Source organism: Mastigoproctus giganteus, chromosome 1 (genome assembly GCF_048544385.1).
Source record: "Mastigoproctus giganteus isolate SK-2022 chromosome 1, ASM4854438v1, whole genome shotgun sequence".
NCBI lineage: Eukaryota > Metazoa > Arthropoda > Arachnida > Uropygi > Thelyphonidae > Mastigoproctus > Mastigoproctus giganteus.
Window position 1 is genome coordinate 108,124,002 of NC_143575.1, and position 258,713 is coordinate 108,382,714.

A 258,713-nucleotide genomic window follows, 5' to 3' on the forward strand; every position below is an offset into this window, starting at 1 on the left:
ATAAAAATGAATTTACCTGTAATATGGAAAGCAAATAGAAAAGCGTGGGTTACCAAGGAGTTATTTACTGATTGGTTTGTTAACCACTTTTGTCCTGAAGTAAAACGGTATTGTCAAAAAAAACAACTTTGAAGAAAAAGCTCTTTTGTTGTTAGACAATGCTCCGGGACATCCTACTGATCTTAACACGTTGGACACATGCATTCCTGTCAAAGTTGTGTTTCTTCCAGCAAACACAACTTCCCTGATTCAACCATTGGATCAGGGAGTAATAGCATCATTTAAAGCTTATTATCTGCGTCGAACATTAAGCAGTTTAACTGAACTAGAGGATAAAGAGGAAATGACAGTTAAAACTTTTTGGAAAAACTACACCATTAAAAACGCAATTGAAAACATTGATAGTTCTTGGAAAGAAATCACTAAGAAATGCTTAAGCGGAGTTTGGCGCAAAATATGGCCAGAAGTTGTACTAGAAGAAGAAAATAACATCCAAGAAATTAGAAATGAAGTTATCCAGATGGCTCAATCAATAGGTTTCGAAAATGTCGATGAAGAGGATGTTAGAAATTTATTGAATGCAGAAGATGATGGTTTTTCAGTGGAAGATTTAGAAAACCTTGTTAGCAACGAAGACAAAGATAATGAAGACGAGGTTAAAGAAGTTCCTGCCGAAAAAGTGTTAACAACCAAAGATTTAAAAAGATGCTTAAATGACATTGAAAACGTTTTAAATTTTTTTAGTGAAAATGATCCTGATTTAGGAAGAAGTGTTATTGTTAAGCGATCAGTGTTAAATGCAATAACTCTGTATAGGCAATTGTTAAATGAAAGAGAAAAAGAGCATAAACAACAACTTTAGACTCGTATTTTAAAATGTGATTTCACTTTGTATGTAAGTTGACTGTTTATTTAATAAAACTTTTCTTTGTTCGAAAAAAAAGCTTTTCATTTTCTTTACGTAGGAACGTATCCCTATTCTGGCCATAGTATTTTTACCTCTGAAAACGAAGTTTCGCTTAACGAAGTAATTTCGTGGAACGCATCCTATTCGTTATTCGAGCTATGCCTGTATTGATTGACTATTCAAAAGCTTTACTTCCATGATTGGTTGGAGATGACTATAGTATACAATGCAAACTTTTGCAAACTGGCTACCACAGCACTCAGAAAATTCAAAGTAACCTATAATTTTTAACAAACAAATTCTCTTTGTTTTAAAATTATTGGTTACTAAAAATGAATCACTTATGCATTTTAAAGTACACCAACTTTATTTTAAGAACAAAGACAATGGCAGTATGAACAAACTACCTGATAACCAGTAACAATAATGATGCACTAGACTTCACCTGAGTCATCAATGTTACTTTAAAAAAATAAGCATTAAAACAGAGATATTAAAGATTAAATCTGTATTATAATACTAAATATGTAATCACACCTGTCAAATCATGTTATATGAAGTACAGGAAAAAAAAGTTCTTTTCCCCCCTCTTCTTGACACAATGTTATTAATGCATTTTATGCACTTAATAGGGTGAGTGATTTCACTTTCCCGCTGACACAAACTGCAAGCCAACTCTTTTTTTCTGACTTCAAATTACAGGGGAACATACCTGGTTATAAACTAGGAGCAGACTTCTTTCACAACCATGCAGAGTACCAATAATGAGTTCTTTATTACCAACTGAATACTTATTAGAATATCGTATGCCACTACTGTGTAGAAACTTTCAATAGGTCTAATTAAAAAAAAAAAAAAACTACCTTATTTGAAAATTAATGCAGACTTGACTAAAAGCAGGAAAAACTAAACTTTTCTGAATAAATTAAAAGAGCTGGCAGGTGTATATGTCAATTCTATTACTAGACCTCCCACTCAAATGAGAATGAAGCTGCTTGTCTATAAATTATCCCCCCTCAACTGTGTTGCAAATTAAGACAGTGAATCCTCTGGATGGACAGCCACCAACCTTTTGCATTGATGCACAATGAAAAAGCCTCTCCTTTCCAGGGGATGATCAAAGGATAGAATAAATATGTGAAATGTACACTCCAAGTCATTTTGCAAGGATTATCACAAAAATTTGGCTTTGATTAATGCTCATTTGTTTTTATCTCAATGGAAGAGCAACATAAGTTGTTTTTGAGAAACAATACTGCAGTTCAGACCAAAAATGCCTTTCCACATTTTCATAAAAGTGCTAAATATATTAAAAGTATCTATCTAACTTAGTATTTCTCAAAATGTGCTTTGCATACCATCAGTGTGACCTAAAGGCATTTTCGATAAGGTGTAGTGTGATAAAAATCACTACACAATCATAAAAATTGCCATAATCACCATTAGTTGAATTGACTAAGTGTGGTCTGAATTAAAACAAAAAGTTAGAGAAATGCTAATCTAAATTGTCCTTGTTATATCTATGCAGTAGGTGAAAAATAGGACTATTTCATGATTTATGTTTGGCTTGAGAAACACTGCTATTCATACCACTAATTTTTCTATTTGGAAGATACATATATTTATATCTATTTAACATTCTCCTGTAGGGTTCCATGCATTTGTAGAAATGGATGATGCCTGACTTGTTTTTGATATATGCAGTTCAGATACATTTATGATGCAAAACTCTCCACTGTATTTCCCCCTTTTCCTGTAATAATGAAATGGAAATAACTACTATTTGATCATTACTTTTCCAACGGAAGGCACACAAAAGAAATATGAGGTAGCAGTTTTGGGAGTATAACTTAATGTAGAAGTGTCCAACTTTCTCTGAGTTATCGGTCATTGCAGTTATTATATGTTACCAAAACCTGCATAAACCAAATCCCTTATAACATCATATTAGCATTTAGCATTAGCATTAGTAGAGGCATTTGATGCAAGAAAGCAAGCTTATGCAGCATCAGCCAAAAAAAAAAAAAAAAAAAACCCACTTCCACTTCACCCCTCTGTTCGTTCAAAATACCTGTCCAGCTGAGCCTTAAACTTATTTAGGCTATCAACCTCCACCACAAGGGATGGCAGTCTGTTCCACCAACCGACCACCCGCTGGCTAAAGGCAAATTTCCGCACGTCTATCCTACATCTGTCTTTCCTCAATTTGAATTTATGCCCTCTCAGGTGATTTTTCTGAGCTAGAGGAAGAATCCCATCAGCATTGAGCATGCTTAAACCATTCAAGGCTTTATACACCTCTATCAGATCACCTCGCTGGTGCCTAGTCTCCAGACACTGTAATTTGCAAAACTTAAGCCTTTCCTCGTAAGAGCACCCCTTTGTTCCATTCACTAATCTTGTTGCCCTTCTCTGTACTCGTTCCAGCAGCTCTACATCCTTCTTGAAATGAGGCCTCCAGACCTGTATACAGTACTCTAGGTGTGGCCTGACCATTGCCTTATACAATGGAATAATCACCTCCTTATCCCTGCTGGAAAAATTCCTGTATATCATTGACAATACTCCATGAGCTACTCTTGCAGCCCGTCTGCACTGCTCAGAGAATTTCATATCTGCCTGCACAATCACCCCCAAGTCCCTTTCATTCTCTACCACTGTCAGTGTAGTACTACAGAGTTGATACGTTGCCCTGGGGTTGCTGTTTCCCATGTGTAGTACTTTACATTTGTCAATGTTAAACTTCATTTGCCACCTCTCAGCCCATCTGCTCAACCTTTCCAGATCCTGTTGCAGCAGTGTAGTGTCAGTAGTGTCCTTGACAACCCTGCCAACCTTTGTATCATCTGCAAACTTGGACATTAAGCTTGATATACCATCATCAATATCATTTATAAATACAGAAAACAATAATGGACCCAACACTGAGCCCTGAGGGACTCCACTAATAACATTAGTCCATGATGAGCAGTGTCCATTGATTACCACTCTCTGTCTTCTCCCACTCAACCACCCCTTTATCCATAGCAGCAATTTGCCTCCAATGTCACACTGCTCCAATTTGTGTAGCAGTCTTCCATGTGCAACAGTATCAAAAGCCTTTCTAAGATCCAAGTATATAATATCAAAGTTATTCCCTGCATTCAGTTCTTTTGTGACTGCATCATAGTATCCAATCAAGTTGGTCAGGCAAGACTTCCCCTTAACAAAACCATGCTGTGTCTGAGCTATAACTGAAGTCTTGTCTAAATGATCCTGCAGTGCTTCTTTAACCAGTGCCTCCATTAATTTTCCTGGAACAGAAGTTAAGCTCACAGGTCTATAGTTACTTGTGTCAGCCTTTGATCCTCCTTTGTGAATTGGGGTCACATTTGCACATTTCCAGTCTATGGGTACCTCCCCTGAGTCCAAGGAAGCTCTCATAATTATGGCTAAGGGTTTGCTTACTTCCTTTGCTGCCTCCTTTAATATAACTGGATAGATCCCATCCACCCCGGGTGCCTTTCTTGTGTTTATCTTCAACAGTTTCTCCTCCACTTTACTCCCAGTTATTTCAAGATTCTCTAGCTTACTGCTAGAGTTGAATACACCTCTGGCATTCCCCTTGCTGAATAACTCCTCATGTGTGAATGTCGATGCAAAATATTCATTTAGTTTGTTAGCTACCTGAGCAGGATCATCAACAGTTGACCCATCAATATCAAGTGGACCAATCTGATTCATCCCCTTCCTTCTAGAGTTTACATAAGTAAAGAACTCTTTGCTGTTTTTCTTTGCATCCCTTGCCAAGGATTTCTCGTAATCCGCCTTCGCCTGCCTAACCTCCTTTGTAACTTGGTTGCATATCAACTTGTATCTATCATAGGCTTCTGTGTCATGTGTTAATTTGTAAGTATCCCATGCATTTTTCTTCTCTGCCATATGCCTCATTAGCTCATCTGACATCCATTTTGGCCTAAACCTTGAACAATATTTCTTAGTTGGTATGTAAAGCCTAGTAGCTTCCAAGATATGTTCTTTGAATGCTTCCCATTTTGAATTTGCTGTTGGTAACATCATCAGTTGGTCCCACTGTATAGAATTTAAATACTGTCTCAGTCCATCGTAGTCGCCTTTACGGAAGCAATAACCCTTCCCTTTACCCCTAATGGTAGTTACCTCTTTAACTATACAAAAATAATTTTTCATATGTTATTAAGTAAAATTTACTTTTAAAGTAGTAATTGCAAAGAAAAACAGCAAAGAGTTCTTTACCTATGTAAACTCTAGAAGGAAAGGGATGAATCAGATTGGTCCACTGGATATTGATGGTTCAACTGTTAATGATCCTGCTCAGGTGGTTAACAAACTAAATGAGTACTTTGCATCTACATTCATACATGAGCAGTTATTCAGGGAGGAGAATGCCAGAGGTGAATTAAACTCTGGCAGTGAGCTAGATGATTTTGTAATAACTGAGAGGAAAGTGGAGGAGAAATTGTAGAAGATAAACATAAAAAAGGCATGCGGGGTGGATGGGATCTATCCAGTTATATTAAAGGAGGTAGCAAAGGAAGTAAGCAAACCCTTAGCCATAATTATGAGAGCTTCCTTGGACTCAGGGGAGGTACCCATGGACTGGAGATGTGCAAATGTGACCCCAATTCACAAAGGAGGATCAAAGGGTGACATAAGTAATTATAGACCTGTTTGTTTAACTTCTGTTCCAGGAAAATTAATGGGGGCACTGGTAAAAGAAACACTGCAGGATCATCTAGACAAGACTTCGGTTATACCTCGGACACAGCAAGGGGAAGTCTTGTCTGACCAATTTCATTGGATACTATGATGTGGTCACAAAGGAACTGGATGCAGGGAGTAACCTTGAATCATCTATTTGGATCTTAGAAAGGCTTTTGATACTGTTACACATGGAAGACTGCTGCATAAATTGGAGCAGTGTGGCATTGGAGGCAAATTGCTGCTATGGATTAAGGGATGGTTGAGTGGGAGAAGACAGAGAGTGGTAATCAATGGACACTGCTCTTCATGGAGTCCCTCAGGATTCAGTGTTGAGTCCACTGTTGTTTTCTGTATTTATAAATGATATTGATGATAGTATATCAGGCTTAATGTCCAAGTTTGCAGATGATACGAAGGTTGGCAGGGTTGTAAAGGATAGTATGCTGCTGCTGCAGCAGGATCTAAAAAAGTTCAGCAGATGGGCTGAGAAGTGGCAAATGAAGTTTAATATTGACAAATGTAAAGTACTACATATGGGAAGCAGCAACACCAGAGTAACGTATCAACTCTGTGGTACTACACTCACAGTGGTAGAGAATGAGAAGGACCTGGGGGTAATTGTGCAGGCAGATATGAAGTTTTCTGAGCAGTGCAGATGGTCTGTAAGAGTAGCTCATGATGTCTTGTCAATGATATACAGGAAGTTTTCTAGCAGGGATAAGGAGGTGATTATCCCCTTGTATAAGGCAATGGTCAGGCCACACCTTGAGTACTGTATACAGGTCTGGAGGCCTCATTTTAAGAAGGATGTAGAGCTGTTGGAACGAGTACAGAGAAGGGCAACAAGATTAGTGAATGGAACGATGGGTTGCTCTTAAGAGGAAAGGCTTAAGTTTTGATGATTACAGTGTCTGGAGACTAGGCACCTGCGAGGTGATCTGATTGAGGTGTATAAAGCCTTGAATGGTTTGGGCATGTTCAATGCTGATGGGATTCTTCCTTTTGCTCAGAATAATCACCTGAGAGGGCATAAATTCAAATTGAGGAAAGACGGTTGTAGGATAGATGTGCAGAAGTCAGCGGGTAGTTGATTTGTGGAACAGATTTTCATCTTTTGTTGTGGAAGTTGATAGCCTAAATAAATTTAAGGCTGAGCTGGACAGGTATTTGGAACGAATGGAGGGATAAAATGGGAGTTTTTTTGTTTTTTTTTTGGCTGATGCTGCATAAGCTTGCTTTCTTGCATCATATGCCTCTACTAATGCTAATGCTAAAATAATAGTAGAGAAATATTTTTGTAATAAACTTAAATGATCAGTGGTCAAATGGCTAGTTGCCAAGTAACATTTTGCAATCTGCAGATATGTTTCAAATTGGAAGGTGAGAAGACACTACACTAATAAAGAGCATAAATATGTTTGAATATAAAAAAAAAAAAAAGCAGCTGCAATTGAGCTCAGGGTAGGACTATAGCAAATATATTATAACAAATAGAAATTTACTTCTTGAAACTGGACTTGACTTTCAAAGAATTGCAATTTCTGGAAAAACGAGGGAAGGGTGTTCAAAGAACAGAAGTAGAATAAATGAGGAAAGAGGCTACCTCTCTGATAATCTGAAATTAACAGCAATATCAACCCAATATTAAAAATTCTCCTGATGTAAAATGTAAATTAACTTTCTTGGCCAAATTAACAAACAAGAAATGCCATTAACTTTCATTTCAGATGTTTCTTAGAGAGGGGGGGGGATATCTTAGACATACTCCTTCTTTGGGAGACAACTTTTTGTTAGCAAAATGGCTAGAATGTATTGCAGATCTAGCCACATCAAAAGTATTCTGAATTTCTCCTTTTTAAAAGCCATGGGGAATCCTGCTCAATATTAGTTATAAGAAAAATCTTGCATACAACTTTTGAAAGATTTCATCACTGATCAATAGAGTTAAGTTATTTAAATTTATGTCAAGAATTTATTGGGCTGAAAAAAAAAATTTCTTTTTCACTTATATATTTCAAGAATAAGAGAATTTTCACATTGTGAATCTTTTCTTATTGAGTCTCAAACTTGGATGTAGCACATCCTAAGATTCAAAAATTCAGATGATGAAGAAATGCTCACCATTCCTTCTCTATGGAAGAATTTTTATTTTGTTGATAAACTAACATTTGTGAAGTTTGACAGATAAAACTTCATTAAGGTCATCAATTCGCTTCCTTTAATAGGTAGTATGAGCAGTTGTTCTACTGTTTGCCGTCTGGAAGAATCTGTAATACCTTGTGAACACAAGGTATTACAGATCCTTCAGACTTATGGTGTACAACACTAGAAGGGGATGAATCAAATTGTCCACTTGATATCATGCTCAGTTTGCTGACAAACTGAATGAGTATTTTGCATCTACATTTACACAAGGAATTCTTTAGGGAGATGGAGGTCTGAAGCTTATTAAACTCTAACAGAGAGCTAAATGATTTTGCAATAACTGAGAGCAAAGTGGAAGAAAAATGGTTGAAATTAAACATAACGCACCTGGGGTGGATGGGACCTATCCAGTTATATTAAAGGAGGCAGCAAAGGAAGTAAGCAAACCCTTAGCCATAATTATGAGAGCATTCCTGGACTCAGGGGATGTCTCCACAGACTGGAGATGTGTGTGAATGTATCCTCAGTTCACAAAGGGGGATCAAATGGTGACATGAATAATTGCAGACCTGTCAGTTTAACTTCTGTTCCTGGGAAAATAATGGAGTCACTGGTAAAAGAAGTAATACTGGATCATCTAGACAAGGCTATTCAAGCAAGGGTTTGTTAAGGAGAAATCTTGTCTGACCAATTTCTTTGGATACTACAATGTGGTTACAAAGGAACTGGATGCAAAAAATAATAAGCTTTTGATACTGTTGCACATAAAAGACTGATGTACAAATTTGAGCAGTGTAAGCATTAAGGGCAAGTTGCTGCTATGGATAAAGGGATGGTTGAGTAGAAGACAGAGAGTGGTAATCGATGGACACTGTTCTTTGTGGATTAATGTTATTAGTGGAGTTCCCGAGGGTTCACATTTTTTCTATATTATTAATGATATTGATGAAGGCGTATCAGGTGTAATGTCCAGGTTTATAGCTGATACAAAGGTTGGTAGATCGATTAATGACAAGAATGATAGTATGCTAGTTCAACAGGATCTGGGAAAATTAAGCAGATAGGCTGAGGAGTGTCAATTAAAGTTTAACATTGACAAATGCAAAGTACTGCATATGGGGAACAGTAACCCCAGAGTAACCTACTAGCTGTGTGGTACTACACTCAGGTTACTGGAAAATGAAAAAGACCTGGGGGTAACTGTGCAGTTGGATATGAAGTTCTCTGAGCAATGCAGTTTTACTGCCAGGATGGCTCAAGAGGTTTTGTAAATGATATACAGGAATTTTGCTAGCAGGGATAAGGGATGATTATCCCATTCTATAAGGCAATGGTCAGGCCACATCTTGAGTACAGCATACAGGTGTGGAGGCCTCATTTTTAGGAAGGATTTAGAGCTGAAACAGGTAGATTTAGAGCTGAAGCTGAGGCAACAAGATTGGTGAATGGTACATAGGGGTGTGTTACCAAAAAAGGCTTAAGTTCTGCAAATTTCAGTGTCTGGAGACTAGGCACCTGTGAGGTGTTCTGATTGATCATTAAAGTTTAAAGCTTTGAAAGGATTGAATGAGCTCAGTGCTGATGAGACTTTTCCTCATATTCAGACTATGCACAATGGAGCACAAATTCAAATTGAGGAAGGATGGTTGCAGAATAGATTTGAGGAAGTTTGCCTTTATCCAATGGGTGATTGATTGCTGGAACAAACGTCCATTTGATGTTGTGGAAGTGGATATTTTGAATAAATTCAAGGAAGGATTAGACAAATTATTGGTGGGGATGGATAGGTTATGTGGGAGGGTTTTTTTTTTTTTTAATGATGCTGTATTGTAAATAGCCTCAGATTTTCTAAAGACATACATCCTTTATTATTTCTAATGACACATCCAAAAATGCATCCTTTCTTCTATAATCCCACAAGTGGACATTGGGAAAATTTCCATGCTTTGCTATGCAAGAACAAAAAGGTCTACGATAACTTGTCAAATAGATTCTTAACACAAATTATTGTGCTTGACAATCTTCATGTAATTTTATTAACTATCTCTTCTGCATTTGACACAGTCTTATTAGTTTTATTGGAAACTTATTTTGTGTCTGGACCACTGTTAGCTGTCTTGAAAATTATTCTACAGAGTGATTCAAAATTTCCCAAAAATGAAACAGCTAATTCTTCTCATTTTGGTAGCCATGTGTAATTCTTCCAAAATCACATCAGCAGGAATACAGCACACCTCTGCATGTTATACAATGGTTGTCTGGTTACACTTACACAAACTCATTCATGCCAGTTTGTTTGTGACAATATCAATATGGCATATTCCCTGTCTGAACATGTGTTTAAGTTGAACAATACCTCTGTTCAAAATTGTATGCAAATGTCACAGCCGAAATTTGATATAAAATATACAGAGAAGAAAAATGCATGGGATTATTATAAATTGGCAAGGGATACAGAACCCACAGGGTTAGATAAGCTAAGGCACTAAGCAATCTTTGTTTAAGAATGCAAAGGGAAGTAGCAAAGAATTCTTTGCTTATGAACTAGATGGAAAGGGAAGAACCATATTGGTCCACTAGATATGAGTGGCGGTAACTATTGATGATTTTGTTCAGGTTCCTGATGAACTGAATAAATATTTTGCATAGATGCAAAATGTTAATTCAGTTTGTCAGTAACTGCAATGGATCAATATCCTTCTTTCCTTTCATTCTAATTCAGAAGCAAAGAATTCTTAGCTACTTTTCTTCCCATTCTTAGCCCAAGACTACTTATAATCTGCCTAGCTTGCTTAGCCCTGTTAGTGATGTGACAGACTAGTTTATACTTAATGTAGGTTTCTGCATACACTATTAATTAATACATTCACATACAAAGATGTTTAGTGATAGGGATACGAGAAGAATATCAAGTTTTCTGGGTACTAAATGATTTTGTAATAATTGGGAGGGAAGTTTGGTTTTTTGGTTTTGATTTGATTGGCGCATTAGCTACTAAGGCTATAATGCGCCAAGACCAGTGGGAGGGAAGTGGAAGGGAATTTGTTGAAGCTAAAAGTAAGGCATCTGAGGCTGACAGAATCTATCCAGTTATATCAAAAGAGGAAAGCAAACCTTTTGCCATAATTATGAAAGCATCCTTGGATTTAGGGGAGATCCGTAAAGATTGAAGAGCACAAAAAGCTCTCCTATTCACAAAGGAGGGAAAAGTGATTAATAACAGACCTGTAGGATGATGCCTGTTTCAAGGGAAAATAACAGAGTCAATGGTTAAGGAGGTAATTCAGGATCATCTTGACATTAATGCTTTATACAGCAACCAGAGCATGGAATTGTTAAAGAGCTTATCTGACCAGCTATTATGATGCAGTAACAAAGGAACTGGATGCAAAAATATAATTTTAATATTGTAGATTTCAGTAAAGCGTTTGAGATTGTTGTGCAAACAGGAGTAGTGTACTATTAAGGAAACGTTAGTATTAGTAGTGGCAAATGATGCAAGAAAACAAGCTTTTATAGCATTAGCAAAAAAAAACCACTTCCCACATCGCCTGTCCTATCCTTATAATAATTTATATGGTTCTTTCTTAAATTTATTTATACTACACATTTTCACAATTACCAGATGGAAGTTTGTTCCAACAATCAACTAGCCTCTGGCTGAAAGCAAATTTCTGCATATATATCCTGAAACCATCCTTAATATAAATTTATGTCTCCTCACATGTGTTATCTGAGCAAGAGGAAGATGATCTCAGCATTTCTCTTACTCAATCCATTCAAAGCCTTAAACACCTCAGTCATATCTAGTTGCAGGTAGCTAGTCTGTAGATGCTGCAATTTGCAGGACTGAAGTTTTTCTTGATAAGGATACCCTTTTGTTCCCCCTCACTAAATTATGATGTCATGGCTGAGTGACAGAAGACAGATAGTGGTTATTAACGGCCACTGCCCTTAATGGATGAATGTTATTAGTGGGGTCCCACAGAATATTAATAATACTGATAAAGGCACATTGAGTTTAATGTCCAAGTTTGCTGATAATACAACACTTGATAGGGTGGTTAATGCCAAGAATCAGGGTATGTTAACTGCAAGAAGACCCAGCAAACCTAGGCAGATGAGCTGAGAAGTGGCAGTTAAGGCAGTTAAATAGTAAGATATTTTGGGGCTACTGCTACCCAAATGCAGTATCTTGTATTTTTGATAAATACAAGATACTGCATTTGGGTAGCAGTAGCCCCAAAATATCATACCAATTAGGAAGTACCACATTAAGTAGTGGCTCCAGGAGTAATTATACACTTTCTGACATATGAAGCTTTCTGACAGTGCAGACAGGCTGTTAACTCCTGGGTGTTGATATAGAGAAACATCATTCGCTGCTGCTAATTAGCATTAACAACAGCAAATGATGAAAGAAAGCAAGCTTATATAGCATCAGCCAAATAAAAAAACAACACTACACCTCCCATTTCACCTATTTGTTCCCTCCAATAGTTTATCCAGTTCTTCCTTAATTTATTTAAGCTATCAACTTTCATAACAACAGGTGGAAGTTTGTTCTAGCAATCAACCACCTGCTGGCTAAAGGCAAACTTCTGCACATCTGTTCTACAACCATCCTTATTCAATTTGAATTTGTGTCCCCTAGTGTGTGGTCTGAGCAAGAGAAAGAATCCCAAGGCATTGAGCTTGCCCAAATCCATTCAAAGCCTTAAATACCTCAGTCAGGTCACCTTGCAGGTGCTTAGTCTCCAGACACTGCAATTTGCAGAAATGAAGCCTTTCTTGATAAAAGCATCCCCTTTGTTCTGCTCACCAATCTCATTGCCCTTCTCTGCACTCGTTCCATCAGTTCTACATCCTTCCTAAAATGAGGCCTCCAGACCTGTACATAGTACTGAAGATGTGACCTGACCATTGCCTTATACAATGGGATAATCACCTCCTTATCCTTGCTAGCAAAATTCCTGTATATCATTGACAAAACCCCTTAATATAATTGGATAGATCCCATCCACCCCAGGTGCCTTTCTTATGTTTAACTTCAAACAAGTTTGATTTGATTAACTTCGGACATCCCCTTCCCTAAAGAATTCATGTGCAAATGTACATGCAAAATACTCATTCAGTTTGTCAGCAACCTGAGCAGGATCGTCCACAGTTAAAAAAAATCGATATTGATTGGACCAAATAAATTCATCCCCTTCCCTCTAGTGTTTACATAAGTAGAGAAGTCTGCTGTTGTTTTTCTTTGCATCATTTTCCAAAGATTTCTCATAATTTGCCTTTGCTTGTGTGACCTCCTTTGTGACTTGATTAGACTAGTTTGTCTACCATCAGCTTTTGTGTCACCTGATAATTTATTTGCAACCCATGCATTCTTCTTCTTCTCTGCTACGAGTTTCATCAGTTCATTTGAAATTCATTTAGGCTTATACCTTGAATTCTTCCCATTTAGAATGTGCCGATGGTAACAATGTCAGTTGGTCTCACTGTATACAATTTAAAAACTGTCTGAGACCACTGTAGTCACTTTTATGAAAGGAAAAAGGTGAAGAAGGTGATTATTCCTGTTGTATAAAGCAAGGGTTAAGTTGTCTTGAGTATTGCATACAGGTCTGGAAGCATCATTTTAGGAAAGACGTGGATCTATGGGAACAAATGCTGAGAAGAGCAAAAAACGGTATGCTTATTTATTAAGACATCAGTTCTTTAAATTGGAGCATCTGGAAACCTAGGCCCTACGTGTTCAAGTAGATCTGACTGAAGTGTTTAAGGCTATAAATGGATTGAGTAAACTAACTGCTGATGGAATTCTTATTCTTTCTTGGACGATACATAAAGAGGCCATAAATTTAAATTGAAAAAGAATGGTTACATGATAAATGTGTGAAAATATGCTTTCAGATAGACAGTTGTTGTTGTTGTTGTGGTTGGAACAAACTTCCATCTGGTGTTGTGGAAGTGGCTAGTTTGAATAAATTTAATGAAGGATTAGACAAATTGTTAAAGGAGAATAGACAAATAATGTGGGTAGTGATTTTTTTTTTTTTTTTTTTTTTGGTGATACTGTATAAGTTTGCTTGCATCATATGGGATTACTAATACTAAATCAACAATTTCATAATTATAACCAATTTTTGAGAAACAGGAAATGTTTATGACAAAAGATATTGAATAAGAGAACAGAATCCATGCATGTAACCAAGAGTAAGGTGATTTTTGCAACATTTATTAATAAGAGAACAGAATCCGTGCATGTAATTAAGAATAAGGTGAGCATTTCCAACATTTTTTATATTATTTTTTATAATAATAATGTTTATAATTACTTATCATTTATCTGCCTTATAATTACTTGATTGCCATGATCTGATAATAAAAGAATTAATCAGTTTTAATTACTGATATTTGGGTTGTGCAAATTTTGAATCTACTTTGAATCTATTTAGCAGATTTTTACTGCTATTTTTATTTATTTATTATTTTTTTTCAATTCACAACAATTTCCCAGTTCTGGGTAATATCATTTATACCACTAACCCTTCCTTAAGGAAACAAAGCTACAAAAATGACAGCTTTATAAACAATTTATTATTACGTTTTGTAAAGGTCATTAACCCATTTAGGAGCCAACACACTGACCTACATTTTATATGGACTCTGGAAAGTATCTATTTTTATCTAATATTCTGAAGGCTATTCCAAATAGTGTCTGTTTTTGCATAAATTGTCTAAATTTTTTCAGAATGTGCCCCCATCTCATCTCTTACCTGTGTTTCCAGCTAATTATAGACTAGATTTTAATGGATAGCAGTCTGAAAATAGCTTTAAAAATTTGAGGAGGACATTGTGCTTGTTGGCCATTCTTGTAAAATTTTGGCTCACAAAAGCCAATGTTTTCTGGAATTCAGGTGAAATTGAATGAAGTTAATGAAATTGAATTAAGTCATGCAAATAGGTATAGGGGATATTACTGCCATTAAAAATTTGCAAAACCTAAAATTCTGTAACTTACCTCCCAATTGCTTGTGTTAATGAGTAATTAATTAAAAAAGAGTTGTGATTTTTTTTTAACACACAAGCAGCTGGAAGATAAGTTCTGGAATTTTAGTTTTTCCTAATTTTTAATGCCAGCCCAATCTCAGAACTCAAGGTCATTCATTACATTAATATAGGGATATTACTGCTTAAAAAAAAGCAGTGAGTTCATTCTTTAAGTTATTTTACAATTTTTTTTTGTTTTAAAATTCTGGTTTTATTTTTGACAATAATTTTAGTTCAGTATTGGACAATCAAGTCAAAATTAGAAGAAATTAATATTTAAAGACTTATATTTAAGATTTATATACAAAGTTTTTATTTACTTCAAAATTTCATAAAGAAACTCACTTTAGAAGGCCCACACATTTTTGAGCCCCACTTCAGAATTAATAATCTAATTATTAATTAATTAGATTAATTATTAATCAATCTAATAAACATTTGATTTGCAAATGGTTTATTAGTGATGTTCTTCTCATTCCTAAGGAGGATACCAAATTATTAAATCATATTGGAATTAAAACTGCTTTTTAAAGTGTCATTATAAAATCTTATGCAATACGACTTAAGCAATTTCTGGCTCATTTGCCAATATTTAACTTACTGTTTGGTGGTTTAACTGTTTGATGGAAAATGGTTTAGAAAGGCAACCCTTGTATTTTAGGCTAGATTTTTCTTTCATTTTTGTTATTTCACATTCTTTAAGCTTCTGAAATCTGTTCAGTTGCCTCATCGTCATTAATGAAACCCATAATTAATTCAGAATATTGGGTAGCCAGATGGGCAAGTATGCAACAAAAACTGTGTGTGTGATAAGGACTGAAGTGAGTATGTCAGTGAGAAATTATTAAACTAGTGCATAAGCTTAAGAAAAGTTTTTTTTTGGGGAGGGGGATAATAACCATTTCAGATGCAGAAACATCTGGTGTGATGCCTTAAAACTTGTTTTATGTGATAGAAAGACTAGTTTTTTCAGTGTGGAAAGCAATATATGTGATATGCTCATGCCTAGAAAGGTTGGAAATCAGGGCTATCCTCATTAAATGATTGTGTATAGATACCTGAATCTGATGTTATTTTAAAAGATTGAAGTCAATTAAATTTTCTCTTAGTTTACAGATAAGTTACAGATAAGCGATGCTGCAGATGATGAGCCTGGGTCCCACACACCCTGCAAGTTGGACACCTCTGATTTAAGAAACAAATATAAATAAAAAATATAACTTAAGGCTCTTAATTTTGTGGACCTAATAATTTTTATAAGGGAAGCATATGATAACACGCAAAATGCAAAAAGAAAATTAAAAAAAAAAAAAAGTTTAAATAAATAAATTTCAGACAGATAAGCAGACATAGAAATCTGTTGAATATACAAAAAAAAAACTCATATAATATTGCATAGTAAGGTATGTTCACCATAACTTAATTTCCCTTTTAATGATTGTCAAAATAGAAAAATTTAATATGAAATGTTATATTACATAGAGACTAGCCACCAACTTATGAAAAGTAAATATTGCTAATCCTGTGAATTACTTTCATCATCTCTTAAACAATAGGAAAATTTCATTTTTTTTAAGTGTTTGACAATTATTACTTCACGTTTTATAGAATTCATTTTTTCTTCTAAATATAACATCACACTATGGAAGAGTAGTCAGTTTGATAATAGATGAATTTAAATATTACCTATGGATAGCAATCAAGTTATTGCTCATGAAAAAAAAAAAAAAAACATACATATTTTCAACTATCAAACAGAATTCAGTAACACATTGAGGAGCTACACTAAGAGGAATTTTTTCTTATCTTACAGTAGAAATTTACCAAAAATTATACATATCAATTTCAGCAATAACATGTACGTAGTATATGTTCTCTTTAATGCTTATGCTATATGTCATAAACTGAACAAATGATGAAAGTCTTGCTGAATGTAAAAACATCAGTTATTAAATTATCATTACATACCCTGCAACTTGTCTTTATGAGTAAATAATTTTTAAACTAAACAGTAAGCTGCAAAATTAATTTTGTTATGGGAAAACACAGCCATTAATAAACATTTCACCAGTAAATGTTTTCAAAGAAATACTAGAGTAATAATAAAAATGAAATGTAATCAAAATTCAGATTTAATTTTTGGCACATGCATATCACAGTAATGGATGGAATGTATATCATTGACTTTGTGCTTGTTGTGAATAAACCACTGTGTAACACATAATACCGATTACAAAGCAAACTTGCAACTAACACATTTCAAACTCATAAAAATAATAATGAGCAAGTATTATACAAATACAACAAAAACATGGAATTCCAAAATTATTTTATGTAAAATGCAGTTACATATATCAAGATATAAGAAGAAATGATGCATAAATTAATATCCACGAGAATACAATGTTCATTAAAGCAGATCACAATGAGCTGAAAATTCAAATAAGTTGTGTATTGAGTGATGTCTCACATGGGGAGGGGAAAATGGTTTAGTCTGTGTACCTTCATTTTACCATGGACATAACGGTGTTCTATGTTTTATAACCCCAGGGGCTCACATCTGGTGAGTATGGGCTTGGCACACCCAGGGTCCTGAGCTGGATATCATCATCATTCTTTTTTTTGGTGATTCCCTCCTACTTATCTCTCTCTCTCTCTCAGGGTACTCAAATTTTTTTTGGCTGGTGCAGCATAAACCTCAGGCTTCCTTGAACCATATGGCTAATAATAATAATAATAATTTATATATTCTGTAATGTTAGATTGTGATATTGTAGGTTACCCAGCTAAAAAATATAATTGTTTCATCATGAATGATTAATGGAATATTAATATTGTGTACCCATAAATGACACTTGTTTATTTGAGCAATTTTTCACAAATGAAAATCTCGATGATCCAAAATATTTATTCTTTTAAAAGATTGTTTAAATTTTGTAAAAAAAACCCAAGACACTTGCACGCTAATGTGGTCATAGCATTTCTCAACCTGTGGGTTGTGACCAGTAAGCTGCAGAAAAATCTTGGGGAAGGGAGGTTGCAAAATTTTTGATAAAGAATAAAAAATGCATTTTTTTTTTTGTATGTAAATATGAAGAGGAAAAGGGTGAACTAGATAGGACCTATTCTCAATAAAAAAATGGCAGAATTTAAATAATCCAGCAGATATCACTGGTGAGCTGAAAGATACTTTGTAGGCCTGATGTAGCCGATGGTCAGGAGCACAAGTGCAGTAGCACTTGCTCTTTAGGTAAACCAGAGTTCAAGCCCGTGACTGCTAAATACGATTAACATTTGTATTGTAAACTCCATTGACCTGGTGGTCATGCTGGAATATACACAATTGATCAGCAAAAAGTCCATTTCTGAGTGGAGATATTGTGCCAATATACTACATTGATATAACATAAGCAAACTAAAGAAAAAAACTGCTAAGCTTGCCCATGGGTAAGGCTTCAGGTATAAATGATATTTACTCTGTCACACTGAAAAAAGGCTGGGAAGGAATTAAATCCAGGGATGCTTCTCTTGGACTGGAGAAGTGCTAATATCCCAATACAGGTTGAGACTTAAGGATTAGATGAGTAGCTACAGATCATTCACTTTATAAAGTAGCATGGAAAGTCATGGAGTCTATGGTCAGAGATGCATTGCAAAACCATTGTGAAAAGTATAATATCAGATGGATCACAACATGGATTGGCTAAAGGAAAAGTTTGTTTGACTATTCTGATAACTGTGTGATGTGATCATATGGGAGCTGGATACAAGAAATAGTGACATTACATACCAGAAATGAACAATACAGATGCACATTTTTAGGTCGGTAAAAAAAACTAGAAAAATACAAAAAGCATTTCACATTTACACAAAAGAGAAGTTGGAGTCTGTTGGAATCGCAAACAAGATTCTGAGATGGAGCTGCTCCCGTTCTTCAGATGGCTGAAGGACGGGAGACAGGGTTGTTATAAATGGGCATTCTTTGGAGGAGGCAATGGTTACACGCACGGTCCTTCAGTGTTTGGTGGTAGGGCCACTCTGGTATCTAATCGTGAATGATATTGCAAGGAAATAGAAGGTATGATGTCAAAATTTAATGATGATGTTAAGGCTGGAAAGGTGATTAACAATGAAAATCATGCTGATCTTCAGAATGCATTGAACAGTCTTTGTGAATGGGCAGAGAAATGGCAGTTGTACTTTAATGCTGCAAAATTTAAACTTCTACATTTGGGAAACAATAACTTGAGAAAATTTATACACTAGGTGGGGTAGAGTTGAAAGGCATAAATGAGGAGAGACATTGGTGTATTGGTATAGTCAGATATGAAGCTTAGCATGAAGGCAACTAGGGAAGTGTATGTTGTTTTATCAAAATGGATAATTTCCTTTTTTGTAAATTATATTTATAATTTGATTTTAGAAAAATAAATGCACAAGGTATAATTCCTTATGGGTTTAAATAATTAACTATATAATATCGGTGTAAATACACCATAGTTAACCCATAAATTTGAACTACGTATGTAGTGTAATAGGCATCGTTTTAACTGTATCTCATATTATGGTTGCCTTCACAACGAGATAGCTGCTATTGCATTACTTCAAATAAATAACGCTTCTCTAGTAGAGAAGACTGCTTATAATTTGGATATGGAAAAATGAATGATTAAATAAAATATAATGGATTACAACTTTTTAGTTAATTATATTTATACCATACATATGAAATATTGAGAATAACCAAAATGGTGTTTTATCAATGACATACTATACTTTTGCATTTGGGGAAAAGGAGATTATAGTTCTGTTACATCACAAGTCAATGATGTGCCTACATTTGGAATATTGTCTTCAGGTTTGAAGGCCTCATTTGAGAAAAGACGTATTTCTAGAAGCAATCCAAGAGCAAGCAACTTATCTAGTGTGAACAACAAAAGAGCATCCATACAAATGCAGATTATGTGAGGGTTTATAGAGCTTGGAAATGAGTAACTGATAGACCAGACTTAGGGAAGTTTACATTTGGCCAGGGAGTTGCCAGCTACTAAAATAAATTACCTACCTGGGTGGCTGAGATTGACAATTTGGTAAAGTTTAAGAGGTAACTGGATAAGTACCTTCAGGGGCAATGGGAAGATTGTGATAAAAAGGTAATTGTATAAAAAAAATTGAATGATTAAATAAAATATAACATGTATTAATGGATTAGTACTTTTTTTGTTAATTATATTTATACTATGCATATGAAAAATTGAGAGAAACAAAACTGATGAATTCTATATCTGTAAATGCAGGTTTTAAAATGTATCTTTTTTTTTTTTTAACAGTTTAAGTGGATTGCATTATAAAAAAAAAAATTCAGAAATGTTGATTTAAAGTGCAGCATTTTGCAATTGAACAGCAGTAAAAATAAAAATCCCTAATTTGCACTAACGATCTCAGTTGGATTGGTGTATTTTATGGCAGTGTTTCTGAACTTATAAACCATGAAGGAGTTAGAATTAGAACTGAACATTTTGAGGCTAGTTAAAAATGTTTAATACAATAGAATTCCAGTTATCCAAATTTTTTTTGCTTTTATTTTCTCTCCCTACTTTCACTCAAAGAAGAGCTATGATACTCAATTTGTAGAATAATAAGAGAAATTTACCTCATGATATGTAGAACACTTCCTAATGACACTCTCCAGCAAATAAACAAAAATAAAATTAATGCAAATTAATTACAGTAATAAAATTAATTAAAAAACAATTAAATTAAAGCAAGTTCAGTGCAAATTTACTGTAATTGTTTTTTAATTAATTTTATTACTGTAATTAATTTGCATTAATTTTATTTTCATTTATTTGCTGGAGAGTGTCATTAGGAAGTGTTCTACATATCATGAGCTAAATTTCTCTTATTCTTCTACAAATACCAACTAACATATGATGCATATAAACTTCACTTAAAAAAAAAAAGTTAAAAATGCATTGTAACATAAATCACTGAAAATATAACTATGTAATAGTGAATTTGTAGACATCATTCCCTACCCCTCTGAAGTAGTTTTATGCATCACATCAGTGTGGTGGGTGTTACACAGAAGCAGCATGGATAATCTGCCTCGCCTGTTAGGCTTTTTCCACAGATACACAACTTATTTTGTTATTTGTTTTAATATGCTTCTGTCTTTAAATTTTTATTGTATATATCCTCTCAGTTAACTTCCCATCAACAGGGGTTTTCTGTGTGTATACTTTGATAAATTGTGTAATAAATTCTTTGGATATTGTAACAACGATGCACAAAGACTAGAGACAAAGCATGAATTGTACATTAGTTGAAGTTTTCGAAACTGGGTTAAAAACGTTTTGAAAGATGAAGAAATAATTTCATCATTAAATATTCAATCTGAATTGAACAGAAAGTGAAGAGGGGACCTATGATGAATATACATTATGGAAACAACAGCTCGTAAAGTGTTTTAATGCCCTTCACATCACTACTAGATGGACTAGATTGCAAGTGGAACTGAATATAAACAATTATGTATTTAAAGAAAATGCAGAACTTTGCATTGGTTGGGGAAGACTGATATCTTTCAAGCAAAGTAACATTAGCAATTATTTTAAAGCTGTATAAGCATGTACAGTATGTAAGGTGTAAATCATTAATGTAAAATTAATTTATTTTACATTAATGATTAATTTTTTATAATTAATTTTTTTATATAAAAAGATAAAAAAATGAGAAAAATTTACAGCATAAATGCTGTAAATTTTTCTCAATTTTTTCCTTTCCCTTTTATACTGACTGCGCTTTGAATGCATTTAAAATTAATCTAAAAATTTGACTAACTGAAATGCTCCTGATCCCAATTGTTTTGGGATCAGGAGTATTTCAGGGTAAGTGAGATTCTACTTGTAATAATTAAAATGCAGGGTGGTTATAAGATGATGAGGTCTTCTATCTTTCAAAGTTTTTACAGGCTGCTGAAAGAGTTTGAATTTTCCCAAACTAGGTTGCACTTCAACATATTTGAATTTAGATTGGCATAACAGTGGGTATGCTGTGCACTTTGTATATAAATATAAAAAATTATTTTTTTTTTACAGCCATACTTTTCTAATTAAAAATAATTACATATGCAGTCAAAAGTGAATTCCATATTAGCAGAATATATTAAAACTCACAATAACATAATTCTAATAGATATATAAATTTTTAGGGTTTTATTTTTTGTAGCCAGTTCAAAAATGCTATACTTTCTATTAATTCTGAAAAATAATTTATTACCCTCTCTGAGGATTTGTTTCACTTTTATAAGTGCTTCCAAAAAGTTTCTTTAAAATTGTAGTGCAATATAACATATTAGATAGTATGAACCAGAGCTGTAATGCTCAATATGTTCTTATTTGTAAAATAATAAGAGAAGTTTACCTCAATATAATACGTAGAACATTTCCGTATTATGGAAGTGTTCTATGTATTATTATATTGAGATAAACTTCTCTTATTATTTTACAAATATAACATATTGTAAATTACATACCCCTGAGGATATTGTATTTTTTGTCTGTTTTTTTTTTTTTTTTTATTAATGTACACATTTATCTTTTAGGTCCAGTAAAGATAAATTATTATTACTACCTTTTTGTCTTAAAGCATATTCTCAGCTTGTACACAGCATAAACAGATTAGTTCAAATGAAATTAGCTGAAGTGATGCTGGATTGTGATTCTAGGGTGGGGCAGGGGGTAAGCAACCTTTTAGATGTGGAAGCCTGGCTGCCAGGTTTATTCTGAATTGGCATCTCTGGTAAAATGATGAATTTTTGAAATAATAGGGTAAACTATTTACTGTTTTCAATAATGGACTCATTTGAGGGGAGGGATGAAAGTATTCAGGCTCCCTTTAGAAGGAGCTCTGGCACATCTAATTTGAATTTGTACTAATTTTCAGAGTAATTATATGTCACAGTGATTACATAAAATTTCTCTTGGTGCCATCTGGGTGACACTTTTAGCCAGTGCCACAGGCTGCTGACCCCTTGTGTAAGTAAGCAATAATTGATAAGATTTTCTGGTCTTCGAAATTAATCCCAAACTTTTAAAGTCTCTCTCTCTATAATTAAGATCTTATTTTATTAAACAATTTATCTTGCCTTTATAATTTTATGCTTCTCTTTTACTGTTTCCTTATCCAACTTTTAGTCCTATTATTGAGTAAATGTCTATCTTAATTTTGTAGGCTGTAATTTAATTAAAAAGGTGATTAGATTTTGTTGACATCTAAGGGTTGGTTTAATATTACAGTCCTACCCTTTAACTGTTTCAATCAACTTTATCTCATAGCAAACTTTAATAGATTGAAAAAATTTGACTTTTATCTGCTTGTGCTAGTTTTCACACAAGACTTCCATTGTCCCTCTGAATAAGATGAGACTGCATTTAGAATTGTATTCAGATCTGGATGCCACAGTTAAAAAAAAGACAAAGCTTCGAGAGAGAGAGAGAGAGAGAGAGAGAGAGAGAGAGAGAGAGAGAGAGATCAAAGAAGTGAAGCCAGACTGTAAGGGTGCCAGCTGATGTCTCCATGAAAAGTCGCTTATAAGGTGCAGAATGCAAAGCTTTGCAACCAGACATTTTACAGGACCTGATTGAAGAGTATCAGTAAAATAACAAGGAAGTTTGTTCTTGCTAATAGGAGAAACAAGAACTAGAGGTCAAAAATATGAAATCTTAGAAGGCTGGATGGATTTCATGGTTTACTTTCAGGGAGCATGTTTTAAATGTTGCCAAAGAGGCAAAGGCTTGGCAAGTAATTGTTATTATCCTTCTGAATAAGAGTTTGTAAAGTGCAAAGGGAAATTAGATGGTCACTTTTTGTGATGGGAAAAATATGAGGTTTTTTTTTGGAAGATCCTCGTTGTCTATTTCCTTGCATAATTTAGCCATTCTTAAAAAAACTAATAAATTTGATAAAAAGCTTTGAAACAATTTACTTGTGCAAAATAAAGTCTCCTTTTTATCTTTAACATATTTAGAGATTTAGCCATAATGGAGCATTAGTAATAAAAGTTTATTTACATATTTGTGAAATGTTACTATTACTGAACCAAATTTTATCATAATTACCATACCATAATTCTTTAACATTTTAATTTAATTGCAACTAATATTTTAAAATTCCTTAGTAAATTACAATGTTTCCAATCAAAACTTTTAAAATATTAATCTTTAATGTTAAAGTAACACATTAAATATATAAGGTATATTATATCGTGTTGTAAAAGTTCTGTTAGAAACACAAGAACAGTCATTTCATGACATGTAATTATTCTTAATAATAATAATTTAGGTTTAGGTTAACAAGAAAGCATTTTTTTTTTTTTTATAATTGTGATATTAAAAGAATTTCAAGTATGTATGTAGTAGTAGGGTTTTAGGAGTATCAGCAATTAAGGCCATATCATTCCATATATACTGTTTGTAAATTGTGTGTTCTGTGGTCAATTTTCTGTTTACTGGATGAAAAATCTGAGTTTCCAGGAACAAAACACCATGCTACCCTTGCCTGAGACTAACCAATGCAGCCACATTGTGAAAAGGGCCCATAAAAATTCCTCACATGATTAACAGGACTCACACTCAGATCTTTCACCCTATGTGTGTGTGTGTGGAGAGGGGACAGCATATTTACAAAATGCTCCCTGAAAGTAAACTTCAAGAAATCCAATCGTCTAAGATTACCCTCTATAAGATTTCATTTTTTTTAACCCTTAGTTCTTGTTTCTCCTATTAGCAAGAACTGTGCTACCCATGGGGTCATTTTAAGAATGAGTTCTATATTTAACATGAATTGGAAACTTTTTTGTTTGTATAGTGCTACGTTGATATATGTTGGAATACTGTCTAGATCAGAATGTCTATGCACATCTCACAGGAAAAACATTGCTCTATTGCATTCATATTGCTCTCTGCACACCTTTCAAGGCTCAGAAAGGTGTATTTTCTAGTACTATACTATAACTGAACAGAAACAATATTAAAATATTTGTCAGGTATACAACAATTTAAATTTGCTTTGAATGAAAATAAAGGAATGATGATAATTGTGATGGTTATGCATTAATTTGGCTTCAATTCCAGTGATCGTGGTTAAAGAACAAACCATGTATCAAGTATAGCCCATTATTGTGGCCATGTTCGTTACCACTGCCAGTAACAAAATTGTGTGACATCACTTTGGTGTCAGTATGGGTTGTAGGAACATAATGCAGTTGTATTTCTGTATTCAAAGTGACTTAAAAGAAATTATTTTAGCATTTAAAAAATATATCTTGCATAATTTGTACTACACTGTAGCCAAAGTAAAATACTGGTACCTAAATAATCTATTTTAACCAGACAGAACTAATTTTTTTGGAAATTTTTAACTTACTCATTATTATTATTATTTTAGTTATTTTTCTTTTTTTTATAACTAACATAAGTTGGGAAAAATCTTGTAAAGTATTCATATTATGTTAGTTTAGAACTAACCCCTATGTTTTTTTTTTAAATAATTGTTACCCTTAAGAAACTTAATCTAAACAAAAAAATCGATTTAAAAAGTTACTATCAGAGGATTAACTGGGATTTCCTGGATTGTAATATTTTAGGTGTGGCAACAATTGCAATATTCCTGTAATTTTCATTAGGGATTAAGGAGCTTTTAAAATAGAAAGAAAATAAACAGAAAACCAAATTCTACTGGTTTTGAGTTTTCAGTTTAGCAGTAGATTTAGGACAGTATAGTCAGGTAGCAGTTCTAATATTAATTCCCCAGAATTTTCAGCAGCAGTAAGCAGAAATTAAAAACTAATTTTAAAATAGATGTGGATTTTGAGTTTTCAGTTTTGTAGTAGTTAGGCAGCACTTCTCTTTTAAATCATATTTCCTATTTATTTATTTTTCATGAAAATGTATAATCAGTGGTCACTGATTACCCCCAGATCCTTTTCACAAGAGTGAAAAGGATCTGGGGGTAATTGTGCAGACAGATATGAAGTTTTCTGAGCAGTGCAGATGGTCTGCAAGAGTAGCCCATGGTGTCTTGTCAATGCTATACAGGAATTTTTCTAGCAGGGATAAGGAGGTGATTATCCCCTTGTATAAGGCAATGGTCAGGCCACACCTTGAGTACTGTATACAGGTCTGGAGGCCTCATTTTAAGAAGGATGTAGAGCTGTTGGAACAAGTACAGAGAAGGGCAACAAGATTAGTGAATGGAACAAAGGGTTGCTCTTACGAAGAAAGGCTTAAATTTTGCAAATTACAGTGTCTGGAGACTAGGCACCTGCTAGGTGATCTGATTGAGGTGCCTTGAATTGTTTGGGCATGCTCAATGCTGATGGTATTCTTCCTCTTGCTCAGAATAATCGCCTGAGGACATAAATTCAAATTGAGGAAAGACAGTTCTAGGATAAATGTGCGGAAGTTTGCCTTTAACCAGTGGGTGGTTGATTGCTGGAACAAACTTTCATCTGTCATTGTAGAAGTGGATAACTTAAACAGATTCAAGGCAGAACTAGACAAGCATTTGAAGTGGGTGGATGAGTGAAATGAGAAAGGGGTGTGTGGTTTTTTTTTTTTTTTTTGGCTGATTCTATATAAGCTTGCTTTCTTACATCATGTGCTCTTGCTAATGCTAATGAATCATATTTTATAAGAAATGGAATTCTCAACTCTTGGAACACTCACACCTGAGGCAGAAGAAAACCCACATATGATTGTTTGTACTCATTATCAATATACTTTTTCCTTTAATATTTGTTGTGGTGTTCTTGGCCCTTATTTTTTTTTTACCAGCAAGGCCTTCAGGAACAGCACACTTACATGTTCTATGGAACGATCGAAGAGACTGTTGGAAGACAATATCCTTTGAAAATTGGCAGAGAATATGTTTGCGCATGATGATGCACCAGCCCACTTTTTCCATGTTTCTGAATTTTTTAAAATATGGAATACAATAACCAGCAGACTGTTCAGAGTCCTTTACAGTGGCACCATGATTATTCAACCTCACACCCTTGGATTACTTTGTGTGGTGCCACATGAAATTCATGGTTTATTCTACATGTATTACCATGAAAGATGAATTGAGAAATCACATTTTGGAAGCTGCTGAACCTTAAAAAATAGTCCTAAAATAAGTCATTCCAGAGTGGATGGTGGTTTTGTTGAATGCTGCATTGAACAACTGCTTTAGACGTTTTCTTTTTACAGATTTATTTGGTTCTTTTTTGTTTTTATGATTTAATATTTTGATTTATGATTGATATTTAATGTCATGATATAAAGACATTTGAGATGTATACTTACAGAAACTTTTTTTTTTCTTATTTTTAGCTGTAATACACTCCTATATTTGTTCCATGCTTTGAAACATCTTGTATCTTTTTACAAATGCAGCAAATCAGAAAGAAAGCAAACTAGTATAGAAATGCTTCATGGATTTTGAGAGTATGAATACACCTCATTACTGGACATAAGTGACTAGAACTCAATACAAGAAGCAAATTCTGAGGTAACATTAATTTATGCATTGAATGCATGTCATTGAACAACTACTGCAATTACTACTTGCATTATATGAAAGTAACCAGATTTGACCAAATGTCTAAATATTACTATTGTAGAGATCACATGTTTTTTCCCTTTTGTTTTTAAGTACAGGTGAATTATGAATAGCCCTTAACTATACTGTTAATATTTTTTTTATAATCAGCTTATAATGATCAGCTTATATCACTTTAATACAATTTCAACTTAAATTCCAGTGGCCTAAGACAAATGCAATCTTAGACCAGTTCATATGACTATTATATTTATTATTAATATGACTTTTAATGCATTTAACCTTTATCCAGGTTAAATGCATTATGCATTCATTTACATTTTATCCAAGGATTATTTTAATTATTAGGCAGTTAATAAACATCATTACTGTTAAACTAGTGACAGACAGTATATAGTATTTATAATGGAAACATTCTTATATACACAAGAGCAGCATTTCTCTCTTTACAAGGAATATGTTTTTTAATTGCACTATGATATAGCTCTAGTTTAAAGTAATTGCATACCATGATTTTATACTGTTTCTATTTTCTTCCTAAATCTATATCCACATTCATTATCTGCAAGCCTATATTTAAAGTTGTCACACATAATGCTTTACAGGACATACACATTCAGGAACACAAAAAATTAACACTAACAAATATTTCATTTATGAATGCAGAATTAAAAAAATGCATACAGCATTAAACAGCAGAAAAAAAAATTAAATATTTTTATTATACAAACTTGAAAGAAGCCACTGAATAATACCAACTTTAAAAATGGTGACTAGCTGCATCCATATGCATAATAAGTTGCTTGTATCAGATGCTTTTTTTTTTTTCATATCTACAGTTATGGCAATGAAATATTTCACTATACAGTATACATCACAGATAAAATAGGAAAAATAATAACAATTAAAAACATGATAAATTCTGTATAATTAACATAGCATGTGATAACTTATAACTTTATATATAAATTAAATATTTATTATGTTTGCAACATATATATTCAACAGTCTCTCAAAAAAGAGATTTCTTTTGTGAATTATAGTGATTATTTCCTGCAAAAACAATAAACATCCTTCATTTTCCTGTTTTTCATAACTTATAACAGAAGTTAGAAAAATTAGTGGCAGTTATTGCTTCAAGTTCTAGAAAAGTCCATTTGAATTATGTCTTGGGTAAAATAAATTGCACTACAAACACCTCAACACTATTCATTTATTTTTTGGTAAAGTTTGTATAGGATGGCTATCAGAATAGCTTTCTTTGTGATTCTTAAGATAAATTTCATCATTTTCTTCACGCATGACATTATGTTGATTATCTGATTCTCTGTCTTCTGTTACTCCAATATCTTGTTCACTGCTATCGCTTGAATCTGTACTTTGTGAATCTTTTTCTTCAATATCTTCTTCATCAATTTCACTTCTCCCTGCATCTTGTTCATCATTGATTTCTTTTACTTGTATATCATATTCTTTAGTTACCTCCAAATTTATTTCTTTACCTTGCAGCCCTTCTTCATCTTGTTTAACTACTTGAGTTTCTTGAGCTAATCTCTGCTGCTCAAGTTCCTGTTGTTGTTGTTTTTGCTTCTGTATGAGTTGCTGTTGTTTTTGCCTAATCTGAACTTGATCCTCCTGTTGCTTCTCGACTTTAGCTCTACACGAATTCCTTAATTTAGAAATCATTGTCCTTGAAAAAGATCCTGGTTCTCTGAATATTGCCTTAAAATAAATCTTTCAATATAATATTTTAGAGGAGTAAACATAAACAACTGAAAAGTCTTGTATGATTACAAAAATAATAACCAAGTAAATCAATATTCTACAAAATAAAGCTGAACCCTTTATTATTAAAAGAAAATTAATGTATTTCCATACTAAAAATATAGTGCTGGAACAAGGATGCAGTAACAGAAGTAAGGCTAGAAAGGATGCCCAAGCCACAATATTGGTGGAGTAAGTTTATGCAGATATTAAATGGGGGGGGGGGGGGGTAAAGTTGTGAATAGTTGGCATCATCATAGTTGCAACTTGCCCCACACCATTACAATCCATAACACGAATTATTTAATATATAAAAAGATATCTGTATATAGGAATAAAAATTTTAACTTTGTTAGAAATAATCCTAACAATCAAATTACCAACTAACATTACATAACTCATAATTAATAACTAGCAGTGCTGAAGTGAGTAGTGACTAAAGTGTGATGGCTCACCTGGTAATTATTACTCAGGGATATGCAACAGAAAGCATTCAGCACCAACCCTACTTTGGAGTACTATATCTAGCTGGAACTGCACAGGCATTTTCAGATGTTATTTCTATAGTTTAACTACATATGAAAGCCGAGTTCAAGTCAATGAGTAATATTAGTTCAGTCAATGAGTAATATTAATAATTAAATCTAAATAAATGGCCCAAAAAATTCAGTTTTAAACTAGCATTAGTAGAAGCATATGATGCAAGAAAGCAAGCTTATGCAGCATCAGCCAAAAAAAAAAAAAAAAAAAAAAAACAACTTCCACTTTACCCCTCTGTTCATTCAAAATACCTGTCCAGCTGAACCTTAAATTTATTTGGGCTATCAACTTATACAACAAGGGATGGAAGTCTGTTCCACAAACCAACTACCTGCTGGCTAAAGACAAATTTCCGCACATCTATCCTACATCTGTCTTTCCTCAATTTGAATTTATGCCCTCTCAGGTGATTATTCTGAGCAAGAGGAAGAATCCCATCAGCATTGAGCATTCCCAAACCATTCAAGGCTTTATACACTTCTATCAGGTCACCCCAGCAGTGCCTAGCCTCCAGACACTGTAATTTGCAAAACTTAAGCCTTTCTTCGTAAGAGCAACCCTTTGTTCCATTCACTAATCTTGTTACCCTTCTCTGTACTCGTTCCAGCAGCTCTACATCCTCCTTGAAATGAGGCCTCCAGACCTGAATACAGTACTCAAGGTGTGACCTGACCATTGCCTTATACAAGGGAATAATCACCTCCTTATCACTGCTAGAAACATTCCTGTATATCATTGACAAGACACCATTGAGCTACTCTTGCAGCCCATCTGCACTGCTCAGAGGACTTCATATCAACCTGCATAATTACCCCTAGGTCCTTTTCATTCTCTACCACTGTCAGTGTAGTAACACAGAGTTGATACGTTGCTCTGGGGTTGCTGTTTCCCATATGTAGTACTTAAATTCATTTGTCAATGTTAAACATTTGCCACCTCTCAGTCATCTGCTCAACCTTTCTAGATCCTGTTGCAGCAGCACAGCATCAGTAGTGTCCTTAACAACCCTGCCAACCTTTGTATCATCTATAAACTTGGACATTAAGCTTGATATACCATCATCAATGTTGGGTCCATTATTGTTTTCTGTATTTATAAATGATATTGATGATGGTATATCGGGCTTAATGTCCAAGTTTGCAGACAATACAAAGGTTGGCAGGGTTGTCAAGGACACTACTGACACTATGCTGCTGCAGCAGGATCTGGATAGGTTGAGCAGATGGGCTGAGAGGTGGCAAATGAAGTTTAACATTGACAAATGTAAAGTACTACACATGGGAAACAGCAACCCCAGAGCAACGTATCAACTCTGTGGTACTACACTGACAGTGGTAGAGAATGAAAGGGACTTGGGGGTGGTTGTGCAGGCAGATATGAAGTTCTCTGAGCAGTGCAGACGGGCTGCAAGAGTAGCTCATGGAGTATTGTCAATGATATACAGGAATTTTTCCAGCAGGGATAAGGAGGTGATTATTCCATTGTATAAGGTGATGGTCAGGCCACACCTAGAGTACTGTATACAGGTCTGGAGGCCTCATTTCAAGAAGGATGTAGAGCTGCTGGAACGAGAACAGAGAAGGGCAACAAGGTTAGTGAATGGAACAAAGGGGTGCTCTTACGAAGAAAGGCTTAAGTTTTGCAAATTACAGTGTCTGGAGACTAGGCACCAGCGAGATGATCTGATAGAGGTGTATAAAGCCTTGAATGGTTTAAGCATGCTCAATGATGATGGGATTCTTCCTCTAGCTCAGAAAAATCACCTGAGAGGGCATAAATTCAAATTGAGGAAAGACAGATGTAGGATAGACGTGCGGAAATTTGCCTTTAGCCAGCGGGTGGTTGGTTGATGGAACAGACTTCCATCCCTTGTGGTGGAGGTTGATAGCCTAAATAAGTTTAAGGCTCAGCTGGACAGGTATTTTGAACGAACAGAGGGGTGAAGTGGAAGTGGTTTTTTTTTTTTTTTTTTTTGGCTGATGCTGCATGGGCTTGCTTTCTTGCATCAAATGCCTCTACTAATGCTAATACTAATGCTAAATTATGCAAGGAAGCAAAATTTATGCAGCATCAGCCAAAAAAAGAAAAAAACGGGGCAACTTCCTTTTCAACACATCTGCTGAGTATGGGCTTGGTTTGCCCACCCCCATGCATGCTTTTCTACATAAAATGTAGAGGTATGTGGAGTAAGTCAAATCTTTTATATGTAAAAGACACACCTGTCGAAACGCACTGGTTTATATCTAATCAGGAAATGACCTATGTAATTATTTACCTGTGCATTTGTAGTGTACGGAATTCTCAAGGTCATAAATATCATGGCAAAGCTCCAGAACTGTGTACACCCTCCAACATGGCACCAAGCAAAACAGTGGGAAAGCAGTGATTGACAAGTTGTGACTCCCATATTTTGACAAATGGACAGGAATAAAGCAGTGATTGGCAGATGCCACTGCTTCCTCCACCCACTGTCCTCCTAGGTTGATATTCCTAGGGTGTTTTTTCCCACATTTGCCACTGTTTTTAATTCGGTAACTCGTTTTCCCATTTTGAAACATCGGGATGGAGGGATAACACCCTACCTAAGCTAAGCCACCCTCCTCGATGACACAAAACAATCAGAAAAGGGAAATGCCTTCACCTGTCAATTATTGCCATCTTCCTCACTTTCATCAAAGTACCTGCCAGTGTATACTATACTGGACTTCAGCCAATATCACTACGTAATTATTTACCTGCATTTACATAGATCACTAAGGAAAATGCCTTTTACTTCTGGTTTCATAATACATGAGAAATATTGTTGCATCCAAAAGAGTAGGACTAAAATATTTAACTGAAATATTTACAAACTATACAAACATTTAAAATATTAACAAACTATACAAACATTTGCCTGACCAATTTGATTGGATACTATGATGCAGTCACAAAGGAACTGGATGCAGGGAATAACTTTGATATTATATACTTGGATTTTAGAAAGGCTTTTGATACTGTTGCACATGGAAGACTGCTGCACAAATTGGAGCAGTGTGACATTGGAGGCAAATTGCTGCTGTGGATAAAGGGGTGGCTGAGGGGGAGAAGACAGAGCGTGGTAATCAATGGACACTGCTCATCGTGGACTAATGTTATTAGTGGAGTCCCTCAGGGCTCAGTGTTGGGTCCATTATTGTTTTCTGTATTCATAAATGATATTGATGATGGTATATCAAGCTTAATGTCGAAGTTTGCAGACGATACAAAGGTAGGCAGGGTTGTCAAGGACACTACTGACACTATGCTGCTGCAACAGGATCTGGAAAGGTTGAGCAGATGGGCTGAGAGGTGGCAAATGAAGTTTAACATTGACAAATGTAAAGTACTACACATGGGAAACAGCAACCCCAGAGCAACATATCAACTCTGTGGTACTACACTGACAGTGGTGGAGAAAGAAAAGGACCTGGGGGTAATTGTGCAGGCAGATATGAAGTTCTCTGAGCAGTGCAGACGAGCTGCAAGAGTAGCTCATGGTGTATTGTCAATGATATATAGGAATTTTTCTAGCAGGGATAAGGAGGTGATTATTCCCTTGTATAAGGCAATGGTCAGGCCACACCTAGAGTACTGTATACAGGTCTGGAGGCCTCATTTCAAGAAGGATGTAGAGCTGCTGGAACGAGTACAGAGAAGGGCAACAAGATTAGTGAATGGAACAAAGGGGTGCTCTTACGAAGAAAGGCTTAAATTTTGGAAATTACAGTGTCTGGAGACTAGGCACCAGCGAGGTGATCTGATAGAGGTGTATAAAGCATTGAATGGTTTGAGCATGCTCAATGCTGATGGGATTCTTCCTCTCGCTCAGAATAATCACCTGAGAGGGCATAAATTCAAATTGAGGAAAGACAGATGTAGGATAGACGTGCGGAAATTTGCCTTTAGCCAGTGAGTGGTTGGTTGGTGGAACAGACTTCCATCCCTTGTCGTGGAAGTTGATAGCCTAAATAAGTTTAAGGCTCAGCTGGACAGGTATTTTGAACGAACAGAGGGGTGAAGTGGAAGTGGTTTTTTTTTTTTTTTTTTTTTGGCTGATGCTGCATAAGCTTGCTTTCTTGCATCAAATGCCTCTACTAATGCTAATGTCTGCCGGGAGCAATTATTGATGATATCACCAACAGATTGTCAGATTTTAAAGGGAGTAAAGAAAATATTATTATTCAAGTGGGGACAAATGATATTAAACGTACACGATCTGACGATTTGTTGGAAAAATACAGGACCATGCTGAGGAAATGTCACGAGCTAGGCCATAATGTCTATGTGTCTGCAATTCTGCCCAGACACGATAGGAGGGATTATATGTTAAGAACCTTGTGGATTAACTCAAGACTTGAAGGAATCTGCAAGGCTTTAGGGGTTAAATTTCTGTCAGCATGGCCCACACTTGTAAGTAGAAGGAATTTGTTTTGTAGAGACGGGATACACTTAAACAAAGGTGGTGCAAACATTTTTGCCAGTATTATTGAGGATACCTTAAAGGTTCAGGGAAACTGCTAGTTAATATTGACCAATATTATCAGATAAACACACGTTTATCTGATAATATTGGTCAAAGTAACTCTTGCATATACCTTAAGAGTTCTTATCTGTTACCCCAACTGGACGTACTATCTAGATGTTCTGGGGGCAGAAATGTTTCACGTGAGCGGGTAGCTAATATCAGGGAAGAGAGCCTAAAAAACTTCAAGGGTTGTGTTAGGGTTGTTAAATATACAACAACAGTAAATCTTAATTGTTTATATAGTAATGTTAGAAGTGTCGTCAATAAAATGAGAAAATTCTAACTGCTGGTTAAAACAAGTAACGCGGACATAATAGGGCTTATGGAGACGTGGTGCCACCCGGAAATTGGGGATGATGAGTTTCAGTACGGCTTGTATAATGTATTTAGGAAGGATAGGGTAGATAGAAGGGGTGGTGGGGTAATGCTTCTTATCAGAAGCAGCCTGAGTGCGACGATAGCTTTCCCAGATTCGGATGTTTCACATGCTAGTATAGAATCTGTATGGTGTGAAATAGTTGGAAACAAAGGTATAATGCGAGTAGGAGTAATCTACAGACCAGGTGATTGTGAAGATTATGACGAAAGCCTCTACATGCAAATGGAATGGGCAAGTAAGTGTCAATGTCTTATTATGGGTGATTTCAATTTGCCTCTAATTGATTGGAGTAAATGGGAAGGAGACTCGACATGGGGAACAAAATTTTTAAATCAACTAGATGACTGTTATTTGTATCAACATGTCAGGGAAAATACTAGAGAAAAGAATATCCTAGACCTCATCATCACACATGAATCAGATGACATAACAGGGCTGACAGTAGAGGAACCAGTAGCAGGAAGTGATCACGGAGTTCTACAGTGGATGATGACGAGAGAGGTAGCAGAAGTAAAAGGCAAAGGAATGGGTTTTAATTTCAGAAAAGGAAATTACGATGCCTTAAGGTACTACACGGCCTCTATTAACTGGGTAGATATCGTGCAGAGAATGAATACAATTGAACTGTGGTACGCTTTTAAAACATTAATCACAGATGCCTTGAATGCGTATATACCATTAATAAAATACTCCACGAGAAGGGTTCCAAGTTGGATGAATAGTGAAGTTGCCACATTACTTGAGCAGAAAAATGTGGCATGGAAAGGTTACAGAGCAATAAAAAGTACTGAAGCCTATAACAGCTACAAGGTGATGTGTAATAGAGCCACAGAAAAGGTTCGACAGACAAAGGCAATTTATGAGAAATCACTAGCACGCAGAGCAAAGAGGGGGGATAAAGAATTCTTCACATATATAAATGCCAAGAAGAGCAGGACAAACCAGATCGGACCTTTACGTAAGGGAAAGGGGATAGTATTAAATACACCAGCTGCCGTTGCAGATGAACTCAACAGTTATTTTGCATCGATATTTACAAATGAAAAGCCTTTTGTGGCAATGGGAAATTGTGGTAGTGAAGTTAAAAAATATGTAATTAATGATATTGAAATTTCGCAAGATTATTTAATGAAAAAACTTTCGAGCCTACAGACCAGTAAGGCTCCTGGAGTTGATGGAATATACCCTATAATCTTAAGGGAGGCGGCAAGCGAGTGCACTGAACCATTGAGGCTAATTATGCGAGCATCACTAGACTCTGGGGAGATTCCCTTGGATTGGAAAAGTGCAAATGTATCTCCCATACATAAGGGTGGCTCTAAAAGTGAAGTTGGAAATTATCGACCTGTCAGTCTGACTTCAGTAGTAGGGAAAATCATGGAGGCAATGATCAAGGGTGGAATTCAGGATCATTTGGATCGAATTGAAATTCTCAAGGGTACTCAGCATGGTTTTGTAAAGGGAAAATCATGTTTAACAAATCTGGTTCGCTATTTCGAAAGGGTCACTCACAAGCTGGATTTAGGGAATAATTTCGACATTGTTTATTTAGATTTCAGCAAAGCTTTTGACTCAGTCCCACATGAGCGGTTGCTTTATAAGCTGGAACAGGTCGGAATCACTGGGAAAATCCTTAGATGGATAGAAGGATGGCTTCAGGGCAGGAGGCAGAGGGTTGTGATAAATGGCTATTCCTCAGATTGGGTTGATGTAAGAAGTGGGGTTCCACAAGGATCAGTATTAGGACCACTGTTGTTTTTAATTTTCATAAACGACATCGATGAAGGGATAGAGGGCGTGATGTCTAAATTTGCAGATGATGTTAAAATTGGTAGAGTAGTTAATGATCACTGTCAAGCTGAGCTTCTTCAGAGAGACCTAGATAGACTACAGGAATGGTCAGAAAAATGGCAGCTATGCTTTAATCCAACAAAGTGTAAGGTATTACACTTGGGAAACAGTAATCCCAAAAAAACTTATTCACTTGGTGGAGTTCAACTAAAGCAGTACTGGAGGAAAGGGACTTGGGTGTTACGATACGGTCAGACATGAAATTCTCTGAGCATTGTAAACAGGTTGCAAGGAAGGCCCATGGTGTCCTATCAATGATCTATCGAACTTTGGCAAGTAGAGATAGGGACGTGATAATCCCATTATATAAGGCTTATGTTAGACCACACTTGGAATACTGTGTTCAAGTATGGAGACCGCACCTAAAGAAAGACATCGAGCTTCTTGAAAGGGTGCAAAGACGGGAAACTCGCCTGGTGAGATCGGCAAAAGGGCGTCCTTATGAAGAAAGACTTCGAATATGTGGGTTGCAGAGTTTGGAAACTAGACACCTTAGAGGAGATTTGATTGAGGTGTTTAAGGCTCTGAGAGGAATCAGTAAAATGAATGAGGACGAAATTTTCAAGATTATAAATGATGCTAGAACTAGGGGACATACGTTCAAGTTACGGGGGGAAATGTTTAGATTGGACTGCAGGAAGTTTTATTTTAGCCAGCAAGTTATGAATTACTGGAATAAGTTGCCTTCATGGGTGGTAGAGGCCGACCGTTCGAGGAAATTTAAAGGTCATCTGGATAGTACTTTTGAGTAAGGGAAGCGCATAGGATGATAGGTTTAATTTCCTTTTTTTTTTTTTTTATTAATTATTATTATTTAGTTATTTATTATTATTTTTTTTTACATTGTTTTTTTTTTTTTTTTTTTTTTGGATGGTGCAGCATAAGCCATAGGCTTTCCTGCACCATGCGGCCGTTACTAATACTAATACTAATTATAGGCTTCCATATCACCCATTAATTTATATGTATCCCATGCATTTTTCTTCTCTGCCATGTTTCTCATAAGTTCATCTGACATCCATTTAGGCCTAAGCCTTGAACAATATTTCTTAGTTGGTATGTAAAGCTTAGTAGCTTCCAAGATAAATTCTTTGAATGCTTCCCATTTTGAATTTGCTGTTGGTAACATCATCAGTTGGTCCCACTGTATAGAATTTAAATACTGTCTCAGACCACCGTAGGCACCTTTACGAAAGCAAAACCCTTCCCTTTATTTCCCTTGATGGTAGTTACCTCTTTGAGTAAATTCCACTTCAGCATACTGTGATCACTGCCACCTAGTGGTTCCTTTTATCTACAGATTCTTGATGCATGACGAATGCCTACTGATAATCATATCAAGAGTATTATTCCCTCTAGTTGCCTCCCGAACATGCTGATGTAGAAAACAATCATGCAATAAATCCACAAAAGCCTTGCTAGTGTTTCAGTGACCAACCCACAAATACCAGTCAATATCTGGGAAATTAAAATCCCCTATGATAAGACTCTCTGATTTACTGGCCCACTCTATTTCCCTGTACAGTTTTTTATTATACTCATCTGAGTCATTAGGTCTATAACACACTCCTACTCTCAATTTTGATCTCCCAATGCTTATGTCACACCAAACTGACTAGACACTGCACTGTCCAGCGATGTCGACTGGCTTCACTTCCTTGGATTTGATGTGTTTCTTAACTAATAGCATAACCCCCTCCTCCCTTCCTATCCTGTCTATCTTTCCTGTACACATTGTACTCTCAAAATTCCAGTTCTGCATTCCTTATATCTGTGTGACATCACGTCTCTGATATCCAAACAATATCTGCCTTTGATGTTTTGAGCAATAACTCAAATTCATCAAATTTATTTACCAAACTCCTAGCATTGGTGTATACGCAAGTATACATGCACCTGTTCCTATTCTTAGCTACCCTAACACAACCCATGTGTTTGCTTGTACCGCAATGACTCCCAGCAGTCTCTGAAATACCCTGCATCTTGTTTTCCAGGCTGCTGCTCATTCTAATAGAAGCAGTGAAAGAATCACTTTCACCTCTGCCAGTGGCTACTGTTAATCTATTAGTCCTTGTATCCCCCCAAACTAGCAGTTTTCCGACCCACCTAACACTGCCTCAATAGCATTAGCAAATATCCTTGCACCCTTTCTATTTACGTGTATCCCATCCCTGTAGAAGCAGTCTCTTCTATTAACAAGTACAGACCAGACTGAAAAAAATTCTACCCCTTGAGCCTTGCACAATCTTTCCAGCGTCGAATTGATGATCGACAAGGCGCTCATCATATACTCCCTCCTATCGTGTCTGGGCAGAATTGCAGACACTTTCAAATTCAACCCTAATTCACGGCTTTTTTTCAACAGTGACCTGTACTTGTTTAGTAATTCCACCAGTGTCCTACTCTTAATGTCATTAGTGGCAACGTGTAAAACAATATCACCTTGTGTGCCCTTAAAAGATGATATCCGCTCTACAATGTCATCAACCTTTGCCCCTGGCACACATACCCTTGTTCCACCTATCCTTTTTACATAGCATGTTCCCCATTTCCCTGACAATAGTCTCCAACATTAGCAGCTGAAGTATTTCAATTTCTGAATAGCATATTTCTCTGAATTCCTCTGCTCAATATGAAAATTGTGAAATCTAAATAGTGCGCAATCCTTATGAATCATCATATTATGGAGTTACTTTATTTTTATACATCAGTCAGGTTGTTTCAAACGACTTATGGCGTACACGGATATCCATGAGACTTCTACTTTTATTAGCAATTACTGATAGAAGTAGTTGGTATGACTAAGCACAGATGCACCTAACATCTCATAAGTTAATGATAATTTTTTTCTGCAAGGCAAAATTTAGTGGAAAAGGTGTTTTCAAAAGCAGTAGTTGCAAAAATTTCTGCACTTTTGGCAGTTCCCACAACTCTGAAAATTCAAATATGCAGCCCAGAAGTTCAGTAAGTTTGGCCATCCCTGTTCTCTACTATCAAGTACCTAATATAATAACAACACAGAATTTTTTAGTTTCATTTTTTAAAACATTTTAAAGATTATTTTTAAGAATTTAATCAATAAATTGCACACTGAAAATGAACTTACTTTAAGAAAAGAATGGCAATCCATACACTGAATACCAGCTGGCATTGACTTAAATACATCTGTTATTTCTACAAAATTTTTGGCTTCCATTAGCTGGGCTTCATTTTTTAGCACAAGAGTAACAGCAACCCTTAACAGTATCTTAGAGCCTTCCAGCAATAGGCAGTCCCAAATCCTAAGGACTGTCTGAAAACAATAATTTTTCAGTGAAATTTAATATTTATTATGAAAATTTATTATTTATTATATTATTTATTTATTATTATGTTTCTTATATTAAATATTATTTCCTATTTCTAAAAATAACCCTGTTCATAAATTAGAAATTTACTCACAAATAAAATACTTCAAATATAACAATTCAACTTATTCAAGCCGCTTGATTAAAATGAATAATTAATCAAATTAGTAAATAGATGAAATATTTCAAAATAAAAATTAAATAAGTTCAATTAATTTAATTAGTATTCAGTAAAACTTGTATAGGAAAAACTTAAAACTGCCTGAGAGAGTTTAAGTCCTTGAAATTTATTTTTAATTTTACTTGTACTATATTGGAACACATTTTATGTTGCTCAGTGACTGAGTATTTTGAAAACAATGTTTTATTTTTTATTCTTTTATGTTTGTATAAAGTGCAGAGTGATATTTCAGTGTAGTCTTTCTGAAGAGGGGCACTAGGCATATAATAATTATCCATGATGGCAACACACCAAAGGTTTAGCAGAATTGAAAGGTTCAGTTCCACTAGCAACTGAGAGCTTCCACTGAGAATCTGAACTCTGCACTGATGGAGGTTAATAGAAACACACACCAATAATGCTGATATTTACAATTTAGAGCCAGTTTACAGAACTCTAAAAATACATGGAAAGTCCTTTCTCAGTTCTCATTATAATGAGAACTGAGAAAATTGAAGTACTAAAGAAAAAAAAAAATCCAGACAACCTATTGTACGTTCACACTTCTATGCTCCAATAGTTATAATTGGAATCTTAGCTGAAGCCGAACTATAAGATAATGAAATAAATCATTTTCCCCCATTTAAAAAAAATATATCTAAAAGTATCTGTAAATTAAGCCTTTGTTGTTTATCTTTGCATTCTTTGCCAGAGAAATATTGCAGTCTGGCTTAGCATGCCTAATCTCCTTTATGACTTGATTACAGACTAGTTTATATCTACTGTAAGCTTCTGTATCACCTGACAATTTATATATTCCATGCATTCTTCTTCTTTTCTGTCATGTCTCATCAGTACATCTGACTTCCATTTAGGACTAACCCTTGAAGAGTATCTCATAATTATAAAAAGCCTATGATTACTTTCCTGAATGCTTCAAAGTTAGAATTTGTTGTTGGTAACATCAGTTAGTCCTACTGCAGTCACTTTTTTAAAAAAGTGACTGTAGTAGGACCCTTCCCTTTGCTCTTGACTGTGGTTACACCTTTCAGTAAATTCTACACCAACATATTATGATCATTGCCCCTAGTGGATATTTTAACTGCAGATACTCAATGTATGAAGAGGCACTGTTAATCAGATCAAGATTACTGTTTTCTCTTGTTGCCTCTCTAGCATGCTGGTGCAGGAAACAGTCATCCAATAAATCCACAAATGTTTTGCTACTGTGTGAGATGACCAACTCACGTTCTTGTCAATATTTGGAAAGTTAAAATCCCCTATTATAAGACATTTTGATTTACTGGCCAACTATATGTCTGCACAGGTGCTTGTTATATGATCACAGACAGTAAATAGAAAGAAAAACACTTCGAAGCACTTAGCAGTTCATATGTTGTTTCATGTTTTATGGATAAAATTACACTCGCAAATTAGAAATGGTCCAGTTGATGATCGAAAAGCAGAATAGAAATATAAATATTTCAAAAATTTACAGAACTCTGTAAATTTTTGCTAATTTTCAAAATGCATGTATTACTGGGAAAGAATTGATTCTGATAATAGCAATGGTTACTGAAATAAAGAAACAAATTGCTTGTCTTTGTAAAAGCAGTATTTATTTCATTCTGTTAACAGTTATATAAAAATAAAAGAAATAAGACAGATTTTGGTTACTATATCTTTCTAACTATTGAATCAATGAAAACAAAATTAGAAAAGTAGATTATAATATAATATAAAAATTTTGTATTGTCTGGACAAGACTAAGGGAGGCTTGCAATTTTCAAAGTTTGGTTTGTATGGTGTGTGTGTGGGGGGAGTTCAGAAATACTTGAGACTGATGCTAGTGACTCCAAAACTGTCAACTTGCTTAGTCTTGTTCATAGGCCAAACTAAATTACATTTTAGTATGGTCTTTAGACTTCTAAAAATTTTCTAAACTTGCCCTCACCCATGTATCTATAAAAATAGATTTCCAGACAACCAAAAATGCACTCAAGCAATCATAACCCCCTCCCAAAATCAAACCTTTACGCCAGTTAACAACCACATATGAAAAGAAAAGAAACAATGCAGTCTTGGTCACTGCTCACACCTGGCCAACAAAATAATCCCCAGCAATTTCAAACTCTTGCCCTCAAAGCATTTTACTCTGGCTAGTAAAATGCTTGCAACATACACATTTTATGAAAAACATGTTTCCTATCATACAGAAACCCTCAATTCCAAAATTGATCACCAGTACACAGGCCTATATATTTCTCAGTTAAACATAGGAAAATATGTCATTTATTAGTTTGTTTTGAATAAATGCAGTACATTGTTCTAAACAGAAGTTTCAGTGTTATTTTATAATGAAGGTAAACAGTCTAGAAGAGGGCTTTTGCATTTCATGGAAAATGTTTCTTGTCATTCAGGAAACCTTGATTCATTCAGCACACTGGTTTCATAAATGTGTGCTAGTGGAAAGTACACAGAAACATGAAGGAGAACTGGTGAAACCTGATGTAGTTTACAGCAATATTGCCAAAAATGTGTTGATATTTCTGACCAGATGACATCCTACTATTCATGCCTTCAAAAGACTGAAGTGGTACAAAAAACTTGCAATAAGATGCTGTTTGGACCAGCCCAAGTAAATCCTGGTAATACATAAAAGTTCAGCTCCAGTTCTAAGCTGACAATTTTGAAATTTCAAGAAGCTATTTTAAAATGACTTTTGAATTAAGGTAAACAGTGCTTTTGTAAGAGTACTCTCACACAAAAGTACAGAAAAAATCAAAAAGGAATGTGTCAGCAAGGAATATCCAATGATGCTGCAGATAATGCTACAGAAAAATCAGCCAGGATGATGGAGCAAAAAGGAGCTGATGCCAAAATATCATAAAGACTGTGAAGGATATCCCCATTCCAATTTTCCTGCAATGCTTTAACTTGATGTTAAAACAGAACAGCAATGGTCATGTAATGCTTAAGTATTACTAAAGTATACTTGAGTAATACTTATTTTTAAAATTTATTAGTTATCCAGGAAGAGTCATGTCAATTATGAATTAGTAGCTGTTGACAGAAACTCAATAACCAATTTTATAAAAAGGAACAATTCTCTTTCTTTATTCAATAATTAGTAAGCATAATAATAAATTTTTTCATGATAATATATCATACATTTCGAAATAACCATAATTTTATAAAGCTTGTTAACATATTATTAAATGTACTGTAAGTGAAGTAGTATTAAGTGCAAGAGGCAAAGGTATCAGTCACAGTCAATGAATTTATAGTTTGAAGCATTTAATGACCCAAAAGTTGGTTGCTTTCCCACAGAACTAGGTAGTTTGCAATCCATCAGTGGGTTGCTCTGCCTGATAGGTAGAGAACTAGTCTGCCTTACTTAGTAAGGCAGACTAGTTTTGTAATAAAAAATTATAGCTTTGACTGTGCTTCTTAAATAAGATGCAACTTGACTGAGAGGAGAGTGTGAAAAAAACAAGTATTTTTTCAGACACCAGTAAAGTAGATAAAAGAATAGGCAACCTACTGGTGGGTTGACCTGCCATGAACATGTTAAGAAAGGGGAGGGGAGCCCACTAGTGGATTGCTTCCCCTGATAAACAGTCATTAAGCAACCCATCAGTCTGTCACCTCACCTCCCTTCACCATGAACATGTTAAAGAAATAAGGAGGCATATAGGGTTTAATTGTGAGTGCCAAAATTTATAATTCTCTATTTTTAAATTGTTTGTTTGTTTTATGATATAAGCAGTACCTTGAGAATTACAAGAAAAGCAAGTCTTTCAGCTTTAAAATAATTCTCAACTAATGGTGCATTACAGCTTCATTGTTCCCCTATCAATAATTTCAGCCCATATACCTTTGTTTATTTTTGGTTCTAATGGACATTATTTTGAAATGCATCTTAAAAATTTTTCAAGGAAAAGTAATTTTTAAGGAACTTTATCAGGCATTGTGTTTTTCCCAGTGTACATTCACTCTACAACAAATAGTTTCACTAAAGTGAACACTTTCACAAGTTGAGCACGTCCGCTCACCTCGATTGCCAAAACTTGGAGTGTTGGCAGTCGAGGTGAGCGGATGTGCTTCGTCAGAGTTCCTCAGTTAAGTGGATTGGATTACTGCTTTTAAATATTTGATTTATTTAGATATTGTTGGATTATTTTGTTATAGGTTTTCCTGTAACAGTTTGATTTTAATAATATTATAGATATAATTTTTTAAAGTTAATTTTCATTGATATTTAGCTAATTTTATAATGGTAGTTACAAGATCTGCCTTAAAGACGTCACAGGGTATTGTGACTCACACGGAAATAGCCGATGGTGATTTACGGGTGAGTCATGATTTAATCCGTTGCAGAACCTGTGGAATGTTTTCCAAGGTCAACCTGGTGACTAATCATAGCTCACCTGGGGATTCTTTTCCTTGTGATCGATGTAAGGAGTGCACCGATCTTAAATTACAATTTGGTGCACTGATGGAACAATTTGAGTCCCTAAAAAGACGGGTGCTTGCCCTCGAGAATAATGCATCTGGGAGCTCATCAGGGACTCAAGACTCCAGCAATCTACCAAGTGATGCACACCTGATTCGGGCCTCAAAACAGAAACACCAAGTGCAAACTACTCTGGTTATAAAGGACATTATTTTATTAAGAGACTCCATTGTCAGGGAAACGGGAAATATTTTTTGTAATAAGGACAGGTGGAGTAGAACCAGGGTGTGTCTGCCGGGAGCAACTATTAATGATGTCACCAACAGATTGTCAGATTTTAAAGGGGGTAAAGAGAATATTATTATTCATGTGGGACAAATGACATTAAACATACACAATCTGACGAAATTGTTGGAAAAATACAGGACCATGCTGAGGAAATGCTGTGAGCTAGGCCACAATGTCCATGTGTCTGCAATTCTGTCCAGACACGATAGGAGGGATTATATGTTAAAAGTCTTGTGGATTAACTCAAGACTTGAAGGACTCTGCAAGACTTTAGGGGGGAAATTTCTATCAGCATGGCCCACACTTGTAGGTAGAAGGAATTTGTTTTGAAGAGACAGGATACACTTAAACAAAGGTGGTGCAAAAGTTTTTGCCAGTATTACTGAGGATACCTTAAATGTTCAGGGAAACTGCTAGTTAGGGGGGATGTGGGTAATACTGACATGCATTTATCTGATAATATTGGTCAAAGTAACTCTTGCACATACCTCAAAAGTTCTTATGTGTTACCCCAACTGGACATATTATCTAGATGTTCTGGGGGCAGAAACGTTTCACGTGAGCGGGTAGCTAATGCCAGGGAAGAGAGCCTAAAAAACTTCAAGGGTTGCATTAGGGTAGTTAAATATACAAGAACAGTAAATCTTAATTGTTTATATAGTAATGTTAGAAGTGTCGTCAATAAAATGAGCGAATTCGAACTGCTGGTTAAAACAAGTAACGCGGACATAACAGGGCTTATGGAGACGTGGTGCCACCCGGAAATTGGGGATGATGAGTTTCAGTACGGCTTGTATAATGTATTTAGGAAGGATAGGGTAGATAGAAGGGGTGGTGGGGTAATGCTTCTTATCAGAAACAGCCTGAGTGCGACGATAGCTTTCCCGGATTCGGATGTTTCACATGCTAGTATAGAATCTGTATGGTGTGAGATAGTTGGAAACAAAGGTATAATGCAAGTAGGAGTAATCTACAGACCAGGTGATTGTGAAGATTATGACGAAAGCCTCTACATGCAAATGGAATGGGCAAGTAAGCGTCAATGTCTTATTATGGGTGATTTCAATTTGCCTCTAATTGATTGGAGTAAATGGGAAGGAGACTCGACATGGGGAACAAAATTTTTAAATCAACTAGATGACTGTTATTTGTATCAACATGTCAGGGAAAATACTAGAGAAAAGAATATCCTAGACCTCATCATCACACGTGAATCAGATGACATAACAGGGCTGACAGTAGAGGAACCAGTAGCAGGAAGTGATCACGGAGTTCTACGGTGGATGATGACGAGAGAGGTAGCAGAAGTAAAAGGCAAAGGAATGGGTTTTAATTTCAGAAAAGGAAATTACGATGCCTTAAGGTACTACACGGTCTCTATTAACTGGGTAGATATCGTGCAGAGAATGAATACAATTGAACTGTGGTACGCTTTTAAAACATTAATCACAGATGCCTTGAATGCGTATATACCATTAAAAAAATACTCCACGAGAAGGGTTCCAAGTTGGATGAATAGTGAAGTTGCCACATTACTTGAGCAGAAAAATGTGGCATGGAAAGGTTACAGAGCAATAAAAAGTACTGAAGCCTATAACAGCTACAAGGCGATCTGTAATAGAGCCACAGAAAAGGTTCGACAGGCAAAGCAGTTTATGAGAAATCACTAGCAAACAGAGCAAAACGGGGGGGGGGGGGATAATTCTTCACATATATAAATGCCAAGAAGAGCAGGACAAACCAGATCAGACCTTTATGTAGGGGAAAGGGGATAGTATTAAATACACCAGCTGCCTGCCGTTGCAGACGAACTCAACAGTAATTTTGCATCGATATTTACAAATGAAAAACCTTTTGTGGCAATGGGAAATTGTGGGAGCGAAGTCGAAAAATATGTAATTAATGATATTGAAATTTCGCAAGATTATTTAATGAAAAAACTTTCGAGCCTACAGACCAGTAAGGCTCCTGGAGTTGATGGAATATACCCTATAATCTTAAGGGAGGCGGCAAGCGAGTGCACTGAACCATTGAAGCTAATTATGCGAGCATCACTAGACTCTGGGAAGATTCCCTTGGATTGGAAAAGTGCCAATGTATCTCCCATACATAAGGGTGGCTCTAAGAGTGAAGTCCGACCTGTCAGTCTGACTTCAGTGGTAGGGAAAATCATGGAGGCAATGATCAAGGGTAGAATTCAGGATCATTTGGTTGTTGTTGTTTTGGGGGCTTTACGGCGCAAGGACAGCAAAGGCCATAATGCGGCTAACTATGGTGATGTTAAATCTTGAATTGCGTCTGTATAGATGCTATTCAAGTTTATATTGTGTTGTATAGTTTTATATGTTTGAGGAAATCAAAAATTTTGGTCACATGTGGTGTGTCTCCTAGTAGATCAGAAATGCTGAGAGAGGTGTTCGTTGTGGGAAATGAGATAAACATAGCTTGTCCCTGAATACTGTACTTGGGACAATCAATAAGTAGTTGGTGGACAGTGAGCTGAGTGTTGCAGTTTGTACACAGTGGTGGGTCAGTGGCTGCCAGCAAATAAAGATGTGTCAGGTGTGTGTGGCCTATCCTTAATCGGGCTAATACGACTTCTTCATGTCGGTTCTCACAGATACTAGATCTCCATGGTTTTAGATATTTTTTTATGAAAATATCTAAAAGCTTATTGTTTTTGTTGTTGTAGCTTATTGTTGGCTTGATTCTGCCAGATATGTTGCCATAGTTCAAGGCATCACTTATTTATAATGTACTTATAGTCAGATATAGGTGTAGTGAAGGTTTTTTTTTTTTTTTTTTTTTTGATTTGGTAGTTGTTGGCGCATCGGCTTCTGTGGCCATATTGCACCTCCCAAGGTTTTTGCAGTACTTTGATCCAAGCCCGAGGCGGGAATCGAACCCGCGACCTTTGGGTTGCCGGGAAGGTACTTTACCCACTCGGCTAGCCTGGTCGGCTGGTGTAGTGAAGGATTGGTCTATAGGATCGGTAGCAGTTTTGGCAGCTAGGTCGGCCTGTTCGTTTCCAGAAATGCCAGCGTGACCAGGGAGCCAACATAACAGAACCTGTTGTTTCTTCTGGTTTAACTTGGTCAGAGTATTCCAGATCTGTCTAAGTAAGGGTTATCATTTTTTGTATTGTGTTGTATAGCTTGGATAGCACTAATGGAGTCGGTATAAATAACGCTGTGCAGTCTAGTTCTTGAGAGTGTGTAGTTTAAGGCTATGTGGATAGCACAGAGTTCTGCAGTATAGCTGCTACATTCAGTGGGGAGTTTTTTGGACAAAGTGATGTTAGGAAATACTGCTGCTGCACCAACATGCTTTTCAGTTTTAGATCCATCTGTGTAGATCGGTGTGTACTGGCCGTGCTGGGTTCTCAGTGTGGCATGTATTTGTAGCAAGTTCTGTTGGGACATGGTGTGTTTTCCCCAGGCTGTGAATGAAAAGTCACACGGCGGTATATGATACATCCATGGCGGGACTGCATGAGAGGCAGTAGGCTGTATCTTACTCAGGTCAATTTTCCAGTCAACTTGTAGTGAGCGAAGACGTATCCCAGTTGGTGGGTTTATTGATAGGTAAGCTCTATAAAGGTTTTCCCATTTAGGATAGAAAACACCATTCCAAGTGGGGTTGTTTGGATGCCCTTTGAGTTTTGCGGCATAATTTAATAAAAGCATTTGTCTCCGTAGCTGTAAGGGTGTTTCATGCGCTTCGGTATATAGACTCTGAACCGGTGATGTATGGTATGCCCCCAGTGCAAGATGAAGAGCGCTGTGGTGTACAGGATCAAGCCAACGTAAAGCGCTTGGTCTAGCAGAGCTATATATGACAGAACCATAATCCAGACGTGACCGTATTAGTGCACGGTAGAGATTTAGCAGCGTGTAACGGTCAGCTCCCCACGTTGTGCCCGATAGAACTCTTAAAATGTTAAGCTTTTTAAGACAGTTAGTCCGGAGCGTTTTTATATGATCAAGGAAAGTGAGTTTTTGGTCGAATATCACACCCGGAAAGCGGACACTAGGGACCACTGGTATGACCTGATTTTCTAGTCTAAGTTCCGGATGGTGGTGCAGGTTACGCTTTCTACAGAAGTGTATCCCAACTGTTTTTTGGTGTGAGAGACGAAAACCATTGTTTTGGGACCATTTAGCTATTTTGTTGATAGCACATTGCAACTGCCTTTCTATCATTCGCATGTTAGGCGAATGGCAGGCGATACTGAATACAGGGTAGTGGATATCGTTTGTGGTAGGTCGTGTGTTATTGAATTCATTATTATACTAAAGAGAGTAGCACTTAACACTGACCCTTGTGGTACTCCTTCTTCCTGGATGAATTTTGAAGAAAAGTGGTTGTGAACAGGATCATTTGGATCGAATTGAAATTCTCAAGGATACTCAGCATGGTTTTGTAAAGGGAAAATTATGTTTAACAAATCTAGTTCGCTATTTTGAAAAGGTCACTCACGAGCTGGATTTAGGGAATAAATGTTGAGGAGGCTTCCATCCTGCAGTGGGTTGATAATGGCTGCAGTTTTTATTTAGATTTCAGCAAAGCTTTTGATTCAGTCCCACATGAGCAGTTGCTTTATAAGCTGGAACAGGTTGGAATTACTGGGAAAATCCTTAGATGGATAGCAGGATGGCTTCAGGGCAGGAGGCAGAGGGTTGTGATAAATGGCTATTCCTCAGATTGCGTTGATGTAAGAAGTTGGGTTCCCCAAGGTATCAGTATTAGGACCACTGTTGTTTTTAATTTTCATAAACGACATCGATGAAGGGATAGAGGGCGTGATGTCTAAATTTGCAGATGATGTTAAAATTGGCAGAGTAATTAATGATCACTGTCAAGCTGAGCTTCTTCAGAGAGACCTAGATAGGTCTCTCTGAAGACTTTTCTAGATCCTCAGGAATGGTCAGAAAAATGGCAGCTATGCTTTAATCCAACAAAGTGTAAGGTATTACACCTGGGAAACAGTAATCTCAAAATAACTTATTCACTTGGTGGAGTTCAACTAAACTCAGTACTGGAGGAAAGGGACTTGGGTGTTATGATACGGTCAGACATGAAATTCTCTGAGCATTGTAAACAGGTTGCAAGGAAGGCCCATGGTGTCCTATCGATGATCTATCGAACTTTGGCAAGTAGAGATAGGGACGTGATAATCCCATTATATAAGGCTTATGTTAGACCACACTTGGAATACTGTGTTCAAGTATGGAGACCGCACCTAAAGAAAGACATCGAGCTTCTTGAAAGGGTGCAAAGACGGGTAACTCGCCCGGTGAGATCGGCAAAAGGGCGTCCTTATGAAGAAAGACTTCGAATATGTGGGTTGCAGAGTTTGGAAACTAGACACCTTAGAGGAGATTTGATTGAGGTGTTTAAGGCTCTGAGAGGAATCAGTAAAATGAATGAGGACGAAATTTTCAAGATTATAAATGATGCTAGAACTAGGGGACATACATTCAAGTTACGGGGGGAAATGTTTAGATTGGACTGCAGGAAGTTTTATTTTAGCCAGCAAGTTATAAATTACTGGAATAAGTTGCCTTCATGGGTGGTAGAGGCCGACAGTTTGGGAAAATTCAAAAGTCATCTGGATAGTACCTTCGGGTCAGGGAAGCACAGAGGATTATAACTTTAATTTCCTTTTCTTTTATTAATTATTATTATTTTTTTATTTTTTTTATTTTTTTTATCATTGTTTTATTCGTTTTTTTTTTTTTTTTTTTTTTTTCCCTTTGGCTGGTGCAGCATAAGCCATAGGCATTCTTGCACCATGCGGCCATTACTAACACTAAAGTTGGCTACTGACCTGCAAAACTGAAAACAGAAAGGTAAGTCATATGTCAATGTATTATGCTTTCATATTTTTAAAATATCTGCTCCACCCACATAAACTTGTTTTCATAATGCTGAATAATGAAAACGTAGAATGTACTTAGCTGTATCAACAATTATTAAAATTAAACAAAGGCCACATCTTTGCAAAAATATATACAAGGAAAAACTAAATTACTGCTGCAGTTTAAAGCACTTGTTATAATGCGTTTCATATTTACATATATTTCACTGTCATAACTATAGATTTCCTTATTTAATGTTATTAAATTAATTTTCATAAATTACAATTATAGCCATTACCCCATATGCACTTTTCAAAATGGTATCCAGTATAAATCAATCATTAGTGCATATCACATTTATTGGAAGATGAAAGCATCAAATTACTGTATGAAAATCAATTGAAAGATAAACTCAAATCACATGAGAGTGATAATGTTGAGGAAATCTGGTCAAACATAAAAAAAAAAATCAATTCTGGGAGCTGCTGAAGAAAGTCTTGGATATAAACCTATTAAAAATAAAAACTGATTAAGAACTTCGAACGAAGAATTGAAACAATTAATCAATGAAAAAGTTTCTAAACTGTTACTTCAATTAAAGACATACATTTGCACACAAAATATAAAAAATTTAGAGTAAAAGTTAGAAAATTAACCAGAAGAATCCGATGAATTGACTGGGATAAATTTGTTAAATTCTTAGAACATGATATCAGGGGCCCCACAGAGAAGTTTCAAAATTTTTATTGAAATTACAACTAGACATAAATGATCAAATGAAAACCAACTCCTTTTAGTAGTAGTAGTAGTAGTAGTAGTAGTAGAAGAAGCATATGATGCAAGAAAGCAAGCTTATGTAGTATCAGCCAAATCATCAGTACAACTGATGATTTGATGCAAAAAAAAAAAGATAAATAAAAAAAAAAACATTTCACACATTCATTCCCTCTAAAGGTTTGTCCATTTCCTCCTTGAGTTTATTTAGGCAATCAACTTCCACAACGACAGACAGAAGTTTGTTCCAGTTTATATTGGAAGTTTGGCTAAATGCAAATTTCCGCACATCTATTTTACAACTGTCTTTCCTCAAATTGAAATTATGTCCCCTCAGGTAGGTAATCTGAGCAAGAGAAAGAATCCCATCAGAACTGAGCCTGCTCAACCCATTTAAGGCTTTATACACCCCAATCCTCAGGAGGCCCTGAGGCCTTATACATGTCAGGGCCTTCGTAGCCAAGTGGTCAGGAGCGAGAGTGTAGTAGCACACGTTCTTTGAGTAGACTGGGGTTCGAGCCCCTGACTGCTAGATACAGACAATCTGCCAACCCACACTGGACCAGCGTGGCAGATTATGGTCCATTTCCCTCAACCTGAATCATTGAGGAGGCTTCTGTCCTGCAGTGGGTTGATAATGGCTGCAGTTTACTTTAACACCTCAATAAGATTACCTCGCAGGTGCCTAGCCTAAGGATGCTGCAATTTGCAGAACTTAAGCCTTTCTAGGTAAGAGGACCTCTTTGTTCTCACCAATTTTGTTGCCCTTCTCTGTACTTGCTTAGGCCTCCTGACCTATATGCAGTACTCAAGGATTGGGCTGACCATTGCCTAATACAAAGAATTAATCATTTCCTTTTTGCTACAAGTAAAATTCCTGTATATCACTGACAATACCCCATGACGTGCTCTGGCAGCCTGTCTGCACTGCTCAGAAAACATATCTGACTGCACAATTACTCCCAGCTCTTTTTCATTATCTACCACCCTAAGTGTAGTACCACACAGTTGGTACATTTCTCTGGGGGTTACTGCTGCCCATATGCAGTACTTTGCATTTGTCAATGTTAAACTTCAGTTGCCACTTCTCAGCCCACTGCCCAACTTTTCTAGATCCTGTTGCAGTAGCACACTGCCATTACTAACCCCGAAAACCTCTGTATCATCTGAAAACTTGGACGTTAAGCCTCATATACCTTTATCAATATAACTGATGAATATCAAAACAAGAGTGGGACCGACACAAAACCCTGGGGGACTCTACTAATAACATTAAAATGAACATAGTGACTCTGACAGACACATATTGGCCATAGTTGCCCTTGTGTCATGAAATTTGCATAACAACAACTAATAACATTATTCCACGGAGCAAAGTCTATTGATTACCACTTTCTGTCTTTTATCCATTTAATACCATACTGCTCCAATTTGTACAGTATCCATCTGCAACAGTATCAAAAGCTTTCCTGAAATCCAAGTACAGTCGAAATTGGTTATAGCGAGCATCAAGGGAAAGACAAATTTCCTTGCTATAACCGTTACTCGCTATATCAGTGATAGCGGAAATGGGGAAATCCCATGGAGCCGTTAAACAATGAACACTTTATATCAGTGATGAGTTAACTCTACCTCCTATTATTTTAAATTCTGAATAACCTGATAAAAAGATAGATTCAAGAAACAAAAGAAATATTAGAGAGAAAAAAATAATAAAAGTATATACCTAAACATTATTTGTATTACGTAATAAGCTTGTATAAACTACAATACACTTAATATTAAACACAATTTATTCGTCTGTAATTTTAAAACCATACACTTAATACTAAACACAATTTATTTCTCTGTAATTAAAAACAATACTATTTAATAATAAACACAATTTCAATTAGTCTTTATTTATGAATCTTAAAATTGATATTTGTTTTAAAGATTTAACTTTGATATTTCATAAGTTTCCCCTTAAAACACTCTATGCATTAAAAGTTTCATTACTTGCCTCAGTTCCTTAAAAAAAATTGACTAATGTGTCTATTGCACCTTGAGTTTGTGAGATTGTCGGCACTGATTTTGATTCACTTTCAACTGTCATCATATCATTATCGCAATCATCGTCTTTATTGTCTTTGTTGAGTACAGCAGCTACAATGTCACTCTCTGTAGGACCACTAGTTAATAAGTTGTCATAAACTCATACAAATTCATCAATGTTATCTGTATTAAAACCTACACTGTGTTAACGTAGCAATCATTCGGATAATGGTAAGTTGTTTTCTTCATTTCCATCTTCATCTACAATTGAAATTTCATTTGAATTTAATTTTGATTTCTCGAAGCAATTAAATATGGTTGTCAAAGTAACGTTGTTCCACGCATCATTCAATAAATTTATAGCATCCAATATCGATATAGATTTGGTAAGTTTCTGTTCTCTTTGACTGATCAGATGTAGAACTAGAAATCGTTTATAAAATCCTTTCAAACTCTTGATTACACCTATGTCCATTGGTTGTAAAATTGATTGCATTGGGAGGCACAAACACTAGTTTAATGTTGGACAAATTTTGAATCTGGGGATGTGCATGACAGTTATCAACTAACAGTAAAATATTTTTCTTCTTTTTGAATAGCTCCTTATTCCAATCATTTATGTATTGACAAAAAATATCCGAAATCATTCAAGCTTTCTTGTTTGCAGTGTAATCCACAGGAGGTTTCCTTATGTTTTTGAAACACCAAGGTTTTAATGATTTTCCGATAATAGTTTTTTTTTTATCAGTTCCTGTCATATTTTAGCATACGAGCACTGTCAAGCGAGCCTTTGATTTTTTTTCCACCAACACATTTTCCCCCTTTGAATTTAAATGTATTGTCAGGTGTCAAATTATAAAAAAGTCCTGTTTAGCAGGCGTTGGAAATGTTTTTGTCATTGAAATCTTGCCTGATTTTTGCCCAAACACAGTCAATCCATTCATTTGACATTATTGGATCTGCAGATCTAGATTCTCCACTAATTTTTGCATAAACGATGTTATGTCAGTTTTTAAATTGATCCAGCCAACCGTTGTTACACACAAAATTGTTGCGTCCAAATTCTTTAGCAAATTTTTCCACCTAAGCTTTCAAGATCGGACTGTCTGTTGAAAATCCATCACTTCTTGGTGTGGTGAACCATTGAAGCAATGATTCATCAATGTTTGTAATCTCTAACTTTCTAATTTTTTTTTTTTTCCAGTTATGTTCTTTTCCAGTGTCGATATGTAAACATCTTTATTCTTCCACACTGTCGATACACTTGAAAAGGACAAAGGAAACTTTATACACACCTCAATATTTTTGCACCATGTTCTAACTCATGAATAATTTTGACTTTTTTGCGAATCGAGAAACACCTTCTTTTGTTAGTGGACATGTTTCCGAAGGAAGGGTTCGTTTCTAACTGATTTTACTTTAAAATGATAGTAAAGTGATTTGCATATAAAGTTTATAGAAGCCCGAAATGCATACAATATTCTTAGAAGGGGGTCCAGAAAATTGATCGCCAACAATTTACCGCCGCGTCAGTTTATCGCATTTTACCGTCTAGAAGCAATGAGATGTGTTTGGTCAAATCATAAAAAGTTATTTTTATGATCTGCCTTAAGTTATGATTAGCATATTTTTGGAATTCTATGAACTGTTAGGAAATAGTACGGAAATAAAAAAAAACACATGCATGGAAATAAGTAATTTAATAGGTAGATTATGTGTTTTAATAGTTACATGTATCACAAAAATAGTAAAAAAATCCATTATTTGAACAATATAACAATTGGTTAATTTTAAACTAAACTAATTATAACATTAGGTATGTCATAGTACACTGCAAAAATTCAAAATGAATGTTTATGCAATCTTCAGAATCAGTCACATTGGGATAATTAATTACTAAGAAACTGTAATATTTACAACACAGTATGTAAATACAGGAGTCTGGGTGCGAGGTTAGCCTGTGCAGACATTGCTCCTTAAAGCTCTTCAAACAGAGAAGTTTTTCCTGATTTATTTTCTGCTTTATTAGTTTAAATTGTCATATTAACTTATTTTCTAGAGTAGCTTTATATTCCTAGTTACGATACTTAGTTTAAAGTTTAACTCAGACAGAGATTTCGTAGATATTACTTAGTATCGGTAACGGTATCAAATCCACGTGTCACAAATTGAACGAGAGGTCTTTTAACCAAATTTAGTCGATTTATTAACCAATTGTTATATCAAATTATCTTCTATAAGTAGATTATAGACCTAGTCAGGATCCTTAGTTTATTCTAAATTGAGATAGCGAGATTTCGAAGCTAATCAATACTTACGAGTCTGTAGAAATACCGTTCGTGAATTCCCGCCATTTTTACACGATAGCATAAGCTTAGTGTAGTATACTGCATAATATAATATTGTCAATTAATCAGTAAATCTATTAATCTTGATAAACTTTATTGTCAATTAAATTGTATTTTTAGCTCTATAAATAAATATAACGACTTAATCGTAACAAATAATTAATACATAACTATAGTGGTACACGTGATACGGAAGTTGTATAAAGGGAACACTAGATACCGAAAAAAAAAAAAAAAAATATATATATATATATATATATATATATATAACATAACTGTTTTGTGATATAACTTAAGGATTTAATTTTTGTTTTAAATTTTATTGAATTAAATTGGAATCATGACTCTGACCAGAGCAGCAAAGCAAAAGGCTCAAGCTAATAGGAGTGCTGTGGTTCAGGGGAGAACTGAGGGGGGCAGTTGCCCTCTGAATCACAGTCTATTAAAATGCACTGTTTGCTTGATGTTTGCGGAGCAGTCGGGTACGGGACATGATACTGCCAAGGGGGATGTCTTTGTGTGTGCACGATGTAAGGAGTGCAAGGAAATCAGGCGACAACTCAGCGTTGTTATGGGCCTTTATGAGACCTTGAAGGACAGGGTGGATGCCCTCGAAGGAAATAAATTGAGGGGCCCATCAAGCTCTCAGCTGCCCACATCAATGCCAGAGCTTGCACTTGGTCATCAGGCAACACAGGGGTAGCCCCCTAGGCAGAATGCGCTGGTCCCACAGGAACTAGTAGTTGTTGGTGACTCTATTGTCAGGGAAACGGGGAACATGCTTTGTAAAAAGGATAGGTGGAATAGGACCAGGGTATGTCTGCCAGGGGCAAAGGTTGATGACGTTGTAGAGCGGATATCATCTTTTAAGGGCACAAAAGGTGATATAGTTGTACACGTTGGCACTAATGATATTAAGAGTAGGAGACCGGCGGAATTACTTAGCAAGTACAGGTCACTGTTGAAAAAAAGCCGTGAATTAGGGTTGAACTTGAAAGTGTCTGCAATTCTGCCCAGACACGATAGGAGGGAGTATATGATGAGAGCCTTGTCGATCAATTCGGCCCTGGAGGGATTGTGCAAGGCTCAAGGGGTAGAATTTTTTTCAGCCTGGACTGTACTTGTTAACAGGAGAGATTGCTTCTACAGGGATGGGATACACTTAAATAGAAAGGGTGCAAGAATTTTTGCTGATGCTGTCGAGGCAGTGTTAGGTGGGTCGGAAAACTGCTAGTTGGGGGGGATACAAGGACTAATAGATTAACAGTAGCCAATGGCAGAGGTGGAAGTGATTCTTGCCCTGCTTCTATTCAAATGAGCAGAAGTCTGAAAAACAAGATGCAGGATATTTCAGAGACTGCTGGTAGTCATTGCGTTACAAGTAAACACATGGGTTGTGTTAGGGTAGCTAAGAATAGAAACAGGTGCATGTATACCTGCGTGTACACCAATGCTAGGAGTTTGGTAAATAAATTTGATGAATTTGAGGTATTGCTCAAAACATCAAAGGCAGATATTGTTGGGATATCAGAGACGTGGTGTCACACAGATATAAGTAATGCGGAACTGGAATTTGGGGAATACAATGTATATAGAAAGGATAGACAGGACAGGAGGGGAGGAGGGGTTATGCTATTAATTAAGAAACACATAAAGTCAAAGGAAGTGAAGCCAGTTGACATCGATGGACAGGGCAGTGTCGAGTCAGTTTGGTGTGACATAAGCATAGGGAAATCAAAATTGAGAGTAGGAGTGTGCTATAGGCCTAATGCCTCTGATGAGTATAATAATATATTGTACAGAGAAATAGAGTGGGCCAGTAAATCAGAGAGTCTTATAATGGGGGATTTTAATTTCCCAGATATTGACTGGAATTTGTGGGTTGGTCACTCGCACACTAGCAAGGCTTTTGTGGATTTATTGGATGATTGTTTTCTACATCAGCATGTTCGTGAGGCAACAAGAGGGAGCAATACTCTTGATCTGATTATCAGTAGTGATTCTTCATGCATTAAGAACCTGCAGATAAATGAACCACTAGGTGGCAGTGATCACAGTGTGTTGAAGTGGGATTTACTCAAGGAGGTAACTACCATCAGAGGTAAAGGGAAGGGTTTTTGTTTTCGTAAAGGCGACTATGATGGTCTGAGACAGTATTTAAATTCTATACAGTGGGACCAACTGATGATGTTACCAACAGCAAACTCAAAATGGGAAGCATTCAAGGAACTAATCTTGGTGGCTACCAGGCTTTACATACCAACTAAGAAATATTGTTCAAGGTTTAGGCCTAAATGGTTGTCAGATGGACTAATGAGACATGTGGCAGAGAAGAAAAATGCATGGGATACATACAAATTAATTGGTGACATGGAAGCCTATGATAGATATAAGTTGGTCTGTAACCAAGTCACAAAGGAGATTAGGCAGGCAAAGGCAGACTACGAAAAATCCTTGGCAAAGGATGCAAAGAAAAACAGAAAGGAGTTCTTTACATACTTGAACTCGAGAAGGAAAGGGATGAATCAGATTGGTCCACTGGATATTGATGGTTCAACAGTTGAGGATCCTGCTCAGGTGGCTAACAATCTAAACGAGTATTTTGCATCTACATTCACGCATGAGGAGTTATTCAGGAAGGAGAATGATGTAGGTAAAGTAAACATTGGCAGTGAGCTGGATGATTTTGTAATAACTGAGAGGAAAGTGGAGGAGAGATTGTTGAGGATAAACATAAAAAAGGCACCTGGGGTGGATGGGATCTATCCAGTTATATTAAAGGAGGCAGCAAAGGAAGTATGCAAACCCCTAGCCATAATTATGAGAGCTTCTTTGGACTCAGGGGAGGTACCCATAGACTGGAGATGTGCAAATGTAACCCCAATTCACAAAGGAGGATCAAAGGCTGACACAAGTAATTATAGACCTGTTAGTTTAACTTCTGTTCCAGGTAAATTAATGGAGGCACTGGTTAAAGAAGCACTGCAGGATCATCTAGACAAGAATTCAGTTATAGCTCAGACGCAGCATGGTTTTGTTAAGGGCAGGTCTTGCCTGACCAATCTGATTGGATACTATGATGTAGTCACAAAAGAACTGGATGCAGGGAATAACTTTGATATTATATATTTGGATCTTAGAAAGGCTTTTGATACTGTTGCACATGGTAGACTGCTGCACAAATTGGAGCAGTGTGGCATTGGAGGCAAATTGCTGCTATGGATAAGGGGATGGTTGAGTGGCAGAAGACAGAGAGTGGTAATCAATGGACACTGCTCAACGTGGACTAATGTTATTAGTGGAGTTCCTCAAGGTTCAGTGTTGGGTCCATTGTTGTTTTCGGTGTTTATGAATGATATTGACGATGGGATATCAAGTTTAATGTCTAAGTTTGCAGATGATACAAAGGTTGGCAGGGTCGTTCAGGACACTACTGACGCTATGCTGCTGCAACAGGATCTGGAAAGGTTGAAGAGATGGGCTGAGAGGTGGCAAATGAAGTTTAACATTGACAAATGTAAAGTACTACATATGGGTAACAGTAACCCCAGAGCAATGTATCAACTCTGCGGTACTACACTGACAGTGGTGGAGAATGAAAAGGACCTGGGGGTAATTGTGCAGGCAGATATGAAGTTCTCTGAGCAGTGCAGACGAGCTGCAAGAGTAGCTCATGGTGTCTTGTCAATGATATACAGGAATTTTTCTAGCAGGGATAAGGAGGTGATTATTCCCTTGTATAAGGCAATGGTTAGGCCACATCTTGAGTATACAGGTCTGGAGGCCTCATTTCAAGAAGGATGTAGAGCTGCTGGAACGGGTACAGAGAAGGGCAACAAGATTAGTAAATGGAACAAAGGGTTGCTCTTACGAAGAAAGGCTTAAGTTTTGCAAATTACAGAGTCTGGAGACTAGGCACCGGCGAGGTGATCTGATAGAGGTGTATAAGGCTTTGAATGGTTTGAGCATGCTCAATGCCAATGGGATTCTTCATCTTTCTCAGAATAATCACCTCAGAGGGCATAAATTCAAATTGAGGAAGGACGGATGTCGGATAGATGTGCAGAAATTTGCCTTTGGCCAGCGGGTGGTTGGTTGGTGGAACCGACTTCCATCACTTGTTGTTGAAGTTGATAGCCTAAACAAATTTAAAGCTCAACTGGACAGGTATTTCGAACGAACGGAGGGGTGAAATGGGAGAGGGTTTTTTTTTTTTTTTTTTTGGCTGATGCTGAATAAGCTTGCTTTCTTGCATCATATGCCTCTACTAATGCTAATGCTAATGCTAAATTATTAATAAGAAATATTATGTGCTATACTTCTTAGATAATCAACAATATCACCCCGTTCATCATATGCACTAACAAGCCTTTTAATTCGTAAATCACAATCGCAATACTTCTTTTTTTTTTTGTTGCCCATATCACTTCCACTTAAATATTGTTCAATGCACATTTCGTTAATACTTTGTTCTTTTTTAATGCTATCGATAAATTTCCAAATGTTGGGATGATAAGCAGCAACTTCAACAGAATTATTCATTCTTGGTAATCCTTCTAGAACAAGCTGGCGTACGTTCCACATTTCATGGGAATACTTTGGTGGTCGACGAAGATGTCGTCTGGTTGGACGTCCAATCCATGTATCCTCAAAATAATCAACAACTTCTTGCGACTCTGGAGGAAAAACACCATTTTCACACAACTGTTCAAAAACGACAGTTACAATTGGAGTGGGCACAAATGCAATTGCTGCCAAAATTTGCATATTTAAAGCAAAATTAGCATCAGTTTCATAATGTTGTTTCAATCCATTATTCTGAATGGAACAAAAAATACATTGTGAAAAGTGGAAAAAACAACCCCGTTGCGAAGCGTCAGGAAAAAAAAACTCTTCTGCAAGCATTCATCATCGCCGTCTCAAAATCTATAGTTATTGATTTCGGGGACATAGCCGATTCAAATACTTTCAGCTGCTGTAGTTCAGCTGCTGTAGAGATACATACGTTTCCTCAGACTTGTTAGGCAATAATGCATAAACTAATGGAAGCGATATTTTGTCCTCGAATCCATGTATCGTATACAGCTGATAAAAAAGTAAGGGAACAGTTTTGAAAGTCCCATCGACATACCAGTGTTCACTTCGTGCTAACAACTGCAAATTTTTTTTTGTACAGAAAATTAACATACGATTGTCCTCGGGTCCAGAATCAAATTATAGAAACAATTCTCCATTGCATGATGTTTTATATTCTTCTGTAAAAACTGTCTCTACGATGTGTTGGAAGAACTGGGCCATCAAAATTTTGATTTCTTATATTTCGGATTGTTCGTTTCATTGTATCTACACTTGGAAGCTTAGGGGCTGCTGCTTGGCTACAGTTTCTCGAAACATTTGAAATATACTATGAGGCGTATTATTTGTTGTTTCTGCATAAGTTCGAATGGTATCAAGAAGTTGTGCTGCCTCAACTCCTGCTGCATCTCCACAATGATTGTGCTACTTCCATGTTTTAATGATGGTGTTATTTACCGTAGTAACTCGAGTGGCACATTTGGTTTTTTGGAAATTTTGGCACTTCCAATGAATTTTTGTTTCATTTTGCCTGTCTTTATGAAACAAATGCCCACTAAAGCACAATTTCGGTTTTCCTTTTTCTGATTTCAAAAATTCCACCGACATGATGCGTTCACAAACTCAAAAGGATGAAAAATAAACTCAAAATAAAAAAATGTTGTGATTGTAAGAGACTATAAATATGTAAGTACCTCCCCAATCGGCACGCCCAACCCTCACTTCCCTAAAACATGCTACTTAAGTTAAAAATAAATTTATATAAATTATATGTATTGCCTGGCGATATTTGTAGGCTATAAAGTGTTTATGTGATAAACTGATGCAGCGGTAAACTGCTAGCGATTAATTGCTGGCGGTGAATTGCGGGCGATACACTTTCCTAGACTTAGTCGAGGAAAATTTATTGCCGAAAGTTTAAGTTTATAAACAATTTATAGCCTACAAATGATCGCTAGCATATTTTATCGCTAGGCAATACATATAATTTATATAAATTTATTGGTCATTTTAAATTGAAAATATGGCTTTTCTATAGGTGTTATTTAAGAATTAAGTGCAGTTAAAAATGGAAGTTATATGCTAGGTATACATTTCCTAGAAATACATACCATTGCAGGTGCTTTAATTTAATTGCTTGTTATTTTCCAAAATTGGAATTAGGTAGGTACCTACTTAATTCCTTTAAGTTAAGTGGAAGTGATCCAGGCAACAAAAAAAATTAGTATCGCGATTGTGATTTACAAATTAAAAGGCTTGTTAGTGCATACGATGAACGGGGTGATATTGTTGATTATCTAAGAAGTATAGCGCATAATATTTCTTATTAATAATTTACATACTGTGTTGTAAATATTACAGTTTATTAGTAATTAATTATCCCAACATGACTGATTCTGAAGACTGCATAAACATTCATTTTGAATTTTTGCAGTGTACTATGACATACCTAATGTTATAATTAGTTTAGTTTAAAATTAACCAATTGTTATATTGTTCAAATAATGGATTTTTTTACTATTTTTGTGATACATGTAACTATTAAAACACATAATCTACCTATTAAATTACATATTTCCATACATGTGTTTTTTTTTTATTTCCGTACTATTTCCTAACAGTTTATAGAATTCCAAAAATATGCTAATCATAGCTTAAGGCAGAAACTTAAATAAAAAATAACTTTTTATGATTTGACCAAACACATCTCATTGCTTCTAGACGGTAAAGTGCGATAAACTGACGTGCTGGCAATCAATTGCTGGCGGTAAATTGTTTATGTGATAAACTGACGTGGCGGTAAATTGCTGGCGATCAATTTTCCTAGACTCCTTAGAAGTCCCGAAATGCACAAAATGTTCTTAGAAGTCCTGAAATAAATTTATGGTTCAGCAAATACAAGACAATCTGTACATAGGGTAATGCGACAAGCAGAACACCAATGCACTATTATATAGGCCCCGTCCCAGAAGGACAAAGTCATAAACCAGCCGCTAATCAGATGCAGGTGGTCATAAAGCTAAGTCGCCCTTTTCATTTTCATCTTTTCTAAGAATTGGGTTTTTTCGACTACCCGAGCAAAATTTGTTCTGTATATCCACGTATTATGCTTGCTATAACAGTGAGTGATTGTATGGGAATATGTGTAAATTAAAATCATTATGGCTTTTTGCTCGTTACAGCCGTGATCTCGTTATTTCCATGCTCGTTATAACTAACTGTATATTCGTTCAACTATACTTATCATATTATATCAAACGAATATATTATATTCGTTTGATATAATATACAGTCGAACTAACGTTCGACTGTATATTATATCAAAATTATTTTTTGCATCCAGTTCCTTTGTAACCACATTGTAATATGGTTACAAATTACAATGTGTAATTAAATTGGTCAGACAAGACTTCCCCTTAACAAACCTATGCTGTGTCTGAATTATTATTGCAGTCTTGTCTAGATGATCCTGTGATGCTTCTTTAATCACTTTTAATAGTGACTCCATTATTTTCCCCGGAACAACAGATCTGTAATTACTCGTGTCACCCTTTGATCCCCCTTTGTGAATTAGAGATACATTTGCACATCTCCAGTCTGGGGGGGGGGGAGACCTCCCCTGAGTCCAATGATGCTCTTATAATTATGGCTAAGAGTTTGCTTACTTCCTTTGCCGCCTTCTTTAATATAACTGGATAGATCCCATCCACCCTAGGTGCCTTTTTTATGTTTAACTTCAACAATTTCTCCTCCATTTTACTCTCACTTATTACAAAATCATTTAGTTCCCTGTTACAGTTTAAGAAGCTTCTATTCTCCACTTCCCTACAGAATTCCTTATGTGTGAATGGAGATGCAAAATACTCATTCAATTTGTCAGCTACCTGAGCAAAATCATCAACAGTTGAACCATTGATATCAAGTGGACCAATCTAATTCATCCCCTTCCTTCTAGAGTTTACATAAGTAAAGGCTTTGTTGTTTTTCTTTGCATCCTTTGCCAAGAATTTCTTGCAATCAGCCTTCACTTGCCTAGCCTCCTTTGTGACTTGATTACAGACTAGCTTACATCTACCATAAGCTTCTGTGTTGCCTAATAATTTATATGTATCCCATGCATTTTTCTTCTCTGCCACGAGTCTTATTAGTTCGTCTGACATCCATTTAGGTGTAAACCTTGAACAGTATTTCTTAATCGGTATGAAAAGCCTAGTAGCTTCCATGATTAATTCTTTGGATGCTTCTCATATAGAATTTTTCGTTGGTAACATTATTAGTTGGTCCCACTGCATACAATTTAAAAACTGTCTGAGACCACTGTGGTTACCTTTTCTCAAGCAGAATGGAAGAAATGCTATTATAAACTGTGGTATAGTCTTTGAACTAAGGAAGTACAGGAAGATGAATCTGTGATTACCAAAGATGAAGAAACTATCAATGATGGAAGAACTAGATTTAAATATTAAAAAAGCCCAGGTATAGACAATTTGAGTGTAGAATTATTTAAATATGGTGTCAACTTAACTAAAATAGGCACTATGAAAATTATTTAATATCATATGGCATAAGCAACAGATACCCAAAGTTTGGGAAACAGGAATATTAATCAATTTACAGAAAAAAGCCTCCAGAAATAATTCTAACAACAACAACAGAGGGATAACACTGCTATCAACTGCATCAAACTGTACTCTAAAGAACAAACTTAATAAACGAAGTGAACAATTTTTAGAAGAACAACAATGTGGGTTCAGAAAAGGAAGAAATACAATAGATGCCATTTTCTCCTTACAACCAATTTTGGAGAAAAGAAGAGAATTTAACTTACCAACATTTCTTCTATTTATTGATTATGAAAAAAGTATATGATAATGTAATCAAGGAAAAACTTTGGCAGATTTTGCATTAAAAAAATATACCAATCCAACTCTGGAAAGCCTATATAAAAATTCAAAAGTTTGTATAAAATATTCTAACAGTCAACAATCAGACTCAATTAACACCAATAAAGGAGTCAAATAAGGACGTGGACTGTCGCCAAATTTATTTAATATTTACATCAATAAAATTCTTAAGGGAATGGAAACAAACAGTTCAAAATGGAATATAGTTGAACAACAGGAATAAAATCTAAACTATATTATATGCTGACAGTAAAGTTATAATTTCAAAATTGGAAGATGAACTACAGATAGCATCTAATGAAATAAATAAAATAGGCAAAAATTATGAGATGAAGATCTCCACCTCAAAAACAAAATCAATGGATTTATGTGGGGAAAAACATACAAAAAGTCAAAATTGTTATTGATGACAAAATAATAGAACAAATATCTGATTTCACCTATTTGGGAAATTTAATATCAAATGAAGGGAAAGACATTCGCACTAAAGTACAAAAACATAACAAAACGAATGAAAAAAATTAAATGTCCCTTCAAATAAACAAATGACAACTGAAACAAAATTACGATTGCACAGCATTACTTCAAAATCAGCCCTCTTTTACAGTTGTAAGACTTGGGTAATAAAATAAGAAAGATGCACAAAAACTAGAAATGATATTTTTAAGACCATTATTAGGCTTTACAAGACTAGACCATCAAAGAAAGTCAGATATTTGTGAGAAATATTAAAAACAGTCAATGTCATAGATGATATAAAATGGTATCAGAAAAAAAATGGACCAGTCACATTGAAAGAAAGAACCCAAATCGGATCCCAAAGATGGCATTTAACTACAAACCTACAGGCAGGGGAGGTGGGCCAACCAAGACAGTGATGGTGAGATCAAGACCACCTCCAAGAGCTACAACAGAACAGGTCTTAAAAGACCTAGGCCAGATCAAGTTCATGATGATGCATATCACATAATGGTACAATAGGAAAATTAAGTTTGTCACCACAAAATGCAGAATGTTACATTTTAAGCTGTTTTCTTTACAAATACTAAAAGCATTTATTTATTATAATTATTATTATTATTATTTTTTTTTTAATTAGATAATCTGCCTTTTTTTTATCTTTAAATTTAATTTATTTATTTAATTAAATAAATTAGAAAATTTATTATCTAATTAAATTTTAATTAGATAATAAATTTTAATTAGATAATTCATATGAAAATTTATGTTCTGGGACTTTTTTTATTAGAGAAAAAAAAGATGCACTGTCAAAATATTATTATATTACATTAAAAATGTTTTCCTCCTAGTGATATTTATTCGAGTCAATGGGATAAGAGGGCGAGGCAATTATGTCACTACAAATGCAATTAATTACTGACAACTGCCTCCATAACATTCACCAGCCTCATGCCCATGCTTGTCTAACATTTGATGTTCCATTGTAAAGTTTTTTGTATATTAATAAATATTGTATACAGTATTTGCAAATAGTTTAGTATTTTGTAAATATTTTAAATATTTGTATAGTTTTGCAAATATTTCAATTAAATATTTTAGTCCTGCTCTTTCGGATGCAATAATGGGTGTGCCAAGCCTATAATCACCAGATGTGAGCCCCTAAACACAGAAATGATTAATTAAAGATTAATTAAAAGGTAAATGTTTATTTATAGAAATCCAGCATAATCAAAATATGGAACCCGAAGCAAAAGGCCTTTTCCTAAGTAACCTATGTAAATGCAGGTATATAATTACGTAGTGATATTTATTCGACCTTGGGAATGCTGAGCACTACAAATGCACAGATAAATAAATACATATGTCATTTCCTGATTAGATATTGATTAATGCATATCAACAAGTGTGTAGAAAACATTTGACTTACTCTGTACACCTCTACATTTTACGTAGGAAAGTGGGTGGGTGAGCAAAGTGAGCAGGGGGCAAAGCCCCCTAGTTGTTGTTATTATTATTATTATTAGCCATAGGGTGCAAGGAAGCCTGAGGCTTATGCTGTACCAGCCAAAAAAATTTGAGTACCCCGAGAGAGAGAGAGAGGGGGGGGGGTAGGAGACTTCACCCAAAAAGAGAAGAATGATAATATCCAGCTCACATCTGGTGAGTATGGGCTTGGCACACCCTGGGTGTGCCAAGCCCATACTCACCAGATGTGAGCCCCTAAACACAGAAATGATTAATTAAAGATTAATTAAATTAAAAGCTAAATGTTTATTTATAGAAATCCAGCATAATCAATACACAGACATACCTGAGAATGTGTTCCCAAAAATTATGTTCATGCTGGAAGAACCCTCTGATGTCAGGGACCAAATACACAAAAGTTCTTATGTACGCTGACCAAACCATGAAGAAAAGGAGAAGAATAAAAATTAAAATTTATAATGTGCCTAAAACAGAGCAAATACATAAAATATTATTTACAGTAAATTGTAAAGTTCAAGAATAATATTTACATTCAAAAAGTGATGTTAAAATACATTGCATATTAGAAATAAAAATATAAAAATGCAGAATTTTTTGACAGTGATATTTCCTGTCTTTATCAAACGAAAACTAAACTGGTGGTAGTCACTTAAACAGCAGAGTATTACATGATGGCCATATGCACCAGCCACATGATTTCAGTAACAGTTTGCTGAGAGGATAAAGTCACTATGCCATACATATTGTTGTGCTAATAGAACAGCTAATATACAGTGGTGGACAAAAAAAATTGCATCACCATAAAAAAAAAAGTAACATTTGTAGTGAAATGTATAAGATATTGTTTGATTACAGTAATTTTGTTTGTCGCAAAGCAAAGGTATTGCGTCAGATAACGCTTCTATTTGCATCAGACAGTAATTGCAAGGTACCGCATCAGCCGTTTCTATAAATATGGCATTGGAAGAGTATAAACGCTCATTAGTATCCTGTTTTGCGGAGATGTAAGCATGGCTCCATACGTTTTCAGTTGACACCAAGAGAAAAAAAAAAAAAAAAAAAGAGTGTAGCTGTTGCTCTGTCCCAGAAAGGGCTTTCTACACGTGCTATCGCTGATAAAATAGGCTGCCACCAGTCAACAGTATCCCGGGTGCTGAAATTAAAGCGTGAAACCGAGTGATGTGAAGAAAAGACCTGGATCAGGTCGTAAGAGAGTGACTATGCCTTACCAAGATCGATATTTGAAACAGCTATGCCTTCGTAATTGCCATGCTAGTGCTCCTGATCTAAAACTTGGTGCCTCTGTAGCCAGATAGGTAGGAGCAGCAGTGCGTAGCACACACTTCTTGATTAGACAGGATTAGATCAGGTGGTCATTCCCTGACCACCAAATACGGAGGATACAGAAAGGTCAGGGAATGACCATTGCATATCCTCGGACCAATATGGCCTTAGTTGCTAATGCTCCTAAATAACAAACAACAATGATCTAAAACTGGACTTTGAGATGGCCTCTGGTGTTGAAACAAGTTGACGAACTATCCAAAAAAAAAAAAAAAAAAAAGATGGCTTTCAGAATGTGGTTGTTGTTGTTATTTGGTTTTTAGGAGCATTAGCAACTAAGGCCATATTGCTCCGGGATATGCGGTGGTCATTCCCTGACCTTTCCGCATCCTCAGTATTTGGTGGTGACGGGCTCGAACCCCAGTCTAATCAAGAAGCGTGTGCTACGCACTGCTGCTTCTTCCCACCTGGCTACGGAGGTGCCAACCTCAGAATGTGGTCTGCATGTCTATCAGCCCAAGAAGAAGAAGCCTTTGTTGACCCAACAAATGAGGAAGAACTGACTTGCTTGGGCTAAAACGCATGTTTCATGGACAAAAGAGCAATGATACACTGTCATCTTTACTGACAAATCGAAATTCAACCTGCATGGGAAGCGATATGTCAGAAGACGAAAATCAGAGGCAATCCATTCTGACTGCATAACACTGACTGTAAAGTTCCCCGCCGGTCAGATGGTCTGGGAATGCACAACAAGCAAAGGGATGGGGCGAATTAAGTTTATTAACAGAACGGTGAATGCAGAAACCTACACAGCCATCTTGGAGGAGCGCCTGAAACCCATTATTAGGGATTACCACAGCATCCAAAACTGCATTTTTCAACAGGACTCAGCACCTTGCCACAGGTGCTGAGTCCTGTTGAAAGGCACCTTGCTCACCCTCAGCACCTTGCCACACAGCAAAATTGGTAAGTTTTATGCTATTTAGATTTAATGATGAGTTTATCTTCTTGTCTCACAAGGCATACTTAAACATACTTACACCAATGTTTTCCCTTGTTTTTCTCCCTAAATGCTGGCATTAATGTTGGCTGGCCCAGCAACAGTCAGATTTGAACCCTATTGAAAATTGCTGGTATATAATGTTGTCTAAAATGGCTCAGAAGAAGCCAAGGAAGATTCGGCTGCAGGAGAGCATTGTAAGGGTGCGATACCACGAAATTGGACAACTGAATATCCAGAAGTTGATTAACTCTATACCAGATCGTTGCAAGGCTTTAATTGCAGCTCAAGGAGGAACAACAAAATATTGAGGACTTATTTTGCTGATTTACAGTACATAATACTATTATGTTAATTTGTCATTTCAGTTTCTACACGTAAATGTAATGAAATGTGTTTGGTTGTCATGATTGCCATTTGCATGATTTCTTATATTTCCATTAATTATGCATTTTACTCTTTGGGAAGATATTTATGGCAATTAGGTATGTCAGGTGGAGTCTTTTTATTGGATTTGATTCACAGAGATATATATCCCATCTAACAAAAGCATTTCGAACATTTCTGTAACCCACAATGCAGCACAAAACACATTATTTGTCAAATTTACAATTGATGCAGTTTTTTTGTCCGCCACTGTAATATATACTGATAATGACCAGCAGTAGAGTCTTTTCTGTGTGTTTAAGTCATGCATTACCACCCAAAGCTAAGTGAGAAGAAAAAAATTTCAACAGCAGAGAATTAACAATGCAATAACAGTTGTAACTGTGCTTGTGAGGTGAGTTTCATGCAGGGTATTAACGGAGTTTGGCAACATGCTGGCAGCCTTCTAAACAGGTTTAGATGAAGTTCACTCATCACTCAAACCATGAATAAACTAGTCTGGCTCTTCTTTTTCCTGGCATGAACAGTAATCAAGAAATTTCTGCAGAAGGAGAGAAGAATGACACCACATCTGGACAGTAAAAGTTTTGATGTCTGTGTAATGTTTCATGAGTTTCAAGGTAATTTAGCTGATGTGAAAAGTTTCATTTTTATAATTATATTTCATTTTTCAATGATCATAATGATCAGATTGATCGCACTAAACCTAAATCTCAGATGGAATGGGAACTGTTGTCTCTTGTTTAGGTATTAAAGACTAGCCATTGAAATGAGGAAATACTATTTATGACTATGAATGTTGCCAATGGCTCAAAGCTCTCCCTATCTGCAATACAAAGCTGCAATAGTAATAATACAGCAGCGGTTAGAATCAACTTCATTTTTTTTTTTTTTTGAGTCCTTACTGTTGTGATGCATTTCAATACCATGTCCATCATGTACACAATGTGGTGCTTAGCCATTTCATAGCCTACCACCAGTTAGTCTTCAGCTGATAAAGACAGGACATTACAGTCAAAAGTTACCACATTTCATATATTTTTATTTCTAATATAGAGCGTATTTTAATGTCATTATGTTTAAATGTAAATAGTAATTTTAATTATAAACAGAATTTTTGAACTTAACAGTTTATTATAAATAATATTTTAGGTATAACCTCTTCAACTCCATGTTTTTGTCACTGAATAAATTTTATTTTTATCCTTCAACTTGTTTTCACAGTTTTGTCAGTGTGCAAAAGAACTTCAATATATCCAGTCCTTGAATTCAGAGGGTTATTCCATTACTTATGTTTTCATTTTAGCCCAAAAGTATGGCAAGTCTCAAGGAAATTGTAGAAGCGTTATTTCATAGATAGTCAATATCAGCAACGTTCTATTTTCATCCACCAATGCAATATATACTGTGTTTGTTCTTCCAAGAGGATTTCATATTAAATCTGCTTTCCTTCCTTCTATGGTAATAATTTGAGTTTTATTACAGAATGTTTCAAACATTCATTCTTATTTTGGACATAAAGAAAGTGTATAATCCCTCCTCAACTCCACATGAATGTGGAGTTGAGGAGGAGGAGATCATTAATTTCTTTTGTAATCTTACTGAAAGAAATTTTTAGATTTCTGATTAATATTACTATTAATAAGCAGCTACTTCTATATATTAAGAAACAGATGAATTTTGTAAATTCTGGAAGCTAATGGAGGAAAGAATTAATAGACTGGGGGTGGGGGTGAGGATTTTGTGTTTAATTTGAGTAGTAGGGAATTTCTGTCATAACAGTTTTCAAGTGACACATGAACAACTCCATATATAAAAATTTGCTTTGACCCCCATGACACTAAAACTGGAGAAAGATACTCAGTATAGCCCTGAGGAAATTGCAGTAGAAATACAGTATAAGGATGCCAACCTCCTAAACTCTCCCTACCTTGAAGACCTAAATGAATAATGTGCAAAATGATGGAATTACAGAACAGTAAACAGTATTCAAAATTTATTCTTCCTGCTGATAAGGGACATAGGGCAACAGTGCTAGAGTTTAATGTAATGTCAAGTATTATAGCTACAAATCTAATACTATTGGAAATAATTAAGTGTGATTTTTGAGTTGAAATTTGGGTTCAGGGTGGAGCTTACATTTTTTACAGAAATGAACAGGGCTAGTGCTAACATTTGTGGAGCCTGAGGCAAAACCTTGTAAGTGTCTAATTCCTATTGTATTTTTTATTTTTATTTATTTTTTTTGATTTGGTAGTTGTTGGCGCATCGGCTTCTGTGGCCATATTGCACCTCCCAAGGTTTTTGCAGTACTTTGATCCAAGCCCGAGGCGGGAATCGAACCCGCGACCTTTGGGTTGCCGGGCAGGTACTTTACCCACTCGGCTAGCCCGGTCGGCTCCTATTGTATCTTAACACGCATATATGTATGCAGTGTGGCATGATGCCTATTTCAGACAGCACCTGTGGCAAGTGCCTCACTTGTACACCTCTAGAGCTGGGCCTGGAATTGAATAAGGTTTAGATTTCTGTGCTGATGAACAGTAGCTATTATGAAACATCCCAAACCCAATTAATTAGGACCTGAAGGTGAATCTTGATGGAACTCACATTTTTTGCTTGAACCAGGATCATTAAGGTTATCTGCATACTGATAAATTTCTACTGTGTTCAAAATATGAGTGATATTACTGATTTTTACTGAATATAGTGTGGCACTCAATATAGACCCTTGAGGGTCTATATTGAGTGCCATCTTCCTCCTCCTGTATATTTATTCTAAAGGGAATATTTAGATAACCTGAATGGTCCTGCCTGTAGGAGGTTATCAGCAGATATCTTTTAAGGGCACAAAAGGTGATATTGTTGTATACACGTTGGCACTAATGAAATTAAATGCAGGAGATCTGAAAACTTACTTAACAAGTAAAGGCCAACACTGAAAAAAAGTCGGTGTTAGGGTTGAATTTGAAAGTGTCTGCAATTCTGCCCAGACATGATAGGAGGGAGTATATGATGAGAGCCTTGGCAATCAATTCGGCCCTGGAGAGATTGTGCAAGGCTCATGGGGGCAGAATTTTTTCAGCATGATTTGTGTTTGTTAACAGGAGAGACTACTTCTATAGGGATCGGATACGCTTAAATAGAAAGGGTGCAAGAATATTTGCTGATGCTATCGAGGAAACGTTAGGTGGGTCAGAAAACTGCTAGTCGGAGGTATACACAGACTAATAGATTAACAGTAGCCGCTGGCAGAGGTAAAAGTGATTCTTGCACTGCTGCTACTGTAATAAGCAGCAGCCTGGAAAATGAGATGCTGCGGATTTCAAGGACTGCTGGGAGTCATCGCAGAACAAGTAAATACATGGGCTGTATTAGGGTAACTAAGAGTAAGAATAGGTGCATGTATAGTTACAAGTACACCAATGCTAGGAGTTTAGCAAATAAATTTGATTATCTTGAGGTGCTGGTCAAACCATCAAAGCAGATCGTTGGAATATCAGAGACGTGGTGTCACACAGATATAAGGAATGCAGAATTGGAATTTGGGGAGTACAATGTCTTATAATGGGGGATTTCATCTTTTCAGATATTGACTGGAACTTGTGGATTGGCACAAATTCCAGTATGGTGACTCACACACTAGCAACTCTTCTGTGGATTTATTGGATGATTGTTTTCTACAGTAACATGTTTGGGAGGCAACTAGAGGGAGTAATACTCTTGATCAGATTATCAGCAGTGATTTGTCATGCATTAAGAATCTACAGATATAGGAACCACTAGTTGGCAGTGATCACAGTGTACTGATGAGGGATTTACTCAAAGATAATTACCATCAGCGGGGTAAAGGGAAGAGTTTTTGTTTTCGTAAAGGTAACTACAGTGGTCTCAGAGATTTTTTAAATTCTATACAGTGGGACCAAATGATGATGTTACCAACAGTAAATTCTAAATTGGAAGCATTCAAGGAATTAATCTTGGAAGCTATTAGGCTTTTCATACCAACTAAGAAATACTATTCGAGGTTTAGGCCTAAATGAATATCAGCTGAACTAATGAGACTCGTGGCAGAGAAGAAAAATGCATGGGATGCATATAAACTATCAAGTGACACAGAAGCTTGTGGTAGATATAAGGCTGGTCTGTATCAAGTCACAAAGGAGGTCAGACAGGCAAAAACAGATTAAGAGAAATCCTTGGCAAAAGATGCAAATAAAAACAGCAGAGAATACTTTACTAATGTAAACTCTAGAAGGAAGGGGATGAATCAGATTGGTCCACTATCGATGGTTCAACTGTTGATGATCTTGCACAGGTGACTGAATGAATATTTTGCATCTACATTCACACATGGGGAGATATTCAGTGAGGGGAATGTCAGAAGTTTATCCAACTCTGGTAGTGAGATAAATGATTTTGTAATAACTGAGAGCAAAGTGGAGCAGAAATTGTTGAAGTTAAACATACGAAAAGCACCTGGGGTGGAACGGATCTATCCAGTTATATTAAAGAAGGCAGCAAAGGAAGCAAGCAAACCCTTAGCCATAATTATGAGAGCTTCTTTGGACTCAGGGGATATCCCCATGGATGATGGATGTGCAAATGTATACCAATTCACAAAGGGAGATCAAAGGGTAACACAAGTAATTACAGATGTTAGTTTTACCGTGGAAATTAATGGAGACAATGGTAAAGAAGCATTGCAGGATCATCTAGACAAGTTTGTTAAGGGGAAGTCTTGTTTGACCAATTTGATTAGATAGTGTGATGTGGTTACAAAGGAACTGGATGCAAAAAATAATTTTGATATAATATACTTGGATTTTAGGAAAGCGTTTGATACTGTTGCGCATGGATACTGTAAAAATTGGAGCAGTATGGTATTAAGGGCAAGTTGCTACAATGGTTGGGTGGGAGAAGAAAGAGAGTGGTAATCAATGTATGCTGCTCTTTGTGGATTAATGTTATTAGTGGAGTCCCCCAGGGTTTGTTGGTGGACCCAACACTAAAATTATCAATAATATTTTATCAATGGAAACATTTATCACTGCAATAACTTGCAGACATGCTTCCTGTAAGAAAATGCCTACTGGATTAAAATGATGGATCAGGTCATATAGTTCGTGTTCACATCTGTATTGGTTAATTAGTCCTCTGCAATTCCATTATAAAATGTACTACATCATTTAGTTTTAACAGTAAGATGTCTGTTTCCTTTTTAGAAGAAATAGGTTTGGGGCAATTTGTTTTTGTCTTTTCTCATTTGGGAAAAGTGGAACAAAAACAAAATTAAAATCTTGCCACTCAGAGTTAAAGTGGCAAGATTTTAAGTAATTCTGAGTATTTGGAATGTCATTTCAACAAGTAAATTCCGTGGGCCATTTTATGTGATCCATCAGCATTTTCTAGGTATCTCTGTATTATAAAAGGAGAGTGTTTGCTCCTGTTGATTAGTTAAGAAATGTATTATTGAGAAGGTTGGATATTCACATTAGTGATTGTCCTTTTTCATGTGTATTAATCTTGTTCAGCATTATACCAAACTGTGGTTTTTGAGCCCAAAGGCTGTAATGATATATTTTTGTATCCACTTTTGCTCCTTTTTGCTCTGGGAGATTAGCTTTTCCACCCAGGTTACTGGCACTGCCATATGAAGGCAAGAGCAGTGTCACTTGGTGGGCAAGTATAGAGGTTAGTAGAAATAAATAAAATTAAAGAAAAAGGTATTTCTTTTTCTGGGCTCTCTTCTTAGTGCTTCTAAGAAAGTAGAGCTACATAAATGAAAGATTTATAACTATAGAAGAAAATAAGGAAATTAACACTTGTTGGAAAGAAAGTGCCCTATAAGCATGTATCAATTGCTTAATCATGGAAATGCTTCACACCTGGGGTCAGAAAATCTTGAAAATCGCTTTTCCTCACTGTTTTGTCAGTGAAGAACAGTGTGCACAATCCTACTCAAGTTTTAAAGGGGATGGAAAGGTGAAATGTAACCATGATGGAAAATTACTGTTGGCCTTTGATAAGGGAAATGTCTTGTTCATAGGTTAAAAAAAGCCAGAATTTAGTCCAAGGAATCTGATGAAACTGCATAAATGTTCATCTTTGTATTAGTATTCTTCCATTTCTTCACTTTAAATCAGTTTTGTCCATTTCATTATTAAAAAGTATAATTGTTATTTGATAAATAAAATTCACAAAATAAGGAAACATGTATTCCTTTTACCTAATATGAGTTAATTTATCTTAACATGAATACAAAAAAATTGATGTTAATATGACATCACTATGACAAACTTAGTGAAGATAACATAGAACAGAAACCCCATTTTAAAAGTTTCAATTTGTATGCTAATATTATTTATATGCAGTGTTTGTTAGAAGCTTACATAATGTTTGTTAGAAGCTTATATAATATGTTTGAATAGATGCCTAGTGATGAACTAAAGGATAGAATTTATATATCAGCTGTCATGTTGTTAACTGCTTAGAAGTATGATGTGGAAACGTATAATGAAATTTATGAATAGTATATGTTGAGTTGTTTTTCTGCATATTGTATGCAATATAAATTATGGTTTATTTCAGGAGTAACTGTATTAGTTCATAAAAACATAGTTTAACAGAGAAATTAATAGATTCCTTTTAAAGAAAAGAAATCACATAGAAAAATATTTTCTGACAAACATGATATATTCTTAGACCTGTGTTTAAATTTGGGAACACCATTTACTCAAACCATTTACATGACACAGTTATTCATTTCAGTTCAGAAAGGGTTTAGGCTAGAGGCAGTTAACCTTTTTTTTTTTTTTTTTTTTGGAAGTTTCTGGACAATATGCTAAATGGAGTCAGTGTGCTTTTTTGAGGAATTTGTAAGTTTGTAAATTGAACAACAATGTACATAAATGGTTTTAAAGATTCATTTTTTTTACTATTTTTATTTTAGATTTAAAAATTAGAGTGAGATTTTGGGAAAAATAAAATCACAATTTCATTAATTTTTTTTCCCCCTAATGCATTAATACCTCTACACTTATATATATATTATTTGATCCACTTGCATCAATTTTTGGATCCAAATTCCAGAGAATTTCTTCAATTTCAGTTTTTAGGTCTATATCATTTTATCATTTTGAATCTTGCTGAAAGAAAGAAAGGCTTGCCCTCGAATACTGATTTTTGCAACTGCATTTTTATATGTAAGCACAATTAATATTTGGCAACACATCCTGTAGAGTTTAAAGACTATATACACAAACAGAATTTATTGATACTGCATCCAAATAACCTTCTAAAGGTATATTTGCATTCATTCTCCTTTCGACCTCTCATATGAAAACACATATATACAAGGTGTGGCAATAAAGTTCCTGGACTGGTGCTGTTTTAGTCATGTTTGATGGCTTGAAAATAAGTTTGAAAATTAGCAGTGTTAATATTCCGTGTCACAATTTTGCAATGGAGTAACAAATGAATATCAAATTTTGCTTAAACTGGGAAAATCTGCAACAGAAATGTATGAAATATTAAATACTGTTTTATGGTGATGAAACATTATATCTTAGCAGTGTGTTTAAATGGTACAAGCAGTTCAAAGACAGACATGAGGATGTTAATGATGATCCAAGAAGAGGGCGTACATCAACCTCTTAAAATGAGGATATAATTGTAAAAGTTTGGGAAACTGTGGCAAGAAATTGTTGTCTGACACCAGAATGATGGCTGATGTTGGATATAAATAAGGAGATGATTCATTAAATTCTGCATGAAGATTTAGAGAAAAGGAAGGTCTGTGCAAAATTTGTGCCACGCATCCTTTTATAGTAGATTTTTATTGTAGATATTATATCCAAGAACATTTTTAGATCTCTCCAGACTGCATCATCAGATTTACAAATACTAAGGGTTTGACATTAACTGATTTTGCATCAAGGTGACTAAGACCATAAGGTTCAGTATATTGTAAATTTCATGTCAGTCAAGACCCCACTTAATATGGCCCACTTCTACATGATTGTTTAATACACAAACCAGTGGACTAAAATCAAATTTAAAAAAAGAAGAAAATAGTACAGGCAATTTTCTACTTCTGGGCATTAGAAAAACTGATTTTTGAACTTTATCGACTGACATCCATAAATAGACTTTTGGTCATGGTTTTCAGTCTTTAGACATCATTGAACAAACTCTGTGAGTCAATCTGTCATATGGCCTGCCCCTTCCAACAGTTTCAGTAGTGTTGCCATCTTGATCCATACAAAAATGTCTGTTTGTACTATTATTTAAGAATTTTAGTGCATTTTGCACTTATTATTTTAAAAAAAGGAAAACTGAGAATACAAATAATAGTGATAAGAAGTGATTAAGTTCAAATCATGAACTTAATAAAATTGAGACAGTGTTTAAAATAATTAGGAATGCTGAAAGTAGCCAAAATTTTAGACTCAATCAGATTCAGTGAATTCTGAAGGAAAATGATAAACACAATCATGCTGGAAATGTGCAATTGGCAATTATATCAAAAAGGCAAAGTGCACAGCAGTTAAGATCCATAATCTTTAAGATTATGGATTGAGGACCAATATCAAAAAAACACTGTATGTTTCAATTAATTCAAGGCAAGGCAATAAGTTTGTATAATGATGATTGGGAAAAACATTTCAGAGAAAATGCTGCTAATTAGCATTAGTAGAGGCACATGATGCTAGAAAGCAAGTTTATACAGCATCCTTGAGGTTGTCACAGACATTCTCTCAGATATGCCAGACAAGCTGTACTTGCTACCTGGGAGTCTAAAACACTGATGGAACTGATATTCGGGTGACACTCAAGTCAAGTGGACCCAATTTCGGCGAAATCCGGATGGTCTGTGACAGCCAAATCCTCTGCTTGCACCTTCCCGATGGTGGGACTGTTAGTAATCCTGGGTATAACCTCCACGCACAAGCACACGGTGGGTGACTGCCCAGGTGCGAACCAATGTAAGCAGGGGTCGAGGTGTGGCGCCCACATCACATGGAGAAATGCAGCCCCTCCGTGTTACTAGGCAGTACTAGTTGGAAGATGACTCTCATCAACTGGTGCAATACCACCACTTTACTTTGGCTTGAAGTGGTGAAACCCGTGTTAAGTCTCCAGAGCTAAGTTCCGGTCAACCCTTCCCCATCTCTTCCATTGATGACTTTTGAGGTTATGATGAACATCGTGGCAAGATCTAATCTTCCTTACATTTTGAGGGTACAGCTCTAAAACGGTGTTTGCAGGACAGCCGCTAGTTAGTACACCGGAACAAACCTATTGGTAACTCTCTAGGAGGCTTCTGGATCAGCTAGTGTATAATCTTGCTACCTCTACTCTGCCAGATAGTGACTGGAGGGAGTCTGAGTAGTGTGTAATCAGAGGGCATTGTCGAAGCCACGTTATGTCAAGGATCTGGGTATATTCTTACGATGTGTATGCCATATCCAAAAATTTCATTACTTACAACATGTCCCACCCACTTTTTCTTACTATTGAATATATCATGAATTGTCAAACTAATAGAGTAAGCTTATCTGCAAAAAGATCTAAACCTCCCAAACACTTCCTAATTCATTTCACAAATATATGTGGTCTTAATTCTAATCTCAACGATGTCCATTTCCAAACACCATGTACTTTTTCTGACAGAATCTCAGTTATCAGTTGATTCACCTACTGCTCATCTCAGTTGCCCAAATTATTCGCTGTTATAATTCCTTTTGCCTAAAAGGTGGTACTTGTGCATATGTCAGTTCCGATATTCCCTGTCAGAGACTTGGTAATTTGGAATCTCTTCTTTTCGATCTTCTCTGGCTTAAAATTTCTCTACCTCATTGTGTCAAATTCATCTGTTGTCTCTACCATTCTCCCAACTCCACTAATCACTTGGAGCTCTATGACTTCCTCTCTTTCAACTTGACTTTCTCCAGTCCAACTTTCCTAACAGTGAGATAATTTTCCTTGGTGATTTTAATGTTCACAACTCCAGCTGGCTTCCGTTTTCTAGTCACACCGACCCAGCTGGTCAAGATGCTGAGGCTTTTGCAATTACTAATGCCCTTGCACAGATTAGCAATTACTAATGCAATTTTACTAATGCAAAATTACTAATGCAAGGGCATTAGTAATTTTGCAATTACTAATGCCCTTGGTACAAGAATACCATAAAATCCTAACCATACAGCCAACATACTTGATCTTTTTCTCACAAACAACCCTTCTAAGTACACGGGCGAAGTGAGAGATCCTTTAGGCACCTCAGATCACAACTTGGCGATTGTCTCTTCTCCAATGGAGCCTTTATCTCATGGCTATTCCCAACTCCGTACTGTTTGGCATTACAAGAATGCAAAATGGGATGACCTGCGAGATTTCTTTTCTTCTTTTCCTTGGTCATTATTGTTATTGTTTGGTTTTTAGGAGTATTAGCAACTAAGGTCATATTGCTCCAGGGGATATGCGGTGGTCATTCCCTGACCTTTCCGCATCCTCCATATTTGGTACGCACTGACTTCCTTGGTCAGATTACTGTTTCAAAACTTCTATGTCAGCATTTGCTGAGATCGTGCCAGTGAAATTATTCTTGTAGAAATAGAATCCTTTATTCCACACTCCACTTTAAAATTTCGTCCTTTATCAAAATCTTGGTTTTCCAATAAATGTGCTAATGCTGTTCAAGAAAAGAATGTTGCATATTGTAATTGACTTGTTTCTAATTCTTAATTTCATTTTCTGCCTACACCAAAGCACAACAATTGTAAAGCAGTTATTAATCAGTCCAAACTAGAGTTTGAACAGGCTAAGAGTATAAAACTTGATTCTTGCCCTAATGGTAGCCGAGAATTCTGGTCTTTTGCCAAAGTTATTGGCTGCAACTTTTGCCCATCTCAACTCCCACCTCTGTCCAAACCAGATGGTTCTGTTGTCACTTCAGCCAAGGATAAAACTGACCTTCTAGCATCTCATTTTTCTTCTAACTCATGTATTAATGATCTTGGTAAAACACTTCCCACCACTCACAACGCGCTCCATTCGATGCCTCCTGTGGTTTTCCGTCAAAAGGATGTCAGAAGGATTTTGACGAATCTTGATGCTAAGAAAGCTCCAGGTCAAAATGGTATTTCTCTACTTATTCTCAAAACCTGTGCTCCTGAACTTACTCCTGTTCTTTGCCGCCTTTTTTCAATTTCTTATTCCAAAGGTGTTTTTCCTTCTGCTTGGAAATTTGCTCATATCCAGCCAGTTCCTAAAAAGGGTGACAAATCTCTCCCATCCAATTATCGTCCCATTGCAATTACTTCTACTCCTTCTAAAGTAATGGAGAAATCAATTAACCACCAATTCTTAAACTAACTAGAAACAATCCGTCCCATCAACGATCACTAGTATGTATTCTGTCAGTGTCGATACACTGGTGATATTCTGGCTTATATTACCCATATGTGGGCAAATTCAATGGAAAAGTTCGGTGAAACATAAGCAGTTGCTCTTGACATCTCAAAGACTTTTGATCGTGTTTGGCATAAAGGTTTTCTAAACAAGCTTCCATCTTATTGTTTGCCAACTGTTTTTTGTAATTGGTTATCCAGTTTTTTCTCAGATCACTCACTGAGGGTGATGGTAGATGGCTCTCTGTCTTTAACTTCTCCACTAATGCCAGTGCCCCCCAAGGTTCAGTTTTTCCCCCCACTCTTTTCCTCTTGTATATTAATACAAGAGGAAAAGAGTGGGGGGAAAGAACTGAACTTCCATTGACTAGAAATCCTATCCATAGTTTTGCCAATGATAGCACATTGCATTCTACTTTCCATTTTGAGAAACCTTGCCCTGCTAAATCAGTTTCAACTTCTCGAAAATCTGCTACCAATTCCTTAAATGCCAATCTCCAGGTAATTCTCCAGTGGGGCAAAGACAACTTAGTTGATTTCAATCCTTCTAAAACTCAGTCTTGTCTTATATTTTGCAAAAAGGATTCTTCTGCTCCTATGCTTATCTTTGGTGACACTCCAATTTCTAGGCAAAATGATATATCTGTTTTGGGATTACCCTGACTTCTAATCTCTCTTGACACAAGCACATTACAAATATTGCTTCCTCTGCATCTAAAAAGCTTGGTTTTCTCTTTCGCACTTGGCATTATTTTTCTTCCAAACAGCTGTTCACTCTGTATAAATCGCAAATCCGCCTTACCATGGAATATTCTTCCCACATCTGGGGCGGTACTCCCAAAACCTCAATCAGGCTTCTTGATTCCGTTCAGAAGAGAGCAGTTAGGTTAATTAATGATTCATCTTTAACAGTCTCTCCACTCGCTGTCTCATAAACATACTATTTCTGCTGCATGCCTCTTCTACAGATATTTCCATGGGCACTGTTCTTCTGAATTGGCTTCTATAATTCCCGCTCTCTCTTTCAAAGCAGTCCGAACACATGCCGCCACCAGACAACATCCATTTACTGTCCAACTTCAAACTTACAGAACCAACTTGTCATATTCCTCGTTTATTCATTAAACTGACGTTTTCTGGAATAACCTTCCTTCATATGTATTTCCTGGAAATCACAGTCTACAGAAGTTCAAGTCCAATGTCAACAAATATCTTCTTTCATCTTCTCAACCTCCAACCCAAGCATGGTACTAAGTACTATAGGTTCTAATACCTCTCGTGTTTGGGGTTTACATAATAAAAAAAAAAAACCCTTTCCCATTCATTCCAAATGTTTGTCTAGTTCTGCACAGAGCTTATTTAAGCTATCAACTTCCACAAAACAGATGGAAGTTTGTCCCAGCAATCAACTATCCACTGGCTAAAGGCAAACTTTTGCACATCTATTCTACAACTGTCTTTCCTCAATTTGAATCAATGCCTCCTCAGGTGTGTAATCTGAGCAAGAGGAAGAATTGCATAAGCATTGAGCCTTCTCAATCCATTCAAGCCTTATACACCTCAATCAGATTGCCTCGCAGGTGCCTAGTCTCCAGAAGCTGCAATTTGCAGAACTTAGGCTTTTTTTCATAAGAGCACCCTTTGTTCCCTTCATCAGTCTTGTTGCCCTTCTCTGTACTTGTTTCTAGCAATTCTACATTCTTCCTAAAATGAGGCTTCCATACCTGTACACAGTACTCAAGGTGTGGCCTGACCACTGCCTTATACAAGGGGATAAATCACCTCCTTATGCCTGCTTGCAAAATTCCTGTATATCATTGACAAGACCCCATGACCTACTCTGGCAGCCAGATGGTTTGTTAAGATGTGGTTTAGTTCGATAGAGGTTTCCCTATTTTGGTCTGAAGAGATATTGCCATAGGGGGTGATGTGGAAGGCTACTGATTTTAGCGGCATAATTTAGGAGAAGAATTTGTTGTTTAAGGTGTAACAACGGTTAATGGATTTCCATATATAGACTTAAAACCGGAGACGTACGAAAGGCCCCCAGGCAACTCATAGTGCACTATGATGTATGGGATCAAGCCATTTCAGTACAGTTGGCCTGGCTGAGGTGTATGCAGGAGATGCATAGTCTAAGCAGGATCTAATTAATGAGCGGTATAAATGTAGCAACATGTAACAATTTGTACCCCATGACATAGAGGAGATTACTCTGAGAATATTTAGTTTCTTAAGACAGCTGGTACGAATATATTTTATATGTTCTAACAAAGTTTAGTTTTTTTTATCAAGTATTATACCAAGAAATCGAGTACTGGGCTGAAATGTAATACAATGAGAGTCTAACTGAAGGTCTGGGTCAAGATGTAATGTATGACAGAAGTGTACTGCAGTTGTTTTTGGTTTAGAAATTCATTATTCATTGTTTTTGGCCCAAGAGATTATTCTGTGAATGGTGTCTTGTAGTTGTCTTTCAATGAATCGCATATTTTGTGAATGACACAAGATGGCAAGATCATCAGCATACAGGTATGCATCAACTGTGTCAGACATATACTTGGTTATAGAATCAATCCTGATGGCGAAGGGTGTGGCACTCAGCATTGAGACCCGAGGTACTCCCTCTTCTTGCCCATATGTTCCAGACGGTGAAGAGTGAAATTGGACTTGGAAGGATCTGTTAGTTAGAAACTTCCGAATAAATTTCGGGAGATGACCCAAAAGGCCAGATTTATGTAAGTCATGAAGAATCTCATATCGCCAAGTTGTATCAAAGGCTTTTTCGATGTCGATGCATATCATGACAAAGTGCTTATTTCTTAGAAAAGTGTTCCGAATATTTGCCTCAGCTTTAATAATGAGATCAAGTGTTTAGCATTAGTAGAGGCATATGATGCAAGAAAGCAAGCTTATTCAGCATCAGCCAAAAAAAAAAAAAAAAAAACCCACTCCCATTTCACCCCTCCGTTTGTTCGAAATACCTGTCCAGTTGAGCCTTAAATTTGTGTAGGCTATCAACTTCAACAACAAGTGATGGAAGTCGGTTCCACCAACCAACCACCCGCTGGCCAAAGGCAAATTTCCGCACATCTATCCGACATCCGTCCTTCCTCAATTTGAATTTATGCCCTCTGAGGTGATTATTCTGAGCAAGATGAAGAATCCCATTGGCATTGAGCATGCTCAAACCATTCAAAGCCTTATACACCTCTATCAGATCACCTCGCCGATGCCTAGTCTCCAGACTCTGTAATTTGCAAAACTTAAGCCTTTCTTCGTAAGAGCAACCCTTTGTTCCATTCACTAATCTTGTTGCCCTTCTCTGTACCCGTTCCAGCAGCTCTACATCCTTCTTGAAATGAGGCCTCCAGACCTGTATACAGTACTCAAGATGTGGCCTAACCATTGCCTTATACAAGGGAATAATCACCTCCTTATCCCTGCTAGAAAAATTCCTGTATATCATTGACAAGACACCATGAGCTACTCTTGCAGCTCGTCTGCACTGCTCAGAGAACTTCATATCTGCCTGCACAATTACCCCCAGGTCCTTTTCATTCTCCACCACTGTCAGTGTAGTACCGCAGAGTTGATACGTTGCTCTGGGGTTACTGTTTCCCATATGTAATACTTTACATTTGTCAATGTTAAACTTCATTTGCCACCTCTCAGCCCATCTGTTCAACCTTTCCAGATCCTGTTGCAGCAGCATAGCGTCAGTAGTGTCCTTAACAACCCTGCCAACCTTTGTATCATCTGCAAACTTGGACATTAAACTTGATATCCCATCATCAATATCATTCATAAACACTGAAAACAACAACGGACCCAACACTGAACCCTGAGGAACTCCACTAATAACATTAGTCCACGTTGAGCAGTGTCCATTGATTACCACTCTCTGTCTTCTGCCACTCAACCATCCCCTTATCCATAGCAGCAATTTGCCTCCAATGCCACACTGCTCCAATTTGTGCAGCAGTCTTCCATGTGCAACAGTATCAAAAGCCTTTCTAAGATCCAAATATATAATATCAAAGTTATTCCCTGCATCCAGTTCTTTTGTGACTACATCATAGTATCCAATCAAATTGGTCAGGCAAGACCTGCCCTTAACAAAACCATGCTGCGTCTGAGCTATAACTGAATTCTTGTCTAGATGATCCTGCAGTGCTTCTTTAACCAGTGCCTCCATTAACTTACCTGGAACAGAAGTTAAACTAACAGGTCTATAATTACTTGTGTCAGCCTTTGATCCTCCTTTGTGAATTGGGGTTACATTTGCACATCTCCAGTCTATGGGTACCTCCCCTGAGTCCAAAGAAGCTCTCATAATTATGGCTAGGGGTTTGCTTACTTCCTTTACTGCCTCCTTTAATATAACAGGATAGATCCCATCCACCCCAGGTGCCTTTTTTATGTTTATCCTCAACAATCTCTCCTCCACTTTCCTCTCAGTTATTACAAAATCATCCAGCTCACTGCCAATGTTTACTTTACCTACATCATTCTCCTTCCCGAATAACTCCTCATGGGTGAATGTAGATGCAAAATACTCGTTTAGATTGTTAGCCACCTGAGCAGGATCCTCAACTGTTGAACCATCAATATCCAGTGGACCAATCTGATTCATCCCTTTCCTTCTCGAGTTTAAATATGTAAAGAACTCTTTTCTGTTTTTCTTTGCATCCTTTGCCAAGGATTTTTCGTAGTCTGCCTTTGCCTGCCTAATCTCCTTTGTGACTTGGTTACAGACCAACTTATATCTATCATAGGCTTCCATGTCACCCATTAATTTGTATGTATCCCATGCATTTTTCTTCTCTGCCACATGCCTCATTAGTTCATCTGACAACCATTTAGGCCTAAACCTTGAACAATATTTCTTAGTTGGTATGTAAAGCCTGGTAGCCTCCAAGATTAGTTCCTTGAATGCTTCCCATTTTGAGTTCGCTGTTGGTAACATCATCAGTTGGTCCCACTGTATAGAATTTAAATACTGTCTCAGACCATCATAGTCGCCTTTACGAAAACAAAAACCCTTCCCTTTACCTCTGATGGTAGTTACCTCCTTGAGTAAATCCCACTTCAACACACTGTGATCACTGCCACCTAGTGGTTCATTTATCTGCAGATTCTTAATGCATGAAGAATCACTACTGATAATCAGATCAAGAGTATTGCTCCCTCTTGTTGCCTCACGAACATGCTGATGTAGAAAACAATCATCCAATAAATCCACAAAAGCCTTGCTAGTGTGCGAGTGACCAACCCACAAATTCCAGTCAATATCTGGGAAATTAAAATCCCCCATTATAAGACTCTCTGATTTACTGGCCCACTCTATTTCCCTGTACAGTTTCTTATTATACTCATCAGAGTCATTAGGCCTATAGCACACTCCTACTCTCAATTTTGATTTCCCTATGCTTATGTCACACCAAACTGACTCGACACTGCCCTGTCCATCGATGTCAACTGGCTTCACTTCCTTGGAGCTTATGTGTTGCTTAATTAATAGCATAACCCCTCTTCCCCTCCTGTCCTGTCTATCCTTTCTATACACATTGTATTCCCCAAATTCCAGTTCCGCATTACTTATAACTGTGTGACACCACGTCTCTGATATCCCAACAATATCTGCCTTTGATGTAGGCGCCTCCGTAGCCAGGTGGGAAGGAGCAGCAGTGCGTAGCACACGCTTCTTGATTAGACCGGGGTTCGAGCCCGTCACCACCAAATACGGAGGATGCGGAAAGGTCAGGGAATGACCACCGCATATCCCCGAGCAATATGGCCTTAGTTGCTAATGCTCCTAAAAACCAAATAACAAATAACAAATAACAGCCTTTGATGTTTTGAGCAATACCTCAAATTCATCAAATTTATTTACCAAACTCCTAGCATTGGTGTACACACAGGTATACATGCACCTGTTTCTATTCTTAGCTACCCTAACACAACCCATGTGTTTACTTGTACCGCAATGACTCCCAGCAGTCTCTGAAATATCCTGCATCTTGTTTTTCAGGCTTCTGCTCATTTCAATAGATGCAGTGCAAGAATCACTTCCACCTCTGCCAGTGGCTACTGTTAATCTATTAGTCCTTGTATCCCCACCAACTAGCAGTTTTCCGACCCACCTAACACTGCCTCGACAGCATCAGCAAAAATTCTTGCACCCTTTCTATTTAAGTGTATCCCATCCCTGTAGAAGCAATCTCTCCTGTTAACAAGTACAGTCCAGGCTGAAAAAAATTCTACCCCTTGAGCCTTGCACAATCCCTCCAGGGCCGAATTGATCGACAAGGCTCTCATCATATACTTCCTCCTATCGTGTCTGGGCAGAATTGCAGACAGTGTTGATCTGCTTCTCTGAAAACCATACTGACTTGGACTCAAAATGTTTTGAGTCTCCAGGAACCATGTTAGTTGGGTATTGACAATTTTTTCTAATGTTTTTCCCAAGCAACTGGTTAGGGAGATAGGCCAATAGTTTGTTGGATCTGTGTGGTCTTTTCCTGGTTTCAGGAAGGCTAGCACATAAGAATGGTGCCAGCTAGTAGGGTAATATTCCTCTAAGGAAATTCTATTTTAGAGTTGTAAGAGAGCACTTAACAATCCTTTACTTAAATGGGAAATCATTGTGTAATAAATTCCATCAGGACCCAGCGCACTATTCTTCACCTGTGTAAGTACATTGTACAATTCAGTCATGGTCGGTGGCTGATTGTATGAATGTTGGAGAGCGGTATTGAAATTCAGTTTATATTTTCTGTATTGTATTTTAGCGACTGAAAGGCTGGTTCATACGTGGAAACAGCTGAGTGTTTCGAAAGATGAGCCGAATGCATTAGCAATTTCCACAGGATCAAAAATTTCCTTCCATTTCAGAAATAGAATTGGAGAAGTTGCAAGTGAGTATTTGCCATTGATACGTTTGATTTTTTTTCCAGACTGTAGCAGTATCTGTGGATCTGTTTATGGTGGCAGCATAATGCACCCATGCCTCTTTTTTACTCATTCATCTTACATGATGAGCCTTTTTGAAACTGATTCCAGTATTTATTCCTTTTTCTTTAAGCAATGCAACATGCTTCATTCCACCACATTTTTGGATGAAGCCGGATTTTAAATGATGATTTCGAGATAGTAGATTCAGCTGCTATCATTATTTGTTGTGTAATATAGCTTACTACAGAATCAATCTTGTCAGTTGCAATCATAGTGGAATCTAAACAAGCTATTTCTTGATAATTGGTCCAGTTGGCCCTGTAAAATTTCCAAATTGTTCTTATGTTACTCTGAGGAGGAGAAATTGTACAGAAATTACAGATAATCGGAAAGTGGTCACTACCATGAGGGTTGTCAGTAACTGTCCAGTCTATAAGAGTTGGTATTATTGTTTATTTCCAAATTGGAAATATGTATATAATGGGGGTCAAACGTTTCATGGTATTTTCTTCAGTAACTGCAAAGACAGTAACTTAGGGTTATTATTATTATGGAAATCTTAATTTTTTAAAGAATTAAAAACCTGAAATAATTTTCTTGTAAGATATACAGGCAATCACCGAGAGCACTGTAGGTTGCCAACTGACAAAGTTTCTGAAATCTTGTTTTTTAATTTGAATTTAAAAAAAAAAAAAAAATGTTTAGCATTTGCAGCAGTACATATGTAGATTTTGAAGGTAGCTTCCTTTGATGTACAAATTGCCGTGAAATTTTGCTAGTATGTGCTGCCCACTTATCTATGTTTCTGTTTGTAGGCAGTTTATAATAGATCAGCATAAAAATAACTGAAAGATTTTAGCAAATTTGATTTGATTTTTGACAATCAAGTTAAATGTGTTGGACAAAATGTCAAATAGGAACATATTAATATGTATTATATTAAAAATACATAATATTTCATTTTTAAAAAAATTCAAATATTTCACAAAAAAATTCATTTCTGATGATTTTTTTTTGTGAAAAAATACAGAACCAGATGCAATGGAATTTGATCTGGATACTTTCTGACCAATTTGATCTGGATACTTTCTGACCAATTTGATTGGATACTTTAACACACTTACAAAAGGAACTGAATGCAAAAAAAAATACCTGCTGTACAAATTGGAGCAGTGTGGCATTAACAGCAAGTTACTGCTATGGATAAAGGGATGGTTGCATGGGGGAAGACAGTGGTAATCAGTGGACACTGCTCTTCGTAAACTAATGTTATTAGTGGAGTACCCCAGGGTTCATTGTTGTTTTCAATATTTATTAATTAATTTATTTATTTCGTATGATGTGATCAATACACAAAGGAACCAGTTTTTTCTTGCTTCCTTCGTGTATCATGGCCGGGATATCCAACCAACCAGTTGGTTCGGCACCATCGAGATATCCAGCCCGAGGCGGAAATTGAACCCGCGACCTTTGGGTTGCCAGGCAGGCACTTTACCTACCCGGCTAGCCCAGTCGGCTATTTATTAATGATATCGATGAAGGCATATATCAGGCTTAAAATTCAAGTTTGCAGATGATGTGAAGGTTGGCAGGGTGGTTAATGACAATAATGACGGTATGCTACTGCAAGAGGAACTAGAAAAGTTAGGCAGATGGGCTGAGAAATGGCAATTGAAGTTGAAAATTGACAAATGCAAAGAACTGCATATGACAGTAATCACCCCGGAGTAACATATATCAACTGTATGGTACTAACTCGAGTTGGTGGAAAACAAAAAAGAACTGGAGGTAATTGTGCAGTCAGATATGAAGTTCTCTGATCAGTGCAGACAGGCTGCCGGGACAGCTAATGAGGTATTTTGTCAATGATATACAGGAATTTGTTAATAGGGATAAGAGGTGATTATCTCACTGTATAAGACAAAATGATTGGGCCACATCTTGAGTACTGCACACAGTTGTGGAGACCTCATTTTTAGGAAGGATGTAGAGCTGCTGGAGCAGGTACAGAGAAGGGTAATGAGATTGGCGAACAGTACAAAGGGGGTGTTCTTACCAAAAAAAAAAAAGTTTGGCAAATTGCAGCATCTAGGAATCCACAAGTTGATCTGACTCAGGTGTTTAAGGCTTTGAATGGATTGAACAAGCTCAATGATGATGGGATCCTTTCTCTTGCTCAAACTACACATACACATGAAGGGGTATAAATTCAAACTGAGGAAGGATGGTTGCAGAATAGATATGTGGAAGTTTGCCTTTAGCCAGTGGGTGGTTAATTGTGGGAACAAACTTCCATCTGTTGCTGTGGAAGATGGATAAATTCAAAGAAAAACTAAACAAACTATTAGAGGGAACAAATAGGTGAAATAGGAAGGGTTTTTTTTTTTTTTTTTTTTGATTGATGCTGTATAAACTTGCTGTACTGTACGATATGCCACTACTAATACTAATACCAATTCACTGAAAGGGACCCACATATGTGCAGCAAACTCACTATTGAAATGGAATTTCTTTTATAGTATTATTTATTGTTTGTTCTTTAGTCTCTCATTGCATTATACTTACCATCCATGCACTGTATTTTTTGATATCTTCATATTTTGTGTGTTATTTTATTATAATGCTTTTTTTTTTTTTTTTTATTCCTCATTGAATTACAATGTATGAAGAAATAAAATACATAGATGGATTTTTTCTGTACTGTGCAAATAAAAAATATGCAAAATTCATAGGTTGACAGAGTGATCAAGTTTCTTGATTTTAATCTAAAATAATACTGAACTGAAATGTGCAATAGGTACATGGAAAAGGCTAATCTGCAGGGGTGAGTGAAGATAATGGCAATTTATGCAATATTCCAATTTTCTATAATAATAAGATTATAGTAAAAGTATTGTAAAGATTAGCATTAGTAAAGGCACATGATGCAAGAAAGCAAGCTTCAGCCAAAAAAAAAAAAAAAAAAAACCCTCTCATTTCACCCATCCACTTTCTATAAATGTTTGTTTAGTTCTGTCTTGAATCTATTTAAGCTATCAACTTTTACGACAGATGAAAATTTGTTCCAGCAATCAATCACCCACTAGTTAAAGGCAAACTTCTGCACATCTTACAACTGTCTTTCCTCAATATGAATTTATGCCCTCTCAGGCAATTATTCTGAGCAAGAGGAAGAATCCTATCAGCATTGGGCATGCTCAAACCATTCAAGGCTTTATACACCTCAATCAGATCACCTCATAGGTGCCTAATCTCCAGACACTGTAATTTGCACTTAAGCCTTTCTTTCTAAGAGCAACACTTTTTTCCATTCACTAATCTTGTTGCCCTTCTCTGTACTCGTTCCAACACCTCTACATCCTTCTTAAAATGAGGCCTCAAGACCTGTATACAGTACTCAAGGTGTGGCCTGACCATTGCCTTATACAATGGGATAATCACCTTATTAACCCTGCTAGAAATATTCCTGTATATCATTGACAAGGCACCATGAGCTACTCTTGCAGATCATCTGCACTGCTCAGAAAACTTCATATCAGTCTGCACAATTATCCCCAAGTCCTTTTCATTCTCTACCACTGTCAGCGTATGGCGCCTCTGTAGCCAGGTGGGAAGGAGCAGCAGTGCATAGCACACACTGCTTGATTAGACTGGGGATCGAGTCCATCACCACCGGATGCGGAAAGGTTAGGGAATGACCACCGCATATTCCCGGAGCAATATGGCCTTAGTTGCTAATGCTCCTAAAAACTAAAACAACAACTGTCAGCGTAGTACCACACAGTTGATACATTACTCTGGGGTTACTGCTTCCCATATGCAGTACTTTATATTTTTCAATGTTAAACTTCAGTTGTCACCTCTCAGCCCATCTGCTCAACTTTCCTAGATCCTGTTGCAGCAGTGTACTGGCATTAGTGTCATTAACAACCCTGCCAACCTTCATATTGTCTGCAAACTTGGACATTTAAGCCTGATATACCATCATCAATATCATTAATAAATACAGAAAACAACAATGGACCCAACACTGAACTCTGAGGGACTCCACTAATAACATTAGTCCACAACAGAAAAGGAAATTACGATGCCTTAAGGTACTACATGGTCTCTATTAACTGGGTAGATATCGCGCAGAGAATGAGTACAATTGAACTGTGGTACGCTTTTAAAACATTAATCACAGATGCCATGAATGCGTATATACCATTAAAAAAATACTCCACGAGAAGGGTTCCAAGTTGGATGAATAGTGAAGTTGCCACATTACTTGAGCAGAAAAAGGTGGCATGGAAAGGTTACAGAGCAATAAAAAGTACTGAAGCCTATAACAGCTACAAGGTGATGTGTAATAGAGCCACATAAAAGATTCGACAGGCAAAGGCAGTTTATGAGAAATCACTAGCAAACAGAGCAAAGAGGGGGAATAAAGAATTCTTCAGATATATAAATGCCAAGAAGAGCAGGACAAACCAGATCAGACCTTTACGTAAGGGAAAGGGGATAGTAATAAATACACCAGCTGCCGTTGCAGATGAACTCAGTTATTTTGCATCGATATTTACAAATGAAAAGCCTTTTGTGGCAATGGGAAATCGTGGGAGCGAAGTTAAAAAATATGTAATTAATGATATTGAAATTTCGCAACATTATTTAATGAAATAACTTTCGAGCCTACAGACCAGTAAGGCTCCTGGAGTTGATGGAATATACCCTATAATCTTAAGGGAGGCGGCAAGCGAGTGCATTGAACCATTGAGGCTAATTATGCGAGCATCACTAGACTCTGGGGAGATTCCCTTGGATTGGAAAAGTGCAAATGTATCTCCCATACATAAGGGTGGCTCTAAAAGTGAAGTTGGAAATTATCGCCTGTCAGTCTGACTTCAGTAGTAGGGAAAATCATAGAGGCAATGATCAAGGGTGGAATTCAGGATCATTTGGATCGAATTGAAATTCTCAAGGATACTCAGCATGGTTTTGTAAAGGGAAAATCATGTTTAACAAATCTGGTTCGCTATTTCGAAAGGATCACTCACAAGCTGGATTTAGGGAATAATTTCGACATTGCTTATTTAGATTTCAGCAAAGCTTTTGACTCAGTCCCACATGAGCGGTTGCTTTATAAGCTGGAACAGGTTGGAATCACTGGGAAAATCCTTAGATGGATAGAAGGATGGCTTCAGGGCAGGAGGCAGAGGGTTGTGATAAATGGCTATTCCTCAGATTGGGTTGATGTAAGAAGTGGGGTTCCCCAAGGATCAGTATTAGGACCGCTGTTGTTTTTAATTTTCATAAACGACATCGATGAAGGGATAGAGGGCGTGATGTCTAAATTTGCAGATGATGTTAAAATGGGTAGAGTAGTTAATGATCACTGTCAAGCTGAGCTTCTTCAGAGAGACCTAGATAGACTTCAGGAATGGTCAGAAAAATGGCAGCTATGCTTTAATCCAACAAAGTGTAAGGTATTACACTTGGGAAACAGTAATCCCAAAAAAACTTATTCACTTGGTGGAGTTCAACTAAACCCAGTACTGGAGGAAAGGGACTTGGGTGTTACGATACTGTCAGACATGAAATTCTCTGAGCATTGTAAACAGGTTGCAAGGAAGGCCCATGGTGTCCTATCGATGATCTATCGAACTTTTGCAAGTAGAGATAGGGACGTGATAATCCCATTATACAGGGTGTTTCAGTTAAACGTTTCAGAACTTCTAAGAGGGGTAGAGTACATCCTGACAACTCGAAATCATATAGCAATGTGGGATCGGAAATGCTTTCCTGAAGCGGTGTTGTACACAGAAGCACCATAAAAAGAAAAGAGACCGTAAGTGAGAAATCGTTTTAATAATACATGAAAAGAAGCAAAAGGTACATGGATTAAAGTAAGTGTTCGAAGTTTCTTCCACGGGCTACAATGCACGCCTCACATCTCCGACGCATGGACATCCGAACATTCTGGAATACTCCAGGCGAATTTCGAATTTCTTCGGCAGCTACTGCGATTCTTGCAACCAGCTCCTCAGCATTGTCAACAGGGGTGTCATAAACTAGCGATTTCATATGACCGTGAAAATTCCTTCACAAGGGAAGGAATTTTCAACACGCATAACGACCATATCTGGGCGGTCGAGAACCCGCATGCAATACGACGTCGTGCAGCACAGATTCGATTTTCGGTCAATGTATGGGCCGGTATTATGGGAGATCACCTCATCGACCCTTAACTGTCGTCTAACCGGACCTATCTACTTGATCTTTCTGCAGCAAGTATTGCCACAACTTTTGAGAGATGAACAGATTTCTGCATCGACGCAACAGACAATGTGGTTCCAACACGATGGAGCCCCTGCCCATTATAGCGGAGATGTTCGTAACTACCTGGATGTCACATTTGGTCAACAGTGGATCGGACGTGGTGGACCCGTGCGTTGGCCTGCTCGGTCACCCGACCTATCATGTCTTGATTTTTATTTCTGGGGTCATATGAAATCGCTAGTTGCAAGAATCGCAGTAGCTGCCGAAGAAATTCGAAAATCGCCTGGAGTATTCCAGAACGTTCGGATGTCCATGCGTCGGAGATGTGAGGCGTGCATTGTAGCCCGTGGAAGAAACTTCGAACACTTACTTTAATCCATGTACCTTTTGCTTCTTTTCATGTATTATTAAAACGATTTCTCACTTACAGTCTCTTTTCTTTATGGTGCTTCTGTGTACAACACCGCTTCAGGAAAGCATTTCCGACCCCACATTGCTATATGATTTAAAGTTGTCGGGATGTACCCTACCCCTCTTAGAAGTTCTGAAACGTTTAACTGAAACACCCTGTATAAGGCTTATGTTAGACCACACTTGGAATACTGTGTTCAAGTATGGAGACCGCACCTAAAGAAAGACATCGAGCTTCTTGAAAGGGTGCAAAGACGGGTAACTCGCCTGGTTAGATCGGCAAAAGGGCGTCCTTATGAAGAAAGACTTCGAATATGTGGGTTGCAGAGTTTGGAAACTAGACACCTTAGAGGAGATTTGATTGAGGTGTTTAAGGCTCTGAGAGGCATCAGTAAAATGAATGAGGACGAAATTTTCAAGATTATAAATGATGCTAGAACTAGGGGACATAGATTCAAGTTACGGTGGGAAATGTTTAGATTGGACTGCAGGAAGTTTTATTTTAGCCAGCGAGTTATAAATTACTGAAATAAGTTGTCTACATGGGTGGTAGAGGCTGACAGTTTGGGAAAATTCAAAGGTCATCTGGATAGTACCTTCGGGTCAGGGAAGCACATAGGATGATAGGTTTAATTTCCTTTTTTTTTTTTAATTAATTATTATTATTTAGTTATTTATTTTATTTTTTTTTTTGTTTTTATCATTGTTTTGTTTGGATTTTTTTTTTTTTTGGCTGGTGCAGCATAAGCCATAGGCTTTCTTGCACCATGCGGCCGTTACTAATACTAATACAAAGAGCAGTGTCCATTGATTACCACTCTGTCTTCTCCCACTCAACCATCCCTTTATCCATAGTAGTAATTTGCCTCCAGTGCCACACTGCTCCAATTTGTGCAGCAGTCTTCCATGTGCAACAGTATCAAAAGCCTTTCTAAGATCCAAATATATGATATCAAAATTATTCTTTGCATCCAGTTCCTTTGTCACCACATCATAGTATCCAATCAAATTGGTCAGACAAGACTTCCCCTTAACAAACCCATGCTGTGTCCGAGATATAACTGAAGTCTTGTCTAGATGATCCTGCAGTGCTTCTTTAACCAGTGCCTCCATTAATTTCCCTGGAACAGAAGTTAAACTAACAGGTCTGTAATTACTTGTGTCTCCCCTTGATCCTCCTTTGTGAATTGGGGTCACATTTACACATCTCCAGTCCATGGGTACCTTCCTGAGTCCAAGGAAGCTCTCATAATTATGGCTAAGGGTTTGCTTACTTCCTTTGCTGCCTCCTTTGATATAACTGGATAGATCCCATCCACCCCAAAGAAATAAGATATTTTCTTATTACGTCTTCCCTACACAAAAAAATATGAAAGCTTGATTGGATTGCCAGCATCACAACAAACAGGATAATAGAATACCTGTTCTAAGTCCATGGCTCTACATCTCCTGTTCTAAGTCCATGGCTCTATACATCTCTTAGCTCATAGCTAAGAGATGTATACAGAATTAGTGGTAGTGATGGAAACAATCATCATGACCATTGTATTGCTATTCTAAACAGTTATTTAATAGGTTTTAATCAGATTGCAGAATGAATAAAATATGCTAAGTAATGCTGCTTAATCATCTATTCATTCAACTGTTTCAGTAACAACCAAACAGTAAATTCTTTAAAATTCAGCACTTGCAGGGATTGAGAGGTGTCAGATTTTAAAATTTTCCAGATTTTAGAGGTACGTTCTAGTGATAAAGCAGTTTTGGAGAAGCACATTTCAATGCACATTAAACACTAACAACTGAATTTATTTACTTTAAATATTAATAATGACAGTTTAATTTGTTAAATGCAAACAAATGATAATAAACAGTCACAGCAAATGTCTTCATGTACTGTAATGTAAATGACATTATAGTACATGAAAATGTTACATTACATTACAGTACTATAATGTACATGGCAGTGTGCCTAATACTGTATCAGATAGAATATCAATGAATTTCTTCAGAGAAAAAATACCTCCACCCTGAGGATAAAAAAGAAAATAACTATTATAACGAAGTGTGAACAATCTTCATCAATTTACGTGATATTTTGATTTTTATAATGTACTGTGGAGAAAGTCAATCAATTTCTCACACATAATAACAAAGATTGATAGGGTTCTGTTTTTGCAAGCATAATAACTTGTTTTGCAACTGGCAAGCTGTATGACTAGTTAAAATTGTGGCAAAATTTGGCTGCATGGAATTAAGTCTATTTCTCTGTAAGTTGCTATTTATAGAAAAAGATTAACCATACATTTAATCAAGCATACGTTTTTCCAGCTGTACCCATACCAGGCATTTTCACTCTCCCTTCACTCTCAGTTGTTCTGACGTCAAGTTAGACTGGTCATTGGTGCCTCTTGCGTGCACACATGCATGCCCATACACATGTGCGCACAAGGCAGGCAGGCGTGCGCACATGCACTTTTGTGTGTTGTACAGCAGTTCACTGAATTGTTGTTGTTCAGCAGTTGTTCATTGAATCTCTTTGATATTCAATGACTCTAATCTGTAATGAGTTAGATTGTACCTTAAATATATTCCTTGATAGTCCTCACTTACAGCCACTGCTATTATGCTGAATGATAGCTTATTTCAAAGTAACTTGACTGAGCTGAATCACTCACTTTGCCCATCACTAAAGTCTATCACTTGAGTTTCAGAGACATTTTCAGAATGTATTATGTCTGACAGTTGAGGACTGCCTATGTTACTCTTAATCCAGACAATTCAAGGAAGCAGACTTATTCTGCATCAGCCAAATAAAAAATAAATAAATAAAAATTACTAAAAAGTGACTGTCCAATTCTACTCGAATTTTGTGAGAATCTACCTTAATTACCTTGGAAGTAACTTATTCCATTCCAGTGATCTACAACATGCTTCATGATATATAACTTTTTGTTGCTTTCCCAGAATTTTATATTTGTGACCCCTTGTTCTACTTTCACGGATAGCACAAATATACTTCCTTTATCTGAAACACCTCAATCAGGTCACTTCTAAGATGCAGAGTCTTCAGAGCGACACTGCACATCTAAGACATTCCTTAAGGAACAACCCATAACACTCCTGCCTAGCCTAGCTGCCCTTCTTTGGATAATGGTTAACCTGTTATTGTTGGATCTTTCTTAAATTGTTCAACAACTTCTCACCATTTTGACTGATTCAAAAATTATTTGCTCATAAAAAAAGTCAGTAATGGTGCAAAATATAAAGATAGTGCTTTTTGTGATAAGGAAACAGTCTAGAAAGCTTAGGATATGATTAAAATTTTTCTGGTCCAAAAAACATTTAGGACCAGCATATCCTGGCCCTAAATGTTTCAGATAACTGGGATGTGTTGGTTTGCTTTAGGCTCCAATGACAGCATTCATGTATTATGGAACACTTTCAACAGTTCCTTATAACAGACAGCAGCAGGAATGTGTGGCAATTCCTTCTTTGATGCAATTACCATTTCAGCTGTAGAAGAGGGACATACTGACCTTTCCCTGATTTGATGTTCCAGTTTAACCTAGAGGTGCTCGACTGGCTTCAAGTCTGGACTCTGAACTGACCAGACAAATTGTTACTGTTTTTCTCAAACCAGGATTTTAAGCTGTATGGGATAAAGCATTAGTTATGCTAGAGTGATGGAGGGCCCATTTCTACAGAACTGAGAGAATGCAGGCACCCATATAAAATTTCCACAATATCAGTGTATGATTTGGCATTTATGGTGTTTTGCATCACAACAAACAGTTCAAGTCTGAGCTAAGGGAAGCACACTTGATCATTTGATTGTATTGTGGCTATATGTAGTGTGACTATATGACATGAGTTTTTGCTGTATAGGATTTCTTCTGCTATTCTGTGGTTCAAGAACAATGAGCTAGCCACCATAGAACTATTCTAGTCATTGGTGGATGTGATATGGGACTTGTGAGCAGCAGCTCTGACATGAAAACCTATGCTGTACATTTCCCTATGGACCATGAATGTACTAATGGATACATGGACATCTGCAACTACAATGTAACACCTTCCAAATATGTTGCGTAGTTTGCCTGCACAACTTTCTTAATGAATCAGCAAATCCTTGCCCATCAGCTTTTTTTGTATCTCTTACGGTTGACTGTGAAGTTTCAAATGAGTGGCTGTTTTATGCAATGGCAAATTACTGACATCACTGGCTGGGGTGTCCCATTACTTTTGGTATGGCAGTGTACCAATACAATTACTGAGTTTATATTGGATGAATTACTACAGTGAATTATTTTTTTAAAAATCACTATTTGATTTACAATTACCCTTAAAAATCAAGGCTGATTATTCTTACCTCAATAGGCAGCACCTCTGCAAAGAGACATATGAACCACTTGCTGACAAACATAGCCCAGGACACACCACAATTCTCCATATGGCGATGTATTCGAGGGTGTTTAGACCTAAAAAAAAAAAAAACATTGCACTGAATCAGAAAAGCATCTTATGAATACTATTAACACTAACCATAAGATTATGGATTCATAAATACGAAGGTAAAGCATCAAGTATCACTCATTCCTCAAGAAAGTCAATTTTATAAGCCTTTTTTGGGAAATGGAATTAATATCTAGAATTAATCCACTTTATTTCAATCAATTTAATGGATAAAGAAAGATGCGTAAAATTCAATGAAAGAACAGAAAAATTTTGCTTTAGCATATCACTTTTAAAACAGAAAATCCTTGTTACTTGCTTTGAGGTTTTAGTTGTATTTGCTGTCCAGCTGCACTGGCTCACTGTTTTAGATTGACTCATTTATATACAATAATTCTCACAAATAATTTGGATTGATTAAATCCATTACACTTACTGGCATTCTCTACATATGGAGATCATATCCTGAAAAATCTTTGAATGGAACTGTTCTGTCTATAGCATAATTTCAATCTCTTTTCAGACTGAAAAACCATTTGGAGTTTCTTGAAAATAGATAGCACCAACACATTAAACTGGTAATATAATAGTACAATTAATTTATCATAATTTAATTTGGATTTTACATTTTAATACAGTGGATCACGCATATCATGATCACTTCAGGACACAACTTACAATAACCAATGAAACAAGAATGCATCAATAACACAAACCAAAGCACTAATTACAATAAATGTTATTTTTTGTATGTATCAGTATACATCTGATTGGAACTTCATAAAAGTGATAACAGTTACACAAAGATGATAACATTAAATGATAATTTAACAAGTACAGGGCAATGTTCGGAAAAAGTCATGAGTTAGGATTGAATTTGAAAGTGTCTGCAATTCTGACCAGATAGCATAGGATTCAGTATATGTTGAGAGCCTTCTCAATCAATTCGGCCCAGGAGAAAATGTGCAAGGCTCATGAGGTAGAATTTTTCTCAGTGCGATCTGTGCTTGTTAATAGGAGAGACTATTTTTACAGGAATGGGATGGGACACACTTGAATAGAAGGGGTGCATGAATATTTGCTGATGCTATCAAGGCAGAGGCTTAGAGTGGAACAGGCATTCTGTGTATTAACAGACAGTCTAAAACACTGATGGATCCAATACCTTTCTATCTCAGAAGATTTAGGAGAAGGCTGGTTGGCCTGCCTCTCTAAAATCCACTCATGCACACCTTCTCAATGCTAAGCCCTGTTACGTCACTTAGGTGGCAACAAACATGTAGAATGGTTCTCTTCATGACGCCTGGCCAGCATGAAGAGGAAAAGACCAAACCCTCCAGCAGATGACAGCACAACAAAACAAATGGCCCTCAGTCCCCAGCAGCTTTCACTCCCCCTCTTACGGCAGTGAGAGGATCAGAGTGGAAGCAGAGTGCTAAGAATCTCTGGGTATGACCAGGCTGCCATGCACGGAAACTGAACTTGGCCTGTTACAACGTAAGATCGCTCATCGGTGAAGACAGGATATTAGAGCTGGAAAAGGAATTAGAAAATGTAAATTGGAATATCATTGGTTTGGCTGAAACAAGAAGAAATGAATCACTTATAAGTTTATCAAGTGGAAATCTGCTGTACACCAATGGAAACAGTGAAAGGAGAGAAGGTGGGGTTGGCTTTGTGGTCCATAAAGATATCAAAAACAACATTTTAGAATTCAAAAGTACATCACCAATGGTGTCAAGACTACTATTCAGGATTTCTAAGAGGTACAAGCTAAAGATTATAATGATTTATGCATCAACATCGCGCCATGATGATGATGAAGAGGTTGAAGAAATGTACACCGAAATTGAGTCTTCTAGATGAGCAGAAAACCCACTACACTTTCATTATGGGGGACTTCAATGCTAAGGTTGGAAAGGGACAAAACAACACAAGAAAGGGGAACTATAGGAAATTTTGGAATTGGTGAAAGAAACGAAAGAGGTGAAACATTTGTGGAATTTGCAGAATCACGAGGATTGTCAGTAATGAACACTTTTTTCAAGAAAAGGGTGAACAGAAAGTGGACATGGAAGAGCCCAAATGGATTAACAACTAATGAAGTCAACTTCATCCTCACTAACAGAAGATATATCGTGAATGATGTTACCGTCCTGAACAAGGTAAATGTTGGAAGTGATCACAAAATGGTAAGATGCACACTTGATACAGATGTAAGAAAAGAAAAGAAAAAACTGACTCAAATAAATAATACAAATGTCTTTGAGATAACAGAAGAGGAGAAAAAGCAGTATGTACTCGAACATAAGAACATGTTAGCGCTTCTGCTGTTGGCTCAGGAAAAAGATATCAACAAGGAATATTACAACTTTCTGAAAGTGATAAAGCCCAAGAAACCTATAGGGAAAAAGAAATCCAAAGAAGAAAAAAACGAAGACAACAAATGAAGAGCAAGAAACACTGACAAGGAGAAAATTGAGTATACTGATTTATGCAAAGCCATTAGAAAGAGACTTAGCATTAGTAGAGGCATATGATGCAAGAAAGCAAGCTTATGCAGCATCAGCCAAAAAAAAAAAAAAAAAAACCTTCCACTTCACCCTTCCGTTCATTTGAAATACCTGTCCAGCTGAGCCTTAAATTTATTTAGGCTATCAAACTCCGCAACAAGGGATGGAAGTCTGTTCTACAAACCAACTACCCGCTGGCTAAACGCAAATTTCCGCACATCTATCCTACATCTGTCTTTCCTCAATTTGAATTTATGCCCTCTCAGGTGATTATTCTGAGCAAGAGGAAGTATCCCATCAGCATTGAGCATGCTCAATGCTGATGGGATACAGAAAATAATACAGAAAATAATAATGGACCTGACACAACACTGAACCCTGAGGGCCTCCACTAATAACATTAGTCCACGAAGAGCAGTGTCCATTGATTACCACTCTGTCTTCTCCCCCTCAACCACCCCTTTATCTATAGCAGCAATCTGCCTCTAATGCCACACTGCTCCAATTTGTGCAGAAGTCTTCCATGTGCAACAGTATCAAAAGCCTTTCTAAGATCCAAGTATATAATATCAAAGTTATTCCCTGCATCCAGGGAATAACTTTCATATTATATAAAGTGACTGCATCATAGTATCCGCTCTTTTGTGACTGCATCATAGTATCCAATCAAATTGGTCAGGCAAGACTTCCCCTTAACAAAACCATGCTGTGTCTGAGCTATAACTGAAGTCTTGTCTAGATGATCCTGCAGTGCTTCTTTAACCAGTGCCTCCATTAATTTTCCTGGAACAGAAGTTAAACTCACAGGTCTATAATTACTTGTGTCAACCTTTGATCCTCCTTTGTGAATTGGGGTCACATTTGCACATCTCCAGTCTATGGGTACCTCCCCTGAGTCCAAGGAAGCTCTCATAATTATGGCTAAGGGTTTGCTTACTTCCTTTGCTGCCTCCTTTTATATAAGAGGATAGATCCCATCCACCCCAGGTGCCTTTCTTGTGTTTATCTTCAACAATTTCTCCTCCATTTTACTCTCAGTTACTACAAGATTATCTAGCTTACTGCCAGAGTTGAATACACCTCTGGCATTACCCTAGCTGAATAACTCCTCATGTGTGAATGTCGATGCAAAATATTCATTTTGTTTGTTAGCTACTGAGCAGGATCATCAACAGTTGAACCATCGATATCAAGTGGATCAATGTGATTTATCCCCTTTCTTCTAGAGTTTACATAAGTAAAGAACTCTTTGCTGTTTTTCTTTGCATCCTTTGCCAAAGATTTCTCATAATCTGCCTTTGCCTGCCTAACCTTCTTTGTGACTTGGTTACAGACCAGATTATATCTATCATAGGCTTCCATGTCACCCATTAATTTATATGTATCACATGCATTTTTTTTCTCTACCATGTGTCTCATTAGTTCATCTGACATCCATTTAGGCCTAAACCTTGAACAATATTTCTTAGTTGGTATGTAAAGCCTAGTAGCTTCCAAGATAAGTTCTTTGAATCCTTCCCATTTTGAATTTGCTGTTGGTAACATCATCAGTTGGTCCCACTGTATAGCATTTAAATACTGTCTCAGACCATCGTAGTTGCCTTTACGAAAGCAATAACCCTTCCCTTTACCCCTGATGATAGTTACCTCTTTGAGTAAATCCCACTTCAGTACACTATGATCACTGCCACCTAGTGGTTCCTTTATTTGCAGATTCTTAATACATGAAGAATCACTACTGATAATCAAATCAAGTATATTACTCCCTTAGTTGCCTCCCGAACATACTGATGTAGAAAACAATCATCCAATAAATCCACAAGCTAGTGTGTGAGTGACCAACCCACAAATTCCAATCAATATCTGGGAAATTAAAATCCCCCATTATAAGATTCTCTGATTTACTGGCCCACTCTATTTCCCTGTACATTTTCTTATTATACTCATCAGAGTCATTAGGCCTATAGCACACTCCTACTCTCAATTTTGATTTCCCTATGCTTATGTCACACCAAACTGACTCGACACTGCACTGTCCAGCGATGTCAACTGGCTTCACTTTCTTTAATTTTATGTGTTTCTTAACTAATAGCATAACCCCTCCTCCCTTCCTATGCTGTTTATCTTTCCTGTAGACGTTGTACTCCCTATCCTGTCTATCCTTTCTGTAGACGTTGTACTCCTCAAATTCCAGTTCTGCATTCCTTATATCTGTGTGACACCACGTCTCTGGTATCCCAACAATATCCGCCTTTGATGCTTTGAGCAATACCTCAAATTCATCAAATTTATTTACCAAACTCCTAGCATTGGTGTACGCGCAAGTATACATACACCTGTTCCAATTCTTAGATACCCTAACACAACCCATGTGTTTACTTGTACCGCAATGACTCCCAGCAGTCTCTGAAACATCCTGCATCTTGTTTTCCAGACTTAAAGAGGACATAAGAAGATTTGACACAAGAAAAGTAGAACAAGCATTAAGGAAAAACAAAGGACTTAAATCAGCAGCCATGAGCAGTAATACAGAAAGACAAATGATACTGAAACTAAAGAATAGAGATGGTGTACTTATAAATAGCAGAGAAGGCATAATTCAAATAGCAGAAGACTACTATAGAGAATTATACAAGGAGTGAGAGAATGATGCCAGCAGTGGGGAAGATGGATCGGAAATTTGTAACACATACAACATACCTGATATCCTTCCTGATGAGGTAGAATATGTGTTGAAGAAAATGAAGAATCAGAAAGCCCAGGGGAAGATGAAGTTACTGTAGAGTTGTTAAAATTGGGAGGAAGAGACATGGCACAAAAACTGGCAAGACTCTTCACAAAATGCATTAGAAAAGGTGTGATGCCTAAGGAGTGGAATAATGCAATCATAGTTTTGCTGCATAAGAAAGGAGATAAATCAGAAATTGGAAATTATAGACCAATTAGTTTGTTATCCCACATCTACAAGTTGTTGACAATGATCATTACTAACAGATTAGAAAGAATACTTGATGAGAATCAAACGAAAGAGCAGATGGCTTTAGAACAGGATTGTGAACAATGAATCACTCTGACGTAATATAACAGTTAATGGAGAAAGCAAATGAATATAAAACACCATTATGCCTGGCATTTGTGGATTATGAAAAGGCATTTGACTCCATACAGCATAAGGCAATGTTTCCGGCACTGGAAAGACAAGGCATAGATATCCCATATATTATGATTTTGAAGAAAATATATGAGGAACGCTACCTCCTTTATTAGACTGGACAAAGACAGTAGCAAATTTAAAATTGAGAAAAGAGTTCGACAAGAAGACACAATATCTCCGAAGTTGTTTACTGCTGCCCTTGAGGAAGCTTTCAGAAGATTAGACTGGTCGCAGAAAGGAGTCAATGTCAATGGAGAGTACCTAAACCATTTACGATTTGCAGATGACATTGTAGTCATAAGACACAATCCCAAAGAATTAGAGGAAAATTTTAATTGGTTATGCAGGGTTAGTAAGGATTTTGGACTAAAAATGAATATGGCTAAACCAAAAGCAATGATGAACAAATATGTCCCAGAAAGGGATATAATGATTGAAGGAGCAGTAATTGAAAAGGTGGAGTCATATACTTATCTGGGACAAGTCATCAGCGGTAATAATGATAAATGTCTGGAAGTCAAGAGAAGAATAATTTTTGGATGTATAGCATTCAAGAAATATAGTCACATACTGAGGAGCAATATCCTAATTTATCTGAAACATAAAATAATGAACTACCCACCATGACTTATGGAAGTATGCTACCCACCATGACTTATGGAAGTGAAACTTGAGCACTCACCAAAAGAATGGAAGTAGAAGCTGAGAACGACACAGCGAAGAATTGAATGAATTATATTGGGAATCAGACTGTTAGATAAGAGAAACACATGGATTAGGCAGCAAACTCAAGTAAAGAACATTCTTATCAAAACTAAAGAACTAAAATGGTCTTGGGCAGGACACATTGCTCAAAGACATGATAACAGATGGACTAAGAGAATAACAGAATACTACCCAAGAGGAGCTAGAAGAAAACCTGGAAGTCAACGACGGAGATAGACAGATGAAATTGATGAGTAGTTTGTGGGTAGTAAATGGGTGGCCATTGCACAAAACAGAAGGAACTGGAAAGTTGCTGGAGAGGCCTTCATCATGCAGTGGATTGAAAATGGCTGATGATGATGATCAAGGCAGAGATAGATGGGTTGGAAAACTGCTAGCTTGGTAGGATACACAGACTAAAAGCTTAATTAGAGTCACAGGCAGGGATGAAAGTGATTCTTGTACTGGTACCTGCAGCAGCCTGGAGAGCAAGGGGACTGAGACTTCAGGCCCTGTTGTGGGTCATCATGGAACAAATAAATACATGGGCTGAATCATGGCAACTAAGATTAAGAACATGTGCATGTGTATAGTGCAGGTACACTAATGCTAGGAGCATTGTAATCATATTTGATGAATTTCAAATATTGATTAAGTCATCAAATGCAGCCATTGTAGGAATAGTGGAAACAGTGTCACTAAAACATAAGGTGATGCTGAATTTGAATATGGGGAGTACAATGTATACAGGAAGGACAGATAGGAGAGGAGATGTGAAGGGGTTATGCTCTTAGTTAAGAAGCATATTAAATCTAAGGCAGTGACATGGGTGACGAGTGCAATGTTGAGTCAGTTTTGTGTGATATAGGCACCAGGAAAACAAAATTCAGAGTAGGAATGTGTTAGAGGTCTAACGACTGTGAAGAGTATACCAAAACAGCTATACGGTGGGCCAGCAAATCAAAATGTCTCATAATGGAGATTTTAACTTTCCAGATATTGACTGGAATTTGTAAGACTTTAGTCTTACAAATTCCACTAGCAAGACTTTAGTGGATTTCTTGGATGATTGTTTTCTACAGAAGCATGTTAGAGAGGCAACAAGAAGAAGCAATACTCTTCATCTGGTTATCAGCAGTGATTCTTCTAGCATTAAGAATCTGCAGGTAAAACACCCACTGGGTGATAGTGATCAGTGTATTAAGGTGGAATTTAATTAAAGTCATACTGTCGAGGGTAAATGGAAAGGCTTTTGCTTTCGTAAGAGCGACTACAGTGGTCCTAGACAGTTTTTAAATTGTGTGCAGTGGGACCACCTGATAATATTACCAACAGCAAATTCTAAATGGGAAGTATAAAGAAAATAATCAAAGAAGCTACTAGGCTTTTCATACCAACAAAGAAATACTGTCTAAGGCTTAGATCTAAATGGGTGTCAGATGAACTATTTAAACACACAGCAGAGAAGAAGAGTGCATGGTATACATATAAATTATCAGGTGACAAAGAAGCCTATGGTAGATATAAATTAGTCTGTAATAAAGTTACAAAAGAAGTTATGCAAGCTAAGACAGGGAATGCAGAGCAAAACAAGGACTTATATATTTATATTAACAGCAAAAGGAAGGGATTGAGCCACATTGGTCCACTTGATAGATTAACTGTTGATGACTCTGCTCAGGTTGCGGACAAATTGAATAGGTATTTTGCATCTACATTCACACATGAGCAATTCTTTAGGAAACGGGATGCCAAAAGTTTATCAAACTCTAATGAGGAGCTAACTGACTTTGTAATAACTGAAAGGAAAGTGGAAGAGAAATTGTTGAAGATGGACATAAAAAAAAGGCACCTGGGGTGGATTGAATCTTTCCAATTATATTAAGGAAGACAGCTGTTGTTGTTATTGTTGTTATTTTTGGTGCAAGGGCTGCTTAGACCATATTGCGCCTATCAGTGATATGAAAGTTATCAATGGTGACTGTTATGGAAACAATCAGAGATGATCATATAATTTTATTCGTTTAAGAAAGCAGAATAACTCCAAGGGATTAGCATCGTTGCCTATGATATGAGAGTTTTAGAGGTTCTTTTAGATTTGGAAGGAAGCTGAATGAACATTGCCGAGCATGTTTGTACAGAGTGCATTCAACAAGAATGTGCTTCATTGTTAGCTGACAGTTGCATTGAAAACACTGTGGAGGATCATTTCCTGTGAGGAGAAATAGGTGAGTAAACTGGCTGTGGCTGATTCGTGCTCTGGTTAAGATTACTTCTTCCTTTCTGTTAGTACGAAAACTAGAGGTCCATAACTGTGGTTCTGGTTTTATTTCCAATAGCTTATTATCCGTTTGAGCTTGCCATAGAAGTGTCCATTGTTCCTTACATGTTCTTCGTATCATAGGTCTGTAATCGACATATGGAACGCAAAAGCCTGAAGATGATGGGTTAGATGGATGTTTTGCGGCATAGTCTGCGCATTCGTTTCCTGGGATCCCAGTGTGACCTGGGATCCAGCAGAAGATGACTACTTGCTGGCGTTCCTGAATAAGAATCATCTTACTTCTTATGGTTTTTATTAAAGGATTGGTTGGTGAAGAGGTGTTTTGTAGTGCTACTAGTGTACTCTGCGAGTCGGTATATATTATACTTTTTTTTAATGGAGCGATGGACAATATTTTCTAGGGCAAGTTTAATGGCGAATAACTCAGCTGTATAAGTGCTGCATTCAGTAGGCAGAGATACAGAGATGGTGTTAGAAGGGAAAACTGCTGCAGCACCTACTCCACTATCAGACTTTGATCCATCTGTGTATATTTTCATGAAATGCGGATAATTTTGTGTGTGAGCAGTATGAAGTTGTTGCACGTTAATATTTGCAAGGGAATCTTTTCCCCAGTTCAGGAAGTAATTGTCACAGGATGGATTAATACAGGACCATGGGGGAACTGAAGTGTTTGGATCTTGGAGGACTTTTTCAAGGTGTACATTCCAGCTTTCAGATAGAGCCTGCAATCTGATGCCAGAAGGTTGTACTGCTCTGGGTTTATTTCTGTAGAACATTTTAAACTGTGGATCACTAAGTATAGGCCAAATTGGATGGGTAGGCCTGCTTTGAATTTTAGCAGCATAATTCAGAAGTAACACCTTTCTTCTGAGGCAGAGTGGAACTTCATGGGCTTCAGCGTAGAGACTTTGTACTGGCGATGTTCTATAAGCACCTGTAGCAATCCTGAGGGCAGAATGTTGAACAGGAGCAAGCCGTACTAGCACACTTTCCCTAGCAGAGTCATACACCGGGGCTCCATAATCAAGACTAGATCTAATTAGAGTTCTATACAGGTGAAGTAAGGTGTAACGGTCTGCACCCCACGTTGTAGAAGAAAGAACTCTGGGAATGTTCATTTTTTCTGGCAGGTTGTCCGGAGATATTTGATATGTTCTAAAAAATTAAGTTTCCTATTAAAAATTAGACCGAGGAGGCGAATGCTACTCATAACTGAGATAGGATGATTTGTCAGGTGTAGCTCTGGGTCAGGATGCATCCCTCGTTGTTACAAAAGTGAATGGCACTAGATTTTTGATGAGATAGTCTGTAACCATTCTGTGTCATCCATAGTTCAATATTGTTTAGTGAGATTTGTAGTTGCCTTTCAATGAATTTCATATTCAGCGAACTGCAGGAAACAGTGAGATCATCGGCATAGAGATATGAGTTCACAGTATTGGGAATACATTTGGTAATATGATTTATTCTCAATGCAAATAAAGTAGCACTGAGAACTGAACCCTGTGGAACTCCTTCCTCTTGTATATAGATTTGCGAGAAGACTTGTCTATAGCGAACTTGAAAAGATCTATACTGAAGGCAGTTTTGTATGTAGCATGGTAAGTGACCTCTCAGGTCAAGGGAATGAAGATCTTTTAAGATACCAAAATGCCAGGTGGTGTCAAAGGCCTTCTCTATGTCAAGGCAGACCATGACAAGATGTTCATTTCGAATAAATGCATTCCTGATATTTGTTTCAGCTTTAACCATAAGATCTAGGGATGAGCGATTTTTTCTGAAACCAAACTAGTTATCAGAGATTAGATGTTGTGAATCCAGATACCATGTTAATCGGTGGTGTATAATTTTTTCTAATGTTTTACTGAAGCAACTGGTAAGAGTGGTAAGAGAGCTGGGTCTATAATTGAGGGATAGAATGATCTTTCCCTGGTTTGGGAATTGCCAGTACATAGGAGTGATGCCAGCGAGTGGGGTATGAATGGTCAATGAATATACAGTTGTAAAAGGTCAGCAGCAAGGATAATGATTTATTGTCTAAGTGTTGAAGCATTATGTAATATACTCCGTCGGGACCAGCGGCACTGTTCTTTGAGGAATGTATAGCTTTTTGAAGTTTGATCATAGTAAGTGTCTGATTGTATGGTAGAGAAGCAGCGGTTTTGAAGTTAAGTTTTGATTTTTCAGCTGAAGCTTTGATCTTCTGAAATGACGGATCATACGAGGTCGAGGCAGACAACTGGGAGAATACTGTCCCTAGAGTATTTGCAATTTCTACAGGAGTAGAGAGCTCCTGTCCATTCCAGTTGAATATTGGCGAGGATAATGGAGGAAATTTGCCATTTAGCTGTCTTATTTTTTTCCATATTATTCTTACATCAGTATTTTTATTTACTGAAGTTGCAAATCGAATCCAAGAGTTTTTTTTAGCTTTCTTTCTGATGTGTCGGGCTTTGGCTCTTAGTTTCTTATAATTTATAAGATTGTTGGTAGTAGGGTATTTGCGAAATATATTCCATGCTCGGTTTTTTTCTTTTTTGGCATCCTTACATTCATCGTTCCACCAATAGTTTATGGGTCTGTAGGTGTCTGATTGTGATTGTGGGATGGTAATAGATGCAGCTGCTAGAATTTCTTTGGTGATATGATCAGTGGCTGTGTCAATTGGGAAAGATTCAACGATCTGTTTATCAAATGAAACATGAGAGGTATACTTGGCCCAATCTGCCTTGGAAAATTTCCATTTTATTTGGTTTTTTGCAGTTGAAGAGTGTGATGTTTGGATCTTACAGATTAATGGGTAGTGGTCACTGTTTAGTGGATCATCTAGAGCTGTCCACTCAATATTAGGAAAGAGAATCGGAGAGCATATAGATAGATCTATTGCAGACACTGTTCCTATTGGGAGATGGATGTAAGTAGGTGAACCAGTATTTAGGATGGTTAAGTTTTGTCTGTCAATGAGCATTTCAATGAGTTGCCCTCGTCCATCTGCATTGGGAGAACCCCACAATGGATGGTGTCCATTGAAGTCGCCCAATAAACAGAAAGGGGTTGGCAACTGCATTATAAGATTTTCAAGTTCGTGAATAGTACACGGATGATTGGGTGGTAGATAGATCGAAACAAGAGTCAGAGTGATGCCAATTGCTATTCGGGTAGCAATGGCTTCTATAGAGGTTTGTAAAGAAATGCGTCTGCATGGGACTCGCGAATCTATGAGTATGGCTATTCCACCACGAGCATTATTTGAAATAGGTCTATCTTGTATGAAAAGAGTATAGTATTTTATCAAGGGAGATACCTGATGTCTCCTGTAAGCAGATGCCCACTGGTTTATGCTGCTTAATTATGTCGTATATGTCATCAATGTTGCTCCTAAAGCCTCTACAATTCCATTGGACAACGTTGTTCATTGTTTCAATTTAGATGAAGGAACTGAATCTGACTGCTTTTTGGAAGTCTGTTTGGCACGGTCAATTTTAATCCTATCTCTTTTTGAGAAAACAGGTCTTTTGTCTATTTCATCCTCTGGATGGATCTCCAGAATGGTTTCGGTATCATCTTGACTGGAAATTTCATTAGTATTCATAAGGGAGGAGTCAAATGTCTGTTTTCAATTAGAATCTGCGTTATCTGCTTGGACGGATCTTACGGGATCTGCATCAGCAGAAGGTGGTATCGTGACTGGTGTATTGTTAGCTCTAGTAGAAATCTGTTGCTTTGAAGGTCGAGGTACAGAACTGAGCAGGGAACGAGCCCATTCCGAAATAGAGATATTTGGAGGTATTGATGTATCAGTCTGCACTGATACTGAATGAAACTTTTTAGAGGCTTCAGCATACGTGCGTCTAGGTGTCATTAGTTGTATTTGCTTTCTTTCTTCTGGGAATGAAACTTTCTTTTCTATTTTATATTTCTGGATTTTTTTCTCCTATTTCCATTGTTCACAATTTTTAGAAAAGGCTGGATGGTTACCTTTACAATTGGGGCAGAGCGGAGCCTGGGCTTTACAGTCAGCATGGGAATGCGACAATGCAAATACCCTGCTTTTACTGATGAAGGTAAATTAGGTGAGCTGAATGTCAAAATTATGCTGCGAGTTGGAAGGAGTTCGCCATCTTTTTTCATCATAATTCGTTTTGCCTGTGTGACTTTCTGGTCCTGCAGTTCGTGAACAATTTCTTCTTCTGATACATTCATTAGGTCCCATTCAGAAATAACACCTTTGGATGAATTAAGTGTGGCATGTGGGGACACCTTAACTGTAACTCCACCAAATGAGGTGAGTCTGAGTAGAGACTCAGAGTGTTTGGGGTTGGAGGTCTCAACAAGCAGGTCCCCAGATTTCAGTCGTCGTACCATTTTAGGGGAGCCAGCTACGCTCTCAAGACATTTTTGAATGAGGAATGGTGATAAACTACCCAAGGATTGGTTAGTTAGCGAATGCAGAATCAGAAAACTTGGGTTTTCCCATTCGGGGAGCATCTGTCCTCAGTCTCTTTGGATTGGATGAGTCATTATCGGGTATGTGCAAATCCAATGAATTTGGATTTGCAGTCCTAATCGGTGGAAAATTGTCACAGTCCATGTTTTGCTCCTTTTGGCCCTGGGGGTTGGTTTTACCACCCAGATTTCCGGCCCCGCCATGGGGAGGCAGGAGCAGTGCCACAAGATGACCAAGCGGCTAAGTTAGTTAGTTAGTACGATTAGAAATAAAAAACAGAAAGCATACTTGGATTTGGGGATTAATCAAATTTGTTTGATTAATGTCTGTTCCAGGGAAAATAATGGAATCACTGGTTAAAGAAGTAATGCAGGACAATCTGGATAGGAATGCAATTATACTGTAATTGCATACTGTAACAAATCACAGCAGGGATTTGTTCAGGGACAGTCTTCTCTAACAAATCTCACAGGATACTATGAAGCAGTGACCAAGGAACTGGATGCAAAAAAATATTTTTCATCATATACTTGGACTTCAGGAAGGCTTTTTAGTATTAGCATTAATAGAGGCATATGATGCAACAAACCAAACTTATACAGCAATCAGCAAAAAAAAAAAAAAAAATTCTCATTTCATCCATTCTTTCACTCTGAAAATTTGTCCAGTTCTTCCTTGAATTTATTTAAGCTATCAACTTCCACAACAACAGATGGAAGTTTGTTCCAGCAATAAAACACCTGCTGGTTAAAAGCAAATTTCCACACATCTATTCTACAACTATCTTTTCTCAATTTGAATTTATGCCCCCCTTCAGGTTTATAATCTCAAAAAAACCATCAGGATTTCAGCACTGAACCTGCTCAAACCATTCAAGGCCTTATACACCTCAACCAGATCACCTCACAGGTGCCTAGTCTCCAGATGCTGCAATTTTCAAAACTTGAGCCTTTCTTGGAAAGAGCACCCCTTTGTTCCCCCACCAACTTGTTGCACTTCTCTGTACTCGTTCTAGCAACTATATATCCTTCCTAAAATGAGGCCTCCAGACTCAAGGTGTGCCCTAATCATTGTCTTATACAAAGGGATAATCACCTCCTTATCCCTGCTAGCAAAATTCCTGTATATCATTGACATATACAGGACTTGCTCTGGCAGCCTGTCTGCACTGCTCAGAAAAATTCATGTTTGACTGCAAAATTATCCCCAGTTCTTTTTCATTCTTCACTACCCTGAGTGTAGTAATGCACAGTTGATAATGCACAGATGGAAAGAGCACCCCTTTGTTCTCCCACCAACTTGTTGCACTTCTCTGTACTCGTTCTAGCAACTATATATCCTTCCTAAAATGAGGCCTCCACACTCAAGGTGTGGCCTAATCATTGTCTTATACAAAGGGATAATCACCTCCTTATCCCTGCTAGCAAAATTCCTGTATATCATTGACATATACAGGACTTGCTCTGGCAGCCTGTCTGCACTGCTCAGAAAAATTCATGTTTGACTGCAAAATTATCCCCAGTTCTTTTTCATTCTTCACTACCCTGAGTGTAGTAATGCACAGTTGATATATTACTCAGTATTTTGCATTTGTCAATGTTAAACTTCAGTTGCCACTTTTCAGCATATCGGCCCAACTTTTCTAGATCCTGTTCCAGTAGCATACTGTCATTACTGTCAATAACAACCTTGCCAACTTTTGTATCGTATCATCTGCAAATTTGAACATTAAGCCTGATATGCCTTCATCAATATCATTCAGTGTTGTTCCCAGAAAAGTTTGCCAGCCAGGTGGCATTATGAATTAGCCTGGTGAGGAAGTGTAATACTTCGCAATATTATAAAATTTTCTGTTATTTATAAATGTGAATTAAGCGATCCAGAGCAAAAATTAATTGCATAATTTAACATTATATGCACCTGTCGCATTGACCTCGATCGCATAGTATGTTCGAATTAATATTGATCGAGATCAGTGAGCAGTACCATATGGTACCATGAGAATTGCTTAAATTTTAGCCAGGTGGTCAGTTAAATTTACTGGGTGGTGCGTCCATTCAATAGGTCCTGGGGAGAACACTGTCATTGATAAATATAGAAAATAGCAACAGGCCCAACACCACACAACCTTTGGGGGACTCCACTAATAACATTAGTCGACGAAGAGCAGTGTCCATTGATTACCACTCTGTCTTCTCCCACTCAACAACCCCTTTATCCATAGCAGCAATTTGCCCTTAATGCCATACTGCTCCAATTTGTAAAGTAGTCTTCCATGTGCAACAGTATCGAAAGCTTTCATAAAATCCAAGTATATGATATCAAAATAATTTTTGGCATCCAGTTCCTTTGTGTCCACATCATAGTGTCCAATCAAAAATTGGTCAGACAAGACTTCCCCTTAACAAACCCATGTTGGGTCTGAACTATAACTGCAGTCTTGTCTAGATGATCCTGAAGTGCTTCTATAACCAGTGCTTCCATTAATTTCCCTGGAATAGAAGCTAAACTAATCAGGTTTATAATTACTCTTGTCACACTTTGATCCCCCCGTTTGTGAATTGGAGATACTTTTGCACATCTCCAGGCTGTAGGCCTCCCCTGAGTCCAAAGATGCTCTCATAATTACTTTTGATACTGTCTGCACATAAAAGACTGCTGTACAAACTGGAGCAATGTGGCAATAAAGGCAAATTACTGCTACATACAGGGTGTCTCAAAAATATTGGTACAAACATTTAGGGGAGGTAGGTAACATCTAAAGGAATGTGAATCACATAGGAACCCATAACCGGAAACGTCATGGGAAAGTAGTAGCAGAAGCACAAGAAGCAGAAATGACACAAGACAGTAATTAGTGGCAAACATTTATTTGACATAATATTAACAATGGAGTACAAGATGGATGCATTTCATGATGTTACAACAGATGCTCGAAGGTCCTGCCATGAGACGCGATACCAACGCAGCATGGATTGGCAGACACGGTTGAACACACCTGGAGTTTCTTTGACAGTAGCAGCAGCGCAGACGAGTCTCGCCACGAGATTCATTTCCATCTCCACAGGCGATTCATACACGATAGATTTGAGGGCACCCCACAGAAAGAAATCGATGCTCAATAAATCAGGTGAGCGTGTGGGCCAGGTAACAGGTCCACCACGGCCAATCCATCAACGCCAAAAACGCCTGTTCAAATGGTCACAAACACGCCTTCCATAATGAGCAGACAGACGCCCCATCATGTTGAAACCAAATGTTGTGTCTCACATGTGCTGGAACATCGTCAAGTAACCCTGGTAGAACTTGTTCAAGAAAGATCCAATATTTGGCGGAGTTCATGCGGGATGGTAACAGATATGGGCCGACTAAGCAGTCACCGACCATACCTGCCCACACATATATTGTGAAGAAATGTTGTACCGCATGGGGGTGCACACCGTGTGGGTTGTCGCGAGCCCACACATGAGCATTATGCTGATTGAATAAGCCTTCCCGAGTGAAATAAGCCTCACCTGTGAACAAAACATAGGCTGGAAAATTCAAGTCTTGAACACTTTCTTGGAGAAACCACTGCGCAAAAGCACACATGCAGGATGATCTTGGGGGAGCAGTAACTGAACCCTTTGGAGATGAAAGGGGTGTAAGGAATTGTTGTGCCAGACACGCTGTACACTGCAACGAGACACTCCTAAGGCAGAAGTAAATGTGCTGGTAGTAGGATTATTCTGGACGGCATTCAACACTTTCTTCCATGGTGGGAGTTTGTATCGAACGTGGTCTGCCCGCACTACTCCTGTTACCTCTAAATGATCCATAATCGCACAAATTTTGATGCACGCGTGCAAACAAACGGTGGTCTGGTACATGTCTGTCTGGGAAGCGTTCTCCATAAATTTGTTGAGTGGCTCGTCCATTGCCCTCTGCTAATCCATACACTAGGTGCATGTCTGCCAGCTCACAGTTCGTATATCGATGAATGCTCTTCGTGCGGTGACTACTGCTTGAATGAGTAAACCAGAAATTTTCCCTCTCGCGAACTGATGAACAGTGTTTCTGGTTATGGGTTCCTATGTGATTCACATTCCTTTAGATGTTACCTGCCTCCCCTAAACGTTTGTACCAATATTTTTGAGACACCCTGTATAAAGAGCAATATAAAGCAGTGGAAGAAGACGGAGAGGTTATGAATGGGCACTGATATGGACTAATGCTCTTTATGGACTAATGCTGTAAATACGGCAAGGCACTCTAATTACAGGTTGGGCTTTATGCTCCCATCAAGACCAAATACACATTCTTTGGTAGTTTACAGTTCTCTGTCTATATATATTTCACAACATTTTGCCTCAACTCATCTTCTTCTTCATCTTCTTTACCATTAAATGGCTACAATCCACTTCCATTCGCCCCACAACTCTATCAACAGTGCTTATTTACTATTTACAACATATATTTAAAGTGCTTATTGTATTTAGAAAAATTGAAGTAGTTTATTTTATTAAACCTGATGCTATTGTTTTATAAATCCAGTTAGTAGATAGTTGTGGAACCAACATCCTCGTTCATGCTGTTTATAAATTAATTTTTATATTATTATATTCCTTACCTATCTGCATTGCCTAGATGAATGATACATGAACTGTTCCACTATTAATATCTGAATGTCCTTCTGTTGATAGTTGGTCACATTCTACCCAAGCACTATAAGTCAGACATAACTATAAATATGTTTGTATGCCTTTGAGAAGACAGTAGTATGATTGTGAATACAAGATGTTGCAATCGATCGAGTTAGCAGATTCATGCTACTATATTCATACTTTAACTTTCAATTTATTTTACATTCCTCAGCTGCTTTGTGCTTAAAGATGTATTTACATAGCCCATTTCTACATGTGTCTACTCCCATCAATAGTTAATTTTATTAATACAGTTTCTCATTAACTTTTATAGCGTGTGTGTGTGTGCGCGCGCATATATATGAGGTGCTGCCCAAAAGTTCCCAAAATGTATTTATAAAATAAATTAGACTCACCCTAGGTCTTATTTGCCACCGTCCCCTTCGAATTAGTCCCCTTGAGAGCATAAACACCAATCTCAGCACTTCTCCCATGATTTGAATATGTTCTGAAAGTCCTTTGTCATAGTGTTCAGCACCGCCTGCAATTTGGTTTGGATATCCTCTACACTGTCAAATCTTTGACCCTTCAGCTTGATTTTCATTCTTGGGAAGAGGAAGAAGTTGCAGAGGACTAAGTCTGGCGAATAATTTGGGTGGGGACAATTGTCATGTTGTTGGATGCCAAAAACTGTGCCACAGCGAGAGATGTGTCAGCCAGCACGTTGTCATGAAGGACCCAGTTCTTTGTGCACCACTTCTCTGGATGTTTCCTCTTGATGGCATCCCTTAACTGTCTCAGGATGTTGCAGTAGAACTGTTTGCTGATGATCTGGCCAGGAGGGATGAATTCATTATGGCTAATCCCATCAATGTCCAAAAAACAGAACAGCATGGACTTCACACTGCTCCTCACTTGTCGGGCTTTCTTTGGTCGACTATTCTTCTTAAGGAATTCATAATGAGATATGTAAAATCTTCAGTTTCTCTCACATAATAACACAAGTCACTGAATTTAGTTTTTGCTGTCAGCTTGGTATATATACAAGCCATACAATAAAACAGACGCTGTAGTTTATTATGTATAACTGGTACATACCTAATATATATATATATATATATATATATATATAGAGAGAGAGAGAGAGAGAGAGAGAGAGAGAGTATTCAGATTTTAGGATATTATTCATTGATTAATACTTCAATTCCATGCAAAAAAAGAGTGGCATGTAATTCAGTAAACTTTTAGCAATCTCATCATGATCTCAGTACTTCTTGGTAATTGTAAAGAATATAGTGGTACATGTGTAACAACCTTTATTTTTACATAAAACGAATCTTCAGAATGCCTTCTAATAGAACCTAGCTTATTCATTTTGTCAGTTCTGATCACACACCACTATCATAAAAACATCACTGTTCATGCTGTCAACTTTTAGCTTCCCTTCCACATTCCCTACTCCATATTTCTCAACTATATACAAGACAAGCTCATGTTATTATAGTGTTCTATATTAAAATATTCCTTGGCTAAGAGTATGAAAGAGTTGGTTTATGCACAGTTACTGCACACACATCATTTCTACTACCAAGGTAGTAGTAGGAATACATCGTTTAATTATATATCTCATATTGTGAATCCACCTTCACAATGAGTGGCAGAAGTATTTCACTGCTTTGAATAAGTAACACTTCACCAGTGGAGAAGACTAATGTTACTTATTCACGGTGGATACAACCACCAAGACAGCACAGTTTCAAAGCTTGTTGGCTTACTCGTCGGTGGGTGGGCAGGTACCCTGTTTTGCAATAGTGACAACCCAGCTATGAAGTATAACTGCACAATATGAAAGATGCTTGATGGTGTGCGTGGTTTAATCTAAAAATATTTCTTGGCTAAATGCCTAAGAGTATGAAAGAGTTGGCTTATGCATGGTTACTGCACATACATCATTTCTACTATCAAGGTAGTATATGAATGCATCATTTAATTATATATCTCATTGTGAATACCTTCACAAGTGGCCTCAATGAAAATCATTAACACCTGGAATGAAGAACATACCACAATGTTAGAAGAACAGTTTGAATGTGTCCTTAGTGATAGCGAGAAATCAGCGTGGAAAGCCTTTCGAAATATTTTGACTGGTTTTCTAGGAAATGTTAAAGCCAGCAACAAGCAGTTTGTGGAAGATCTCACTACTTCTTATGAAAAACTGGGGTGCAACATGTCAATGAAGATGTATTTCTTACACTCACACCTGAATTTCTTCCTGCTAAACTGCGGTGCCGTCAGCAATGAACATGGTGAGTGCTTCCATTATGATATCGCAGCGATGAAAAAAGCAAATGAAGTGCCACCATGTTAGCTAATTATTGTTGGATGGTGAAAAGGGATGCTCCCAAAGCTGAATACAAGCAAAAGGTGAAGAAAATGTCCTGTGTTTGATACAGGTATGTTTGTAGCTATATCTTACTGCCATATAAATAAAAAATACTTTGTATAAATATAAAAAACTACTTTTTTTGCAAACAAGAGACAATCTGCCATTTTAAGCATAATTTCTGTGTTTAGCACCCCAAAATCTATAAAGTAAACTTACTTTCATGGCTGTAACAAGATAATACGTTGTTATGGGAATGAAATTTGTTGTTCAGTGTATTCCAGTGGTGAGCTGTAAATATTTTAACAATGGGCTCACAGTTTTGCCTACTTTTTGATGTGAAACATCCTTGGGAATATCTACTGAGTAAATCTGATCGGTCATGGATCGGTCAGCGTGCCTCCCACGCTGACACCACTAATCTGTGCTGAACACTCACTAGCAGTGTGATTAGAGCGCATGACACATTTTTCATGACCCCGTATGATATCTTGAGTTCTAACTTTTTAAAATTTTTGAATAGTATGATGTCACAACCATACTTCCTGCAGTAAGTATGATTGCAACAATACAAGTATTTGTCCACAATTTCTTTTTTTTGTCCTGCATTTTCGTTACATTCCACTGTTAGGTGCCCCAAACGGCTATGTACAAAGGGTACTAGGAAAGTTTTGCAATATCATGCAACAATGAATCACAGGAAGCTGCTTGTTGAGACATGTTCATACGTGCATAGTAGCCGTCGCGCCAAGTCGATGGGCTCAGTTATTCATTAGTAGTGAGAGTGTAAAGTGCTTGCGATGGCATCGTGGTCACAAAATGAGATAAGGACAGTTTTGCGGTATAATTTCGTGCGTGGTTTAACCATAGACCAGTGCTTAGAAGAAATGACTCTTGCACTAGATGATGATTGTCCACATCGTACAACGATATTCAGGTGGTATAGAGAATTCCAAAGGGGAAATTTCACTCTGGAGGATTCTGAGAGGCCGGGAAGGCCACGAACGTCAGTTACAGAGGAAAACGTTATTGCTGTGAGGAAAATGCTTGACGAAAACAGGCGAGTGACCTACCAACAGATAGAGGATACTTTGGGCCTAAATGCACCAGCAATTCGTTCGATTCTGCAAGATCATTTGCACGTGAAGAAACTTTGTTCTCTCTGGGTGCCGCATCAACTGACTGAAGAGCAGATGACACGACATGTGACTTGGTGCCGGGAGATGTTAAAAAAGTTTGATAAGGGACAATCTCGGTATGTGAACAACATCGTGACAGGTGACGAGACTTGGCTGTACTATTACGATCTGCCGACCAAGGCTCAAAACAAAGTTTGGGTCTTTGATGATGACAACACACCCGTAATTGTCAGAAAATCCCGATCTGTAAAGAAGAAAATGATAGCTGTATTTTTCAAATCGAGTTGAATTGTGGAACATGCGTTTTGGACACGCAGAAGACAGTCACAGCTAAGTGGTATACTGAACAATGCCTGCCTAAAGTCATTGGATCTATGAAGAACCTGCGGCCAAAGTCAAGAATGGACACCTGGTACCTCCATCACGATAATGCTCCAGCTTACCGCGCCAAAGCCTGCACCGAATATTTGACCACGACAGGACTGAAACTTCTCGAGCACCCTCCCTACAGTCCAGACCTTGCTCCCTGCGACTTTGCACTGTTCCCGCATGTGAAAATGAAGCTAAAAGAGAGGCGGTTTTCCAGTGATGAGGACCTTCTACGGGCTTGGGACGAGTGTGCTTTACTCCCTAGTGAAACTTGGCAGAACTGGTTTAAAGATTGGTTTCGGAGGATGGAGAGGTGTACTGAATGTAGAGGAAATTACTTTGAAAAAATTAAATAAACAAAGCTGTATTGCAAAACTTTCCTAGTACCCTTTGTATGTCGTTTCAGCTACAAGATCGGGCACTTCAATTGACACTGTTTTCCAGAGACATTTAGATACGTTGCAATCACAAGTATTACTTTACTTACTTTACTCTTACTTTAATTATCATAAATCCACTGCACCTTGTCTTCCAGAAACTATGAAAATTTGTGAATGATGAATAAAATATTTACAAAATATTTTATTTCGTAATCAATATATACAAATAAAAATACCTAAAAAGAAATGTGAAGGATGTTTACTGTGCATGCTCGACACCCGAGCCACTTTCTTCTTCTTCTCTTTTTAACAATTAGGGATGGATAAATTTTTTTTTCATGATAAAATTTTAATATTGCAAATAAAAAATAATATGAAATATTTCCCATATCACAAATAACATAACTATCACAAAACATTCTACAATATAAAAACAAATATTACATAAACTATTCCAGAAAAGGTACACAAAAATCACAGATTACATGAAAAAAATTATTACACAAATGTTCAAGAAAAATTTATTCTAAAAATTGCCATATAGAATTTACTTTATTAATATTTGTTATTGATTTGCTTTGCTCAATAGCTGAGCGATGATTATGTAGGAAAGATTTGACGTAACGATCAGGATCAAATTGAAGCAGCGGTTTTCCATTTAGAGTTATGGTCATCATATTTGCAACATGTTTAGTCAAAGATGTTCTTTTTATTGCTACAATATTATTCATTATGCTGAAAGTCGCTCAGCTTCAGCACTGTTAATCGCAATGGTCTCAAAGTTATTTCTGGCTTTTTTAATTGAAAAGGAATTTCGCTCAATTTTAAAGATAAACTGTTCGACAAAATCTTTAAAATCATTAATTTTTAATTCATATTTTATTAGAAAAGTTTAAATTTCTTATTTGTTTTTCATGCCATTGCTCTCATGCCTCTTGCCGTGGAGACGAAAGTTCTTTCATATTCCACGATTTTGGGTAGCATATGTTTAAAATTCCTCATCGTCAATGATATCATTATTTTCTTTATTTAATTTAAAATTACTCTATTACATTAATAACCGATCCTTTAAGAATAAAAGAATGCAATTTAATAACTTGTCACACGATAATTTTTTAAATATGTTCTTACTTTCAATTTTGATTCCTTCAAATTCTTTCCACTTCAATGTGCTCTCAATTTTAGCTTCATAATTTCCTTCCGAATTTTTAAAATTAGCAATAGCATTGATAGGTTGAATAATTAATTTAACTGCTTTTACTATAGTGATGCTGCAACTTTGTAAAGCTTCTGAAAGGTAAGAAAGCTCCTGTAGGATGTCAACATTTAGTGCTAAATCGTTAAGAAATTCCAGATTTAAAAGTCAATTTAATAATCCCGAATATTTAATTATTCTTCTGATTCTTCTGAAGCGGAATAATTCCTCCAAACCGCAGTTGCTATCTGCAAGTTACAAGCTGCTGATCGTGACCTGAACACGCAACTGACCTTTATAATTTCCACTTCAAGTTCTTTAGCAATCATCCTTAAATCATGCTGGTTTTTTGGAGAATGGTAATATAATGCATACCAATTTTTTTTTTTTTTTTTTTAATTACTGCCTGTATATCATTTGCCATTATATTTTGGAATATTTTCTTCACAGTGAAGGCCTCAACACAGTTTAAAAATCTGTCAACATTTCATCTTCAGAATGTTTATTTAATATCTTAATTGCCCTCATTCCCCCTCACCACCCTTCAGTGTCACTACTGTTATTAGTTCTTTGAATACTATCCAAACTGTCGGATATTAAGCTATTGTGACCATGTAAACTTAAAGAGGAGAAATTTAACGAAAGGCGTGGATCATTCACTTCTTCAAAAAACAGATGACTGCTTTCTGGAGTGGAACCACAACACAGGTTGACCGAAGGCTATTATCCATGTCAGGAATACGCCTCAATCTTCTGACTGACTATGGAAAGCATATTGATTAGCATGACTTCTCAGTAGGAGGGATAGGTGGCTACATGAGTTTTAAGGGCACTATTAATATTATGGATTGGTAATCCCTTTAGCTTTCTGACTACCTAAAGACCAGAGGTGCGAACAATGGGTACAAAGTTAAGTTTCTCGTAATCTGTTCTACAGAAACTACTTTAAATGTAATTACCAATTAAAAAAAAAATTCACTATAAAGAAGTTTGTTAAACAGTGTTCTGACTGTAATTAAATCAAAAACGAAGCAATTTTAAAACACATAACTGGTTGATTGCACCATTAAAATGTTGGGGATGGGGCCCTGCTCGCCCCACCATAATTTTGGCTCTGTATACGGAATAATTTAATTCAGGATTTCATTTGTAAAATAAATGATCGTTTCAAAAATGGGCTCAAATTTTCAAAAAAAAAAAAACAACAACGGGCTCTTGCAAGCCCACTATAGTTCACCACTGGTGTATTCTACAGAAATAATGGTCCATAGCACGTGAAATCATTGTTGCACGAACCTGATATTAGAAAATTTTCAAAATTCTTCATTGAAATATACTATATATCATTAGAACAGGTATATATTTTCAGTGGACAAGAATCTGTCTTCTCTCTACTCTAAGACTGTTATTCTTTTACCTCCTCACTTAATTCTGGATGGTTAATCAATGTTGGATGGTTAATCAATGCATGTGCATATTTTTCTTTCTTTCTTTTTTTTTTTTTTTCTTTCTATTACCTGATCTGTACATAAACAATTATTGGGTATCCTACCATACTAAAGAATGGAATTAAAAAATATACAACTGAATAAATTTAAAATTTCGTTACAAACTTGCTTTATTTATGGTATAGTAAGACTATACAAGTGAAGAACCTCTATGATAAGTCCTCTAATATTTCACACAATTTTAACTATCAGAATATGGACCACCCTGAACTGTCTGACTATATAAACAGGCCTGACGTAGCCCAGTGGTCAGGAGCGAGAGTGCCTAGCATGCGTTCCTTGAGTGGTTTCAAGCCCGTGACTACTAAATACGATAAATGTTTGTATTGATGATTTATTGTAAACTCTACTGACTTGGTTGTCGTGCCGGAGTATAAACAGAAAATTTATTTAAAATTTATTTTAACAACAGAAACATTTGAAAATATGTTATTTTTTCACTTTGTCATGATAATTTATATAACTATCTCTAGATATGAACAAATGGGTACACATTTCAAATTCAAACATTCCTTACAAATGAAAAAATAATAAAATAGAGACTGCTTACTTTATTATTTCTTCAAGTACTCCAATATCTGTGAGGAGACCAGTCATTTCTTTGGTATAATAATCAGGAAGTACATACTGCACAAGTGCTTGTAATAACCAAAAGGTTGTTTCCTCACTTTGTGTGACTAATAAGAGAATACCAGCTACGAAGTTTAGTCCCTGAAAATTAAAAAGAAAAATTAATCCCATAACATTTAAATAAATGAAAAAAAAGAAAGAAAAAAAAAGCATATCTAATCTAGTAAATTAAATAACCATTCCTTTAAACATATTATGAAATCTGTTAATTTTTTTATTAATTAATTTATAAATCATTTCCATATAACATAAATAATTTTATCAGTAATATTATTATGAATAATACCTTACTTCCATCAAGCATTTAATGTTATACCATTTTTGAATTTATGATTTACAAATTAAAAAGTTTGTGAAGAGAAATTTCACTTCACAAGATGAAAAGAGTTTTATCTTTGCACTCTTATTAACTTATATTAGTGGTATGGTGAAAAAGATATCAGTATTAATACAATCCAAGAAAAACATCTTTCTTGATGACATACTTTATGTTCTGTTGAAGGAATTCATAATATTGCTGTGAATGCATGAGCAAGCCAAACAAAACTCTTTCCCACAGAATATTAAATTAAAAGCCCACTAAAATTTGAAAATGGGGTAAAGGAGTTTTTATTCTATCATGGTATTAATTCAAAATTAGTACAGTCTATCATCATAATTATGTATCAAGAATATATTCTGAATCCAGAATTTGCAGTATAATGTTTACAGTGGCATTTCTCAACCTGCAGATTATAACTCACCAGTGATGCAAAAAATCTGATTGGGTTGCAAAATTTTTGTGAAATGCAAGGATTACATTAAAAATAGAAAATAATATGTAATAATACATAATAATACTTCAGTTCCAAGTGAGAGAATTTTTTCAAGAAACACAGATGATCACCAAGAATTGTGCAGGATGACATGTGAAAAAGTGTCTAAAGTCATGTTTCTTAATTCAAATATAAAACAAAGATGTTGTTATTTGGTTTTTAGGAGCATTAGCAACTAAGGCCACATTGCTCCGGGGATATGCGGTGGTCATTCCCTGACCTTTCTGCATCATCCGTATTTGGTGGTCACAGGCTCAAACCCCGGTTTAACCAAGAAGCGTGTGCTATGCACTGCTGCTCCTGCCCACCTGGCTACGGAGGCGCCATAAAACAAAGCAAAAAAGTTTTAAATCTTTTTAAAACTTATACAGTACTTTTTGTTATTTGTAATCTCCAGTCTCTCACTGTATTCTATTTAATGTTGACAGGCTATATTTTTATATCCTCATAATTTAATGTATTAATACATTACAATTAATTAATTGTAATGTATTAATTACAATGCATGAAACAAAATAAAACACTGGGATTTTTCCTGTATGAATAATAAAAAGTGATTAAGTTTCTTGGTTCTAATAAAAAAAAAAAAAGTATTGCATGTACAATCAAAACATCAATCACATGGAGTGATCTGCGAAAGAAGAAGGGGAGGGAAATAATGGCAAATTATGCTATATTCTCATTTATAATAATATTATATTAAAGTATAGCATTTGCAAAAATATTTACAGATGTTTTATCTTTCCCAAAAACATGGATGCTGTTTTTGGGAAAGACGAGATTGCTAAGGATATAATAAACAGAATTACTTAACAAGTACAAGACAGTGCTGAAAAAAAGCCGTGAGTTAGGGTTGAATTTGAAAGTTTCTGCAATTCTGCCCAGACATGATAGGAGGGAGTATATGATGAGAGCCTTGTCAATCAATTCTGCCCTGGAGAGATTGTGAAAGGCTCAAGGAGTAGAATTTTTCTCAGCCTGGTCTATGCTTGTTAACAGGAGAGACTGCTTCTACAGGGATGGGATACATTTAAATAGAAAGGGTGCAAGAATATTTGCTGATGCTATCGAGGCAGAGTTAGGTGGGTCGGAAAAATTCCTGTATATCATTGCTCAGAAAAAACATGAAAAAATAACACTGCTAGCTTGGGGAGATACATGGACTAATACATTAACAGTAGCCTCTGGCAGAGGTAAAAGTGATTCTTGCACTACTTCTATTGAAATGCAATTGAGCAGCAGCCTGGAAAGCAGGGCAATGGGAATTTCCAGGACTGCTGGGAGTCATAACGGAACAAGTAAATATATGGGCTGTGTTAGGGTAACTAAGAGTAGAAACAGGTGCATGTATACTTGCATGTACAACAATGCTAGAAGTCTAGTTAATAAATTCGATGAGCTTGAAGTGCTAGTCAAGACATCAAAGGCAGATATTGTTGGGATATCAGAGACATGGTGTCACACAGACATAAGCAGTGCAGAACTGGAATTTTGGGAGTACAATGTGTACAGAAAGGATAGACAGAACAGGAAAAGAGGAGGGGTTATGCTGTTAGTTAAGAAACACAAAATCTAAGGAAGTGCATCCAATTGATGTGGGTGGACAATACAACGTTGAGTCTGTTCAGTGTGACATAAGTACTGGGAAAGGAAAAATGAGAGTAGGTGTGTTATAGACCTAATGAATCTGATTAGTATAATGAGCAATTGTGCAGAGAAATAGAGTAGGCCAGTATATTAGAGTATCTTATAATGGGGGATTTTAATTTCCCGGATATTGACTGGAATTTGTGGGTTGGTCACTGACACACTAGCAAGGCTTTTGTGGATTTACTGGACGACTGTTTTCTACAGCAGCATGTTCGGGAGGTAACTAGAGGGAGTAATACCCTTGATCTGATTATCAGTAGTGATTCGTCATGCATCAAGAATCTGCTGATAAAGGAACTACTAGGTGGCAGTCATCACAGTGTGCTGAAGTGGGATTTACTCAAAGAGGTAACTACCATCAAGGGTAAATAAAGGGAAGGGGTTTTGCTTTCGTAAAGGTGCCTACGGTGGTCTGAGACAGTATTTAAATTCTATACAGTGGGACCAACTGATGATGTTACCAACAGCAAATTCAAAATGGGAAGCATTCAAAGAATTAATCTTGGAAGCTACTAGGCTTTTTATACCAACAAAGAAATATTGTTCAAGTTTTAGGCCTAAATGGATGTCAGATGAACTAATTAGACATGTGACAGAGAAGAAGCATGGGATACATATAAATTAATATGTGACACAGAAGCCTATGATAGATATAAGCTGGCTGTAACCAAGTTACAAAGGAGGTTAGGCAGGCGAAGGCAGATCATGAGAAATCTTTGGCAAAGGATGCAAAGAGTTCTTTACTTATGTAAACTCTAGAACGAAGGGGACGAATCAGATTGGTCCACTTGATATCGATGGTTCAACTGTTGATGATCCTGCTCAGGTAGCTAACAAACTAAATGAATATTTTACATCGATATTCACACATGAGGAGTTATTCAGGGAGGGAAATGCCAGAGATGTATTCAACTCTAGCAGTAAGCTAGATAATCTTGTAATAACTGAGAGTAAAGTGGAGGAGAAATTGTTAAAGATAAACACAAGAAAGGCACCTGGGGTGGATGGAATCTATCCAGTTATATTAAAGGAGGCAGCAAAGGAAGTAAGCAAACCCTTAACCATAATTATGAGAGCTTCCCTGGACTCAGTGGACTCAGATGTGCAAATGTGACCCCAATCCACAAAGGAGGATTAAAGGGAGGCATAGGTAATTACAGACTGTTAGTTTAACTTCTGTTCCAGGGAAATTAATGGAGGCACTGGTTAAAGAAGCATTGCAGGATCATCTAGACAAGACTTTAGTTATAGCTCGGATACAGCATGGGTTTGTTAAGGAGAAGTCTTGTCTGACTAATTTGATTGGATACTATGATGTAGTTACAAAGGAACTGGATGCAAAGAATAACTTTGATATCATATATTTGGATCTTAGAAAAGCCTTTGATACTGTTGCACATGGAAGATTGCTGCACAAATTGGAGCAGTGTGGCATTGGAGGCAAATTGCTGCTATGGATAAAGGGATGGTTGAGTGGGAGAGGACAGAGTGGTAACCAATGGACACTGCTCTTCATGGACTAATTAGTGGAGTCCCTCAGGGTTGGGTACATTGTTGTTTTCTGTATTTATAAATGATATTGATGATGGTATATCAGGCTTAATGTCTAAGTTTCGAGACAATATGAAGGTTGGCAGGGTTGTTAATGACACTAATGCCAGTACACTGCTGCAACATGATCTAGTAAAGTTGAGCAGATGGGCTGAGAGGTGGCAAAAGAAGTTTAACATTGACAAATGTAAAGTACTATATATGGGAAGCAGTAATCCCAGAGTAACGTATCAACTCTGTGGTAACATACTGACAGTGGTCGAGAATGAAAAGGCCATGGGGGTAATTGTACAGGCAGATATGAAGTTTTCTGAGCAGTGCAATGATATACAGGAATTTTCTGAGCAATGATATACAGGAATTTTTCTAGCAGGGATAAGGAGGTGATTATCCCCTTGTATAAGGCAATGGTCAGGCCACACCTTGAGTACTGTATACAGGTCTTGAGGCCTCATTTGAAGGATGTAGAGGTGTTGGAATGAGTACAGAGAAGGGCAACAAGATTAGTGAATGGAACAAAGGGTTGCTCTTAGAAAGAAAGGCTTAAGTTTTGCATATTACAGTGTCTGGAGACTAGGCACTGGTAATGTGATCTGATAGAGGTGTATAAAGCCTTGAATGGCTTGAGCATGCCCAATGCTGACAGGATTCTTCCTCTTGCTGAGAATAATTGCCTGAGAGGGCATAAATTCAAATTGAGGAAAGACAGTTGTAGGACAGATGTGCAGAAGTTTGCCTTTAGCTAGTGGGTGGTTGATTGCTGGAACAAATTTTGATCTGTCATTGTAAAAGTTGATAGCTTAAATAGATTCAAGACAGAACTAGACAAACATTTGGAGAAAGTGGATGAGTGAAATGAGTTTTTTTTTTTTCCGCTGATGCTATATAAGCTTGCTTTCTTGCATAATGTGCCTATGCTAATAGTATGCTTGTTCAAAACACAAGGTCCCAAGAAGAGTCCACTGTTGAGAAAGGTAGTGCTAGTGGTAGTCAAGGGAAAAAGTGACTGACATAGATCACTGAATAATCCATTGGTTTTACAGCATCCTAAACAACTGGACAATTACAAGTGTAGCTTTCACAATCGGCTTTCGAAATGCAAAATTAACAGAATGCACTGAGAAATATTGCTTTACTCACCTATTCATTAAAGTGTTCTCATTGCCAATTATTTATCTCATATATAGACTGACACAGACATACACACAGCACAAGATTTCATATGTATCAGCCATTGGCCACTGTGGGTAGCACTATGGTTGTAATTACCATCCTCTATACACTGGGTGGAACAGTCCAAGTTCAATTCCCATCAATGACAAGAGATATTTTTTCATGTTTTTTTAAAAATCTGGCTGAGTTATGATGATAAACAAGTCTACTTTTGTAGGTTATTTTCCAATTGAGCAAAAACTATAATTTACACCACCTTCATGAACAGTATCATGTTTTTGAACTTATACCAATTCCTTGATCACATCCACTACTCCTCTTGATGGTCAAAATATCCAGGCAAGTAAGTGAGGCAAGATGATATCATATTGAAGTTAAACATAAGAAAGGCACCTGGGGTGTATGGAATCTATCCAGTTATATTAAAGAAGGTGGCAAAAGAAGTAAGCAAATCCTTAGCCATAATTTTGAGAACATCCTTGGACTCGGGGAATGTCCCCATGGACTGGAGATGTGCAAATGTATCTCCAATTCACAAAGGGGGAACAAAGAGTGACGTGAGTAATTACAGACCTGTTAGTTTGACTTCTGTTCCAGGGAAATTAATGGAGGCACTGGTTAAAGAAGCACTGCAGGATCATCCAGACAAGACTTCGGTTATAGCTCGAACAGAGCATGGGTTTGTTAAAGGTTTGTTGTTGTTTGTTATTTGGTTTTTAGGAGCATTAGCAACTAAGGCCATATTGCTCCGGGGATATGCGGTGGTCATTCCCTGACCTTTCTGCATCCTCCGTATTTGGTGGTCACGGGCTCGAACTCTGGTCTAATCAAGAAGCATGTGCTACGCACTGCTGCTCCTGCCCACCTGGCTATGGAGGTGCCTTGGGTTTGGAAGTGTTGTCTGACCAATCTGGTTGGATACTATGACGTGGTTACAAAGGAACTGGATGCAAAAAATAATTTTGATATCATATACTTGGACTTCAGGAAGGCTTTTAATATTTCAGGAAAGCTTTTGATGGTGTATCTACACCAATATTATATAGTTAATTACCTATATAATATCAGTGTAAATACACCATAGATAACTCTTAAAAGAAAAAAACTATGATAGTAGTGTGAAAAGGGCATCATCTTACCTTAATAATAGTTAATTACCTAAAACCCATAAGACATTATGCCTTGTGCATTTCTTCTTCTAATACATTATTATTTATACACCATTTGACATCTCTCATATTGTGGAAATAACTTTGCAACTTGTGATGGCATGTTGCATTACCAGGGTACCTGCCCACTCACTGATGATGAAGCCAACTAGCTTCGAAACGATTGTCTAGGTGGCGATATTCGCTGAAAATAAATAACAGTAGTCTTCTCTACTAGAGAAATGTTATTTATTTGAAGTAGTGCAATACCAGCTATCTTGTTCTGAAGGCACCCACAATATGAGATACAATTAAAACGATGCCTTTTACACTACATACGTAGTTCAAATTTATGGGTAAACTATGGTGTACCTACACCGATATTATATAGTTAATTACCTAAATCCCATAAGAAATTATGCCTTGTGCATTTCGTCTTCTAATACATTAAGAATTTATAGATAAAGGAACCACTAGGTGGCAGTGATCACAGTGTACTGATGTGAGATTTACTTAAAGATGTAACTGCCAACAAGGGTAAATGTGACTACAGTGGTCTCAGAGATTTTTTAAGTTCTTTACAATGAGACCAACTGATGAAGTTCCCAGCAGCAAATTATAAATGGGAAGCATTCAAGGAAGTAATCTTGCAAGCTACTAGGCTTTTTGTTCCAACAAATAAATACTGTTCTAGGTTTAGGCCCAAATAATGTCAGATGAACTAATGAGCCTTATGTGGCAGAGAAGAAAAATGCATGGGATGCATATAAATTATCAGAAGCCTATGTTAGATATAAGCTAGTCTGTAATCAAGTCACAAAGAAAAACAGCAGAGACTTCTTTACTTATGTCAAATTGAAAAGTATGGGGATGAATCAGATTGGTCCACTTGATATCAATGGTTTGACTATAGATGATCATTCTCAGATAGTTGCCAAACTGAATGAGTATTTTGCATCTACAATGACACATGAGTTGTTCAAGGAGGAGAGGGCCAGATGTTTATCAAACTCTAACAGGGAGTTAAATGATTTTGGAATAACTGAGAGCAAAGTGGTGGAGAAACTGTTGAAGATTCTCCACCACTGTTTAATATACCTGGATGGGTTCTATCCAGTTATATTAAAGGAGATGGCAAAGGAAGTAAGCAAACCCTTAGCCATAATGATGAGAGCATCCTTGGACTCATGGGAAGTCCCCATGGACTGGAGATGTGCAAACATATCTCCAATTCACAAAGGGGAATCAAAGGGTGACAAGTAATTACAGACCTGTTAGTTTGACTTCCGTTCCTCAGAAAATAATGCAGTCACTGGTTAAAGAAGCATTGCAGTATCATCTAGACAAGACAGCAGTAATAATTCAGACATATCATGAGTTTGTTTAGGGGAAGTCTTATCTGACCAATCTGATTGGATACTATGACATGGTTACAAAGGAACTGGATGCAAAAAATAATTTCGATATCATATACTTGGACTTCAGGAAAGCTTTTAATACTGTTGCACATGGAAGACTACTGTACAAATTGGAGCAGTATGGCATCAAGGGCATGTTGCTACAATGGATAAAAGGATGGTTGAGTGGGAGCAGAGAAAGTGGTAATCAATGGACACTGCTCTTCGTGGACTAATGTTATTAGTGGTGTCCCAAAGGGTTCGGTGTTGGGCCCATTGTTGTTTCTTTCATGTATCAATGATATTGTAGAAGGTATATGAAGCTTAATGTCAAAGTTTGCAGATGATACAAAGGCTGGCCAGGTTGTTAATAACAGTAATGACAGTATAATGTTGCAACAGGATCTGAGAAGTTGGGCAGATGGGTTGAGAAGTGGCAACTGAAGTTTCACGTTGCGAAATGCAAAATACTGCATATGTAGCACTAATCCCAGAGAAATGTACCAACTGGGTGGTGTTACACTCAGGGTAGTGGAGAATGAAAGAGACCTGGGGGTAATTGTGTAGTCAGATATGAAGTTTTCTGAGTAGTGCAGAAAGGTTGCCAGAGTAGGTCATGGGTCTTGTCAATACAGGAATTTTTCTAACAGGGATAAGGTGGTGATTATTCCCTTGCATAAGGCAATGGTCAAGCCACACCTTGAGTACTGTATACATGTCTGGAGGCCTCATTTTAGGAAGGATGTAGAGCTGCTGGAAAAAGTACAGAGAAGGGCAATGAGATTGATGAATGGAAAAATGGTTGCTCTTACGAAGAAAGGCTTAAGTTCTACAAATTGCAGGATCTGGATACTAGGAACCTGCAAGGTGTTCTGATTGAGGTGTATAAGACCTTGAACAGATTGAGCAGGCTCAATACTGATGGGATTAAAAACCAGGGGACATAGATTCAAACTGAGGAAAAACAATTGAAGAATAGTTGTGTGGAAATTTTCCTTTAGCCACCAGGTAGGTGATTGCTGGAACAAACTTCCATCTGTTGTTATGGAAGTTGATAGTTTAAATAAATTCAATGCAGAACTATACAAACATTTTGAACGATTGGATCAGTGAAGTGGGAAGGGGCGTTTTTTTTATCTTCTTCTTCGGCTCATGCTGTATAAACTTGCTATCTTGCATCGTGTGCCTCTGCTAATGCTAATGGAGCAAAGGTAAGCTGTTCCGTTTCTCTTGCAAGATGACAGACAGCAAACTTAATGAACAGAATTAAAGCTTATAAAGCCTTTAAAGATTTTGATTAAAAGAGAAATTTATAAAAGAAGATCAGCTAAATTGTATTCAACGTTTCATGCGTTAATAACCCAAATGTGCTCTGATGGAAACTGACATTGAACATATGGCTAAGTGTTTCTATAATCATTTTATCTTCAAGTTATATTAAAAAAATTTTTGTTTTAATATCTTTTAGACCAGAGTTACATGAACGAAGGAACCCAAACTTCCTTGGTTGTAATTTTTTCATGGCACCCCTAGGCCAAAAGAATACCTAACACAGTGGTTTGCGACCTTTTAATATATACCTATATTATAATTTTATTCTTTATATAGAGGTACTAAATAAAGATCAATTACACATCACCACAAAATTAAAAAGATACAGTACAATGAATACAGTTTTTTTTTTTTTTTTTTTTTTGGTAGTTGTTGGCGCATCGGCTTCTGTGGCCATAATGCACCTCCCAAGGTTTTTGCAGTACTTTGATCCAAGCCTGAGGCGGGATTCAAACCCGCGACCTTTGGGGTTGCCAGGCAGGCACTTTACCCACCTGGCTGGCCCGGTCGGTAATGAATACTGTACACCTTTTTATAATTGGATTGAAGCAGAGCTGTAACTGAAATAAATGTATATATTGTGTATATTGAGGTAAACTCCTCTTATTATTTTACAAACCTTTTTTATAATGAAATAAATGTATAAATTTTTTAAAAAATTAAAATAATAATAACTTTAAGTAACTTCAATCAAAATTACACGGCACCCCAAGAATGTTGTCTGAAACAGTGGTTTTAGACTGTTGATATAATTTGGATTTAAGTTATTGTTATTGTTATTTGGTTTTTAGGAGCATTAGCAACTAAGGCCATATTGCTCCGGGATATGCGATGGTCATTCCCTGACCTTTCCGCATCCTCCGTATTTGGTGGTGACAGGCTCGAACCCCAGTCTAATCAAGAAGCGTGTGCTGCTCCTTCCCACCTGGCTAAGGAGGCGCCTTGGAATTAAGTACACCAATAGAACAGAATTTGACAATCAAAAACCTAAACAGTTTTATTTCTTTTATATATTTTTCTTGTGACAGTTAACTTTTTTTACTGATAATATCAATACTGAGATGACATCAAAATCTGCTTCATGTGCTTCGTGCTAAATTCTGGTTTAACAATTCAGATGTTCTTGGGACAATACTCATTTTGTAGCCATGTTTTTCAAAATACTAGAGATTGAAAAGTATTTGTGACTCACCTGTTAACTGTAATTTGAATCAGACATTCCAAGAAATTACAAACATATTAACAATTCTGGCAAAGTCTGTGAAAGGGCTACTAATTAAATATATCTTGATGGTGGAACCTAAAGAGTCTTATTTCTTTTATACATTTTTCTTGTAATAGTTAACTTTTTTACTGATAATATCAATGCTGAGATGCATTGATGCACTTCATGCTAAATTCTGATTCAGTGATTCAGATGTTCACAGGACAACACTCGTTTTGTAACCCTGTTTTTCAAACCTCTAGAGAAATTGGAAACTATCTGTGACTGGCCTGATGCTCATATGGTTAGCATCATCCAGGTCACTTTTATGTTCATCACCTGAACCCATGGACATTGATTCCTACATTGTTATCAAGGAGGCATTTCTTAAGAGTTTTCCAGCAATAAATTATTAACTTTAGTAATACTTAGGTTTTTATATACTAAACAACATCCTGAGGAATCGGCTTCATAGTTTGCCAACAGAATTATTCTATTGCATTAAAAGGGGAAACCAAAAGGTCCAGTGGCTACATCAGAAGATGCAGATGCTTGATTTTGTCAGAAACTGATTTAGCACACCTTTGTATTGGACACTACACAGGAAATTATAATTGCTATTTTAAAGGACTTTTTTGCCTTTGCAAACATCAATATTGGCTTCAAAGACCTAGATGAAAGCGTGGAAGAAGCTACATAAAGGTATAACATCATCAATAACATGGAAAAGCAAGGCTACAGGTATCAAAAGCAGGAACTGTGTTAATTGCAAAAGAACCTAAAGCCCCAAGGAAAGAGAGCTGATTCTGCTAAGGAATAATTTGAAGACACATCCTAGTGGAAAATTACATGTGAGGACAACAGATTTCAGTAACTTTAGAGTTACTGAAATCTTGACACAATTTAAATCTTTTGTGGCACACAGGAATAATTTAAGGAAATATTTCCTAGGAAGAGGAGACCACAATTCATAGTCTCTACTGAAGAAGCATTAACTCGAGCACAACTCTACAAACTCTTACTTTATCTAAAGAGGTAGAAAAATCAACTGTTACTGAGCATCCATCTGGAATTTATTTGGAGGAAGATGAAGAGGAAAATAACTTAATATGGACACTTAAAATCCAGTCTTATAAAACCTCTCAAGAAGTTAATTCTGAAAAAAGACAAATGCACACAGAGGATGGGAAAATTACTGAAACCACACTGTCTTCTGGACATTAAGACAACTTTGAAACAAAAGGACATAAATTTGATTCACAGCCCAGATAGCTCTCCTGACCCTGAAAATACCATGGACACTCATACCTGGATGGAAACTAATACTTTAAAAGGAAAACCTACACATAATTATGGTGTGAGAAACAGAATAAAAATTAAACACATAAGAAGCAATTTTAGCACTAATAAAAAAAAAAATGTAATTTTTTGGTATTTTAATTGGTTTTCTTACTTCTTATTTGATTTTTGTTAATTTGGTCTAAAATGATATATGTACTTTAATTTAGCAAATGCTTTGCTATTCATTAAAAAGTGATTGTAAACTTTTTTAATTTTTCAATAACTTTTTAATAAATAACAAATTAAAGGTATTGCGACCTCTATAATTAGCATTAAATTAAATATCCAGTTAGCATTAGTAAAGGCATCAGCAAAAAAAAAAAAAACTTCTCATTTCACCCATCCACTCACTCCAAATGTTTGTGAAGTTCTGCACTGAATCTATATAAGCTCTCAACGTCTACAACAATATGTGGAAGTTTGTTCCAGCAATTAACCACTCACTGGCTAAAGGCAAATTTACACACATCTATTCTACAACTGTCTTTCCTCAATTTGAATTAATGCCATCTCAGGTGATTATTCTGAGCAAGAGAAAGAATCCCATCAGCATTGAGCATGCTCAAACCATTCAAGGCCTTATACACCTCAATCAGATCACCTCGCAGGTACCTAGTCTCCAGACACTGTCATTTGCAAAACTTAAGGCTTTCTTCATAAGAGCAACCCTTTATTCTGTTCACTAATCTTGTCCTTCTCTGTACATGTACCTCCCTTCCTACCCTGTCTATCTTTTTCAGTACACATTGTACTCCCCAATTCACAAAGGGGGGGATCGAAGGGTGACACGAGTAATTACAGACCGGTTAGTTTAACTTCTGTTCCAGGTAAAATAATGGAGTCACTAGTTAAAGATGCATTGCAGGATCATCTAGACAAGACTGCAGCAATAATTCAGACACAGCATGGGTTTGTTAAGGGAAAGCCTTGTCTGACAAATTTGATAGGATATTATGATGTGGTTACAAAGGAACTGGATGCAAAAAATAATTTTGATATCATATATTTGGATTTCAGGAAAGCTTCTGACACTGTTGCGCATGGAAGACTATTCTACAAATTGGAGCAGAATGGTATTAAGGGTAAGTTGCTACAATGGATAAAAGGATGGTTGAGTGGGAGAAGACAGAGGGTGGTAATCAATGGGTGCTGCTCTTCGTGGACTAATGTTATTAGTGGAGTCCCACAGGGTTCGGTGTTGGGTCCTCTGTTGTTTTGTATATTTATCACCGATACTGATGAAGGTATATCAGGCTTAGTGTCGAAGTTTGCAGATTTGTACAAAGGTTGGCAGGGTTGTTAATTACAGTAATGGCAGTGTGCCAACTGTGTGCTACTACACTTAAGGTGGTAGAAAATGAAAAAGACCTGGGAGTAATTGTGCAGTCAGATATGAAGTTTTCTGAGTAATGCAGACAGGCTGCCACGGCAGGTCATGGAGTTTTGTCAATGATATATAGGAATTTTGCTAGCAGGGAAAAGGAGGTGATTGTCCCTCTGTATAAGGCAGTGGTTAGGCCACGCCTTGAGTACTGTGTACAGGTCTGGAGGCCTCATTTTAGGAAGGATGTAGATTTGTTTGAGCATGTACAGAGAAGGGCAACAAGATTGGTGAGAGGAATGAAGGAATCCTCTTACCAAGAGAGGCTTAAGTTCTGCAAATTGCAGTGGCTGGAGACCAGGCACCTGCGCGGTGGTCTGATTGAGGTGTATAACGCTGAGTTCTGATAGGATCCTTCCACTTGTTCAGATTACGAACCTAAGGGGGCATAAATTCAAATTAAGAAAAGACAGATGTAGAATAGATGTGCGGAAATTTGCCTTTAGCCAGAGGGTGATTAATTGCTGGAACAAACTTCCATCTGTCGTTGTGGAAGTTGATAGGTTAAATAAATTTAAGGAGTAACTGGACAGGCATTTGGAGAGAATGGTGTGATTTTTTTTTTTTTTTTTTTTTGGCTGATGCTGCATAAGTTCATACACTTGCTTGCTTGCATCACATGCCACTACTACTAATTCCAATTCTGCACATATCTGTGTGACACCATGTCTCTGATATCTCAACAATTTCTGCCTTTGATGTTTTGACCAACATCTCAAATTTGTTTACCTAGCATTGGTGTACACGCAAGTATACATGCACCTGTTCCTATTCTTAGCTACCCTAATACAGCCCATGTATTTACTTGTTCCACAATGACCCCCCAGCAGTCTCTGAAATCCCCCGTCCTTGTTTTCCAGGCTGCTGCTGCTCATTCCAATAGAAGCAGTGCAAGAATCACTTTTACCTCTCCCAGTGGCTACTGTTAATTCATTAGTCCGTGTATCCCCCCAAGCTAGCAGTTTTCTGACCCACCTAACACTGCCTTGATAGCATCAGCAAATATTCTTACACTCTTTCTATTTGAAAATATTCTTGCATCTTTTTTATTCAAGTTTATCCCTGTAGAAGCAGTCTCTCCTGTTAACGAGCACAGACCAGGCTGAGAAAAATTCTTCCCCCTTGAGCACAATCTCTCCAGGGCCAAATTGATCAACAAGGCTCTCATCATATACTCCCTCCTATCATGTCTGAGCAGAATTGCAGACACTTTCAAATTCAACCCTCACTCATGGCTTTTTTTTCAACATTAATCTGTACTTGTTAAATAATTCTGCCGGTCTCCTAGTCTTAATATAATTGAACACAGTGCATTGCATTTCAGGTGCATTAGCAAATAGTAATAATAATTGATTTTTAACAAAATAAGCCAGGCTACTGACATGAAAATTTGTTGAAAGACTCCTAAAATTTCCTAAGAGCACTGAAGTTTTGAAATGGATCAGAGCTCCTGTTCCAAATTTATGGTAATATTTCTGAAGAGGAAACTGAGGAGGGAACGCAATGATACTGGAATCGAACTTAGAAGCATCCCAGGGACCAACAGAATATATATTGAAAATCTGGTAGCAATCTGCATTTTTCATGTCAATTAATGTGAAAACATACTTTCCTTTATGCTGATTTTGTATGGGTGGGGAGGAAATGAGGACTGTAAAATTGTAAATGGACCTGAAATTTTCCCAAGGGCCAAAATAAAATTTGACCTCTATCCAACATTTCGTTCTAGAGTAATATGAAATATACTTTCATTTATACGAATGAATTTTTGTAGTTGGGGGGGGAGGATAAATCTCACAGGCTTTCCAAGGACTAATGAAATATATGCTAAAAATGCAATATTGATTGACTTTTTATTATTAATATGTAAAAGTCTAATAATATACTCTCATTACAAGTTAGGTAATGTATGCAGTGTGTTACATTTCAGGAACATTATACAGTGGGGCTCCAACATCCAATGGTAATTCGTTCCACAAAACCCACTGTATGTTGAAAATATTGTAAGTTGAAACCAAAAATACACTAATTTTCTGTAATTTGTTCCCCCAGGTTACACGTTATACTTCATTTTTATATTAAAAATTAGGGCTTTATAAAAATTATTTAATAAATAGTCATAAAACAACTTAAAATAAAAATAATAATAATAAAAACAAATTAGCATTACATTCGACTTGAATTGCAGAGCTGATGAAATCAATGGTGGTGTGATTATATCAAGCATCAAGTGTCTTTTCAGTCTTTTGTTGCTACTGGTAAAGAAAATGTACCAACATGCCAAAGTGGACTGTCTTTTATGACTTTTTTGTAGCTTCCTGAAGAAGAAATGACTTTGTCTTCCATTTTGCACATCGTGAGTTTAGTGTTTTCAAGTTTATATGGTGTGCAAAATGGAAGAAAAAGTCATTTCTTACTTCAGGAAGCTACAAAAAAGTCATAAAAGACAGTCCACTTTGGCAGTCCACAACAAGAAATGGCAGTCTTCAACTCTTCAGCTGACACTTATTGGGTGTCTTTTTCTTCCTCTCATGATTGCCAATAAGGTCCTCCACATCCTCTTTGCCAACCTCCAGACCCATTGATTTATCAAGAGTAACAATATCATTTGTCAAAGCCCCATCATCTTCAAATCCATCAAAGTTATGGATAATTAAAAGCCAGATGTGTTCAAGGCTGAATTTAAGCACCAGGGGGAAAAATCATTCCAACACCTTACAATCAGCCTCACACAATCGAGCATGTTGAACTTTGACCTCCAAAAATCTTTGAGTGTGATAGCATTTTCACCAGAGGTCGCTGCAAAGCAATTTGCGAACATGTTCATGGTGCAGATTTTCTTGAAGTTTGCACTCACTTGTTGCTCCATTGATTGAAGAAGAGGAATGGTGTTGGGTGGCAAAAATTAGACTTGAACAAAGCCAAATTGTGCCTCAAGAGATTGAACAAGGTTGGGATCATGGCCGCCTGGTGCATTATCTAGCAGGAGCAGTGCCTTCATAGGAAGCTTATTTTTCTCAAGATAACTCTTCGCTGAAGGACAGAAAACTTCAAGCTCCCATTCATTGAAGACATATCCTGTAACATGGGCCTCCTTGTTACTGTGCAAAAACACTCCCAGCATGCCAAAAAATCAGCTTAAAATCTCAAGAGGCATTGGCACCCAACAGGAGAGTGAGCCTACCTTTCATAGGCTTATGCCCAGGTAAACTATCTTCATCCTTAGTGATGAATGTTCTCTTGGGCATTCGCTTCCAGGAGAGACCAGTTTCGTCAATGTTAAAAACCTGCTGGGGAAGATAACCCTCCTGATCAACAAACTCTTGAAATCCAATTTTAAAGATCTCAGCTGCTTTTTTATCAGCACTGAATGCCTCCCCATGCCTTTGATATTCGCCCTTTTTTTGAAGTGCTCAAACCAGTCTTTGCTGGCTTTAAAGTCTTCAAAGTGCACAGCACTGCCGCTGGTTTATGGAGCTTTAAGTTTCAGATCGTCATAGATCTGAAACAATCGTATGAGCGATGTTCCACACGTTGAACAATAAAAAAGATGCTAATTAATTGAGAATAATCGTACAAGTGATGTTGGGTGTGCCACGCATCTGAAAATTTTCATTCATGTATCGTTCCAGCTATATCTATATCGGAAAGCCATTGGTACCTGCAAATATCATTGGTCCTTAAAATAAACGATCATGTGGAAGGTATATCGGTTCCTAAGAATATCGGATGTTGATGTAATCATAAGTCGAGGCCCACTGTATTCTTTTCTTAAAATTAACTTAATTATTTTTTTCTTTTCTGTGATTAACTGAAGTGAAAAGTAAATATAGTTATGGCTTATCAATTAATTTCTAAGATTATAACTTTATAGAACACTTAATAAAAGTACAGTTTTACTTTCTTGAAACTTAGCCATTCATCTCTTTTCTTTCTTTCTCTCTGTCTCTCTCTCTCTCTCTCTCTCTTCACAAGTTTGTGAGTCTTATGTAACAATACAAGTGAAGGTCCATGGACCATTTAAAGCTAACAATACTGAATTAAAACTATATTTAATCTATGAATTTTTTTTTCCATACAATTTACATGGAAAAAAGAAATAATAATTGCTGGATTTCTATTTATCCAATTTATATGAAATTTTGGATGGCTTAACAAATCTTTCTATATGAACCAAATACAAAATTTCATTAAAATCCTTCCACTGGGAGTTAAGTTGTTGCAGATCAATTGATGGACAGACATGGTGAAGACAATAAGCACTTATGTATATGGTATATGCTAATGTACCTAAAAAATGGAAAAGGTTATATTAAAGGACATAATTTTATATCCCTTAAGAATGGATATAACTGTTTTTGAACAGTCGACAAAAACACTGAAAAACTGTTTACATTATGAAAATGCAAAGCATGTAGTCCTGCCATGATACATTTGAATTATAGTATGTAAATTTCCCAATTTGGCAGTTAAAAGTATAATTAGGATTTTACTATGTTAATTGTACCTACCTGATTGTTTAGTAATCTTATGAAACCTAGTAAGGTATATTCATTTGTTTGTATTTTTTTTTCTTTGTGCAAGTCACTTATGGATGTTTTTTGTATTTCTAGAAAAAAAAAAACTATGATATCAGTCAATTATAACAAGTAAAGCAGCACAATTCGCTTTAGCACGTAGCATCTGATAAATATCAATTAAAGAGAGATTCATGGGAAAGCATTTTGATCAGATTTTCAACATAATAATGAAGAGAAGAATGCTAAAACATGGATTTACATAATATTTCAAACCTCCTGCTTTTGGTGGCTGCTGAATATCTATAAAAATTAATTTTCCTCATTCCCATCTCATTTTTTTCCCTGAAAAATTGGGAGATATATGTGATGAGCAAGGGAAATCAGACCGTATCTATGATGGAAAGGTGGAACCACGGTCACCGGGATACTGACATGATGGAAAAATAACTGCTGGATTGTTAAGAGGGAAAGCCAAACAGATTATAGGAAAAACTTTGAGTGGCAAACATTTCTAAGGAAATAAAATGCACATGTATGTAGTACATTATAACATTATATGTATGTCTGATTAAAGTATTTTAAAATGAATAAGACCCATTTTTAAGCCAGCATATATATATATATATTAGTTTATAGTAGTCAAACTTAGTCATTCATTAAGTTTCAATATATATCTAAAATTTCAATACTAAAATTTCAATGGATGTCAGATGAACTAATGAGGCATATGGCAGAGAAGAAAAATGCATGGGATACTTACAAATTAACACATGACACAGAAGCCTATGATAGATACAAGTTGATATGCAACCAAGTTACAAAGGAGGTTAGGCAGGCGAAGGCAGATTACGAGAAATCCTTGGCAAGGGATGCAAAGAAAAACAGCAAAGAGTTCTTTACTTATGTAAACTCTAGAAGGAAGGGGATGAATCAGATTGGTCCACTTGATATTGATGGGTCAACTGTTGATGATCCTGCTCAGGTAGCTAACAAACTAAATAAATATTTTGCATCGACATTCACACATGAGGAGTTATTCTGCAATGGAATGCCAGAGGTGTATTCAACTCTAGCAGTAAGCTACAGAATCTTGAAATAACTGGGAGTAAAGTGGAGGAGAAACTGTTGAAGATAAACACAACAAAGGCACCCGGGGTGGATGGGATCTATCCAGTTATATTAAAGGAGGCAGCAAAGGAAGTAAGCAAACCCTTAGCCATAATTATGAGAGCTTCCTTGGACTCAGGGGAGGTACCCATAGACTGGAAATGTGCAAATGTGACCCCAATTCACAAAGGAGGATCAAAGGCTGACACAAGTAATTATAGACCTGTGAGCTTAACTTTTGTTCCAGGAAAATTAATGGAGGCACTGGTTAAAGAAGCACTGCAGGATCATTTAGACAAGACTTCAGTTATAGCTCAGACACAGCATGGTTTTGTTAAGGGGAAGTCTTGCCTGACCAACTTGATTGGATACTATGATGCAGTCACAAAAGAACTGGATGCAGGGAATAACTTTGATATTATATACTTGGATCTTAGAAAGGCTTTTGATACTGTTGCACATCGAAGACTGCTACACAAATTGGAGCAGTGTGACATTGGAGGCAAATTGCTGCTATGGATAAAGGGGTGGTTGAGGGGGAGAAGACAGAGAGTGGTAATCAATGGACACTGCTCATCGTGGACTAATGTTATTAGTGGAGTCCCTCAGGGCTCAGTGTTGGGTCCATTATTGTTTTCTGTATTTATAAATGATATTGATGATGGTATATCAAGCTTAATGTCCAAGTTTGCAGATGATACAAAGGTTGGCAGGGTTGTCAAGGAGACTACTGACACTATGCTGCTGCAACAGGATCTGGAAAGGTTGAGCAGATGGGCTGAGAGGTGGCAAATGAAGTTTAACATTGACAAATGTAAAGTACTACACATGGGAAACAGCAACCCCAGAGCAACGTATCAACTCTGTGGTACTACACTGACAGTGGTAGAGAATGAAAGGGACTTGGGGGTGATTGTGCAGGCAGATATGAAGTTCTCTGAGCAGTGCAGACGAGCTGCAAGAGTAGCTCATGGAGTATTGTCAATGATATACAGGAATTTTTCCAGCAGGGATAAGGAGGTGATTATTCCATTGTATAAGGCAATGGTCAGGCCACACCAAGAGTACTGTATACAGGTCTGGAGGCCTCATTTCAAGAAGGATGTAGAGCTGCTGGAACGAGTACAGAGAAGGGCAACAAGATTAGTGAATGGAACAAAGGGGTGCTCTTACGAAGAAAGGCTTAAGTTTTGCAAATTACAGTGTCTGGAGACTAGGCACCAGCGAGGTGATCTGATAGAGGTGTATAAAGCCTTGAATGGTTTAAGCATGCTCAATGCTGATGGGATTCTTCCTCTAGCTCAGAAAAATCACCTGAGAGGGCATAAATTCAAATTGAGGAAAGACAGATGTAGGATAGACGTGCGGAAATTTGCCTTTAGCCAGCGGGTGGTTAGTTGGTGGAACAGACTGCCATCCCTTGTGGTGGAGGTTGATAGCCTAAATAAGTTTAAGGCTCAGCTGGACAGGTATTTTGAACGAACAGAGGGGTGAAGTGGAAGTGGGTTTTTTTTTTTTTTTTTTTTTTTGGCTGATGCTGCATAAGCTTGCTTTCTTGCATCAAATGCCTCTACTAATGGTAATGCTAATACATGTAACTCTCATATAACACGGTAGTTTGGTTCCTACAAAATCTCGTAATGCGAAACCATGTTATATGGGACTAAGAACCAGTACAAAAAGGGGAGGTTATGTTCCAAAAGCTAACAAAAATACACAATTTTTTTTATGACTATTGGAAACTTAATTTTATAGTAGTAATAACTTAATATTTTAACTTTATTTTTATAATAGTAGTAACTTAATTAGTAATAACTGAACAAACGTCTTACTTACAAATGTGATACTTATATGTCAGATAATGTACGTTCATTTAATTAAAGAATATGACACGCACAAGTTGCAACAAACACAATACGCACAAGTGAGATATGGAGTAATGAATTTCTGAGCATTTATGTTTTTTTATATGATTGAATATTTCATGGTAGGGAAAACACATTTCACCGTAATAACGTGAAAACTAGGGCTTGCAAACCGGTTTTATAAAACCGGTTTTCATATCGAGTTCTTAAAACCAAAACCGAGCTTCTAAAACCGGATTTGAATATTTTCTTAGTCAGCCCTCGAATATAGTTTTTAGTTACGCACATTTTCTTTTGTTTGTTCGTTTGTCTGGATCGCTCAACTGCTTTATGTTTTAAACATGTTTTTTATTTTATTTTATTTTAAGGTACGAATCTTACGGGCAAGTGGCCCAAATCTAGGAGGGGTACCTTTTATCTTCCCACCTGTATCATGGCAAAATGCAGGTGTACTCATTTACAACTGAGTGAGTCGGAGCGATAGTGTTAAAGAAAATGTTCAACATTTCTCCGTTCCATCTATCTTGTTCACCAAGCAAGTTATGGAATGCGCCTTATTGATGGTTACTTACTAGAAACAGATTCGCTGAATATTGCACCAAATTTGAATCGTAGAAAGTTTTTTGCTTCTTTATTCCTATTAAATTTGCGATCAAATGTTCTCCAAAAAGCAGCTTCACCAAATTTAGTTTTTATGTAATTTTGAAAATACAATAGATTTAATTGGGGAAAAAAAAATTTCTTTTGTGAAAATTTTGAAACTTGCCTCGTTTAGACTCTTCATTCAGTGCTTGCGGGAGTGACACATAGTATTGTGCCTTTGTTATCTTCAATATTTTTATTTAAAATTGTCAGTGATATAAATTCCTACTAATTAATATTTATTACTCTTAATATGTCTAAGATGAAATCAAATGTATGGAATTATTTTGCTCGAAAAAGCAAAGATGAAGCTCAATGTTCAAAATGTCAGAAAATAATGAAGTCGTCTGGAGGATCTATATCATCTTTGATGTTGCATTTAAAGAAAATGCATCAGACTGACATTAAACAAGATAACAGTGAACCTCCCGTAAAAATGGTTAGAACATTAGAAAACTTTATCATTAAATAATCTATGGAAGAAGAGATTTCAAAATTAGCTGCTTTAGATGGATTTTCTTTTAATTCAATTGCCAAGAGTGAGTTTATACAACAAGCCTTCACCTTCAGAGAAATAAATACGATAAATTACCACGAGCCTCAGTGAATGGAATTAAAAATATGGTTCTGAATTATTATAAAACAGAAAGAAGAACTCATTCAGCATTTCAAAAATTCATTGGTTTTAGGTGCACGGTATTCATTGACTCTAGACGAATATACATCTATACAAAATAAAAAGGTATATGAATATAAATGTGCAATCAAAAGACAATCATTGGTTGTTAGGTCTTATTGAGATTAATGGTTCACTTGATAGCAGAAGAACTGAGCAAATTGTGAATGGACACTTGAAGGAATTTGGTTTAAATTTGAATGAGGATATTGCTGCCTGCACCACTGATGCAGCAGCAATGATGATTAAGTTGCATTCCAAATGCTCTATGTGCAGTACTGTCAACTCAAGCTGTGTCTGACGATGACTGGAAAACACTTGAATTGCTATGTGAAACTTTGCGACCAGTTGAAATGATTCTGAAGGCTATAACCTCAGATGATACAGACTTACTTAAAGCAGAGTCTTCAATAGAATTTCTGCTTGCTAAGCTTGATACAGCAGAAAACCCATTTGCTTTAAAGTTTCACCAAAGCCTTTTGCAGCGTTACAATGCAAGACGAAATTGCCAAACTGTGGCTTTGCTGAGCTATCTACACAAGCCCAAAAAGTTTAGGAAAGAAGATTCAGGTTCAAGAACTTTTGATTTTCCAAGTAAGAAAGTTGTGAAAAAGCATGCTGAAGAGATTTATCAAAGATTATTTGCAAAACATTCCAAAGGAGTCTTAGCATTGAATGAAGACTCTGAAAATAAACAAACTGTTCTTTTAGAAGAAAACAAAGACTCATCTAGTTCCGATGTCGGAGATACACTCATGCGAGAGTTTTTTTTTTTTTTTTTTTTTTTTTTTATGAAAACCCCAAACACGAAAGGTATCAAAACCTATAGTACTTAGTACGGTTGAAGGTGAAGTATGGGAAGAGGGGGAACTTTGCTCTAGAGACTAAACATGGGTTTCACCACTTCAAGCCTCCAATAAGCAAAGTGGTGGTATTTCACCGGTTGATGAAAGTCATCTACCACCTTATGATAGTGTAATAAAAAGATTAACTAAAGAGCCTTCAAAATATCCGAGTGAATTGGAAATCAGCAAAGAATTTAAAATTTTGGAGGCAACTAGCAGTAAAGTGAAAAGCTGGAGAAAGTTTATAGAGCACTGCTGACCATTAAACCAACAAGTGTCCAATCTGGGAGAATGTTTTCGATCACTGGTCTCTTTAACACAAAAATAAGGTCAAGTTTATCAAGAAAAATGCTTAATATACTGTGTTTTTTAAAGGATCATTTTCAGAAAAAAGCTGAGCAATAAATAGTAAAGTAATTTCCCCAAGCTGTTTTTTTTTCACATTATTTTTATTTATTTATTATTATTATTATAGGGCTTATTATTTTTTTGTTTACTATACGAGAAGATAGTTTTTATTCAAAGGATTTGAATACAATTTGTAATTTTGTATAATCTCAAGCTGGTTACTTTTTTTGGAACATTTTAATTTTTTTATTTTTTTTACTATAAGAGGTGATTAGATTTTGTTTAAAAGATTTGATTACGAGTTGTACAATCTACCCAAGATAAAATAAATACCTGTGTTATAAGCTTTTAATTATTTTCCCTAAGTCTGAGAAAATCGGTTTTAAAACCAGTTTTAAGAGTAAACTTCGGCTTCGGTTAAACTCGGTTTTATGCAAGCCCTAGTGAAAACCCACAGAATTCCAGCTATTGGTACTATAGCAAATGCAATAAGATCAAGTTTACTACCCGTTTATAATTGATTACACTAACAGAAAAGACCAATAAACTGGAAACTGCAAATTGTTTTTGTTTTATAGTAGTGACCTCCAGAAATGTGCTTTAGAAAAATACCATGAAGGCAATAACAACTAGTGAGTCAACAGCAGGGATTCACAAAAAAGGAATGGAAACATTGAAAATTACATCTAACATAATAGCAGGGTTTTACCAGCACAAAAGCTCAAAAATACTGTGTTATGCGAGATTTCCCACAATTCTCAAACCGTATTATAGCAAAACCTTGTTATATAAGTACCGTGTTGTATGAACATTGTCGCAATTTATCAATCGTGTTAGAGTGAAACCAGGTTGTAGAAGTACCTTATATGGGGGTTGCCTGTATATTTTTTAAGTGGAGATGTGATAGAGACAAATTTTGAAATCAGTGGATCAATTTCCTTTAGAATCTGCAACTTCTGGTCTGGAAGTATGTTTTTTTTTTTTGGCCAACTTTAATTAGGGAAGATGGAAAGATGGGGGATACCGTAGTTTTTAAATTTTTGGCTGATACTGCGTGAGTTGGCTGCTTCCTTGCAGCATCATTTGCCACTACTAATGTATTAGCACCATAGTTTTGTTAATAATAATATACATCATTCCATCTTCTTGTTTGACAAACTTCATCTGAAATCTCCATCACCAGTTTCTTGAATGATGATTACCAAGTAATTCTACAGTGAGGAGAAGAAAACTTAGTTTACTTCAGTCTTTCTAAATCTTAGTTCATTCTCATTTCTTACAAAAAAAAAAAATATTTTGCTGTTTCCATATTTATTTTCAATAGTACTCTAATTTCTAGATAGGATCATGTCTTTACTGGGGCCTTTACTCTAAGTTCTGTTGTTGTTATTTGGTTTTCAGGAGCATTAGCAACTAAGGCCATATTGCTCCGGGGATATGCGGTGGTCATTCCTTGACCTTTCTGCATCCTCCATATTTGGTGGTCACGGGCTCGAACCCCAGTCTAATCAAGAAGCATGTGCTACACACTGCTGCTCCTGCCTACCTGACTATGGAGGCGCCTACTTTAAGTTCTAACTATCCTTAATATGATAGCATAGCTTAATTTATTGGAATGGCGGTAGAATTAATAGCTTAATTGGAATGGCGGTAGAACCAATCTCCAAGTATTAAATACCAAACTACCTTACAACATTGCACCGGCTTGGAATCTCATGCACCTGAGATTTCCACATGTAACCAGGAGCATCATGGGAACTTAGCTTTCTTAAATACACGCGTTCAGTCTCAACCCATCATTCCCAACTGAAGATGTGGATAACGAAAGCCACCTATTATGGCTATTGGCCTCCAGTATTAACCATTTATTTTCAACTTTAATATTGACAACCAAGGACGAAGACATGCACTTCTACTTCCTTGCGCATATTTTAACTTCTGTTTTTAAACCCCAACTTACTTACTCCTAATTTAAATTAAAATTATCATCCACTCTATTCAAACATCAATTGCAGATTATAAAAAAAAGGTGAGTACCATAATAAATTAAGCTATGCTATCATATTAAGTCAATTATAAATGGTATTTTAAGTAATCTACAATTATCGAATTGTTCTAACCATCCTTAATAAGCACATTACAAATTTCAAAAGCATGCAAGAAAAGGGAGCAAATAATGCTTCTTCTGTGCTAGAAAAACTAGCTTTCTGTTTTAATCAACTACTACTGATTCTGTAGAAATTATAAGTCTGCCCCTAGTGTGGAATATTGTTTGCACATCTGTGAATTAGTCTCTAGAACCTCTTTAAACTCTTCCACTTTACCCAAATGAGTGCACTCAGATTAGTTTACAATTCCCTCTCTCTTTTGAAAACTTTCTTCCTTCCCTATCACTCAGATATTCAGTTTGCATTTGTAATTTTCTCTCTTTCTTCCAAACCAGCTTGAAACATATCTAATCAACATCACTGCTGATTAATCATACATACCTTGAAACATACCTAATCAACATCACTGGCTGAATGAATTTTTCTTCATTTTCATTTATCTTCCACTTCTATTCTGTTGAATAAACTTTTTTCTCATGTATTTTTTGGAATTTACAATCTATAGAAATTCAAGTCCAGAGTCAACAAGTATCATTTCAATTCTTAACCATCAGTCCATACCTGGAGCTAGAATACTACAAACCTGTAGTACTCTATAAATGTTACCTTTCATGATGGGGTTACCATTAAAAAATAAAGTGACTTATAATAAAAATGTTTTCTGTTACCCACAATAATGATAATTACGATAAAGAATTAACAGTGTGGGTCACCAGAAGTAATTAAGTAAATTGATATAATAGTTAAAAAATAAAATTCTGAAACAGTATTTACCTGACAGTATCCCACTTGTGGATTATGATGTGCAAATGCTAATAAGACATTAAATAATGATTCTCGTTTAGAATCTTCTGATGCTACTTTGAAATAAATATTATCTGGAAATGTTCTTGGAATATCTAAAATGATTACAAAAGGATATAAAATTACACAGAATTATCCTCCTTAAACCAAAACTAAAATCAATTTTTTACAAGTCAAGTTTCAAGTTAGTTTAGAGAAATATGTCCACTTGACTATGCATGTTTTTGCATGTCATCCATTTTTATGCATGTGCATGCACACACAAATTTTGCTAAGCTTGAAGTAATACAAACTATTAATTTAGAACAGAGAACCCTGGTGCTGACATTTGTAAAACTTGACACTGATATTAGTACCATATGTTAATATTAACAATGTCTGCGACCACCTACATTTGAGAGAGTGCATCCAATGTGCTGTAATTTTCAGAATGTTAAAAAGCAAAAAACTTCCCCCAGTGGCTCACATCTAGTGAGTATGGGCTTTTTTTTGGCTGGTGCAGCATAAGCCTCAAGCTTCCTTGCACTATGTGGCTAAAAATAATAATAATAATAATAATAATTCCAGCATCCTCAGGATTCTGAAATTTTATAAATAATGGTTGAAAAGCAATTCATAGCTCAAAGTGAACATTTTCACTGATCACACATTTTTACATCAAAACAAATCTTAACATTTTATAAAAAGTTTATTCATGTACATAAACATCAACACAAGCAAAGAACAAATAAATCTGTGTGCCAAGTTTATAAACAAAAGCTAAGCACTGCTGCAAAGAGTTCAATCAACAAGCCAATACTGATGAGTTGTTAATTTCATGTGCCTTTATTTTTATGGCACTTGTTTACTGACCACTTAAGAATGACAGCTCGTATGTGTTAGGGCACAGCATTTATGTGCCCTTTGAACTCATACATACATGTATGCTGTAGTGATGGCACATCACTTTGCTGTTTAATGCTTATATGTGTAAAGGCAGTCAATGTGTTAAACATAATAATTTTATTTTAACATATATAGAGCAAACAGAAATTTATTACTAAATTAAAAGTAAAATGAATAAGATAGAGAAAAACAGATTATTTGACTGTTCAAATAACCTCAGTAAGTTTTATTAGCATGTTAAAATATTCTACATAGTTGCTTTTCTTGCACATAAGATTTTGACATGACTTGCAACTGATTTCAGTCAGAGTCATGTCAACATCCTAGCATTAACAGCCTCAAATGCTGTGATAATTTTTCTTCAAATCACCGAAGTGTATCAGTAAACTGCCCCCTTGATAGAGCCTCAGAAAAGTGGTCAAAACTGATGAAAATGGTAGTAAAAAAATCCAAACCACCATGTTTCATTCACTGGCATGAGAATCAATGATCAAGTGAAGAATGTGCCTGGAAACCTTGATGTGGTGATGTATTATTTTATAAAGGAAAGTAGTTCAAGTTCCAGATTCATTAATCATCCAACAAACCCAGGTAACTGTTAGAACTTAGAGGTTACTCTAAAAATAAAAATGAGTCAATCATTCAAAAAACATTATTAGCATTAATGGTGGCAAATGATGTAAGAAAGCAAGCTTACTTGCTTCATTTGCCACTATTAATAGTATTTCTACCAAAATGTAGTACCTTATTTTATCAATTTGTTATTTAAAATGTAGTATATTTATCAATATCAAACACCCCAACTGCAACTTCTCAGCCCCTCTGTCCAACTTCTTCATATCTTCCTGGAGTGGTATATTCTGATCACCCTACTATTAATCACCCTACCAATCTTTAATATCATCAGAAAACTCTGATATTAAATTTAATATGCCTACATAAATATCATTCACAAATATTAAAAACTGTAAGGGATCCCAACACCAAATCCAGTGATACCTCACTCAACATTATTCTATAAAGAGCAGTGGCCACTCTGTATCCTGCCACTCAAAGGTCATTTTATCATAGCAGTGAAAAAAAAAGGTATAAACTGCAGCCATTATCAACTCACTGTAGGATGGAAGCTTCCTCAGCAATTCATGTTATCAGTGACTTGTCCCTAAATGCCATACTGCTCCAATTTTTTATATTGTTCACATGGAACAGTATTAAAAGCTCCACTGAAATCTGTGATGTAAAAATTATTTTCTGCATCCAGTTCTGATACCTCACAGTATCCAATGAGATTTGTTAGACAAGTACTCTTAACAATCCATGCCATGACCAAAAGGTTGGCTCATCAGCAAAAAAAACCCCTCCCATTTCATCTATCCTCCAACAGTTTGTCTACTTCTTCCTTGAATTTATTCAAGCTATCGACTTCCAAAACAGAAAATGAAAGTTTGTTCCAACAATCAAACGCCTGTTGACTAAAGGCAAACTTCCACACATCTATTCTGCAACCATCCTTCTTCAATTTGAATTTATGCCCCTCATGTGCATAGTCTGAGCAAGAAGAATCCCATCGGCACTGAGCTTACTCACTCCATTCAAGGCCTTCAATCACCTCAATCAGATCACCTCGCAAGTGCCTAGCCTCCAGAAGTTGCAATCGCCTCAATCAGATCACCTCGCAAGTGCCTAGCCTCCAGAAGTTGCAATTTGCAGAACTGAAGCTTTTCTTGATAAAAGCACCTCTTTGTTCTCCTCAATCTTTTTGTCCTTCTCTGTATCCACTCCAGCAGCTCTACACCTTCTTTAAAGGAGGCCTCCAGCCCTGTATGCAGTACTCAAGATGCAGCATGGGCATTGGAATAATCACCTTCTTATCCTCTAGTAAAATTCTTGTATATCATTGACAAAATTCCATGTGCTATCCTCTCAGCCTGTCTACACTGCCCACAGAACTTCATCTGACTGAACAATTAACCCACCCAGGTCTTTTTGACTTTCCAATACCTTGAGTAGTACCACACAGTTCGTACATTAATCTGGGATAACTTCTAACCATATGCAGTATTTTGCATTTGTCAACATTAAACCTTAACTAAAGTTACTTCAGGAAACTACAAAAAAGTCATCAAAAACAGTCCAATTTGGACAATTTCTTTGCCAGTAGGAGCAAAAGACTGAAAAGACACTTGACATCTGATTTAATCCCACCACCACTACGTCACTATTGATTTCATCAGCCCTGCACTTAAAGTCTAAGGTAAATGCTAATTATTGTTTGTATTTTTTATTTTAAGATGTTTTATTAATTTTTTTTTTTTTTTGTCCTCGCCTTTTTCCCATTATATATATATATATATATATATATAAGGTCAATGTTTTAACTGTTTTCGCATGAATTTTTTACGGCCGGATGCCCTTCCTGACACCAACCCTCACCCTTTATCTGGGCTGGAGATATGCGGTGGTCATTCCCTGACCTTTCGCATCCTCCGTATTTGGTGGTCACGGGCTCTAACCCCGGTCTAATCAGGAAGCATGTGCTACGCACTGCTGCTCCTGACCACCTGGCTAAGAAGGCACCAAGATGTTTTATTAAATAATCTTTATAAAACACTCATTTTTAATGTAAAAATCAAGTATAACATGTAAGAAATACAGTAAACCCCCGTTATTCGCGGTCACTGATTTAATATAAAATGAAACCTTAAAAAATGTGAATTTTAAAGCACCATGAACATTTTCCGCCATAAAAAAGGCTCAAGCTAATGGGAGTGCTGTGGCTCAGGAGAGAATTGAGGGGGGCAGTGAACTCTGAATCACAGCCTATTAAAATGCACTACTTGCTTGATGTTTGTGGAGCAGTCGGGTACGGGACATGATACTGCCATGGGGGATGTCTTTGTGTGTGCACGATGCAAGGAGTGTAAGGAAATCAGGCGACAACTCAGCGTTGTTATGGGCCTATATGAGAGCTTGAAAGACAGGGTGGATGCCCTCGAAGGATTAAAAGTGAGGAGCTCATCAAGCTCTCAGCTGCCCACACCAATTCCAGAGCTTGCACTTGGTCATCACGCAACACAGCGGCAGCCCCCAAGGCAGAATGCGCTGGTCCCAAAGGAACTAGTAGTTGTTGGTGACTCTATTGTCAGGGAAACATGCTTTGTAAAAAGGATAGGTGGAACAGGACCAGGGTATGTCTGCCAGGGGCAAAGGTTGATGATGTTGTAGAGCAGATATCATCTTTTAAGGGCACAAAAGATGATATTTTTTTTTTTGGTTTTTTTTTTTTTTTTTTTTTTGGTTTGGTAGTTGTTGGCGCATCGGCTTCTGTGGCCATAGTGCACCTCCCAGGGTTTTTGCAGTACTTTGATCCAAGCCCGAGGCGGGAATCGAACCCGCGACCTTTGGGTTGCCAGGCAGGCACTTTACCCACCTGGCTAGCCCGGTCGGCCAAAAGATGATATAGTTGTACACGTTGGCACTAATGATATTAAGAGTAGGAGACCGGCGGAATTGCTTAACAAGTACAGGTCACTGTTGAAAAAAAGCGGTGAATTAGGGTTGAATTTGAAAGTGTCTGCAATTCTCCCTAGACACGATAGGAGGAAGTATATGATGAGAGCCCTGTCGATCAATTCGGCCCTGGAAAGATTGTGCAAGGCTCAAGGGGTAGAATGTTTTTCAGCCTGGTCTGTACTTGTTAACAGGAGAGAATGCTTCTACAGGGATGGGATACACTTAAATAGAAAGGGTGCAAGAATGTTTGCTGATGCTATCGAGGCAGTGTTAGGTGGGTCGGAAAACTGCTAGATTGGGGGGATACAAGGACTAATAGATTAACAGTAGCCACTGGCAGAGGTGAAAGTGATTCTTGCACTGCTTCTATTGGAATGAGCCGCAACCTGGAAAATAAGATGCAGGATTTTTCAGAGACTGCTGGGAATCATTGGGGTACAAATAACCACATGGGTTGTGTAAGGGTAGCTAAGAAAAAGAACAGGTGCATGTATACTTGCGTGTACACCAATGCTAGGAGTTTAGTAAATAAATTTGATGAATTTGAGGTATTGCTTAAAGCATCAAAGGCGGATATGCAGATATTGTGGGGATTTCAGAGACGTGGTGTCACGCTATTTGGTTTTTTTTTTTTTTTTTTTTTTAGGAGCATTAGCAACTAAGGCCATATTGCTCCGGGATATGCGGTGGTCATTCCCTGACCTTTCCACATCCTCCGTATTTGGTGGTGACGGGCTCGAACCCCGGTCTGCTGCTCCTTCCCACTTGGCTACGGAGGCGCCTGGTGGTGTCACGCAGATATAAGGAATGCAGAACTGGAATTTAGGGAGTACAATGTCTACAGAAAGGATAGAAAGGGAGGAGGGGTTATGCTATTAGTTAAGAAATACATAAAATCCAAGGAAGTGAAGCCAGTCGACATTGTTGGACAGTGCAGTGTCGAGTTAGTTTGGTGTGACATAAGCATTGGAAGATCAAAATTGAGAGTAGGAGTGTGCTATAGGCCTAATGACTCTGATGAGTATAATAAGAAACTGTACAGGGAAATAGAGTGGGCCAGTAAATCACAGTCTTATAATGGGGGATTTTAATTTCCCAGATATTGACTGGAATTTGGGGGCTGGTCACTTACACACTAGCAGGGCTTTTGTGGATTTATTGGATGATTGTTTTCTACATCAGCATGTTCGGGAGGCAACTAGAGAGAGTAATACTCTTGATTTGATTATCAGTAGTGATTCTTCATGCATTAAGAATCTGCAGGTAAATGAACCACTAGGTGGCAGTGATCACAGTGTACTGAAGTGGGATTTACTCAAAGAGGTAACTACCATTAGGGGTAAAGGGAAGGGTTATTGCTTTCGTAAAGGCGACTACAATGGACTGAGACAGTATTTAAATTCTATACAGTGGGACCAACTGATGATGTTACCAACAGCAAATTCAAAATGGGAAGCATTCAAAGAACTTATCTTGGAAGCTACTAGGCTTTACATACCAACTAAGAAATATTGTTCAAGGTTTAGGCCTAAGTGGATGTCAGATGAACTAATGAGACATATGGCAGAGAAGAAAAATGCATGGGATACATACAAATTAACACGTTACACAGAAGCCTATGATAGATACAAGTTGATCTGTAACCAAGTTACAAAGGAGGTTAGGCAGGCGAAGGCAGATTATGAAAAATCTTTGGCAAGGGATGCAAAGAAAAACAGCAAAGAGTTCTTTACTTATGAAAACTTTAGAAGAAAGGGGATGAATCAGATTGGTCCACTTGATATCGATGGGTCAACTATTGATGATCCTGCTCAGGTAGCTAACAAACTAAATGAATATTTTGCATCGACATTCACACATGAGGAGTTATTCAGAGAGGGGAATGCCAGAGGTGTATTTAACTCTGGCAGTAAGCTAGAGAATCTTGTAATAACTGAGAGTAAAATGGAGGAGAAATTGTTGAAGATAAATACAAGAAAGGCACCTGGGGTGGATGGGATCTATCCAGTTATATTAAAGGAGGCAGCAAAGGAAGTAAGCAAACCCTTAGCCATAATTATGAGAGCTTCCTTGGACTCAGGGGAAGTACCCATGGACTGGAGATGTGCAAATGTGACCCCAATTCACAAAGGAGGATCAAAGGGCGACACAAGTAATTATAGACCTGTTAGTTTAACTTCTGTTCCCGGAAAATTAATGGAGGCACTGGTTAAAGAAGCACTGCAGGATCATCTAGACAAGATTTCAGTTATAGCTCAGACACAGCATGATTTTGTTATGGGGAAGTCTTGCCTGACCAATTTGATTGGATACTATGATGCAGTCACAAAAGAACTGGATGCAGAGAATAACTTTAATATTATATACAGTGCACTCCCGGTAATCCGAACGTCCGCCTAATCCGAACACGTTTCGGTCAGCGGAGAGGAAATTTTTTAGTTCGCAAAATATATGTTAAATACGTTAAATTTAAATGGTATTAATGGAACAAAGACATTTAGAATTCCACAAAAAAATTGTATTTTATTGTAGTACTGTACTAATACAAAATTAATAAATCAGTGTTTGACATGGCCTATTAAAACTACAGATCAATACTTATACACCAAAACAAGAACAAAAGCCATTTTTCAGAAGTAACAAACTCTGTTAATTTCTTTTGACGTAACGATGAAAATCGATTAGAAGATGCTATGTTTTGCCACCAGTTACACTCTCCCACAGCTCAGCAACCCAATATACATCTTTCAAGTTCACTTGTTTCATTTTCTCATGTAAAGAAAGTGAATTGGTGTTATCTTCTATAAAGGACCTAAGATATTTCTTTCTGTATGCAAGCTTGATAGACTGTAACACCCCCTGGTCCATGGGCTGTAATAACGGTGTTACATTAGGCGGTAAGAAAGCTGCCTTTATATCCCCTGATGTAAACTCGGAAACGTCTGGGTGGGATGGCGCATTGTCTATGAGTAGAATGGCGCGAGGTGGCAAATCATTTTCATTGCTGAAACGTTTCACTGCTGAGACAAATTGATTATGAAACCACTCAATGAAAAGCTGTCCGTTCATCCAAGCTTTTTTTTGACTTTTGTAATGAACTGGAAGATTGTTAATGTTCATATTTTTAAAAGCGCTCTCGGCTTCACTGATTTAATGATGATCATCAAAGGTAGCTTGTGATTTCCTGAAGCATTACTTCAAGCTATCAACGTCACTCACTCCTTATTCATTTTAAAATATGGGGTACGTTATTCGGCTAATCCGAAATTCTGCTAATCCGAACAGGGCTCGGTCCCAATTAGTTCGGACTAGCGGGAGTCCAGCGTACTTGGATATTAGAAAGGATTTTGATACTGTTGCACATGGAAGACTGCTGCACAAATTGGAGCAGTGTGGCATTGGAGGCAAATTGCTGCTATGGATAAAGGGGTGGTTGAGGGGGAGCAGACAGAGAGTGGTAATCAATGGACACTGCTCATCGTGGACTAATGTTATTAGTGGAGTCCCTCAGGGTTCAGTATTGGGTCCATTATTGTTTTCTGTATTCATAAATGATATTGATGATGGTATATCAAGCTTAATGTCCAAGTTTGCAGACGATACGAAGGTTGGCAGGGTTGTCAAGGACACTACTGACACTATGCTACTGCAACAGGATCTGGAAAGGTTGAGCAGATGGGCTGAGAGGTGGCAAATGAAGTTTAACATTGACAAATGTAAAGTACTACATATGGGAAACAGCAACCCCAGAGCAACGTATCAACTCTGTGGTACTACACTGACAGTGGTAGAGAATGAAAGGGACCTGGAAGTGGTTGTGCAGGCAGATATGAAGTTTTCTGAGCAGTGCAGATGGGCTGTAAGAGTAGCTCATGGTGTATTGTCGATGATATATAGGAATTTTTCTAGCAGGGATAAGGTGATTATTCCCTTGTATAAGGCAATGGTCAGGCCACACCTAGAGTACTGTATACAGGTCTGGAGGCCTCATTTCAAGAAGGATGTAGAGATGCTGGAACGAGTACAGAGAAGGTCAACAAGATTAGTGAATGGAACAAAGGGGTGCTCTTACGAAGAAAGGCTTAAGTTTTGCAAATTACAGTGTCTGGAGACTAGGCACCAGCGAGGTGATCTGATAGAGGTGTATAAAGCCTTGAATGGTTTGAGCATGCTCAATGCTGATGGGATTCTTCCTCTTGCTCAGAATAATCACCTGAGAGGGCATAAATTCAAATTGAGGAAGGACAGATGTAGGATAGACGTGAGGGAATTTGCCTTTAGCCAGCGGGGGGTTGGTTGGTGGAGGCTCAGCTGGACAGGTATTTCGAACGAACAGAGGGGTGAAGTGGAAGTGGTTATTTTTTATTTATTTATTTATTTTTCTATTTTATTTTATTTTATTTTTTTGGCTGATGCTTTCTTGCATCAAATGCCTCTACTAATGCTAATGCTAATGCTAAAAAAACATGGGTGTGGCTAAAATTATCTTTCCCGGTCAAAACAGCGCTCAGTGGGTGGGGTGAGAGGGATGACAAAATTGCGAGCGTGGACGTTTCTTGCTAATCCTAGTTCAGTACGCCTTATGCACTTGTCATGGAAGGTTTCGTCGTCATTTGTTTTTATTTATATGCTTATAAATTGAATAAATTTATCAATTTATAAATTGATATGCTTACAAAAGTGATAAATCTACTGTTTTGCAATGTAAAACAGACTTTTTCGAATGTGTTAATGGAAGAAAGTGACTTTATTGTGGACAAATTCTTTCTAACCCGTACAAAAATATGGCTACGAATAACAAGGGAAATGTGAAAAGATCAAAGAAGGTGATGACATTAGCGAATAAAATTGAGTTATTAGACAAAATTTCTAATGGTGAAAGTGTCTCCTCAGTGGCAAAACATTATAAAATCAATGAGTCAAAGGTACGATCAATCAAGAAATCGGAAGAAAAAATCCGCCGTAGTGTCCGTGAAAATGCGCTAATTGCTTCAAAAATTTGCTCTGTAACTCGTGATGTTAAATTAGAAAAAAATGGAAAAGGCTTTAAATCAGTGGATAGAAGACCAAACCCAAAATAAAATTCCGTATTCCCGTTCACTCATCATTCGTGAAAAGGCAAAACTCCTTTAGCATTAGTAGAGGCATATGATGCAAGAAAGCAAGCTTATTCAGCATCAGCCAAAAAAAAAAAAAAAAAAAAAAAAAAAAATACACACACCACTCCCATTTCACCCCTCCGTTCATTCGAAATACCTGTCCAGTTGAGCTTTAAATTTGTTTAGGCTATCAACTTCAACAACAAGTGATGGAAGTCGGTTCCACCAACCAACCAACCACCCGCTGGCCAAAGGCAAATTTCCGCACATCTATCCGACATCCGTCCTTCCTCAATTTGAATTTATGACTTTAGCGAAAACAGGTAATAGTACTGATGGGATAAGTTTTTTTAGTTAGCAAAGGCGCTGGTTTGAAATTTCTAATAAATATTACCGTATTTCCCCATGTATAAGACGCACCCTTTTTCGAACAATTTGGGGTCTAAAAACTGGGTGCGTCTTATAGTGGTTGTAGATTTTTTTACTTGCATTTCCCGCTTTTTCACGTTTGTTGTTGTGGGGGTTTCATGCCTCATAAGCTACTTTGGCTATGATGTACCTACGCTTGTCTTTGCGCTCATTGTTTTGCACTTGTTACTGGTATATTAGGTTACGTTTTTCTACATTCTACCCAGAAATGGCTCAGAAAAGATTTTCGTACAGTGCTGAATTCAAGTTAAAAGTGATCCAGTTTGCCAAAGTGAAAGGAAATCGTGCTGCTGAACGTAAGTTTGGTCCTCCTCCAACTAAGAAAACGATCCGAGACTGGCTATGGGAAGAAGAAACCCTACTGAAAATGCCATGGCAGAAGAAGGCCATGAGAGACAAGTCAGCAAAATGGCCTGATTTAGAGAGGGTTTGACGTTCAGTTCCCTGAAATGGATATCTTCATCCAATGTACACTTGTAGAAAATTGTGATGAGTTTTCCTTTTTCATAATGGAGCCATTGTATTTGACCAGTTTACATTTTCGCCTTCAACATTCTTCTTCTGTTTTATTATGCTTTTTCAAGAGCTTCTGTTTTCAAAAAATAATCTTGTTGCATCTTTACAACCATAAACCTGTTGTGTCTTCTGGCAGAATTCATAGTATTATACCATCCATCTGGAACACAGATAATCTTGTTTTTTCCAGCTTTCTCAACTAGCCCAAAGTCTGAGTCATTTGGAAGGTAAGAGCAGCCAGAAACCATGAATTCTAGGACTTCAACTGAAGTTGCTTGAATCAGTTTCATTAACGATAAGGATCTCTTGATGTTCTGATTTTGGCCAGTGCATGTTTCGCTGTATATCATAACATGCTTTTTTGTTCAACTTAATTAAAAATGATTAATAGTAAGAAGTAATCTCTTGTGAACCTCTGGATGCAATGGTCTCATCCCAAACGTACATGTAGCCAAGGTTATTTGTGACGTCATGAAAACCTAAATTAGAGCAGTACATATTGCACCTATAGTAGGCCTCAGAAACAGTTAATTTTGGGAATAGCAAGGCTTTTTGTAAATCTATCATGATTGTATAGATGTTTCCTCGGGCCTTTTCCCACCAGCCCTTTAGTTGATTTCTTGCATTCTCTGCTTTTGCCAAATGCAAAACATGTTACTCCTCCAAATTACTTGTCCTTTCTTTGTCCTTTTCTACATCAATCGACTGTTTATACTTGCCACAGGCTTTGCAAGTGTCCTTTTGAGGAAAGTGAAAGTGTAAATTAAATTCTGTGTTGAAGACACGTGTATAGTAATACTCTTTAAGAGGTTCAGTCTCTCTTTGCTCACACCATTCACAATAAAGCACATACATTTTTCTTACGTTCAAGTCAGAACTAAGGAACTTCCTGTTTGGATTATCTTTTTGAGTGTAATGACTTTGAAATGCTGGGAAAATATCAATGTGATCCTTAAGTAACTGTTTTTGTTTGTCAGTTATCTTTTGTGCCACTACATGTTTACCCCTTAAATTTTCTCCTGCAGACATCCCCTTTACTTTTTCTAAAGCTCTTGTCACCCTTCCATCAGATACAACAAAAGTGTTGAGAAAGAATTTTTTTACAAACACGTACTGTGGTTTCTTTTTTAATGTAAGACAGATTTGTACATTGCTTTCCTAACTGCCATTCCGAGGCCACCTTTGCTTTATAGGTTCATGATGTATAAGACTGCATAAATATGCATTCTGTCAAGAAAAATCAGCCATGGATATAAAATTATCACATTTCTTTCTCCTTTCCTCTTCTGTTAAGGACTCTATGTATATTTTTTTATAACCACAATCTAAGTTTTCAACCGCTTACACTCAACTTGTGTTCCTTTTGAGTTCACATACGCCTGATCTGAATTGCAAAGTCTTCTGGCTAGAGCCTTTTTGACTCTTTCCTTTTACATTTTCTAGGTCCGAAGGAAGTTTCCTGGCATGGTTCTTCTTCTTCTACTTGGTTGGCCTCTTGACGTGACCATTTCTCGAGATTTCAACTTAAAAGACAACTTAAAATCCTCCATTTATTGAGATTTCAACTTAAACTTGCTACAAAAATACAAACTTGGAACATAACCTCCATCATACAAGCTGTTTTAGGAACAGAATGGTGTAAGTCAGACTTACTTCACTATGATTCTAAACCTTTTGTTCATATTGTTAACTATTCAAAATAAGTGCTGACATATCTTGGTTAGAACTGCAACTTTGACTTCCTTTGCTATGAAACTAAACAGTGGACACCTAGAGAAGGTGAGAAATATGAACCGCTCATATAAATAAAATTACTGACTTACACCACTATGATTCTCAACACCCCATATATTTGTGAGTTTGGGCTCTGTGGAGTGTACATATGTAGACATTTCTAAGGGATGAGCTTTGTAGAGTACAGTCAGTCCTCGTATAACACGTGTTTACACTACACGAATTCGATCATACACGATTTATAAATAGGGGAATGATATCGTATATAACACGAACCGAATTCACTTATGCACGATTCGCCTTTGTGTTTACAAGAAATGGCAGTCGAACGCAGAATCACCCCAACTGAACGCAACACGATAGGAATGAAGAGAAGATTCTGAAAATGTATTTGTTTTTTTATATCAGTGAAGGGGAAACCCATTTCACCATAATAACGTAAAAAGCAACACAATTCCAGCTATTGGTATAATCACAAATGCAATTAGATCGAGTTTACTACCAGTTTATAACAGATTCCACTAGCAGAAACGCAACTGGAAATTGTTTTTATTGTTTTATGGTAGTAACCCCTAGAAATGTGCTTTAGTAAAATGTGAGGTGTTAATCTCTGCCTTTACGGTGTTGTTTATTCAGTTGCTATACGCGTGCAGCTTTGTTTATGTGTATCAAGTGTGCCTCCTCGTTTTGTAATTGTGCTTTATTCCCTAAAAATTAGTAAAATACTTAAAAGGTGTGAAAAGGAAGCATCCTGGTGAAGACACTGCAGATTCAGAGAGAAAAACAAAAGCAATATCGATACACAGAGGCGGACTGGGTCAAAAATTCTTACCCGGGGAAAATTCAGTGGCCTCATACTATGGTTTATAGCCAAAATCACACCGGCCTCTGGCCCACCGGGGTTTCCCCGGTAAGGCTTATGGCCAGTCCGCCTCTGTCGATAGAGAAAAAATATGAAATTGTGAAACGCTTCGAGCGAAAGGAAAGACCGTGTGATATTGCACGTGCTACAGGCCTAAATGAGGCAACGCCGAGAATTACAAAGAATGCAGAGAAAATAAAAACAACTTTCATAGCAGGAACAACTCAAAGTGTAATTAAAATCCATTAGATTAAGACACAAATAATTGGAAGAGATGGAATGGCTGTCATCTGTTTGGATAGAAAATCAAACAAAAAAACAAGTTTACTTACGATAGAAGAAAAAGCATTAGCAATATTTTATTACATAATAGTCGTAATAAAATACTTACATATTTTATTACAATTATTTATTGTGTTTGGTAATGTTTTGGTTACAAATGTGTGTTCAATCTTGGGTGGTCGGCACCTAACCCTATTTTTCCCATAGGGCCTGTTGTTTATATTGCACGATTTTGCATTGCGGGGGGGTAGTAGTTGTTGGCGCATCGGCTTCTGTGGCCATAATGCACCTCCCAAGATTTTCGCAGTACTTTGATCCAAGCCCGAGGCGGGATTCGAACCCGCGACCTTTGGGTTGCTAGGTAGGCACTTTACCCACCCGGCTAGCCCAGTCGGCATTTTGCATTGCACGAGGGTTTCTAGGAACACAACTATCATGCTATACGAGGACTGACTGTATGTACAAATATATACTGGGTGGTTATAAAATAAGTTTCCCTATTCAGGAGACCCTAGGGTCAAAACGGTTAGAGATAGCGCTGTGAAAATTGGTGGGTATGTCATTTAGGGTATGGGGAAGCGATTTGTAGAAGAAAATTTAGTTCAAATTTCTGCCACCAGGGGGAAAATTGGAACTGTAAACATGAGATGGAATACATAACTTAGGACTAGATTTTAATATCAGAACTTAGAAATCTACACATATTGTTCTATGTGCTTTCCTTCACTTGAGATAACATTCTGAAAATGGAGGACTGTGTGTGTGACACAGTTTTGCATACAATTTGATTGGGGATATTGGCTACATGCTGTTTAATGCTTGCTTTAAAATCAACAAGCATCTGTATGCCGCCACTGTAAACTCTGTCTTTCAGGTATCTCCATAGCCAGAAATCACAGGGATTGAGATCTGCTGATCGGGCTGGCCAGAACTGCAGAAAGTCTCCAGAAATTATGCGATAATTTCTAAATGTTGAATGGAGCAGTTCCTTCACTTGTTGACCAACGTGGGGAGGGGCACCATCTTGCATGAACACTAGGTCTCCAAGCATTGCCTTTCTTGCAGAGCAGGAATAATGTGATCTCTTAGAAGAGCACAGTACCTTGCACTAGTTACTATACAACTTAAGGGGCCATGAGGTGTAAACTCTTCAAAGAAAAATGGTCCGATTATAAACTCTGCTGTGAATCCAAACCACACTATAACGTATGGACTTTTTAGTGGTCTTTCATGCACAGCAGATGGATGAAAAGTTCCCCATATTCAGCAGTAATGTGCACTTACAGCCCCATGAAGAGTGAAATGTGCCTCATCAGAGTACAAGATCATTCGAGTCCATGTATCGTCAAGTTCCATATGAACCATAAATTGTAGAGCAGTCTATTCGTTGTTGCTGATCACAAGATTTTAGTTCTTGCACTATGTGAATCTTGTACGGGAACCAGCGTAAAATTATTCGAAGCACTTTACGTATTTTAATTTCTTTAAATAACCTTGTTATCCATGTAAGTCACCTCTAATTCTGATTAAAAAAAAAAAATACACGATTTCATTTTAAGGAATTATTAGATTGGCACATAACCCTGTATGTACATAACTGTATGAAATCTTTTCAAAGAATTGTAGAATTGCTGTTGTTGTTGTTGTTGTTATTTGGTTTTTTAGGAGCATTAGCAACTAAGGCCATATTGCTCCGGGGATATGCGGTGGTCATTCCCTGACCTTTCCGCATCCTCTGTATTTGATGGTCACAGGCTCGAACCCCGGTCTAATCAAGAAGCGTGTGCTATGCACTGCTGCTCCTGCCCACCTAGCTACGGAGGCGCCCTTTAGAATTGCAACTATTGCATAAAATTTAAGAAATTTTACACATTAAGAACCTGAAAATTAATAGCTATTAAAAAAGTCTATATCCAATTGAAAGGATTATAGGCACTTGCTCTTTTCCTACATGCCCAAAAATTTGCTAAAATTGCACTGAAGCAGTGAGTTCTACACAACAATAAAATTAGCATTGTAGTATCATAAGATATTAACTACTGAATGCATCCATGTATCAAGATGGAACTATTTTATAATCAATGGGGATGGTAACATGAATGCCATTCAGTTCCCTGACATCTGCTAAGCATAATAGACAATGTCATGAATTACTGCTATAATCTAGCATATCTCTGCTTTAGACTCAATTAGCATTAGTGGGGGCATACTGATGCAAGAAAGCAGCAAGCTTATATAATAGCATCAGCCAAAAAAAAAAAAAAAAAAAAAAAACCATCCATTTACTCCAAAAGTTTGTCTAGTTCACCCTTGAATTTATTTAAGCTGTCAACTTTCACAATGACAGATGGAAGTTTGTTCCAGCAATCAACCATTAGCTGGCTAAATGCAAATTTTGCCATATCTATTCTACAACTGTCTTTCCTCAATTTGAATTTATGCACCTCAGGTGCATTCTATGGGATGAATTTGGATTCCACCAAATGCAATCAATGATTTGTACAAGGTACATTCCACATGCTTGTTATATTTAATGTGGTCTGCAGTCCAAAATCATAATTTATGTACAAGTGTATCCCTTCAGTGATTTTGAAAAGATCAACTGCCCAAGACAAATAAAACATAATTAAAGTTGAACCCTCAATAACAAAGTGCCTGAATCATCTCAAAAATTATGTGAAAGGGGAACAATCTATTTCCCACATGGTGCGCCTTCAGACAGTCCTGTCAAAAAGATTACATGGCCAGGAGCTTTCAGAACACAGTACTTGTGAATACATTTATCAAGCCTGTATTTTTAACTACTGTATTTTAACAAACCGTATTTTTAAATAAAGTTTAAAATCACAATTGGTGTTATGTTTCAGCAGATATGATGAAAACATATTACACCAACAGGAGTGAAAAACTTGCACAAGCAGAAATGCTAGGTAGGTAGGTAGGACTCAAAATACCGGTCAAAATCTTAATACTGGTATTTTGGTATTTTTAATTTATGAAACTGGGATACCGGTATTAATACCAGTATTCCAAAACAAACATTTTTCTCAATAAATTTTGATGACAGTTAGGTGCAATAAAGTACGGAAAAAAAAAAAAAAACAAGTACCGTAATTACTTGAATTTATGTTTATTTAAAACTTTTATTGCAATAATAAATTATCTGAAGAAATTATTAAAAACACAGTTAATCTAAAAACAAAAAATTACATATTGATACTTCAAAGTTTAATTATGTTTAAGCATCCATACTACCAGTCCGAATAAAGTGAGCTCTTAAGAAACATAAGCAATCAATGGTGTTATTGTTTAAACTGGATCTAATTTTGGTACATAATTGATTAGTGGTAGAGAATGCCCTTTCAGGTTCTATGCTGGATGATGCTATTGTACTGAGATAGTTGTAGACTATCTCAGTCCATATTTTCTAGGCTTTGAAATTTTTTTTGCAGGAATAGTTAAAAGTATTTCATTAATTTCCGACTCAAGTTTATCTTTTAAAATCTCATTAGAATCAAGCAATCTCAATAAGGTATTAGAGATTGCTTACATTTTTTAGTGTGTACAAAATGTCATGTAGAACACTAATAAGTGAATTTGCCTTACTGCAGGTCCTATTTGCTTGTATGAAAGTCATTTTAAATACTAATCACCGAATTTATCTTTCAAAATTGGATGATATAAAATGCTTTTTTCCACACACAAGACATTTACCGACATGTTTTTCTTGATGGATATGATAAAAATTATTTTTATCAATATCCATCAGAATTTAAAACAAAAGTTCAGAGTTTCTTTCATTTAGTATCTGAGTATTTACTGTCCATATGTACAGTATGGTTCATGTTTTATGAAAATCTGAAAGTATTTACTTTTTGAATCATATTCTATTATTACCTAGTGTGATTGTTTCAACTAAATCTTCCTTCTTTGGTCCTCTCAATAAGGTATTATAAAGATCAGGTTTCTGGTCCCTTAGTTCTTTAGCTCTGCTCACATTTGTCCAAACCTATAAGAAGAAACTGAAACTGCTATCTCAAAATTAACATTTCTTAATTTTAATATTTTTTTTTACTTTTAATCATATAACAACATATTAAAATAAAAAATTCATCTCTAAGGCTACAATCAATAAAGCTACAATACAGTAGAACTTCGATTGTCCATCACCCTATTTACAATCAGTCTCTGTTAACCATCACTTAACCCCACTATGCCGTAATTCAGTGTGATATTGGTGCCATGTGTCACTCAGTGTTTGTTTACAACTCACTGTATATGGTTGTACTTTAACCTCTTGTTTCATATTTTAATAATTTTTATTTAGTAAACCCATTGAAATGACAGAGAAACGTAAATGAGTAGTGTAGGGATTATCACAAAAAATTAAAATAATCAAAGGTCTAAGAAAGGATGAAAGTGCTACAAGTATAGCATCGGTTTATGGAATAGGAAAAACAACAGTAAATGATATAAAGCGTGATGCAGACAAAATCGAAAACGTGTTGAAAATTGAAACCACTAAAGGAAATGTTAAAAGTCATAAAACAATGAAGCTTGCTAAAAATGAACAACTGGATATTGCAATGTTTCCTTCAAAAATGTAGCCAAGGAATTCCATTGTTCGGACCCATAATAATCGAAAAAGCCACTGAAATCAATAAAAAACTAGGTGGAGATCCTTCATTCAAGGCTAGCATTGGATGGTTGGACAAATATAAGTTTCTGCATGGTATTTGACCGTTGTCGGTCCAGGGTGAAAAGCTAAGTGCAGATAGAGCTGCAATTTCTGTTTACCGTGAAAAACTACAGAAGGAAATAGCCGATTGAAGTATATTTGGTTATATACAATTTGGTTGCATATACAGTTGTATATTTGGTTAAAGACCAAATATACAATTGCAATGAGACTGGCCTTAAATGGAAGGCACTACCTCAAAAGACACTGGCCTCAATGACTGAACATATGGCACCAAGATATAAGATGCAAAAAGATCGCATCACTATAATGTTATGTGCTAATGCAAGCAATAGTTATAAATTGCCTTTGGTTGCTCTATATGAAAACCAAAAAAGCCTAGATCATTTAAAAGTATTAATTTAAATGCTTTGCCAGTTAAATATTTCTCACAATGTTTTTTGAGAAATATTGACATTAAACACGTGGATGAGCCAAGATATATTTCATGATTGGTTTCATAAAATATTTGTACCATGTGTAAGATCACATTGGGCATCAAAAGGTTTACCACAATATACAATGCTACTGATGGACAATATGTCTACTCATCCCATACATGTATGTGATTTAAAAAGCAATGATGGCAAAATATCATGACACTTTCTGCCAGCAAGCGCGGCATCTCTCAATCGATGGATCAAACCGTGATTGGGAGTATGAAACGCCATTATCGCAAAATGTTCATTCAAAAATTTGTTTCGGCAGAAAATAAATTAGATGCGATTGAGTTTTGGAAAAGCTACACTATAAAAGATGCAATTTTCACTCTCACTGATGCCTGGAATGATGTTCCAGTTCAAATAATACAAAGAAGCTGGAATAAGTTGTGGCCAGAAATATATTCAACTGATACAGAAACCATTCTAAAAAAAACTGAAATTTTGCAGTTATGTTCAAATGTTCCTGGTTTTAAAAATATTTTGATGGAGGAAGTAAATGATTGGCTGGATATGGACAAAATGGATGTCAGATGCGAAATTTTAGACGACAATGAAATTGAGCAAAGAGTGATGACATTTTGGATGATTCTGAAACTGAAGAAGAAAAAGCTGCTGCTGATGGAACAACAAACATAATTAGCCACTGTGAAGCTGAAACTATGTTGTTAAAGTGCACTGAGTGGTTTGAGGTACAAGAAGGAGATGCTACACAAGTTTTACTTTTGCGTAAAATTCATAACATTGTCTGCCAAGAGGCTTGAGGGGTAATGAAACAAAAGAAAGACTGACTCTTTTAGAAAAAGAAATTTAATTATGTAATATAAATTACATATTTTCTTTTAAATTTCTTTAATGACATAATAACAATGCTGTATGTATGTAATACTGTTTTCTTTTAAATTTTTTTACGAAATTACTAGACCAATGTAAGTCAAAATATTAAAAACAGGTAGGCACAGATATCTGAACTATGATTTTTTGATGACCTGGTAAAAAATAAATAATAATTAAAGTTTAATTAAATTTCATTATGCTATCTATTATGTAATAAAATAAACAAGTTAGATGACCCGGTCTATTGTATGTATAATGTTTTTAATGAACATATTCCATTATCCGTCTATTCGATTATCCATCATGGTCTCAGTCCTGTACCCTGACAGACAATTGAAGTTCTACTGTATCAGCAAACATTAACTAGTGAAAAATAATTATAATTCAAAGAAGAATAGTTCTAAGAACCATAATTATCGCAGTTCCTTAATTTTTTTTTTTTTTTTGGCTTAACTCAATAAATGCTAAATGGTTATATTTTGTTCAAAAAATTTCCAATTATCATACTCCATAAAAACAAAAATCACTCAGTAACTTATGCACAAAGACCTGGCTTGAATATGAATGATTACTGTTAGGGAAACAGAATATTGAATGAGGGTCATATTTTTGAATAATAAGACAAGAGCACTTCCTAAGTCAATTCATTAATAAAATAATAAATTTCCATTTATTCTTGTTAGTGCCGAGGCCAAAAGGGATAGTTATATCAGTATAGTGTACTAATATAAGTTCTTAATGGCATTATGTAGGAACTGGTAACTATCTTAAGAATTAACACAGTGCATATTACATTGATATGCATATAATCTTTAACAAAATAATGTTTTAAGAACCTATTATGCATTATGGCTTCACAAACAAGGTTGCCATGGTAACTGGTAAAACACCAGTTACCCAGGGTCCTGAGCTAGATATCATCATTCTTCTCTTTCTCTCTCTCTCTCTCTCCTCAAATTTTTTTTTTTTTTTTTTTTTGGCTGGTGCTGCATAAGCCTCAGGCTTCCTTGCACCATATAGCTAATAATAATAATTTAACATCTAGATAAAAGTTAATTATGTAAAGAAATTTAATTTTTCTTGAGTTTAATAACAAGCATGATTTTAACAATAATAATTATAATCAAAGTAAATTTGGATATTTTTACTTAATCATATGACTCAAATCTACTATATGCTACCTATTACAGGAGACTATTTTTGAAGCATCCCATCTCCCATCTGGGGACTAACTTTGATAAGTGACACCTAGATCTTGAATAAATTTGTTGAGGTGTAATGTACATAAATAAATTTTATGTACATTCCAGTGTAATGTACATAAATAAATTTATGTACATTATACTGGACAACAATGAATTTCTTTCTTCTGATGTGAGAAAAGAAATGAATAACTAAATCACACAGGTAAGTAAATGAAACCAGATGACTTCTTCACTGCATGTAATTAATTTTTATTACACACAGTGTAAGTTATTAAATTTTGAAACCTACACAATCACAAATAGAGCCATACATTACAATTATTTTGAGATCCTCAAATGTGGTAAAAAAAAAAAGGCTGAAAAACATTTACGCTATTAATTTACATGCAGACAGTCCTTTTTGTTTGTAGGCTGATGTTCCAGAGTATGTGGTTACGCACACTACTCTGGAACATCGGATGATAAGTGCAGGGAGAGGCTGAGTTCTTAGCTGTTGGGGGGGGGGGGATTAGTTCAGCCACTGGTATGGCTTCTAATTTATGTTAATTGCATGGTAGTCTGTCAGTTCTATGGGACAACAGTTCTGTCCAATCCAACCATACCCATCAGATCATTAGACCCAAACTAAGTATAAAACCATGTCTCCAGAGTCAAGGCTGTGCAAGTGGTATCATAACAGAGAAATGTAGGCATGTGAATTACCAGCTTAAAAGAAGAGAACAAAATATGGTTTTGTTTGATGCCTGTTTGTGATCGTTTAGGTTTCAAAATTTAATAAATTTATGTTAATTGCATGCAGTCAAATGTTCCTCATATTTTTTCTTTCAGTTTCTTTCTTGAATAAGATAGTGTAATTCAAGAATTTTTCAGTAATGAATTTAAAAATCACAATTTCTTCTAGCACCCACAAATTTTTTGTAATATGCAATTATTTACATTTTTTCCAAAGGCATCTTAGCTTGATGAATGATAAGATCAATTTGATGAATGCATGCCAAACGATAGGATCAACTATATGAGTACGTCATAAAAATATAAATACAGTCAAAGCTCTTTATGGCGACTAGCTTTTTAATGACCCAAAATGTTACAGTCATTATAACATTTTGGACCATTAAAAACTATGTATGGTAGATCCCGGCCAATTTCCCATAAATCTAATGCTATTTTACATTCGTTATAATGACCTTAAATGTGCTTCCATAGCCAGGTGGGAAGGAGCAGCACTGCGTAACACACGCTTCTTGATTAGACCGGGGTTCGATCCCGTCACCACCAAATACGGAGGATGCGGAAAGGTCAGGGAATGACCACCGCATATTACCGGAGCAATATGGCCTTAGTTGCTAATGCTCCTAAAAACCAAATAACAAACAAACAAACAAACAATGACCTTGAAAGATGAACCAATTCTCTAAAATGACCTAAAAAGTTCTATATCCCATTTTGTTTTTTAATTACAATATTCACATCTCCAAATGAAAGAATACTGAAGCTAATAATAAGATTGCAGGTTGCCATGAGAAATCACTCATTGGCAATTTCTCACACTTGTTGACATGATGAAATTAACTTCAACTGGAAGTTACTTTTGGTGCACAGTATGTGGAGACTGTTGGTTGATTGGTGTTGTTCCTACAAAGCAGGTAGCTGCACCAATTACAAACAAAAATTAAGATTTTACAAGCTGTAAATAATGGCATGTGTTCTAAGACCTATATTTCTAAACAGTTCAGTATTTCCATGAGTACACTGTTCATCATTCTGAAAGAACAGAAATCTTTTAAAAACTAAGGCTGAATTTGTTTGCACATTGGATGAATAACTGAGATTAAGTCTTGTGATGTACAGTTCCAGAAATTTAAGAGCCATGGGCTGTCTTTCAAAAAGGTGCATGGTGAACGTGCAGCAGTCAGCACTGAAGCTACAAAGGAATGGAGGGAAAATTGTTTAAAAATGTTTTGCACACAACCATAATAACATCTTCAACGATGATGCAACTGGACGTTTTTTTTTAAGTTTCTACCAGAAAAAATGCTTACATTTAAAGTAAGAAATGTAGTGTTGAAAAAAATGCAAAACAACAGATTACCATTCTCCTAGTAACAGACATTTTGGCACAGAGAAGCTTCCTCTCTTAATCATTTTGAAAGCCCAAAAACCCCCGATGCTTTAAAGGTTTGCAGACACTGCTGACTATGTATCCAGAAAACCAATGCTATGTATTCAGCAAAGTCTTGGATGTCACTAAATATCTATGAAGAATCTATGAATGACTGTAACATGGTGATTATGTTTTTGGCCATTAAAAAGCTAGTCGTCATAAAGAGCTTTTGACTGTATTTATATTTTTATGACATACTCATATAGTTGATCCTATCATAATAAGAATAGAAAAATTTTGCTGTTTGTTCATAACTGCACCCCTCATTGCCAAATGAATGGCCTATGTGCAATCACTGTTGAGTACCTGCCAGCTAACATTATATCTGTTCTTCAACCACTTGATCAAGGTGTAATCAGTGCTTTAAGACAACCATTAAAGAATGCTCTTAAACAAAACCGTTGCACTGTGTCTGGAAAACAAAACACAATGTGAAATCTATATGCTTCAGTATGGTATGATGAGGTTGATAAAAAAGTGATCACCTACTGCTTCAAAAATGCCGGATTTTTTTTCCCTTGAATGATGCCTCTTCCTCTGTTAATTGTGAAGAACAGTCTAATTTGAAGTCTTGAAGAAATTTTTGTAGATGTGGATCATTACCTAAACTGAAAGGAATATGTTTTTTGAGGAGTACAGTGAAGTGGATGCAGATGTTACATGTTTCAGAATATGCAGGAATGAAGAGGAACTCACTGAAGATGTAGTGGAAGCTGAAATTTTTTAGTGATCAAGGGAAGGAATCTACTGTAGTTGAGGAAAAAGTTTCATTGAAGGATGCCCATCAAGGTTAGAACTCAAGATTTATAACATTTAGAACACTGGGAAAGGGAAAATGATAGTAGGAGTGTGTTATAGGCCTAATGACTCTGATGAGTACAACGAACAGTTATGCAGAGAAATAGAAGTAATTCTATACAATGGCCAGTAAATCAGAATGTCTTGTAACGGGGGGTTTCAACTTTCCAGATATTGACTGCAACTTGTAGATTGGTCATTCGCACACTAGCAAGACTTATGGATTTATTGGAGGATTGTTTTCAACGGCAACATGTTCGAGTTATGTTAGTTATAGTTATTTTGGTTTTTAGGAGCATTAGCAACTAAGGCCATATTGCTCCGGGATATATGCGGTGGTCATTCCCTGACCTTTCCACATTCTCCGTATTTGGTGGTGACGGGCTCGAACCCCGGTCTAATCAAGAAGCTTGTGCTATGCACTGCTGCTCCTTCCCACCTGGCTACAGAGGCGCCACATGTTCGAGGGGCAACCAGATGAAGTAATACTCTTGATCTGATTATCAGCAGTGATTATTCATGAATTAAGAATTTGCAGATAAAGGAACCACTAGGTGACAGTGATAACAGTGTACTGATGTGGGATTTACTTAAATATGTAACTACCATCAAGAATAAAGGGAAGGGGTTTTTGTTTCCATAAAGGTGACTACAGTGGTCTTAGACAGTTTTTAAATTGTATACAGTGGGACCAACTGACGATGATACCAGAGGTGAATTCTTAATGGGAGCCTTCAGGGACTTAATCTTGGAGGCTACTAGGCTTTTCATACCAACTAAGAAATACTGTTCAAGGATTAGACCTAAATGGATGTCAGATGAATTAATGAGGCTCGTGGAAGAGAAGAAAAATCAGGCAACACAGAAACCTATGGCAGATATAAGCTAGTCTGCAATCAAGTCACAAAGGAGGTTAGGCAGGCAAAGGCAGATTACAAGAAATCTTTGGCAAAGAATGCAAAGAAAAACAGCTAACAGTTCTTCACTTATGTAAAATCAAGAACAGGCCAGGGCAAACTTTTGGGCTGAAGGGCCACAATAGGAATTCAAAAAGAAGGCGGGCCGCATGTAAAATACTATTTTTAGATACATATTATTTGTTATCATGAAGAAGAAATATAACATAAAAAAATTATTCTCTAAAAACCAAGAATTTAATGAGATGAATGGAACTGTTTTACATCTTTTAACATTTTTTTTAATGTTGGGTGTTAATTTTGTAGTTGAGATTCTTAAAACGCTTATAAATGTTCATTGGTGATGCTTGATCGTAAAGAATTTTTATTTAGATTCACGATGGAAAATGTTTGTTCACATACGTAGGTTGATCCAAAAATAACCAACATTTTTCGGGCAAAATCTTTTAAGTTCGTCTAATTTGTCCGAATTAGAGTATTGTAAAATTTACATATTTCCTCACGACGGTGCAATTCCCTTAAATCGGTATCACACTGCAGATCTATAATCTGAAGCTGTAGTTCACTCGGTGCACTATCAATTTCTATTGAAAATGGGTTGTGCACTATTGCCAAACTTGTCTCAATTTTTCGGAAGTCGCCAAATCTTCGTGAAAAGTTGTCATTCAAAGCGTTAATAATTTCACAATATTTTTCAAATTTATTTTCTGGAATCTTCAGCAACTTCATGGTTGGAAAGCGGTCTACTTTGTTAATCAATAAATGTCGAAGGAACAACTGGAGTTTTAATTGAAATCCATTCAAACTTTTTACCATATTATGGGGGTATAAATTTTTCCCTTGTAACACGGTGTTGAAAGTATTTAAGTGTGTCACGATGTCCAGGGTAAACGTAAAATCACAAATCCAGTTATTATCAGTTAATTCGGGAAAGTGCATAATATTTTCAGTTTTAAAAATAGAACGATGTCATCTTTAAGATCCCATACTTGCCGAAGAACTTTTCCTAAAGCCTTGAATGGTTTGAGCATGCTCAATGCTGATGGGATTCTTCCTCTTGCTCAGAATAATCACCTGAGAGGGCATAAATTCAAATTGAGGAAAGACAGATGTAGGACAGACGTGAGGAAATTTGCCTTTAGCCAGCGGGTGGTTGGTTGGTGGAACAGACTTCCATCCCTTGTCGTGGAAGTTGATAGCCTAAATAAGTTTAAGGCTCAGCTGGACAGGTAACTCGAACGAACAGAGGGGTGAAGTGGAAGTGGTTATTTTTTATTTATTTTTATTTTTTATTTTTTTGGCTGATGCTGCATAAGCTTGCTTTCTTGCATCAAATGCCCCTACTAATGCTAATTTGGCTATGTTGTTGTTATTTGGTTTTTAGGAGCATTAGCAACTAAGGCCATATTGCTCCGGGATATGCGGTGGTCATTCCCTGACCTTTCCGCATCCTCCGTATTTGGTGGTGATGGGCTTGAACCCCGGTCTAATCAAGAAGTGTCCTTCCCACCTGGCTACAGAGGCGCCTAATTTGGCTATGATAAGGAATATCTGTGTACTCTGATTCAATATCTTGAAGAAAATTAACGAAGGGCCCCCTCGATTGTATTAAATTTACTAGTTTAATAATACAAGATGTGACATGTTCAACTTTTAACACATTTTTACATAATACTTGTCAATGTATAATACAATGAATTGTAATTAAATTATAATCAGGATAATTTTCACAAATTTTATCCCGAATTTTCTTTAACGCTCCCACATTTTTACTTGTCAAACTTGGTGCTCCGTTAGTTGTTATGCTTACCATTTTGTTCCATTGTAAATTATATCTTGTTAAGCATTTTTCAACTTTTTAAAATATATCAGCTCCCGTTGTTTGGTCTTTCCATTGAAAGAAGAGATTCCATTGAAAGAAGCTTTTCAATAATTTCAAAATTAGAGGTACATCCACGTATGAAAATTAATAACTGCGCAGTATTCTTTTGGTCGTTACTTTCGTCGAGAGATATCGAGTACTATGTTATGGATTCTAATACTGATAATAATTGCTCATTCAAATTTGTATCGATACATTCAATTCTTCTTACTACGGTTCGCCGAGATAAACTTATATTCTCAAATTTCTGTTTAATGTCAGCTTGTCTCTACAGTAGCTTCTTGTTCCTTAGTTAGCCGCGTAAACACACTTTGTTGTCTAGATAAATTTTGAATCAATCCATCAGCAGTTTCCTTTCTCACTTCCGGAGTTATATTGGCACCATATTCGGAATGTTTAGTAGTGAAATGTCTTTTAATATTGTACTCTTTCAGCACTGAGACACTCTCCCGGCAGACGAGACAAATAGTCTCGTTACTTATGTTAACAAAAAAATATTTTGTGTTCCACTCTTCATTGAAGACACGATGCTCTTGTTGAATTTTTTTGTTTTTTTATTCATTTTTAAAAGGGTGTAACTATTATTTTTATCGCTACTGGCACCAAGATGATAACCGAAGATAACGCAAAAAAAAACTAACTGCGAGATGACCGTCAGAGAAAACAGATTGGAACTGCGGCTGGTAAGCAGTCCTATCCTATTACTCCGCCACCACAGCAAAGCTGTTGTCGTCATCACCGATTGTCTGTTACCGTAGTTTCGCATTGTTAGTTTTATAATCGCAAATTATACCGTTATGAAAGCGCCCGTTGATTCGCTCCGGTTCACGCACAATTTCAAATTCTATCTCAATTTGAACAATACAGAGATGACAAAACAATTTACAAGTCGACAAATTCTATGATGTATTACATATACAAATTTATTTTTCAAAAAGGTGTCGCAAAAGGCATAAAATAAGTAAATTTTTTTCGAAAATACAATTAAAGCTCGCGGGCCCCACAAAAATGTGCGCCGGGCTGCATGCAGCTGTTGTTGTTGTTATTTGGTTTTTAGGAGCATTAGCAACTAAGGCCATATTGCTCCGTTGCGGTGGTCATTCCCTGACCTTTCCGCATGCTCCCTATTTGGTGGTGACGGGCTCGAACCCCGGTCTAATCAAGAAGCGTGTGCTACGCACTGCTGCTCCTTCCCACCTGGCTACGGAGACGCCTCTGCATGCAGCCCGCAGGCCATAGTTTTCCCGGGCCTGATCTAGAAGGAAAGGGATGAATCAGAATGGTTCACTTAACATAGATGGTTCAACTATTGATGATTCTGCTCTAGTAGCTGATAAACTGAATGAGTATTTTGCATCTACATTCACACATGAGGAGTTATTCAAGGAGGGGAATGTCAGACATTTATCGAAATCTAACAGGATGCTAAGTGATTTTGTAATAACTGAGAGCAAAGTGGAGGAGAAATTGTTGAAGTTAAACATAAAAAAGACACTTGTGGCAGATGGAATCTATCCAGTTATATTGAAGGAAGCAGCAAATAAATGGACACTGCTCTACGTGGACTACAATTAATAGTGGAGACCCCCAGGGTTCGGTGCTGGGCCCATTGTTGTTTTGTGTATTTATCGATGAAGATATATCAGGCTAAATGTCCAAGTTTGCAGATGATACAAAGGTTGGCAGGGTTGTTAATGACAGTAAAGACAGTATGCTACAGCAACAGGATCTAGGACAGTTAGGCAGATTGGCTGAGAAGTGGCAACTGAAGTTTAACATTGACAAATGCAAAGTACTGCATATGGGTAGCAGTAATCCAAGAGAAATGTACTAACTGTGTGGTATTTAACTCAGGGAGGTGGAGAATGAAAAAGACCTGAGGGTAATTGTGTAGTCAGATATGAAGTTCTCTGAGCAGTGCAGACAGAGCAGGTAATCGAGTTTTATCAATGATATATAGCTTGGGTTTCAAACTGGCGGCCCACGGGCCGGATGCTGCCGCAACAAAATTTTTGTGGCCTGCGATGCCCAAAAATAAAATGTTAAAGTAAACAATTAAAAAGTACCTATTTATAATTCTAGAATATAAGGATTAAAAAACCTCTGTAATAAATATAAAAATAATCATTTTAATTGATAATAATTAAAAAAAAAGATTGGATCGATGGAGCCTTGATTAGAAAGAACTAAAAATATAAATAGTAATTTCAAATGAATGAAAATTGAAATTATTATCTTTAAATAACATTGTAACTTTATTTCTTTAAAAATAAAAGAGTTACATTTTATTTTTTTAAATGGAGAAATTTTAATCTAAATTTCTTTTAGATTTAAATTAATATTACAATATTGCAAATGCAGCATTTTTTTATAATTTTATCGAAAAGATACTTCATTCGTACTAGTTTCTTTGTTGGGATCTGTTGTGTGCGTTGTGTTTGCTATCTATAATTTAACAAATACCTAAGCAATGGTTTTTTAAATTTTATAATTTTAATTTCAACTATAGAATTTATATAGAAAATGTCGCTTTCAACACCAGTCAAGAAAAGAAAAACTGATAATGAGGGAAGAAAATTCCAAGAAAAGTGGGAGCTGAACTATTTTTGTATGGAAGTGAACAGTAAAATTACATGCTTAATTTGTAAGGAAAATATTAGTGTTGCTAAAGAATACAACATTAAGCGGCATTATAACTCTAATCATAAGGAACAATATTCGGGCTTCGAAGGAAAAATAAGAGAAGAAAAATTAAAAACAATGAAGAAAAACACTTCATAGTCAACAACAAATATTTACAAAATTCATGAAAACTAATGAATCAGTACTAAGAGCAAGTTACGAAATAAGCTATTTGTTAGCAAAACGTTCAAAATCCTTCAAGGATGGTTCATTAATTAAAGAATGTATGATAAAAGCAGCTGAAATAGTCTGTCCTGAAAAAGTGCAATCATTTCGCAATATTACATTATCAAGAAATACAGTGGTAGAGAGAATTAGCGAAATGGCAGATAACATCAGTTCACAACTACAGGATATATCTACAGAAGTTTTGTTCTTTTCAATTGCGATTGATGAAAGTACAGATACACGAGATGTTGCTCAAGTTGCTGTATTTTTTCGTAGTTGCGATAATAACATGAGGATCACCAAAGAATTGTTGGAAGTTATCCCTCTTTTTGGAACTACGACTGACGAAGATATTTTTGCTGCTGTGTGGAGCATTTTAGAAAAGTGTATGCTTCCACTTGACAGACTTGTATCTGTAACAACCAACGGTGCTAAATCAATGACAGGTGAAAATCGAGGATTTGTGTCAAAATTGATTAGAAAATTACAAGCTGAGTACCCAGATAAACTAAAAACCATGGCTGTCCACTGCCTTATTCATCAACAAGTTCTGTGTTTAAAAATATTAAAAATGGACGATGTATTGAAAACAGTAACAAAAACAATCAACTTTATTCGAGCGAGAGCACTCAACCATCGCAATTTACTTCTCTTCTTAAGGATTTAGAATCTGAGTTCGATGATCTTCCTTATTATACAGAAGTTCGTTGGTTATCGTGCCACAAAGTTTTAAAGAGATTTTATATGCTTTTGGAGGAAATAAGTTTTTCTTGAAATGAAAAATGAAAATGTATCAGTTATAAAAAATCCTTTGTGGTTTAAGGATTTGGCATTTTTAATTGATATTACAAGTCACCTCAATAATCTTAACATTTCATTGCAAGGTAAAAATAAGTTAATAATGAACATGTACGATGCAATAGCAAGTTTAGTACAGAAACTAACGTTGTTTAAAAATCATTTAAAAAAAGACATTTTGACCCATTTTCATACTTGAGCAGTTAAAAACACAAAATCACTCTCTCACAATATTGTGACAAAATTTAGGAAATCAAAAACAAATTCGATAAGTTTTAATGATTTTAAAGAGTTAGAAGATATGTTTTCTCTTTTCTGTTGGACCTTTTTCATTTGAAATCGAAAAAGCTCCCACTTTGATTCAACTGAAATTAATTGATTTCCAAAATGATTCATTTTTGAAAGACAAATGTTGAGAAGTAGGAATTCCAAAAAATATATTCTTACTTAGGTGAAAAATACCCGGAAATTAAAAAGTTTGCTGCGCAAATTATGTGCTACTTTGGGAGTACATACTTATGTGAGCAATTATTTTCATGTATGAAATTAAATAAAATGGCGTATAGATCGAGATTGACAGATAAACATCTTTCCGACATACTGAAAATTGTATGTTCCCAGTCTTTGACTCCTGATGTTGAAAAACTAGAAGGGGATAAACGGCGGCAGGTTTCCGGGAAAACAAATTAATTATTTTCATAAATATATTGAATATTTAATTTTTAAATAAAAATATAACAATTATATATACTAAAACCAAAGGAGTACAAGGCAGCTAAAGTAACACACCTCTATTAGTTACAATTTATTAGGAAACGTTTTGGAAATTGTTATTGTTACAAAATCCATCTTCAGTCTTTGTAGCAATTTCCGGAATGTTTCCTAATAACTAATAGAGGTGTGTAACTAATAGAGGCGTGTTACTTTGGCTGCCTTGCGCTCCTTCAGTTACCAGTTCATCAACAGCCACTTTACTCCCATTTCTTCACTATACATACTAAATTCTAAATTACTTGTATTCTGTAGATCTGAATAAAAATTTAAATGTTAATTAAATTAACATTTAAAATGTTAATTAAATGCTACTGAATCCTGAATCAATATATAATACAGTAAACCCCCGCTATTCGCGTTATCTGTATTTGCGGTCACTGATTTAATATAAAATGAAACAAAAAAAAATTGAATTTTAAATCACCGTGAACATTTTCCGCCAAAAAAAAAAACAAGGGCGTGGCTAAAATTATCTTTTCCGGTCAAAACAGCGCTCAGTGGGTTGGGGGAGAGGGGTGACAAAATCATGAGCGTGGATGTTTCTCGCTAATCCTTGTTCAGTATGTGCTATGCGCTTGTCACGGAAGAATTCGTGGTTTGCTTTTAATTTATATGCTTATAAATTGAATAAATTTATCAATTTATATATCAATTTATAAATTGATATGCTTACAAAAGCGAAAAATATACCGTTTTGCAGAGTGTAAGTGAAAACAGACTTTTTCGAGTGTGTTAACGGAAGAAAGTGACGTTATTGTGGACAAATTCTTTTCTAACCCCTACAAAAATATCGCTACGAATAACAAGGGAATTGTGAAAAGATCAAAGAAGGTGATGACATTAACGAATAAAATTCAGTTATTAGACAAAATTTCTAATGGTGAAAGTGTCTCCTCAGTGGCAAAACATTATAAAATCAATGAGTCAACGGTACGATCAATCAAGAAATCGGAAGAAAAATCCACCGTAGTGTCCGTGAAAATGCGCTAATTGCTTAAAAAATTTTCTCTGTAACTCGTGATGTTAAAATAGAAAAAATGGAAAAGGCTTTAAATCTGTGGATAGAAGACCGAACTCAAAATAAAATTCCATTAAGTTCACTCATCATTCGTGAAAAGGCAAAACTCCTTTATTAACACTTTAGCGAAACTGGTGATAGCACTGGCGGGATAAGTTTTTTAGCTAGCAAAGGTGCTGGTTTGAAATTTCTAATAAATATTACATTTAATATTAAATTGTTTCTTATTTTCATTTCGATGCCTTATGCTTGCATTTCCCTATGTACTGTCTATGTACATAGTCATATTATGAAGGTACATATAATACATACATAGACAAAATTTTAGACTAGTTTTTCTTATATATTTCATACTTTGGAACGGAACCCCTTTATTACTATGGGAGCCATAACTCAGTATTCGCGTTTTCGGTATTTGTGGCATTTCTCAGGAACATAACACCCGCGAGCGGGCGTTTACTGTATTTAAGAAAATTTTATGCGGCCCGCGAAAATCATACCATCACACAAAATGGCCCACGACAGAAATGAGTTTGACAAACCTGATGTATAGGAATTTTGCTAGCAGAGACAAGGACGTGATTATCCCTTTGTATAAGGTAATGGTCAGGCCACACCTTGAGTACTGCGTACAGGTCTGGAGCCCTCATTTTAGGAAAGATGTAGAGTTACTAGAATGAGTACAGAGAAGGGCAACAAGATTGGTGAGAGGAACAAAGGGGCGCTCTTACAAAGAAAGCAAGTTCTGCAAGTTGCAGAATCTGGAGACTAGGCACCTGCGAGGGAATCTAATTGAGGTGTATAAGGCCTTGAATGGTTTGAGCAGGCTCAATGCTGATGGGATACTTCTGCTTGCTCAGATTAAGAAGCTGAGGGGGCACAGATTCAAACTGAGAAAAGACAGTTGTCGAATAGATGTGCAGAAGTTTGCCTTTATCCAGCAGGTAGTTGATTGCTGGAACAGACTTCCATCTGTTGTTGTGAAAGTTGATAGCTTAAAAAAATTTAAAGCTGAACTAGACAAACATTTGGAATGGCCGAATGGGTGAAATGGGAATGTTTTTTTTTTTTTTTTTTGGCTGATGCTATATAAGCTTGCTTTCTTGCATCATATGCCTCAACTAATGCTAACTTGTATGTTGTTTTTTTTTTTGTTTTCAAGTCCACCTAATTTGAAAGTGAATTAAATGCTATTATGTGCCTTCATAATTCTCCTTTAAAACATGCTGCCACTAAAACAGTGCAGTTTGACAGATTATTTTAAATTCTGAAATGAATTTCTCTGTCTTTGGTTAGGCCTTGACATATGTAAATTTGTACGTATGTAATTTATAGATCTTAACTACACTGTACAATCTTTATTTTCATGTTTAATACTGTAGTACATATTCTGAATTACATTACATTGCATTGTAATAGTAGAATTATATTAAATGTTCAAATATTTCTTTGTCCTTTTGCTGATTTTATGAACTACTGATTGGGGATTGCTATAAAGAACTTCAAGTGTACTTTTAAAGAACAGATAAAGCTACAGCATAACATACATTGCATACATATTAACCTTATTAGGCAGTAGCAAGGCAGTGTGTGAAGATAGGCACATGTTATTAAGTGACCATCAGTGATTCTGCTAATCACTTCATATAGCATACAATGAGAGAGTGGGTAGAAGACTGCAGTCATTGGGTTCATTATGATTAGAACACCATAGTCATGCTTTTTATTACATCTTTTCATTATGTCATCATCACATAAATATACTGTTAGTATCAGAATGGCCAAATAATACAATGGAGCAGACTTTTTCAATATAAAAAAAAACCTCTTTCGTCATTAAAAAAAGTGACGGCGTGTTTGGTTTGGTATAGTTCTGTCACAAACTGGACCAAACCAAACTTGTTGCCTCAGCACCACCTTGAAGGGAAGGGGGAGAATAATTTATTCCAATAATTTACATGTTACCAAAAGATAATCTGATTCATTCACTCTTTAGACTTTTAAACAAGGGCATGGGAAGGATATATCTCCTATCTCTGCAAGGTAGTCTGCATTACATATTCACTACATTCTGAATATGTAACTTAGACAACCTTGCAGAAATTGGAGATACAGTAACACCCCGAAGTTACGCGATAGGTGGGTCCGACGAAAATCGCGTAAGTCGAATTCGCGTAAGTCGGGGTACAACTTTGCATATAAATACATATAAATTTTGCTTAATTGGGACCAAGGACTAACAAAAACACTAGTTTAGAAGAAAAATATTAATAAAATTGCAGTTCTTTATACATATTAATACAAAATATGTATTAAAAAAAACAAATGACTTACGTAAAAAGTTATTTCGATGTCGATGGCTTCATAAAATCTAACAAATTCGTCTGACGACACAGCGCATTCTTTTTTTCACGCAGAATTTCTTCGTAGCAAGCTAATAATTTTTTTATTCCTTGCTTTGTAGCTATAACGCGTTCTTCGTTGGAGTCTATGTTTTCTAAAATTTTTAAACCCTTTACAATTGAGCCCTTTTCAATTTTCAACCTGTCAAGTTTGCAATTGTCATGTGCTTTTCGCCGTTGCTTCATTTAGGCCTGTAGCACGTGCAATATCACATGGTCTTTCATTTCGCTCAAAGCGTTTGACAATTTCATATTTTTTCTCTATCGACAGAGGTGGACTGGCCATAAGCCTTACCAGGGAAACCCCGGTGGGCCAGTGTGATTTTGGCCATAAACCATAGTATGAGGCCACTATAAATTTTCCAGGGTAAGAATTTTTGACCCAGTCCGCCTCTGTTTATCGATAATTGCTTTTCTTTTTCTCTCTGAATGTGCAGTGTCTTCACCAGGACGCTTCCTTTTCACACCTTTTAATTAAGTATTTTACTCATTTTTAGGGAATAAAGCACAATTACAAAACGAGGAGGCACGCTGGATACGCATAAACAAAGCTGCGCGCATGTAGCAACTGAATAAACAACACCATAAAGGCAGAGATACACTATTAACACCTCACATTTCTAGGGGTTACTACCATAAAACAATAAAAATCTAGTGAAATCTGTTTTAAACTGGTAGTAAACTCGATCTAATTGCATTTGCGATTATACCGATAGCTGGAATTGTGTTGGTTTTTACGTTATTATGGTGAAATGTGTTTCCCCTTCACTGATATAAAAAACATAAAAGCAGCAAAGTTGAATTTTGTTCATCTTTCGCTCTCATTCTTCGCCGTCGTACCGTATATCGATAACATATGAAAAACGACCTTGAAGATAGTGGGCGGCAGCGTTGCCAAACGAAAAAAATCAAGAACCGCGTAACTCCGAGTTCGCGTAAGTCGGGGTAGCGTAAGTCGGGGTATTACTGTATATCTCCCTATTTCCTCTATGCCCTTGTTTAAAATTAGGAAAAGTGAATGAAACATGATGTGGAACATATTTTGTTATCTTAGGGCTTGATATTTCGGACCGAAGCAAACTGGTAAATTCTAGAATTTACTGGAACTCAGGCTTTCATAGTAGATTAGATACTTCTAATCACGTGGATACCATGAAAAAATTCTCATTGGATACTGTACAGCATTAGTTAAACTAATATTATGGAAGCCATTACAAATCTGTTTACTTTTGCTGAGTTAACTGATACAATTTTAATTTATGGTATGGTTAATGTGAATAAATTCTGTAGCTGATGCTCACAATTAAACCATACAATTTCCAATCTGATGAGTACCAAATCACAGAGAACATTTGCTGCTATGGAGAGAGAACTTATTAGAGAAACAGGTGCTAAAACTATTGAGTAAATGCTAATAGAGGGAAAATCGATGAAAGACAAAATGTCAGAATGCAAAATCTTCGTGTTATACAAGTATCTACTACTTACCACAAGTACCAAAGGTTATCATATCACAAATGTTTTGTCTATAAGGGTATGGAGGACATTACACGAACAGCAATTCAATCCATTTTACAGTATATCTGTACAAGAACTGCTGCCATAGGATAAGAATAAATATTGAAACTTTTGCCAGTAGTTCATTTTACAATGTACACATGATCTTCAATTCTCAGCCATATTCGAGTTGCAGATAAATTAAGTTTTGCAAAAAATGGAATGGTCAACTCTCAAAACACTCATACCTGAACTGAAGAAACTCTACCTACGATTGTCAATACTCATTATCAACATGCCTTCTAAATTCAACCACTATACTGTTTGTAACCTCAAACCAGGATCAATAAGAATCAATCCATCTGAATCCCAAAAGACATTTGGCATGATCGTGTCAGCTGAAGGCTGTGCCCTGAATTTTTTGGGTGGCTTTTAATGGTGGCAGGGATTCTTTGTAATGTACACATGTAAACTAGTGTACCTATGTCGCAAGTCACTACATGCAGACTTGCATCTCATTCTGGTTCAAACTTATTCAGATGTTTGGTAGAAACAAACACGTCTTCTGGTTGCACGACAATATCTTTGGGACCCGTTGTGTCCATACTTTCTTGAACAGTGTGCTTCCACGAATAATTGCTTCTACACATTCAACACTTATGCACGTGATATTAAAAGAAACAAAAGAAAAAACACACACTTTCAATGAAATGTGGAAGTCTGAAAAACAGCCAAATCATGACTATGATTCAGCTGTTTTTAAAAACTGGCTCCTTGATGTGGTAGCAGATATGTGAACATTCACATCTGTGACTGCTGTCAGCTGCACATGAGCGCATGGTAAATTAGCAACCTTTTCATTACCTTCAAAAAATTTGCTTTATCAATCACACACACTTGCATATCATGAGGTATCCTCCCATGCTGTACACTTTAAGTGGAGAATTTCAGGTAGTTTCTCCTTTAACAGAAATTTGATAATACTGACTACTTACTCAGAGATACAGAATTTGATGCCATCTTGTATTGCCTCTAGTGTACTTGCACAGAGGACATGTCAACTTGAATCACCCTAATATTATTTTTCTAATTATTGTTTGTTTGTTATTTGGTTTTTAGGGGCATTAGCAACTAAGGCCATATTGCTCCGTGAATATGCAGTGGTCATTCCCTGACCTTTCCGCATCCTCCGTATTTGGTGGTGACGGGCTCGAACCCCGGTCTAATCAAGAAGCGTGTGCGGCACACTGCTGCTCCTTCCCACCTGGCTACGGAGGCGCCTTTTCTAATTATAACTTCATACACTAAACTGTACAATGAAATGAAATATCCAAACAAACTTTAACACAGGCACATTATTTTAATAGAATAGTATTCCTAATGTATTAAAACACAATAGGATTTTGGCTTGCTCATTTCACTATATGTAATTCAGTATTCACACCTTCCTGGAACAACATGAGATCTGTGTGTTAAAATGTGAATAAAATCACCTAAGTTGTAGAACAAGGCATTCACACTGTCCCATTTTTAGAAGTCTGTTTCAATTTCCACAAGAGAATACTCTGATTTTTTCCCATCTCAGTTAACTACAAATGGATCAACATTATACTAATGTTGTTTATAAAAACAAAAATTTCTCAATAATGAGCTGTAGGTTTGTTGTTTTTGTTATAACCCTCCTTGCTAAGTAGTAACACTATATAAATTTGTTGATTTACTGGACACATTGAAACTCTGGAATGCAGATAAAGCTAGATCCCCTGTTATGCACTTTTTTTTCCACTGCTGATTACTCACATCTTAAAAATCTTAGGGTCTTATGGTCACCAACTGGATCCACTACCTCTCTGATTTCTTTCTATGGATGGATACCTTAGAAAAAGAGTGTACTACAATAATAAATTGAACTTTCTCCCCAAATACTGAGATAAAGTAGCAAACATTTGTAATGTATGCATCCGCAAGAAAATTATTGCCCTACACTTTCTATAAAATTTCACATTCTTACTAGGTGTTCAGAAACATCAGTGATCCATCTGGAATTCTTTATATGCAGCTGTATATATGAAGTCTGACTAAAGGTTTCAGGAATGACTATTTTTAAACTGCAGTGCCATAGCCAGTTGTGACTTGCTGCATCATGTCAGTGACTCATCTAGCCATTGCAGTGCATGAATTACCCTTTTATCTGCAGTCAATTTGAATTAGTGTGCATCCAGGAAAAAAAGAAAAAGATGTTTGTATAGTTCATCACATTTTAAAATGAAAAGTATTATAGCGTAGTGTTATTTCAGATTAGGGAAAGTGAAGAAGACACCGATGAAATGGTAAAAACAAGTTTCAGAAAAAATACTATACACTGTTCAAAGACTTTTCAGTGGTTTCAAAAGTTTAAAAAGGGCCACTTGTCCATTAAAGATGATCCTTACTCTAACACCCCTTCAACTTGAAAAACCACATGATTCAACAGCTAGTATTTGTAATCTGAATAGAAGTGATTGACATTTAACTAGCTGCAAAGTTGCTAGCAGGACATGTTAATCAGTTTCTTGATCACATAGAGCAGCAAGTTCACATATGTCAATGTGATGTTGACCCACACTGTTTCTTTCATTATTGCTGATGATGAACTATGAACATACAGCTATGGGAAACAATCCAGGAAACAAAAGCCCAGACCTCTCAAATAGCAGGAACATTGGGAATAAATGTATATAGTGTCAAGAGGGCTACTTCATTGGGAATCCACCCAATAGCCAATAAGCTTCATCATTTCCCAAATATTAATAAATAATTAATATTTGGGAAACATTAATATATATTAATATTTCCCAAGTACTATTTGCATGATAATAAGATTTAAAAAATACTATAGTATATAAAATAGGAAAAGTTATGACGTTACCAACAGACTGTCAGATTTTAAGGGGGATAATGGGAGTGTTATTATTCATATTCATACAGACGAAACCCGTTATAATGCAATGCTCGGGATCCAAACAATCACATTGTGATATAAGTAGGATTGCGTTATAAAATTCTAGCCATTTTTCGGCATTCAAACTTCATACCTACTACCAATTTTGCTTGTCTCTTTTTGCATGTTAATTTCAATACTACGTCTAAGAAAAATCATGCAAAGAATAATAATGAAAATAATATGCAATTGCATTGTTTAATCTTTTATTGAAACAATGCATTGTACAATAAAGCATTTAAAAAACCAATATTCATATTGTTAAATATACATAAACACATTCTTTTGTCACAAAAACAAATCAGTACTCACAAAAACTGCTTTTCCATATGGTTGTATTCATCACTGTTAAGTTTGTGTTTTTAAAAATTAACAAAGTCAAAGATTCAGGATAAAAAGGAAAATTTAATGCACACCGTGTTTTTCAACTACTAAGTAGACATTAGCAAACAAGCGTGAGCACATTTTAGTTGTTACTTTAAAGTCTTTAATTTATTTAAAAAACCGTCTCAAGCATCGACCGTTTCGTTGCATCTCTATTTTTTTTTAACAATTTAAATAAGCCGTTTTAACTGTAAAATTTAAAGGGAATCTACCTTTTCTTTTACAAGAAATTTAAGTCCAGTTTGTAAACCAGCGAGTGCCTCTGCGATCTTAGATGGTGGCTCTGGCTCCTCATCTTCATCGTCTTTGGTTGAATCTGGATCATGACTTTTTCCAGTAAAGTTTTAATTATTTCTGAGTCAGCTACATGCTCATATGTAAGACAGTTGTTGTCCCCATCTACCCAACATTCTATTGTGGCCCCCATTTCTTCAACGAACTGTTCCAGTATTTGCTCAGCAATGGCCAAGTCATCTGCTGCCAGGCTTTCCTTAGTGTAGCTTTTCAAGAACTGGACAGCAGAAGCAACATCTTCCTCTATGAAGTCCTCAAAGTCATTCTCTTTATCACTGGCTACTTGGGAGTTATCTAGGATTAGACTTGAACCCAATATGTTTCTCCAACATTTTGAAATAAACCTTTTTGTCACTGTTTCCCAGGCTTTGCCACCAATGTAAAAAACTTCCTTTAAGTTCAGCTTCTTTAAAAATGAGGTAACACGATCCTCACTAGTGATTATTTGCTGTTTCAGAGCCTTGCAAAAGTTAATTTTAAATGTTGATTTAAAATTAATCCCCTGATCCAAAGGCTATACCTTTGTTGTGGTGTTTTTTGGTAAGTAGCTCACTCGATTTTACCATCTCTGCTTATTAGGTTATCGGCAGGAGGAAGGGTAGGGCAGTTATCCAGCAGCAAAGGAGCTTTGATATACAGCCCTTGTTGCGGTAAGTGTTTACGTACATCAGGTACAAAGTGCTTATGAAACCAGTTTTCAAAAGTGCTGGAAGTTATCCATGCATTTTTGCTAGTCATAGGCAAATGGCATAAAGGCCATGTTCACAAAATGGAATCACTGTGATGATTTAAACTTTCCTAGGCAAAGTGGCTTGCAGTGAAACGTGGCTGTGATTAATGAATATTCTTCAGGTTGGTGTAACATCAAAAGTGGGCACCCCAGGTTCTTAGCCCACTGCTGTTTCTGATTTTCATCAAATACATCTATGAAGAGATGGAGGATGTGATGTCAAAATTTACAGATGATATTGACATTGGGAGAGTCATTAATGATCAGTGCAACTGACAAGGAAAGACCAAGCAGCTTTTTCAGAATGACTTGGGGCTTCAAGGATGGTCAGAAAAGTGGCAGCTATGTTTTAATGTAGCAAAATGCAAGGTCGTACGCTTGGGGAATAGCACTCCTAAAATAACTTAAATATTGGTGGGGTTGAATTAAAATCAGTATTGGAAGAAAGGGATCTGGGAGTTCTGATACAGGCAGATATAAATTTCTCTACACAGTGTAAACAGGTGGCCAGGAAATCCCATGGCATCCTATCGATGTTTTATGAAACAACAGACTGGAGAGATAGGAGGTCATAATCACACTTTATAAGGAAATTGTAAAACTGCACTTGGATACTATGTACAAGTATGGAGACATCTAAAAAATGACAATGAGATTCTTAAAAGGGTCTAAAGACAAGTAATTCACATGGTGAGATCGGCAAAATAGCAACTGACAAGGAAAGATCCGATTATGTGGAATACACAGCTTATTGGCCAGGCACCTTAGAGGGGACCTGATTGAGGCCTATAAGGCTCTGAGAGGGGTTAGTAAAATGAACAAAGGCAAAATTTTCATTGTTATAAAGGATTCCAGAACTTGGGGATATAAATTCAAATTATGGGGTAAGAGGTGTAACCTGGATTGTAAGAAATCTTCTTTTAGTCGGCGAGTTGTTCATTACTGGAACAAGCTGCCTGTGCCAGTCAAGGCTAAGAGTTTGATGAAATTCAAAGGTCAACTGATAGTTACGCAAATGAGGAGGGAAGCACAGAATTAGCCTAGCTTCTTATCTACTTTTTAAATAGATTTTAATATCTCCATTTATATTTTTATTATTTTATTCATTTATTACTGCTATTATTATTTTTTTTAATTTAATTTAAATATATTTCTTGACTAAATAAATGTCTAAGAGTATGAAAAGGTTGTTTATGCATGGGTAATGCACTTCCTTCATTTCTATTACCCAGGTAGTATGCATGCATTGTTTAATTATATCTAATGTTGTGAATACCTTCACGAGTTGCCTAGATATTGCACTGCTTTGAATAAGTAATGCTTAACCAGTGGAGAAGACTAAATGTTACTTATTCTTGGCAGATACCACCACCTAGACGGCATAATTTCAAAACTTGTTGGCTTACTCATCAGTGGGTGGGCAGGTACCCTGTTGCAATATTGACAATCCAGTTATGAAGTATAACTCCACAAAATGAGAGATGCTTGATGGTGTGCATGATTTAATCTAAATATATTTCTTGACTAAATGCTTAAGAGTATAAAAGGTTGTTTATGCATTTGTAATGCACTTCCATCATTTCTACTACCAGGTAGTATGCATGCATAGTTTAATTATAACTGCATTGTCACTATTGCAACAGGGTACCTGCCCGCCCACCAATGAGCTTTAAAACCAACAAGCTTTGAAACACTGCAGTCTGGGTGGTGGTGGTATCCACTGAGAATAAGCAACATTAGTCTTCTCCACTGGTGAAGCGTTACCTATTCAAAGCAGTGCCTAGGTGGTAGATGAGTCTCATCAACCGGCGCAATACCGCCACTTTGCTTATTGGAGGCTTGAAGTGGTGGAACCCATGTTTAGTCTCTAGAGTTAAGTTCCGGTCAACCCTTCCCTATCTCTTCCATCATGCAGTATGATTGATGACTTTTGAGGTTATGATGAACATCATGGCGAGATCCAATATTCCTTACATTTCGAGGGTACAGCTCTAAAGCGGTGTTCGCAGGCCGGCTGCTAGTTAGTACACCGGAACGAACCTATTGGTAACTCTCTAGGAGGCTTCCAGATCAGCTAGTGTATAATCTTGATACCTCTACTCTGCCAGATAGTGACTGGAGGGAGTCCGAATAGTGTGTACAAGGGGAGCATTGTCGAGGTCACGTTATGTCAAGGATCTGGGCATATTCTTACCATGTGTACACCATATCCAAAAATTTCATTACTTCATACAGCATGTCCCATCCACTTTTTCTTACTATTGAATACACCATGAATTGTCAAAGTAATAGAGCAAGCTTATCTGCGAAAAGATCTAAACCTCCCAAGCACTTCCTAATTCATTTCACAAATATACGTGGTCTCAATTCTAATCTCAACGACGTCCATTTCCACTTGCAGTCTGCCAAACCCCATGTACTTTTTCTGACAGAATCTCAGTTATCGGTTGATTCAACTACTGCTCATTTCAGATGCCCAAATTATTCGCTGTATGATTCCTTTCGCCTCAAAGGTGGTACTTGTGCATATGTCCGTTCTGATATTCCCTGTCAGAGTAGTGTGTACGAGGGGAGCATTGTCGAGGTCACGTTATGTCAAGGATCTGGGCATATTCTTACCATGTGTACACCATATCCAAAAATTTCATTACTTCATACAGCATGTCCCATCCACTTTTTCTTACTATTTGGAATTTGGCAATTTGGAATCTCCTCTCTTTGATCTTCTCTGGCTTAAAATCTCTCTACCTCATTGTGTCAAATTCATCTGTTGTCTCTACCATTCTCCCAACTCAACTAATCATTTGGAGCTCTATGACTTCCTCTCTTTGCAACTTGACTTTCTCCAGTCCAACTTTCCTAACAGTGAGGTAATTTTCCTTGGTGATTTTAATGTTCACAACTCCAGCTGGCTTCCGTTTTCTAGTCACACCGACCCAGCAGGTCGAGATGCTGAGGCTTTTGCAATTACTAATGACCTAGCACAGATTGTTCATTTACCTACAAGAATACCGGACAATTCTAATCATACAGCCAATACATTTGATCTTTTTCTCACAAACAACCCTTCTAAGTACACGGTCGAAGTGAGAGGTCCTTTAGGCACTTCAGATTACAACTTGGTGATTGTCTCTTCTCCAATGGAACCTTTATCTCATGGCTAACAGTGGCTAGCCACGATAGGAGGGAGTATATGATGAGAGGCTTGTCGATCAATTCGGCCCTGGAAAGATTGTGCAAGGCTCAAGGGGTAGAATTTTTTTCAGCCTGGACTGTACTTGTTAACAGGAGAGATTGCTTCTACAGGGATGGGATACACTTAAATAGAAAGGGTGCAAGAATATTTGCTGATGCTGTCGAGGCAGTGTTAGGTGGGTCGGAAAACTGCTAGCTTGGGGGGAGACAAAGACCAATAGATTGACAGTAGCCACTGGCAGAGGTGAAAGAGATTCTTGCACTGCTTCTATTAGAATGAGCAGAAGCCTGAAAAACAAGATGCATGGTATTTCAGAGACTGCTGGGAGCCATTGCGGTACAAGTAAACACATGGGTTGTGTTAGGGTAGCTAAGAATAGAAACAGGTGCAGGTATACTTGCGTGTACACCAATGCTAGGAGTTTAGTAAATAAATTTGATGAATTTGAGGTATTGCTCAAAACATCAAAGGCAGATATTGTTGGGATATCAGAGACGTGGTGTCACACAGATATAAGGGATGCAGAACTGCAATTTGGGGAGTACAACGTCTACAGAAAGGATAGAGAGGATAGGAAGGGGGGAGGGGTTATGCTATTAGTTAAGAAACACATAAAAACCAAGGAAGTGAAGCCAGTCGACATCGCTGGACAGTGCAGTGTTGAGTCAGTTTGGTGTGACATAAGCATTGGGAAATCAAAATTGAGAGTAGGAGTGTGCTATAGGCCTAATGACTCTGATGAGTATAATAAGGAACTGTACAGGGAAATAGAGTGGGCCAGTAAATCAGAGAGTCTTATAATGGGAGATTTTAATTTCCCAGATATTGACTGGAATTTGGGGGCTGGTTACTCACGCACTAGCAGAGCTTTTGTGGATTTATTGGATGATTGTTTTCTACATCAGCATGTTCGGGAGGCAACTAGAGGGAGTAATACTCTTGATTTGATTATCAGCAGTGATTCTTCATGCATTAAGAATCTGCAGATAAATGAACCACTGGGTGGCAGTGATCACAGTGTGCTGAAGTGGGATTTACTCAAAGAGGTAACTACCATTAGGGGTAAAGGTAAGGGTTATTGCTTCCGTAAAGGCAACTACGATGGACTGAGACAGTATTTAAATTCTATACAGTGGGACCAACTGATGATGTTACCAACAGCAAATTCAAAATGGGAAGCATTCAAAGAACTTATCTTGGAAGCTACTAGGCTTTACATACCAACTAAGAAATATTGTTCAAGGTTTAGGCCAAAATGGATGTCAGATGAACTAATGAGGCATATGGCAGAGAAGAAAAATGCATGGGATACTTACAAATTAACACATGACACAGAAGCCTATGATAGATACAAGTTGATATGCAACCAAGTTACAAAGGAGGTTAGGCAGGCGAAGGCAGATTACGAGAAATCCTTGGCAAGGGATGCAAAGAAAAACAGCAAAGAGTTCTTTACTTATGTAAACTCTAGAAGGAAGGGGATGAATCAGATTGGTCCACTTGATATTGATGGGTCAACTGTTGGTGATCCTGCTCAGGTAGCTAACAAACTAAATGAATATTTTGCATCGACATTCACACATGAGGAGTTATTCAGCAAAGGGAATGCCAGAGGTGTATTCAACTCTAGCAGTAAGCTACAGAATCTTGAAATAACTGGGAGTAAAGTGGAGGAGAAACTGTTGAAGATAAACACAAGAAAGGCACCCGGGGTGGATGGGATCTATCCAGTTATATTAAAGGAGGCAGCAAAGGAAGTAAGCAAACCCTTAGCCATAATTATGAGAGCTTCCTTGGACTCAGGGGAGGTACCCATAGACTGGAAATGTGCAAATGTGACCCCAATTCACAAAGGAGGATCAAAGGCTGACACAAGTAATTATAGACCTGTGAGCTTAACTTCTGTTCCAGGAAAATTAATGGAGGCACTGGTTAAAGAAGCACTGCAGGATCATTTAGACAAGACTTCAGTTATAGCTCAGACACAGCATGATTTTGTTAAGGGGAAGTCTTGCCTGACCAACTTGATTGGATACTATGATGCAGTCACAAAAGAACTGGATGCAGGGAATAACTTTGATATTATATACTTGGATCTTAGAAAGGCTTTTGATACTGTTGCACATGGAAGACTGCTACACAAATTGGAGCAGTGTGACATTGGAGGCAAATTGCTGCTATGGATAAAGGGGTGGTTGAGGGGGAGAAGACAGAGAGTGGTAATCAATGGACACTGCTCATCGTGGACTAATGTTATTAGTGGAGTCCCTCAGGGCTCAGTGTTGGGTCCATTGTTGTTTTCTGTATTTATAAATGATATTGATGATGGTATATCAAGCTTAATGTCCAAGTTTGCAGATGATACAAAGGTTGGCAGGGTTGTCAAGGACACTACTGACACTATGCTGCTGCAACAGGATCTGGAAAGGTTGAGCAGATGGGCTGAGAGGTGGCAAATGAAGTTTAACATTGACAAATGTAAAGTACTACACATGGGAAACAGCAACCCCAGAGCAACGTATCAACTCTGTGGTACTACACTGACAGTGGTAGAGAATGAAAGGGACTTGGGGGTGATTGTGCAGGCAGATATGAAGTTCTCTGAGCAGTGCAGACGGGCTGCAAGAGTAGCTCATGGAGTATTGTCAATGATATACAGGAATTTTTCCAGCAGGGATAAGGAGGTGATTATTCCATTGTATAAGGCAATGGTCAGGCCACACCTAGAGTACTGTATACAGGTCTGGAGGCCTCATTTCAAGAAAAATGTAGAGCTGCTGGAACGAGTACAGAGAAGGGCAACAAGATTAGTGAATGGAACAAAGGGGTGCTCTTACGAAGAAAGGCTTAAGTTTTGCAAATTACAGGGTCTGGAGACTAGGCACCAGCGAGGTGATCTGATAGAGGTGTATAAAGCCTTGAATGGTTTAAGCATGCTCAATGCTGATGGGATTCTTCCTCTAGCTCAGAAAAATCACCTGAGAGGGCATAAATTCAAATTGAGGAAAGACAGATGTAGGATAGACGTGCGGAAATTTGCCTTTAGCCAGCGGGTGGTTGGTTGGTGGAACAGACTGCCATCCCTTGTGGTGGAGGTTGATAGCCTAAATAAGTTTAAGGCTCAGCTGGACAGGTATTTTGAACGAACAGAGGGGTGAACTGGAAGTGGGTTTTTTTTTTTTTTTTTTTGGCTGATGCTGCATAAGCTTGCTTTCTTGCATCAAATGCCTCTACTAATGCTAATGCTAATGGCTATTCTGAACCTCTTGTTGTTTGGCATTACAAGAATGCAAAATGGGATGACCCGTGAGACTTCTTTTCCTTGGTCGGATTACTGTTTCAAAATTTTTTATGTCAACGTTTGCTCAGATCGTGTCAGTGAAATTATTCTTGCTGGAATGGAATCCTTTATTCCACACTGCACTTTACAATCTCATCCTTTATCTAAACCTTGGTTTTCCAATAAATGTGCTAAGGCTGTTCAAGAGAAGAATGTTGCATATCGTAATTGGCTTGTTTCTAATTCTTCAGTTTCATTTTCTGCCTACACCAAAGCTCACAACAATTGTAAAGCAGTTATTAATTAGTCCAAACTAGAGTTTGAACAGGCTAATAGTAGAAAACTTGCTTCTTGCCCTAATGGTAGCCGAGCATTCTGGTCTCTTGCCAAAGCTATTGGCTGCAACTTTTGCCCATCTCTGCTCCCACCTCTGTCCAAACCAGATGGTTCTGTTGTCACTTCAGCCAAGGATAAAGCTGACCTGCTAGCATCCCATTTTTCTTCCAACTCATGTATTAATGATCTTGGTAAAACACCTCCCACCATTCCCAATACGCTCCATTCAATGCCTCCTGTGGTCTTCCGTCAAAAGGATGTCAGAAGGATTTTGACAAATCTTGATGCTAAGAAAGCTCCAGGTCCCTGTGCTCCTGAACTTACTCCTATCCTTTGCCGCCTTTTTTCACTTTCTTATTCCAAAGGTGTTTTTCCTTCTGCTTGAAAATTTGCTCATATCCAGCCAGTTCCTAAAAGGGTGACAAATCCCTCCCATCCAATTATAATTCCATTGCAATTACTTCTACTCTTTCTAAAGTAATGGAGAAATCAATTAACCGCCAACTGTTAAACTACCTAGAAACCTTCCGTCTGATCAATGATCGCCAGTATGGATTCTGTCAGTGTCGATCCACTGGTGATATTCTGGCTTATGTTACCCATTTATGGACTAATTCAATGGAAAGGTTCGGTGAAACAAGTAGTTGCTCTCGACATCTCAAAGCCTTTCGATCGTGTTTGGTATAAAGGTCTTCTAAACAAGCTTCCATCTTATGGTTTGCCAACTGTTTTTAGTAATTGGTTATCCAGTTTTCTCTCTGATCGCTCACTGAGGTTGATCCCTCTTTGTCTTCTAACTTCTCCACTAATGCCGGTGTCCCCCAAGGTTCAGTTCTTTCCCCCACTCTTTTCCTCTTGTATATTAATGACCTTCTTCCACTGACTGGAAATCTTATCCATAGTTTGGCCGATGATAGCACATTGCATTCCACTTTCCATTTTGAGAAACCTTGCCCTGCTTAATCAGCTTCAACTTCTCGAAAATCTGTACCAATTCCTTAAATGCCGATCTTCAGGTAATTCTCCAGTGGGGCAAAGACAGCATAGTTGATTTCAACCCTTCTAAAACTCAGTCTTGTCTTATATCTCGCGAAAAGGATTCTTCTGCTCCTATGCTTATCTTGAGTGACACTCCGATTTCTACGCAAAATGACATATCTCTTTTGGGGATTACCCTGACTTCTAATCTCTCTTGGCACAAGCACATTACAAATATTGCTTCCTCTGCATCTAAAAAACTTGGTTTTCTCTTTTGCTCTCGGCGTTACTTTTCTTCCAAACAGCTGCTCACTCTGTATAAATCGCAAATCCACCCTGCCGTGGAATATTGTTCCCACATTTGGGGTGGTGCCCCCAAAACCTTTCTCAGGCTTCTTGATTCCATTCAGAAGAGGGCAGTTAGGTTAATTAATGATTCATCTCTAACAGAGTCTCTCCACTCGCTGTCTCATAGACGTCCTGTTTCTGCTGCATGCCTCTTCTACAGATACTTCCATGGGCACTGTTGTTCTGAATTGGCTTCTATAATTCCCGCTCTCTCTTTCAAAACATTCTGAACACATGCTGCTACCAGCCAACATCCATTTGTTGTCCAACTTCAAACTCACATAACCAACTTTTCATCTTCCTCATTTATTCATTCAACTACCGTTTTCTGGAACAACCTTCCTTCATACATATTTCCTGAAAATTATAATCTACAGAAGTTCAAGTCCAATGTCAACGAATACTTTCTTTCGTCTTCTCAACCTCCAACCCAAGCACGGTACTAAGTACTATAGGTTCTAATACCTCTCGTGTTTGGGGTTTACATAAAAAAAAAAAAAAAAAAAAAAAAGAATACCTAGGCAACTCGTATACTACCTGGTAGTAGAAAGGATAGAAGTGCATAAACTTAATTTAATTATTATTTTTTTTGGCCAATGCAGCAAAACCTATGGCTTACTTGCACTGTACAGCTAATACTAATACTAAAAAAAAAAAAAAAAAAAAAATGTACCAATGATTCAACAGAGAAAAAGAAACGATTCCAGAGCAAAGTAAAGATTTCAAATCTAAATTTTAAATAACAGGTATTTCACGACATGAATATGAAGAAAGAAAATGGTTCTTGGTCTACCAAACAGGATTAAATGACATGCAGTTTACAGATTGGATAGTTGTTGTTGTTTGTGTGTGCGTGTGTGGTGGTTACGGGGGGGGGGGATTGGTGTATCAACTACTTTGTTAAGGGTGGCAGTTCATATGGTATGCAGCATTTTGTATGATGTTTCTGAACATAAGCCCATCTGGATCTTTCTGTGTCATGGCATATACCATTACCTGTAAATAAATATTTTTTAAATTTGGATTGAGTGTCTCTACAAACATACTGCACAAGTAACATTATTATAAGAATGAAACAGATTTGGGTACATGATAAGAAGTAAGTAAGTAGTAAGTCTTCATTAAGCTCAGCCATTCCCTGGGCCAAAGCCCATCCATGGCTATGGACTAAACAGGATATAATTCTTAGGTTTTAGAATTCATTTAATTTTGAATAAAATAAACATCAAATAAAATGAAATCAAACAATGTTAGTAAATTTCAGCTGCTTAGCCTTGGATGAGAGACATTTAACTTTGATCATGTCCGCCAATCTCAATCATTCGAGTTTCTGTTTCTGGCACTAGGAACCAGGCTTCCACTATTTAGATTTAAAGCATGTTATCTCCTGAATACTGCACTTACATAAATCATTGAAATAAGAAAATAGACATTTGTCAGTGAATAAAATCCAGAATCTTTCTTTCTTTCTCCAATATGGCGACAGATCTTTCCAACTTAGATCTCAGATCGAGATAGTTGTTGTTGTTAGGAGCATTAGATAGTTGTTGTTGGTTTTTAGGAGCATTAGCAACTAAGGCCATATTGCTCCGGGATATGCAGTGGTCATTCCCTGATCTTTCCGCATCCTCCGTATTTGGTGGTGACGGACTGGAACCCCAGTCTAATCAAGAAGCGTGTGCTACGCACTGCTGCTCCTTCCCACCTGGCTACGGAGGCGCCTGATCGAGATAGTAGTGACATTCTAACATGTTCAGATGACTCAGGCACCTCAAAAGCACGCATCTCACTATTCCTTAGCCCAAGATGTTTCAACCTAATGTCAATCCATGGCCTGTGAGCAGGCAGGCCCCCCAAATTCCATTTTGCCTTGGGCCCCATGAAGGTATAACGCACCACTACTTACATCCATTCTTTTGCAAATGGAATAACACACAATAACCGAGGTAGCGGAGCAGCACGACGATGACTAAATAACAGCACGATAATTTCACATTTTACACTAAAATCAGAAACGAATTTGCATCCAATCAAGCAATCAGAAACGCAAAATGAAGTAAATTACGCATTCCTGGTAATCAGCCAATCACAGAACTTGACCGGACAATCACTCCATTCTAATATGGTTAGGGAAGGACATTACGTGGTTTCTACCCATTTAAATTATAATATATCTAAATTACCACTCTTATACCATGTGGAGTTTTAATATATTTTATTTAGGTTACCTAAACTAATATACATTGAGTAAAGTTTCAGGTATCTTGCCGATACCCATCATCAGACATTGCTGCTGACTGAATCCTCCTGCCAGATGTTCAGACCTGTATATTAGTTTAAGTAACACCTAAATAAAATATATTAAAACTCCACATGGTATAAGAATGGCAATTTAGATATATTATAATTTAAATCTCTCTGTTCTTTGGCCATGCCCGCAACAGAGATACCCATGTTCTGTAGTTCAGCCAGAATAAGATATATGATACTATTTTTAGCTAGGCAATGTACAGCGTTCAGGGCATCTTCAAAAGAATTATATGAAAATGACAATGGCAACTTTTTAAAACAATTGCTAAATTCGATTCAGTTTTGGCAGAACATATCCACCATATTTAGAAATCTGAATGGAAAAATATCATGCATTAGTCAGGTGATCAAATACAAAATGAAATTATTGATAAAATACTAGAAATGACTAGAGAAGCTAAATATTTTGCTATGATTTTACTACAATCAATGAAGATCAAAATAAAGATATGGATACAAGGAATTGTTCTAAATCAATAGCTTTAAAAATAACATCTTATAAGTTTCTTTGTTCGATTATAATTTGGCATGATATTTTTAATAAAATTAATCTGGTAAGTAAAATGCTAAAAAAAAAAAAAAAGAAGATTCTGATACACATGATGCTCTTGAATGTATACAAAATATCACGGAATATTTTAAATTAAATAGAACAGAGGAAGCATTCCAAAAAATTCTCGATTTTGCTAATAATATGGCTACCATCATTGGCATTGAAGCTTCGTTTCGAGAATTAAGCACTATAAGGAAATGATTGAAAAAATGTCATTTTGATTATGAAAGTAGAAATGAAGCTAGTCAGGATCCGATATAAAATTTCAAATTATGGACACAATTTTCTTGTTAGCTGAAAGGTTTACAAATATGAAAGAACATGTAGAAATATTTCACAATGCTTTATAACATTTCTGAATTTAAAAAAAAATAGTCAGTGACGATTTATTCAATCATTCAAAAATTTACATATTAAGTTAAGTGACAATGATATAATGAGTACGATATCAATGGTTAAGCATTATCTGAAGAACTTAGATTACTTCAAATTTATATTAAAGACAATATTACTCCATTAGAAGTTTTACAATATATTTTTAAAAACAATTTTACAGATACTTTTCCAAATGTAGCAGATGCATTAAGAATTTTTCTAACTTTACCAGTTTCAGTTGCCTCAGATGAATAGAGTTTTTCAAAATTAAAATTAATCAAAAATTATTTACGATCGACGATGTCTCAACAACGAATCTCTAATTTGGCAATAATTTCAATAGAAAAATCCTTTGGAACAAATAAACATCATCATCATGAACTTGGTCTGACTTAGGTCTTTTAAGACCTGTTCCATTGTACCTCTTGGAGGTGGTCTTGATCTCGCCATCGTCGTCTTGGTCGACCAACATCTCTCTTGCCTGTAGGTTTGTAGTTAAAGGCTAATTTTGGGATCCGGTCTGGGTTCATTCTTTCTATGTGGCTGATTCATTTTTCCTGATACCGTTTTATGTCATTTACTATGTTATCTACTTTTAATTTCTTGCAGATATCTAAATTTCTTTGGTGGTCTAGTCTTGTAAAGCCTAATAATGGTCTTAAAAATCTCATTTGTACTGATTCTAGTTTGTGTGCATCTTTCTTATTTATGACCCAAGTCTCACAGCTGTAGAAGAGGGCTGGTTTTGTAGTGATGTTGTGCAGCCAATTTTATTTCAGTTGTCATTTGTTTTCCGAAGTGGCGTAATCGTTCCATTAATTTTATTATATTTTTGTAGTTTAGTGTGGATGTCTTTCCCTTCATTTGATATTAAATTTCCCAAATAGGTGAAGTCAGATATTTGTTCTATTATTTTATCATCAATAGCAATTTTGACTCTTTGTATGTTTTTTCCACATAATCCCATTGATTTTGTTTTTGAGGTGGAGATTTTCATCTCTTACTTTTTACCTATTTTATTCAGTTCATTTGCTGCTATCTGTAGTTCATCTTCGGATTTTGCAATTATAACTTGATCATCAGCATATAATATAGTTTGGATTTTATTGCTGTTGTTCAACTGTATTCCATTGTTAATTGTTTTTCCATTCTTTAAGAATTTTATTGATGTAGATATTAAATAAATTTGGTGATAGTCCATATCCTTGTTTGACTCTTTTATTGGTGTTAATACAGGCTTTAAGACAATATTTTATACAGACTTTTGAGTTTTTATATAGGCTTTGCATCGCTTTCCGGAGTTGGGTTGGGATATTTTCTTCAAGTAGAATCTGCCAGTTTTTCCCGGTTTACACTGTCATATGCTTTTTCATAATCAATAAAAAGCAGAAATGTTGGTAGATTGAATTCTCTTTTCTCCAAAATTTGTTGTAATGAGAAAATGGCATCTATTGTGCTTCTCCCTTTTCTGAACCCACATTGTTCTTCTTCTAAGAATTGCTCACTGTATTTATTTAGTTTATCCTTTAGTATATAGAGTATAGCTATGCAGCAGTTAACAGCAGTGTTATCCCTCTGTAGTTGTTAGGGTTATTTCTGGAGCCTTTTTTTGTGTAAATTGATTACTATTCCTGTTTCCCAATCTTTGGGTATCTGTTACTTATGCCATATGATGTTAAATAATTTTAGTAGTGCGTTTTTTTAGTAAGGTGCCCCCATATTTAAATAGTTCTGCATTCAAATTGTCTATGCCTGGGCTTTTTCGGTTTTTTGATTTTTGTAATATTAACTTCTTCCATTGTTATTTTCTTCATCTTTGGTTACCACAGATTCATCTTCCAATTCCCTAGTGCCAGGGTTATACCACAGTTTGGAACAGTGTTGCTTCCATTCTGCTTGGGAGATGGAGTTGGTTTTTATTTGATCATTTGTGTCTAGTTTCTTAAAAATTTTAAAACCTCTTCTCTGTGGGCCCATGATATCACGTTCTAAAGATTTAACAAATTTATCCCAGTCATCTTGTCGGATTCTTTTGGAGTATATCATTATGAAGTTACCTATTTCTTTGGATCCTTTGTTCTTCTTTTTTGTTTTTGTTCTTTTTTTGTTCTTCTTCTTCTGGTTAGTTTTCTGACTTCTGCTCTAAGTTTTTTATATTTTATGTGTAGATGTAGGTCTTTAGTTTGTAGGAACAGTTTATAGGTCATTTTTTTCTCATTGATTGTTTATTTCAAGTCTTCATTCCAAGTTCTTAGCCAGTTTTTATTTTTTATAGGTTTATATCCAAGACTTTCTTCAGCAGCTCCCAGAATTGATTTTTTCATGTTTGACCAGATTTCCTCAACATTATCACTTTCATCTGATTTGAGTTTATCTTTCAATCGACTTTCATACAGAAATTTAGTGCTTTCATCTTCCAACAAATGTATTTTTAATTTCTTAGTAGTTTTTATTGGTATTTTCTTCTTTTTATTAAGATAATTTCTTTTTATTTTGAAAGTGCTTTCTACTAGGTAGTGATCACTGTCAATTTCACTGCCTCTGAATACTCTAGTGCAGGGGTCATCAACCTTTTAATTCCTACTGCCCACTTTTGTATCTTTGTTGATGGTTAAAATTTCCTCACCGCCCACTCGTGCCGCAGTAACTCAATTTAGTCCCTTGTCCACGAGTATACTTCGAGAAGTGTCTGGTGAATTATTATCTATATTCAAAGTTTAGAGATGGAATTCAAAAGTAAATTGCAAAAGCATATTTTAAAAAGTCAAACTCACAAAGTTGTTAGCAATGTACTCGATATATGGAGAAAGAACAAAATTTGTAACAACGGCCACTATGAAAGCTTGAATCGCCCACTAGTCGGCGGTAGGGACCAGGTTGACGACCACTGCTCTAGTGTTTCTAATTTTGTCATTTAAATTTTCATTAATGATAATATAATCTATTATAGACTGTGTTTCTTGCTTCTTATGTGAATTTATGGATATTCTTGTGTCTGAAAAAAGTATTTGTAATTTTAAGTTTATTAAATATGCAGAAGTCTATCAGGCATCTCCCATTATTGTTGACCACGGGTTTGCCTTCTGATCCTATACATTTGTCTACTGATTGAGTGCCAACCCTTGCATTAAAATCTCCTGCTAGTATGAGATACTCTTTTTTGCTAGTTTGGTCTATGATCTGTTGTAATTAGTCATAAAATTCTGTGGTTTCATCAATGTTGCCTTCTACTGGTGCTTAGATGCCAATGATTGTTATTGTATAAGATAGAAATTTTAGTTTTAATTTCAATATCCTGGGTGATATCCAAGAGTAGGCTAATATTTTGTTTTCCCATTCTTTCTTTATTATAACAGCAACTTCCGATAATGCCCACTTTTCACTTGGTATGCCGGAATATATCATTATGAAGTTACCTATTTTTTTGGATCCTTTGTTCTTTTTCTTTCAGTAATAACTGCTATGTCAATATTTTTATTTTCTAGTTCCATGGTCAATTCATCTAATTTGTGATTTATTCCCCTAACGTTCCAAGTTGCTACTTTAAGTTCCTTAATCGTAGTCCTATATCCATTGCCATTCATTACCCTTGAGATCAGTCCAGTTTTTTTCCCTTAAGCTTATTTCGAGTATTTAGAATGTCCCCCGGATAGGTTACCAGCCTTTCGCAGGGGAAGTCTAGTGGTGGGGCTGCCACCTTATAGCCTCTAGACAGGCTTCAGGTAGTGGTCAGGTTCGCGGGTGCATAAGTACACGTGCCTTGAGTGACCGGGGTTCAAGCCCGTGACTGCTGAATACGGTGCTGTTTCTTGTATTCTGTGTATCTTGTAAAACTCCTCTGACCGTTTGGTCGTCCCGGAGTATAAACAGAAAATTTATTTTATTTATTTATAAATGAATTAATTAATAAAATTACACATCTTAAAGCAAGGAAACAAATTTGTATAATTTTTAGCATTTATAATTTTCCTTTTATTTTATTATTGTGGGTATGATTAACTGTGATTTAGAATTTAATGATTTTGTTATTTTTGTTTGTTGTTTCATTATATTACATGTGAGATATGTAATTCTTTTATTTTTCAATAAATTAATAATAATTATTTACACCTTTTTTAATCCAAATATTTTGGGGCGGCAAATTTGATTTCGCTTACTGGTGTTACATAGGGTCGCAGTGGCCCTGTGATCAGAAATGTTGCTTTTAATCCAAATTGCAACCATGTTTTTTTCTTAACATCTATAATATCAACCCTAGGTACAAACATAAAAGTTGTTTGTCCTTTTTCAGTTTTTACCCATTTCTCTTGCCACATCTCCATTAGAGAATGTAAAAATCTCTTCTTTTCTGACTTGACATCAAATTTTGTATAAAGTCTCTCTCTATCAGGACATTATGTTAATCCCATTATTGTTTTATTTACATATCTCTTTGTATAATACAACATTCCTGCCAACAGAACCAGGAATTGGACGGGAATCCTTCCAGATATAATCAAATGACACAAATGGTCTTTCTAACACAATACTTATAAACCATGTGTGTTCCACAAGTTCAGTTATGAATGTATCAGCCAAGAGGAGGGGAAAAAAAAAAAAAAAAAACTTCCCATGTCACCTATCCATCCTTTCCAATCATTTGTGTAATCCCTTCTTAAATTTATTCAAATTGCCCACTTCCACAACAACAGATAGAAATTTGTTTCAGATGGATTGATTCATAATAATCAGTTACTCTTTGGCTCAAAGAAAACTTTTCCACATTTATCCTGCAACCATCCTTTCTTGATTTAAATTTATGCCCCATTATGTATGTTTTGAAGATATATTGTGAATGATGTTACCGTCCTGAATAAGGTAAATGTTGGAAGTGATCACAGAATGATAAGATATACACTTGATTTAAATGTAGGAAAGGAAAGGAAAAAACTGACTCGAGTAAATAATACAAAGGTCTTTGAGATAACAGAAGAGGAGAAAAAGCAGTGTGTACTGGAACTTAAGAACAAGTTTGAGCTTCTGCAGACTACTCAGGACCAAGATATCGATGCGGAATATTACAACTTTCTGAAATTGATAAAGCCCAAGAAACCTATAGCGAAAAAGAAATCCAAGGAAGAAAAAATTAGTCAAGAAACACTTGTTATGATGAACTGAAGGCGAAAAATTAAGAGCAAGATAAACACTGAAAAGGAGAAAATTGAGAATACTGAGTTATGCAAAGCCATTAGAAAGAGACTCAGAGAGGACATAACAAGATTTAACACAAGAAAAGTAGAAAAGGCATTAAGGGAAAACAAAGGATTTAAATCAGCAGCCATGAGCAGTACTACAGAAAGAAATGATACTGAAACTGAAGAATAACGATTGTGTATTTATAAACAGCAGAGAAGGCATAATTCAAATAGCAGAAGACTACTACAGAGAATTATACAAGGAGCAAGGGAATGATGCCAGCAGTGGGGAACATGGATTGCAAATTAGCAACGCATACGACATACCCGATATTCTTCCTGATGAGGTAGAACATGCATTGAAGAAAATGAAGAATCAGAAAGCCCCGGGGGAAGATGAAGTTACTGTAGAGTTATTAAAATTGGGAGGAAGAGCCTTAACACAAAAACTCGCAAGGCTCTTCACAAAGTACATTAGAAAAGGTGTGACGCCTAAGCAGTGGAATAATGCAATCATAGTTTTGCTGCATAAGAAAGGAGATAAATCAGATATTGGAAATTATAGACCAATTAGGTTGTTATCCCACATCTACAAGTTGTTCACAAGGGTCATTACTAACAGATTAGAAAGAATACTTGATGAGAATCAACCTGTCCGAAAGAGCAAGCTGGCTTTCGGACAGGATTCTCAACTATGGATCACCTTCATGTAATATCACAGCTAATGGAGAAAGCAAATGAATATAAAACACCATTATGCCTGGCATTTGTGGATTATGAAAAGGCAGTTGACTCCATACAGCATAAGGCAATGTTTCGGGCATTGGAAAGACAAGGCATAGATACCCCACATATTATGATTTTGAAGAAAATATATGAGAATGCTACCTCCTTTATTACACTTGACAAAGACAGTAGGAAATTTAAAATTGAGAAAGGAGTTCGACAAGGAGACACAATATTTCCGAAGCTGTTTACTGCTGTCCTTGAGGAAGCTTTCAGAAGATTAGACCGGTCGCAGAAAGGAGTCAATGTGAACGGAGAGTACCTAAACCATTTACGATTTGCAGATGGCATTGTAGTCGTAAACCACGATCCCAAAGAATTAGAGGAAAATCTGAATCAGTTATGCACAGTTAGTAAGGATTTTGGACTAAAGATGAATATGGCTAAAACAAAAGTAATGATGTCACAGAAAGGGAAATAATGATTGAAGGAGCAGTAATTGAAAAGGTGGAGTCATATACTTATCTGGGACAAGTTATTAGCTGTAATAATGATAAATGGCTGGAAGTCAAGAGAAGAATAAATTTTGGATGGATAGCATTCAGGAAATATAGTCACATACTGAAGAGCAATATCCCAGTTTGTCTGAAACGTAAAATAATGAAACAATGTTTACTCCCCACCATGACTTATGGAAGTGAAACTTAGGCACTCACCAAAAGAATAGAAATGAAGCTGAGAACTACACAGCAAAGAATGGAACGAATTATATTGGGAATCAGACTGTAAGATAAGAAGAGAAACACATGGATCAGGCAGCAAACTCAAGTAAAGGACATTCTTATCAAAACTAAAGAACTAAAATGGCCTTGGGCAGGACACATAGCTCGAAGACATGATGACAGATGGACTAAGAAAATAACAGAATGGTACCCAAGAGGAGCTAGAAGACAAAGGCGGAGATGGATAGATGAAATTCATGAGTTTGTGGGTAGTAAATGGATGGCCAGTGCTCAAAACAGAAGGAACCTGCAGTGGATTGAAAATGGCTGATGATGATGTAGTATGTTTTCAGAACACAAGTAAAGATGCCATCAACATTCAGTTTACTAAATCCATTCAAACACCTCAATCATCCTCACAGGTGTCTAGTTTCCAGATACCACAATTTGCAGAACTGAAGCCTTTCTTGGTAGTGTACTTATCATGCCTCCCACTAATCTTGCTGCAATTCTTTACACCCATAACAGGCACATACCCTTCATAAAATTTGTTTCCCAACCTGATGCAGTTGAGATGCAGATCTAACTGCACATTAGCATTAGTAGAGGCATATGATGCAAAAAAGCAAGCTTATGCAGCATCAGCAAAAAAAAAACAAAAAAAAAAACCACTCCCAATTCACCCCTCCGTTCGTTCGAAATATACCTGTCCAGCTGAACCTTAAATTTATTTAGGCTATCAACTTCCACAACAAGGGACGGAAGTCTGTTCCACCAACCAACTACCCGCTGGCTAAAGGCAAATTTCCGCACATCTATCCTACAACTGTCTTTCCTCAATTTGAATTTATGCCCTGTCGGGCAATTGTTCAGTTGTTTAAGATGCTGTAAAACCAAAGGATTATTCAGTGATATCAGTCACTTTTTCCCTTGACTACCACTAGCACTACCTCTCTCAGCTGTGGACTCTTCTTGGGACCTTGTGTTTTGAACAAGCATACTATTAGCATAGGCACATGATGCAAGAAAGCAAGCATCAGCGGGGGGGGGGGGGGGGAACCCTCTCATTTCACCCATCCTCTTTCTCCAAATGTTTGTCTAGTTCTGTCTTGAATCTATTTAAGCTATCAACTTTTACAGCGATAGATGAAAATTTGTTCCAGCAATCAACCACCCACTAGCTAAAGGCAAACTTCACATCTATCCTACAACTGACTTTCCTCAATTTGAATTTATGCCCTCTAGGGCTATTATTCTGAGCAAGAGGAAGAATCCTATCAGCACTGGGCATGGCTCAAACCATTCAAGGCTTTATACACCTCTATCAGATCACCTTGCCGGTGCCTAGTCTCCAGACACTGTAATTTGCAAAACTTAAGCCTCTCTTCGAAAAAAGCAAATCTTTTTTCCATTCACTAATCTTGTTGCCCTTTTTTGTATTCGTTCCAGCAGCTCTACATCCTTCTTGAAATGAGGCCTCCAGACCTGTATACATTAGTAAAATAATAAGAGGAGTTTACCTCAATATCGAGAACTCGAGGTGTGGCCTAACCATTGCCTTATACAAGGGAATAATCACCACCTTATCCCTGCTAGAAAAATTTCTGTATATCATTGACAAGCTACAATGAGCTACTCTTGCAGCCCGTCTGCACTGTTACCCCAGGTCCTTTTCATTCTCTACCACTGTCAGTGTAGTACCACAGAGTTGATACGTTGCTCTGGGGTTGCTGTTTCCAATATGTAGTACTTTACATTTGTCAATGTTAAACTTCATTTGCCACCTCTCAGCCCATCTGCTCAACCTTTCCAGATTCTGTTGCAGCAGCATAGCGTCAGTAGTGTCCTTAACAACCCTGCCAACCATTGTATCGTCTGCAAACTTGGACACTAAGCTTGACATACCATCATCAATATTATTTATAAATACAGAAAACAATAATGGACCCAATAATGAACAACATTAGTCCACGATGAGCAGTGTCCATTGATTACCACTCTGTCTTCTCCCCCTCAACCACCCCTTTATCCATAGCAGCAATTTGCCTCCAATGCCACACTGCTCCCAATTTCTGCAGCAGTCTTCCATGTGCAACAGTATCAAAAGCCTTTCTAAGATCCAAGTATATAATATCAAAGTTATTCCCTGCATCCAGCTCTTTTGTGACTGCATCATAGTATCCAATCAAATTTGTCAGGCAAGACTTCCCCTTAACCAAACCATGCTGTGTCCGAGATATAACTGAAGTCTTGTCTAGATGATCCTGCAGTGCTTCTTTAACCAGTGCCTCATTAATTTTCCTGCAACAGAAGTTAAACTCAGAGGTCTATAATTACTTATGTCAGCCTTTGATCCTCCTTTGTGAATTGGGGTAACATTTGCACATCTCCAGTCTATGGGTACCTCCCCTGAGTTCAAAGCAGCTCTCATAATTATGGCTAAGGGTTTGCTTACTTCCTTTGCTGCCTCCTTTAATATAGCTGGATAGATCCCATCCACCCAGGTGCCTTTCTTGTGTTTATCTTCAACAATTTCTTCTCCACTTTACTCTCAGTTATTATAAGATTATCTAGCTTACTGCCAGAGTTGAATACACCTCTGGCATTCCCCTCACTGAATAACTCCTCATGTGTGAATGTCGATGCAAAATATTCATTTAGTTTGTTAGCTACCTGAGTAGGATCATCAACAGTTGAACCATCGATATCAAGTGAACCAATCTGATTCACCCCCTTCCTTCTAGAGTTTACGTAAGTAAAGAACTCTTTGCTGTTTTTCTTTGCATCCTTTGACAAGAATTTCTCATAATCTGTCTTTGCTTGCCTAATCTCCTTTGTGACTTGGTTACAGACCAGCTTATATCTAGCATAGGCTTCCATATCACCCATTAATTTATATGTATCCCATGCATTTTTCTTCTCTGCCATACGTCTTATTAGTTCATCTGACATCCATTTAGGCCTAAACCTTGAACAATATTTCTTAGTTGGTAAGTAAAGCCTAGTAGCTTCCAAGATAAGTTCTTTGAATGCTTCCCATTTTGAATTTGCTGTTGGTAACATCATCAGTTGGTCCCACTGTTTAGAATTTAAATACAGTCTCAGACCATCGTAGTCGCCTTTACGAAAGCAATAACCCTTCCCTTTACCCCTGATGGTAGTTACCTCTTTGAGTAAATCCCACTTCAGCACACTGTGCTCACTGGCACCTAGTGGTTCCTTTATCTGCAGATTCTTAATGCATGAAGAATCGCTACTGATAATCAAATCAAGAGTATTACTCCCTCTAGTTGCCTCCCGAACATGCTGATGTAGAAAACAATCATCCAATAAATCCACAAAAGCCTTGCTAGTGTTTGAGTGACCAACCCACAAATTCCAGTCAATTGGGAAATTAAAATCTCCATTATAAGACTCTGATTTACTGGCCCACTATATTTCCCTGTACAGTTTCTTATTATACTCATCAGAGTCATTAGGCCTACAGCACACTCCTACTCTCAATTTTGATCTCCCAATGCTTATGTCACACCAAACTGATTCGACACTGCACTGTCCAGCGATATCGACTGGCTTCACTTCCTTCGATTTTCTTAACTAATAGCATAACCCCTCCTCCCTTCCTATCCTGTCTATCCTTTCTGTAGATGTTGTACTCCCCAAATTTCAGTTCTGCATTCCTTATATATCTGTGTGACACCACGTCTCTGATATCCCAACAATATCCGCCTTTGATGCTTCGAGCAATACCTCAAGTTCATCAAATTTATTTACCAAACTCCTAGCATTGCCATACATGCAAGTATACATGCACCTGTTCCAATTCTTAGCTACCCTAACACAACCCATGTTTTTAGTTGTACCGCAATGACTCCCAGCAGTCTCTGAAATATCCTGCATCTTGTTTTCCAGGCTTCTGCTCATTCTAATAGAAGCAGTGCAAGAATCACTTTCACCTCTGCCAGTGGCTACTGTTAATCTATTGTATTCCCCCAAGCTAGCAGCTTTCCGACCCACCTAACACTGCCTCGATAGCATCAGCAAATATTCTTGCACCCTTTCTATTTAAGTGTATCCCATCCCTGTAGAAGCAGTCTCTCCTGTTAACAAGTACAGACCAGGCTGAAAAAAATTCTACCCCTTGAGCCTTGCACAATCTTTCCAGGGCCGAATTGATCGACAAGGCTCTCATCCTATACTCTCTCCTATCGTGTCTGAAATTTGAATACTTCTCTCCTATCGTGTTTCAAATTCAACCCTAATTCACGGCTTTTTTTCAACAGTGACCTGTACTTGTTAAGTAATTCTGCCAGTCCAGTACTTATAGAAATTGTAAGTACTTGATTGCCTTATTTGATGACTCAATTCCTTGTTCTTGCTGTAAAATTTCCTATAGATTATTGATAGAACCCTATGAGCTGTCTAAGTAGTCTGTCTGCACTGCACAGAGAACTTCGTGTATGACTGTACAATTAGCCCCAAGTTTTCTCATTCTCCAATACCTCGAGTGTGGTATCACCTAGTTGGTGTATTACTCTGGGATTAAACCTATACACATGCACGTCTTGGCCCATCTGCCCAATTTCTAGATCTTGTTGTAGTAGCATACCGAGATTCCTGTTATTAACTACCCTGCCAACCTTTGTTGTGCATGTCAATACAATTGTGTGTGTGTGTGTGTGTGTGTGTGTGTGTGTGTGTGTGTGTGTGTGTGTGTGTGTGTGTGTGTGTGTGTGTGTGAACATGCTGATATACACATTCTGGAGTCACAAAGGAATGGTATGTAGACTAATAAAAAACATGGTTTTGCTATGAAAATTATTTGTGTTATCAAAACCAGGGGTATTAATCAGAAGTGGATGAAAATGAACAACTCCCTTTCTAAAGATCCTGGTCACAAGATCTTCCAACAGGTTTTCTTGAACTGTGTACAGAAAATCCACCCATTCCTGTTGTTAAAGTTTCTCGAAAAATTAATAAGAGAAGCCTTAACAACGGTAGTATTGCAAAGAATTAATCATAGCATCGTTAGCATTCTTGAGATGCATACCTGAGCATAAATTATTTTAAAATGTTAGAAAATAGGTTTTTTTTCTAACATTTTAAAACAAGAAAGAAAAAAAAAAAAAAAAAATTAAATAAAAATATTAACCAAAAATTATTTTCTCAAAATTAAAAAAAAAAAAAACAACTTACCATTCCTCTGTGTCTTCCTGGAATTCCTTTCCTTATATACCTTTTAACTATAAATCAAAAATTGTGAATATTTTTCTTTACTTAATTACGAATACACAGGTTTTTTTAAATATTTTTTATGAAATATAATTGACAAAAAACAGCAGTTTGCACAAAAAAAAAAAAAAATAGAATCCATTGTTTTTTTTTCCTTTTCATGATTTGATAGTTATAAAAAGTTAAGCCAAGTAACTAAAAAATAAAGAATACTACTGCCGATAAGGCAGTAGTCTTCATTATTTTTGGTTCCCACATTAAAATGGTTAATTTTAACCATTTTGTTTCTGTGGGAACCACACATTAAAATGGAATCTTAAAGGACTAATTAGGGAAAATGAAATGAAGTGGCTGATAAAACTGATAACTGAGATCAACTTAATATGGAAAGTTGCATTCAGAAGACTGTAGCCAGAAATGAATTTCATCAAGATTAACATTGAAACAAAATATAATTATGAAATGAATCAAGAATCATGAATGGAAGTTTATTTCTTTCTACGGATAATTTGGAATAGCTTGGCCTGAGCCATACTGCCCCACCCCCATAAACTTCTCAAACTTCCTCCTGTAAGAGCTAACAAACTGGAGATAGCAGTATTATTCACTAGCTGGTCTATGTCCAGGATGGTGAAAAATGTAGCAGCTAGAAGCAGAAACAATTTTAAGGCTGACCCTTAAAGTGCAAGGAAAGTTTGTTGTAACCATAGTGCATATCATAATTTTAAAAGAAACAAATTAATTTTATACACAACAGAAGAAATAAGAAGAGATGAAACTTTGGCAAAGGTAAAGAAAGCCAACACAGGAAACTTACTGGGAAAACTAGTTTCCCACAAAAAAACCAAGAATGCAGGGAGAAACCACAGTTTCTCCCTGCATTCTTGGTAAACAGGTGGTGCGTGTTATCGGTAGTAGCAACAGAAGTTGATAACAATGTACTGAGTAGTTTTTTTCTCATTAAAAGCAGATTATTGGAGTTCATGAGTGTAATGCCTTCGTGGCTGAAATTGACTTATGGGTACACCCTCCAGACTGCCTCAGTCTTGGGGTGTTTATCCTCCTTCCCACTGTTTTAATATAGGAAAATGACTTCTACAGACAGTGTGTGTTATCTGTAGTGGCACACATCGTTATCAACTTCTACTGTCACAACCGATAATATGCACCACCTGTTTACCGAGAATGCAGGGAGAAACTGCGGCAGTGGGAAAAGAGTTTGCCTTGTAAGTTTCATGTGGTTCTTGTGTGGGCTTTCTTTACCTTAGCGAAAACTTTAATTTAGCATACAAACATGGTTGCAGCTACTTCAAGCCTTGACTAAGTAAAAGGCGATTGTATTGGCCAGGGTGATGGAATTACCTAGTACTGCTCATTTCAACACAATAATACTGCATTCAGATGTGAATACCATACTTAATAGGTAATATATTCTAATACATATCAAACTTAAAATATGAAGTTTTTTGATTATAAATCTAGAAAAAATTGAATAGGGCATCATTTATTTTTTTTTATAATAATCACAAATATGAAAGTTTACTAGAACCTACAGTACTCTAGTATATATGGGGTGTGTTTTAATGGAGTTCCAACGGAAGCTTAAGTTTAGATTTCAGCAGAGAAAATTTGATTTCTGCAGGAAGGTAGGACTTTGCTGAAATTCTGGACAGTCAACTCAAAAATGTGAATAAGTATTAGCTATACCATTGTTTCAGACTTTAAAGCAGCAGACTTGGCTATCAGCCCTAGAAGACTGTGTGTGACTCCAAGGTCATTACTAGTATTATCATTTGCTCTCAGACTTCGAGCTTCTCTCACTGATAAATTTTTCCAACTGGGCATCAGGGAAAGCTATGTGCCACAATAATCACAGGCACCATCTAACAGCCCATTCCCAATCTTCCACCCTTCTTTCCACTAAAATCACACCTAAAATCAGACTCTGTTCATTTCTAATGTCACTGCCTTACCTTGCAATGCAGCTTATGGCCTTACAGGAAGTAAAAAACCTCATGGGTAATGAAGCGAGAGAGATTTACAGAAAATTGTTTTGTTCTGTACTATTCTCAGAGGATAACTCACCAACAATTCTACTAGAAGCATTCAAATATGGTCTGTCATCGTAATTCAGTGTTGGGTTACAATAAATTCTGGAATAAGTAAATAACATTAATGTATGTAAGATTATGGTTTTGAAACATTCCTCTAATATAATTTCCTGTTTCATACTTGATGAAACTATAGTTCACCAATGCATAAATAATATATAAAACTTTTAATATATAACCCATATATAAATAATACATAAAAAAAAATATATATTAGCATTAGTAGAGGCATTTGATGCAAGAAAGAAAGCTTATGCAGCATCAGCCAAAAAAAAAAAAAAAACCACTTCCACTTCACCCCTCTGTTCGTTCAAAATACCTGTCCAGCTGAGCCTTAAACTTATTTAGGCTATCAACTTCCACGACAAGGGATGGAAGTCTGTTCCACCAACCAACCACTCACTGGCTAAAGGCAAATTTCCGCACGTCTATCCTACATCTGTCTTTCCTCAATTTGAATTTATGCCCTCTCAGGTGATTTTTCTGAGCTAGAGGAAGAATCCCATCAGCATTCGGCATGCTTAAACCATTCAAGGCTTTATACACCTCTATCAGATCACCTCGCTGGTGCCTAGTCTCCAGACACTGTAATTTGCAAAACTTAAGCCTTTCTTCGTAAGAGCACCCCTTTGTTCCATTCACTAATCTTGTTGCCCTTCTCTGTACTCGTTCCAGCAGCTCTACATCCTTCTTGAAATGAGGCCTCCAGACCTGTATACAGTACTCTAGGTGTAGCCTGACCATCGCCTTATACAATGGAATAATCACCTCCTTATCACCGCTGGAAAAATTCCTGTATATCATTGACAATACTCCATGAGCTACTCTTGCAGCCCGTCTGCACTGCTCAGAGGACTTCATATCTGCCTGCACAACCACCCCCAAGTCCCTTTCATTCTCTACCACTGTCAGTGTTGTACCACAGAGTTGATACGTTGCTCTGGGGTTGCTGTTTCCCATGTGTAGTACTTTACATTTGTCAATGTTAAACTTCATTTGCCACCTCTCAGCCCATCTGCTCAACCTTTCCAGATCCTGTTGCAGCAGCACAGTGTCAGTAGTGTCCTTGACAACCCTGCCAACCTTTGTATCGTCTGCAAACTTGGACATTAAGCCCGATATACCATCATCAATATCATTTATAAATACAGAAAACAATAATGGACCCAACACTGAGCCCTGAGGGACTCCACTAATAACATCAGTCCACGATGAGCAGTGTCCATTGATTACCACTCTCTGTCTTCTCCCCCTCAACCACCCCTTTATCCATAGCAGCAATTTGCCTCCAATGTCACACTGCTCCAATTTGTGTAGCAGTCTTCCATGTGCAACAGTATCAAAAGCCTTTCTAAGATCCAAGTATATAATATCAAAGTTATTCCCTGCATCCAGTTCTTTTGTGACTGCATCATAGTATCCAATCAAGTTGGAAAGGCAAGACTTCCCCTTAACAAAACCATGCTGTGTCTGAGCTATAACTGAAGTCTTGTCTAAATGATCCTGCAGTGCTTCTTTAACCAGTGCCTCCATTAATTTTCCTGGAACAGAAGTTAAGCTCACAGGTCTATAATTACTTGTGTCAGCCTTTGATCCTCCTTTGTGAATTGGGGTCACATTTGCACATTTCCAGTCTATGGGTACCTCCCCTGAGTCCAAGGAAGCTCTCATAATTATGGCTAAGGGTTTGCTTACTTCCTTTGCTGCCTCCTTTAATATAACTGGATAGATCCCATCCACCCCGGGTGCCTTTCTTGTGTTTATCTTCAACAGTTTCTCCTCCACTTTACTCCCAGTTATTTCAAGATTCTGTAGCTTACTGCTAGAGTTGAATACACCTCTGGCATTCCCCTCGCTGAATAACTCCTCATGTGTGAATGTCGATGCAAAATATTCATTTAGTTTGTTAGCTACCTGAGCAGGATCATCAACACTTGACCCATCAATATCAAGTGGACCAATCTGATTCATCCCCTTCCTTCTAGAGTTTACATAAGTAAAGAACTCTTTGCTGTTTTTCTTTGCATCCCTTGCCAAGGATTTCTCGTAATCTGCCTTCGCCTGCCTAACCTCCTTTGTAACTTGGTTGCATATCAACTTGTATCTATCATAGGCTTCTGTGTCATGTGTTAATTTGTATTTGGAAAATTAAATGCACTAGGCATAATCCTTTATATAGTTATATAGTTAATTAGTTAATTATATAGTTAATTTGTATGTATCCCATGCATTTTTCTTCTCTGCCATATGCCTCATTAGTTCATCTGACATCCATTTTGGCCTAAACCTTGAACAATATTTCTTAGTTGGTATGTAAAGCCTAGTAGCTTCCAAGATAAGTTCTTTGAATGCTTCCCATTTTGAATTTGCTGTTGGTAACATCATCAGTTGGTCCCACTGTATAGAATTTAAATACTGTCTCAGTCCATCGTAGTCGCCTTTACGAAAGCAATAACCCTTCCCTTTACCCCTAATGGTAGTTACCTCTTTGAGTAAATCCCACTTCAGCACACTGTGATCACTGCCACCTAGTGGTTCATTTATCTGCAGATTCTTAATGCATGAAGAATCACTGCTGATAATCAAATCAAGAGTATTACTCCCTCTAGTTGCCTCCCGAACATGCTGATGTAGAAAACAATCATCCAATAAATCCACAAAAGCCCTGCTAGTGTGTGAGTAACCAGCCCCCAAAATCCAGTCAATATCTGGGAAATTAAAATCTCCCATTATAAGACACTGATTTACTGGCCCACTCTATTTCCCCTGTACAGTTCCTTATTATACTCATCAGAGTCATTAGGCCTATAGCACACTCCTACTCTCAATTTTGATCTCCCTATGTTTATGTCACACCAAACTGACTCCACACTGCACTGTCCAGCGATGTCGACTGGCTTCACTTCCTTGGTTTTTATGTGTTTCTTAACTAATAGCATAACACCTCCCCCCTTCCTATCCTGTCTATCCTTTCTGTAGACGTTGTACTCCCCAAATTGCAGTTCCGCATCCCTTATATCTGTGTGACACCACGTCTCTGATATCCCAACAATATCTACCTTCGATGTTTTGAGCAATACCTCAAATTCATCAAATTTATTTACTAAACTCCTAGCATTGGTGTACACGCAAGTATACCTGCACCTGTTTCTATTCTTAGCTACCCTAATACAACCCATGTGTTTACTTGTGCCGCAATGGCTCCCAGCAGTCTCTGAAATACCATGCATCTTGTTTTTCAGGCTTCTGCTCATTCTAATAGAAGCAGTGCAAGAATCTCTTTCACCTCTGCCAGTGGCTACTGTCAATCTATTGGTCTTTGTCTCCCCCCAAAGGTTACTATATATATATATATATATATATATATATATATAGTAACAAATGTATTTTTCTGTAAAACAGAAAGTTTTTATACCTCTCTTGTTCTAACAAGGAAACCTTCACCAACATTATGGTGAAACACCCCTTGACAGAGAATATTATCTGCTGATACAAACTGAAAAACATGAAAAAAATATTTTCCAAAATTATACTGAAATGATAATATACAAAAAACTAGTTGCCAACAGAACAGTTCTAACTTTGACGTTGCACATGCTCATGTGTTTGATTGGTAAATGATGAGCATAACATATATACATGTGATACACAAGCCAGTAGATTAAAATTTTTCATTTTTATCTTAGTTTCACAGCTGCCAACCTTTGATTTTTAAAAAGCTAAAGATCAAGCATTTGTAAGCAGGAGGAGAACAGGAGGGTGTGACTTAAAAACAGGAGGTTTTATAGAAATTAAATAGGTCACAATAGAAATTAAATTTCTAGGATTGTTTACCAGTACAATATGCTTTTAAACATTAGCATACCTAACATTTTTCTGTCTATGAAATTCTGTTTGGATATTCTATTACACATCAGCTGATTTTTCTTGCTTCAAGAAGGATGCTTGCTTCCTGTTGCAGACTTTGCCCTCTTCAAAAATGTTGAGTCAAAGTTTTGTTTACAACAATGGCACTGCTGTCAAGACTTGGTTTTGTCAAGAGTATTTGTAAAGCTTCACCAGAAAGAGAACAAATGAATTCAGTTTTTTTTTTTTTTTTTTTTAACTTAGTTAATTATTCTCTCACCTACAGCAATGCTATGAGGAATATTAAAATATATTTCATGTTTCCCTATGCACTTGCAGTTCCGTAATAAAAAACTACTGTATATCAATTCTTTCTTCTTTAATTATAGCACCTAGTAGGTTCTCACAATGAAACTGGTAGAACTGATGCTGCAAAACATCTATGTATCATCTATTTCCTTATCTTTAATGACATCAGGAAGTACAGGAAACTTATCCACACAAAAACAAATTCAATTTGAAAATGATGCAATGCCAATTGACAAAATGTGTGCTACCTCATCATTTTTCAATGGGAACTTGTGCATCAATGTAGTCACACACAGCCAAAAAAGTACTTCTTCACAAGCCAAAAAGAATAGAATCTTCCCTTGCTTTATACTCTCCATGACCTTGGCAGTACAAATTGCTATGACTAAGTCAGATTCATCCATCTGGTTTATTCTGTTATCGTAATAAATTTCCAAAATGAAAGTAGACTTGAAAACTGTTGGCAAAATAAATTCGCACATAACATTCTTCAACATAGCTAGGAGTAATGACTTCAGTATATGGATGAGAGGTACATTGGATTGAAGAGCTATGTTTGAATTTTCAAATGTTGGCATAACATTTGAAAGAACCAAGCAAATTGCTTTATTCAAGCTAGAAGAGAGAAACACGAGCCAACTTTCTACACTAGTGAGGATAACATGACTAGAATTATCAGCTAGCATGGCCTGTTTAGGATTGCTTTTATCAGAATTTTGCAAATCAGAATTACTTCTTGAATTCATCAATTTGTCTTTAATAACTTTTGCATCATGAAGTGGATTTGAACATATGAGTCACTCGCTAGTGATCGCTTATTGTACACCTTTCAGTTTTTTACCTCTGAAAAAGTGCTCATATTGCTTTTCTCACCACTTCTAACCTCCTCTTTAAAAAGATCAAATGTTGCCACTGTTATGCCAGTCTAGTTACACATTTAACCAAAGCCAGGCAATGAGAACACATGCTTAAAAATCTCTTTTCCTTCAGTGACATGTACCAGTTAAAATTATTTAAATGTATCTTTCCTCTTAGCACTTCATTCTAGAGAATAGTATGTCGTTGTTGTTGTTTTGGTTTTTAGGAGCATTAGCAACTAAGGCCATATTGCTCCGGGATATGCAGTGGTCATTCCCTGACCTTTCCGCATCTTCCATATTTGGTGGTGACTGGTTCGAACCCCGGTCTAGTCAAGAAGCATGTGCTACACACTGCTGCTCCTTCCCACCTGGCTACGGAGGCGCCAATAGTATGTCTACCATGTATTTATCCACTTTCAAAGGATGATACACAGTTCCCTTTTCAGAACACAATTTAATAAGATGACTTGTTGTAGCCAATATTGTATCTTGTAGTCTCTTCCAGTGCTGGCAATGAGAGCAAGCTGCTTTCAATTTGATTTTTTTTTTTTTTTTAATCATAATAAGTCACTACAGTGGGAAATAAATTGGAATCACTTTGATTACTGCCGCTTGTAGCATCAAATGAAAATGGCCCATTTTTTATAACCATCACTACTTTTTCTTTACCTATTCATTTTTATCCACAACAGTATTTTTTGATATTTCACCATCCAGAAATATATTTCAGAACAATGTAACTGCATGATCAATATAACTCAGAGGATAATTGTGTTCTATAACAAAATATGCAAATAAACAATTGGCACATATGACATCATTGTCACCATGAAATGCAACCTCTATTTTTGTTTCTTTCAATGCACTGCATGCTGTCATTAAGCTTATTTATTTGAAAATGTCTGATTACATCATATTTCACTGCTTAAATATGAAATATCATATGTACACATGGTAAATGAGTATTACCTTTTTCAGATTTTACAATACATGGAAAATCTTGCATACAAATCTGTTATTTTATGTCCTATTTCTTAGTATCTTCTGAAAGACACTATTAATTAGCTTTGAAGTACAAAAAATTGTGATGAAATTTCACACATTACAAGTGAACAATGCTATTATGGCATCTGTCTATTTTCCAAAGCAGACTACCACAGCACACTTGAGGCAATTATTTAATAGAAATAACTGGAAAATCTGCAAAATAAAACAAAAAAGGGGGAATTTTTAATAGCATTTCATTTATTTTTTATTCGTTTTTTGTGAAAAGAAAAATAAAGAGAAAACAGTTTTTCTAATTAAAAGATTGAGAAATGTTTTTTTACCAACTACACTATAACAGTGAGACAGAGAAGGATTAAACTGAGTAAAAATATGGATTCTTCAACGTGAATTTAGAAAAGGGGCAGCTTTGTATTGTCGGCATTTTTGTGCATGTTATCATTTCTTTATATATATATACACTGGTGTGCAAAACTTAAGGACTAACACTATTTCTAATGGTTACAACCACAAAATCTTTACTTAAGGTACTCTTTACTGATGAGAGCAGATTCACTCTCAGCAGTGATTCTGGACGTCAGCTAATCTGATGAGAGGTTGTACACAACTCCAGATACTGGAAGGCGGTACTCTAACCAGTACACGCTACTGTACTGAGGTAATCCTTTCCCATATGCATCTGTTCCGAGGTGCCATTGGCCCCAAGTTCATGTCTATGGATAATAACGCCAAACACCACATTGCACTGCAGCTGTTGATATGCTTTTGGAAAGTGAGGACATTGTTCGTATGGATTGGCCTGCCCGTTCTGCCGATCTAAATCCCATCAAACACATATGGGACACTCTGGGGAGATGCCTAGGGGCATGTCCACACCCACCAAAAAATGTTCACCAGCTGAAGACAGCGCTGACAGAGGAATGGACAATGTTACAGCAAGAACTTAACAAGATTGTTTTAAGTATGGACAGGCAGTGCAAAGCCTGCATCGACATTAGGGGTAGCCACATCTCCTACTGAGGACCACCTCTTCCCTTTGTTCCATCTTTGGCAGTGATGCATCTGTATCATGGCAGCCAGTGCTATGTTGCCATTTTTGAATAAAGTCCCTCTGTACCGTTTTGTTTCCGTGATTGTGTTGGTGTTGTTTCCTTCATCATTTCTGTACCTCATGAGGTTCCTTTGATATGCTTTTCCCATACCCAGGCCACTCCTAAGAGAAGCTACAGGTGAAAACCTGACTGGTCCTTTAATTTTGCACACCAGTGTAGTTTATATTATAGTTATTTTTTTATTATTTTAGTTTCATTATTATTATAGTTACTTTATAGTTATATTTCTTTATATAACAGGACATCGGCCTTTTAAAGTCAAGTTATTTAGTTTCCGTCTCTCGGACAATGAACTGTGTTGAGATTGAGAGTGGTTTTTCACTTGCTGAATTCTTCCTGCAACATTGACTTCATTTATAAACTAGAATTTGATCTTAGTAGTGTAAATATTGATTCCTTGAGGGACTCGCAGCTGGAGCTGGCAGGTGAACAGGCTATCTCTAAATGTATTCAGAAAATCTTTGCTATACATAGATGTACAGAAGACCAATTTGCTGGGAGTAGGAAAGGAAATTCCATGCTTGCAGGTAGCAAAGTTTGGGAGTAAAAAAGGCCAGGCTTCATTGTGTGGAATTATTTAATTCAGGGTTTTCTGTTAGTTCTTGTTACTAACAGGTAAAACTATAGTATGATTTTTTCCTACCTGAAAGATATGGAAATTAATGATGGAATGCTTGGACATATGAGGTTGTTTGGGAAGCCCATTAGCAGAAGAATCTCCAAATAAAATGAAAATGGGGATTGGTGCTCACTGAAAAGATGGTTGGATTTTGACACTTCCTTGAGGGAAAATATTAGCATTTCAGTCTTCTGTGGGTCAGGGACTAAACCAAATTATTTCAGGTACTGAGCCAAGTCAATAATTTTAACTATGGATGGCAAGTCAACTGAGCCAGAGGCAGGTGAATCAGCGTTAGCAGTTTAATATTAGAATTAGCATTAGATGAGGCATATGATGCAAGAAAGCAAGCTTATACAGCATCAGCCAAATGAAAAAAAAAAAAAAAAAAAAAAAACTTCCCATTTCACCCATCAGGCGACTATAAATGTTTGTCTAGTTCAACCTTAAATTTATTTAAGCTATCAATTTCCACAACAAGAGATGGAAGTCTGTTCCAGCAATCAACTACCTGCTGGCTGAAGGCAAACTTCCGCACATCTATTCTACAACTGTCTTTCCTCAATTTGAATCTATGCCCCCTCAAGGTTCTTAATCTCAGCAAGTGGAAGTATTCCATCAGCATTGAGTCTGCTCAAACCATTCAAGGCCTTGTACACCTCAATCAGATTACCTTGCAGGTGTCTAGTCTCCAGATACTGCAACTTACAGAATTTAAGCCTCGCCGGGTAAGAGAACCCCTTTTTGTTCCTCTCACCAATCTTTTTGCTCTTCTCTGTCTCGTTCTAGCAACTCTACATCCTTCCAAAAATGAAGCCTCTAGACCTGTACACAGTACTCAAGGTGTGGCCTGACCATTGCCTTGTACAAAGGTATAATCGACTCCTTGTCTCTGCTAGCAAAATTCCTATATATCACTGACAAAACTCCATAATCTGCTCTGGCAGCCCGTCGCACTGTCAGAGAACTTCATATCCAACTGCACAATTACCCCCAAGGTCTTTTTCATTCTCCACCTCCCTGAGTGTAGTTCCACACAGTTGGTATGTTTCTCTTGGGTTATTGCTACCCATATACAGTACTTTGCATTTGTCAATATTAAACTTCAGTTGCTACTTCTCAGACCCTCTACACCTAAGTTTTCTAGATCCTGTTCCAACCCTGCCAACCTTTGTATCATCTGCAAACTTGGACATTAAGCATGATATACCTTCGTCGATACCATTAATAAATACACAAAACAATAATGGGCCCAGCACCGAACCCTGGAGACTCCACTAATAACATCAATTAGTCCACGTAGAGCAGTGTCCATTTATTACCACTGTTTGCCATCTCCCACTCAACCATCCCTTTATCCTTCATTGCAGCAACTTGCCCTTAATACCATAGCACTCCAATTTGTACAGCAGTCTTCCATGTGCAACAGTATCAAAAAGCTTTCCTGAAATCCAAGTATATGATGTCAAAATTATTTTTTGCATCCAGTTCCTTTGTGACCACATTGTAGTATCCAATCAGACTGGTCAGACAAAACTTCCCCTTAATAAATCCATGCTGTGGCTGAACTATTATTGCAGGCTTGTCTAGGTGATCTTGCATCACTTCTTTAACCAGTGACTCCATTATTTTCCCTGGAACAGAAGTTAAACTAACAGGTCTATAACTATTTGCATTTATTGCAAATTGGGGATACATTATACAAATTGGGGATACATTTTCACATCTCAGGTCAATGGGGACGACCCCTGAATCTAAGGATTCTCTTATAATTACGGCTAAGGGTTTGCTTACTTCAATATAACTGGATAGATTCCAAATGCCCCAGGTGCCTTTTTTATGTTTAACTTCAACAATTTCTCCTCCACTTTGCTCTCAGTTATCACAAAATCAAATAGCTCCCTGTTAGAGTTTGATTAACTTCTGGCATTTCCCTCCTTGAATAACTCCTCATGTGTGAATGTAGATGGAAAATACTCATTTAGTTTGTCAGCTATCTGAGCAGAATCATCAACAGTCGAACCACCAACATCAAGTGAACCAATCTGACTCATCCCCTTCCTTCTAGAGTTTACATAAGTAAAGAAGTTTTTGTTGTTTTTCTTTGCATCCTTTGCAAAGGATTTCTCGTAATCAGCCTTCACTTGCCTAACCTCCTTTGTGACTTGATTACAGACTAGCTTATATCTGCCATAAGCTTCTGTGTCACCTGCTAATTTATATGAATCCTACGCGTTTTTCTTCTCTGCCACAAGCCTTATTATTTCATCTGACATCCATTTAGGCCTAAATCTTGAACAGTATTTCTTAGTTGGTATGAAAAGCCTAATAGTTTCCAAGATTAATTCTCTGAAGGCCTCCTATTTAGAATTAATTGTTTTTAACATCATGAGTTGATCCTATGGTATAGAATTCAAAAACTGCCTGAGACCGTATTTGGTGGTCACGGGCTCGAACCCCGGTCTAATCAAGAAGCATGTGCTACGCACTGCTGCTCCTGCCCACCTGGCTATGGAGGCACCATAAATATTCTTGCACCCTTTCTATTTAAGTGTATCCCATCCCTGTAGAAGCAGTCTCTCCTCTTAGCAAGCCAGACCACACTGAAAAAAATTCTACCCCATGATCCTTGCACAATTTCTCCAGGACTGAATTGATTGACAAGGTTGTCATCTATACTCCCTCCTATCATGTTTGGGAAGAAGTGCAGACACTTTTCAATTCAAACCTAGCTCGCAACTTTTTTTTTTTCAACATTGACCTGTACTTGTTAATTAAATCTGAAGATCATCCACAAAGGTTAGGAAAGTTATTTCCCAGCATAAAAAGAAGCACAACAGTAAAAAAAACATTTCAAACAACTCGTGCATTTATATTCCTTGTGTGGTTCCTTGTTGAGCTCAAAGCGCACAGTTGTATTCATCAGGAGAGATTTAATGAATGCAAGTATTAGCAGAGGCATATGATGCAAGAAAGCAAGCTTATACAGCATCAGCCAAAAAAAAAAAAAAAAAAAAAACCTTCCATTTCACCCATCCATTCACTCCAAAAGTTTGGCCAGTTCTTTCTCGAATTTATTTAAGCTATCAACTTCTACAACGACAGATGGAAGTTTGTTTCGGCAATCAACTACGTGCTGGCTAAAGGCAAATTTCCACACATCTATTCTACAATTGCTTTCCTCAATTTGAATTTATGTCCCCTCAGGTTTGTAATCTGAGTAAAAGGAAGAATCTCTTCAGCACTGAGTCTACTCAAACCATTCAAGGGTCTGCAAATTGCAGAACTTAAACCTTCCTTGGTAAGAGGACCAATTCGTTCCACAAACCAATCTTGTTGCCCTTCTCTGTATTCGTTCCAGCAACTCTACATCCTTCCTAAAATGAGGCCTTCAGACCTGTAGGCAGTACTCAAGGTGTGACCTGACCATTGCTTTATACAAGTGGCTAATCACCTCCATATCTCTGCTAGCAAAATTCCTGTATATCACTGACAAGACCATGAGCTGCTCTGGCAGCCTGTCTGCACTGTCAGAAAACTTCATACCTGACACAATTATCCCCAGGTATTATACCCTGACTGTAGTACCACACAATTGGTATGTTTCTCTGGGGTTACTGCTACCCAAATGCAGTACTTTGCATTTGTCAATGTTAAATTTCAGTTGCCACTTCTCTGCCCAACTTTTCTAAATCCTGTTGCAGTAGCATACTGTCATTACTATCATTAACAACCCTGCCAGCCTTTGTATCATCTGCAAACTTGGACATTAAGCCTGACATACCTTCATCAATATCATTGATAAATATTACCATTATCATTAATGTCCAAGTGTATATCATCATTCATATGAAAACAGGATTTGAGGAGAATGAGGACAGCTTTACATTAAAACTGTCAAAAAATACAGCTTTAAGATCATCATTAGTGATTGTAATACTGAAGCAAAATGAAAAAAAAAAAAAAAAAAAAATGGTATTCCAGTATATTTTTCACAGTATTTTACCAGTACTTTACATAACAAAAATCAAGTTGAAAATAGAAAAAGGTACGTGAAAGAAAATATTTATTTTGGGTAAAAAATATATTAACATGTAGTTATATGACATAACATATGAAAAAAACAAATTTTCATCAGAAATTAACCTCTTTACTGATATAATCCTATATAATTATTAAAAAATAATTATTTAAAAAACTAAACAGTGGGAAAAAAAATACAAAAGTTATTTAATTTCATGCCTTCGTTTAAAAAATTATACCTTAGAAAATGTAGATAGTCTCATCACTAGCTGCAAGCAAATTTTTTGTGCATCAAATAATCTCATTTCTTGTTTGATAATTTTGAGGTGTTTTCAAACTAGTTTGTTTTTTTTGCAGGGACTGCAATCTTTTTATAAATGGCAAAATATAGTTTTTTGTTTCATCAAAAGAATTTTGGGTTCTTCTTCATCTTCTTTATTTTGATAATGCATACATGAAGATGCAGATATATATAGTAATTGAACAGCATATATTATATGTACTTTCATTACTTACTGAAGGTAAGCAATGAATTCATAACAAAGAAAATGTCCAAAGACAAGAAGATCTTGTCCTTTCAATTATACTGCACTACACTTTATAGAAGGCAGTGCTCGACACTACGCCAACTATTGTGTGTGTGTGTGTGTGTGTGTGTGTGTGTGTGTGTGTGTGTGTGTGTGTGTGTGTGTGTGTCATTATGTGCTGCCACAAAACCACATGGACAACTTTCAAACTCCAAATTCGGGAAGCTGTTCATTAATTGGCTGTCAGGTGTCACTAGCACAGATTGTTGGAAATCCCATTGCTCGGGGCCACATAAACATATTGTTGCTTTACAGCCTGTGTATCACAAATTGAAACAGTCTGTATTTATGCATATCTGAATTAAAAAATCAACTTTTAGTTATAGAATATAATGTTAGAAAGCCAAAATACCAATATTTTACTAACAAAAATACCAGTATTTCAGTACAAAACACCAGTATTTGGTATACCAGAAACTGGTACTGCAATCTCTAATCAACATAAACTACTGCTAGTTCCTCTTTTTTATTAAATGCACTATGTGTGTGGTTACCAATTCTAGCTGATTAAGGACTGTTAACCAGTTTGCAATGGTATAATAACATTATGATGGATTTTGTGAAAAGAGCCAATCAGGACTGGCAAGAAAACTTTCCATAAACACTTTTAGTATAATAGGTGCAACTGAAATTGGTCTGAAATGTATTGCTATCAAGGGTATGTATTTTTGGTGGGGATTGATAATACACTGATTCCTTTTCAGGAATTACATTAAAAATGACTAGCAGAGAATCAACCATATATGGACTTAGACATTTCATTGTGGAATAAGATACCACATCCTGTAGTCACTCATGGTTGCAGGGAATTTATACTGAACTAAGGAATTACAAATTTCTGATTATTTCTAAGCTAGTGTATTACATTCATATAGTGATGGGATGCATTTGTGCTATGATTGATACAGATCAAAGTGTAAATTTTACTAATGATTCTGATAAATAACACATTGTAAGATTCTTCTGGCTTTCTGTGTAAGGAACCACTATTGTATACAATTTATGTTAATAAAGAATTTTATTATTAACAAAAATTGGGGAAAAAAAAAAAAAAAATATATATATATATATATATATATATATATATATATATATATTATTTATTAACATAAACAGAAAAAAAAAAAGCTTCTGCCACTGCTAATTGCTTGTATCCATTAATGCTAAGCAAATAATGTTAAATGGTAATCAATGGTAAATAAGGTTAATGGTAAGCAAATAATGCTAAAAACAATTTCAACCTCAACTCCTATACATCACAAAATTTTTCCATGCCATTAGAAGTGGCACAGGACTGCTGTGACAATTTGGTCACAGTAGATAGAACAAGAGTCAGAAGTAGAAGGGAATCACCAAGAAAGAGAAGAATGGTTATATCCACCTCAGTACCCTGGGTATGGGCTTGGCACACCCAGGGTCCTGAGCTGGATATCAGCATTCTTCTTTCTTGGTGATTCCCTTCTACTTCTCTCTTTCTCTCTCTCTATCTCTCAGGGTAATTCAGAATTTTTTTTTTTTTTTGGCTGGTGTGGCATAAGCCTCAGGCTTCCTTGCACCATATAGCTAATAATAATAATAAAATCCAGTTCAACAACTATGGAAAAAGGGCTGAGCATATTCTGGCTCAAAGGGGTTGCATGCATATTCATAAAATAATGTGCTTCTTGATTGGGAAAATCATCTTCTGTGATAGTAGTGGATTCATCATTTATCACTCATGTGGAAAGTCCAGGTTTAAATATCATCAAAACTTAATTCTTAAAATGTCTCTTCAAATCAGAAGTGTAGTTAGTTGATCTCAAGCTGAGGGAGAAAAGGATTTCTCCATGTGTTATTTAGGTTTTTAAGCCCACAAAACATTCAACCCAGCCTGTGAACCTCCTGTACAGACATAACTGTGCAGATATACCTGTACAGCCATAAAACAGCAAAGATAATATGCAGTGGCACATTGCAACCAAAATAAGTGATATAACAGGGAACCTTCAAACAACCAACTAATCAGATGTAGGTCATCTAGATCTCTAGGACAAATAAGAGTAATTTCTGTTACATGCTATACACCTTCCAAGAACAAATGAATACATCCCTAGATACTCTGCACATTATCTGAAACTTTATTATAAAATGGGAATGGCAAATATTGGCATTGTAATTCTGAAAAGTTAATATTTTGGAATAACCCTTGTTATAAAGTTCTTATACATTTTTAGTTTTTTTATGTGGTAATAATACATTCATTGACATTTTTAACTCCACTATCTGACAAGATGTTCACGTGAATAAAATATTAAGAAGATATAGTGCCACCTTTCAGATGGCTATTTCTGGTGCCCCTTTGGCACCTTGCTGGCCACCCATCAGTGCAGAACTCAACAACCCTCTGTGATTTAATTCATAATGATGAGAGATGCCAAAAAGGAACTTGAAATAAGATTTAAAATACTTCTGACATTCCCTACATTGTGTTTAAAAATCCTGAAGGCCTCTCTTAGTTCTCCATGCACCTTATTTATTATTTCAATGACAGCATTATACATTTATAAAAGACACTTTAGTAGTAGTAGTAGTAGTAGTAGTAGTAGTGGCACTTGATGCAAGAAAGCAAGTGTAGGAGCTTATGCAGCATCAGCCAAAAAAAAAAAAAAAAAATTCACACCATACCCTCCAATTGCCTGTCCAGTTCCTCCTTAAATTTATTTAACCTATCAACTTCCACAACGACAGATGGAAGTTTGTTCCAGCAATTAACCACCCGCTGGCTAAAGGCAAATTTCCGCACATCTATTCTACATCTATCCTTTCTTAATTTGAACTTATGTCCCCGTAGGTTCATATTCTGAACAAGTGGGAGGATCCCATCAGAATTCAGCGTGCTCAACCCATTCAAGGCCTTATAGACCTCAATCAGATCACCGCGCAGGTGCCTAGTCTCCAGCCACTGCAATTTGCAGAACTTAAGCCTCTCTTGGTAAGAGGATCCCTTCATTCCCCTCACCAATCGTGTTGCTCTTCTCTGTACACGCTCAAGCAAATCTACATCCTTCCTAAAATGAGGCCTCCAGACCTGTACGCAGTACTCAAGGCGTGGCCTGACCATTGCCTTATACAGAGGGACAATCACCTCCTTTTCCCTGCTAGCAAAATTCCTATATATCATTGACAAAACCCCATGACCTGCCCTAGCAGCCTGTCTACATTGCTCAGAAAACTTCATATCTGACTGCACAATTACTCCCAGGTCTTTTTCATTTTCTACCACCTTAAGTGTAGTACCACACAGTTGGTACGTTTCTCTGGGGTTACTTCTACCCATATGCAGTACTTTGCATTTGTCAAGGTTAAACTTCAGTTGCCACTTCTTAGCCCATCTGCCCAAATTATCTAGATCCTGTTGCAGTAGCACACTGCCATTACTGTCATTAACAACCCTGCCAACCTTCGTGTCATCTGCAAACTTCGACATTAAGCCTGATATACCTTCATCAATATCATTGATAAATATACAAAACAACAGTGGACCCAACACCGAACCCTGTGGGACTCCACTAATAACATTAGTCCACGAAGAGCAGCACCCATTGATTACCACCCTCTGTCTTCTCCCACTTAACCATCCTTTTATCCATTGTAGCAACTTACCCTTAATACCATTCTGCTCCAATTTGTACAGTAGTCTTCCATGCGCAACAGTGTCAAAAGCTTTCCTGAAATCCAAGTATATGATATCAAAATTATTTTTTGCATCCAGTTCCTTTGTGACCACATCATAATAACCAATCAAATTTGTCAGACAAGACTTTCCCTTAACAAACCCATGCTGTGTCTGAATTATTGCTGCAGTCTTGTCTAGATGATCCTGCAATGCATCTTTAACCAGTGACTCCATTATTTTACCCGGAACAGAAGTTAAACTAACTGGTCTGTAATTATTCGTGTCACCCTTCGAACTTCCTTTGTGAATTGGGGATACATTTGCACATCTCCAGTCCGTGGGAACCTCCCCTGAATCCAAGGATGCTCTCATAATTATGGCTAAGGGTTTGCTTAGTTGCTTTGCCGCCTCCTTTAATATAACTGGATAGATCCCATCCGCCCCAGGTGCCTTTCTTATGTTTAACTTCAACAATTTCTCCTCCACTTTGCTCTCAGTTATTACAAAATCATTAAGCACACTGCTACAATTTGATAACCTTCTTCCATTTTCAAACTGTAATAATTCCTCACGTGTGAATGTAGATGCAAAATACTCATTCAGTTTGTTTGCTATCTGAGCAGGATCATCAACAGTCGAACCATCGATGTCAAGTGGACCAATCATATTCAGCCCCTTCCTTTTAGAGTTTATATAAGTAAAGAAATCCTTGCTGTTTTTCTTAGCATCTTTTGCCAAAGATTTCTCGTAATCCGCCTTTGCCTGCCGAACCTCCTTTGTGACCTGATTACAGACTAGCTTATATCTGCTACAGGCTTCTGCGTCGCCTGATAATTTATATGCATCCCATGCATTTTTCTTCTCTGTCACGAGTCTCATTAGTTCACTTGATAACCATTTAGGCCTAAACCTTGAACAATATTCCTTCATCGGTATGAAAAGTCTAGTAGCTTCCACGATTAATTCCTTGAATGCTTCCCACTTAGAATTTACTGTTTGTAACATCGTCAGTCGATCCCACTGTACAGAATTTAAAAACTGTCTGAGACCACTGTACTCCCCTTTACGGAAGCAAAAACCCTTTCCTTTACCCCTGACGGTAGTTACCTCTTTGAGTAAATCCCACTTCAGCACACTGTGATCACTGCCACCTAGTGGTTCCTTTATCTGCAAATTCTTAATACACGAATGATCACTGCTGATAACCAGATCAAGAGTATTACTTTCTCTGGTTGCCTCTCGAACATGCTGCTGCAGAAAACAATCATCCAATATATCCACAAAAGTCTGACTGGTGTGTGAGTGACCAACCCACAAGTTCCAGTCAATATCTGGGAAGTTAAAATCCCCCATTATAAGACATTCTGATTTACTGGCCCACTCTATTTCTCTGTACAATTGTTCATTGTACTCATTCGAGTCATTAGGCCTATAACACACTCCTACTCTTATCTTTGCTTTTGCAGTGCTTATGTCACACCAAACTGACTCAACAGTGCACTGTCCATCTATATCAACTGGATGCACTTCTTTTGATTTTATGTTTTTCTTAATTAACAGCATAACACCTCCTCCCTTTCTGTCCTGTCTATCCTTTCTGTACACATTGTACTCCCCAAATTCCAGTTCTGCATTCCTTATATCTTTGTGACACCACGTCTCTGCTATCCCAACAATATCCGCCTTTGATGTCTTGACCAACACTTCAAATTCATCAAATTTATTTACTATACTTCTAGCATTGGTATACATGCAAGCATACATGCTCCTATGCCTATTCCTTGTTACCCTAACACATCCCATATACCCAACTATTCCAGGATGACTGCCATCCGTCCCTGAAACCCCCAACACCCCTCGCTCCAGGTCGCTTCTTATTCTAATAGAAGTTGTGCAAGAATCACCTTCACCTCTGCCTGCGGTTACTGTTAAACTATTAGTCTTTGTATCCCCCCAAGCTAGCAGTTTTCCGACCCACCTAACACTGCCTCGATAGCATCAGCAAATATTCTTGCACCCTTTCTATTTAAGTGTATCCCATCCCTGTAGAAGCAATCTCTCCTGTTAACAAGTACAGTCCAGGCTGAAAAAAATTCTACCCCTTGAGCCTTGCACAATCTTTCCAGGGCCGAATTGATCGACAAGGCTCTCATCATATACTCCCTCCTATCGTGTCTGGGCAGAATTGCAGACACTTTCAAATTCAACCCTAATTCTCGGCTTTTTTTCAACAGTGACCTGTACTTGTTGAGTAATTCTGCCGGTCTCCTACTCTTAATATCATTAGTGCCAACGTGTACAACTATATCACCTTTTGTGCCCTTGAAAGATGATATCCGCTCTACAACGTCATCAACCTTTGCCCCTGGCAGACATACCCTGGTCCTGTTCCACCTATCCTTTTTACATAGCATGTTCCCCGTTTCCCTGACAATAGAGTCACCAACAACTAATAGTTCCTGTGGGACCAGCGCATTCTGCCTTGGGGGTTGCCGCTGTGTTGCGTGATGACCAAGTGCAAGCTCTGGCGTTGATGTGGGCAGCTGAGAGCTTGATGGGCCCCTCAATTTATTTCCTTCGAGGGCATCCACCCTGTCCTTCAAACTCTCATATTGGCCCATAACAACGCTGAGTTGTCGCCTGATTTCCTTACACTCCTTACATCGCGCACACACAAAGACATCCCCCATGCCAATATCATGTTCCGTTCCAGAGAGTTCGGCAAACATTTCACAAGTTGCACATTTTTTTAGGCTGTGACGCGTTGGAGAATCGCCCCCCTCAGTTCTCCCCCGAGTCACAACACTCCTGCCACTTTGTGCCCGTTGCTTTGCTGCTCTAGTTCGGGGCATGGTAGTTTAAATTAATAAAATCAATAAATTAAATGTCAGTAGTATTTGAATAGAAACTATGAAATAGAAACAGTGAAGCGTATTACTATATAATTATGCGTTAGAGCTACCTCAATTAAAAAATTTGAATTCCCTACAAAAACTTTGAATTCCCTATATACAAAAACAATGGCTACAAAAATCGAACAAAAATAACGGTTTTACCTATCGTAAGTAAAATCCACAAAACTCTTTATCTAAATTAAAATAAAAAATAACCAGCGTAACTATAACTATATGACTACGTATTAAGTACAATATAAAACAACAATCATGTAAATAAAAGGCAAACACTTATCGTTTTTGTGGAGCCTGTAACTTTTTAGTATTAAAAAGTTACAGCTTTAGTATTAAATTAGATCCTAACATTAAATTAGTATTAGATCCTAACATTAAATTAGCATTAATTTAATACTAACATTTAGTATTAAATTAGATCCTAACATTTTAAACAACAAAAAAATAACAATAATATTAACATATTGACTAACCTTTTGATGTTCTCTTCAAGTTTTCCTTCGACTGAAGTAAAACTTCCCACTTCTGAGCACGTCTGGCAAGCACAGGGAGATAAAGTGACTGTAACTTATCATATGAAGCATAATCAAAATTTTTTGGCCATTCAAATCCATAACTATCAGTTCTGAAATCAGGAAAAAATAATATAATGTATAACTGAAAAGCTAAATCACAGTATTTATCCTTTTCCCATTTACAAAAGAAAATTTTGTTTATACCCTGGTTGTCAAAGTGTTAATCATTTTGACAACGAATACATATAATCATTAACCATGTTTAGCAGTCACACTGGGTTGAACACTAGTCCACTCAAATGTACGTGCTGCTGCACTCTCACACTTGACTATTCTTCTACATCTAGCTTCAAATGCTAAACAGAACTATGCATTAGCCTTACAAATAAAAGCCAAAATGAAATAATCAAACAATTGTTTCATGACTTATCTTGACTTCATTCCTTAAATCTTCACTGCTTAATGCATATAATTTCAATGAAAATTTATAGCAATTACGGGAAATTGCTATAAATTTTCATTGTAAAGAGTTATTCATGAAAATAATTACTCATTCTCTAACTATATTAAGAGTTATTATTATTACTACACTGAAATGTTTTATATCTTAAGGAATGGATACTACAATCAAAACCAAATTTACCCAACCCCAACTATGGAGAAAGCACATTATATTAAGCTTTCACTTAATGAAATTTGCTATTTCGGCTTTAAGCAAGACAGTGGTGGAATTAGCATTTCTGGTATCTGCACTCATCATATAAGATGATTTATATTTACACACCCACTTATTTAACACATAACTGAAGTTGTTTTAAATATATAAATTAATATTAAAATGTATTTCAAGAAAACTATCACAGTGTGAGATGTGTTACGTTTATATTCCAATACGTGATTACTGAAAAATGCATTTTTTTCTTTCGTAATACCAGGACTGAGCAAATTCAGTATAATTTTAGGAGCTAGACATTAATTTGTTATAAAATCATTTTACTTACCAGTACAGTGCAATTAGGTCTGTTCTATTTTGAGTATTGACAGCTACATCAGTACTGTTGGCTAGGCTTAATATCTCATATTTATATTGATCACTACATCATGGCATGTTATGTTTAAGCTTTTACAACCCTCATGGAATACAGTAATTCCACCATATATGAAACCAAAGAAAAAAGTATGGCAGATATGGAACCATAACCAGAAAAAGGTTTTTCAAGTGATTTATGTTAGTAACTTCTGAAAAAAAAACTTTGGAGTGTAATCACTGCCAACACTTTATTAGTTTTCCTACTCCAAATTTATTTTTCAAAACTTGGTTTACATATATGCATTACCCTATATAAATTTTACTGCACAGCAAACATTCTTGAAACACCACACTAAAATATACATTTATATTAAAAGAAATTAGCATTAGCAGAGGCATATGATGCAAGAAAGCAAGCTTATGTAGCATCAGCCAAAAAAAAAAAAAAAAAAACCATTTCATACCTCCAATTCTCTCTAAACATTTGTCCAGTTCCTCCTTGAATTTATTTAAGCTATCAACTTCCACAATGACAGATGGAAGCTTGTTCCAGCAATCAACAACCTGCTGGCTAAAGGTAAATTTTCGCACATCTATTTTATAACTGTCTTTCCTCAATTTGAATTTATGGCCACTCAGGTTCGTAATCTGAGCAAGAGGAAGAAGCCCATCAGAATTAAGTCTGCTCAACCCATTCAAAGCCTTATACACCTCAATCAGATCACCTTGCAGGTGCCTAGTCTCCAGATGCTGCAATTTGCAGAACCTTTCTTGGTAAGACCACCCTTGGTAAGTTCCACTATTGATTCCAACTGTTTCCAGTCCTTTGCTTAAGTTGAATGTTAAAACATTCAACTTAAACTTCTGTTTATTCATCTATTTCATAGCTTTCTCTGAACAGTATTCTGATTATTGGTTTTACAGTTGTTGTTATTTGGTTTTTAGGAGCATTAGCAACTAAGGCCATATTGCTCCGGGGATATGCAGTGGTCATTCCCTGACCATTCCGCACCCTCCGTATTTGGTGGTCACAGGCGCGAACCCCGGTCTAATCAAGAAATGTGTACTACGCACTGTCGCTCCTACTCACCTGGCTACAGAGGCACCAGTTTTACAGTGCATTAGTCTTAAACCATACTGCAGTTGTTTGGTTTTTAGGAGCATTAGCAACTAAGGCCATATTGCTCCGGGGATATGCGGTGGTCATTCCCTGACCTTTCCACATCCTCTGTATTTGGTGGTCACAGGCTTGAGCCACGGTCTAATCAAGAAGCATGTGCTAGGCACTGCTGCTCCTGCCCACCTGGCTACAGAGGCACACCATACTGCAGAAAGAGATATGTCTACAGAAGTGTGCGTATATGTTCATGGGCATGTTATTCAGACTTAAATGTTTAGAATAACTCAAAGAACAAAAAAAATCTTCTTTCTGCTTAAAACTGACTAATTACAACCCAATCCCAAGAATTTTATGAATTCTTCCAATCTCTGACAGGATTCAAACTCGACTCTCCAAATAAGTGACAAGCGGTTTCTACACAGAAAAGAGCACTGATATTTAAATGACATACACTTATTGTAACTGATCTAAGATAGCTTATCTCCATTTCAAACAGGGCTTGAATGAAAATGTATCAATTTTCTATAATATAGTTCTTTTACAACTGAAGCAAGTATTTTAAGAAATCATTTCTGTGTCCTTTAAATGTGAATTTATCACATTATTTGTTCAACAGATGCTTTTCCAGCCCAAAACATTTTATATTTCTGTCCAAGTTTTTTTTTTATTTTTTTAATGATAATTGTTAAAAAGACTGGCTGTGGCCCTGGGATAGCAATATGTGGCCATTAGTATGCACATTGCAAGATTAAGACTGCACCTTGGCAAAAAAAAAAAAAAGAGATGCTAGTACAGCAGCTACCAAAAACAGTTACAAGGAAGATGTAAAATTCTTTAGCCACCCAGGCATTGTTGTGGAGTCATCATAGGTTATTTAACCATATAGCTGGTCTATGACAACTAAAATTCAATAGTATCTCCATCTCTCCCTGTCTCAAGCCCTCTCCTTCAGTCCAATACAACCTCTATGAAATCATCCAGCATTCCAATTCTCCTTCTTGGTCTCTTGCCCATCACTTTCCCTTTAATTACATATCTTAACAAACCCTCTCCCTTCACATTTCCAATTCAATTTTTCTCAATGCTGCATTCTACATACAGGTGCTTCAAAGCCTATTGAAGCACATTTTCCAATTAGCACCAATGGACTTCTTCCTCTTTCTCAAGGTGAAAACAGTCCTCAAAGAAAAGGAATTTCAGGAAGTTGAAGAGATAGAAAAAAATGTAACCACTGAACTGAATAACATCTCTTTGGATGCCTTCACTGATTCTTTTCAGAAACTTTTAAGGCATTCAATCAGCTGGCGATTACTTTGAATAAAAACCTTTTTTGAGCTCTTTCACTTTGTGTTCTTTTTTTTATTGCATCAGCCCAGGAACTTCACTGCCCAATATTTGCGGCGTTCCAAGACTTACCGTGAACAGCAAAAATCCGTGAATGACTACTGTCCCCTCCCTGGTTACTCCCCTCTCAGAAAAACATTTTTTTAAAAGTAAGTGTGCATCCAACTGTCAGTGTTCAGCATTCATTAGAAGTTCGGTGGCTTATTTCTTCCACACCTTTTTTTAAGAGATATTTTCCTTCTTGTAAATGCCAATAAAATAAAAATAAGAGAAATCAATAAAATGATTTATTATTAAATTTCTCAACATTTAAATCAAAATTAAAGAAAAATAATTTTTAATGGGAGACTAATTTAACAATGGGAGATCAAAATTGAGGAGTGTGTTATAGGCCTAATGACTCTGATGAGTATAATAAGGAACTGTACAGGGAAATAGAGTGGGCCAGTAAATCAGAGTCTTATAATGGGGGATTTTAATTTCCCAGATATTGACTGGAATTTGTGGGTTGGTCACTCACACACTAGCAAGGCTTTTGTGGATTTATTGGATGATTGTTTTCTACATCAGCATGTTTGGGAGGCAACTACAGGGAGTAATACTCTTGATCTGATTATCAGTAGTGATTCTTCATGCATTAGAATCTGCAGAAAAAGAAACCACTAGGTGGCAGTGATTACAGTGTGCTGAAGTGGAATTTACTCAAAGCGGTAACTACCATCAGGGGTAAAGGGAAGGGTTTTTGCTTTCGTAAAGGTGACTACAGTGATGAGACAGTATTTAAATTCTATATGGTGGGACCAACTGATGATGTTACCAAAAGCAAATTCAAAATGGGAAGCATTCAAAGAATTTATCTTGGAAGCTACGAGGCTCTACATACCAACTAAGAAATATTCTTCAAGGTTTAGGCCTAAATGGATGTCAGATGAACTAATGAGACATGTGGCAGAGAAGAAAAATTCTTGGTATACATATAAATTAATGGGTGACATGGAAGCCTATGATAGATATAAGCTAGTCTGTAACCAAGTCACAAAGGAGATTAGACAGGCAAAGGCAGATTATGAGAAATCCTTGGCAAAGGATGCAAAGAAAAACAAAAAAGAGTTCTTTACCTATGTAAACTCTAGAAGGAAAGGGATGAATCAGATTTGTCCACTGGATATTGATGGTTCAACTGTTGATGATCCTGCTCGGGTGGCTAACAAACTAAATGAGTATTTTGAATCTACATTCACCCATGAGGAGTTATTCAGGGAGGGTAATGCCAGAGGTGAGTTAAACTCTGGCAGTGAGCTGTATGATTTTGTAATAACTGAGAGGAAAGTGGAGGAAAAATTGAAGATAAACATAAAAAAGGCACCCGGAGTGGACGGGATCTATCCAGTTATATTAAAGGAGGCAGCAAAGGAAGTAAGCAAACCCTTAGCCATAATTATGAGAGCTTCCTTGGACTCACGGGAGGTACCCACAGACTGGAGATGTGCAAATGTGACCCCAATTCACAGAGGAGGATCAAAGGGCAACACAAATAATTATAGACTTGTTAGTTTAACTTCTGTTCCAGGAAAATTAATGGAGGCACTGGTTAAAGAAGCACTGCAGGCTCATCTAGACAAGACTTCAGTTATAGCTCGGACACAGCATGATTTTGTTAAGGGAAACCCTTGCCTGACCAATTTGATTGGATACTATGGTGTGGTCGCAAAGGAACTGGATGCAGGGAATAACTTTGATATCATATATTTGGATCTTAGAAAGGCTTTTGATACTGTTGCACATGGAAGACTGCTGCGCAAATTGGAGCAGTGTGACATTGGAGACAAATTGCTGCTATGGATAAAGGGATGGTTGAGTGGGAGAAGACAGAGAGTGGTAATCAATGGACACTGCTTATCGTGGACTAATGTTATTAGTGGAGTCCCTCAGGGTTCAGTATTAGGTCCATTGTTGTTTTCTGTATTTATAAATGATATTGATGATGGTATATAAAGCTTAATATCCAAGTTTGCAGACGATACGAAGGTTGGCAGGGTTGTTAAGGACACTAATGACAGTACACTGCTGCAACAGGATCTAGAAAAGTTGAGCAGATGGTCTGAGAGGTGGTAAATGAAGTTTAACATTGACAAATGTAAAGTGCTACATATGGGAAGCAGCAACCCCAGAGTGACGTATCAACTCAGTGGTACTACAATGACAGTGGTAGAGAACGAAAAGGATCTGGGGGTAATTGTGCAGGCAGATATGAAGTTTTCTGAGCAGTGCAGACGGTCTGCAAGAGTAGCTCATAGTGTCTTGTCAATGATATACAGGACTTTTTCTAGCAGGGATAAGGAGATGATTATCCCCTTATATAAGGCAATGGTCAAGCCACACCTAGAGTACTGTATACAGGTCTAGAGGCCTCATTTTAAGAACGATGTAGAGCTGTTGGAACGAGTACAGAGCGAGGTGATCTGATTGAGGGGTATAAAGCCTTGAATGGTTTGAGCATGCTCAATGCTGATGGGATTCTTCCTCTCACTCAGAATAATCACCTGAGAGGGCATAAATTCAAATTGAGGAAAAACAGATGTAGGATAGACGTGCGGAAATTTGCCTTTAGCCAGCGGGTGGTTGGTTCCATCCCTTCCAGACTTCCATCCCTTGTCGTGGAAGTTGATAGCCTAAATAAGTTTAAGGCTCAGCTGGACAGATATTTTGAACGAACAGAGGGGTGAAGTGGAAGTGGTTTTTTTTTTTTTTTTCTCTTTTTTTTTTTTTGGCTGATGCTGCATAAGCTTGCTTTCTTGCATCAAATGCCTCTACTAATGCTAAATGCTAATGCTAAGTACTTAAATTTTCATTACATTCCATTTCGATTTACTTGCACACCATGTGCTAAAAGATCAACTTAGTCACTTTTCAAGTGAAATATTTCTTCAAAATGTAGCCATATATATTTAGAAATAACGATGTTAGAAACAAAATCTTTATTTCTTTTGTTCAATGTAAGTGAAATACTAATGTATTAGTATTCAGGACCGTACTTAAACTTCTCAGGGGCCTATGGCACTAAGCTCTTGCCCTTTAAAAATAGCAGAGTCCAAAAAAAACAAAAAAAACTTGCATATATAAATATAATCAGAAAAAAAAACAATTATTTTTACTGATCTGATCTGTTTAAACACAAACATTGCAATACTGTGAAATATATAAAGAACAGTACTGAACTAAACTGTATCGCAACAACCCGTGAGGGTATGATGACCAGCTGTACGACTTTGGCAAATCACTTTAAAAATTTGAGATTAGAGACCACGCAAAGCTCCCCTCATATGAGGGGAGCTTTGCGTGCTCAGGAACAGGCGCTCAGGAACAGGCACTTTGCGTGCTCAGGAACAGGAACAGTACTAACAGTACGTACTCAGGAACAGGCATATGAGGTGCTAGCCTTGGGCGAGGCCCAAGGCTAGCACCTCATATGCCTGTTCCTGAGTACGTACTGTTAGTACTGGCAAATGATTCAACGAAGCAAGCTGTTGTTATTTGGTTTTCAGGAGCATTAGTAACTAAGGCCATATTGCTCCATGATATGCAGTGGTCATTCCCTGACCTTTCCGCATCCTCCGTATTTGGTGGTGACGGGCTCGAACCCCGGTCTAATCAAGAAGCGTGCTACGCACTGCTGCTGCTCCTTCCCACCTGGCTACGGAGGCGCCCTCGAAGCAAGCTAAAACAGCATCAGCACTGGGGTGGGGGTGAGATGGGAAGGGAAAATACCCACCTCATCTGTCCATCCTCTAATAATAATATTTTGTATTAATATCAAGCAATGGATGACTCACATATTTATGAACAATATTTTTCTCCCAAGAAACTTAAGGACTGAATATCGTGTCTTTGAAATGATTACCAAGAACACATATTATAAGACTGCAAAGTAAAAAGCAATCAACAAGTCCAAAAAATTAACTTTTAAATTGGAGGACAATTCCTCTATATGACTGATGTTACAAAATGACCATGGCCACTGAAATGCAAACCTCTGTACCCCACCCAAACTTGTGCCTGAGCCATCATACAAATTTCCATTATAAAGGTTTACAACTCCAAAACAGCAATGCAAAATGTAGGTGCAACAATCCTATCCCTTTTCCAGATATTATACATTACATTTTTATTGGATTGCCCAGTAGTAACACAGTCTTGCACTGAATTGTTTCGGATTCTACTAAACAAAGACTTGAACATTTCAACTGTACTCAAAGATAGACAATGAGTGGGGTGATACTTAGTTTATATTTTAAGTCAACTGAGGGTGAAACTTATTTCTAGATTCTTTAAAATTCCTTTCTGCATAATTCCTTTGCAGCATGCCACATAATTTGTGAATAGAAAAAAAACCAAAAAAAAAAAAACCACTTTCATATAAAATATTCAAATGGTATAGTGATAAACCATTGCTAAAAAATATGTGTTTGGAAATTACTAAAGCAAGCTGCTCATATACGACAGATAAAATTCTCATGGAAAAGGTATTACATAAGGAGTGCAGTATTTCAAATAATACTATCTAATATTATCATTATGCATGACTAGTAGCGCAAAATAAGTGACGAAAACGCCATTCACTGGAGACGAACGGGAGGCGTTGATCCTGCGGAGTACATTAGCTGACACGCCTCCCAAGCATGTTACAGTTTCCATATGAATAGACTTGGTGGGAGGTAGGAAAAGGGTAGAGTATCAATTTGTTTTCTCCTTCTAATTTTTTAATTTTTTTTCTTAAAATTAAACATAAACTTGGTACATATATCAAAGTTCAGTCTACTCTCTCGCGCTATTTTTTTTTCAAGTACAGGGGCAAAAAAAAAAAGTTTTTGCACAGAGTATAAATATGGCTTTGCAATTAATGTACGTCCCACGCGGTGTCAATTATTCCATTCATTCTCCGTAATTACCTTGTGTGAGGCAACTCTTCCATTCCTGACATCTAAATCTCGTTCTCAATGCAGCTAACACAGACAATGAGCTTTACAAATAACCACGAAAACCAGTAAACTTCGAATAAGCTGAGTTGCATTCTGTGGTATATCATAAGCAGGAGAAATTATCGCTGGTGTTGCAACCATCTCACTGATTCCTTTATTCAGTTATTACAGTAATCATATGCATAACAGATAGATTTAACCTAATGTTTTTAACTGGCATAAAATATGCAAATTTTTCATAACGCGATATTAAACACTAAATCAGAGGTAAAAGGAGACAATGTTTGAGAGAGCAACTTAAAAAACAAGAGTGAATTATTTAAAACAAAACTATAATGAAACAAACGAGAAAGCATAAAAAAACAGGTGAGTTATCGTTTATTAATTACAGAACTTTTAATAATAAACTATCTGCTCCGATCATAAATTTCAGGCAAAAAAAGGCGAAAAAAAATCGCAACTCATATTTAAAGTAATAGGAATCTTTTAATCGATTAATACTGGATCAACATTATGGTACATTTGTAAATCAAAATCTTCACCAAAAATAAATAATGAAGAAAACAAAGGTTTGAAAAATATGGAGCGGCATTCTTCGGATTGTGTTTTCCAGGTTTATAGTACAATACAATCGGTATTTATTATTATTATTTTAATATACATAGACATTTTATTTTGAAATAATTACAAAAACACTGCACTGCCGGTGGCAACCTGTCTAATTTGTAATTTTCCATACTGTCCAACGATTTCTATTTAATGTATATTCATCGTGAAATGGTAAGAAAAATCTTTGTGGAAAAAAAAAAAAAAAAAGGGAGAAAATTGTACTCAAAATTCACACAGTGTAACACGATATTAGAGAAGCGCTTCCCGGTTATTACAATTTTTTCTGTAACCATCCCACCTTTTCATCCAACCATCCCATTTGCTTCGTGAAATGTATAAGATATCACCCCCTCGCGTTACAGTACTCTGATTCCGATAAACAATATCTGAAACAGCATCCAAATCAGGTTGATCAGTTGTTTTAGAATTTGTGGCAAGTCACCTAAGACCATCCAGGTGGCAAATGCCGCAGTTCGAATCGCGTCAATGATGCGAGGGATTTTTAATACGTGGTCGAATTAATCTGAGCAGAGAACTGCATGTTTTTTTTTTTTTTTTTTTGCCTGCTGGAAACTGGTTTTCGTCCAGAAAATCAACCAAAGAATATATGCAATTACACAAACAATATGCTAACGCCTCATAGCCTTCGTTGCTTTGGCGCTTAACACACACCCCATCTAGCTGAGACTGGCTGCCTTGTATGATGCAGATCGAATGCATGTATTCATTCCCTCGTGTTAGCACTGTGGTTATAATCATCGTGCTCATACACCGGATGGAAAAGGAATTACTTCGAATCCCGTGAATTAAATTAGGAATTTTTATGAGCTTTATTCACAAATGAGGCTGAGTTGGTTTCGGGTGATGGGTGCCACCACAGCAGGCATAAGGGTGTCATGGGGCCTAGGCGAGACTTAAAATTTGCGCCCCACCTGTATTCTGTACTATCGATCTGCCTATCTATCCATCACCCTGCCTACCAACAAGCTTACCTATTCCGACCCATTCATCTATAATATCTGCTTGCTGTACACCGATGAGCCAAAACAATTTGACCACCTACCTAATATGATGGTGGTCCTCCAAGTGCAGCCAAAACAGCTCGTACCCGGAGAGGCATGGACGCTACAAGATTTCTAAATGTGTTTTGTGATATCTGTACCGACACGTCACCAGTAGATCCTTTAACTCCTGTAAGGTCCATGGTTGAAATGCCGCAGGGAAAATTGGAGTTGCTGTTCCAACACAAACCACAGATGCGTGATGGGATTGATGTCTGAGAAATTTGGAGAGCAGGGCAATACCTGGAAGTCTTCCTCGTGTTCCCTGGACCAGTCTCGAAAAATCCGGGCGGTGTGGCATGGCGCATTATGCTGTTGAAAAACGACACCGCCAGAGGGCCAGAGGGTAAGACTGTTGCCATGAAAGGGTGCTGGTTACGGGATGGTAGACGTCAGAGTGTCTGGGAAATGGACGACTGGATCCAGGGTATCTAAGAAAAACATCGCTCAAAGCATGACACCGCCGCCACATTCTTGGTTTCCGTCACACGGTGCATCCAGGCGCCATCACTTCCCCAGGTAAACGACGTACACGTACACGGTGTAACAGGAAACGTGATTCATCGGTCCAGACGACCTTCTTCCAATCACTCAAGATTCTGTTTCGATGCTCGCGTCCCCATTGTAGGCGCTGTCGCTGGAGAACCGTGGTAAGAATGAGCACTCGGAGCGCCCTGCGGCTACGCAGCTCCGTTTTCAGCAGGGTTCGATGTACTGTGTGTGTGTTGTGACACATTACTCCTGTCACCAGCATTCCAAGTAAAATAAAGTGTAAAGTGTATCTAGGGTCAAACGGCACCAGGGCTTTCCCCCCATCTCCGCGTAGTTTTCTTTGTGTGGTGATACAGTTCACTGTAAAGGCCAGAGATTTAAACGTGTGTGGATCTTGAAATGTGTGGTGTCGTGTACCGTTGTTCTACTGGCCATTTAGACGCCAGGCCCCTGCTGAGGCCCGACGTTGCCCCACTTTTACCCCGTGGAGGCAGACCAGGTACCTAGTAATTTGCATTTACTCTGGCACGTCCTGCCACCTATTTTCCTGAGATTTCAGTGGCAAGAACCTAAAAAAGAAAAATAAATAGAAAAAATAATAATAATAAATAAAGTAAAAATAAATAAATAAATAGAAAGAAAATAAAATAATTTTTGCACGTTGTATGTTGATCACATACATGTTTCCCAGTTTGAAGGGGTTGCATTTGAGAATTTAATGGCCGAGGAGCAGGCGAAATATTTAAAGAAGCTAGAATTTTGGTGTGGATCTTGTGCTGGTGTACAGATAGAGAGGGGAGGAATAGCTAGGAAAGACTGGGGTCAATAGAGTAGACGATCCCAGCATGTGCCGTGGGGCATGCCCATGGCCCACCAGAGAGAAAGATGTGGGATGGCAGGGGGAGGCAACAAGAAGGCTGTTGCCTCCCCCTCTGCCAGGGGAGGGAGGAAAGTGTGTCAGGCAAGGGAGCCGGCACAGGTCGCCATATGGCCTGGCAGCTGTATGTCTGCTTGAGTCAGGTCCTTGGTTGGGTCCGAGTTTTCCAATCCGGGTGTAGGTTCCTGTCTGTGGTTGTCACTTGGCACCAGGACAGGTCCATTGGTCAGGTCTGTGGTTGTGGGTGTTTGGTCCAGTATGTGCTTACTAAGTTTATGCTATTTCTTCCTGGGATGCAGTCCCTTTGTGGATTGTCTTGATGGTGACTGTCCGTGCACCTTAAATGGTTGTTTGCAAAGTCATCTATTGTGGGCCTGAGAATCGCTATTGTGGCTATGGGGGCGGAAGATTATGCCTTCTGTCAAAAAGATCTTGTGCAAAGTTTGCCAGTGCTTTGTAGCTGTGCTCCTCCTCCAGTAAGCGTTCCTCTTGATTCTCTGGTACATAATGTAATTCCGTAATTAGTCGGCATCGGAAGTCTTCATAAAGCTTGCAGTGGTGCATTAAATGCTCCCACGTTTCCACTTAGCCACATGACAGAGGGGGAGTGTTGCTCAGTCCACAGGTCATCAGTTTGAATCTGATGGCGCCATGGCCAGTTAGGAGGTACGTGGCCAGCAATCCTGGGGTGAGCCAGCTTGGGTATTTTGGGTATACGGCCGAGACAGTTGGGAGGAATTTTCGCGTAATTTTCCCTTTTGTTGGGTTTTGCCACTGTGTTTGCCAGGTTTGCTGGAGATGTACAGTTAGTCTTCTTTTCTCTATTTTCGGTTCGCTGGCTACATTTAATGTGAAATTTAGGCAGGTATCCGGTATGCCTCTGGAAAGGCTGTAGAGGACTCCACTGCATATCACTTCCAGGTCCAAGGGGACGGCACCCGTGAGCACCAGAAGCGCGTGTGTACTCACTGTGTTGCAATCTCTTGAGATAGTCAGCAAGATGTACCTCTGTATGGTTTCTAGTTTTCTTTTATTAGTTGCAGTGGTTTCTTTCTTGTACCAGACCCCCGAGGCATAAAGGATGACTGCCAGGAACACAGTTTTGTGAAAAAGAGCAAGGGCTTTCTTCTTTATGCCCCAGTCCTTGCGGGTGATTCTTGCAAATACTGACGAGTAATTTCTGATTTTATTTCTGAGATAGTTAATGTGGGGGGGGGGGTTAAGGATAGCTTTCTATCAAGGAGAACCCGAGAAATTTCATTTCTGTGGTCAGCTTGATGGTGGTTCCTTCTACTTTTATTTGGAGGGATCTCCTGGTGTTCAGGGTTCCCCGAAGTAGGATCGAGCTTTTCTTAGTGGATGATATCTTCAGGTTATTTTACCAGCCCATTGTTGTTGAGTGGCAAGCGTCCGGTTTGCTGTGTTTTCCAGCTGTGCCCTGGAGTTTTCTGCTAGCGTCAGGACAAGGTCATCCGCATACGCATGGGAGGCTGCATTTCCGAGGTTGAGGTTGAGGAATCCGTCCAGGACCACGTTCCAGAGCAGTGGGCCCAGGACGGAGCCCTGTGGGCATCCTCTGTAGATGCGTCTGGTTATTGTACAGTAAGGAGCAGTGACTTTTACTGATCTGTCGCACAGGTAACTGCTGATGCAATTGCATAGATTACTTAGGAGTTTGGCCTCGCCGAGCCTGCTGAGGACGCTTGGCCACCAGAAGGTGTCAAACGCCCAGGCAAAGTCAACCGCGATGGCAAGAAAGTATTTGCCATCTGTTTCTGTTGCAGTGTTGATGATGCTGCGTAGGGCATCAGTCGTGGAGTATCCTTTTCGAGATCCAAATTGTTTGGGTGACTCTAGGCCTGCGTTTCTATAGCGCTTCTCTATCCTGTTTCGCAGGATATATTCAAGAAGCTTGCTGAGAACTGTCAGGAGCGCTATTGGGCGATAGGACCCTGGAAGGTCCTGGGATTCTTCAAGCTAGCCGAAGCGTCGCCACCCTCCAACCGCACGGGAAGTAACCTTCTTTGAGGTATTTATTGTATAGTTTCAATATTGCCTCCGGGATAGTGTCCACTGCTTTCTTGATGATCTCTGGCTCTAGGAGATCTTCCACTGGGGACTTTTTGTTTCTCAGCTTGGTCAAAGTTTCCTCAATTTGCTGGGTTGTGTATATACTGTTCTGTTGGCAGATCAGTACTTGTTCTGGCGTAGTGGGATCAATGTGCTCTGGGAACATAGCATCCAAAATATTGTTGACTGTTTCGTGCCACGTCTTAGTGAACCCCCCCTTGCGGTTTCCTCGTTGCTGGGACTACCTCGCCTCTGGGGAGCCTGTTTGTAGTCACCCGATAGACCACTCCCCCAGGGGTCATTTCCTGTCGTGGAAACTAGGTGCTCCCATGTACGCTGTTTTCTTTCTCTGATTTTTGCTGTGTATTGATTCCTTGCAGTACGGTATCGTTCCCGGAGCGCCTCTACTTCTGCGATAGGCCAATCACGTCTAGCCCGCTGGAATTTTTTCTGACATGTGTTTGCTACCTGCCTTAGTTGCTGGAGCTCAGAGTACCGCCCCCGGAGATGGGTTCTTTCTTTTGATTGATTTGTCTGCCGCTTCTGTGATAAGTTTCACCAGATTGGCTTGGTGTTGGTCTGGGGTTGTCTCTTCTGTGTTGAATGTGTTGGGCAGCCACCCGTATGGTTTGTTGGAATTTGGACCAGTCTGCTTTTCCTATGGCGTATCTGTGCTGTATTTGTACTTGTATATGATCTAGGAGTTTGGCTTTTGGCTATTGTTCAGTTTAGTTGGGAGGTTATTTCTCTGTGGTCCGATGTTGTCCAGTTTTCCGTTACTGTCCAGGCTGTGATGTGATCAGTGACGGATCTTGTGGCAATGGTGACATCAATTGTTTTCTCCCACATAGTGCTGGAGAACGTTGGGAGGTTGTTTGGCTGGTTAAGTATATTAAAGCAACTGTTTATGAGCTACTCTTCCAGACGCTGCCCGTTCACAACACCTCTCCCTCCTGGGGTTTCGCTATACCATGCCGGTGAGCAGCAGTTTACGTCTGCGCCTACAATTAATTTGGCAATCGGGAATTCTGTGTGCATGGTCCGTAGGTAGTTAATAGTTGGGAGGATATCTTCCCCCGGTCGACTGTATATTGAGACAGCGTAAACTTCCCCTAGCAGTGACTATGTGGGCACACGCAGCCCAGGGGAGGCATTAGTTTGACAGTTTCGTCATTGTGTACTTCGGAATTTTTAACTAGGATGGCTGCCCACGGAGTTTCACCATCAGTATGTACGATCTTGTATTGGAGGGGTGTCCCCTGACCTCTTTACTGTGTGTATATGGCTCTTGCACGAGAATAATGTCGACATTTTCTTCGTTGGCCTCTTTTACCAACTGGGCGGCAACCGCCATAGTCCTTTGCGCGTTGAGCTGTGTGAACTGAACTTTTAGTTGGTTATACTGTTTAGGGCGTGCTTCCATAGTCGAGTCTTGTTTGGTATACTCCCTTGGCCTTTATGAATACAGGGCACTTGTTGTCACGGATTGAATGGTCTGCCTGGATTTTGTGCGCCTTGCAGTTTGCACATGTTGGTGGATCCTCTCTCTCTTAGGGCATGTCTTAAATTCGTGTCCTACTTCAGCACAGTGCCCACATGTTTGTTGCATTTGAGCGCATGTGTGGGTGGTGTGTCCGGCGAGTTGCGCCACAGTCGTCCTTCTGTTGCCATGTACCATCCGGGAGAGCCTTCGATGAGCTGTGGTCGTCCAACACCTCCGGTTCGTGGGTTTCCCCTCCTCGGACCACTTTCGGTTGGTACTAACCACGGCTGACCGTGAGCATCCCACCAGCCGTACCATTTCGGATATGCTCTGACCCAGTCGCCTGGCCATTACAATTTGGCCTTTGTCAAACTCGCTTAAGTTCGCTGCCTTTCCCATCTGAAGGACAAGAGTAACACTGATTAACGGAGCTCAGTATCAGGTGTTTTTTTTTTTTTTTCACCTTGTCGCGATCCGCGCACGTGCCGTAGTTCACCTGCAGTTGCTCGATTTGCATAACGACTCGCTGGTCATAATAAATAAGATCTTTATTGTACAGTACATCGGTACACGCAGGTACCACGACCATACAATACCCTTCACGGCACCATGCCAGGGGTTAACAAACGGCAGAGATAACCTCGCCGGAATTATAAAGATTAATTTTTAAAAAATTAATTAAAATTAAAAAATTAAAATATTAATTAAAATTAAAAGATTAATTAATAAAAAAAAAAAAAAAAAAAAAAAAAAAAAGTACTCATAGCAGATAACATTGACTTGAAAGGAAAACTAATACAAAAATAACAAGTTGTGATAACAAAAGATTTTCCTCGAGTCCAGTTTTCTGAGAGTCTCTTGCCCCGCCAAACCGATCTGAGATCAGTTGGTAGTTGTGGAGACCACGTGCAGATCTAGGATGATCCGTCTATACTTTTTATCATCTATGATTTTAAATAAGTCAGCATCCAAGGATTGAACCAGGTGGAGCTTCTGATAAGGGAGGAACCGATCTTTCAAATGTAGTCTCGAAGGAAGAGCAAGAAGCTTGGGAGTGGAGCGGAGACCTGGTTGGGGAATCCGCCAGCACACGGTGTCCCAAACGTTGGGTGCTGAGACTCTCCCGGAAATCATTTTTACGGTGAAGATGAGTCTTCTCTCGTGCATTAATGCTGAAAACCTGGTTAAATTCAGCGCGTCGGCCATCGGTGTTGTGCGCTGCTGTGGTGGGAGATGACACTTCCAGGTTGCCCACTTCAGGAGCCAGTATTCAGCGGCTTTTAATGGTTTAATTGTGGTGTCTGCAGCTGAGCCCCACAACTCTACTCCATACAGTATACTTCCAAAAACCATCATCCTGATATACATTTTTATCAGGTTTGTGTTGTCAATGTGTAGCAAGTGCTGCTTGGCAACCCACCGTTTCTTGTTGAATTTAGCACAGAGTTCGTCTATATGTCTAATGTTTTGGTCATCAGTGTATATTACACCTATTATAATTTATTGTATGATATGATAATAACAATACATTGCACGAATACGACATGGAACATTATCACAAAATAAACCTTAATCGTCCTCTATTCCTCCTTAATTTAAATATATTTTTTTAAACCACTAAAAATTATTTAAATTAAATAGGAATAGGGGAATCACCTTCTTGGTGATTCCCTTCTACGTTTGACACTCTCTCTCTCTCTCTCTCTCTCTCTCTCAGAGTAACCCAGGAACTTTTTTTTTCCTGGTGCAGCCTAAGACTAAGGCTTCCTTGCAACACATGGCTGCTATTAATAATAATAATAATAATAATAATAATAATAAAATTGGGGTGCGATGGCCCAGTGTTTAAGAATACCAGCCTAATGAACCCGGGTTCGAATCCCGCCTTGGTAAAAGCGAACGCGGCTCTATTATGCTGGGAGACCGATATAATAATAATATTAAATGAAGATAAAAAAATCACGAAAGTTACCCCATTGGAGTTACCTTCTCCAAGGTCGGAGTGACGGCTGAGACAGATGGTCTCGCCATCTGGTGTCACTTGCGAGAACTAAAAATAATAAAATAAACCACTGGACATAAGCCGAAGTTAAACAAGTCCACCTTCATAGATGGATGATGCCTCAGAGAAATATTATTCATACTGCATCGAGTGTGACGCAGGATAAAGTCGCTCGCGATCAGGCCTTAGACAGAGTGGTCGGTTTGAAATATCAGAGACCGTCTCCCGAGGAAGACAGTGGAGCGAGTGGTACTGTCCCCTGTATGGCTACCAAAAAAAGAGAAGCGCAAGACCATCCAGCCCCACCAACTCGAAGTGCTTCCTGCGCAACTGCGCTAGTGACCACCCAGGAAGGAAGAAAATGCCAACGCATGAAGTGGAGCATTGAAATGAATACGTACATCATTAATACGAGCATACTATTAAATAACCAGGCTAGAGACCGATATGACAATGTACAGATCGCGACTACATACCAAGTGGCTGGAACGATTCAGGTCACCGAACAGCGATTAGCAGACCAAAGAAGGACCATCGTCACGAAGATACTAATAGCTCCTGCCACCTTGGAAAAAATCAAGTAGTTTTCAGCGATCAACTACAAACCACAAATAATATGGTCAATATGGAACCAGAGGAGAAACAGCATGCCACGGAACCAGAGGAGGAAAAGCAAGAAGAAATACAACCCAGAGTAGCTGAAGTGGAAAGAGAAGAAGTCATGCTGTCCAGAATAGAAGACGAGTGGAAGAAGGCCTAACAGAATTCGAAGGAATGGACCTCACAAGAACCCGCATGATACCTAAGCAGAAGCCAAATAAAATCTTGTGGAGAGTAACAGACCACCTCAATCGGCAAATAATGTCCCATTACCTTGACAACAACGGTGCAACGCTGGAGGCTATCCACACAGCCGTATATTGTGCTGACATAGCAGTTACTACGATTAATGGAAAAGAAACGAGAGACAAGCAGCAGAAGAACCGAAAACAGAAGGAACTGCCAGCTTGGGAAAGAAGACTTCGGCAGAAGATAGAAGAATTAAGAGTCAAGATAGATCAGTTGACCCAGTACCAACAGAGCAATAGAAGTAAGAAATTGATTGGAAAGGTGAAGAGCAGCCTCAAGAGAAACAGCTCCACAGCAAACATGACCAGAAATCAGAGAATACTTGGACACACTGAAGCAGAACCTACTCGCACTCAGCAACAAACTATACCGATACAAAGAGAGCTCCCAGAGGAAAATAACCAACAGAATCTTCGATGAGGGCCAAAGAGCGTTCTACAGGAAACTGGGTGAAGATGAGAAAGCAGGAAGCGGACCAGCTGAGAAGAAGACAATTGAGGAGTTCTGGGGAAATATATGGAGCAGTGAATTAAGACATAACAGCAGAGCACCCTAGATACAAGTAGAACGAAAGAAACGAACGACATACGAGAGATGAGAGAGTGGAAGATTCGAGAAGAAGAAGTAAAACAGTCGATCAGGATCACCTACAACTGGCGAACCCCAGGAAATGATAATATCCACTACTGGTACAAGAAGCTCACCTCCACACACAAGCACATAGCAGAGCAGTTCACTCAAATGATAAGGCACCCGGAGACAATCCCGAAGTTTCTCACCGAAGGAATCACATAGCTGAAGCCCAAATACGAAGATACAACAAACCCTGCGAAATAAATGCCTATCACCTGCTTCCCAACGATGTATAAGATCCTGACCTGCGGCATAACCAAGATATCAGACCACTTAGTCTTAGAGAGTCAGAACATAATGGCCGAACAGCAGAAAGGATGCAAGGAGCAATTAACCATAGATGCCGCAGTTATGGAGCAAGCCTACAAGAAGCACCAAAACCTATACACGGCCTACATCGATTACTGCAAGGCCTTCGACTCCGTACCTCATAGCTGGCTAATAGAGACCCTGAAGAGCTACAAGGTCAATCCGATAGTGACAAACTTCCTAGGAGCAACAATGGCGAAATGGACTACCACCATTAAGGTCGAGAACATCACAACCAGACATATCCCCATTAGAAGAGGAATCTTTCAGGGAGATGCTCTGAGCCCACTGTGGTTCAGTGTAGCACTCAACCCGCTATCCACCATGCTTAACGGCAGTAAGTATGGATATAACATCAAAGAAGGAAGAAAAAACCTGTACACCGTCACCCACCTGATGTACATGGATGACATCAAGCTTTACGCGGCAACCAAGAAGCAACTACTCCGGATCACCGAAGAAATCACCAAAGACATCAGGATGGAATTTGGTCTAGACAAATGCAAGACCCCCACACTACACCAGGGAAAATTAGTTGGTCGAAACTACCAGCTGCTGACTGGTAAAGAGATTGAAGTTATGACAGAAGGAGAAACCTACAAATACCTAGGGATGATGCAGGCTCAGCAGTTAGAGCACAAGAAAATCAAGAAGTGCGTGACCGAAAAATATCATCAGAGACTCAGAAGTCTGCTGAAAGCAAAATTGAATGGAGGGAACACAGTTGAAGCCATAAACACCTTTGTAGCTCCAGTGCTAACGTACAACTTCGGGGTCATAGATTGGACTAACACCGAGCTAGAACATATCATGCGAAAGACAAGGACAATGATGACCAAGATTCGGCAACACCACCCAAAGTCAGCAGTGGAGAGACTAACAATAGCTCGGAAAGAGGGAGGAAGGGGCCTGATAGAGCAAATAAAAACAGCGATAGTTAACCTGAAGGATTACTTCAGAACAACACAGCACCACTCCACTAGGCCATATGGAAGATAGATAAGTGGTATACCCTATTCATCCTAAACGAGGAACCCCCTCCCGCTCAGATGGTACAAGAAACGAAGTTAGAAAGATGGGCAAAGAAGACACTCCATGGCAGACACTACAATGACCTCCATCAAGATCACATCGATAACATTGCTTCCAATGCATGAATCACAAGCGGGACGCTCTTCCCCGAGACAGAAAGATCCATGCTGGCCATTCAAGACCATGTAATCAACACCAGAAACTATAGAAAATACATCGCAAAGAAGCCCGGAATGTCAGATGACAGATGTCGACGATGCCACCTGGCCTCAGAAACGATCAATCCAACACATCACCGCGGGGTGCAAGGTGATCACCCAGACTGAGTACACTCAGAGACACGATCAGGTAGCCAGGATAATAGAGTAGAAGCTAGCGAGGAAATACCAGTTTATCAAAGAAAGTATCAAACTACAAGTACGAACCCCAGGAAGTACTAGAGACCGGAACCCACAAGCTGTACTGGGACTGCGCCATAATAACGGATAAGACCATCCCGAACAACATACCAGACATAACCGTTATGGACAAGATGGAAAAGGCTACCTACCTGATTGACATAGCGGTGCCCAACACTAGCAGTGTGCAGAAAACCCATGAGGTAAAAATTAGGAAGTGCACGAACCTGAGACATGAGATCAAGGAAATGTGGCATAAGCAAGAAGTGTCGACCATCCCGATCATCGTGTCAATCACCGGTATGGTGCCAAAGACTTTACATAGCAGCCTAGCAGCAATAGGTCTCCCAGAGAATATCTACAAGGAACTCGAGAAAGTTGCAATCCTGAACACCTGTAGGAGAGTCAGAAATTTCCTCGACCAACAGTAATATCAAACATTACAACCACCCGGTGTACTTAGTAGCAGTACCCGTCACGGAGTGGAATCCCCCAAAAAAGGAGAAATAATATAAGATCACAACAATAATAACTGTACACAAGTTTATTATATTAAGGTGAGGCTACCGAAATTTGCACGAAGAAACGCCACAATTCGCATAATAGCCACTACAGAACACTGCAGACATGTCCAAGCGGTTTTCGGTGGCTAAACGTAGAACGCATTGGCAGTGAGCTACTCACTGTTGCGACTCGGTTTGTTTTTCCTTCTTTCTGTACTTAGCTAATTTTTCAGTCCCAGCACACGAAGCCGTTCCAGAAGGATCACTCCCTTCTTTCGAAAACACACGATGCCAAAATAAACATTATTAGCAAAATAAAATTAAATACATGCAAAAGAAATGAGCATTCCTCCAATTTTATAAGAGAGGCGCTGCAACCACTTTGTCGATATTAAATAGGTACTTCCTAATCTGTGGGGTTGCATGGTTTTTTCTCCAGGGGTTTCCCTCTAAAACATAGCAAACCGATCGAAGAATGCACACAATCTAGAAAAGTTCGCAGATGGGCTAAGAAGTAGCAACTGAAGTTTAACATTGACAAAAGCAAAGTACTGCATAGGGATAGCAGTAACCGAAGAGAAACATACCAATTGTGTGGTACTACAAGCAGGATGGTAGAGAATGATAAAGACCTGGGGATAATTGTGCAGTCAGATATGAAGTTTTCTGAGTAGTACAGAGAGGCGGCCAGAGGAGGTCATGGTGTATTGTCAATGGTATACAGGAATTTTGCTAGTAGGAAATATGAGGTGATTATACCTTTTTATAAGGCAAGGGTCAGGCCACGCCTTGAGTACTGCGTACAGGTCTAGAGGCCTCATTTTAGGAAGTATGTAAGCAGAGTTGCTTGAGCGAGTACAGAGAAAGATAGGCACCTGGGAGGTGATCTGATTGAGGTGTATAAGGCCTTGAATAGGCTGAGCACGCTGAATTCTGATGAGATTCTTCGGTTTGCTCAGATTACGAATCTGAGGGCACATAAATTCAAATTGAAGAAAGACAGTTGAGAATAGATGTGCGGAAATTTGCCTTTAGCGGGCGGGTGGTTAATAGTTGGAACAAACTTCCATCTGTCGTTGTGGAAGATGATATCGTAAATAAATTCAAGGAGGAACTGGACAAACATTTAGAGGGAATGGATGTGTGAAATGTTTTTTTTTTGGCTGATGCTACATAAGCTTTCTTTCTTGCATTATATGCCTGTATCAATGCTAATGCTAATTGCATATATAATACATTGCTAATATGTATACTGTCATGTTAGAGCGACCAGAGAATAACTCGTCTACCCATGCGTATTATTTTCATAAATTACATGTTTTCCTGGTCAGTTTGTTTATCTTGCTGTACTCCAGTTTCCGAGCTAAAACGAAACAATATAGTAATACTGTACAGAAAGACAAATGATACTGAAACTGAAGAATAGCGATGGTGTACTTATAAATAGCAGAGAAGGCATAATTCAAATAGTAGAAGTCTAGTATAGAGAATTATACAACAAGCGAGAGAATGATGCCAGCAGTGGGGAAGATGGATCGCAAATTATTAACACATACAACATACTTGATATCTTTCCTGATGAGGTAGAACATGCCTTGAAAAAATGAAGAATCAGAAAGCCCCAGGGGAAGATGACGTTACTGTAGAGTTGTTAAAATTGATTGGGAGGAAGCGACATGACACAAAAAATGGCAAGACTCTTCACAAAATGCATTAGGAAAGGTGTGACGTCTAAGAAGTGGAATAATGCAATCATAGTTTTGCTACATAAGAAAGGAGATAAATCAGAAATTGGAAATTATAGACCAATTAGCTTGTTATCCCACATCTACAAGTTGTTGACAAGGGTAATTACTACCAGCTTAGAAAGAATATCTGATGAGAATCAGCCGAAAGAGCAAGCTGGCTTTAGGACAGGATTCTCAGCTATGGATCACCTTCATGTAATTTCCCAGCTAATGGAGAAAGCAAATGAATATAAAACACCATTATGCTGGGAATTTGTGGATTATGAAAAGGCATTTGTCTCTATTCAGCATAAGGCAATGTTTTGGGCACTGGAAAGACAAGGCATAGATACCCCATATATTATGATTTTGAAGAAAATATATCATAATGCTAGCTCCTTTATTAGACTAGACAAAGTCTGTAGTAAATTTAAAATTGAGAAATGAGTTATTATTATTATTATTATTATTAGCTATATTGTGCAAGGAAGCCTGATGCTTATGCTGCACCAGTCAAAAAAAAAAAAAAAAAAATTCCCGAGTTACCCTTGGAGAGAGAGAGAGAGAGAGAGAGAGAGAGAGAGAGAGAGAGAGAGAGAGAGAGAGAGAGAGAGAGTCAAAAGTAGAAGGGAATTAGCATTAGCATTAGCATTAGTAGAGGCATTTGATGCAAGAAAGCAAGCTTATGCAGCATCAGCCAAAAAAAAAAAAAAAACCCACTTCACCCCTCTGTTCGTTCAAAATACCTGTCCAGCTGAGCCTTAAACTTATTTAGGCTATCAACCTCCACTACATGGGATGGAAGTCTGTTCCACCAACCAACCACCCGCTGGATAAAGGCAAATTTCCGCACGTCTATCCTACATCTGTCTTTCCTCAGTTTGAATTTATGCCCTCTCAGGTGATTATTCTGAGCTAGAGGAAGAATCCCATCAGCATTGAGCATGCTCAAACCATTCAAGGCTTTATACACCTCTATCAGATCACCTTGCTGGTGCCTAGTCTCCAGACACTGTAATTTGCAAAACTTAAGCCTTTCTTCGTAAGAGCACCCCTTTGTTCCATTCACTAATCTTGTTGCCCTTCTCTGTGCTCGTTCCAGCAGCTCTACATCCTTCTTGAAATGAGGATTCCAGGCCTGTATACAGTACTCTAGGTGTGGCCCGACCATTGCCTTATACAAGGGAATAATCACTTCCTTATCCCTGCTGGAAATATTCCTGTATATCATTGGCAAGACACCATGAACTACTCTTGCAGACTGTCTGCACT

The 258,713-nt window shown here is 37.1% G+C and overlaps 1 protein-coding gene across 1 annotated transcript; it reads right to left on the reverse strand.

The window, feature by feature from the left end:
* Positions 1 to 28,637: 28,637 nt before the first annotated feature.
* Positions 28,638 to 243,471, reverse strand: LOC150091088 (growth hormone-regulated TBC protein 1-like). The gene is made up of 9 exons (XM_090381738.1): positions 243,367 to 243,471; positions 234,882 to 235,033; positions 213,337 to 213,383; positions 167,332 to 167,443; positions 150,085 to 150,209; positions 124,128 to 124,288; positions 98,793 to 98,901; positions 39,620 to 39,805; positions 28,638 to 29,155 (listed from the first exon to the last, which is right to left on the reverse strand). The coding sequence occupies exons 1-9, from the start codon at positions 243,396 to 243,398 to the stop codon at positions 28,643 to 28,645; spliced, it is 1,437 nt and encodes a 478-aa protein (XP_090237864.1). The 5' UTR covers positions 243,399 to 243,471; the 3' UTR covers positions 28,638 to 28,642.
* Between the last annotated feature and the right edge of the window lie 15,242 nt (positions 243,472 to 258,713).

Coding starts and splice junctions, on each gene's coding strand:
- LOC150091088 (XM_090381738.1), bottom strand. CDS start 243,398: ATGTCAGGAATGGAAGAGTTGCCTCACACAAG. Junction 167,444..213,336: donor CAGGAAGACACAGAGGAATG/GTAAGTTGTTTT, acceptor TTCTTCTTATAG/GTTTGGACAAATGTGAGCAG. Junction 98,902..124,127: donor GTACTTGAAGAAATAATAAA/GTAAGCAGTCTC, acceptor TTTTTTTTTTAG/GTCTAAACACCCTCGAATAC.